Genomic DNA, 204,099 nt, shown 5'->3' on the forward strand with positions numbered 1-204,099 from the left:
CAAACAGTATCATACAACCAAATGTTCTGCTACTCTACATTATCATGCTGCCCAGTATCTGCCTGACTGTGTATGGGGTTGTGTACAGTACGCTGGGACTATTTGATGTGATGATCCTGGCTTCACTACTCTTTACAAACACAATTGCAGTCTGCTTAATAACAGCCACGGGCGCTATCATCAATTCAAAAGTATGGTGCACACTATTACCATATATTTGTATTTGGTTAGCTGAGATGTCTCTTCAATATGAAATTTTGTTTGCTCTTAGACATTATTTTGTTTGTATGCGTGTTTTAAACAATGGAAATAGCTAGGCTGTCATTCTAATGTTTTATTCATTCTCACAGTAGTTAGGAACGATTACAATTTGAAACTCTACGAAATAAACATAAGCGATACCATAAGTGATATCATACAAGCAAATATCTTCGAGTATTTTTCTTTCTTAACTTTTTAATATCGTTTTCAAAGCAAAAGTTTCTTCTTTCAAATAAGGGCTAACTGTAATCCTTAAAGTCACAATAAAAAATACCTATATTGACTACGAATCTAGATCTATGCAACTCTTATCAGATCCACAAACTCTCTCTCTCTCTCTCTCTCTCTCTCTCTCTCTCTCTCTCTCGTTTAATTTATACTTACTGTTTTAAACCTCAATGTTTTAATTTCTAACACTTGTATTTTGTTTTCTCAGGCGCTCTAATATCAAACTTATATCAACTTACAAAACATGTCAAGCGTTGTTATTCTGGATCGATATGATATTTATGATATTTCATTTCTTTTGTATTGCATTGTTTTAGTAAATATATAGTAAAAGTTTAAAATCAAAGATTTCTAAACTGAACAAGTTGTCATAATTAAGTTTAGAAACCTTTAATTTTAAATTTTTAATGTAACATATAACGTTCTATCATTTCTCATCTTTTATAAATAAACTTGTTTTTATATCATTTTTGTTCATCCACATGGATCTGAATAACCATCTGTTTTGTATGGATTTGATTCTGTTTTCGTCTTCTTTTATCTCTTTTCTTTCTCCAGTGCTTTGTAAGATTAGATTCAAAATTTTCTAAGGTATATTTGCATTTTATTTTAAAAAATATTTATTCTAAATTTCCCCGTGTATCTGATAAATTATGAGTATAAATTATGAATATAAATTGTGATATCATAAGTGCAAATAGAATAACAGAATTCAAATATATAGTTTTTGATTTCGAATTTTGAAAGGAAAATCTAGTATGCAAATAAAAAAAATAAAACACAGAAAGAAAAGCTCTATAATCCTTATAAAAACTTTCAGCGGCATTTTTACAACAACCCGTTCTGAATTGTTTACAAACAACGTTCTATGATCTTTTATGATACAGTATATGTGATCTAGTCTTTTAGATCCGACCTCAAAAACCAGAAAATAAATGGACAGGTTGACACGATAAATTACAGTCAGTGCTTAGAACTTTACAACATTGTATATCAAACTTGAATTAAGGACACAAGTAGAAAATAAAACTACTAGTATCTCTAATTAAAAGCCCATTTTTCAATTAATCAATATTTCTATAAGGATAATCCATCAAATAATTACACGATATTGAGATTTCATTGAACCTTTCAGGCTCACAGTGTTCTGCAAAGTTTGCTAGAGTTGAGCGTAAAATCACTGTCAACTGATGCCAAGTATCAGGTATTTTTTTTTTTACAACTTATTTGGTTTGTGTAATCATTTTATATTTTTCGTAAAACCTCGATAAAATTGCATTTATCATATCATTTTTTGTCATTTATAAAACTCATAATCAATCTAATAATCAGCATGCTCCGCCCGGTCATTAATTTCTTTTAAAATGTCATAGCTAAAATAAAGTTTTAAATAACTATTTATTCTCATTTTTTGTTTTGCAGACGTAAAATTGAATTCATTGGAAATATTTTTTTGAACCCCAAAGCATGAGAACAATTTGCATCAGTTTTACTTTTACAAATGTATTTTTGGTTTCTACAGCTGAAAGGAAGACAGTTTTAAAGACATATAGCTTAAGAACACTTGTTGGAAAGTGTTTTTGTTTTCAACTATATAGACTTCGGCATATATAATTATACGTATTTGTATAAATGCTTTATTTTTAATTTCATCTGTTAAATTATAACTGATTATTGTACAATAGTTACAGATGTTCATAACCCAGGTGACAAGCCAGACAATAGGAATAAACATATACGGCATGTTTATAATGGATGGTTCAACATTTCTTATGGTAAAGTATATTGATTAAACACTTTTTACTAATATTAATTTAGATCTACAGAACGCTAAACTATAAAATTCATCTTTCACGTAATGTTTCAGCAATGTGTTAAAACGTAAGCAGAAACCACACACTATGCACACTTGAATATCATCATCATCATCGCCATCATCATCATCATCATCATCATCATCTTGAGCATTGAATGCTTATTTTTGGATGTCGTCGGTCCTGTAACACGCCAAGCGGTGCAGTTAGTGCAGTATGATAATTTGTCTGCACCGCATGGTGTGTTACAGAACCGACGACATCCAAAATTAAGCATACAAAGCTTATATTTATATTCATAATGCTGTTTATCTTTATGATATATAATGTGTATTGTCACTGTAAAGACATCAGCTACGCTCTTAGTCATGGATATGAAACATACACGGAACAGCCATTTTAACATGCTATTTAGTTCTCTTCCGCGACTAAAAATATAGTGCCAGAAACTTTGTAGAAAAAATCCTTTTTAGCTCACCTGAACCGAAGGTTCAAGTGAGCTTTTCTGATCACCCGTTGTCCGTCGTCCGTCCGTCCGTCCGTCCGTCCGTCCGTCCGTCTGTCTGTCTGTCTGTCTGTCTGTCTGTCCGTCCGTCCGTCTGTAAACTTTTCACATTTTCAACTTCTTCTCAAAAACCACTGGGCCAAATTTAACCAAATTTGGTACAAAGCATCCTTATGGAAAGGGGGTTATAAATTGTAAAAAAAAGGGCACAGCCCTTTTCAAAAGGGAGATAATTGCGAAACAGTAAGTATAGGGTGCATGTCTTTAAAAATCTTCTTCTCAAGAACCACTGCACCAGAAATGCCAATATTTACACAAAAGCTTGTATATATAGTGAAAATTCTAAATTGTAAAAATCGTGACCCTCGAACCAAAACTGGGGCCCCAGGCGGGGTTCAAAGTTTAACATAGAAATACATAGGAAAATGTTTTAAAAATCTTCTTCTCAAGAACCACTGCACCAGAAATGCCAATATTTACACAAAAACTTGTATATATAGTGAAGATTCTAAATTGTAAAAATCGTGACCCTCGGACCAAAACTGGGGCCCCAGGCGGGGTTCAAATTTAACATAGATATACCTTAGGAAAATGTTTAAAAGATCTTCTTCTCAAGAACCACTGCACTAGAAATGCCAATATTTACACAAAAGCTTGTATATATAGTGAAGATTCTAAATTGTAAAAATCGTGACCCTCGGACGAAAACTGGGGCCCCAGGCGGGGTTCAAAGTTTAACATAGATATACCTTAGGAAAATGTTTAAAAAATCTTCTTCTCAAGAACCACTGCACCAGAAATGCCAATATTTACACAAAAGCTTGTATGTATAATGAAGATTCTATATTGTAGAAATCGTGACCCTCAAATCAAAACTGGGGCCCCAGGCGGGGTTCAAAGTTTAACATAGAACTACATATGAAAAATGTTTAAAAATTTTCTTCTCAAAAACCACTTCACCAAAAATGCCAATACATACAGAAACGGTTGTATATATAGTGAAGATTGTAAAAATCGTGACCCCTGAACAAAAAGTGGGGCCCCAGTAGGGGTTTAGATTTTAACATATATAGGATATGTTTTAAAATCTTCTTCTCAAGAACTATAGTGCAACTGTTTGGGATATGACTATGCATACATGTACATCCTTAAATAATGTAGATTCAAAAAATTGTAACTCCTGGACAATTGATGGGCACCAAGAGGGGTTCAAAATTTAAACATTTTAAAAAACATAAAGGAAAAGTTTAAAAATTTTCTTCTCAAGAACTACAAATTTTTAGTTTGTGGAATTTCTATGCCTTCGCTCATGTAGATTCCTAATTGGTAAAATCGTGACCCCCGGACCAATACTGGGGCCCCAAGATGGGGTCAAAGTTTATTATAGAAATATAAAGGTAACGTTAAAATATCTTCTTCTCGAGAACTACAATGCCTCAATTTGTGAGATTACTATCATGCATACAACCTTGGATAATGAAGGTTGGACAGTTTTAAAATAGTGACCCCTGGACTAATACTAGGGACCCAAGATGGGTTTAAAGTTAAATGTAGAAGTACTGGTATATATGGAAAATGTTTAAAAATCTTCTTTTCGAGAACTACAATGCATCAATTTGTCAGATAACTACGTAAGCACCCTCAAATAGTGTAGATTCGAAATTATAAAAGCTGTGACCTCAATCTAATACTGGGGCCCCAAGAGGTGTTCAAAGTTTAGCATAGAAATATAGAGGGAAAATGTTGAAAAATCTTTTCCTAGGGAACTATAATGCTTCAGCTTGTGAGATAACTATGCAAGCATCCTTAAATAATGTAGATTCCAAATAATTAAAACTTTAGCCCTGGACTAATACTGTGGCCCCAAGAGGGGTTCAAAGTTTAACATAGAAAGATATATTGAAAATGTTTTTAAAAAGTTTTTCTCGAGAACTATAATGCTACAGTTTGTGAGATTATTATGCAAGGATCCTCAAATTGTGTAAACTCTAATGTAGTGAAACCAAGAGTTATCTTTCTTGATGTTCTGTACAGTCTGAGAGTTATTTCTCTTGAAGTGGAACTCTGCTACGTTCAGTTTTTCAGGTTGTGTACGTGCGGTCTTACCGCAGTGCTACACATTTTCATTCCTATGTTACTGTTTATGTTGTTCAAGCCAACCATAAACCTCGGACCATAACTGGGTCCCAAGAAAGGGGTTCAATGTTTAAAATAGAAAAAGCATATGCTACGAAATGTAATGTTACAAGGAACTGCTGTTCAGGTGAGCGATGTGGCCCATGGGCCTCTTGTCATTAAGGAGTAGATATAACGGAATGATTAATTTTCATATTTACATATTAAATTCGTTATGTAAGATTGAACTTTTCATTCAATCATGAAAAAATAAATATACTGGGGTTTAATTAATATTCAAGGGGATCAATTTTTCGTGTATAAAGTGAAAATCAGTTTTAAGGATATGTAAATTCGTGACAAATGACCCCATCAATACAAAATGTTAATGCATTTTAATGAACATTTAATTTCGTGGATCAACTTAAATACGAAATCCACGAAAATTGGTATTCAACGAATATTGACGAAACCACAGTACTCAAAACACGTGGTGACGTTTACTTTTGTGCTCATGGCACATGAATTAGTAAAGTGTATTTATAGGAAATTAAACGTCGCAGATTTCCAATGAAAACATAAGGGGATATATACATTGAATGTAAATATATCATCAACTTTTCTTCACAGATAGCCGGAACGCTGATCACTTACATTGTGGTGGTCCTACAGATACAGGCCGGCAGTTGTGACGTCACAAACGTTCGAAACTGTAACTGCACAACGTGAAGCTTTTGTAGAAAGCATTTATGTTAAAATCCAGTAAACTCATTTGCCTTACCTAGTCGAAATAATCTGAATCCTTTTATACAACGTTAAAGTTATGGAAGGAATGCATTGCTATCTTAGCACTTGCTAGATGTCGAAAGATTATTGCAAAATCCATCTAAAAAAGCAAAATCATGCTAATATATACTATAACATTTGAGTTTAGTGAAGCAATTAAAAGTTGTACTTTATTACGACGTATAGAATTAAAATCGTATTGTAACCAATAGCGATTCATCTACGGTCTGCATTCATAAACTTTGCTAAAGGAACAGCTAGTGTTAAAAGTAAAATTCAAATCAAAACTGAGCTCGTAAAGGTAAATTGGCCCTGAATTTTTATCTTCTGGATGTGAGTTTTAAAAAATCTAGTACTAGTATGATGGACTATTTAAAATCTTTGGACAAAAAGAAAAGATAGCATCACCTTGATTTTAGCGAAGGATTGAAATGTAGACAAAGATATTATATTACTTCTGTTTCAATGTTCTTTGTATTACATTTTTAGAGTGAAAAAACAATTGGCTCTTGTAAGGTGTACCGCTTTTTTCTGCTTTACAGAAAAATGAAAACTAATTCAACATGTAGTCCCTTGCACATTTGCTGGAATTTTGCTGTTGTTGTTAATATTTTTAAGAGAAATACTTTGTTTATTCATAAGCTTTATTTTCATGTTTGTAAGTTTATTATTTGCCTTTTGGAGATTAATTATCGATTAAACGTTTTAAAATACACTATTACTTTTCATAACAATATGAATCTATAAGTTAATCAAAAAGTCGACAAATTGTTCTGAATGCATTGTCAAATATTGGTATTATTAAATTTGAATTATAATAATGTTCTAATTTTGTTGTTTTTCCATTGTCTCCGTTTCATTGGAACTTTTGTTTTTGAAAATAACACAAATATCTGTGACGCTTTTTGATCATTACTTTGACGCTTAACCGTTTGGTTACTCCAATTCTTTGTAACTTGATAATAAATGTTATGAATCAAATGAATGTTCGAATTTAAATATTAACAAGATTTCAATTTTTTTTTAATATAAAAAGGTGCTTTTTAACAAATATTCGATGAAAAGTCACTATTAAAAGAATATTTTATTAAAGTAAACTACAATCAATTTCCTAATCTCACAGTTGTTTGTATTGAATAGATCTTGTTTCAAAAACAAAGACTAAATAAACAAAAAAAATTATGTTTGAATCTTTTCTAAATCTTTTAAACCGTTTTCACCATTTCATCATAAAATGAACATGTTAAGTACAAATATCTTAAGGAATTATAGATACACATAAACTTCCGTCTGTGCCCTTGTCTGATGTTCTTGAATAACTTAATTCTAAATATAATAAATATTATAAAATGAAATACAGAAAGCAAAAGATATCGTTGCTTATAGCATGTAAACATTCCACACATACATATTAGATTCCTTCATGTAAGATAATAATTTTTTTTCCCTTTGTCAATAAACTACTTTAACGCTATTAAGGTCATTAGACGCCCGAACGCGATGATATCGCACAGCTGCATCCGGTGTCAATTTGAATCCAGGTCCAGTCGTAGTTTAACTCTTGAGCTTGTCGAGCGTACGCCATGATGTAAGATTTCTTCGGAACACAGCTAGAGACATATCTAGAAAATAAAACCCATACAGTTAAACTGTTTAAAATGTAAAGCTATGCAACTTCAATTTTAAGCTTAATAAAGCCCCAAATATTGTTAAATGCATAATGGTAAGTTACCGTTCTAATACATGTACGTCTTTGATGGCGAATTGTTTAGACAAGCTTGACTAGATCTCGTTGCCTTTTAGATTTAATAGTTAAAATGACATGTAAACCACGACCTAAGCCTTATAAGCACAATACACGATAATGTGACTTAGATCTGAATTGACATGGTCTTATTTCGTAAAGACATCAACGCCAGACACAAAATCCCAATAGAGGTTACTTACATGATGAACAAAGCGGAAAAATTACCTCTGTCTAATGCTAGTGTCTAATGCCTTACAACAGGACGGCTAATTAAGTGAACTGTCAGTGATCAATTACCATAAATTTCCATTAACCTTCAACATGAGGGACACACCGAGAAACTAACCTATTGATGTGTATTTTTCCTATAATTGGAGGAACAATCCGGATAACTTACCTAGCGGTGTTTTTTATTACCGTAAATAAGGGGAATAATCCAGGAAACTTACCGAGTGGTGTCTATTCCTCTACAGCACGAGGGACATTCTGGGTCGGCTAGGAAGGACGCCGTTCTATCACAAGTAGCGGTGTAAAACCACTGGAAGCCATCGGTTTCAATTTCTGGCTGAAACACTATCACCTCCGAATCGTTGATGTTCTTAGCACGATGTATAAGACGCCATTCAGTTTTATAGGGGCACACTGGCTGCGCACGCAGCAGGTCAACCGAGTTTCGTTTCTAATAATGAAGAATTTACACTTGTCAAGTTTCTTGAAATAAAGTCTTGAAATTTTATTTTTCGAAAGATGTGTATAGATCATAGCTAGATAACAAATACGAAATGAAAAAAAAATCAATTCTACCTTTAGTAATATAGCAAAAAATTAAACCTTAAGCTCAGACGAGACCTTTCTCTCAATATTTTCTAATTTTTCCTATTTCCGCAATGTGATGATTTCCACAATGTATTTCCTTAATTTTGGTTCATGTTATATGATATTTTTTTTTCTATATATGGTTTCGATGAAAAATATATGTACTAAGACTTTATTTATATTTATTCAATTGCATTTTGCATGCTATTCTAAGGAACATTCAAAAATATTTTAACCAAAAAATTAGCCTGGAAATGTACATTGAACGTTTGGCATTTACAGTTTTCAATGCAAATAAATAAGGATTAATCTTTCATGGAAAATTATCTGAAATTGAGAAACGTCTCGTGTGTTCTAAGTGAAAATAGTAGCTGTTTGTTTTTTGTAAATGTATTTTTTTCTAAATACAAGTAAATTTTAATAACTCGAATCTTAGGAGACTATGATTAAACGTCGAGAGATCAAGAGTTCAAGAGATCAAAAGTTTTTAAAAATCCGGAAATTTTATATGTATATAATTATTAGATTGTTGGAATAAATGTGCTGCTCTAAACTTTTCATTCATTTGATCTGTCTATGTTTATGATTGCAAGACCAATTAAACTTACATTCCGTCAATGAATAAAAAACAATCATATTCATTTCAGTAGTGAGAATAATTTTGCAAATTACGAAGAATATTCCTGACAATAGATTTTTACCAACATTAAATAGGATATTGCTACTAAGAATAACTATTGCTAGACGTTATGATGTTGTTTATAATTGATCAATTGATTTGGAGATTAAATGTTACCCTGAGAATGAATAATAAAAAAAAAATATAACAACACACCTAAATAATACTCTAACACCCATTTTTCAAGAAAACTTAAAATGCAATAAGTTTACTTTAGTTTGCATACCTGAAAACTATAGGTATCAACAGGTACTGGGGGAGGCTTGGATCCCACCTGAAATCTTCGGTTCATTAGTTCTGGTAGGTTATTGAGTTTGCTATATAAACCCCTCAGGTGCTCTTTATCCAGCTCTCGGGCGTGTGAGACTGATATACTCTTTATGTAATTTTGACTATTGCTCCGATGAGGCTCGTAAAATTCTTTACCTAAAATTATTGAGAAATGAGAATTATAGATTATTTGAGATGTAATGAACAGCTTGGAGTATAGTTTTCTAAATACAAAGGAAACAACTTTGCCGACATATCACTTAACTGATATGTGTGACCATATCAAGCAGGTTGAAGGTATGGGTTACTCTTAGTCACAAGTAAGGAGACACCCAAATGATACAATAATGTCCCTAATGTATTGGTAGATTGAGGGATTATCTGTGCTGATTTTGCCATTAACAGAATTAAAATCACTAGTGAAATGTTAATAGACACATTTGTAGTTTCGGCTATTGAAAAGATCATCTTTGATCTTTTGAATTGATGAAATGTCACCCACAGTTGTTGCAACCTTGTTTATACCGTCTTGCACTCTTTTGAATTTGAGGATAAATAATACTATAATGATTGATCATCTGTCATCTTTTTATGGTCCGAAAATGTGCTAGAATCTGCCCACAGCCTAAAAAGTTATCAACTGTGACATTTGGAAACTAACCGCTATTGTCTCTCATTGTGTATTTTAATTAGGTTACTTTTTTGTCAAGAAGTAGGGTGAATGAAGGCAGAAGTCGAACTTGTATCTAAAGGGATTAATCCGGAATATATCAAATAAAGGCAAGTAACCAATTACAGTCACTCATTTCTTTCTGTGAAATTGGTGAATTTTAAGTCATCAGGAAAATTAAATCTTCATCTATTCAAAATTCTCTTGTTTCATTACTTTAATTCGTGTGTAGGGGTTCATGTCACCCCGGGATAGCGGTGGAGTGCCCGCCATCAGCTCCAAGCACCTGATCATGAATCGATGTCCATTTACATTATTGCTTTTATAGGTTTAAGGTTTGTCTAACAAATAGGATGCGTCTGAGTTTAGGAATGTACCGGAAATTTAACAGCTATGTATTGGATCTTATAGATATCAAATACACTTACAAAAAAGGCTAAAAACTATCTTAGAACAGGAAAGTAAAGGCATGAATAAACTCAGACAAGTTTATTGCATATTCATCTGGCGAACATATCTAGGTTATAACATTCTTTTTGATATCAATGATATCATAAATCATGTAACAATCTATGTAATCGATAAACTGCTCTGTGTTCTGAACTTAAATTAATTATTTATATCTAAACTCACGAATTAATAATTTACAACATTGATCACACATTGATCAAATCTTTCTTATATGCCAGTGGCATAAATCGTTGACTGTTTGCTATAGTCAAGGGACAATTTTCATTAACTTCCAGATATAAGAGGGTTAAAATGTTTGTATTGTTTTAAATTTTAAGAAAACCTTTCAGTCAAGTAGTAAAAATAGTCCACGTTGTGTTAATAGGAATTCAATTTAATTCATTGCCTCTGCAAAAGAGTGCGGAGATGTGCGCCAAAAGACACCCGACTGCAGTACATAGAAATTAGTCTGATTATTTGAAATCAGGGCAATTACCCTACAGAGACAAGCATTGCTTCCTTCCGAGCACTTGAGCTCTTCATTGACTGAAAATAGTATTAATACTCGCTGTTCATTGATTCTGGTAAATATAGACCACAAAATCTACCCATCTCTTTCCTTAGGCAATTATCGCATAGTAAAACATGGCACGAGATGGTAAAACGAATATTAAATTTGCTATCTGCTAGAGTAAAGCGCTCAAATTTACTGCTGCACATGTCGAATATAGCGGACATATAAAATTTACTTATGTTTAGTAAATTCTAACGAACTTCTTGACACTTTCCCTTCGTAGCAAATATATAAAACTTACTCCTTTTAATGAACTTTTGATATTAGAGGTGCAAGAATTGCCTATTTCATACTTTCAACATTTTAGTATAGATGAATAATTACTATTGAATAACGACTCCTGGGGCATAATGAAACGTCCAATTCGGTCAAAATCATTTTAAGCCACCGATAGATACAAAACACAACTTTTACTTCAATTCTTTAAATAAAGAGAATCAGAATGTAAATTTTAAATTCAATATTTTATGTCTTTCTTAATTTATTGAAAAGACTAAAAAGACTGACGCTAAAGAATTCGAGTTAAGAGAGCTGGATGGCCACGGCCATTTTTAGGCTATATTTACCTTCTGTAAACGAAGAGCTCAATACATGAATTTTAAAGCTAAAATATTGAATTTTTGTCTGAATAACAGTTTATGGTTTAAAATAAGTTTGTGTTTTACAGTTTAAAATATCGTATTTAAAAGTTTACAGCAGACCTGATGGTTAAATTTTTGATCATCAAATCTCCTTAAAAAACTAAACTGTATAAGAGTTTTTATCCGGAATATAACCTTTTTGTATTAATCAAATATTTTATCTATGTATGCCTGACACTGCTGTATCAAAAATCTAGAAAAAAAAGAGAAATAATGATGCTTTAAATATCAGTTCAAATATCATCTGCCTTATCAAAGGGCGTTCCTTTTAGCAAGGAACGAGTTATACGAAGGACGGTACTTTTCGCAATAATCTTCTGCCATTTCACATCAGCGTCTGGTAAACTTTAGAAGATAAACATCTCGTTCATTTGTTAAAAAAAAATATATGATGCTTTGTTTAAAGCTTTATGTTTAGAAATATTTTACATTTAAAAAAGCGGTTTGACCTTTACTTGTGTTTATCCGGAAACCAAATGAAAAATGTCAAAATAGGGGGAAAATCGGAAATATTTTCCACTGATTTAAAATTGTACGGACGCAACTGACAAGTGTTAAAGATTATAAAATTGTTATCTGATTCATGGGCAACATTGCTAATTCGTTTTTCTTCTGAATTTACAGGATTATAAAATCATATATCATGTGTTAAGTATTAAAGTATCAAATATTGTAATATTTATGATTCAAATGCAATATTAAAAATTCAAATCTATTTGCAAAGTTTTCAACAGTGATGAACACAATTTTGTATCATGTGTTACTCTTAAAAAATACCATAAAAAAGTTCGTTATTTTATAAGAGAAAAAGCAAAATGACAAGCTTTGAAAACATAAAAACCACATTTTACTTACTCATTGATTTTTAGATATTTTAAAAAACAATTTTTAAGTAAACATAATTTTAAAAATTGATGTATATCATAATTTTGATATATTCCCTTTTGTAGTAAATGTTTGTAAAGCATATCAATAAATCACCAAAGAACGAGAAATTTTTAAATAAAAATACATTTAATAACACATAAATGTATGACATTTATTGTGTTAGAACAATAAAAGAACTAAGGAATAGTGATTATAAAGACATTTTTTCTTACCTAAATCTGCATAATATGAAGTATCGGTATGTCCATGCACGAAAACAGAACATAAAGAAGTCCACATAACTCTTATCACAAAAGAATAAAAATCAACTGTCACCTTCATGATTGTAATAATGTTAACGTTTACGGTTATATCTATAACAAAATAGTATGAAAAATCACACATTTTATACAAACATTAGCACCATTTTCCCCGTCTTTATAATTCTCTCCGCCGTCTGCAGTTTTATAACGAACAGACATCCTCTGGATCACACGTCACACAAATAATCTGTCTATAATCTCAATTATGGACATAATGTATTCACGCGGGATCTCTTTTTTATTTCCATTCTACAACTTTTACGGGAAAATATTATTCGTCCCTGGGAACCAGAGTGTTATTTCTAGCACAGAGGTTTTACAATGATATTGTTGTTAATGAATTAATTGGGATTAAGAAATATGAAACAGATCGCCCAACTTTTATCAATACTAGGATTAAGGTAGCAATGGAACATGTGTTAGACAGAATTGTACTACGTAATTTGGGCTTAGAACCTATCCCATTAATTGTGTATAATTTTTCATGTAAAACAACGATAAATCAGGAAACTAGTAGTGCAGTAATCAAACACCCATTCACAAATGTGTAAAATAAGTACTCTTACTCTCTACACTATATTAAGCGGAGGAGGTTTTGGAATAACCATTCAATTTATAAGAGAAAATATTCATATTACTAATTTCAAATAAATGAATTTCATTTTAACGAGGACTTTCTAAAATTATATTCAATACAAATGAAACATGACAGTCTCAACCAAATAATGGCTTTAAGCTATGCATCTGTAACACTATGATCTTACAATCAGAGAACCGTTTATTGGTTTTATGGTTAGGTATGATCAACTTACTTTATATTTTAATTGAATAAGTATCTTGTTTCTATGTCGATGTGTTAATAATGTAATGAAAAAGACAATGCAACAAATTATATATAGATTGTGACATGGATTTGAATATTGCATTTAGAGTTAATAAAGATTGTACTCTAAGTCATTGAAAAGAAATGGTAAGAAATGGCAATAAAATGAGTATCTTTTGATGATGAAAAATGAAAAAACGAAGTGTAATTTTTGGCCAGCAGCTCAACAAACAGTTCATTAATTACCAAGCTTGATCAATAATTGGATGTAGAATTTATTTTCTTTTAAAATAGCAAAACCTATTTGAAATCATATGTTTTTATAACATATTTCATATCATAATTTTTGCTCTTGGTTGGGTATGTCTGTGAACCAAAAGTTCTATTTTAACAAGACGCAATTGCTTTAAAAAAAGTTTTATTTCATGAATGGAAAAACTACTTATCATGTGAAACGTATTTTTTTTTTTACTATACAAACGACAATTTTTATTTTTTGATGAATCTGTATCACGAAACAAAGTAGAATTATACGCTCTATAAATCAAACGTGATTTCCGTGAAATAAAAATCAAAAACGAATTAGCAATCAATTACCCAACTTCTACTGATGGATATAATTATTAGGAAAGTGCATAACCACAGTCATAAAAATCTTTTTATCTACTGGGATTGTAAAGATTTCTAAAAGTGAAGGTGAAAAGGATTGTAGCAGAGTCACTGATCCACTTAATTGTTATTGATGTCCAAAACTCACTGTGTTTCACAATTTTGTGAGCCAAAATGACCTTGGCATTATTTTGCGTGTGTGGAAGTTTTATTTAATAGCCAAGGAAATTTTTAAAATTTGAACATACTCATTGTAAATTCTAGATGAAGGGAAGCAAATTAGCTAATGATAGGTTTGATTAGGTTTCAGCACAACGAAATGTATGACTAGTAGTGTAAGTTAAATTTCTTGAGGACTCATTGCTGAATTTAATTTAATAGATTATAGTATTTCTTAATATTGAAATTAATTATGAAAAGCCAATTTCAAGCAGGCGGGTATTGTCGGATATAAAACATAGCTAACAAATCGAGTGACCTTTACGGATTTTAAACAAAGAAAAAACCCATACACAATGTGATAGGGTGTTTCGAAAATGATTGTACCAAAAACAAACTTGACCAAGATTTTACAATTATAACAAACCTGTATGATAAATTTCATTTCAATATGTGCAACCCCTGCGATGAAAATGAACGGAGACTGTTGGTGGGCCGACTGACATACAGACAGAGAAACAGAGGATAGCAACAAAGCAATATGCCCTCCCCTCTTCGACGAGGGGCATAATAATAAGTTATATCGAACTTTGTCCTATACATGATAAAAGTTCACAGTTAAGAAGTCTTTATATTCAATGTTTCATCATCACACTTTGATTATTCGATGAATGGTTAAACTATATACTGTGGTTTCATCAATATTAGTTTAATACAAATTTTCGTTGATTTCGTTGTTAAGTTTATCCTTGAAATTTAATATTTATTGAACTGAAATTTCTACTAATATTTTGTATTGATAGGGTCATTCGCCACGAATTTACGTATCCTTGAAACTGTGATTTTCACTTTATCCACGAAAATTGATACCCTTGAATATCAATGAAACCACAGTACAAGTCTAACCCTTAGATTTTGTATTGGACTCTATTTTGCATAAAATAAAATATAAATAATTTATGACAAAAATTTGCGGATATTGCGAAATATATTTGGTATGATATGACAACTAGAAGATTGCTAAATTTGAATACATTCCACAACGCCTTGAAAGGAAATTTATATTTTATTGATTGAGTTACAGAATATCAGACAAAGACTTAAGCGAAAACCAAGATTTTACGGAAGCCTATTCGAACCTACATTTGTTTCGTTTTAACTTATCAGCTGTCCTTCTTTTTGTTGTAAAGTCAACATAGGACGTATTGTGACCTCTTATATGCAAATATATTCAATTGTATCTTGTGATATATGTATAATTTAAATCACCTTATTGAAATTTACCAGTTTTATTGCTATCTGCTTTATCGGCTTAACAGAATCTATATTGATTTTAGAATGAGAAATAATTATTTTGAGATAGAAATTTAGAAAAAGAACAATAGAAATGAATGCTTCAAAGACATTTTGATATCAGCATGCTTTCATTTTTTTAACATACTGCGAAAAAAATGTTTTCCTGATATGTAACCGCACTCTAAATTTAGCTCTAGATGACACTTGACATTGAGAGATTAAAATAAACCAAAAAAAAAAAAAAAAAAACGAAATCAGCGAAAGAAAAACATTTTCTCATTATTTATTGCAATACATATTAAATAAGAAATAATGAATCGTTTTTTGATTATTATGTTGTGATAATTGAGGTCGGGGCGGTATCAAATCCAGGAAAGCCCGAAGGGCTTTAAAATAGATCGATTACACCCCAACTGAAATTATCACCTCCTTATCTTCAAAGAATGATTGCTTGTTTTTAATATTTATATAATTTTAGCAAATGAACAATTAAATATTTTAATGTAAATAAGCAAAGCCGCTTGCGCCCAAATTATACGCCATTTGAATTTATTGAACTAAATAATACAAAAGCGATATGTAGAGTAATCATTGGCAAAAATACTGAAAAATGTAAATATTATTTGATACCCTAGTTTGAGGGCTGCTGCATGATCTATATTTCAGACAAGTGGACTTTAAACGCTGACTAGTGGTGGAACAAATATGAAACCAAATGTTAACCATCTAAAAACAGTTTCCTATTTATGATTATTATTTTCTGACAAGTCAATATAAAAATCTGACAAGTTTTAACATTTTTCTGACAAGCTCAAATCTTGAAATTCACATAACCATCTGATTAGTGGTGCATGTCAGTAGTATGCCACCATACACAATAGTTTGTCGACATGGCAACAAAACGATGACAGACTGTGATGGTCAACGTAATTTTTACAAGTGTACATGTCATGAATATCAGAACATTGTTTTTATTTGTTAGAGAGATAAATATATTATCATACTTTCATATAAAACACTGAAATTTGATTAGTTTAGATGCTGTTTATAATCCATTCTATTACCCTCAACGTTAACAACACACTTGGCAGCGGGCAACACTACGAATTTTTACATGCGCGTAAATAATGCGCGTACGGTTCGCCATAGAACTCACGTCATTTCTAAGGAAGTCGGTTCTGTGTTTGAAAAAATGCTTATAAATAATAAAAATAAATGCGGTTAACTTTTCATTAAGATTAAGACATTTAGTATAATAAAAATAAATAGTGCTTGTTCAGGAGGGTAACAGTCTTGAATGACAGATAAATCTTAACATGGAAATCACCTTTAAGGATGACATTTACTCAGAATGAAAAAAAAATCCACTGATGATAATAAAAAACACCTTTTGTTTGGTATAGACCTTTGATTATAGTGTTATTTTTCACTTTAAATAATGTAGGTCAATAACCTACTTTTGAGTTAATGGCCGTTGAATATTTTTTGAACATTAAGAACAAGCCCTCAAAAATTAACACTGTGATTGAATTTTTTCCTTAATTTTGAAAATGTTCCAAATAAGTCAACTCTTCAAATAATAAAAAAAATATATGAATGCAGTGTAGCTAAATATTATAAAAAATTAGCTGGCAGGCATTATAAGACGTTTCGTGCGAATCGGATTATGTGACTTTTCTCTTAAACTAATATTGATATTTTCGATTACAGCTGTTTAAAAAAATAAGAATTTTCGGGCATGTTATTGAATATACATGTAATGCAAAGTATTGAATCACCTATACAAATTCAGTGCGATGTCCATTGTAGCTGTGAATGTAATCATTTTATTTTTGATACCGTTTCTTTAAAACAAAGAAAATAGCTAGTACAGTAAACAAGAACTTATTTCATAGGTTTAACAACAAGGTTTAAAAGGAAATGAAGGCAGCTTTTTCCATTACCTGATACTCTGTGGCATACTGCTTGCATTAAGTATCCACTCTGTGCAAGGATAAAAACAGATCCAACGTATCGACTAAATTGTTTCATTCTCTCTATATAAGTACATCCATGAAATCTAAAAACTTTTGAATTTATACAACATCAATGAAAATCCCATGCGAAGCAGCATGTACGTAGAAGAAAAAAGTTGAAAAGTAAGAATCTAATAATGTTTATGTGAAAAGCACCTTTTGTATGAAACCTGGACACCTCGGTTACCTTCTATCTTGAACGTAATTGAGTCCTCCTCTCTTTTCTGTGTAAGAATATACACCTTGTCTCGTCTTGTTCTACATATCCGATGTTGTCAATCACGTTACAAAATAAACCATATTGAGAGGTATAATACATGCAATAAGAAAAAATATATATTAAGATCTCAATAACATCTGATAAACAGAAGTCACGAAATATGATTTAAATAACTGTTCTTAAGTACGTCTGGGGCGTATGTGATTGTCACCAATTCAAAACATAATTTGTTTTAAAATCATAATAATTTGTTTTACGAAAGCGTTAAACTTACTAATCGTCAATCTTTTATTTCTTTGTTGATTTCTAAAATAGTGCGAAATTCAATTTATGCAAAAAATTTGTATTTTATATTGTTAGTTTGGTTACTTTAAATCATTCTATTGGTTTTGCTTTGAGTAATATATATATATATATATATATATATATATATATATATATATATATATATATATATATATATATATATATATCACAAAAATGATGATTTATAAAAGTCTGTTTCAAAATAAGTTTAGAAATAGAAATTAAGATGAAGAATAATTAATTGGTGTGTATTATATTAATAATGATATCAATTGTATTTTGATACCGGTATTTCAATATATTAATTACTGAATATTTCTTTACAGGAATTGCCAATTTTAGTTGCGAAAATGGTCTTCAACATTTAATGGTTTTTAAGAGTAGTAAGTGACTAACAAGTGACAAAAATATCAATGACCCGCAAATTAATCAAAAAACCCACAGCTACAATATGATCACTTCATCTGACGTTTCAAACAAACCAATCTGCTCTGGCAACCATTGTACTTAGGTTAATACTAGATAGTTGACATAATGTATTCATATAATAGATGATATTAGTGCAGGCAAGTTATTTGGGAGGGCTTGAAGATTGGAGTTTGATTTCCTCGCCACTAAAACTAGGCCCATGTTTGAACTGCTACAATGTAATAACGGATTAACCCTCCTCCCACAAAGGCGCATTTGGTAGATTACTGAGAAAAGGAAATTTCTGTTGATACCACTATCCATCGATTTTACACAGATATTAAAATGTACAAACATAAGTTACACTTGGTTTGGGGTAGGATTTATGATCAAATTGCCTCTGAAAAGTACAAGTTTCTATAGTTTGAGAAAACAGTATTCATTGATAAACAACTCGTATATTTATTATCTACCTAATATGCTAATTGACCTTTTATGTTATTTCAAAATATTTTTATTTTCCAGTGTCTTTGCCTGTGATAACACTACGTATCGATTTTGTACTATAATACCAATAACTTCAAATGACGTATAATTGGGGCGCCAACGGGGTTTGCTTATTTATATTTAAACATTTTATCGTACAATGGCTTAAAATTATATAAATATAAGTGATAAAGAATCATTCTTTGAATATAATACGGTGATAATTTCGGTCGGGGCGTGATAAAATCTATCATAAGGCCCTTCGGATCGGATCTGATCACGCCCCGACCAAAATGATCACCTCATACTACTCAAAGAAAGATTCCTTATTCCTTAAAAAACATTTACTATGTTAGACCACGCTTAACGTTGTTTTTTTTTAATCAAAATACAATATACTTTCTAATAATGTTAATGATAATTTTAAAATGAAAAGTCCTACCAAAAAAAATTGCAAGTTACAGCTGTACCAATTTGAAATCGAGAGAAATAATCACGACATAGTACAAACTGTATTGCCAAGCGACTACATCCAACAGTGATATTTGAATGTTTAAGCTCAAGATTGTGGCCGTAACCCCGTAGAATCACTTGAATTTGTTGGACCAAATTTTTGTGGATTGTGAGTTTTTTGGCTGATTTTTGCCAGTGTTCGGATACAGTAAGAAACCTTTTTATTTTCAAAATTATCATCTTCGAGGATGTAAATTTCAAAGTTGTTATCTTCGAAAATGTAAATATTTTAAAGGAGCTACCCGCGAATACCACAAAAATTATAAAGCCACCTCGAATACTAACGATTTTACGGCATTTCATAGCTTGGTGATTTGTGTGTTGTGATACATGAATTAGATCGAAAAAATAAAGATGATCTTCGAAAAGGATAGCTTTTTTCGGATGTAAGTACTGTACTTGACATAAAATAAATTATCAACCAATAATATATGAATAATTTAAACATTGTAGCATGATAACACAAACAAATGAAGAAATGGTCAAGGTGGCTCACAATCTGCAGATTCCGTAGGATTTGAACATATTTTATTGTATACATATATATATTAGATACATATACAAATTGTTAGGACACAAGTTCTGACAACTTACTAGGTCTTTACCATTAAATAGAAAAATTATACAAAACTTACAACTGTTATTGCATGATATAGACTTATTATTACGATAAATGAAAATAAGTGATATATACGAAAATAAGAAACGTGCACATAAACTATATTAAACAAATCTACCAGTTTCGTTGATGTACAATTGAACTAATGAGCATAACTGCTTGTTAATATCAATGGATAACGACTCATCGCCCCATAATAAAAGATGAGTATTAATTATATGAAAATGATCTAGTTGTAGCAGATTAAGTAAAAAATCATTTCTAGCGGTTGTATAATTTTTGCATTTGAAGAAAAAATGGTAAGCATCTTCGGGTGATCCACAACGACAATTACCGCTTTCTGAAATATTTATTTTGTGTAAATCATAATTGAGTATGCAATTGTGTCTTAGCTTGGTATGTATTATGTTTAGCTTAAGCTTACCATGTGTAAAAAAAGAGGGAGCTTTAGCTATGTTTTTAGAAATATATAATGAATTCTTAAATCTTTGTATGGAAGTTTCATTTCTTACTCCTATACTTAATGTATTCCACAATTGAATAGTGTCGGTTACAAATGATATCTTGAATAATTCTGTTCTACACCTAGGTAAAATATAATTTTCAATGTCCCTAGTTCTATATGCAGAGTCGTTACTCCTGGTATTAGGGATGATCTGAGACAGATATTCAGGGACACACTTGTTGTGGATCTTGTACATAGTGGTAAGTTTAGACGTCATTCTTCTAGCAAAAAGAGTTTCCCAGCCCGTTTCAAAATATAAGGATGTTTTTGATGCAATAATTGGTAACCCTGTAACAATGCGGGCAGCATATAATTGAACTTTTTCTAACTTGTCAATGTCATATTGACTACAGCCATCCCAAACAACTGAGGCATATTCGAGAATTGGCCTTACAAAGGTAATATACATTTTGGAAATGCTGCTTTTTCCAAGACTAAATTTAAGTTTTTTCAAGAGACCTAATTTTTTTAGTGCTTTGTTTACTATAATATTAATGTGCTCCGACCATTTAAGATCGCTTTTTAGAAGTAAACCTAAGTGTGTGTGTGTTGTGATATATTCTAACTTACACTGCTGAAAAAATATGTCGGGTAGTTCATAGCTAGATTTTGTAATAATTTAATTCTGGTTGTAACGCACTTTCTGATTGGCTAAAAAATTATTTTATATCGTATAAAGAATGTTGCCTACGTCATAGTAAGACTAACGTCAAAAAACGTATCAATACGCCTGACGTTACGTTTGAATTTTGTACAAATGTACGTCATTTTAAAGGTCAAATGACCGTTTTTATCTACAATGAAGAGTAAAAAATTTAAATTATAAGGAATGAATTCAATATTTATTAGTTTTATACGATATAAAATGGTTTGAAACAGTTTACGCTTTTTTATAAACCGCTTCGCGGTTTATAAAGCGTAAACTGCCCCAAACCATTTTATATCGTATAAAACAAATAAATATTGAATTCATTCCTTAAGTGAAAAAGACAGTCTTAGTTTTGTTTGGATTGAATTTAAGTAACCATCGACTAGACCACTGTTCCAAAATGTATAAATCATGATTGATATTGTGTTCAATGCTAGATAAATCATGCGATGCATATTGGATACAATTGTCATCTGCGAAAAGTCGACAAAATGATAACATATTTTGTGAGACATCATTAACATATATCAAAAAAGCAAGGGTCCTAACACTGATCCTTGCGGTTCACCCGATTTTATACAAGTATTAGATGATAAAACATCTTTGTACATTATTTTTTGACTTCTATTACATAAATAACTTGTAAACCATTGTAAAACGTTGCCGGGTATTCCGTAGGTTTCTAATTTAAAAAGTAGACCTTTGTGCCATACTCTATCAAACGCTTTTGATAAGTCACAAAAAACAATACAACATGATTTCCCGTCATCAATACTTTTTACAATATTGTGATATGTTTCAATTAACTGGTACACAGTTGAGTGGCCGGACAGAAAACCAGCTTGATATTTATAAAACAAGTTGTTGCAATGAAAAAAATTATTAATTTACTAACACAGCTCAATAATGACACAGGTCTGTAATTAGAGGCTACAGAAGGATTATTCTTCTTAAACAAAGGGATAACATGAGCAAGTTTCCAATTCTTTGGAAACTTATTTTCAGACAATGACCTATTAAATAAAAGACACAAGGGCTTGGAAATAGTAAATTTTGTGCAGATTCCGTAATACCTTTTACCCGCGATATAGACTAATAATATTAAAAATTTGGTATGTGCATTTTATGTACAAGTATGCACTAAACAAACTAAGTTCTAAAGAGTCATCTGATAGCCAAGAACAAAACTATCACAGACAAAAGAATGACGTACGTGATTGAGAGGGAGGAACTGAGGGTGATGTTTTAATAAATTTATTAATATGATAGTTCCACACTTAGATGTATGGACAAGGTGCTGAAAATATTACAGTCGAATCACGAAGTTACAGGACAAAGGCCAATTACTTTGTAATTATTTTAGTACAATGTAGTTGCCATAATAGTAAGGATACTGACGTAACTGTGATGTAGTATAAGCAATATTGGTGCTTAAGAAATAAAATAAAAGGTAGCACAAACACCAGTGAGCTATGTTTTAACGCGCGTCTCCTAGAGAATATCACGAAAAGGGAATAATACATGTTTGTGAGATACTGATATTAATTGATTTTTCGAATGAATTGATACTGCAAAATGTGCATTTATCCCTTTCCGAACAGAAATTATAGATATATCTAATATTTAAAATGATGCTGAATGTATTTTGTCAATTTACAAGCACTTTAATCGTCTTTTATTGATAAAGTGCGACTATCGACTCTGTACATGTAACAGTAGACCCAATGTATTTGAACATATTTAAAAGAACCTTTATGTTTTCACATGACAAAGATCAAAGTCATATCTTAAAATAAAAGAGCATGACGTCATCTACTGACTTTCTATCTATTCTTATATTCAAAATATCAAAAAGCACGTAGGCTACAGTGCTTCCCTCAATTTGACATATATTAGTCTTTGTTTGGTTATAATGATTCTGTTGTATTTTTCTGAATTTATTTTCAACTAATAATTTATTTTACGATAAAATAACCTTTGAGGAAATCATATTCACTTCTTTAAAGTGTGTAATTTTATACAATTCATTGTATAATCATAGTGAAATCAGACATTCAGCAGATTGTTCATACTTTTTTCTTCTTGATCAAGCAAAGCCTAAGTAAAAAGTAGAATTTACTTGATCAGGAAGAAAAAAGTATGAACAATCTGCTGAATGTCTGATTTCACTTAAATAGGGTCCCATGCAGTTAAAACTGTGTTGATGAGTTTATTCCCTGGTACAATATATTCTAGGTTTAAAAAAAAAAACTAACTTGCAGAACATTTTTATTCCTGATGCTATTTACTACCTTAATTCCGAACAAACGTAATCTTGATAAATGTTGAATAGGGGAGCCAAAACAAGATTGTAGTACATGAATAATCCTAAAGTTCTTATAAATGTGTTTTAGTAAAGCTGTGAGCAGGTTAGCAGGATATGTGTGTGTGTCTGTGTGTGTGTGTGTGTGTGTGTGAGAGAGAGAGAGAGAGAGAGAGAGAGAGAGAGAGATGTATACTACGTAGCAAGAAATGCTCAAAGGTTGATGTTATCTTTAATTCACACTGCTCGATACAATCCTTATTTTCTATCTGAATTTCAAATGACGGTTGTTGCAATGCATGTACAGCCTGTATTAACCGTTGATAATGAAGATCTGGATTTAAGTTGAGGAAAGGAGGTCTTAAACAATTTGTTGGTAAACATGCTGTTAGTATTTTACAAATCAAATAAGTATAAAAAAAAACCCAAATTGTCTATAATCTTAATTAAATATACATGGATTTCTGTTTTATAGTTTTAGGTTCTTAAAATACGTCAATCTTTGTGTATTGTTTCTGACATCATTAGGAACAACCAATTCCCAAGGTAGGTACTAGTTATAGTTCTTTGAATCAAATTTAGAGCATTATTTTAGAAATCAGCGTAAATAAAAGGAAACTGTCTTTTGTGAATTGTGTAAAAAAAGATTATATGATCATAAATTTTAATTGTTCATTTTAAATAATGAATATATACAGTTTAAATATGTACACAAAAAATACATATCTTAAAAAATAGGAATAATTAAATAAAAAAAAAATCTTGTTTAGACATGATGCAAGTTTTTTTTTTATACTAGTAACATATTTCAGAAGTGGCATTTTTAATATCATTCATTCGTTTCATTAATTTTAACATATCCTTGTCTTGTGAAAGACACTGGTGAAAGATATATTATCTAATGATAAACATGCTGCTTTACAAATATGTATCATTTAATATACAGAAAAAAGGATTAGATGGAAGAATTATTTTTGAATTACTAGTATATACATGTTTTGCGAATCTTAGATTTAGCAATATGTTTGTAAAGACATTGATCACAAAAAAAAACCGAAAAACACAAATTTCCATATAAAAAATCAAATTGGAAATGTAATTGACTGGATGGGCGTGACCATCTATTCAATGTCTGTAAGCGGAGAGTTCTGTATAAATATAATACTTATAGGAAAATATTTGAATTTAAAATCTAAAAATTTTCCCGTTTGTTTCCTTATTTAATGAATAGTATATGGCCAAAGTAATAATAATTAAAATTTCAAGCGTATATGATAGTTATTTTGACCATTCAGCCTGCTTTTGTAATACGTTGGACATTTATAAAAAAACAATCGAGCTAAAAGAAAAGACCATGAACTTTTTTTTAACATTAAATAACACTCCTTAATTGAGGTTAATTGGGAATAGAGAACAGTCTCCGTACAATAGACATGTGGTGATTTAATAGTTTCCGAAAGCATTTACTCTAAATCCTCGTCACAGAAAATCAAAGTTGTCATAAAATACAGATTATCTCTTCAACTGATTACCATAAAACAAAATGGTGGACTTCCGGCACGCACACTAGACATAGAAGTCAATGGCTGTTTATCATTGATACCAAAAAATATATATTAAATACTCCCAGGGCATTGTTCTCCGTTCCACGTTTTATGATTGAATCAGATCGTTTGATTGGTTAATTTACTGCTGGATTACTGAAGCTGGTCGTAAAATTATAAGAATCAAATACGGATTAGTACTTTTAAGTTGCGTTCTGCGATAACGGATAAAGTTTTATCTGTTTACCGCTAAAGAAAAAGTCATGACATGATTTTACTGTGACATTTTTATTTTTTATTTTTTGATGATTTTATATCTTATCACTTGTTTGTATGACTTCATTCATTGCAGGGATATTTTATTGAATCGATAAATCAAAAATAGGTTTCATTATATTCCCGTTTATAAACGAGTAGTTATTTGACTTTTTCGTTCAATAATTTTTTTTTCAAAGTTGAAATTGTGTAAGAAGAAATGAAGACTACAAAAATAAATATCATAAGAAACTTAGAAGGCATACAGTACTCGCTGAATAAAAAGAGGCCCATAGACCACATCGCTCACCTGAAAAACCATCTTAATACATAGTGAATTATCATCATACGATGTATTAAACAGAAATTCACTTCTTGATATGGTTTATTGGACTTTTGTTGCAACAGGGATTGTATTTTGGGATGTGAGAAGATTGGGAAATTTCGTAACATAAATTTTGGCATTAATGGTGCAATGGTTCTTGAAATGAATTTTTTTAAAGACACAAACCCTGTACTCACTGTTTCGTAATTTTTTCCTTATAAAAGGGGTTAGCCCTTTATTCTGGCGATTTAAAATCCCATTTCCATAAGGATGCTTTGTACCAAGTTTGGTTAAATTTGGCCTACTGGTTTTAGCGAAGAAGTAAAAAATTGAAAAGTTTACATATGGACAGACGGACGGACGGACGACGAACAACGGGTGATAAAAAAAGCTCACTTGAACTTCCGGTTCAGGTTAGCTAAAAAGAGAAAAAGCAATCTATTTGTTTTATAATGTATGCTTAGTGATATCTTTTCTTTTGCAATTTAATATACTTTGGAATTACTTTATGTTTCCATTGATTCTTCGTGTAAAAAATATTTTCTAGATTGAAAAGAAATTAATCTTCAAAAACTTTTTCGAAATGTCATTACAAGGGTTTAAATATTAAACGAATTTTCATCCAGATTTTGACATTGATATGTACAAGACGTTCTCAGAGACATAGAATTCTGCTTTCATTTTTTAAAATGTACAAAACCACTTTCTCTTATTTCTTAATTGTTTAAAAACAGTACTCCTCAATAAAACTGAATAACAATAATCATCTATTTGCGTTTTCAACTATACATAACATGCATGTAGACTGTTTGCGTATAAAATGCAAATTAATTACTGCAGGGGTGGCATTGCATGCATGATGATTTGTCGAATAACAACCTGTTTTACATCACTCAGATTTCCAGACAGTAGGACCACTCTTTCTCTTATTTCTTCATTGTTTAAAAACAGTACTCTTCAATAGAACTGAATAACAAAAATCATTTATTTGCGTTTTCAACTTATACAAAACATGCATATAGACCGCTTGCGTATAAAATGCAAATTAATTACTGCAGGGGGTGGCATTGTATGCATGATGATCTGTCGAATAACAACCTGTTTTACATCACTCAGATTTCCAGACAGTAGGACCACTCTGTTTGTACACCTGTACAGGTAATCATTGTCCTCACGGATACTTACCTGTAGGATGCCCAAGGTGTCAGTGTGCTCCCGATCCTTGCGTGGTAATCACTCTTTTATACTTTTATTATTTCTGTAAAAGTAAATCTTTGCTGAGTTTGTTTAAAATTATAATGCAATTGGGTAGAAAAACTGCTTTAATACAGATAAATTAACTGTAATTTAAAATTCAATTTTCATTAACTTAAGTATTTACGTATACAATTAATGCGTACATGTATATTGAAAACAAAAATCTCTTTTACTCTTAACGAAGCAGAAAAACCATTAGCTATAGATCAATGGAGAGAACACGCACGGTGCTTCAACCACCGTTTACACAAAACTGCTGCATTTCTATCGGAGATATTTCTTTAGAAGGCCTTAAAAGAGAAATCAATTGATATGATATTTGAGGCAACTTGCCTAATTTTGAAAACAATTGCATCTTTAATAGACTTGTTATACCTTCATACATGTAGATTTACGAAACGAAAAACAATAAAAACATAGTACCCGATGTTTGATTTTTGACATTCACCCGAGTACCCCCCGCATGTACCTACATAGGAAAAACTCGTAATAAAATGGTGTGTGGTATTTCAATCACCGCGTGTATAATTTAAAAAAAAGCAAGTCTTTGTAAATTTTGAACATGTACTATTTCTGTATATACCATTTTACTATACAATTTTTATTTTTAAAAGAATGAAACAAAATTGAGATCGATCTATTATGCGATCCCATTTTACAACCGATCAATGGCCACTGGGTCGCATGCATACCACAAAACGGACATTGAACACAAAACCATTCTTCTGTTAAACTTGATTTTATAATGATTTGTAAATAATTAATCATGATAGTTCTGTGTTTGCATCATTTTATCTCTCTTTTTGTAGTTAACACAATGTCCGACTGGATTCAGTTGTTCCTCCATTCCAACCGACTGTGGCTACCCAAGATGTCCCCACAAAGCGATTTGCCGACAGAATGTAACCTTAGGAGGTATACAGAAACTGTATACAAAGTTATCTTAGCCCTCTGTTATTTTCGCCCGTATACATTTGCAAACGGTTTTGTCCCATTCTAAATTAACCCAGACTGAGTTGTATTTATTTAAAGAGGTTCGCTCCTCAGGTTTTGGGTAGCCATTTTGGGTCACCTCTAATCTAATAATTCTGCATCACACATTAATTCTAGTAGTATGTTTATACTTAACAATGCCAAAAAAAACTTTACTGAAAAAAATTTATTTTAAAATAATCACATTTTTACAGGTTTAGTAAGGGATTTTGTGGCGGAAGGTTTTCAAGAAGGAAATGAACAATTTTCATAACTCACGAGTTTTAGAGTATTGCTACTTAAAAGCTTCCTAATTTTCAGCGCAGCCCGAACTTCTAGATAGTTTGTGTATTACGATATATTCATGGTGTTCTAAAAAACATATTCAAACAATATTTGAGATTTCTATCGATATATTTTGGCATATTTAGCTTATATTTCTTAGAAGTTAAGAAAATATTAACTTCAATTTTGGCCTAAAATTAGCTTATTTCATGCTATACTAGTATCTCAGTTTTTTGATATGTGACCCCTACTTGTTTTACCATTAAATGAGGCATGAAATGTATGTCTATTTGTATGCAAAGTTTTGGAAAGATGACATTACTATAATTTATTTATTTGCGTTTAAATTTGACAACTCCAAAATTTAGTAACATCTGTTGTTGTGTTCATTATGTTCTGGCCTTTGAAGCCACCAGTAAAGCATGAATTTTTAAACTTTGACTTAGATTTAAAATTTTATAGTCACTACAGGTGTTCAGATTCATAATGTATTAAAATCGTAACTTAATAATAGTTCAAACTATAAATATTTGTTTGATTTCTTCAAATTATCAATTTTTATGTCAAATTTTAGCAAAAATTTCAGGAAAATTATCATTTCTGTTTGGGGCCCTATATTTTCAAAAAATGGCATGTGACAAGAGTCACAAATAAAATAAATGAACATTTTAGGCCCCATCTTTATATCCAAGAGGTGTTCAAATGATTGACATTATTTCAGGTGTCAACAGCCTTAAAAGAGAGAAAATTTAGGACATTGGGAACTCGCCCAGTCTTTAATTCGCCCGATGAAAACATTTTCTAAAGGGGCGAAAATAAAACACATAATTAGTCTCCTTTAAAACACAGCATCTAAACATGTGATGCCGATGATTTGTGGCCATATAAGGGTACATTACGTAATCTGTGATGCGTATCCGCTGATCAGCGATTCACTAATATATTCATATTGTTCAATTTGATATATCGATTTTGGATGATTGATCATCTTCAAAAACAATTTAATCTTTACATTTCCTTTAAAGTTTCATTTAAATTCTTAAACAAGCACATTTTAAACAGAAAAAAATCATTTTCTCTTTGGACCGAACAAAAATGATATTAAATTCACGTTCCTCTCTGCTTGAATTGTATCTGAACTTTGCATATAAATACTTTTAAAAAAGAAATATCCTCAGAGCCAAGTGACATGCGGTGCCAAAAGGTGTCCTTGCATTAGTGACGGATTCTCAACTAAAAAAAATCTAAATAGCAAATATTGATGTTTAGTCATAGAATACATAATTTTTCTTTTCTAGAGCAACCTTGTGGATGTCGATCGGATTTTTCGCCGGTGTGTGGCGCTGATGGAAAAACCTACCCCAATGATTGTGTGAGATATTGTCTGTAAGTAGTTTCAGCTGTATAATACTTTTAACAGGTACATGTGTACGTGCTTGCAATTCGTGATAAAGTTCGTAGAGGTTTGTAATCCTTATAAAGGGTACGCGCTTGCAATTCATGATCAAATAGGTTTAGTTTTGTAATTCTTATTAAAGGTGTGCGATTGCAAATGATGATCAAGTCGACTTGGTTTTGTAATTCTTCAAAATTATTCTAAAAATAAAATTACGTCATCGGTGAAAGCTATAGTGAAAATGATTGCTTGGTCTGTACACAAACCTTATCTCAGCGAGATTCGTCGAGACTGAAAAATTTTGACCGACGAGACTGAAAAATTTTGACGTCGGTCAAAATTTTTCAGTCTCTAAGAATTTCGCTGAGATGATACACATACGCCGTTTCTCTAATTTATTGTGTCAACTGTTTTCTTATGTAACAAATAAAACTTAAACTACTTTAAAGATTGTGTAGTTGTATTGTATAACTTACAACTGTTAACCAATTACCATTTATCTCTGCTATGTTTAGTCGTGTAATGAAGGCCTATGACGGATCGTGCCACTGCAAATGTTTCCGCCATTATGACCCAGTTTGTGGAGCAGACGGACAAACCTACACAAGCAAGTGCACTCTGCAGTGTAGGTAGGAAGGAGATATGTCTTAAGAATAGAACCATTTTAACAAGGCCTTGGACTTTCAGTAGGACGTGACAATCTATTTCTTGCGTCAAAACAAGATAAAAATGACGCTGGTTTCAAGCGAAATATACACCGATTGCATAGCTTAAATATAGCTCAAAAGCCAGACAAATCTTGTTGATTTCAAAGAGCAATAGCTAACTGGCTAGCAATGAAATTGACATACCTACGTCACATTGCTGTTTGACACAACTACCCAAAGTCCAAGCTCTTGTTAAAATATGAATGCTAATTTCAAACAGATAAAGCCATTTAAACAAGACGTTGGACTATCTGTGCGGTATAACCGTCTACTTCTTTTCTTTCATTAAAACGCAGTGAAAATTCCGCTTTTGCCAACCAATATTATATGCACGGATTACGTAGGAACAGCGCAATAATTATTAAGCCATGACTGATTACACCACATGAAATTGTCTACGTCATAATTATTGGCGTTCGACACACAGGGGCCAAGCCCGTTTTAACATTAATTTCAATGTAACAATAAATGGTTACATTGAAATTAATGCTAAAACGGGCTTGGCCCATGTGGTTCGACACAACTACCAACCCAAGGTCCAATGTCATGTGAAAATAGCTATCATTGTTATCATTGACAAAATTTATAAGAGCAAAATAGTCGACGTTTCGTTTTATGAAGTTCAAAAGGCATTGGTAACGAAATAGTCCTGAATATAATGATATTTCAGGGATAAGGTGATGAAGACCGATCACGCGTGTCCCTGCAGGTGCCCGCTAACCAAGGACACGGTATGCGGTGTGGACGGACAGACTTACATCAACCCGTGTGTCCTGAATTGCGCGTAAGTCAAAACACGAACAATCTTATAGAAAACATTTCCATCATCAAAAACACTTAGTTTTCTCAGTATACAACGAAATAAAAGGAATTCAAAATTTGCTGCATTATTTTTTTGTCAGTGTTTTCCCATGGATTTTAAGAATATAGAGGATCTTCCATAAGGTTAATTTACATGGCATGTATATACTGTGGTCATTAAATTACATTTGGCTCAGTACTGTGTTTTAGCTTCTGGTTAATCAAGTATATCTCTAATTACCATGTACATTATTAATAAGCATCGTCTCATAAATAAAGTATATCGCTAAATGCCCTGCAAAAAATTAAATGAATAGATTCGTACTGATGTTCGCTATTTAAATCAAAACTAAGCAAAGAATTTTCGCTAAAAATATAGCACATTTGAAATCCAGTCAATATACAGCAGTGTTGATTCAGTGCATCATATATATCTAGACTGAAATATAAACAGTATCATTTATGTAGATAGAAAAAACTAATTATTCGTGAAAATCAACTACACATATGTCATCTCTCTCTAAGTGTCTTGCAAACACCAGATGCATACTAATAAAATCACAGAATGTACCAGCAGAGCGGCTGTATAGGGCCACGTATTTAATTGTTTTATGTCTTTGTAATGAAATGTGAGCTCAACTGTCACATTTCGTTGCGATGAAAAAAAAAATCTTTGACAAATTCTCATGCGAATAGATTATTTATTTATGAAAGTACGTCACAACATGGCGATTTTCACGCATTGTGAAACAGTTTATATCGAACGGCATAATATGGTGTCTATCTCTGTGGTGCAGTGGGTTTAGCTTGGGTCTACCAGCCCGCAGTTCCAGTGTTCGAATACAGCATGGACTTTCATTTTCATGAAGAGCGGTAAAAATTTAAAAAGTTGTTTTTCCCCTCAAAAATTATTTGTTGCTAAAAATCTATATCTTTAGGTAATTTTAATTAGAAGAATGGGCGTTAATGCAGAACTTTTCCCATGTGTGCGGAGGACCCTTAAAAAGACCAAATTAAAAAACATGGATGGAAATAAAAATAAAATAATTGTTTTTTTTATAATTGTGTTTACTTCTCAGTGGGGTCACGATGAGGCAGAGGGGGTCATGCGAGTGTTTGATGATGTGTAACAGCGTCCCCCGGCCGGTGTGTGGGAGTGACTCGGTTACCTACAGAAACGATTGCTACAGACATTGCGCGTATGTATAACGGCTCATGTATTACACAGTAATTCTAAAAGATCAGTAAGCAAAGAACGATAACTCTGGTGTATCACATTGATTTTTTTCTTTGCAAGTTTTTTTGTCCTTTTTATTTTGGAGGGGTGGGTATTTTTCAAAACTGATTATTTTAAAATATTTTTACTTTTTATTTTTTAAATAAAAACCCACAGTTCGATGAAAAAAATATCTTTAAATCCATCTTTAGGACAATTATTTTTCAGGGGAGTAACGATTGCTTTTCGAGGTTCCTGTACTCAACTGAAAAGAGCGCAAAAAGGAGGAACACAGCCTAGATTGAACCGTCAGCGATAAACAAACGTATTGAAGGACAACATAATGATTTACAACCTTATTAATATAATTAGATTTTTATGCTTCGTCATATTATACCTACATGTATGTGCCTGCATGACAAATAACAATGATTGTGATTTTGTTTCTTCTTCAGTATATATTATTTTACAAAATAAAGGAAATTGGAGATTAAAAGTGATAGAGAGAAAGGAAAAGAAAGTCTCGTTGGTATCAATCTGAGATTTATAAAAGTACATGAAGATCAATTGCGTTTACTATAGTTCATATGTAAAAGAATCCCAATGTAAAATACATGCCACGGTTTACATTTGTCACGCAGTCCCCGTGTTCTATAAAGGGGATGAGGTAGCATAGGATAGTGTATGTTCATACTATACCATCCCTACCATGCATGCGGTTAGTTTATATACGGGATGCGCAGTTTCATTAGAAAATTATTTAATATTCTACTAGTTTTTGCCGAGATCTCTGCCGAGATCAAAGAGATGTCGCGGACATTATCAGATCTCTGCCGGGATCAAAGAGATGTCGCGGACATTATCAGTCTTCAATATATCACGAACGTCATCAATAAATTATCAGATCTTAAACCAAACACGAGTCGATCATGTGTTTATAACTAAAAAACTTGCTCTTTTTAAAAAAAAAAACAAACCTTGATAAAAAGGTTAAGTGTCCTTTAGAGCAATGTTTATTCCGTTAAATGTTTATTTGAAAGAGCTAATCGTGGCTGTTCCAAGACCCTCCCCCAACACATTGTCACTGCCTGTTCCTTCAAATAAAAAAAAATATTACGTTAATTATCGAATTCATTAATCTAAATTAATAAAAAAAATCATAAATAATTCAAGTGTGTATTTTATTCATCGAAAAATATATCGTCTGCATTCGATTCCGATCGATGTACTTGTAAACGAACATGCCGATGTTATTACTTACAAAACCTTTGGGGTTACGCGGAACAGCTGTCTCAACCAATCAGATTCATCTCGCATGAAGATAAACAGATCAGCTGATAGTCGGAGCTGTTAGGCCTAGTAGAATAGAAATAAAGTTCTTGTTATCGTGAATGTTGCAGAAAAACCTCTGAGGTCGAGAAACGTTGTTTAGAAATGCAACATTCACGAAAATTCGTACTTTATTTCTTAAGCAATACACGATATGTTACAAACCTCGTTGAATTTCTACGGCTAAGGGTACGAAGCTAAACGCAGAACTAATTTAAACAATAAAAATGCTTTCTTTGGCGATTCATGCGGGATATGAAAGGGGCAACATTGCAGAAAAATTACATAACCCATGATTTCGTGCAGTCCGTGATTTTCCTAAGGTCGCTGTAGGTTTCGACCAATCGATAAACTGGACGTGTAGATTTCTATAGAGCTATGTACTTAGTATAAGTTTCCGTATTAAAGAAATAGAGGGAAAATGTAAATATAATGCAATGGTATATTTAGATCGACTAAGTATGACTCCCTGTACTTCTTACGGGGTTTTAATTGTAATTCACAGCTGTGTAGACGCTGACAGATCGGGCTGAAATCTACACCATTCTAGGAGATCGTTCGAAACCTAAAGCAACCTCAGAAAAACAAAGGACTACACAAAATATTCATAATGATGTCACTCAAATTACAATTGTACCTTCATATTCCGCATGAATCACCTAGGAAGCATTTCATTGTTTAAATAATGTTAAAGTTTTATTATTTATAAACAATGTTTAAATAACGTATAACCATAAATCCCTATAAAACCCACAAACTCAAACAATTTTTCATTACTACATTGTATAACATAGAATTTATTTAATTCAACACAACAGAGTTACACAACATCCGAGTTAAATTTTTTGACTGTAACTCTTAAGAGAGTCCCACTGTAGTACTGTGGTACACGAGGGTAGTCCCCAGAATCTCTTCATTCGCTCCCCTCGGCTGGCTCAGCAGGCTCAAACGTGTAGTGTATATTTCGCTTGATGTTTGATTTATGCCAATAGGTACCATGGCCTTCGTAGGTGAATGGAAACTGTTTAGGTAGCTACAAAGGTAAGGTAATAGCCGTGTGAGAGGCTTTGTTACTGTAAACCAACTTTTATTCGCGTCAATTTTATTTCGCGATTTACTTCCAATAAACTGGTTTGCGACCAAGCCTAATCCAGACCTGTGTTGTTGTAACAACCATTCGCGGCAAGAAATATTCGCGACGAAGAGTCCCTCACGAACCTCGCGAAAATTTCTCACACGCGGATAAAAATTGGTTTACAGTATCTCTTGCTCCGGCAGGGATACTGTGAACAGAACTTTTATTTGAAACGAATCTTCCAGACTAGAGTGATAATACTTGCGGTGACATTCTTAAACCAACAGCCGAAGTAGATAATGTTGAGCAAATTAAGGGGATTGGAGAAAAATATATCAAATAAAACATATTTATTCGAAGATTACAGAGCTCACCAAGACAAGGCACCACCTAATAGAGACTACAATTATAATATAAAAATCATAGCTTATGATTAAAAAAAGGATTTGATGCAATAAAAATATAATGTCAGGTCTTTTTTACACAATACGATATACTTATCATGATTATTTTCTTTTAATAATGTAACTTAATAAAATAATATTATTAAAATTTATTTCGTATAATATTTTGATTTAAAAAGGATCATATGACACGATAATACGAAATGATACAGTATCATAACACTTCATATTATTATACTGTTGATTCCTAATCTTACGCGAGTACTTAATTCCGCGATCCCGTAGTTTTGTATCAAATCGGGAGAATATGAAATCGCCAACGCGGTATTTTTATCCTTATCTCATATAGTTCGTAACTCTCATAAAGTAAAAACGAGATTTTAAAATCCGTGAGGGGTGCTTCTCGCGATTTTAAGCGGATATTAATTCCTTGCTTTTAATAAGGAATCTACAGTGACAGACTTTGATGCAATACCATGAGAATCCTGGCCCCGGGGCCATAAAACCTAGACGTGCGTACTTAATACCTAAGTCTCTCTTTTACAAAAGGAAAATATAGTGCAAAAGTGAGACTGAGATCAAAAGTGAGCTCGTCTTACTTTTATGGCCTCGGGGCCTGATATATCTTTGAGTAACAATAACAAGCTTGAGTTAGGTTGGACTAAAAAAATCATTTTTTATCTTAGCATTCTGGACAACTGAGATCAGGCTCTGTATCTGAAGCTGGCCTTATGCTTATTATCCATAGTTAGATAAACCATGAAAGTCACAGTTGGTTAGGACAAGCATTTTCTTCCCATATTCAAAACATGCTTTGAACTTCTCAAAAAACTTTCACCTATTCTTGCACTTGGATTATCAAGATCAAGGTTTGTATCTGAAGCTACCTCTATATTACACAATTAACCATGCATGTCTAAATTAGTATGAATTATATATTGACCTCAATAGGTAACCAGCTCAAAAACTAACACAATTTAAGACGTTCTTAAATCCTAAACTGTCGAAGCAGCTGGATAATCAAGATTTCACTCTCTATCTGAAGCTACCTATTGAATTCATATACATGTATAATCATCCACGCAAGTTTGAATTATAGTTTATACCTAGATACGTGACTTTCTCCAAAAAATTAACGTTTAACCTCTTTCAGAAGCTAAGATTTAGCATCCAGGCCTGTTGTGTGCATAAGTATCTCAAAATATACCATCCATCCAAGTTTGGTATAGACAGCACCAATGATAACTTACATGTAGAATTGGCCATCAAAGAGCATCAGTGCTCTAAAAAACTTTAATCTGCTCAAAAACCTAATTAACTTCAGCTTCGATATGTATATCTCTATAGTGGTTGTCTTATCTTGGGTAATAAAGGTATTTTATGAGCCTCAGGATACAAACATCAAAGATTAAGTACACTCAGGTGCCAAAAGCATGTCAATTTTTTTCCCTGTAAATTTCATTGTAAATCAACATTTTTCAAAGAATCATAAATAAGTAACCCCTTGACCGGAAAAAACTGGATTTGTGAATTCAAAATTTCTCTGACATTTTTGGCACCATATTTAAATATTTTTCCAACATTCAGTTTCTGAGGTTTTATATTAACAGCCAAAAGTAAGATTTTTGCTCACATTTTGCAAAAGATTTTAAAATACATGCAGTAGAATTCTTGCAAAAAATTTTCGTGTTGTGTTTGAAAGATGAAATTTTACAAATGAGTTGACAAAAAACTATTTTAATGTATGTCAAAAGGTGCAAATTTAATCTTCTTTAATCAATGTTTCTTCAAAATCTGACTATGAAATATAAAGGCCTGGGAAAAAAGAAAAAAATTGACATACTTTCGGCACGTGAGTGTACATGTTAAATTCAACAGAAATTCTAAAACTCATTTTGGCCAATTTATAGGAAGCTGTTTTTGAGTGATACATCATCCTTTAAGGTGGTATGGGACACCTCCATGTTGGGACATATTGCTTATGAAAATAAACAATAAAATGAAGTGTAATTATATAATAAAGTAGTTTCTTTCCCAATAATGTTACCTACATGTAACAGTGTAGCGCAATGGGTAAGAGGGTTTACTACGAATCTGCAAGTCATGAGTTCGAATCCGGCTGGGATGTTTACTTATTTTACATCTCCAAATATTTTCAAAAGCTATTTTTTGGTTAAATATTGTAAAATTTTTAAATTCTAAACTGGTAATGGTATTCTAATTTTGATGTACTTTAATCCACATCAATATTGACAGATATCCAATGCCACCTTAAGGCCCGTATTCAACATCCAAATCTGCTAAGTCCTTAAGTATGCCCAGATGCACTAGACGAGCAGGTTTGGTGAAGTTAGGACCAGTAATAGATTTTGATATGAGACCTGCTCCCAAAACTTTGACCGGACAACAACTACACCCCTGATGCCAAAAAGTATAGCATAACCCCCACACCACCCCCCCCCCCCCCAATTTTTTCTCGGTGAGCTAAAAATTACATTGTTGGGACTGGGAAACAGAACATATATATATGTAGCCCAAAAACAGACTTACCGCTTCATCATGTCGCGCAAAAAAATTGTTGCAAAAGTAGTGAAGCAAAACAAAGGTTCCAATCATTCCAAAGAAAACAACCCGCATTTCCTTGCTACACAAAATAAATAAAAGTAAAAATTAAGTTAATCATCTTTTCAAATTGTCTTTTCACAACCACACACACACACACACCTATATACAGCAATAAAAATTGAAACAATAGTTTTATCCATTGAGTATACTGAGACTTCTTAGAATCTTTTCAAGTGACTTACATTTTGATGTATGAAATAAGAAATAAATAACAAAACAATTTATTATATAAAAACAAGAGGCACAAGAGCCACATTGCTCACCTGAGCATCAATAGCCATAAATCTGATCAAATCAGCTTTGTGGTACTAAATACAAAATATCAACTAAGGTATCTTACTTTTCAAGTGTTTGAGTATGATTTAATTTAAATTATATCCAAGCTCCAGGTGCCAAAAGTTGTAAATGTTTGGTAAAAAGAGACCTTCAAGCCTTTTATTGTTGATCATTTAAAATATTCAAATTTATTTATATGAAAACAACATGCATACAGCTTATTTCTAAAAGCATACAATGCACAGGAAATTAAAGGGACTTGGACACAATTTTAGAACAAAATTTCAATTTTTGTTTTTTATATGTAAAATGGTTAACTTGCACATTTTGAATGATTGACCAAAATTTGAATGTTAAAATTCAAGTTATAAGGGAGTTACAGAGGTAAGAACTCATTGTTATGTAAACAAAGCTCGATTCTTACATTTGTTTACAGATCATGTAAAGTATGAAATTACCATTTCTTTGACATAATTACTCGTGGGAAACAAGGCAAACCTATTCAATGTGTTTATCAAATATATTATCAATAGAAGAAGCAACATTTGATTGAAACTTATACCAATAAAACACATTTAAAAAATAAGAAGGCTCAAGCTTTGTTTACAAAACAAAGAATTCCAAACTCTGTATCTTGCTTATAACTCAATATCTGACTTTCAAATTTTGACAAAGCATTAAAAATACTCATATTATCCATTCTAAACATTTAAAATGGAAATATAAAATTTAAAATTTTGAGGCTTATATCGTGTCCAACTCCCTTTAAAGTAGATTTCCTAACATACGGCCGTAATAGATTGAGAGTATCATACTACAAGTGGAAAAAATTTGATACATTTTCACTACATGGCCATATTGTCCAACCATTATAACCAAACATTTAGTTTTCCTCAGAAATATACGTGGGTAGAGTCAAGAAGAATTTCTAAGGATGGATACATTTTCACTATATGTTCATAATGTTCCTGTCCTAGGGCCATAACTTCTAACCCAGGGGATATGAATTTCTTAATTATTTTATAGTAGTAGAGGGATTCATGGACATTGTAATCATGCATTTAGTTTTTCTCAAACATGATTTTAGAATAAAAATGAAGATTTTTGAAAACTGGTCTATTTTTGCATATCTGGCCCTGTCCATGAGGTCACGTGGTTACAGTATGGTTATATATAGAATATCACACTCTTGTTTTGATCTCGGCCCTGGTATCAGCCCGAGCTGTTGGTATCAGCCCAAGCCTGAAGGGCGCGGGCCGATACCATCCGAGGGCTGATACCAGGGACGAGATCAAAACAAAAGTGTGATGTTGTTTATATCATATATCTAAAATCAAAGACTTTAATTCAAATTTAAATTCCAAATTAGGAATATGATTTATCATGAAGAAGCTATAGATTTTTTTTCGGATTTACAAAACTTGTTCGTTTTATTTCTTTTTATATGTGTTAAAACTTTAAGAGTTGTCGGACTTTGTTGACAAACCATCGTCATTTGAAATACAGTAGAAGAGAGTCTGTTGTCAGAAATGAAGCACTATCTTCTAGAATTCAAAATTATCGAGAGAGAAACTTCCCTCCTACGCAGTTATGAGTCAAATTCTGACTGTGTGATATTCTTATATATATCGTTATGAGTCAAATTCTTTCACTGGGATTTCGTAAGTTTCCCGTCAGATTCCATTCATAATGTTCATAAGCGCGTCCATTACTTTAACACCTTAATTTTTACAGTCTAATCTCTGGTTTTCTAAGATTAAGTCTCGTTCCATCCTTCTCTATATCCTCCATAATTTAAACGTTGATTGATATTAAATAAAGCGTGCTATTGTTCTAAATTCACAAGCGTTGTGTAGGTTACCTCCTCTTACTTGGATACACATCACTCTTTGGCGCTATTTTTGAATTATTATTTTTCAATTTTCGGTAATAAATAAAAATATTCAGATGTGTAAGGTGATAATTTGTATTATATATTCGTAATTCTATCGTTATTTCACAAACTAGTTTTAATTTAAAGCGGAGATATATGGAAATTATCGATTTCAAATTTGAGGGCAATACACCCCCTTGACGACGGGCTGAGATAGAGAAATATCAGCCCCGAGGGCGATACAGCCCTAGCTTCCGGTTGCTGTCTCACCTAGTCCAAAACATGTGTATCAGGGCTGATACACTACTAGGTATATGATATAAATTTGTCCTATAGATGCTTCCAACTCAAAATAGTAATAACTGGCCTTGTAGTTTTCAAGAAGTTAAAAATGTAAAATTGTACACACATGAGGCCATAATAAAATGAGTGTTTGTTTGGAATTGCCGCCCGCCTCATCTAAATACCCCCCGCTGGAAAAATTATATAGGCAAAATATGAGGAACTTTTTTTATATTGTTTTGTTTCGTTTCACCATGATTTCAGGTTAATAAATAGTTTGTTCGTCAAATGGTTTTTTTAAAATCGGGTTCGATCTTCTCTTAAAATTCACACACTGGATCAATAAAATGTTTTCTTTGAAGTATTTATAATATTGAGATTCGAAGGTTCTCAAAAAACGCGCCAAAATGTCAAACTAGAAGATGGAAAACGTGCGAATCCTGCAGAACCATCGATCATTCTTTTCTGCCTTTAAAATACGTAACATACAGCGATTACTGGTGCAGATGAATTGCGAGTATGTTAATAGAATGAATGATGATATTGAATCTTTGGTATTTGATATGATTTGGTCTGCAAGCATTTTCTCTTACTTGAACTCTTACTTTTTTTTAATTTAAAAATATCACATCTGATTTCAGGGAGTAAAAAACAGCTTTCTGATTGCCCAAAATATAAGGTCAACAGTTACCTGCTGTTTATGCGAAAAGATAAGATGTATCTATTCAAAGAAAATTCTGACACTTAGGGGCACTAGGAGCTCTTGTAATACCTGCAGGTAAAGCATTTATAGATAAATCAAGAATGCTAAAAATTGATATTTTTTATTGCAATTTTCAGGAAATTGATGCAGTAAAATTAATATTTGCTGCATGTGATTCATTGAAGTATTGTTTCTTTGTTCTAGGTGATGTTCTTCGTGGAAAAATGTTTGTTTGTTTTCATGATCAGTTAAACTGCACAATGCACACAGCCATTGAGTTTGCATACTATGCAGAGGCAGCCAAAGGCACAAGAAAAGATCTTTACTGCTATTGTGCTTCAGCTGATTTTCAAAAAGGACCAAAATCTTCTAAAGAAATTCCGCGTGGATCTTCCAGTTTGTGTGAATTGCCTAAAAAAGGGCTAGAAATTCCAAAAGAAACCCTATGAAATGGACTGTTAAAATCAAATCTTAAAGTTTGACTATCAGTTTTTGTTCACTGAATGTGTTATTTTTTTTAGCACCCTTTTGTATATGTTTATCTTGTTTGACATGAACAAAGAAAAGAAATAAACATTTTCACTGGGTTTTTTTTTGGAGATTTTATTCTTCATCAATTTTAAAAATAAATTTCTAATTTGAAAAAAAAATAATTTACCTCCCTCCCTCCTGGGTCTGAAAACCCCAAGGCGGCAATTCCAAACAAAGATTTTTTTATGGATGGCCTGATGAAGGACAAAGACCAATTGCAATAGGTCAAGTGAGTGACTCAAGTGGTAAACTACCTTATTTTCTCAATTAATTTATATTCATTAGGGCTTTTCGACTTTCGGTCGAAAAGACCTATTGTTTTTGTTCTGTTTTATTATTATTATTCTTCTCGACAAAGTTTCGTCAGCGATTTTTTGAAAACGGAACAGAAAAATAAAAATTTAATGTTAGATTCTTTTAGCAATTGTTAAGTTCTCCCGTATGTCTTTTTCTAGACTTCCGGTCTATATACTTCCGGTTTACACATGCAAAAAACGAAATATTAAAAGGACCTTTGTATCTATTTTATTTTTTTATTATAAAATATGAAATTTTGGATTAAGATACTTCATAGTTTGATATACAAAATTGTAAGCGACAACTTTTTTCTATCTCTTGCTGTTTTTGAGATATTAGACTTCAAACTATGAAAAAAGGGGGGATGAAAAAAGTAAAAATTGAAATAACCACCAAATTTGTTAAATGAGGAATGGGAAATGTTAAAACTGTAATAATTATCATATATTTAAAGATTCGTTTGAAACCATTGAGAACTTCCGGTTTTATAAGTTGATTAAAAATCGTCTATGGGTGTTTTAATGTTAAACTGAATTCACGCGTGCCGCGTTTTCTCAAACAGTTTTCAAGTAAATATTTTCATATTTAATTTTTATAATGAAGGACCAAATACGCAGACCGGAAAAGGTTTTAGGATTCAAATTTTGAAAAATAAGGGATCTAGAGGGGTCAAAGTTGAAAATGGCCCTTTAGCTGTATCTTTTTTATTTTTCATCCGATATTTAAAATCTATTCAGTTTATTGTTCAGAATAAAGAGTTCTATTTTAAAATTATGGTCCGAGGGGCCACTTTTAGACTCCTTATAGGGGTTTAGAAGGCTAAAAGATAATAACCTTTTTAAATTTCAAATATTTATTTAGTAAGAGTTACCTCGCTTTGCTCTAAGAATGTAGAGCATAAATACTATAGGCATACCAAGTTTTGTGTCTGAGAAATGAATACTTACTTTAAATTGATATTTTGAAAAAAATTCGTCTGGAAATTAGAAGTGTAGCATCTTGTAAAGTTCTGGAGTTATCTTTCTTTTCACATTGCACCACCCATTTATTCCTATCTAAGCATCTGGTTATACCAAGGCGTTCAGAAATTTTGGAAATAGATTTGAAATGATTTTTTGTAGACATTTTTAATAAAAAAGGGATAATGGGGCTGTCGAAAAGCCCTTACTTTTTGTTGCAGACAAAAAAAGTTCTAGTTCTTTTTGTCATTATATCTAAAAAAAAAAAAACCCCCAGAATTAAGGCCTTGTCAGCATGCTTTAAAAAGACCCTGAACTTTGATTGAAATCTCATTCATTCTCTTTGCTAAATATGTATTCATTTCTTTAATCAAAATTCAACAGCAGAACAGAAGAGTAAGTTTTTAAAATAAAATACTAACATATGTCGTACCGGTATTCTAAACTAAATATTAAAGTCAGAACTCCTACCTTGAGGGACATGAAATTTACAGTTTTGGTAGAATGCTTAATGGTCTTTAATATATGCAGTCAGATACTATTCAGTATCAGCAGAAGAAAAGGAAAACTTTTAAACATTTCATGCATTAACACTTTATGACTATTTTGGCCCCGCCCTAGGGTCAAAATTTCTATCCCTGGATATATAAAGTTTTCAAATGGTAGAGGGCTTCCTGGTCGACATAACAATGGATTCCGTTGTATGAAAGTAAAGAAGATTTTGGCTCTGCCCTCGGGCCCTGTGGGGCAAGAGTCATGAAATTTACATTTATATTCACCTTACCCCCAAGATGCATCAAACAAAATTTGAAAAGAATTTGCAAAGTTTTTAAAAAAAAAAGTTAATAAATGATCAATTGTTAACACAAGATCCTCAAAGCCGGACCGAAAACCAATTGCAATAGGACACCTGTCAGTGAGTGAATCAGGTGACCTAAAAATATGTAATACAGAATTTCAAATAAAAAAAAAAAGCAAAGACAATAAAAACAAGAGACCCATGGGCCACATTGCTCACCTAAGCAACAATAGACGTTATAAAATCAGCTTTACGGAGTAATATACCAAAAAATATGGACAACGTAGTCTAACAGATCCTGTATTTAAAAAAAAACATTTATCCCCTGGATATTCTGTTTATCATTGATCCCTTTTTGTCACAGTATAGTCATTTCACACATTTAGCATAACAGTTCTCAAGAAAAACTAAATATCTAAATTAAAGGGGCATGGTCACTATTTTGGTCATAAATTATTTTTTCGATTTTTAATATCTATAATGCTTCAGTAAGGCATTTTTAATAGGCAACCAAACTTTGCGTGTCATTTGTTGAGTTAAAAGCGAGTTACAGAGCTTACAGTTCCTCACTATGTAAACAAAGCTTTTGTTTACATTTTGAACGTTGAAGTGAAAATTCCAGTTTTAGACCTAAAATGAATGTGTTAATTGTTAGGAACTGTTTATTTATGCTTAAAATGAATATTAAGATTACAGACAAATCATCTTGAAAAAGATTTTTACTGGCATATTGAACCTATGTAAACAAGAGGCCCAGGGGCCACATCGCTCACCTGAGCAACAATTCCCTTAATTCTGATCAAATTAGCATTATAGTATCAAAATATCTGGACAACTAAGTACAGTAGATCTTGCTAAAATTTTTTTGAAAATCTGCCAATTTTTATCCACCTCTTTTTTGGGGGGTAAATACCAAGCCCCTTTTGTTGTTGTACCTGAAAGAAGATTTTTCTTTATTCCTATATACCCCCCCCCCCCCCCCCCCCCAATTTTCGTTAGGGAATCATGGTTTCATCAAACTTAAATCTGCATAACCTGTGCTTCAGACTAAGTACTGAGTTTTGGACCGAAAACTTTCCCAGAATATTTTTAAAGATTTTTTCTCTATATAATCCAATGTAAAAATTCAAACCGCCATCACGACCCCGCCCTACCACTAGGGACTGTGATTTTTCAAACTTGAATTTACACTACTCAAGGATGCCTCTACACAAGTTTAAGCTTTTCTGGCCAAATAGTCTTTTATAAGAAGATTTTCTCTATATATTCCTATGTAAAAATTCATCCCCCATTGTGGCCTCACCCTACCCCTGGACTATTATTTAAACAAACTTGAATCTATACGATCTGGGGATGCTTCCAATCAAATTTGGGCTTTCCTGGCCTAATAGTTTTGAGAAGAAAATTTTTAAAGATTTTCTATAAAATATAAAAATTTATCCCCCATTGTGGCCCCGTCCTACCCCCAGGGACCATGATTTGAACAAACTTGAATCTACATTATCTGAGGATAGTTACATGCCAATTTGAGCTTTCTAGGCCAAATAGTTTTTTAAAGAAGTTTTTTAAAAGATTTTCTCTATATATTCCTGTATAAAAATTTATCCCCCAATTGTGGCCCCACTCTATCCCCAGGAACCATGATTTGAACAAACCTGAATCGACACTACCTGAGGATGCTTCCATTCAAATTTGAGCTTTCCTGGCCTAATAGTTTTTGAGTAGAAGATTTTTAAAGATTTTCTCTATATATTCCTATGTAAAACTTGATCCCCCCCATTGTGGCCCCACCCTAACCCAGGGACTATGATTTGAACAAACTTGAATCTACACTACCTGAGGATGCTTCCATTTTAATTTCAGCTTTTTTGGCCTAATGGTTTTTGAGAAGAAGAGTTTCACAGATTTTCTCTATATATTCCTATGTAAAACTTGATCCCCCTATTGTAGCTCCACCCTACCCACAGGGACCATGATTAGAACAAACTTGAATATACACTACCTGAGGATGCTTCCATTTTAAGGTGTAATATCCCTCTGCTATTAATTTTGCTACACATTTTTTTTTAAAAATTTCATATTGATTTTCATCAAAGTCAATATTAATCGATTCAGGCGAACGTTTTTTTATTAGTTGGATTACGGATCCGCCGACCGAATTTTTTTGACTTTTAGAAAAAAAATAAAATGCACTTTTCTAAATTTTTTTTTACTGACCGACATAAATTTAAAGAAATACAAAAAATAAAATAAAATGGCTGGTGAAAAATATCAATAAAAACCACATAAATTGGTTTCATTCACGAAAAAATTACCTTAACTTTTACACTTTCAGTTTTAAAATTTATCGAGTTTGGAATACGGACTTCTCTATCACACATGTGCCATGTTGTCTAACGGTGGTTTGTGTTTTATCATTTAAATGGCATACTTTCACATATCTGTCATTTGCAAAAATGACATTAAACTGTCGTTTAAGACCTTGAAACAGTGTTGTCACATACTGGGGGCAAGCGGTGTCAGAAGTTCTTGAAAGTGTAAGAACCCACGTACATATTATGTTTCAAAGTTTTGGAAATAAACATGATAAAGTCGTCAGACAGAAGTACGATATATGATGGAGACATTTTGCATCAGTTAAAGCAACAATATTTCATTGTAAGACCAATTTCAGGCCTCTCGATTCTCTTTAATTGGGGGCGATATTCGGCCCTATTCCCAACGTGAAAAGGCATATTTTCCCCCAAAATTGAGTGTTTTCCCCAATTTGAGATCGCCTAAAATTAATAAAGTAACTTAAAAGAAAACTACACTTATTCTAAATATATATTGTATATTCAGCAGTCATAAAGGCACTGTGAATATGTGCAACACTATCGCGTTGTAAACTGTTTCTTGTGATCGGTAACTTAGCCAGAATTTCCTCAGACAGAGATGGTGTAATTTTAAAAACGATGTTTATTAATTTACTTTTATTTCTGATATTACGGTTAGTTGATAAGCTGTTAGTAGTTTATAATTCTGCAGTAAATGTTAAAATAATTATAAAATTTTTGGTCTAAATAGATCTGGGTTACTGTCGTATCGCCCCAAAGCCAAAGCGCCCCATGCACGAGCGCCCCAAATTTTTTTTGGAGCGCCCCAATTACGTTTCACGAGCGCCCCAAAATGTATTCACGAGCGCCCCAAAGTAAAATTATCGTTATACCTTACGTCTTGGAAAATTTGCACGAGCGCCCCAAATTGGATTTTCCAATATTGTACTAAAATCGGGATCGTTTTCACGACCGCCCCAAGAGGATATTCCTTATTATGTCTTTCTGCATAGAATCTTGTTGTATCATTACACCTTACGTCTTGAATAATTTGCCCGAGCCCCCCAAAATTGGATTTTCCAATATTGTACTAAAATCGGGATCGTTTTCACGAGCGCCCCAAAATAATTATCCTGATTATGTCTTTCTGCATAGAATCTTGTTGGATTATTTTTTTACGAACGTGCCCTGAAGTTGCCTACGATTTGTAAGAAAACTATCTTATGATTAGGAAATCATTTCCACGAGCGCCCCAAAACTGATAACTTTTAACTTTGCTCTCAAATCAGCATTCTATGTTGCTATAAAGTTAATATTTGACTACATGTGTAATAAATATTTGAAACCTGATTTTGCTTTAAAATGTATGTTTGAGAATCTCACTTTTACGTTAAATAAGCATCATTTACACGAACGCCCCCCAAATGAGATTATTCTATTTTGAAATAAAATCAACGTTGGTGTGTGAGTCCCCAAGTTTGGATTAATTTCACGAGCGCCCCAAAATGGTTTTGTTTATTAGTCCTTATTAATCTTCGATGGAATCTCATTAAACTTACACATTATTATTCCGAGCGCCCCAAAATACATACCTCATTTTTTTTAAATTTCGATCGCACCAATTCTGTTGAATTGTACAAAGTATTCTTATTTTTGAAGGAAATTTTTAATAATGTCAGATATAATCCAACACAAATTGTTCTTCTACTCTCAAATTTTCCGCGCAAACCTCTAAATATGTTTTTTAAGCTTACATTTACAGTCAATCATTATTTATAAGAAAAAAACCAATGCCTAATATGTGTATTATAAATGTTATAATTGTATTTGCAGTGATATATAGAGCCAATGGGACGGGTGTGTCATTATTTATTTTGTATTACATATACCGTATGTGTTAAAACATTAGCTTCCGAAGACAACTGACGATGATGTAATAGAAGGGGATATTCGGAAACATTAAAAGGTGTCAAGGGAGGGGGTATCCTGTCACGGTATCAGGAGAAAACATACCCAGACACGCGGGAGACGTTGGCTTCGTCGCGTACCCCTTTGATTAGATGTGTGTACACCATGTACTATAATCACTGTGTGTATTGTATGTATACATTGATTGTGTTCGGTATTTTATAGAAATTATCAATAATGAACAAAAACACACCAAAAGGAAACGTGATATTTATAAAGGGAGCAATAAACAGACCTGTTTACAAATATTGGCATAATTATTATATTCTCCATCGTTCGAATGTCAACGAAGGAATAACACCCAACACCCTGGATGGACGATATGTGACGTAACGGGGGGGGGGGGGGGGGGCGTTGGAAGGTAATTAGGAGACAGTCAATTAGGTAGATAATTGCCATATTGTTTGATTGATATTGATTGATGAATATCAATTTCGGGGCTCATGCTTTGATCTTTGTATAAAAAACAGTTTACGGAAATATTTGTCATCGCTTTACATCAGCATTTTTTATTTTTGTATAGCAAACCTTATTTTAGAGCGCTCCAAAAAAAGAAAGAAAAAAAATAACAATAGCTTATGACTCGAAAACTACATCGAAACTTACCCCCCCCCCCCCCCTTCCAAAAAAAAGAGCAAGAATAGCAATTTGTGTAGCACTTGAAAACAAGTCATTTTAGATTTGATTCATAATATTTTATAACGAAACTTATTTTGGGGCGCTCGTAAAAAACAATAACATTATTTACCATTCGGAGCATTGGGAAATTTTGCTCATAACATTCCAATTATTACTTTGGGGTGCTCGTACGTGAAAAAAATTTAATAATGAAAAAAAAAACCATTTGGGGCGCTCATGACGTACACGTGAACAAAATTGATCATATAAAAAAAACCATTTGGGGGCGCTCGTGACATACACGTGAAAAAAAATAATCATGAAATAAACAACATTTGGGGCGCTCGTGACTTACACTTGGGGCGCTCGTGAATTGTACTTGGAGCGTTCCAAAAAAATTTTGGGGCGCTCGTGCATGGGGCGCTTTGGCTTTGGGGCGAAGTGACTAGCACCCATAGATCTAGATCCTCTACAAAACGGTAGTAAGTGGGTCAATGGGTTGGACTAATACCCCAAATACACAGAAGTACAGAGACTGATTTAATAAATATTATCAATAGGCTAACACAATCAGGAAACATTTATCTGTAAAAGGTATAAATACAAATATAGATTAAATTTTACATTAATAAAAATAAGATAACCTTTTTTTTAAATTCTAAAAAAAAAACTTTTATTATTTTCTATGCCATTTGACATATAGCAGGCTACTAAACACAAAAAACCTTTTGGGAAATTTTACATCTTCAGTCAGTAACAAACTTGTATCACACACTGTAAATACACTTTTTTCCTTCTCCTTATTATACACACATGTTCCCAGTTTTAAAAATAATTTTAAAAAAAAAATAACTTTTAAAAAATCCTATCAATATACCCTGGTTTTTGTTCATAGGACTGTACATTAAGCAAGGAAAAAAATTCCCAATTTCTATCAAAACGTTGCATTTTTCCCAATCCATTGGCCCCGGCCCCAGTACCAAAAATAGGTGTGAGAGGCCTGAATTTGTAAATCGTGTGTCAGTAGAGGTGTGAGACCTGCGGTTCGGAATGCCCTAAAAGTGGCCCAAAGACACACTTAAGCATGTGTACATGGAATAGTAAATAAAAAATCAAACAAAACATAAGACTTATTTTGTTTCTTTGAAGTTTGCCAGGTTTTTTTTTCTTTTTTTTTTTCGACCTACCGACCCAATTTTTAAAATAAAAAATCCGTAATCCAATTAAAAAAAAAATGTTCGCCTCATATGAAACAAATTTTAAGTGATGAAGCGCTGCTAGATTTTTCAAAAATTGATAAAATGTCTAATCATAATATGAAGAAAACTAGACATAGTGATTAGAAAAAACAAAATTTTACCATCGCAGCATAAAATTAAAAATCCAAAATGTATATGAAAATAATATATAGCTATATATATACATTTTCAATTCATATTACAAAACATATTGAAGCGCTGCATTTCAGTTCAGAATAGCACTTTGTTGTATAGGTTTGCAGCAAAATTTGCTTCAATCAGCAAGAGTCATCTTTCTTTATCATAGACTATTGAAGGTTTTACATACATGTTATACATACAGTGCAAGAAAAATTGCCACAGTTTCTTAAATTTCAGAAAAGGTTTTCTTTTTTAAATTTGGATATGATAATAGTAAATGGATATATATATATTTAAGAAATCCTAAAAATGTAAACCAGAGCATTTTGTTACGTAACACGAAAAGGGGATCAAGTGAATAATCTTCCAGTAATTGGTATGATATCAATACAGGGATATACTGTCTTGAATCAAATGAGCTGAGATATTAGTTTTTTTTTCAATTTGTTTTCCCATATCTGCTCCCTCAGAATAGAAAAGCTTTATTCAATTTTAAACATTTGAAATGTTATAAATTTTAATTAAACGATTTCAACTAAGTCTAGAATTTGTAATTGTCTTGGTCACATTTTTCCCAATTATAATTCATTCAGCTCTGTGAACGAGCTATAGATAGAGAAATAAAAATATTCAATCCAAATACTCTCTGGCCTAAAACATCAAACATGTACCGTACATGTACTGAACAAGTACATAAAATTTAGTTATATATAAAAAAAGAATAAATCCATCGGGAGGGGGGAGGGGAGAGGGGGAGGAATAGTCATGTAGATATTGCCTCATAAATACTTTATCATTATGACACATTTCTTGTAATATTTTGTAAAAGTTTTCTTTACTTTTTTGCCCCCCTGCTTCAAAAGAGCCATGGGGTTCAGTTCTAATTTTCTTTTTCTATCTTCAAATTCAAATAAGTGTATCGCCTTCCAGCATAAATTGGGACCATGCACCACCTCCCTTGTTGTTACATGCATTAATAATTGTGAATTAACAGAAACAAAGTGATGTTATTTTCTACAGAAGTTATCTCTCTTATCAGAGGGACATTCCACCTTAATTGCAGTTTCCTGGCCTAATAGTTTTTGAGAAGAAGATTTTTAAAGATTTTCTCTATATATTCCTATGTAAAACTTGATCCCCCTTTTGTGGCCCCTCCCTACTCCCGGGGACCATGAATTGAAAAAACTTGAATCTACACTACCTGAGGGTGCCTCCATACAAATTTAAGCTTTTCAGGCCGAATAGTTTTTTAGAAGAAGATTTTTGAAAAATAACAAATTTTCAATAATTCTCAAATATCTCCCCTTTAAAGAGGGCATGGCCCTTCATTTGAACGTGAAATGCTTCCATTTTAATTTGATCTTTTCTGGCCTAACTGTTTTTGAGAAGAAGATTTTTATAGATTTTCTCTATATATTCCAATGTAAATGGATATAAGATCCAAACTTATATCTGCATAACCTGTGCTTTCACACTAAGTACTGAGTTTTGGACCGAAAAACTTTCCCAGAATATTTTTAAAGATTTTCTCTATATATGTAAAAATTCAAACTGCCATCACGGCCCCGCCCTACCACTAGGGACTCTGATTTTGAATTTACAATGTAAATCTTGATCCCCCCATTTTGCCCCACCCTACCCCCGGGCACCATGATTTGAATGAGCTTGAATCTACACTACCTGAAGATGATTCCATTATAATTTGAGCTTTTCTGGCCTAATGGTTTTTGAGAAGAAGATTTTTAAAGATTTTCTCTATATATTGCTATGTAAAAATTCATCCCCCTATTGTGGCCCCACCCTACCTCCCGGGGGCCATGATTTGAATAAACTTGAATCTACACTATCTGAGGATGCTTCCACTCAAATTTGAGCTTTCCTGGCCTAATAGTTGTGAGAAGAAGATTTTTAAAGATTTCTTTATATATTCCTATGTAAAACTTAATCCCCCAATTGTGGCCCCACCCTACCCCCGGGGACCATGATTTGAACAAATTTGAATCTACACTATCTGTGGATGCTCCCATTTTAATTTGAGCTTTTCTGGCCTAATAGTTTTTGAGAAGAAGATTTTTAAAGATTTTCTCTATATATTCCTATGTAAAAATTCATCCCCCCACTGTGGCCTCACCCTACCACCGGGGACCATGATTTGAACAATTTTGAATCTACACTTCCTGAGGATGCTTCCATTTAAATTTGAGCTTTTCTGGCCTAATAGTTTTTGAGAAGAAGATTTTTAAAGATTTTCTCTATATATTCCTATGTAAAACTTGATCCCCTTCTTGTGGCCCCTCCCTACCCCCGGGGACCATAATTTGAACAAACTTGAATCTACACTACCTGAGGATGCCTCCACACAAGTTTTAGCTTTTCAGGCCAAATAGTTTTTGAGAAGAAGATTTTTGAAAAATACCAACAAATTTTCAATAATTCTCAATTATCTCCCCTTTAAAGAGGGCGTGACCCTTCATTTGAACAAACATGAATCCCCTTCACCTAGTGGTGCTTTGTGCCAAATTTAGTTGAAATCTGCCCTGTGGTTCTTGAGAAGAAGATGAAAATGTGAAAAGTTAACGACAACGACTACGACAACGACTACGACAACGACAACGACAGACAACGGACAAATTGTGATCAGAAAAGCTCACTTGAGCCTTTGGCTCAGGTGAGCTAACAAGGTGGCTAGTAGACATATTTTATTAAAAGAACCTTCTATTCCCCATCCCAAGCGGCAGACAGAAACTCTCCCAGTGGGCATTTAAACAAACAAGTTTGGTTGAAATTGGCCCAGTAGTTCTTGTCACAATGAGAAGATGTTGAAAATGTAAACAGTTTACGGACAGACGGACGACAGACAAAATGTGATCAGAATAGCTCACTTGAGCTTTCAGCTCAGGTGAGCTAAAAACACAAAAGAGAAAAAAATATTAAATTAACAATCAAAGTATCACTACATATCAGTTCCAACTTCTGAATTTTCATATTAACTATAAACTTGCACCATCTCGTATTTATACCAATATCATTTTACATGCACTATTTATTTATAAACTCGCACCATCTCGTATTTATACCAATATCATTTTACATGCACTGTTTATCAGTGATTTTGGTTGGCCAATTAATATTTTACTATTAATGAGTCTATTTATTTATATAAAGACTTCAAAAACTGTTTTTGTTTCAATAAATAAAAATATTTGCATAGTTTTTTAATCATACAACTTCTTAATTACATTTAATGATTAATAACTCCATTATGAAGTAGCAAGGGAAGATAAACTTTATTATGACGAAGCAATGGAAGATAACTCAATTAACTTTCACAATATCTTAACTTTAATACACAGCTTCATTCTTCAGGGGGCCATGAATTTTACAATTTTGGTAGAGGGCTTCATGGATATCATAAACATGCATTCAGATTTTTCCTCACATGTGTGGGAGTAGAGAAGAAGATTTTTGAAAATTTGGCTGTTTTTGCATATTTGGCCCTGCCCGTGGTGCCCTGGGGGTGTTAGAGCCATGAATTTCACAATTTAGATTTTCCTTACCATAGAGATGCTTCACACCAAAAATGGTAACAATTGACCTTGTAGTTTTTCAGAAGAAGTTAAAAATGTAGTATTGTTAACGCACGATGCATGACGAACGATGCACAACGACAGACAAAGACCAATTGCATTAGGTCACCTCAGTAACTTGGGTGACCTAAAAACTACTGAAAAAAGTAGCATCAATTACAGTCCCAGAAACATTCTACTTTCTTAATTGAATGGTGAGCAGTAATGAATGGTGAGCGAACACAGAGCATAAACGGAGCAAAACACAGGCGCAAAGTGAACGATATGTGAATGCTATGTGAATTCAAGATAAACAATTTATTCAGAGTGCCTCGGGAGGTATCCTTAAATCGTGTTTTGTTGGTAATCTGGAAAAAATAACTAAATAAACTACATATAGTATGTACTGTTTTCACCCTTAATATAATATTATCTGACTGAACGATAAGTGAATGCTGAATGAATGATGAATGCAAGCTAGATGAACGCTCTGTGAAGGCACCATAAGGGCAAACAGAGCAGAGCGCAAGTGAATGCAAGGTAAATGCATTGTGAGCTAATGGTGAGTGCACCATGAGCATATGAAAAAATGGGAAAGTAGAACGTTTCAGGGACTATGGCACATCACTGTACCTGCCAAGTGAACCTTGTTCTTTCTTTTGACTTACTCTGAGGAGGGGTAGAGATCCTGACCATAGTCAAAACGATCAGTATAGTGATACTCTCTCATTGGCAGCTACAAAATAATGAGAAAAGTGTTAGAAGTAAAGTAAGAAAAGTTTGTTTTACAAAACCAATCTACTGTTATGAAACATCATTAAAAGAATTTGTATTTCAAAATTTCTTGAATCTGTAGGCTTCTTTCATTTACTACTTTTTAATGAAACTGAAAACCGACACATCCACGAATTAACATTCCTATGAATAGACAAAAAACCCACAACCCACGAAAATTGGCCCCCACAAATTTAAATGATTCCACAGTACACAGGCTGTTTAAATTGACATTGTGAGACAGCTAGGATTTTGAAAATAGAGAATAATACATGAAAAAATCTGTATTACATCCCATTTCACCCCAAGACTCCAAATCAGCAAGTGGGCCAAAGGCCTGGCTCTCAGGAATCATTAAACTGACTTGAATCTAAGTCAGACTTAAGTCAATAAATTTGCACAGAAATATTGTCTTGAATTTTAAGACTGCTATAAGGCAGACTTAGGCATAAAGATTGTTACTAAGTTAGTTAAAAATGACAGCACTAGTGGATTTTTAACAAGGAATGACTAGCAAAGAAGGTGGCTCCCTTGTCCTTGGGTTTTTGAGACCGTCATTGGAGATGCAGACAGACAACAAACTCTTTATCTACTCCTCTTTCTCTCTCTCTTTTTTAAATACTTTTTCTCTTTCTCTTTAATTTTCTCTCTCTATTACCTGCAGGTCTGTAGCTCCCGGTCTGAAAAAAAATTTGGATGGACGACCTGGGAGCTATGAGGGTCAATCAAAAAATTTTTTGTCATAACTATGTTACTTAACGTTATATCATTACTAAATTTGGTAGGCCTTAATTTAGCAATGGTTTCAAACAAATGCAAAAAAAAAGTCAATATCTTTCTTTATTTCTAAAAATTATAATATATAGAATCTAATCCTGTAAAAATGAGGTCACGGCGCATGATGTGAAATGTTGTTTAGTTGAACTGAAATACATTTTGTTATTGCGCTGTAAATGTAGTGCGCCGTAAATTGCAGTTTTTTACTATAGGAGGCACTGTAGCTCCCAGGGAGGTTGTCTATCCAAATTTTTTCAGACCGGAAGCTACAGACCTGCAGCTAACATTCTATCCATCTACTCCTATCTTTCTCTCTCTACCCTTTTTTTCTCCAAGAACCCCTCTTTCTCCATTTTTCTTTCTCTATATTTCTCCTCTCTCTCCAACTCTCTTACACTTCTTATGAGCATTACATTTTTCTGTTTTTTTAAAATCACTAAACAATAAGACAGCAAACAAATTTTGACTTACTGTAAGTCGTTTTAAATCCACGAATTTAAAATTTCACAATTTCTATTAAAGTACCAATCGCAATGGTTTTAATTTCACGCTGCTTAAAAATCAATTGACCAGAATATAAGCATTGAAACGTTGATGAAAACTAATACGTAATAGTATTCATGAGGGGTTCAAACATAGTGAAATTAAAACCATTGTGATTATTTGCCAATCTACAGTAAGCCAATCTACAGTAAGTCCAAGACTGCTTCGAGATCCCAGGGCCAGAGGGCTCATATCCGTCAAGAGTACAGTATATGCGGTGTGATACAGATTTTGACACATATTTTTGTTTCAATAAATATTTGAATAAAAATGATAAATTACTCTATATTTTTTAAAAATTTCATGTGAAAAACCTTTTCCAAGCTTCATCATAGATTTCCAATCTCAAAACTGTCATCATTTTGGTGCTCAAAAGTATTGTGACGTCATCTATGATAAAACTTTCATATTACTGTAGTTTCCTAATTAAACAGAATTAATATCCGAATATCCGCGTAAAATCGCAAGAAGCAACCCTCGTGGATTTTAAAATCTCGCTTTTATTTTCAAGACAGTTTTGAACTATAGGAAATCATTTCAAAAAGTTGGTGCTCGCGATTTTATATTATCGCAATTTGATACAAAACAGCAGAATCGTGGAATTAAGTACTCGCGTAAAATAAGGAATTTACGGTATGACTTCACAGATCAACCTACAAATTAGCACCGAATAAGAGAAAAAGACCCAAGGTACTCTGTATCAAAGGTGCAAAGGTGTTTTAGAGGTGTAATAAAGGATGTGACAAAAGGGTCAAAATAAAGGGTGATAATACAAGGGATTTGATGAAGATACATGCCTTAAGGTTCACATCATGGGTGCAAAATCCATGTATTTTATACATGTACCAAGTATATAATAAAGTTTCTAATGGTACACATCAGACAAATATTGTACAAATATTGTACTGAGTTTCATGAAATACTATTTCAAAGTGGGATTTGAGGAGAGGAGATCTGTGTATCATTACCAAGGTCATTCAACTTTCAATAAAAAGAAGATTTCATAAAAAGTGAGTAATATAAATATGATAGCTTAAAGCTTACTGGTTCATTAAAATTTGTTTTAGTTGATTTGTCGTCCCAAACTTCATATTCTGATTTCAGATCCTCTCCAATTGGCTGAATTTCTGGGTAATCCCCCGAGCCCCACTTATCATGGTTTTCCCACGGCTTATAATCTTCGGGCTGCATTCCATATTTCTTGGCTGCTTTTAGCCTCTCTTCTTCTGTTTTCGGGTAGGGCCCTGGGAAGAAGTCCTTTTCAAAATAAACTGAAATGAAAAGTTGCATATTAAATATTTATCAGATTCTGGGAAAAATTTCACTCTGTATTTCATTTTCCTCAAAACATCATTTGCAAATACTGTACATGGAGCACCCTTTCTACAAGTCTTTTAAAGCTGGATGGTCCTAATTTTTTGCAATTACAGCATCAAATAATTTTCCATACAAACCAAATATCTTAGAAAGTTAAAGACATTCGCCTATATATGAAGAACATAACAAACCAAACTGCATCATGGGAATGTTTAGAAAAGGGAACTGTTTGGTTTCCTCCAAGGAATGATTAGGTTTATGATTAGGTCCTGCATGTTATGCATCACTTGTAAACAGAGCAAACTTCAGAAATATTAGTGAACAAAATGTACACTTGCAGGTTTATTTTTGATTTGCTAGAACATTATGACCTTTATCTATGGCGATCTTAAAGGGGCATGGTCACGATTTTGGTCAAATTCTATCTTGCTATTTATATTATTTACAATGCTTTAGGAATGCATTTGTAATTATCGAATGAAATTTTAGAGTCAGTAGTATAGTTAAAAGCAAGATACAGGGCTCACAATTCTTTGTCATGTAAACAAAGCTCGTGTCCTGTTTTTGTTTACATAGGTTCAATATACCAGTAAAAATTCTTTTTCAAGCTGATTTGTCTATATTTTTATTCTTTTTAAGGATGACGTTTACTCAGAATGAAAAAAAAATCCACTGATGATAATGAAAAACCATCTATTGTGTGTTATAGACCTTTGCTTGTATTGTTATTTTTCACTTTCAGAAAAGTAGGTCAATGACCTACTTTTTGAGTTAATGGCCATTGAATATTTATTGAAAATTCAAGAAAAATCCCATAAATTTTACACTACAATTGAGATTTTCTTAATTATAAAAATATTACAAATAATTAAACACTTTAAAAAATAAGATACAGTTTACGAATGGTAGTTGCACTAAATAAGTACACAACATTAAGATTTCAGCATCAATTTTTAAAAATAATTCAGTCCGAATTTCCTCTATCAGTTTTCAAATCCCTACCCATTTTTGATTCAATTTTACAAAAAATTGAATGATGATAATACAAAAACATTTATGATAATGAACTACTTATATTGACCTTATTCTGTTGGCATAAAATTTATATGAGGTCAATGATCAAAATTTTGAGATATGATGTCTTTTATCGTTTTTAAGCATTTTTCAATATTATTATTATTCGTGCCATAAGATTACTTTAATGAATAAGTGATGTAAAACCAACAGAAAATATGCAAAATTACGGAGACTTAAATATCAAATCCTAACTTTTAATATCAGACTACTGCCAAAAAACTTTTAGCAGTAAACAAAATCTGCAAAATTTAGTCCGAATTTCCTCTGTTTGGCTAAAAGTCAATTTTTGTTTGAGCATAATTCTATAATAAAGTAAAACTGTTGAATGTTTTGTCAATAATAATTCATTTCATAAATACTTTTTGTGTTTAGAACAAATTTTACTCATTACATTGAACTTTTTAACAATCAGAATTTGAGAACTCAAACCCTGAGTAAATAACACCCTTAAGCACAAAGAAACAGTTTCTAATGTTTAACACATTCATTTAAGGTCTTAAGCTGTAATTTTCACTTCAACAGTCAAAATTAAATGTAAACAATAGCAATGTTTACATAGCAAAGAATTGTAAGCTCTGTAACTCGCTTATAACTCAAAGAATAACACTAAAATTTTGGTTGCCTATTAAAAATGCCTTACTAAAGCATTGTAAACATTAAAATCGGAAAAATAATTTTTGACCAAAATCGTGACCATGTCCCTTTAAAGAAGATCTAGTACAATCATGGCCGCCTCGACATCAGGGGCAATTTTATTATGAGGTGAAATAATGCGGTGTCCTTTTGTGTCATTTGGTTTTTAAACAAATTTTGTTCATCATTTATTCATTGAAATAATTAATATATTGCTTACTTGACTAGGAAAACTACTGCAGTGACTTTTATTATACACATCCTTAGCATAACCTTTGCTTAAAAGTGGTCACAAAATCTGATATAAAATCTGACCAAGCAGCTTTATAATAAAACCAAAACTATCCTTTACACGTTGCCAATAGACTTCAAGGTGTAATTAGTTGGACCATAATCAAAATTTTGAAAATTCCTTTGGTGGAGTATTTTTATTTGATAACACCTTCAAAATGATATCATGATTAAGAATATCGGACCATTCGTTTATTAGGAACAAAATGTGGTCGTTATACACCAAATACCTTAAATCAGCAGTAATATAAATACTATTAGCATAAAATATAAAACAATTACAGTCTATAGATTTTTTCTGGGTCTTACGTTAAATACATCTGGTCAGTAGGAAGATAGAAAAGGACAAAGGAAAGATAATTAAGGAATTAAAAAAAACCAACGAAAATTATGAGTCAAAAATTATATTGGATCTTTATAAGTAGTTATTAAGGTATTGTAAAAAGTAACTTAAAATTCCTAAAACTCTCTTGGTTAATACATGCATAAACTTTCTCTCGATTAAAATATAAAATAAAATGAATCAGATATTTTGACGAAATTAAAATGTTCTTTCTTTCATCAAGGGGAGATAATTCATTAAAAAATGTTAAGGTGCAAATTGACTGGCTTCTTATATGTTGTCAGTCATGTGAATTTGGTTCATTTTTTCTTTTTCATTGTTATCTAGCAATACATATTCAACTAGTTTAAAATGATTCAAAATTGTTCAATATCCCTTCATTATACATTAAATACCTTAAGTACGGTAAATCATAATACATTTGTAGTGAAATGTAAATCTGTTTAAATGTAAATTATCCGGAGTAAAAACTTATTTTTCGAGCAATACTCAATACAGTTATTTTACCAGCTTTACGCAATATCACCTAAAAGTACCAGTACTAGGTTTAAGCGTATTGTTGCATGTATATATTAGATTAAAAAACCATGATGAATTGAATATATTGATCACGCAGATGCACATTAAAGCTTTTTTTCATACAAAGGTTTGCATATATATATATATATATATATATATATATTTATATTTATATATATATATATATATATAAATGTATATTTAGCAACAGATTTGATACTTATTGCCTAAATCAAGTTTAATATGTTTTATTAAAAACATTGATAGCTATCTAATTAACTAATTTAGAATTACAATGATAACTATTATACCTGTTTTTGTCTTCAACAAAAAGGAAGGGCTTTTTGACAGCCCTTTAAACCACTTATTTTTTCTCAAAAACTGAACATGATAAAATGAAAACAAATGTCATAAACATATTACCCACACATTAAATTATAAGAAATTAAATGCCCAAAGAAAGACAACTCAAGAATTTTATATCCAAATATATCCTTTATTTCTTGAAAAAAAGTTCTTAAAATTCATATGTAAGAAAGAACTCGTTTATGATTCAAGACTTTTGGTATGCCAAATAGCTCTTATGCTAATCAATCATTGAGCAAAGCAAGATAACTCTTGAAAATTATTTTTTTGGAATTGTGATAAAGTTATCATTTTCATGCCTTTATAACTTCTATAAGGAGTCAAAAAGTGGCCCCTCAGACCATAATTTTTAAATTGTACTTTTTATTCTTAACTATTATCTGAAAAGATTTTTGGAAATCGGATGAACAACAAGAGGCCCATGGGGCAACATCGCTCACCTGAGCAACAATGGCTTTATATGGGTGTCCAAAGGATATTGTGCCATATGGCCTATCGGTAGAAAAACAAAAAAAAAGAATACCATAAAGTATCCAAATTTTACACTTATTTCCTACACTTAATCTTTGACATTGTACCTTTATGAAATACCATTTTTTTCAAAAACAAGATCCTATACAAGATATAATACTAAATTTTTGGTAGGGGTACACTGTTAACTTCCAATTCTCTTTATTTTAGTTCTGCCCCCTAACTTTATAAAGTGATCAAATTATATATGAGAGCATACATTTACTATCACTGACTGGTACATTTTCGTCATCAACTACTAGCTAGTTATTGTATTTTATTTAAAAAATTCCAATATGTGAAAAAAGAAAATTGTACCTCAATGCGCTCAAATCAAAAACATTAAAAAATTTAATTGGTCTTCCACATTATAAACCATTATTGTTTACCAGGCGTGAACTCGTGTGACGTTTTATAATCTTACTTACTTTATCGATTTATCGATGAATACACTCGAATGAAAAATGTTGTCATGTTATATGTTAAAGAGCTATTATAATCAATGCATAGGCGTCGGAACCGGAGGGGCCATCCTTTCCTTTTTTTTTTTTGCTTGGCAAGATTTCTGATAAGACCTAACCCCCCCCCCCCCTGGCTACAAATTAAGATGATTTTCCGCTGTAATATTTTCTTAAGAATAGTTAGTCGTTTTTATTTAATTTATTTAATTGTGTCTGAAAAAACCATCAAAGTTGGTGTAGATTTCCTGCATATAATTCATCGTTTAAAGAGGGGGCCCCAGAAAGTTAAGTTACAGCATATCATCCGCTTAATATTTCTGTACAGGTATGTAATATTTAGCGAGACATTTCTAGTGATCAATCAAAATTTCAGTGTCAAACGTAGAATTACATAAAGCAAGATACAGAGCTCACAATTCTGCTAGGTTTGATTCAGTTTTTTTTTTCACAAGAGTTTATAACATTCAACTTAAGATTTTTTAACTTGGTGATTCCTATTCGGCATTTAAAATGTAAATGAACAAAAGCATGGCCTCAGTTCTGTGAGCAAAGCTCTGCAATCTGATTAAAATAAGATCTTTGATCCGCTCTGACAAATTCGATGTCGCCACACAAAGCGACATCGAATTTGTCAGAGCGGATCAAAGATCTTATTTTAATCAGATTGAAAGCTCTGTATCTTGCTTATAATTCGAAACTTGACACTCAAATATGGTTAGTAAAGAGAAAATTGTAAACAAATAAAACAGAAGAAACATGCACTAAAGCAAAGAAAGAGCCCAATTTATTTTTCATAATATATATACCTATATTTTCTAGCAGCGAAACAATCTCCAATTTAGACTGAAAATGCCGAGCATCTTAACAAAACACGTTGTATTCATCAACCATTATGTAGAGATCGTACTGAATTACCAATAGAATGTACAGTATTTATAATATAATATTATTTATGATATAATATGTTGTCAGTACATCAGATTATGCTTATTTTGCGCACAATCAGCTGTCTTATTTACCGAAGTCTATGTTTGATTTGATACGTAAAAATCCAAAATACAGGCGATAGTTCTCCTCAAGTTACAAAGCATGATTAACGAAAATGAAACGAAAATCAAAACAATCTAAAACCACTGTCACGAGTGAAAATGTCAACGCATTGAAAGATTTAACCTCAATTTACTTCACGAAATCGGCACAAACATATTTTGCATGTTTCAAGTATCCCTTTGCACGTAAACTGTTGCACAACAAGCAAATTCATCTTTGTCAGTTCGACCCGTTTGTCATGCGTCAACATTCAAACATGGCTGCTTCAAACAAAGAACTTTCGTTTTCGATATGGAATACCGAACCCGAAGTTATATACTGATTGACAGCGATTATCTCTTAATTTTTATTTTCATTAATTACTCAAATTTGAAACAGAATTAGCCCATAATTTTTGCAATTTATATTTTCCTTTCAATAAGGATTATTTAAGCTTAATTACGTTGAATTTGACTCAATAGTTCTTGAGAAGAAGATTTTTTAAAATCCACCCCCCTTTTTCTACAGTTTCATGGTTTTCTCCATTTCAAATACAGATTGGTCTTTCATTTCTGCAATTTATAATCTCCTTTCCATAAGGATGCTTTGTGCCAAATTTGGTTGAAATTGGCCAAGTGGTTTTAGAGAAGAAGTTTAAATGTGAAAAGTTTACAGACAGACAGACGGACAAACTGTGATCAGAAAAGCTCACTTGAGCTTTCAGCTCAGGTTAGCTATTAAAAAAGTTACAGCCAAAGGGCTGTTTTTGAAAATGACCCCTCCAGATCCCTTATTTTCTGGATTTTTTTTTTCCAGAACCTTTTCCGGTTTGCGCATTACATGCCCAATTGTAAATATAAAATATAAAAAATATTTGCTTGAAAACTCTTTGAGAAAACATTACACACATGAATCCAATTAGCATTGAAACTCCCATAGACAATTTTCATTGGCTCATAAAACCGAAAGTACCCAAAACTTTTCAAAGAAACTTAGAATATATGTTAATTACTACTATCTAAACAATGACTCTAAGTCCTATAAAATTCCTAAGGTTTTAAATTTTTTTCATCCCCCCTTTTCTCAAGTTTTGGGCCTTATATGTCAAAAACGGTAAGAGATAGAAAAATGCCTACACTTACCTGGTACATTTTTGAACATCTTGACAAGATACATCTTATTCAAAAATTTGAATGTTCTAACTCGAAAAATAAGCAGCATATTGCGTTTCATTTAATTCTTAGTATTTTTCTTGTCCAAACCGGAAGAACCGGAACCGGATGTTCAAAACCTTACTTACGCGTGTCATTAACCATTGCTATAAGCCTATGCATTCACAATTTAAATACATTTAACAATATTCAAAAAATCCTTGATGAAACTTTGTCGAGAATAATAATAATAAAAAAGACAAAAACAATAAGTCTTTTTGACCGAAAGTTGAAAAGCCCTAAATATTATTGAATTCTTTAGATTTCAGTTAGCACTGCAATAAGGGGAATAACTTTTGATTGTCGACAACTTGGCAAAGTCATGAAATGGATATTGATGAAACTTTGTCGAGAATAATAATAATAAAAAAGACAAAAACAATAAGTCTTTTTGACCGAAAGTTGAAAAGCCCTAAATATTATTGAATTCTTTATTTTCAGTTAGCACTGCAATAAGGGGAATAACTTTTGATTGTCGACAACTTGGCAAAGTCATGAAATGGATATTTTGAATGTCAACAATGCAATGGTATATTATGTGTGATCTATTTTATTGTGATATATATTTACTAAATTATAATTTACATTTGCAATTTATATATTTCCTTATCTGAACCTATAGAAAAGCAAAAATTCTGTATTCATGAACTTTTTCATGACGTCACAATGATCATAGCATGCGATTATCTTTTGTCGCTTGTATTAATTATTGTAAACATAAAATTTCTGTAATTTTGATTAACAGTTCTGAATGATTTGTCTTTATTAAATATAAAAAAAGTAATTAACAGCAATGTTAAAAGTTCACAGGGATATGAAGTTGGTTGCTACATAATCAAATCTACTGAGAAGCCCTTTGGGCTTTACAGGATTTGATCAACCAACTTCATATCCCGATGAACTTTTTAACTTGCTGTTTATTTTTTAAGTATTGTTAAATATTTCAGAGTTCATCAAGTAATATATATATATTATCGGGAACCCTACGTTGGAGTTGCTGTCATTTATACCAACAAAAACACCACCATTGCAAGGAGAATACCAAATTCTACAGCAGTATACCAAATGGAAATAATATAATAAATAAACAACAAGAGGCCCATGGGCTACATCACTCATCTGAGTGACAATAGGTATGATAAAATCAGGTTAACAGAGTCATAATTCAAATTATCTTGGCAATGTAGTATAATACATGTAAATCCTGTATCAAGTAATAGTCCATTTTTTTTTAACCTGGATATTCTTATGTTTATAATCAAGTCCCTTTTCTAAAAGGATTATTTTATAGTCATATCACCAGCATTGCAGTTCTCAAAAAGATCCTATGTCTAAACAATTGTTTATATAAAGGATATAAACCTACATCAAACTCTGAAACCCTTGTAAGGCCTAAGAATTGTCCAGGGACAAAAGTCTAAACAATTTGAAAGAATCAGCGATATGTTAAAATGCTTGCATATATCAAGTAAAACCATATATCATAACATTTCATTTTTTGTGAATAATTAAAATATGTGGCCTCACCCTACTCCTCAAGATTTTGATTTAAAAGAGTTTAAATATACATTATCTAAGATTGCTTTCAGTAAATTTACAGCTTTTCTGAGCAAATGGTTGAATTTAGAAAAAGATATTTTAATTTTTGTCATTTTATATTCCTATGTAAATTTTTGCGACTCCCCCCCCCCCCCCCCCCCCCCCTAACTTAACGATTTTAAAAGATTTACACAATATTCCTATGTTAAAGTTTGACCCCCTCATTGTGGCTCCACCCTCCCCCAAAGTCATGATTTTCATAAATTTGTATCTACACTACATAAGGATGCTTCCACCCAAGTTTCAGCTTTCCTGGCTGATTAGTTTCTAAGAAAAAGATTTTGAAAGATTTACTCTATATATTCCATTGTAAAACTTTGACCCCCAATGTGGCCCCACCTTATTCCCGGGGACAATGAATTGTACAAATTTAAATCTACACCCTCTGAGAATGCTTCCACACAAGTTTCAGCTTTCCTGGCCAAATGGATTTACAGAAAAATTTTTTAAAAGATTTACAATATATATTTCTATGTAAAAGTACGACCCCCTAATTGTGGCCCCACCCTACCCCTGGGGGGTCATGATTTTCACAACTTTAAATCTACATTACATGAGGAAGCTTCCACACAAGTTTCAGCTTTCCTTGCTAATTGGTTTCTGAGAAGAAGATTTTTAAAGATTTACTTAATATATTCTTTGTTTAACTTTGACCCCCCATTGTGGCCCCATCTTACCCCCGGGGACCATGATTTGAACAAATTTGAATCTAAACTATCTGAGGATGGTTCCACACAAGTTTCAGCTTTTCTACCTAAATGGTTTTTGAGAAGAAAATTTTTGAAAAATATCAGCAAATTTTCAATAAATCCTCACTTACATGTATCTCCCCTTGAAAGAGAGTGTGGCCTTTTATTTTCACCAATTCGAATCCCCTTTACTCAATGATGCTTTGTGCCAAGTTTAATTGAAATTGGCCAAGTGGTTCAATCTTAAGAAGAAGACGAAAATGCAAAAATTTTACAGACAGACAGAAGGACTGACGGACAGATAGACGGGCGCCTGCCAAAAAGTGATCAGAAAAGCTCACTTGAGCTTTCAGCTCAGGTGAGCTAAAAAGTAAATACATGGCATAAAGCGTTACCTTGGCTTTGTCAAGGAATACAGGGTACAAATAACACAAATAAATAAAGCTTGATATCATAAAGAAAATTTAATTTAAATAAACATGGATAAGGACAAAATTAAGGCATAAATAAACTGAAACTGAAGGGTTACATGGTTGGATTAAGACTAAGTTACATTTTTAATCAGAAGATATGATTTTTTGTCACATGTGTCTTAAATTCATGATATTAATAAATGGAGGAAAAAATCTCATTTCTTCACTTCAGCTCAGATTTATAAAGACTTGCCATACATGTGATATGTACCAAGCAATTTGCAAAATGTATCATTTCTTCAACCCCATTCAAGGAATCACAGCGGGATACCAAAATTCATGGAAAATGAAAACTGTACAGTATTTTGAATTTTTCGCTAAATGCCACCATTTTCCTCTAATTCGCGTTCACAAGACAATGGAAAGTATTACCTGTGTTTGATGTGACATTTCGAAATGTGCAGAGCACACAAACCATATTGCTGCAATGCATGTGATGGTGTTAACTGTCATGTGTGATAATTATCTCGCTGTAAATTCATACAAAGATTTACCATTTGTTGGTTTAAAATAAATTACTTAAACATCTCCCTTCCTCAATAACATTCTATAACTCTAAATCATCATAAATTTTTTATCCGTACTATGAATCTGCCTTTTAAATAGAGAATTTTAATAAATCTCGAGGTGTTAATATTACACTATGCTATTTCAACGAACAGCTTGTCAATGACTTAAAGCTGAACACTGCTCGTAAATAGGCACTGTCTGTCATATTTCTCTCTCACCATCGGTATCCCTACAACCCCTATATAAGCTACAGACCTTTTAGCAGTTTATAGTATTTTGCTGTAGAGGTCTCACCTGTGTGGACGTACATCTTGCCTCGCCGTGTTATGCGGTTGCGATGAAATTATCAAATTTTACGCACTTTTTTCAAGCCAGGAGAATACTAACATCAAATAAACTGGTCAAAATATAATTTACAAACAGAATATGCACATAAAATAAGAATTAAATGCATAAATCCAAAGACCACGAAAGGAATACTACACATCGGCCACGAGTTTCAGGTGTGTAATCGGGTGTAACAAAATCGAAGGTTTATATACCAGGCATCGGTGTGATGGTGCCTTTTACAAGCGGTGTTCAGCTTTAAGGATGCAACGGAGACCTACTACTTAGAGGAAAAGGGGTTTGAGCCACAGCTGCACCGGTACATGTACAACCTTTTTTTTTTACTAATTTGATCTCAACTTGTTTAATTATTTATTCCAATATATTCTTCTTGGCTGAAATTGCATCCATTTTTTGTTCATGAATTTAAAGCGAGCGCAGCTCGCCGGCGCGCTGCGCCAGCGAGCGAAGCGAGCTCTAAGAACCAGTGTGCGCGGGAAAAAGAACGAGCTAAACCTACAGTTCATCAAACAAAATTTTTTGTCTACGTCCCATAATGCTCTCTAATTTTTTCACCCGTGGTGCTATGCCAAAAATGGCCGACTTTTAACTCGTAATTTACGGTGACTTTAAGTTTGAAGACACGTTTTAAGTACCGCATATGCTTTGGCGAGCTCAAAAGATTTGTTGCATGCTTCCATACCTTCGTATTGAGTCGAAAAACGTAAACAAAGACGAACAAAGTCATGGATGATGTCACAGTGCACTCGCGCTATATTTCCCGCGAAAAATTTAGAGGTGGATCAAACATCTGTAATGAGTGTACTGGCTATTTCAGTATAGACTGCGATACCTGCCTCATTGACATAATTTATGATCTGTTTTTAATCTTTTTTTGATATAGAGATTTTATATTATATATATATACTAGCAAGAGCCATACTTTACTGTCATATCGATCCATTTTAAGCTAATTGTGCATGCATGTACAGTAGGAGTAGGGAGGAAATAAACTATAGGACATTTTGAACTAAATGAAAAAGAATAAAATGAAAAAAAAAAACAGGTAAAAAATTATGTAGATATTGCATATAGTCAGACCATTGAATTTAAAAGTGGGAAATTACACACCTACAAACAGGTACCGGGCTCTCTCTCTCTCTCCTCCCCCTCTCTCTCTCTCTGGGTAGGGGGTTGCGCTGTATGTATCATAACCTTTAAAATTAGTACCTTTGGCATACTTATTGTAGAGCAAAAGTTCTTTGACGTTCGTTGATACCGAAATAAAACTATAAGTTGACAATGATGCAAGGTACATGTATGTGTAATTCTTGCTGCGCTCGCCAGAACGGTAGCACCATAAAACATATTACTTTGTAAATGGAAGATACGAAATATGAAAAGATTAATCAGCTAACAGGGCTCGTCACGAAGTTTTCATCTTTTTATAAGCTGAAAGCTCTGTGGACAAGCTTGTGTTAAAAAGCAAGCTTTGATTGATATAGATAATAAATTTTGTAGATTTAAAAAATATTACCCATTTCATTAGTAAATGATACGTATAGAATAAGATTGTTATTTATGTTATGTTATTTATATGTATTAGTATATACAATCCTAAATTCAATCTCAGTGGAGTTCGAATTTCCTCGATTTTTTTTTTTCGAACCTGGGAAATTAGGACAAAATGATAACAACTGTTAAAACATTTAAATTAACGTTTACCTCCTCCAAGACTTCTAGGTGATGTTGAAATGCTCCGTTTTACTACAGAAACAGGCTGTCGAACTAACAGAGGTAACACTCGACCGAGAGCGGCCATTGTGACCTCTTACAAACAAAAGAGTTCCAATACGGGGCATCATCGATTCGAAAATCTTGTTCAACCAGACGCTCGGCTGTTCGAGACTAGATTTGAGGCGGAAAAAAATGTTGAAAATGTATTATTTTTAAACAAAGAAAAACTTGATTATATATATATTATAGAGGAAATTGCACAAGTAAAAAAAGAAACTAAAATGAAACGTTTATAGTCATGGAGCATTCGGGAAGAGGGAGAGTACTGCACCCCCCCCCCCAAAAAAAAATATATATATCAGTTATTACTTTAGGGGTTCGTATGCCGGTTCCGTCCACAAGCACATGCAACATAAGTAAACCTATAAACCATGAAACGGCGTTTGTGTTTGTGTATATTTAACATGTTATAATATATCCCCGAGTACCCAAACTCCGTCACCATAAGCAGAAACATTCCGCGTTTCTCTGTAAAAAAATTTTGCGTTTGTATCATTTGCAATCACTAAATATAACCTGAAATGTTTTAATTTATAAAATTATTATAAAAAAAAAATGGGTCCTTGTAAAAACAATCACAACGACATTTTCAGAATGTATGGATGCCGTTTGTTTTTTGGCCTTACGTATTTCAAATATATCATTTCAATAATGAATATATTAATGATTATATTATCTATTTATTACATTTTTAATAAATGTAGCATATTCTAAGTACCGACATACCGCATATTTATATTATCTGTAACCCTGTAGAAGGCAAAAATTATACGGCATGAGCGATTTGACTTAACAAGTGCAGTGCATAAACGCACTGCGGACTGAAACAAGAGGCCAATTGGCCTTAACGGTCACCTGAGTAGCATATATCTCATACACAAACTTGTCATGGAGTCTCATATATGCATCTAATTAATTAGGTTTCATACTGGAGTAGAAAAATTACAAATTTGTAATGACGACCATATTTCAAAAAGAACTGTGAAACCTATAATTTTGGTGAAAAACTAAAAGATCTGGTCTACAAAATCATGAATTCAGTTTTCCTTTCAGCTGTGTGGGAGTAAAGATGATAATTTTTTAACGTTATATGCATTAACATCTATACATCCATTTTGGCCCTGCCCTAGAGTCAAAACCCATACCCCAGGGGACATGAAAATTAAAATTTCAGTAGAGGACTTCCTGGTAAACATAATTAATATGTGAACGGTGTGACCGTTGGACCGAGCGCAGATTTAACACAGTGCATACAGTTTGTTTTTTGTAGAACAAAATTTATTTGAAACGCACACAGTAGGATCCGCCTGGTTGCCTAGCCAAAGTTTAACAAAACGTCGCGTGCTCAGTCTACATTATGACGTCATATTTCAGACGTAAAACGTACAGGTTTTGTCTTCGGAAACAGCCGAAGAGAGTTACGTTATTCCGAACTTTTTTTTATTTCTTCTTTCATTGTTTATCAATTTAGTTCATATAAATGCCGCGGTAATAAATATGGATACTTTATTCAGTATCTAAAATTTCAGTTCCTTGATCTTAATATTTTTATTCTCCATCTGATAATTTGATAAGACATACATAGAACTAGTCGTGTTTCTTGATTAAAGAACCATTGTAACTTATCTGGTGTCCTCTTTTATTTCTTTTAATTCAAATCACCTTCTTTTGAAACACTGGAACATTTTAATCGAGTTAGTGGCAATAAGCATCGATAAGTACCAGTCAATCAATGATCGAACTAACTTTTTAAAAAACAAAATGGCTGCCAATATGGCGGCGCCCAGGGCTGGAAGAAATTTTTTTTGGCCTTAGTACCCCTGATTCAGCTTTCATTTTTCACTGATTTTCTTATATTTACGTGTTACCATTAATCCTCGCTTTGCGAGGCGGGCTTCGCCCGCCTCTCGCTGCGCTCGGTATTAGTCAGTTTTTTTATACAGATGTGTGAGAATAGAGAAGAAGATATTTAAACATTATACGGAGCGCAGCGAGAGGCGGGCGAAGCCCGCCTTGCGAAGCGAGGATTAATGGTAACACGTATATATAAGAAAATCAGTGAAAAATGAAAGTTGAATCAGGGGTACTATGGCCCAAAAAATTTTCTTCCAGCCATGGGCGCCGCCATATTGACCGCCATTTTGTTTTTAAAAAGTTAGTTCGATCATTGATTGACTGGTAGTTATCGATGTTTATTGCCCCTAAACTTTAACGATTTAATAAGTTCCAATGTTTCAATAGAAGGTAATTTGAATTAAAAGAAATTAAAAAAGAAAACAAATAAGTTTTAATAGTGCTTCAATCAAGAAACACGACTTGTTCTATGTATGTCTTATCAAATTATCAGATGGAAAATGAAAACATTAACGCCAAGGAACTGATCTTTAAGATTCTGAATAAAGTATTCAATTTTATTACATTGGCATTCATATGAATTAAATTGATGAACAATGAAAGAAGAATTTAAAAAAATTCCGAATCACGTAAGTCTCTTCGGCTATTTCCGAAGACGTTTTACGTCTGAAATATGACGTCATAATGTAGACTGAGCACGCGACATTTAGTTTAACTCTGACGAATGATTTGAGAAGGCAATCATGCTGGCGGATCATACTGTGTGCGTTTTAAATAGATTTTATTATACAAAAATCAAACTGCACTGTGTTAAATCTGCGCTCGGTCCAACGGTCACACCGTTTACATATTACCGAGCGCAGCGAGAGGCGGGCGAAGCCCGCCTCGCGAAGCGAGGATTAATGGTAACACGTATATATAAGAAAATCAGTGAAAAACGAAAGTTGAATCAGGGGTACTAAGGCTAAAAAAAATTTCTTCCAGCCCTGGGCGCCGCCATATTGGCAGCCATTTTGTTTTTAAAAAGTTAGTTCGATCATTGATTGACTGGTACTTTTCGATGTTTATTGTCCCTAAACTCGATTAAAATTTTCCAGTGTTTCAATAAAAGGTAATTTGAATTAAAAGAAATAAAAGAGGACACCAGATAAGTTTCAATAGTGCTTCAATCAGGAAACAAGACTAGTTCCATGTATGTCTTATCAAATTATCAGATGGAAAATAAAAACATTAACATCAAGGAACTGATCTTTTAGATACTGAATAAAGTATTCAGTTTTATTACCGCGGCATTTATATGAATTAAATTGATAAACAATGAAAGAAGAAATAAAAAAAAGTTCGGAATAACGTCTCTCTTTGGCTATTTCCGAAGACAAAACGTGTACGTTTTACGTCAGAAATATGACGTCATAATGTAGACTGAGCACGCGACATTTAGTTAAACTTTGGCTAATGATTTGAGTAGGCAACAAGGCAGATCCTACTGTTTCAAATAAATTTTGCTCTACAAAAATCAAATCTGCGCTCGGTCCAACGGTCACACCGTTTACATATTATGCATTAACACTATATTGCCACATTGCCCCCCCCCCCCCCCCTTTTAATTTCATGTCCTGAACCCCTGACCCAGGGGCTATGAATTTCACAATTTAGGTAAAGGAGATTGTGGATATCATAACCATGTATTTAGTTTTTTGCCCACATGTGTGGGAGTAGAGAAGAAGATTTTTTAAGATTTAAACATTTTTACTATATGGCCATATTGGCCCCACCCTAAAACCTGAACACCTAACCAAGGGGTCATGAATTTCACAATTTAGGTTGAGGGCTTCATGGACATCATAACCATGCATTTAGTTTTTAACAAATATATATGGGAGTAGAGAAGATTTTCTAAGATTTAATACATTTTTGCTATATGGCCATATTGGCCCCACCCTAGAGCCTGAACCCCTGACCTAGGGAGCATAAATTTCACAATTTTGGTAGAGGGCCTCATGGACATCATAACCATGCAAACAGTTTTTTCCTCACATGCGTGGGAGTAGAGAAGAAGATTTTTAAAAATTTGGCTTTTTTTTGCATATTTGGCCCCGCCCGTGGCACCCCAGGGGTGGTAGAGCCATAAATTTCACAATTTAGATTCTTCTTACCATAGAAATGCTTCACACCAAAAATGGTAACGATTGGCTTGGTAGTTTTCAAGAAGAAGTAAAAAATATAAAATTGTTAACGCACGACGCACGGCGCACGACGCACGACGACGGACGAAGACCAATTGCAATAGGTCACCTGAGTGACTCAGGTGACCTAAAAAAATGTAATAATAACCTTAATAAAAAATAAATTGCATGTGAAATGTTTCATCTTGACCTCTCTTAAAATGACTGGCCACCGTAAATCATCGAATGGGTCCGCATGTCAGAATTATCGTTATTTTAGTGCACCCGTGAAAAAGCATTAGCTGATTTCACGCAATTATTGTTGCATAAAATAAACAAGGTGTAATTTTGTTATGTTTCGACACAGTTGTAAATTGTTGACATTTGATTGAAGATATTAGACATGCAAAAAATGACGTCATAATTGCACTTGATTTGAAACGGCGAGGAGTTTCCCGAAAGTGACGGAGTTGGGGGTAGTGACGAAGTTAGGGGACTATATGCGATATTATACATTATTCCGCTATTTTTATTAAAATGCAAACCATCACAAAATGATAAAAAATAATGAAATGCCCAAATATTTAAAGAACCTCTTAAATTCATTTCAATTAAAATGCGCAGTGACAAAGGGCGAAAAGGTAAAAAAAAATTGTCAAATTGTTAATTATGAATATATACTGGGTGTATTTAGAGACCAAAGTACAATATAACATCTTATAAATTTTGTTACACCAATCAAGTATATTCAAAATTGTCATTAAGAAAAAAGTAATGAGTTAACACACGCTAGACTAAGTAATGTGCGTACCTCTTGATGACATAAAATGATATATTTATAATTCAATGGAAAGCACATTACTTCAACCCAGATAATGCCGAGTAAAGACCCAAAATTGAAAAAAGAAAAATATTACTTTACCATGCTGCATATATTAGCAATGCAAGCATAAATATGCGCAATTCAGCTAAAAAAAAATAAGTAAAAATTAAACATGCATTATATGGATAATGCATAGAGGATGCATAGAGGATTTACATGTGTGTTTAACATTGTAAATAAAACCCCTTGCATTGACATTCTAGAGAGTCATATACCCCCCCCCCCTCCCTTTATTGAATTTGTTCGGGGGTTTTTTATTTTGTGTAAGTTAATTCTAATATTATGTGTTTTCTGTTCGGACGCTAATTTTAAAAGGGGGGGGGGGGCAGGCTCATCCAAAAAATCTTATTATTACAAATGCAAGATTCTCGAATATTGATCTACGTTTTCATATGCTACATACACCTATATATACGAGTATAACTGCGTAATATGAACAATTTTGTGCATGTACGCTTAACGTTTTCAAGGACTTATGTCATAGCTATAGATAGCCTAAAGTTTACGCCTGTAGTTACTGGAAAATATGCCTGCGACTGAGTTTCTTGTAAGTCTTTGGACTAGACTAGAGTTATAGGCCCAAAACTACGCCTCTTAATGAATAGAGCCCAGGGACGTACATGTATATACTAGTAGATACGTCCCTGATGGTCACAGCTTATGGGGGTTGAAACTGATCAAAAATAAATGAGAGAAATCTGACTTTTAAGATAAAAGTTAAAAAAATACTTAAAAATTTTAAAAATTTAAAATTTAAGATATGCCCTGTTTAGCTTAACTACATGTATTATACAGTTGAGGAAATATCCATATGTTTTACGTTTTTAAATATTTAACTCTTCTTTTAAAGGAGATTAATAAAGTATAAAAAAGGCCATGACAATTGAGCCCTCTTAAAAATCTACAACAGTACTTGTACACCGGCAATGCCGTTGAAGTTTACTGAAAGAAACGGTATATATGCATGGTGCAAGATTAATTGAAGATGTTCATACTGCAATCGATTGAAAATATCGGAGAATAACTTTTCTTCTCTGTTCATGACATGCCACAGAAGGAACGCAGTGCCTATATATGCTCATAATAAAACAAATATTTTAATTTACATAAGAAATGCCTACCGATTAAAGATTATTGATATTTTCAAACTAAGGTCCTTAAATAATTCTGTTGCGCTGCGTAAGATCGTGCATCTTTTTGATTTGATCAATATAAGCAATAAACTTGTTTCGAAATAAATGGAAATAACAATGTACAACATACATCTTTTCTTTTTTTTTTTGCATGAAGGGTGTTACATGCATAATTATATAAAATTTTACAGTTTGACCCGTGTGAAAAATAGATATATCGATTTTTACATTATCAAACTATACATAAAAATATTGCTAATACGTATGGAATAAACGGTTATTTAAAACGAAAACAAAAACCATATTATTAATATCTAGCTGTCAGCAAAAGGTTAAATGACCATTCTGCTGTCTGCGCTGCTTGTTTGTTCCCTGTCGGGACAGGAAAAAGGAAAACTTTAAAATGTTCCTGCTTGATATCATTTTGACAAAATCAGCCCAGTTTTATGTAACTTAATATTTAGAACCTTTTTAACGAGAGCTTGGACTTTGGGTAGTTGTGTCAAACAGCAATGTGACGGAGGACTGTCTATTTCATTGTAGGCCACTCTGTTATGGCTCTTTGAAATCAACAAGATTTGTCTGGCTTTTGAGCAAAGAGTACACAATCGGTGTATATTCTTGAAACCAGCGTCATTTTTAACTTGTTTTGACGCAACAAATAAATAGCTACTTCCTACTGAAAGTCCAAGGCCTTGTTAAAATGGTTCTAAGACATACGCGTAGGTATTGTTAGATTGAACCTTATTTACATGTACAAGAGTAGGAAACCCTACAAAAGTAAGTTAAATAAGACGAAAATAACCGTTTACTAGTCATCATCAATTTTGTAGCGTTTAAGCGTAAAGTTAAAAAAAAATGTAATAAAATCGTAGTTTAAATTCCATGAACATTAATGCAACGAAGTCCTGACTCTATGCAGCGTTTTCAAGTTAGCTATTTGTGTTGGATTTTGTATAAATAAAAAAAATCCAACATTACAGCAATCGAATAGGACATTGTTTGCTGATTAATAGTACAGCCATATGCGGCTTTTTTTTCGCGACTGGCCAAAACAAATATTTATATTGCTTAGTTTTCGGGTAGACCGAGACTTATCTACAAGACGTGGAAACTATAATACAAAACGACTTTTGAAATCTAAGAAGTGTAAATGCATTGAGGAATTTGCATTTTTACAAATGCTATGGTTATCTCCATTTTCTCTACATTACCTTGTACTAAGATACCGCAAACAAATTTTGACTAAAGTCTAGGACAGCTTCTTAAATTGATCCTGAGGCCAGTAAACTTGCATACGCTTGAGAAGTACTTTCCCGACTGTGCCCCGAACGCACACGCATGCACTTTCAAAGACGATTTTATTTTAATTTATACTTGATTCAATATGAAATTTGCTACGATTCAATTTCCAAAATTACAATATTGCCAAAATACAAAATGTACAATAATCTTTTTCATTTCCACTCAAACATTTATGTAGCTTCAAAGTCTTCAATTTGAAAAAAATACTTTGGAAATATTATTCGTGTAATTACTTCCTCATACCGAAATCTTTATATGACATCATGTGACTTTTATTAAAAAAATCCAAACCAATAAATTAAAACATCTTTATCAACTTATTATATATATGCAGCCCGGTGTGAACGAATTTTTTTTCAGGTAAAAGCTAAAGAGATGTTATCACAGTATGATAGTGTTCTGTTGTCAAATGGATAAATTATCGTCAATTTTCCGTTTCATTGTAGCATATCTTTTGCTTTAGTGAATTTTAAAAAAAACCTTTCATTCGTCACATACATGTAGGATTGTGCTTTCTCGTGTTTACATATACACTATACAAAGAAGATTATATACATATTGCAAAACATCTCTGTCCAGCATCCAGAACTCTAAAAGAAAAAAAAAGTCTGAATGATAAAACACAAAAAAGTATATTTGGACAATGAATGTCAATAGGAAACCACAGGTGCGTGAGGACAGGATCGACCCCCCCCCCCTTTCCACCCCCCCCCGCCCCAATATATAGACCCCCGGGACTTTATTTTTCTTTTTTGTTAAATTATCCTTTTATGACATATTTCTAATCTAATTTATTCATCCATTGCCCAAAATTACATAAAACAAACATTTTTGGAAAAAAAAATCAGACCCTCTGTACATATGTAGAGGGTCTGATTTAAAAAAAAAAATTAGATTAGAAATATATCATAAAAAGATAATTTAATAAAATAAAAATAAAAACAAAGTCCCGGGGGTCTATAATCGGGGGGGGGGGGGGGGGGGGGTCGATCCTGTCCTCAAGCACCTGTGTAGGAAACAACAGATCTGTTCATCTGTTTAAAGGTAATGTCAGTCAGAATTCGAATACAGACCTGCGTAACATTCATTCTTTTAAAAAAAAAATGTTTAGACAGATTTTTGAGGTTTCTTTTGGACATTTAAAAATGTCCGACTATTTAAAAAACCCCATCCACCTTGCTACCCGGTGCATTTAAAATAGACGTCGTAACGTACCCGGTGTAAATGTGCACTATATTTGTCATATGTTATTACATCCTAAAAAGATTGTATTTCAATCAAGAATTGCAGTTATCAGAGCAGACACTTTAAACGAGTGAGACCCGGAGAAACACATATTCAGGTGTATAAAATCACTATTGATTAGGTACTCTTCAGTACCGAATGAATGTGGGGCATACTTGTGAATAAATGTCCTGTTTTTTCCTGGAACAGCATGTCTATTTTATTTCATTTTGGATATATTTACTGTCTTTTGCAAGGTAAGGGTTATTATTGTGTCTCTTTGTACAGGGTTTTAATTCTCAGAATCCAAGACGTGAATAACTAACTACGTATTCATACATACATATATAACTAGAAAATAATACTTGGTCATGATTGGTGTGTTAAAAAGCAAGGGGAAATATGAAAGTAGTATTTTTCATGCCGCCGTTTAAAAAAAAAAATAATATCAATAGCCAATGCACCCATTTTGCATGTGCAATGTATACACAGAAAATTCTTTTTAAATTCGATCAAAGTTCAATTTGAACGGACAACAGCAATCCTTTTGAACTGCCATTGAGGTTACATGAAATATTACCTCCCCTTTCTTTCTCCTGTCATTTAAGTATCTATACCCCCACCTCCACCACCTTTGCACCCCCTTGAAGTAAAACCACATTCCAGGAAACCCCTGATCTCAAACAATATCGCAATGAGTAAATATACCCACAGATGACCCCTTATTCTCGCAAAGAAAACCATGGACAAAAGCGCGACTAGCTCACTGTTTCACTTTATTATCGCAGGTTGACCACGGAAGCAATCTATTTGAATAAGACTTTAACAAAATAATAAAAAAGCAGTCTACAAATCTGAGCTACATTGATGTAGTTATAAAACTTTTTGTTGTTGATACAATGATAGCAAACTTATCAACATATTATCAGACGTACACAAATTATTAAAGTTTAATAATAAGTTAATGTATTATATCATACATATGTACACTTAAAGGTACATATTACGAAACCATTCGTTATATAAAAGGCATATGCATCAAAATAAATGATAACTACATTATGTATATATTTGTTTAAAACTTTGCAAGATTAAGGTGTGTAGTCCTGTATTTCGGGAGATGATATGCGAAGGGGACCATCCTTTATTTAAACGACCGAATAAGAATTGTTTAAATCTCCCAGATATTGAGGTAACAAGATATCAAAACCAATGCAAGTCACGACATCAGCATGGTTTGATTGATATACGTGGGTTTATTCTTACTGTTGACACGGGGACATCGTATCCGTGTTTCATGCGGATATGACCAACATATAAATAATATATACATGTCATAGAAAGTGGACTGGATACGATGTTCCTGTGCTGTAGATTTTAAATGCTATATCCTTAAAAATGACACTATGTTGCAATAAATTCATTATCATAAAAGTCACAACCTTAAAATGTGTGATACTATTACATGTATTTTAGTGCAGTTTAGTCCAGTTGCATTAAGGAATAATATTCAACATTTAAACAATGAAACGCTTTCTTTGGTGATTCATGCTGGCTATGGAGGTAAATGTCATTGCAGAAAAAATACATATAACTCGCATGAATCATCAAAGAATACATTTTATCATTTATATTTACATCTTTTTTTTTAGTAAATTAATAAATTGATTGTAAAAGTAAATGCAATTAACTTAATTATTGTTAATGTAAACCAGTACGCTAGATAAAAGAAACAGCGAAGTCGTATTATTAAGTTTAACTTTAGTTTTCATTGCGCATGTTGCTTATTCTATAGTAAAATACAGTGTAGTTATACCTAGTGAAATTTTTCCAATACCATTTATTTAATTGAACACAATAAATTAACAGATAAAAATGAATAGATTTTATTTTTTAACACGTTTTTCCGTTGTTTGGTAGGTGAGCGTTGCCATAGTGCTTTTATGACGTTATAATAAAAGTAGGCTTTGTAGGAACTTACGTTATAAATGATAATATATAAGAGATCGAAGTAAAAGGTGAATCACTTTGAAATAGCAAAACTTTTTTTCTTAATTTTTTAATGAAACCATCGTACCAATCTTCATTTGTGATACTCCAAAATATAACAAAATTTGTTCCATTTTGATATTGACCCCACTAAACACAGTGAAGTCGCCAATTCCGGGTCGTCTCCAATTCCTGGTCACTCCTATAATTTTTATGTTATATTGTTTAAAATGTAGCAGAAAAAACTTTATAAATAGACTGATCACGAATTATGGCCTTTCTGTATTTGATCAGTAAAAATATTTGAAAGAAAACATTTACAGACCATCCGAGAAACGAAATTAGAAATCAAGCGCTTTCGAGATCGAGATTTTCACTCATCTTTGATATGGTATATGATTCGTTATTTACGCTGCAGCGTGGTTGATGTGCACATGCATTCAGTTATCCGTCAGATATTGTTCGATATAATAAGTGCTCAATTAGATTTAAAATTTATTGATAAATCAAACCGAAGGAGTTTACCCAAATGCGGGTCAGTTTACCTGAAACAAATGTTTTCAGGGTTTTACAATAACCTGTAAGAGGGAGAGAAAGAAATTCAATTAAATAAAATGGTCCATGCCGCTCAGTTGTCATTACATTTATGTTGTTCGTTATTTCTCTTTGCTTTTGTCATATTTAGTGTCTCATAGTGATTATTTCATTCAGAATCACTGCCCTCATTTACATTTAGAAATGGGTCCCTGTTACTTGTGTATCAGTGGTTTTAAATATTTTTCTTGAGCGGTAATATTTTTTCAATGCTGCAAATTCATAAAAATCGATCTCCAAAACGATTCCCCGATATTACAGATACCATAAAGTCACATGACCCGGAAATGGAGAAAATGATTCGAAAGTGGAGAAGCCAGGCCTTGTTGAAATACCTCCGTAAATATAGTTCCCGGGAATTTAAAAAAAAACAGAAAAAAAGAAATGGCTGTAAAATAGCTCACAAACTTTACTTATTTCAATATGTATAAAGTATGAACACCTTTGCCAAATATTAACGAAACAGTGTGACGTGACCCGGAATTGGAGACTTCACTGATACGGTAGAATTTAGTATATTTTGTATATATAGGGTAGAAAAATGATATTATTAATCACATATTACAATTTGAGGAAAATCGCTATTGTATTAAGATTTATTAAAATATTTTGTAAATGGAAGTTGTAAACACTTTACCCATTTCAAACTTGTATAAAATGTTGTTAACTATCTAATCATGACGATTGCTTTTATCAAAGTGTGACTAAAATTATTTTTAATTTTCCGTGGAAGAAAAAGCAAGAATTAATTGAAACAGTCTCATTGTTGAGAGTGAAACAGTGGATATTGGGATTATTGACGTAGGAGCTTGAAGACCATGATACTTCAAACTTTTTATATAATGACAAAACATCCACCGTTGAAGCTCAAAAATTATCAATCAGGCCTAGAGATTCTGAAGCATTTTTAGACTTCAGTCGAAAATTCTTTCAATTGTGAAATTGTAATTTGTCATAAATCCACGCTTAAAATGTGTAATAATGAACATTATATAGTGCCACATTTAAAATGAATTTAATTTTTTTCGATGTATTTAATCAAAAGACAATATGACAATGTACAAATTTTGACCTAAGTCTAAGATTCTTTTCTGATCCTGGGGCATGGTCTCTCCAAATCTTAAATATGATTTTTAGCCATTTACCTCCTTATGTATTTACTAGTAAGTAATTATCGAATTATTTGGAATTTAAAATTGAATATTTCTTAAATAAATTCATGCAATGCCTTACTAGTATGTCTCATGCAAAATTAAATTCTCTAAAAATCGCCTTTTAACTGTTTAATGTTTTTGCAGGAATTTCAGTTCAGGCTTCAACCACTACAACTTCTACTGACGAATTAACACAGCTTTATGAAACGATAGCAATAAACACTACACAGAGTTCTTTACAAACAACCACCCAGTCAGAAACCTCATTGAGTTCAGAACATGGCAATACCACCGGGTCAGCAACCACAACGACGAGTGGTGGAAATACCTCTGAAATACCAACGATACCGATGGAAAACGCAACAATCGCAACAACAATAGCAACAACAATAACTACTTCTGGGTGGAATTCGACGAACACAGAACCGACAACAAATGCAACAACATTAACTACTACTTCATTAATGAATTCCACGAATACGGAGCTAATAACACTCACGACGGAAATTACAACCACTGAACCAACAACTATTACGACAGAAAGTACAACCATTGCACCACCAACAACAACAGAAAGTACTACCACCGAATCAACAACTATTACTACAGAAAGTACAACCACTGAACCACCACCAACAACAGAAAGTACTACCACCGAATCAACAACTATTACTACAGAAAGTACAACCACTGAACCACCACCAACAACAGAAAGTACAACCACTGAACCACCATCACCAACAACAACCGAAAGTACAACCACTGAAACATCAACAACAACAACAGAAAGTACAACCACTGAACCACCATCACCAACAACAACAGAAAGTACAACCACTGAACCACCATCACCAACAACAGAAAGTACAACCACTGAACCATCAACAACAACAACAACAGAAAGTACAACCACTGAACCACCATCACCAACAATAGAAAGTACAACCACTGAACCAATAATAATATCAACATTAACAGATAGTACAACCACTACACCAACAACTACATCAACAGAAATTTTAACCACTGAACTAATAACTATTTCAACAGAAAGTGCAACCACTGAATCAGAAACTACTGAATCAGAAACTACTGAATCAGAAACTACAACGACAGAGAGTAGATCCACTCAAAATACAACAACGTATATTACAACAACTGAGCCACTATCTACTACTGGTAATATTATTTTTGATGAGTTATTTAAAAGGTCTTCCATTTTAAACGAAAGACCTTGTAGTTTTTTGCACTGTTTTACTTCTGTTTTCCTCATTTTTTCTGCAAATACTGTCCGGGTGATATAGTAAAGACCATTGGACCTATTTCCAGCACCATAGATGGTTGCCTAATGTCATGATTATAGGTAGTTTTTAAAATATTTGATGCAGACACCCCCGGTTCCGATTTTTGTCGATTTTCTATATTAATTTTGTTCGACCCTTTTTGTACAAAGACGTTCTCAGAAACTATTCACAGTTTACTATTCACGATACCAATGTATTTGTGATGTTGACTTGTTACGTAAAGTGGGATTTTTAGGGGGCCAGAAATTTGATATCCTAATGCTACAATACTTTTAAAGACAATAGTTTGATAATTTGTCAATCATTATAAAGTAAATATGGTTCAGAATTATTCTAAACAACATGTTATTTTCAGAATTATGATAGCGACTCTTATTATGAAGTTACATTACTGACCCCTAAAATTTTCGCAAAATTAAGAAGCATTTTGTCATGTTTAGTAAAACAAATAATGTTGCAATTACCAATACCTTTTCAATGATACATGTATAATTATTTGGGAGTCGGCTTCTTTAATTAAGGAACCTTAGGAAGCTTAAGGAAACTTAGGGTTATAAGTCTTTTCTTGATATTCCAAAAAAGATTGAAATTTTGTTAAGCATTAATGAAGCAAAAATGTTCACTGATGTATTACTACAGTTTGACCCCTTTTAATGTTGATATGCTTGTTACAAAGTAATCTTTAAGGTTTAAAATCCCAAAACTTTCATATTTCGTAAATGTGAATCAAAACAACAAATATTTTTCGAATCATTAAAGAATAAAATTTGTGCGGAATTCCCAGTAAGGAGTTACGTGACTGGCCCCTAAAATTGGTTATCCCACTTATTTCAAGACTAAGGACCATTTTGTAATGACTTGTAGAACCAAAATACAGCAAATACCAAGCATTTGAATGACCTCAATATTGTGAGGCCAGTTCCTTAAATTGAGATCTATAGCGACAAAAAGTCGTTTTTATAGATCTGAGGTTTCGTTTTGATGACACGAAACAGATCTTCACAAATATTTACAACTGTTTGGCACTTGTTAACCTCGATATATATTACGTAATAAGGGATCTTATGGCGCCATATTTTAAACAGTTGAGAAGTTATATAATATAATAAAAAAAAATATAAAAATATTATGAAGGTCACTGTTGAGTAGTTGTTCAAAATTTAGTTTAAAATAACATGCCATCTTTAAGCCTGTCATAGCTACTCCCAATAGGTAGTAACTGATCCCTAAAATAAAATAGTCCTATCAAGACGAAGGAACAATTTATAATGACTTGTAGAATAAAATTTCAAAAAAATCGAAATCTTTTAAAAAATAAAATGATTTAGTGGCCAGATCATTATGTTAGGAACCTATAAGGGACAAATGTTTAAAGCAAAATCGACTGGATGTTTTGAAAGTGTTGGCGCTTTAAAATAAAAAAAAAATATACTTGTTTTCTGGAAATTTTAAATTTTAAATGAATCTTTAAAGATTTTCTAGATATTAGAAATTCTTAAACAAGAGCGGCCTCGCACTTGGTGGTGTTACCCGGCGAGACAGCCCCGATACGCGTGTTTTGGACTAGGTGAGACAGCAGCCGTAAGCTTGGACTGTATCACCCTCGGGGCATATATTTCTCTGTATCAGCCTATAGTCAAAGGGGTGCATTGCCCTCTAATTGAAAATCGATAATTCCACAATACATCTGCTTTTATTTAAATTTGTTTACGAAATATCGATAAAATAACAATAAAGGGATATAAAGCTTTACCTTATTAGTTTGAATATTTTTTATAATGGCTAAAAATTGAAAACTGAAAATTCAAAAATAGCGCCAAACAGTGATATGTATCTAAGTAAGGGTAGACAACCTATGCAACGGTTGTGTACTTAGAACAATAGCACGCTTTATTTGATATCAATTAGTATTTATATTATGGAGGATTTAAAGAAGGATGGACCACTAGACTACATCTTAGAAAACCAAATTAAAAATTGTTAAAAAAAGGTAAATGTTTGAATTTTTTTATGAGTGGAATCTGACAGGAAACATACGAAATCCAAGTGAAAGAATTTGACCCGTTACGAAGTTGCATATGATGGAAGTTTTTTTCTTGATAATTTTGAATTTTCATTTGTGTGAGATCTGTTTGTCAAGTGTGAGACAGCGCCTGTGTGAGATTTTTCTGTCCTACAAATGTACGTACTAAAGTTGTCTGTTGTTTGGAAATGCATATTGATAAATTGAAATTTTCCATGAAAAAAATTGATTTGAATAATTGATTACAATTTGTCATATTTTTATATGAATATTATTTAATTGTCGTATGCTCTCATTTTGACTTTTGATCTAATAAAAGTACGCGGGTCGATAAACTGATAAAAGTCTTTTTAACATCGTAACAGAAAATAATCACACATCATTTTTTAATGTAAAAAAAAAAACCCCGAGAGAAATGTTCATTTATAGTATACTCGTGTGGGATAGTGAAATTCTACCTCGGGGCCAAGATTCACTGTCTAGGACTTGGCAAAGCCTCGTCGTAGACCGTGAATCGTGATCCCTCGGTGGAATTTCACCATCCTACACTCATAAATGATTATATTTATCTCAGACGACACACTCCCTTTTACTGAATATCAAACCACGATGTTTGGTCAACAAAATTTGACTACTCTTACAGTTCTTTACACATATAAAAAGCAAAAGAAACGAACAAGTTTTGTAATTCCGAAAAAAAACCCACTTCTTCATGATCAAATTTATTCCTTATTTTGAATTTGAATTTGAATAAAAATCTTTAATTTTAAATATAAGGTGTAAACAACAAGACACTATTGTTTTGATCTCGGATATCAATAAATAAGTCTGATTTTCTATATGTACGGTTTTTGCCAAAACAAAACATTTTTTCTTATCTTTTTGCTACGTGTTGGTGTTGGTGTCAACGTGGTTGATTTTTTTCTTTCTCACATATAGGTATCTAGGTTTGAAAAAATGTAGCTTGAAATAGAGATTGAATGTTTTTGCCCGTTCCCTATTACGTTTCGATTTGAATGTGCCTTTGGTTGTGTGTTAATTCCGAACGAGGTATTGAAAATATGACATTTGTATTGTGATGTTTAAGTGGGTAGATACGTTTATCCTATAACATATTAACGAGTGTAAGACACTTGTCAAAGCCTTGTCAAAGCATAAAAACTTGTATAGATCTAATAAATTTTTACTCGTATCAGTATAATTCCATAGACGAATTGTTGGATCAAAGTGCACAAACGGTCAAGAATGATCAAACGCTTTTGAAGTTGTAGGTCTATTGATATGAACATGCTATTAATTTTATTCTTTGATCAAGCAGCGTCCTCTATCTGAAATACATTAATTTTTGAGTTTGATTTCAAACTCTTAATTGTTATCAAGGGAGACAGATTTGTGGTTTCGATAAGCATTTTTTGATGGTTCTAAACGGATGTAATAGCATATGAAAACGAAAGTGGAGCAAAGTATTTCATTTATTTATTATTAATGACTTTGTTTTTTGAAATCTCGAAACTGCAGATATTGATTACTGCTTCCTTGATCCCTGTCAAAACAACGGAACCTGTACAGACCTGGTCAACGACTACCGCTGCGATTGTGTTCCTGGATATAACGGAACAAACTGTGAAAACGGTAAGTACTAATGCAGTATTTGTTTCAGACCCAAATATAAAATTCAAGAATGGGATTAAATATTTAGTATCATATGTTTCATTTTAATCCAAAGTATTATGGTTTGTGAGTTGATAATCTTTTCCGTTTTACTTATGTTCACATGTACTACATTGATAGTGTACGATCTGTATTTATGCATGCATGCAAAGATTAATTGGATACATGTAGGCAGTCATTTTCATTTGTATGTTTTGAAGATGCATTTTTGTTTTTGGTTTAGATATTAATGATTGTCAAACACAACCTTGTCAAAACAATGGAACTTGTACAGACCTGGTGAACGACTACCAATGTAATTGTGTTGCAGGATTTAATGGAACAAATTGTGAAAACAGTAAGCACATTATTCCTGTCTGTAAAAATGGAGAAACATATATTGATGTTTCATCCGCTGTTTGATTAATATTTTATGATATTGACGATCGTTGAGGTACATGTAGCAAATGTCACATTGAACATCTGAGGACAAAATTTGATAGATCCCTATTTCCTTTTTGATAATAAATATCTTTCTGTAATAAATTGATTGTTGAATTTTCATTTCAAACTTATTGATGCTATCCAAGGAGATGATTTTGAGCTTAGAGTAACATGGTTTTTGAAGGATAAAAACGAAATCAGTGGCAAATGGTAACAGTGGCGACCTTTATATTTACTTCTGATCAATGATTTTGCAGGCACGTAGCATCGGGGGAAGGGGGTGCTTGCCCCTGCCCCAACTTTTTCTAGCAGCAACTGATTATCTTAAATTTTCATTAAAAACAAATTGAATTATAATGGAGTTGGTTCACCACTTTTTGAGAGATTGTAAAGAAATTGAACGAAAATAAGGAAATGAAGAGTGAAATTGAAGTTATAGATATGCTACCCCCTTCCCCCTTGAATTAGGATTTTGAAGATTTTGCAAATTTCTTTATTGCTTGTAAAGATTTTGGATGATTATGCCCCACCAACCTACAAGAACGATGCTATGTGCATGTTTTGTTTTTGAAATGTTGAAATAGCAGATAGTAATGAGTACTACCCCTTCCAACTTGTTGATGTTATCCGAGGAGATGATTTTGTAGTTTAGAGAAGCATTGTTTCTAAAGGATGAAAACGAATATAGTGACAAAAGCCAACAGTGGCAACCATCATATTTCATATATTTCTGAGTAATGAATCTGTTTTTGAAATATTGAAATTGCAGATATTAATGAGTGCTTCCCCTTTCTCTGTGAAAACAACGGAACCTGTAGAGACCTAGTCAACGCGTACCAATGCGATTGTGTTCCTGGATTTAATGGAACACACTGTGAAAACAGTAAGTACTTCTAATGCAGTATATGTTTCAGATGCAATGGTACAACAAGCAAGGATGGGATTGAAATATTCACTTTTAGTTTTAATTTATTTGTTAGATGTTTAAGGTCTGTGAAATGGTGCACACTATTCCTCTCTATGGATAGTCAGAAACAAATATTGATGTTTAATTAATATACATGTCTCATGGTATTGATGGTCATTGAGGTTGCAAAAGTAACATGAAACGTGTGAGGACCAAACGATATTTTTCCCATGGAATAACAAATATGTTTATGAAATTGCAGATATTGACGACTGCTCGCCAGGTCCCTGTCAAAACAATGGATCTTGTATAGACCTGGTGAATGCGTACAATTGCAGCTGTGTTCCTGGATTCAACGGAACAAATTGTGAAAACAGTACGTACTGCATATGATTAATTTGTTTCTAACGAATTACTATCAATTCTAATGTGTTCCAGTTCTTAACTGCTCGTTAAAATTTTCTGAGTCAATCAAATAAAATATCGGTGTAAGCGTCGGAGTGAATGATGTTTTTATCTTGCCGAAACTTGAGGTATCAAGGATGGAGCAAATGAAGTGTGAAATATGGGACTTTGTTGTAAAGAGTATTTATTGAAGTCTTACTCAGGATTGCAGCAATCAATGAGTGCCTTTGAGTTATTTGTATAAAAATCGGGACTTGTAAAGTAGAAGTGCTATTGTGAAAATAGTTCGTACTGCGTATCATATATACGGTATTTGTTAGGAACAAAGGGGTACTAAAAATTGATTAATTGTTTTTATTACATACTTAGTAATAAATACAGGTTTTTTGCACATGCGATACAGATGGCATTACAAAATCCGTATCGGCCTCCGGGGCTGATACAGGTTATCAGCCCTCTAGGGCTGATACGGATCCGTATCACACCCCTTGCGGAACTCCTCTGCCTTTTTTCGCTTCGGCATTTTTGCATGTTTACAGACAAAAAATAAAACGTTTGACAGTTACAGTCGACATTTTTAAGTGCAGTTGAAAACTTCAAATGCTAGCAAATGTTTTAAAGCAGTCAACTTTTAATACCTGATGAAATTCCGTTCTGTAGCTTCATGTTTGTTAAAACAAGAACTCATATTTTTATTAAATACATGTACATGTCTAAACTATTTTCAAATAATATGAATAATCAATTTGTTCAAGTTGATGGGTTTTTAAAAAATTTATTACTAAGTATGTAATAAATATAATAATAGATACCTTTTTCCATATCACAGCTTGTATCCGCCCCGACCAATATCATCCCTCGGGCCTTCGGCCCTCGGGCTGATATTGGAGTCTCGGGCTGATACAAGCTGTGATATGGAAAAGGGTATGTATTATTCTCTATGTATTTGTTAATTTTCTGGTTTGTTTGGAGTGTTGACTTTGGTTTGTGAGTCGAATTCAAAAGAAGGTATTGTAAATGTGACATTTGTGGTGTGAAGTGAAGCAGGTAGATTCCTTCTACGTTCATTCTATTGCATATTGAAGACTATGAGACGTAGGGCTGTCAAAACTGAACTTGTAAAGGTCCTATTTATATTTTCACGTAACAGCGTAATTGCATAGCCGGGTTTGTGTGATCAAACGACACAAATAGTGAAGAACGATGTCAAAAGTTCTTGAAATATGAGTCTATTCGTCCAGATTAGTTTTGTGTTCTTTCTTTGGTTAGGCAGCGTTTTCCACCTGCAATGAATTGATAGTTAAGTTTTTATTTCCAACTTGTTGATGTTTTTTGAAGAGATGATTTTGTAGCTTAAGGTAGCATTGTTTCTAAAGGATGAAAACAAATATAGTGACACAAACCAGCAGTGGTAACCATTATATTTCATACATTTCTGATCAATGATTTTGTTTTTGAAACGTTGAAATTGCAGATATTAATGAGTGCTACTCCTTTCTCTGTGAGAACAACGGAACCTGTAGAGACCTAGTCAACGCGTACCAATGCGATTGTGTTCCTGGATTTAATGGAACACACTGTGAAAACAGTAAGTACTGCTAATGCAGTATTTGTTTCAGATGCAATGGTACAACAAGCAAGAATGGGAATAAAATATTCAGTTTTAGTTTATTCAATTTATCTGTGAGATGTTTAAGGTTTGTAAGCTTATGCACATCATTCCTGTCAGTGGATGGTCAGAAACAAATATTGATGTTTCCTCAAGTGTTGGCTTAATATATCCTGGAATTGACGATTATTGAGGTTGCAAATGTTACATAAAACGTGAGAGGACAAAACTTTAAAGATATCTTTTTCCCATGGAATAACATACATGTTTATGAAATTGCAGATATTGACGACTGCTCGCCAAGTCCCTGTCAAAACAATGGATCTTGTAAAGACCTGGTGAATGCCTTCAATTGCAGCTGTGTTCATGGATTCAACGGAACAAATTGTGAAAACAGTACGTACCGCATATGCCTAATTTGTTTTGAATGAAACACTATAAATACTAATGTGTTCCCTTTCTTAGCTGCTTGTTCATATAGATCTTTTTGAGTCAATCAAATGAAAAATTGATTGGTGTTAGCGTCGGAGTGGATGACGTTTTTACTCACCTAGACATGAGGTAGTTTGGATGGAGCAAAGGTAGCTTGAGTGAAATCAGAGATTTTGGGATTTTCATATCAAGAGTAATCAGTGATGTCTTGCGTAGGACTGCAGCGATGAATGAGTGCCTGCAATGAAGTGATAATTGAGTTTTCATTTCCAACTTGTTGATGTTATCTTAGGAGAATATTAAGTAGCTTAAAGTAGCATTGTTTCAAAGAAATGAAGACGGTTATAGTGACAAAAACCAACAGAGGCAACCATCATATTTCATTTATTTCTGATCAATGATTTTATTATTGAGATCTTGAAATTGCAGATATTGATGAGTGCTACCATATTCTCTGTCAAAACAACGGGACCTGTAGAGACCTAGTCAACGCATACCAATGCGATTGTGTTCCTGGATTTAACGGAACACACTGTGAAAACAGTAAGTACTGCTAATGCGGTATTTGTTTCAGATCTGGTACAACATGCACTAATTGGATTGAAATATCCAGTTTCAGTTTATTCATTTTATTTGTTAGATGTTTAAGGTCTGTAAGCTTATGCACATCATTCCTGTCAGTGGATGGTCAGAAACAAAAATTGATGTTTCCTCAAGTGTTGGCTTAATATATCCTGGAATTGACGATTATTGCGGTTGCAAATGTTACATAAAATGTGAGAGGACAAAACTTTAAAGATATCTTTTTCCCATGGAATAACAAACATGTTCATGAAATTGCAGATATTGACGACTGCTCGCCAAGTCCCTGTCAAAACAATGGATCTTGTATAGACCTGGTCAATGCATACAATTGCAGCTGTGTTCCTGGATTCAACGGAACAAATTGTGAAAACAGTACGTACCGCATATGCCTAATTTGTTTCGAATGAAACACTATAAATACTAATGTGTTCCCTTTCTAAGCTGCTTGTTCATATAGATCTTTTTGAGTCAATCAAATGAAAAATTGGTGTTAGCGTCGGAGTGGATGACGTTTTTACTCACCTAGACATGAGGTAGTTTGGATGGAGCAAAGGTAGATTGAGTGAAATCAGAGATTTTGGGATTTTCATATCAAGAGTAATCAGTGAAGTCTTGCGTAAGACTGCAGCGATGAATGAGTGCCTGCAATGAAGTGATAAATGAGTTTTCATTTCCAACTTGTTGATGTTATCTTAGGAGAATATTAAGTAGCTTAAAGTAGCATTGTTTCGAAGAAATGAAGACGGTTATAGTAACAAAAACCAACAGAGGCAACCATCATATTTCATTTACTTCTGATCAATGATTTTATTATTGAGATCTTGAAATTGCAGATATTGATGAGTGCTACCATATTCTCTGTCAAAACAACGGAACCTGTAGAGACCTAGTCAACGCGTACCAATGCGATTGTGTTCCTGGATTTAACGGAACACACTGTGAAAACAGTAAGTACTGCTAATGCGGTATTTGTTTCAGATCTGGTACAACATGCACCAATTGGATTGAAATATCCAGTTTCAGTTTATTCATTTTATTTGTTAGATGTTTAAGGTCTGTGAGTTGATGCACACCATTCCTGTCAGTGGATAGTCAGAAACAAGTATTGATGTTTCCTGAAGTGTTGCCTCAATCTGTCATGGTATTGACGATCATTGCGGTTGCAAAAGTTATATGAAACGCGAGAGGACCAAACCTTAAAGATATCTTTTTCCCACGGAATAATAAATATGTTTATGAAATTGCAGATATTAACGAGTGCTCCTCAGGTCCCTGTCAAAACTATGGAACTTTTTGATTAATATATCATGGTAGTGACAATCAATGAGGTTGCAAATGTCACATGACACATATGAGGACGAGACTTTAAAGATTTGTGTTTCTCTGGGAATAACAAAAATGTTTATGAAATTGCAGATATTGACGAGTGTTTACCAGGTCCCTGTCAGAACAATGGAACTTGTACAGACCTGCTCAATGACTACAATTGCAGTTGTGTTCCTGGATTCAACGGAACAAATTGTGAAAACAGTACGTACTGCATATACGTTATTTGTTTTGAATGAATTACTAGAAATTGTAATGTCTTCGAGTTGTTAGTTGCTTGCAAATATCATTTGAGTCAATTAGTAAAATATTGGTGTTAGCGGCGGAGTCGATTGTGTTTTTCATGTCGATGCATGAGGTATCTAAGATGGAGCGAATGTAGCTTGAGATATGAGAGTTTGGGACCTTGTTATCAATAGTAATCAGTAAAGTCTTATTCAGTATTGCAGTGAACAATGAGTCCTTCTCGCGTATTTGTCTCAAAATCAGGACTTGTACAGGAAAAAAGTGCTATTGTGAAATAAGTGCCTACTGCGTATCTTATACAGGGTATTTGTTTAAAATGCAATGTCACCAATGATAGAACATATGGTTTGTAGTTGTTCCTTTATATGGTTCGTTTGGAATGTTGCCTTTGGTTTGTGAGTTGATTTCAAAAGGAGATATGGGAAATGTGACATTTGTGTTGTGTAGCGTAAGAGGATAGATGCCTTTTACGATCATACTATTACATTTTGAAGACTACGAGACGCAGCATTGCAGAAGTCTAATTTATTTTCAAATATAACGGAGTAATTTCATGGACGTATTAATTGTATCAAACCGCACAAATGGTAAAGAATGTTATGTCAAACGTTCCTAAAATTTGACTTTATTTATCCGGATTTATTTTTGTGTTCTTTCTTTGGTTAAACAGCGTTCGCTATTTGTGATTGATTGACTGTTGTGTTTTCATTTCAAACTCTCAGATGCTATTAGAGGAGACGATTTTGTAACTAAGAATATGTTTTGGTTTTGAAGGATGAAAACGAATGTAGTAGCGAATGCAAACAGTGGTGACCAACATATTTCATTTATATCACGATCAATGATTTTGTTTTTTAACTGTTGAAATTGCAGATATTGATGAGTGTTTCCCTGATCCCTGTCAAAACAACGCAACCTGTACAGACCTTATCAACGAGTACCACTGCAATTGTGTTCCTGGATATAATGGAACAAACTGCGAAAACGGTAAGTACTGCTAATGCGGTATTTGTTTCCGATCCAATGGTACACCATGCAAGGATTGCATTTTATTTGTAATATGTTCAAGGTCTGTGTGTTGATGCACACCATTCTAGCTGTGGAGAGTGAGAAACAAATATTGATGTCCCCTCAAGTGTTTGATTAATATATCATGGTAGTGACGATCGATGAGGTTGCAAATGTCACATGACACATATGAGGACGAGACTTTAAAGATTTGTGTTTCTCTGGGAATAACAAAAATGTTTATGAAATTGCAGATATTGACGAGTGTTTACCAGGTCCCTGTCAGAACAATGGAACTTGTACAGACCTGCTCAATGACTACAATTGCAGTTGTGTTCCTGGATTCAACGGAACAAATTGTGAAAACAGTAAGTACTGCGTATGCCTAATTTGTTTTGAATGAATTTCTATAAATTATAATGTGTTCGAGTTGTTAGTTGCTTGTAAATATCTTTTGAGTCAATCAAATGAAATATTGGTGTTAGCGGCGGAGTCGTTGGTGTTTTTCTTGTCGACACATGAGGTATCTGTGATGGAGCGAATGTAGCTTGAGATATAAGAGTTTGCAAACTTGTTATCAATAGTAATCAGTAAAGTCTTATTCAGTATTGCAGTGAACAATGAGAGCCTCTCGCGTATTTGTCTAAAAATCAGGACTTGTACAGGAAAAAAGTGCTATTGTGAAAATAGTGCCTACTGCGTATCATATACAGGGTATTTGTTTAAACTGTAATGTCACCAATGATAGAATATATGGTTTGTAGTTGTTCCTTTTTATGGTTCGTTCGGAATGTTGCCTTTGGTTTGTAAGTTGATTTCAAAACGAGATATTGGAAATGTGACATTTGTGTTGTGTAGCGTGAGAATAGATGCCTTTTACGATCATACTATTACATTTTGAAGACTACGAGACGCAGCATTGCAGAAGTCTAATTTATTTTCAAATATAACGGAGTAATTTCAATGACGTATTAATTGTATCAAACCGCACAGATGGTAAAGAATGTTATGTCAAACGTTCGTGAAATTTGAGTTTATTTATCCGGATTTATTTTTGTGTTCTTTCTTTGGTTAAACAGCGTTCGCTATCTGTGATGGATTGACTGTTGTGTTTTCATTTCAAACTCTCAGATGCTATTAGAGGAGACGATTTTGTAACTAAGAGTAGCGTTTGGTTTTGAAGGATGAACACGAATGTAGTAGCAAACGGTGGTGACCAACATATTTCATTTATATCACGATCAATGATTTTGTTTTTTAACTGTTGAAATTGCAGATATTGATGAGTGTTTCCCTGATCCCTGTCAAAACAACGCAACCTGTACAGACCTTATCAACGAGTACCACTGCAATTGTGTTCCTGGATATAATGGAACAAACTGCGAAAACGGTAAGTACTGCTAATGCGGTATTTGTTTCCGATCCAATGGTACACCATGCAAGGATTGCATTTTATTTGTAATATGTTCAAGGTCTGTGTGTTGATGCACACCATTCTAGCTGTGGAGAGTGAGAAACAAATATTGATGTCTCCTCAGTGTTTGATTAATATATCATGGTAGTGACGATGGATGAGGGTGGAAATGTCACATGACACATATGAGGACGAGACTTTAAAGATTTGTGTTTCTCTGGGAATAACAAATATGTTTATGAAATTGCAGATATTGACGAGTGTTTACCAGGTCCCTGTCAGAACAATGGAACTTGTACAGACCTGCTCAATGACTACAATTGCAGTTGTGTTCCTGGATTCAACGGAACAAATTGTGAAAACAGTACGTACTGCGTATGCCTAATTTGTTTTGAATGAATTACTATAAATTGTAATGTGTTCGAGTTGTTAGTTGCTTGTAAATATCTTTTGAGTCAATCAAATGAAATATTGGTGTTAGCGGCGGAGTCGATGGTGTTTTTCTTGTCGACACATGAGGTATCTAAGATGGAGCGAATGTAGCTTGAGATATGAGAGTTTGGGACCTTGTTAACAATAGTAATCAGTTAAGTCTTATTCAGAATTGCAGTGAACAATGAGTCCCTCTCGCATATTTGTCAAAAAATCAGGACTTGTACAGGAAAAAAGTGCTATTGTGAAAATAGTGCTTACTGCGTATCATATACAGGGTATTTGTTTAAATTGTAATGTCACCAATGATAGAATATATGATTTGAAGTTGTTCCTTTTTATGGTTCGTTCGGAATGTTGCATTTGTTTGTGAGTTGATTTCAAAAGGAGATATTGGAAATGTGACATTTGTGTTGTGTAGTGTAAGAGAAAAGATGCCTTTTACGATCATACTATTACATTTTGAAGACTACGAGACGCAGCATTGCAGAAGTCTAATTGATATTCAAATATAACGGAGTAATTTCATGGACGTATTAATTGTATCAAACCGCACAGATGGTAAAGAATGTAATGTCAAACGTTCCTAAAATTTGAGTTTATTTATCCGGATTTATTTTTGTGTTCTTTCTTTGGTTAAACAGCGTTCGCTATTTGTGATGGATTGACTGTTGTGTTTTCATTTCAAACTCTCAGATGCTAATAGAGGAGACGATTTTGTAACTAAGAGTAGCGTTTGGTTTTGAAGGATGAACGCGAATGTAGTAGCAAACGGTGGTGACCAACATATTTCATTTATATCACGATCAATGATTTTGTTTTTTAACTGTTGAAATTGCAGATATTGATGAGTGTTTCCCTGATCCCTGTCAAAACAACGCAACCTGTACAGACCTTATCAACGAGTACCACTGCAATTGTGTTCCTGGATATAATGGAACAAACTGCGAAAACGGTAAGTACTGCTAATGCGGTATTTGTTTCCGATCCAATGGTACACCATGCAAGGATTGCATTTTATTTGTAATATGTTCAAGGTCTGTGTGTTGATGCACACCATTCTAGCTGTGGAGAGTGAGAAACAAATATTGATGTCCCCTCAAGTGTTTGATTAATATATCATGGTAGTGACGATCGATGAGGTTGCAAATGTCACATGACACATATGAGGACGAGACTTTAAAGATTTGTGTTTCTCTGGGAATAACAAAAATGTTTATGAAATTGCAGATATTGACGAGTGTTTACCAGGTCCCTGTCAGAACAATGGAACTTGTACAGACCTGCTCAATGACTACAATTGCAGTTGTGTTCCTGGATTCAACGGAACAAATTGTGAAAACAGTAAGTACTGCGTATGCCTAATTTGTTTTGAATGAATTTCTATAAATTATAATGTGTTCGAGTTGTTAGTTGCTTGTAAATATCTTTTGAGTCAATCAAATGAAATATTGGTGTTAGCGGCGGAGTCGTTGGTGTTTTTCTTGTCGACACATGAGGTATCTGTGATGGAGCGAATGTAGCTTGAGATATAAGAGTTTGCAAACTTGTTATCAATAGTAATCAGTAAAGTCTTATTCAGTATTGCAGTGAACAATGAGAGCCTCTCGCGTATTTGTCTAAAAATCAGGACTTGTACAGGAAAAAAGTGCTATTGTGAAAATAGTGCCTACTGCGTATCATATACAGGGTATTTGTTTAAACTGTAATGTCACCAATGATAGAATATATGGTTTGTAGTTGTTCCTTTTTATGGTTCGTTCGGAATGTTGCCTTTGGTTTGTAAGTTGATTTCAAAACGAGATATTGGAAATGTGACATTTGTGTTGTGTAGCGTGAGAATAGATGCCTTTTACGATCATACTATTACATTTTGAAGACTACGAGACGCAGCATTGCAGAAGTCTAATTTATTTTCAAATATAACGGAGTAATTTCAATGACGTATTAATTGTATCAAACCGCACAGATGGTAAAGAATGTTATGTCAAACGTTCGTGAAATTTGAGTTTATTTATCCGGATTTATTTTTGTGTTCTTTCTTTGGTTAAACAGCGTTCGCTATCTGTGATGGATTGACTGTTGTGTTTTCATTTCAAACTCTCAGATGCTATTAGAGGAGACGATTTTGTAACTAAGAGTAGCGTTTGGTTTTGAAGGATGAACACGAATGTAGTAGCAAACGGTGGTGACCAACATATTTCATTTATATCACGATCAATGATTTTGTTTTTTAACTGTTGAAATTGCAGATATTGATGAGTGTTTCCCTGATCCCTGTCAAAACAACGCAACCTGTACAGACCTTATCAACGAGTACCACTGCAATTGTGTTCCTGGATATAATGGAACAAACTGCGAAAACGGTAAGTACTGCTAATGCGGTATTTGTTTCCGATCCAATGGTACACCATGCAAGGATTGCATTTTATTTGTAATATGTTCAAGGTCTGTGTGTTGATGCACACCATTCTAGCTGTGGAGAGTGAGAAACAAATATTGATGTCTCCTCAGTGTTTGATTAATATATCATGGTAGTGACGATGGATGAGGGTGGAAATGTCACATGACACATATGAGGACGAGACTTTAAAGATTTGTGTTTCTCTGGGAATAACAAATATGTTTATGAAATTGCAGATATTGACGAGTGTTTACCAGGTCCCTGTCAGAACAATGGAACTTGTACAGACCTGCTCAATGACTACAATTGCAGTTGTGTTCCTGGATTCAACGGAACAAATTGTGAAAACAGTACGTACTGCGTATGCCTAATTTGTTTTGAATGAATTACTATAAATTGTAATGTGTTCGAGTTGTTAGTTGCTTGTAAATATCTTTTGAGTCAATCAAATGAAATATTGGTGTTAGCGGCGGAGTCGATGGTGTTTTTCTTGTCGACACATGAGGTATCTAAGATGGAGCGAATGTAGCTTGAGATATGAGAGTTTGGGACCTTGTTAACAATAGTAATCAGTTAAGTCTTATTCAGAATTGCAGTGAACAATGAGTCCCTCTCGCATATTTGTCAAAAAATCAGGACTTGTACAGGAAAAAAGTGCTATTGTGAAAATAGTGCTTACTGCGTATCATATACAGGGTATTTGTTTAAATTGTAATGTCACCAATGATAGAATATATGATTTGAAGTTGTTCCTTTTTATGGTTCGTTCGGAATGTTGCATTTGTTTGTGAGTTGATTTCAAAAGGAGATATTGGAAATGTGACATTTGTGTTGTGTAGTGTAAGAGAAAAGATGCCTTTTACGATCATACTATTACATTTTGAAGACTACGAGACGCAGCATTGCAGAAGTCTAATTGATATTCAAATATAACGGAGTAATTTCATGGACGTATTAATTGTATCAAACCGCACAGATGGTAAAGAATGTAATGTCAAACGTTCCTAAAATTTGAGTTTATTTATCCGGATTTATTTTTGTGTTCTTTCTTTGGTTAAACAGCGTTCGCTATTTGTGATGGATTGACTGTTGTGTTTTCATTTCAAACTCTCAGATGCTAATAGAGGAGACGATTTTGTAACTAAGAGTAGCGTTTGGTTTTGAAGGATGAACGCGAATGTAGTAGCAAACGGTGGTGACCAACATATTTCATTTATATCACGATCAATGATTTTGTTTTTTAACTGTTGAAATTGCAGATATTGATGAGTGTTTCCCTGATCCCTGTCAAAACAACGCAACCTGTACAGACCTTATCAACGAGTACCACTGCAATTGTGTTCCTGGATATAATGGAACAAACTGCGAAAACGGTAAGTACTGCTAATGCGGTATTTGTTTCCGATCCAATGGTACACCATGCAAGGATTGCATTTTATTTGTAATATGTTCAAGGTCTGTGTGTTGATGCACACCATTCTAGCTGTGGAGAGTGAGAAACAAATATTGATGTCTCCTCAGTGTTTGATTAATATATCATGGTAGTGACGATGGATGAGGGTGGAAATGTCACATGACACATATGAGGACGAGACTTTAAAGATTTGTGTTTCTCTGGGAATAACAAATATGTTTATGAAATTGCAGATATTGACGAGTGTTTACCAGGTCCCTGTCAGAACAATGGAACTTGTACAGACCTGCTCAATGACTACAATTGCAGTTGTGTTCCTGGATTCAACGGAACAAATTGTGAAAACAGTACGTACTGCGTTATGCGTAATTTGTTTTGAATGAATTACTATAAATTATAATGTGTTCGAGTTGTTAGTTGCTTGTAAATATCTTTTGCGTCTATCAAATGAAATATTGGTGTTAGCGGCGGAGTCGATGGTGTTTTTCTTGTCGACACATGAGGTATCTAAGATGGAGCGAATGTAGCTTGAGATATGAGAGTTTGGGACCTTGTTATCAATAGTAATCAGTTAAGTCTTATTCAGAATTGCAGTGAACAATGAGTCCCTCTCGCATATTTGTCAAAGAATTTGACTAAGAATATGTTTTGGTTTTGAAGGATGAACACGAATGTAGTAGCGAATGCAAACAGTGGTGACCAACATATTTCATTTATACGCAGCATTGCAGAAGTCTAATTGATATTCAAATATAACGGAGTTATGTCAAACGTTCCTAAAATTTGAGTTTATTTATCCGGATTTATTTTTGTGTTCCATCTTTGGTTAAACAGAGTTCGCTATTTGTGATTGATTGACTGTTGTGTTTTCATTTCAAACTCTCAGATGCTCTTAGAGGAGACGATTTTGTAACTAAGAATATGTTTTGGTTTTGAAGGATGAACACGAATGTAGTAGCGAATGCAAACAGTGGTGACCAACATATTTCATTTATATCACGATCAATGATTTTGTTTTTAAACTGTTGAAATTGCAGATATTGATGAGTGTTTCCCTGATCCCTGTCAAAACAACGCAACCTGTACAGACCTTATTAACGAGTACCACTGCAATTGTGTTCCTGGATATAATGGAACAAACTGCGAAAACGGTAAGTACTGCTAATGCGGTATTTGTTTCCGATCCAATGGTACACCATGCAAGGATTGCATTTTATTTGTAATATGTTCAAGGTCTGTGTGTTGATGCACACCATTCTAGCTGTGGAGAGTGAGAAACAAATATTGATGTCTCCTCAGTGTTTGATTAATATATCATGGTAGTGACGATGGATGAGAGTGGAAATGTCACATGACACATATGAGGACGAGACTTTAAAGATTTGTGTTTCTCTGGGAATAACAAATATGTTTATGAAATTGCAGATATTGACGAGTGTTTACCAGGTCCCTGTCAGAACAATGGAACTTGTACAGACCTGCTCAATGACTACAATTGCAGTTGTGTTCCTGGATTCAACGGAACAAATTGTGAAAACAGTACGTACTGCGTATGCCTAATTTGTTTTGAATGAATTACTATAAATTGTAATGTGTTCGAGTTGTTAGTTGCTTGTAAATATCTTTTGAGTCAATCAAATGAAATATTGGTGTTAGCGGCGGAGTCGATGGTGTTTTTCTTGTCGACACATGAGGTATCTAAGATGGAGCGAATGTAGCTTGAGATATGAGAGTTTGGGACCTTGTTAACAATAGTAATCAGTTAAGTCTTATTCAGAATTGCAGTGAACAATGAGTCCCTCTCGCATATTTGTCAAAAAATCAGGACTTGTACAGGAAAAAAGTGCTATTGTGAAAATAGTGCTTACTGCGTATCATATACAGGGTATTTGTTTAAATTGTAATGTCACCAATGATAGAATATATGATTTGAAGTTGTTCCTTTTTATCGTTCGTTCGGAATGTTGCATTTGGTTTGTGAGTTGATTTCAAAAGGAGATATTGGAAATGTGACATTTGTGTTGTGTAGCGTAAGAGAATAGATGCCTTTTACGATCATGCTATTACATTTTGAAGACTACGAGACGCAGCATTGCAGAAGTCTAATTGATATTCAAATATAACGGAGTAATTTCATGGACGTATTAATTGTATCAAACCGCACAAATGGTAAAGAATGTAATGTCAAACGTTCCTAAAATTTGAGTTTATTTATCCGGATTTATATTGTTTTCTTTCTTTGGTTAAACAGCGTTCGCTATTTGTGATGGATTGACTGTTGTGTTTTCATTTCAAACTCTCAGATGCTATTAGAGGAGACGATTTTGTAACTAAGAGTAGCGTTTGGTTTTGAAGGATGAACACGAATGTAGTAGCAAACGGTGGTGACCAACATATTTCATTTATATCACGATCAATGATTTTGTTTTTTAACTGTTGAAATTGCAGATATTGATGAGTGTTTCCCTGATCCCTGTCAAAACAACGCAACCTGTACAGACCTTATTAACGAGTACCACTGCAATTGTGTTCCTGGATATAATGGAACAAACTGCGAAAACGGTAAGTACTGCTAATGCGGTATTTGTTTCCGATCCAATGGTACACCATGCAAGGATTGCATTTTATTTGTAATATGTTCAAGGTCTGTGTGTTGATGCACACCATTCTAGCTGTGGAGAGTGAGAAACAAATATTGATGTCTCCTCAGTGTTTGATTAATATATCATGGTAGCGACGATTGATGAGGTTGCAAATGTCACATGACACATATGAGGACGAGACTTAAAAAATTTGTGTTTCTCTGGGAATAACAAAAATGTTTATAAAATTGCAGATATTGACGAGTGTTTACCAGGTCCCTGTCAGAACAATGGAACTTGTACAGACCTGCTCAATGACTACAATTGCAGTTGTGTTCCTGGATTCAACGGAACAAATTGTGAAAACAGTACGTACTGCGTTATGCGTAATTTGTTTTGAATGAATTACTATAAATTATAATGTGTTCGAGTTGTTAGTTGCTTGTAAATATCTTTTGCGTCTATCAAATGAAATATTGGTGTTAGCGGCGGAGTCGTTGGTGTTTTTTTTTGTCGACACATGAGGTATCTAAGATGGAGCGAATGTAGCTTGTGATATGAGAGTTTGGGACCTTGTTATCAATAGTAATCAGTAAAGTCTTATTCAGTATTGCAGTGAACAATGAGAGCCTCTCGCGTATTTGTCTAAAAATCAGGACTTGTACAGGAAAAAAGTGCTATTGTGAAAATAGTGCCTACTGCGTATCTTATACAGGGTATTTGTTTAAAATGTAATGTCACCAATGATAGAACATATGGTTTGTAGTTGTTCCTTTTTAACGTTCGTTCGGAATGTTGCATTTGGTTTGTGAGTTGATTTCAAAAGGAGAAATTGGAAATGTGACATTTGTGTTGTGTAGCGTAAGAGAATAGATGCCTTTTACGATCATACTATTACATTTTGAAGACTACGAGACGCAGCATTGCAGAAGTCTAATTGATATTCAAATATAACGGAGTAATTTCATGGACGTATTAATTGTATCAAACCGCACAAATGGTAAAGAATGTTATGTCAAACGTTCCTAAAATTTGAGTTTATTTATCCGGATTTATTTTTGTGTTCCATCTTTGGTTAAATAGAGTTCGCTATTTGTGATTGATTGACTGTTGTGTTTTCATTTCAAACTCTCAGATGCTCTTAGAGGAGACGATTTTGTAACTAAGAATATGTTTTGGTTTTGAAGGATGAACACGAATGTAGTAGCGAATGCAAACAGTGGTGACCAACATATTTCATTTATATCACGATCAATGATTTTGTTTTTTAACTGTTGAAATTGCAGATATTGATGAGTGTTTCCCTGATCCCTGTCAAAACAACGCAACCTGTACAGACCTTATCAACGAGTACCACTGCAATTGTGTTCCTGGATATAATGGAACAAACTGCGAAAACGGTAAGTACTGCTAATGCGGTATTTGTTTCCGATCCAATGGTACACCATGCAAGGATTGCATTTTATTTGTAATATGTTCAAGGTCTGTGTGTTGATGCACACCATTCTAGCTGTGGAGAGTGAGAAACAAATATTGATGTCTCCTCAGTGTTTGATTAATATATCATGGTAGCGACGATTGATGAGGTTGCAAATGTCACATGACACATATGAGGACGAGACTTAAAAAATTTGTGTTTCTCTGGGAATAACAAAAATGTTTATAAAATTGCAGATATTGACGAGTGTTTACCAGGTCCCTGTCAGAACAATGGAACTTGTACAGACCTGCTCAATGACTACAATTGCAGTTGTGTTCCTGGATTCAACGGAACAAATTGTGAAAACAGTACGTACTGCGTTATGCGTAATTTGTTTTGAATGAATTACTATAAATTATAATGTGTTCGAGTTGTTAGTTGCTTGTAAATATCTTTTGCGTCTATCAAATGAAATATTGGTGTTAGCGGCGGAGTCGTTGGTGTTTTTTTTTGTCGACACATGAGGTATCTAAGATGGAGCGAATGTAGCTTGTGATATGAGAGTTTGGGAGCTTGTTATCAATAGTAATCAGTAAAGTCTTATTCAGTATTGCAGTGAACAATGAGAGCCTCTCGCGTATTTGTCAACAAATCAGGACTTGTACAGGAAAAAAGTGCTATTGTGAAAATAGTGCCTACTGCGTATCTTATACAGGGTATTTGTTTAAAATGCAATGTCACCAATGATAGAACATATGGTTTGTAGTTGTTCCTTTTTAACGTTCGTTCGGAATGTTGCATTTGGTTTGTGAGTTGATTTCAAAAGGAGAAATTGGAAATGTGACATTTGTGTTGTGTAGCGTAAGAGAATAGATGCCTTTTACGATCATACTATTACATTTTGAAGACTACGAGACGCAGCATTGCAGAAGTCTAATTGATATTCAAATATAACGGAGTAATTTCATGGACGTATTAATTGTATCAAACCGCACAAATGGTAAAGAATGTTATGTCAAACGTTCCTAAAATTTGAGTTTATTTATCCGGATTTATTTTTGTTTTCCATCTTTGGTTAAATAGAGTTCGCTATTTGTGATTGATTGACTGTTGTGTTTTCATTTCAAACTCTCAGATGCTCTTAGAGGAGACGATTTTGTAACTAAGAATATGTTTTGGTTTTGAAGGATGAACACGAATGTAGTAGCGAATGCAAACAGTGGTGACCAACATATTTCATTTATATCACGATCAATGATTTTGTTTTTTAACTGTTGAAATTGCAGATATTGATGAGTGTTTCCCTGATCCCTGTCAAAACAACGCAACCTGTACAGACCTTATCAACGAGTACCACTGCAATTGTGTTCCTGGATATAATGGAACAAACTGCGAAAACGGTAAGTACTGCTAATGCGGTATTTGTTTCCGATCCAATGGTACACCATGCAAGGATTGCATTTTATTTGTAATATGTTCAAGGTCTGTGTGTTGATGCACACCATTCTAGCTGTGGAGAGTGAGAAACAAATATTGATGTCTCCTCAGTGTTTGATTAATATATCATGGTAGTGACGATGGATGAGGGTGGAAATGTCACATGACACATATGAGGACGAGACTTTAAAGATTTGTGTTTCTCTGGGAATAACAAATATGTTTATGAAATTGCAGATATTGACGAGTGTTTACCAGGTCCCTGTCAGAACAATGGAACTTGTACAGACCTGCTCAATGACTACAATTGCAGTTGTGTTCCTGGATTCAACGGAACAAATTGTGAAAACAGTACGTACTGCGTATGCCTAATTTGTTTTGAATGAATTACTATAAATTGTAATGTGTTCGAGTTGTTAGTTGCTTGTAAATATCTTTTGAGTCAATCAAATGAAATATTGGTGTTAGCGGCGGAGTCGATGGTGTTTTTCTTGTCGACACATGAGGTATCTAAGATGGAGCGAATGTAGCTTGAGATATGAGAGTTTGGGACCTTGTTATCAATAGTAATCAGTAAAGTCTTATTCAGAATTGCAGTGAACAATGAGTCCCTCTCGCATATTTGTCAAAAAATCAGGACTTGTACAGGAGAAAAGTGCTATTGTGAAAATAGTGCCTACTGCGTATCATAAATAGGGTATTTGTTTAAAATGTAATGTCACCAATGATAGAATATATGATTTGAAGTTGTTCCTTTTTATGGTTCGTTCGGAATGTTGCATTTGTTTGTGAGTTGATTTCAAAAGGAGATATTGGAAATGTGACATTTGTGTTGTGTAGTGTAAGAGAAAAGATGCCTTTTACGATCATACTATTACATTTTGAAGACTACGAGACGCAGCATTGCAGAAGTCTAATTGATATTCAAATATAACGGAGTAATTTCATGGACGTATTAATTGTATCAAACCGCACAGATGGTAAAGAATGTTATGTCAAACGTTCGTGAAATTTGAGTCTATTTATCCGGATTTATTTTTGTGTTCTTTCTTTGGTTAAACAGCGTTCGCTATTTGTGATGGATTGACTGTTGTGTTTTCATTTCAAACTCTCAGATGCTATTAGAGGAGACGATTTTGTAACTAAAAGTAACTTTTGGTTTTGAAGGATGAACACGAATGTAGTAGCAAACGGTGATGACCAACATATTTCATTTATATCACGATCAATGATTTTGTTTTTTAACTGTTGAAATTGCAGATATTGATGAGTGTTTCCCTGATCCCTGTCAAAACAACGCAACCTGTACAGACCTTATCAACGAGTACCACTGCAATTGTGTTCCTGGATTTAATGGAACAAACTGCGAAAACGGTAAGTACTGCTAATGCGGTATTTGTTTCCGATCCAATGGTACACCATGCAAGGATTGCATTTTATTTGTAATATGTTCAAGGTCTGTGTGTTGATGCACACCATTCTAGCTGTGGAGAGTGAGAAACAAATATTGATGTCTCCTCAGTGTTTGATTAATATATCATGGTAGTGACGATGGATGAGGGTGGAAATGTCACATGACACATATGAGGACGAGACTTTAAAGATTTGTGTTTCTCTGGGAATAACAAATATGTTTATGAAATTGCAGATATTGACGAGTGTTTACCAGGTCCCTGTCAGAACAATGGAACTTGTACAGACCTGCTCAATGACTACAATTGCAGTTGTGTTCCTGGATTCAACGGAACAAATTGTGAAAACAGTACGTACTGCGTATGCCTAATTTGTTTTGAATGAATTACTTTAAATTATAATGTGTTCGAGTTGTTAGTTGCTTGTAAATATCTTTTGCGTCTATCAAATGAAATATTGGTGTTAGCGGCGGAGTCGTTGGTGTTTATTTTGTCGACACATGAGGTATCTAAGATGGAGCGAATGTAGCTTGAGATATGAGAGTTTGGGACCTTGTTATCAATAGTAATCAGTAAAGTCTTATTCAGAATTGCAGTGAACAATGAGTCCCTCTCGCATATTTGTCAAAAAATCAGGACTTGTACAGAAAAAAAGTGCTATTGTGAAAATAGTGCCTACTGCGTATCATAAATAGGGTATTTGTTTAAAATGTAATGTCACCAATGTTAGAATATATGGTTTGTAGTTGTTCCTTTTTAACGTTCGTTCGGAATGTTGCATTTGGTTTGTGAGTTGATTTCAAAAGGAGATATTGGAAATGTGACATTTGTGTTGTGTAGCGTAAGAGAATAGATGCCTTTTACGATCATACTATTATATTTTGAAGACTACGAGACGCAGCATTGCAGAAGTCTAATTGATATTCAAATATAACGGAGTAATTTCATGGACGTATTAATTGTATCAAACCGCACAGATGGTAAAGAATGTTATGTCAAACGTTCGTGAAATTTGAGTTTATTTATCCGGATTTATTTTTGTGTTCTTTCTTTGGTTAAACAGCGTTCGCTATTTGTGATGGATTGACTGTTGTGTTTTCATTTCAAACTCTCAGATGCTATTAGAGGAGACGATTTTGTAACTAAAAGTAGCTTTTGGTTTTGAAGGATGAACACGAATGTAGTAGCAAACGGTGGTGACCAACATATTTCATTTATATCACGATCAATGATTTTGTTTTTTAACTGTTGAAATTGCAGATATTGATGAATGCTTCCCTGATCCCTGTCAAAACAACGCAACCTGTACAGACCTTATCAACGAGTACCACTGCAATTGTGTTCCTGGATATAATGGAACAAACTGCGAAAACGGTAAGTACTGCTAATGCGGTATTTGTTTCCGATCCAATGGTACACCATGCAAGGATTGCATTTTATTTGTAATATGTTCAAGGTCTGTGTGTTGATGCACACCATTCTAGCTGTGGAGAGTGAGAAACAAATATTGATGTCTCCTCAGTGTTTGATTAATATATCATGGTAGTGACGATGGATGAGGGTGGAAATGTCACATGACACATATGAGGACGAGACTTTAAAGATTTGTGTTTCTCTGGGAATAACAAATATGTTTATGAAATTGCAGATATTGACGAGTGTTTACCAGGTCCCTGTCAGAACAATGGAACTTGTACAGACCTGCTCAATGACTACAATTGCAGTTGTGTTCCTGGATTCAACGGAACAAATTGTGAAAACAGTACGTACTGCGTATGCCTAATTTGTTTTGAATGAATTACTATAAATTGTAATGTGTTCGAGTTGTTAGTTGCTTGTAAATATCTTCTGAGTCAATCAAATGAAATATTGGTGTTAGCGGCGGAGTCGATGGTGTTTTTCTTGTCGACACATGAGGTATCTAAGATGGAGCGAATGTAGCTTGAGATATGAGAGTTTGGGACCTTGTTATCAATAGTAATCAGTAAAGCCTTATTCAGAATTGCAGTGAACAATGAGTCCCTCTCGCATATTTGTCAAAAAATCAGGACTTGTACAGGAGAAAAGTGCTATTGTGAAAATAGTGCTTACTGCGTATCATATACAGGGTATTTGTTTAAATTGTAATGTCACCAATGATAGAATATATGATTTGAAGTTGTTCCTTTTTATGGTTCGTTCGGAATGTTGCATTTGTTTGTGAGTTGATTTCAAAAGGAGAAATTGGAAATGTGACATTTGTGTTGTGTAGCGTAAGAGAATAGATGCCTTTTACGATCATACTATTACATTTTGAAGACTACGAGACGCAGCATTGCAGAAGTCTAATTGATATTCAAATATAACGGAGTAATTTCATGGACGTATTAATTGTATCAAACCGCACAAATGGTAAAGAATGTTATGTCAAACGTTCCTAAAATTTGAATTTATTTATCCGGATTTATTTTTGTGTTCCATCTTTGGTTAAACAGAGTTCGCTATTTGTGATTGATTGACTGTTGTGTTTTCATTTCAAACTCTCAGATGCTCTTAGAGGAGACGATTTTGTAACTAAGAATATGTTTTGGTTTTGAAGGATGAAAACGAATGTAGTAGCGAATGCAAACAGTGGTGACCAACATATTTCATTTATATCACGATCAATGATTTTGTTTTTTAACTGTTGAAATTGCAGATATTGATGAGTGTTTCCCTGATCCCTGTCAAAACAACGCAACCTGTACAGACCTTATCAACGAGTACCACTGCAATTGTGTTCCTGGATATAATGGAACAAACTGCGAAAACGGTAAGTACTGCTAATGCGGTATTTGTTTCCGATCCAATGGTACACCATGCAAGGATTGCATTTTATTTGTAATATGTTCAAGGTCTGTGTGTTGATGCACACCATTCTAGCTGTGGAGAGTGAGAAACAAATATTGATGTCTCCTCAGTGTTTGATTAATATATCATGGTAGTGACGATGGATGAGGGTGGAAATGTCACATGACACATATGAGGACGATACTTTAAAGATTTGTGTTTCTCTGGGAATAACAAATATGTTTATGAAATTGCAGATATTGACGAGTGTTTACCAGGTCCCTGTCAGAACAATGGAACTTGTACAGACCTGCTCAATGACTACAATTGCAGTTGTGTTCCTGGATTCAACGGAACAAATTGTGAAAACAGTACGTACTGCGTATGCCTAATTTGTTTTGAATGAATTACTTTAAATTATAATGTGTTCGAGTTGTTAGTTGCTTGTAAATATCTTTTGCGTCTATCAAATGAAATATTGGTGTTAGCGGCGGAGTCGTTGGTGTTTTTTTTGTCGACACATGAGGTATCTAAGATGGAGCGAATGTAGCTTGAGATATGAGAGTTTGGGACCTTGTTATCAATAGTAATCAGTAAAGTCTTATTCAGAATTGCAGTGAACAATGAGTCCCTCTCGCATATTTGTCAACAAATCAGGACTTGTACAGAAAAAAAGTGCTATTGTGAAAATAGTGCCTACTGCGTATCATAAATAGGGTATTTGTTTAAATTGTAATGTCACCAATGATAGAATATATGGTTTGTAGTTGTTCCTTTTTAACGTTCGTTCGGAATGTTGCATTTGGTTTGTGAGTTGATTTCAAAAGGAGATATTGGAAATGTGACATTTGTGTTGTGTAGCGTAAGAGAATAGATGCCTTTTACGATCATACTATTATATTTTGAAGACTACGAGACGCAGCATTGCAGAAGTCTAATTGATATTCAAATATAACGGAGTAATTTCATGGACGTATTAATTGTATCAAACCGCACAGATGGTAAAGAATGTTATGTCAAACGTTCGTGAAATTTGAGTTTATTTATCCGGATTTATTTTTGTGTTCTTTCTTTGGTTAAACAGCGTTCGCTATTTGTGATGGATTGACTGTTGTGTTTTCATTTCAAACTCTCAGATGCTATTAGAGGAGACGATTTTGTAACAAAAAGTAGCTTTTGGTTTTGAAGGATGAACACGAATGTAGTAGCAAACGGTGGTGACCAACATATTTCATTTATATCACGATCAATGATTTTGTTTTTTAACTGTTGAAATTGCAGATATTGATGAGTGTTTCCCTGATCCCTGTCAAAACAACGCAACCTGTACAGACCTTATCAACGAGTACCACTGCAATTGTGTTCCTGGATATAATGGAACAAACTGCGAAAACGGTAAGTACTGCAAATGCGGTATTTGTTTCCGATCCAATGGTACACCATGCAAGGATTGCATTTTATTTGTAATATGTTCAAGGTCTGTGTGTATATACACACCATTCTAGCTGTGGAGAGTGAGAAACAAATATTGATGTCTCCTCAGTGTTTGATTAATATATCATGGTAGTGACGATGTATGAGGGTGGAAATGTCACATGACACATATGAGGACGAGACTTTAAAGATTTGTGTTTCTCTGGGAATAACAAATATGTTTATGAAATTGCAGATATTGACGAATGTTTACCAGGTCCCTGTCAGAACAATGGAACTTGTACAGACCTGCTCAATGACTACAATTGCAGTTGTGTTCCTGGATTCAACGGAACAAATTGTGAAAACAGTACGTACTGCATATGCCTTATTTGTTTTGAATGAATTACTATAAATTGTAATGTGTTCGGGTTGTTAGTTGCTTGTAAATATCTTTTGAGTCAATCAAATGAAATATTGGTGTTAGCGGCGGAGTCGATGGTGTTTTTCTTGTCGACACATGAGGTATCTAAGATGGAGCGAATGTAGCTTGAGATATGAGAGTTTGGGACCTTGTTATCAATAGTAATCAGTAAAGTCTTATTCAGAATTGCAGTGAACAATGAGTCCCTCTCGCATATTTGTCAACAAATCAGGACTTGTACAGGAGAAAAGTGCTATTGTGAAAATTGTGCTTACTGCGTATCATATACAGGGTATTTGTTTAAATTGTAATGTCACCAATGATAGAATATATGATTTGAAGTTGTTCCTTTTTATGGTTCGTTCGGAATGTTGCATTTGGTTTGTGAGTTGATTTCAAAAGGAGATATTGGAAATGTGACATTTGTGTTGTGTAGCGTAAGAGAAAAGATGCCTTTTAAGATCATACTATTACATTTTGAAGACTACGAGACGCAGCATTGCAGAAGTCTAATTGATATTCAAATATAATGGAGTAATTTCATGGACGTATTAATTGTATCAAACCGCACAAATGGTAAAGAATGTAATGTCAAACGTTCCTAAAATTTGAGTTTATTTATCCGGATTTATATTGTGTTCTTTCTTTGGTTAAACAGCGTTCGCTATTTGTGATTGATTGACTGTTGTGTTTTCATTTCAAACTATCAGATGCTCTTAGAGGAGACGATTTTGTAACTAAGAATATGTTTTGGTTTTGAAGGATGAAAACGAATGTAGTAGCGAATGCAAACAGTGGTGACCAACATATTTCATTTATATCACGATCAATGATTTTGTTTTTTAACTGTTGAAATTGCAGATATTGATGAGTGTTTCCCTGATCCCTGTCAAAACAACGCAACCTGTACAGACCTTATCAACGAGTACCACTGCAATTGTGTTCCTGGATATAATGGAACAAACTGCGAAAACGGTAAGTACTGCTAATGCGGTATTTGTTTCCGATCCAATGGTACACCATGCAAGGATTGCATTTTATTTGTAATATGTTCAAGGTCTGTGTGTTGATGCACACCATTCTAGCTGTGGAGAGTGAGAAACAAATATTGACGTCTCCTCAAGTGTTTGATTAATATATCATGGTAGTGACGATCGATGAGGTTGCAAATGTCACATGACACATATGAGGACGAGACTTTAAAGATTTCTGTTTCCCTGGGAATAACAAATATGTTTATGATATTGCAGATATTGACGAGTGTTTACCAGGTCCCTGTCAGAACAATGGAACTTGTACAGACCTGCTCAATGACTACAATTGCAGTTGTGTTCCTGGATTCAACGGCACAAATTGTGAAAACAGTACGTACTGCATATGCCTTATTTGTTTTGAATGAATTACTATAAATTGTAATGTGTTCGGGTTGTTAGTTGCTTGTAAATATCTTCTGAGTCAATCAAATGAAATATTGGTGTTAGCGGCGGAGTCGATGGTGTTTTTCTTGTCGACACATGAGGTATCTAAGATGGAGCGAATGTAGCTTGAGATATGAGAGTTTGGGACCTTGTTATCAATAGTAATCAGTAAAGTCTTATTCAGAATTGCAGTGAACAATGAGTCCCTCTCGCATATTTGTCAAAAAATCAGGACTTGTACAGGAGAAAAGTGCTATTGTGAAAATAGTGCTTACTGCGTATCATATACAAGGTATTTGTTTAAATTGTAATGTCACCAATAATAGAATATATGATTTGAAGTTGTTCCTTTTTATGGTTCGTTCGGAATGTTACATTTGGTTTGTGAGTTGATTTAAAAAGGAGATATTAGAAATGTGACATTTGTGTTGTGTAGCGTAAGAGAAATGATGCCTTTTACGATCATACTATTACATTTTGAAGACTACGAGACGCAGCATTGCAGAAGTCTAATTGATATTCAAATATAACGGAGTAATTTCATGGACGTATTAATTGTATCAAACCGCACAAATGGTAAAGAATGTAATGTCAAACGTTCCTAAAATTTGAGTTTATTTATCCGGATTTATATTGTGTTCTTTCTTTGGTTAAACAGCGTTCGTTATTTGTGATTGATTGACTGTTGTGTTTTCATTTTAAACTCTCAGATGCTCTTAGAGGAGACGATTTTGTAACTAAGAATATGTTTTGGTTTTGAAGGATGAAAACGAATGTAGTAGCGAATGCAAACAGTGGTGACCAACATATTTCATTTATATCACGATCAATGATTTTGATTTTTAACTGTTGAAATTGCAGATATTGATGAGTGTTTCCCTGATCCCTGTCAAAACAACGCAACCTGTACAGACCTTATCAACGAGTACCACTGCAATTGTGTTCCTGGATATAATGGAACAAACTGCGAAAACGGTAAGTACTGCTAATGCGGTATTTGTTTCCGATCCAATGGTACACCATGCAAGGATTGCATTTTATTTGTAAGATGTTCAAGGTCTGTGAGTTGATGCACACCATTCTATCTGTGGAGAGTGAGAAACAAATATTGATGTCTCCTCAAGTGTTTGATTAACATATGTTAGTGACGATCGATGAGGTTGCAAATGTCAAATGACACATATGAGGACGAGACTTTAAAGATTTCTGTTTCCCTGGGAATAACAAATATGTTTATGAAATTTCAGATATTGACGAGTGTTTACCAGGTCCCTGTCAGAACAATGGAACTTGTACAGACCTGCTCAATGACTACAATTGCAGTTGTGTTCCTGGATTCAACGGCACAAATTGTGAAAACAGTACGTACTGCGTATGCCTAATTTGTTTTGAATGAATTACTATAAATTGTAATGTGTTCGAGTTGTTCGTTGCTTGTAAATATCTTCTGAGTCAATCAAATGAAATATTGGTGTTAGGGGCGGAGTCGATAGTGTTTTTCTTGTCGACACATGAAGTATGTAAGATGGAGCGAATGTAGCTTGAGATATGAGAGTTTGGGACCTTGTTATCAATAGTAATCAGTAAGGTCTTATTCAGTATTGCAGTGAACAATTAGTCCTTCTCATTATTTTGTCTAAAAATCAGACCTTGTACAGGAAAAAAGTACTATTGTGAAATAAGTGCCTACTGCGTATCATATACAAGGTATTTGTTTAAAATGCAATGTCACCAAAGATAGAATATATGGTTTGTAGTTGTTCCTTTTTATGGTTCGTTCGGACTGTTGCCTTTGGTTTGTGAGTTGATTGTAAAAGGAGATATTGGAAATGTGACATTTGTGTTGTGTAGCGTAAGAGGATAGATGCCTTTTACGATCATACTTTTACATTTTGAAGACTACGAGACGCAGCATTGCAGAAGTCTAATTTATATTCAAATATAACGGAGTAATTTCATGGACGTATTAGTTGTATCAAATCGCACAAATGGTAAAGAATGTTATGTCAAACGTTGCTAAAATTTGAGTTTATTTATCTGGATTTATTTTTGTGTTCTTTGTTTGGTTAAGCAGCGTTCGCTATCTGTGATGGATTGACTGTTGTGTTTTCATTTCAAACTCTCAGATGCTATTACAGGCAGGAGATGATTTTGTAACTAAGAATAGGTTTTGATTTTGAAGGATGAAAACGAATGTAGTAGCGAATGCAAACAGTGGTGACCAACATATTTCATTTATATCACGATCAATGATTTTGTTTTTTAACTGTTGAAATTGCAGATATTGATGAGTGTTTCCCTGATCCCTGTCAAAACAACGCAACCTGTACAGACCTTATCAACGAGTACCACTGCAATTGTGTTCCTGGATATAATGGAACAAACTGCGAAAACGGTAAGTACTGCTAATGCGGTATTTGTTTCCGATCCAATGGTACACCATGCAAGGATTGCATTTTATTTGTAAGATGTTCAAGGTCTGTGAGTTGATGCACATCATTCTAGCTGTGGAGAGTGAGAAACAAATATTGATGTCTCCTCAAGTGTTTGATTAACATATGTTAGTGACGATCGATGAGGTTGCAAATGTCAAATGACACATATGAGGACGAGACTTTAAAGATTTCTGTTTCCCTGGGAATAACAAATATGTTTATGAAATTTCAGATATTGACGAGTGTTTACCAGGTCCCTGTCAGAACAATGGAACTTGTACAGACCTGCTCAATGACTACAATTGCAGTTGTGTTCCTGGATTCAACGGCACAAATTGTGAAAACAGTACGTACTGCGTATGCGTAATTGGTTTTGAATGAATTACTATAAATTGTAATGTGTTCGAGTTGTTCGTTGCTTGTAAATATCTTCTGAGTCAATCAAATGAAATATTGGTGTTAGGGGCGGAGTCGATAGTGTTTTTCTTGTCGACACATGAGGTATGTAAGATGGAGCGAATGTAGCTTGAGATATGAGAGTTTGGGACCTTGTTATCAATAGTAATCTGTAAAGTCTTATTCACTATTGCAGTGAACAATGAGTCCTTCTCGCGTATTTGTCTAAAAATCAGGACTTGTACAGGAGAAAAGTACTATTGTGAAATAAGTGCCTACTGCGTATCATATACAGGGTATTTGTTTAAAATGCAATGTAACCAAAGATAGAATATATGGTTTGTAGTTGTTCCTTTTTATGGTTCGTTCGGACTGTTGCCTTTGGTTTGTGAGTTGATTGTAAAAGGAGATATTGGAAATGTGACATTTGTGTTGTGTAGCGTAAGAGGATAGATGCCTTTTACGATCATACTATTACATTTTGAAGACTACGAGACGCGGCATTGCAGAAGTCTAATTTATATTCAAATATAACGGAGTAATTTCATGGACGTATTAGTTGTATCAAATCGCACAAATGGTAAAGAATGTTATGTCAAGCGTTGCTAAAATTTGAATTTATTTATCTGGATTTATTTTTGTGTTCTTTCTTTGGTTAAGCAGCGTTCGCTACCTGTGATGGATTGACTGTTATGTTTTCATTTCAAAGTCTCAGATGCTATTACAGGCAGGAGATGATTTTGTAACTAAGAATAGGTTTTGATTTTGAAGGATGAAAACGAATGTAGTAGCGAATGCAAACAGTGGTGACCAACATATTTCATTTATATCACGATCAATGATTTTGTTTTGTAACTCTTGAAATTGCAGATATTGATGAGTGTTTCCCTGATCCCTGTCAAAACAACGCAACCTGTACAGACCTTATCAACGAGTACCACTGCAATTGTGTTCCTGGATATAATGGAACAAACTGCGAAAACGGTAAGTACTGCTAATGCGGTATTTGTTTCAGATCCAATGGTACACCATGCAAGGATTGCATTTTATTTGTCAGATGTTCAAGGTCTGTGAGTTGATGCACACCATTCTAGCTGTGGAGAGTGAGAAACAAATATTGATGTCTCCTCAAGTGTTTGATTAATATATCATGGTAGTGACGATCGATGAGGTTGCAAATGTCACATGACACATATGAGGACGAAACTTTAAAGATTTCTGTTTCCCTGGGAATAACAAATATGTTTATGAAATTGCAGATATTGACGAGTGTTTACCAGGTCCCTGTCAGAACAATGGAACTTGTACAGACCTGCTCAATGACTACAATTGCAGTTGTGTTCCTGGATTCAACGGCACAAATTGTGAAAACAGTACGTACGGCGTATGTGTAGTTTTTTTTTGAATGAATTGCTATAAATTGTAATGTGTTCGAGTTGTTAGTGCTTGTAAATATCTTCTGAGTCAATCAAATGAAATACTGGTTTAAGCGGCGGGGTCGATGGTTTTTTTCTTGTCGATGCATGAGGTATCTAAGATGGAGCAAATGTAGCTTGAGATATGAGAGTTTGGGACCTTGTTATCAATAGTAATCAGTAAGGTCTTATTCAGTATTGCAGTGAACAATTAGTCCTTCTCATTATTTTGTCTAAAAATCAGGACTTGTACAGGAAAAAAATACTATTGTGAAATAAGTACCTACTGCGTATCATATACAAGGTATTTGTTTAAAATGCAATGTCACCAAAGATAGAATATATGGTTTGTAGTTGTTCCTTTTTATGGTTCGTTCGGACTGTTGCCTTTGGTTTGTGAGTTGATTTTAAAAGGAGATATTGGAAATCTGACATTCGTGTTGTGTAGCGTAAGAAGATAGATGCCTTTTACGATCATACTATTACATTTTGAAGACTACGAGACGCAGCATTGCAGAAGTCTAATTTATATTCAAATATAAGGGAGTAATTTCATGGACGTATTAGTTGTATCAAACCGCACAAATGGCAAAGAATGTTATGTTAAACGTTGCTGAAATTTGAATTTATTTATCTGGATTTGTTTTTGTGTTCTTTGTTTGGTTAAGCAGCGTTCGCTATCTGTGATGGATTGACTGTTGTGTTTTCATTTCAAACTCTCAGATGCTATTACAGAAGATGATTTTGTAACTAAGAATAGGTTTTGGTTTTGAAGGATGAACACGAATGTAGTAGCGAAAGCAAACAGTGGTGACCAACATATTTCATTTATATCACGATCAATGATTTCGTTCTTTAACTCTTGAAATTGCAGATATTGATGAGTGTTTCCCTGATCCCTGTCAAAACAACGCAACCTGTACAGACCTTATCAACGAGTACCACTGCAATTGTGTTCCTGGATATAATGGAACAAACTGCGAAAACGGTAAGTACTGCTAATGCGGTATTTGTTTCTGATCCAATGGTACACCATGCAAGGATTGCATTTTATTTGTAAGATGTTCAAGGTCTGTGAGTTGATGCACACCATTCTATCTGTGGAGAGTGAGAAACAAATATTGATGTCTCCTCAAGTGTTTGATTAATATATCATGGTAGTGACGATCGATGAGGTTGCAAATGTCACATGACACATATGAGGACGAGACTTTAAAGATTTGTGTTTCCCTGGGAATAACAAATATGTTTATAAAATTGCAGATATTGACGAGTGTTTACCAGGCCCCTGTCAGAACAATGGAACTTGTACAGACCTGCTCAATGACTACAATTGCAGTTGTGTTCCTGGATTCAACGGAACAAATTGTGAAAACAGTACGTACTGCGTATGCCTAATTTGTTTTGAATGAATTACTATAAATTGTAATGTGTTCGGGTTGTTAGTTGCTTGTAAATATCTTCTGAGTCAATCAAATGAAATATTGGTGTTAGCGGCGGAGTCGATGGTGTTTTTCTTGTCGACACATGAGGTATCTAAGATGGAGCGAATGTAGCTTGAGATATGAGAGTTTGGGACCTTGTTATCAATAGTAATCAGTAAAGTCTTATTCAGTATTGCAGTGAACAATGAGTCCCTCTCGCGTATTTGTCTAAAATCAGGACTTGTACAGGAAAAAAGTGCTATTGTGAAATAAGTGCCTACTGCGTATCATATACAGGGTATTTGTTTAACATGTAATGTCACAAATGATAGAATATATGGTTTGTAGTTATTCCTTTTTATGGTTCGTACGGAATGTTGCAATTGGTTTGTGAGTTGATTTCAAAAGGAGATATTGGGAATGTGACATTTGTGTTGTGTAGCGTAAGAGGATAGATGCCGTTTACGATCATACAATTACATTTTGAAGACTACGAGACGCAGCATTGCAGAAGTCTAATTTATATTCAAATATAACGGAGTAATTTTATGGACGTATTAGTTGTATCAAACCGCACAAATGGCAAAGAATGTTATGTCAAACGTTGCTAAAATTTGAGTTTATTTATCCGGATTTATTTTTGTGTTCTTTCTTTGGTTAAGCAGCGTTCGCTAACTGTGATGGATTGACTGTTGTGTTGTTTTCATTTCAAACTCTCAGATGCTATTACAGGCGACAATTTTGTATCTAAGAATATGTTTTGGTTTTGAAGGATGAAAACGAATGTAGTAGCGAATGCAAACAGTGGTGACCAACATATTTCATTTATATCACGATCAATGATTTCGTTCTTTAACTCTTGAAATTGCAGATATTGATGAGTGTTTCCCTGATCCATGTCAAAACAACGCAACCTGTACAGACCTTATCAACGAGTACCACTGCAATTGTGTTCCTGGATATAATGGAACAAACTGCGAAAACGGTAAGTACTGCTAATGCGGTATTTGTTTCAGATCCAATGGTACACCATGCAAGGATTGCATTTCATTTGTAAGATGTTCAAGGTCTGTGAGTTGATGCACACCATTCTAGCTGTGGAGAGTGAGAGACAAATATTGATGTCCCCTAAAGTGTTTGATTAATATATCATAGTAGTGACGATCAATGAGGTTGCAAATGTCACATGACACTTGTGAGGACGAGACGTTAAAGATTTGTGTTTCTCTGGGAATAACAAATATGTTTATAAAATTGCAGATATTGACGAGTGTTTACCAGGTCCCTGTCAGAACAATGGAACTTGTACAGACCTGCTCAATGACTACAATTGCAGTTGTGTTCCTGGATTCAACGGAACAAATTGTGAAAACAGTATGTACTGCGTATGCCTAATTTGTTTTGAATGAATTACTATAAATTGTAATGTGTTCGGGTTGTTAGTTGCTTGTAAATATCTTCTGAGTCAATCAAATGAAATATTGGTGTTAGCGGCGGAATCGATGGTGTTTTTCTTGTCGACACATGAGGTATCTAAGATGGAGCGAATGTAGCTTGAGATATGAGAGTTTTGGACCTTGTTATCAATAGTAATCAGTAAAGTATTATTCAGTATTGCAGTGAACAATGAGTCCTTCTCGCGTATTTATCTAATAATCAGGACTTGTACAGGAAAAAAGTGCTATTGTGAAATAAGTGCCTACTGCGTATCATATACAGGGTATTTGTTTAAAATGTAATGTCACCAATGATAGAATATATGGTTTGTAGTTGTTCCTTTATATGGTTCATTCGGATTGTTGCAATTGGTTTGTGAGTTGATTGTAAAAGGAGATATTGGAAATGTGACATTTGTGTTGTGTAGCGTAAGAAGATAGATGTCTTTTACGATCATACTATTACATTTTGAAGACTACGAGACGCAGCATTGCAGAAGTCTAATTTATATTCAAATATAACGGAGTAATTTCATGGACGTATTAGTTGTATCAAACCGCACAAATGGCAAAGAATGTTATGTCAAACGTTGCTAAAATTTGAGTTTATTTATCCGGATTTATTTTTGTGTTCTTTCTTTGGTTAAGCAGCGTTCGCTAACTGTGATGGATTGACTGTTGTGTTTCCATTTCAAACTCTCAGATGCTATTACAGGAGAAAATTTTGTAACTAAGAATATGTTTTGGTTTTGAAGGATGAAAACGAATGTAGTAGCGAATGCAAACAGTGGTGACCAACATATTTCATTTATATCACGATCAATGATTTTGTTTTGTAACTCTTGAAATTGCAGATATTGATGAGTGTTTCCCTGATCCCTGTCAAAACAACGCAACCTGTATAGACCTTATCAACGAGTACCACTGCAATTGTGTTCCTGGATATAATGGAACAAACTGCGAAAACGGTAAGTACTGCTAATGCGGTATTTGTTTCAGATCCAATGGTACACCATGCAAGGATTGCATTTTATTTGTAAGATGTTCAAGGTCTGTGGGTTGATGCACACCATTCTAGCTGTGGAGGGTGAGAAACAAATATTGATGTCTCCTCAAGTGTTTGATTAATATATCATGGTAGTGACGATCGATGAGGTTGCAAATGTCACATGACACATATGAGGACGAGACTTTGAAGATTTCTGTTTCTCTGGGAATAACAAATATGTTTATGAAATTGCAGATATTGACGAGTGTTTACCAGGTCCCTGTCAGAACAATGGAACTTGTACAGACCTGCTCAATGACTACAATTGCAGTTGTGTTCCTGGATTCAACGGAACAAATTGTGAAAACAGTACGTACTGCATATACGTAATTTGTTTTGAATGAATTACTATATCTTGTAAAGTGTTCGGGTTGTAAGTTGCTTGTAAATATCTTCTGAGTCAGTCAAATGAAATATTGGTGTTAGCGGCGGAATCGATGGTGTTTTTCTTGTCGACACATGAGGTATCTAAGATGGAGCGAATGTAGCTTGAGATATGAGAGTTTGGGACCTTGTTATCAATAGTAATCAGTAAAGTATTATTCAGTATTGCAGTGAACAATGAGTCCTTCTCGCGTATTTGTCTAAAAATCAGGACTTGTACAGGAAGAAAGTGCTATTGTGAAATAAGTGCCTACTGCGTATCATATACAGGGTATTTGTTTAACATGTAATGTCACAAATGATAGAATATATGGTTTGTAGTTGTTCCTTTTGATGGTTCGTTCGGAATGTTGCCATTGGTTTGTGAGTTGATTTCAAAAGGAGATATTGGAAATGTGACATTTGTGTTGTGTAGTGTAAGAGGATAGATGCCGTTTACGATCATACTATTACATTTTGAAGACTACGAGACGCAGCATTGCAGAAGTCTAATTTATATTCAAATATAACGGAGTAATTTCATGGACGTATTAGTTGTATCAAACCGCACATATGGTAAAGAATGTTATGTCAAACGTTGCTGAAATTTGAGTTGATTTATCCGGATTTATTTTTGTGTTCTTTCTTTGGTTAAGCAGCGTTCGCTATCTGTGATGGATTGAATGTTGTGTTTTCATTTCAAACTCTCAGATGCTATTAGAGGAGACGATTTTGTAACTAAGAATAGGTTTTGGTTTTGAAGGATGAGAACGAATGTAATAGCGAATGGAAACAGTGGTGACCAACATATTTCATTTATATTACGATCAATGATTTTGTTTTTTAACTCTTGAAATTGCAGATATTGATGAGTGTTTCCCTGATCCCTGTCAAAACAACGCAACCTGTACAGACCTTATCAACGAGTACCACTGCAATTGTGTTCCTGGATATAATGGAACAAACTGCGAAAACGGTAAGTACTGCTAATGCACACCATTCTAGCTGTGGAGAGGGAGAAACAAATATTGATGTCTCCTCCAGTGTTTGATTAATATATCATGGTAGTGACGATCGATGAGGTTGCAAATGTCACATGACACATATGAGGACGAGACTTTAAAGATTTCTGTTTCCCTGGGAATAACAAATATGTTTATGATATTGCAGATATTGACGAGTGTTTACCAGGTCCCTGTCAGAACAATGGAACTTGTACAGACCTGCTCAATGACTACAATTGCAGTTGTGTTCCTGGATTCAACGGAACAAATTGTGAAAACAGTACGTACTGCATATGCCTTATTTGTTTTGAATGAATTACTATAAATTGTAATGTGTTCGGGTTGTTAGTTGCTTGTAAATATCTTCTGAGTCAATCAAATGAAATATTGGTGTCAGCGGCGGAGTCGATGGTCTTTTTCTTGTCGACACATGAGGTATCTAAGATGGAGCGAATGTAGCTTGAGATATGAGAGTTTGGGACCTTGTTATCAATAGTAATCAGTAAAGTCTTATTCAGTATTGCAGTGAACAATGAGTCCCTCTCGCGTATTTGTCTAAAATCAGGACTTGTACAGGAAAAAAGTGCTATTGTGAAATAATTGCCTACTGCGTATCATATACAGGGTATTTGTTTAACATGTAATGTCACAAATGATAGAATATATGGTTTGTAGTTATTCCTTTTTATGGTTCGTACGGAATGTTGCAATTGGTTTGTGAGTTGATTTCAAAAGGAGATATTGGGAATGTGACATTTGTGTTGTGTAGCGTAAGAGGATAGATGCCGTTTACGATCATACTATTACATTTTGAAGACTACGAGACGCAGCATTGCAGAAGTCTAATTTATATTCAAATATAACGGAGTAATTTCATGGACGTATTAGTTGTATCAAACCGCACAAATGGCAAAGAATGTTATGTCAAACGTTGCTAAAATTTGAGTTTATTTATCTGGATTTATTTTTGTGTTCTTTCTTTGGTTAAGCAGCGTTCGCTAACTGTGATGGATTGACTGTTGTGTTTCCATTTCAAACTCTCAGATGCTATTACAGGAGAAAATTTTGTAACTAAGAATATGTTTTGGTTTTGAAGGATGAAAACGAATGTAGTAGCGAATGCAAACAGTGGTGACCAACATATTTCATTTATATCACGATCAATGATTTCGTTCTTTAACTCTTGAAATTGCAGATATTGATGAGTGTTTCCCTGATCCCTGTCAAAACAACGCAACCTGTACAGACCTTATCAACGAGTACCACTGCAATTGTGTTCCTGGATATAATGGAACAAACTGCGAAAACGGTAAGTACTGCTAATGCGGTATTTGTTTCAGATCCAATGGTACACCATGCAAGGATTGCATTTTATTTGTAAGATGTTCAAGGTCTGTGTGTTCATGCACACCATTCTAGCTGTGGAGAGTGAGAGACAAATATTGATGTCCCCTAAAGTGTTTGATTAATATATCATAGTAGTGACGATCAATGAGGTTGCAAATGTCACATGACACTTGTGAGGACGAGACTTTAAAGATTTGTGTTTCTCTGGGAATAACAAATATGTTTATGAAATTGCAGATATTGACGAGTGTTTACCAGGTCCCTGTCAGAACAATGGAACTTGTACAGACCTGCTCAATGACTACACTTGCAGTTGTGTTCCTGGATTCAACGGAACAAATTGTGAAAACAGTACGTACTGCGTATGCGTAATTTGTTTTGAATGAATTACTATATCTTGTAAAGTGTTCGAGTGGTTAGTTGCTTGTAAATATCTTCTGAGTCAATCAAATGAAATATTGGTGTTAGCGGAGGAATCGATGGTGTTTTTTTTGTCGACACATGAGGTATCTAAGATGGAGCGAATGTAGCTTGAGATATGAGAGTTTTGGACCTTGTTATCAATAGTAATCAGTAAAGTATTATTCAGTATTGCAGTGAACAATGAGTCCTTCTCGCGTATTTATCTAAAAATCAGGACTTGTACAGGAAAAAAGTGCTATTGTGAAATAAGTGCCTACTGCGTATCATATACAGGGTATTTGTTTAAAATGTAATGTCACCAATGATAGAATATATGGTTTGTAGTTGTTCCTTTATATGGTTCATTCGGATTGTTGCAATTGGTTTGTGAGTTGATTTCAAAAGGAGATATTGGAAATGTGACATTTGTGTTGTGTAGCGTAAGAAGATAGATGTCTTTTACGATCATACTATTACATTTTGAAGACTACGAGACGCAGCATTGCAGAAGTCTAATTTATATTCAAATATAAGGGAGTAATTTCATGGACGTATTAGTTGTATCAAACCGCACAAATGGCAAAGAATGTTATGTCAAACGTTGCTAAAATTTGAGTTTATTTATCCGGATTTATTTTTGTGTTCTTTCTTTGGTTAAGCAGCGTTCGCTATCTGTGATGGATTGACTGTTGTGTTTTCATTTCAAACTCTCAGATGCTATTACAGGAGATGATTTTGTAACTAAGAATATGTTTTGGTTTTGAAGGATGAAAACGAATGTAGTAGCGAATGCAAACAGTGGTGACCAACATATTTCATTTATATCACGATCAATGATTTTGTTTTGTAACTCTTGAAATTGCAGATATTGATGAGTGTTTCCCTGATCCCTGTCAAAACAACGCAACCTGTACAGACCTTATCAACGAGTACCACTGCAATTGTGTTCCTGGATATAATGGAACAAACTGCGGAAACGGTATGTACAGCTAATGCAGTATTTGTTTCAGATCCAATGGTACACCATGGAAGGATTTCATTTTATTTGTAAGATGTTCAAGGTCTGTGAGTTGATGCACACTATTCTTGCTGTGGAAAGTGAGAAACAAATATTGATGTCTCCTCAAGAGTTTGATTAGTATACATGTATCATGGTAGTGACAATCGATGAGGTTGCAAATGTCATATGACACATATGAGGACAAAACTGTAAAGATTTCTGTTTGCCTTAGAATAACAAATATGTTTATGAAATTGCAGAGATTGACGAGTGCTTCCCAGGTCCCTGTCAAAACAATGGAACTTGTACAGACCTGCTCAATGACTACAATTGCAGTTGTGTTCCTGGATTCAACGGAACAAATTGTGAAAACAGTACGTTCTGCGTATGCATATTTGCTTTGAATGAAATGCTATAAATACTTATGTGTTCAAGTTGTTAGCTGCTTGTATATATTTTCTTAATGAATCAAATGAAATATTGGTGTTTGCACCGGAGTCGAATATTTTGTGCCGACACACGAGGTATATAGAATGCAGCAAATTCAGCTTGAAATATAAGATTTTGGGACCTTGTTATCAATAGTAATCAGTAGAGTCTTATTTAGTATTGTAGTGAACAATGAGTCCCTCTCGGGTGTTTTTCTAAAAATCGGGAATTGTAACGAAAAAGTGTCATTGTTAAAACGTTCTATTGGTATCTTATACACGGTATATGATTACAGTGAAAGGGCACCAACGATTTAATATATGTTTGTAGTTGTTCATTTGTATGGTGAGTTCGGAATGTTGCCTTTTGTCAATTTCAAAAGGAGTTATAGGAAATGTGACATTTTTGTTGTGTAGCGTAAGAGGATATATACCTTTTATGTTCATCCGGTCACATATTTAAGACTATACGCTTTGAAACTTAGATTATTCTGGCAATGTAACTTGTGGAGGTCTAATTGGTATATTTATGTAACGGTTAAATTTCATAGACGTGTTTGTTGGATCAAAATGCACAAATGGTAAAGCTGTTTTGTCAGACGTACCTGAAATTTGAGTCTATCTATTTAATTTTTAATTGTTTTTGAAGACTGAAAGCAACTATATAAGTAAATGCAAACAGTGGTGACCAACATATTTCATTTATTTCTGATAAACATTATTTTTTAAATCATGAAATTGCAGATATTGATGAGTGTTTCCCTGATCCCTGTCAAAACAACGGAACCTGTACAGACCTGGTGAACGAGTACCACTGCAATTGTGTTCCTGGAATTAATGGAACGAACTGTGAAAATGGTAAGAACTTCTAAAGAAGTATTTGTTTTAGATCAAACTGTACAAAATGGAAAGATGATATTAATATTTTTAATATTATTTTATTCAATCTATTTGAAAGACATTAAGTTGTTTTTAGTTGATTACCTTTTGCTTTAAAACTGAAAATATTTGTGTGCAATATGTTCATCAAAAATTGCAGTCATTCTTTTTTACTTGTTTTGATAAATATGCACTTGATGCAGTGATTCTTTTTTACTTGTTTTTTAATAAAAATGCACTTGAAAATGATTTTAGATATCAATGACTGCCGAGCAGACGTTTGTCAAAACAATGGAACTTGTATAGACCTTGTCAACGTTTACCAATGTGTTTGTGTCGCAGGGTTCAATGGAACAAATTGTGAATACAGTAAGCAGTATGATTGCGCATACATTCCCCGTGATTGGATAATAAAAAACCCAAATTTAATTGTTATTCTTTCATGTTAAATACTGAAATCTGATTGGTTAAGACGCAGTTCATAATCCTTTCTATTACCCTCAGCGTTAGCAACACACTTAGCAACGGGTAACATAACAAAATGTTACATGCGCGAAAATTATGCGCGTACGGATCGCTGTAGAATTCACGTTATTCCTATATAAAAGAAGTGAAATTTTCCTAAAAATTAAGACATTCAGTATAACAAAATAAATAGTGCCTGTTTGGGAGGATAACAGTTGAAATTGACACCCCTCATAAACCATTGTCAACCTCCGCTTCGCGTCGGTTGACAATGGTTTTTTAGGGGTGTCAATTTCAACTGTTACCCTCCCAAACAGGCACTATTTATATAATATTTCCTCAAGTGTTTGATTATTGACGATTACTTGGGATTCAAATATCCTTTGGAGCATATGATGACCAAACTTTCTATTAAAGATTTCTGTTTCTCTTGGATTAACAAATATCTTTATGACATTGCAGATATTGACGAGTGCTCCCCAGGTCCCTGTCAAAACAATGGAACCTGTACAGACCTGGTCAGTGACTACTCTTGCAGTTGTGTTCCTGGATTCAACGGAAAGAATTGTGAAATCAGTACGTATTGCATATGTTTAGTGTGTTATGACTGCAATTTTATGATTCTTAAGGTACATGTACGAGGTTGCTTTCAATTATCTTCTCTGTTTCCCAAATCAAAGGTAAAATTTTGACGTTTTTATCATTTTATGCTGGTTGGTTTGTTGAAGAATTTTCTCCTAATCGATTTTGGATGTTGATATAGTAAACAGAAGTCATTACAGTAATGAAGAAATAATGCTCAGAACTGTCTTATACGCTCTTAAACATAGTACAATTCCTTCGTTACACGGCCGCTCAAAAGTGTTAAAGATTCGGCTATAAAAACGATTTATACAATGATCTCGAAAACGATACTGAATTTCTAAACAGTTGTTAAAAAAAATATATAAAACACGACAAGAGCATTCCGTTGTCATCAAGGGACTGGTTCTTCTCAATAGGGACGGAGAGTAACTTTTATTCCCAAATTTTTTATAATACTATATAGCAGAAATTATGTTCGTGATAACGTTTTTTACCTCTGGAATATCACTCCTTACTCTTTGTTTTGTAATCTAGGATTTTAAATAGCAAAAAGTTTAATATTTTGATCTTTTAATATCGCAAAGTAAAGAATGAAAAATGACAATAACAAACTGTCAAACATCTCAAAAATCCATAAAACGAAATCCAAATTCAAAGCAGAGCAACACACACCTCTAAAAAGATAGAGGTAGGATCAGGTGGCTAGGATGAGTGAGCATCCTCTGCTGACCGGTCACATCCCCCATGTGCTCTTTGTCGTAATTAGGAAAAAACCCGGAAAAGTCCGTAGACAATTAGGTGATTAATTATGGTCTAACAATTAGTATGAAAAAAGTCTCGTTTCAAATTCTAACAATTTGGAAAGCAAAAATCGAAGAAAAGATGTTCAAAATAAAGCGATTAACAATATGGAATCATTTGTAACATGGTCCCTCAAATGAGTTAAAGATTTGCCCCTTAAACATTTTTTTAAATCTCGAAAAAGGTAAATGAATTCTGATCACTGTCATCTGACATCATATCAATAGGACTGGCCCCTAAATGTCTAATGTTTGTCATCTTTAGATTTTACACTTGATACAAAGTAAACTAACCCTTTTATTGAACACTGCGTTTTTTGATTATACGATAATAGGTATAGTACATAAAAAGAATTTGCTTTTTCAGATAGTGTGTTAGCAGTAGCAGTAGATTCATCGCCTTTTGTGGAGGAAGAAACTGGGTTGATAGTCTGCAGCTATATTTCACACCGCAATGCATCTATCAACAATCTTCATTTTAACTGGACAAAGAATGGACTTGTGATATCTAATTCAAATTCTCACGTGATTCATTCAACGTGCCATATGAATTTATCCTGCGTGTCCACTCTTACCATAACAGAGGTTGACATTTTGACAGAAGGTAGGTTTTAAATTTCATTTCATTTAGCATGATTACGCACAGAGAGAGAGAGAGAGAGAGAGAGAGAGAGAGAGAGAGAGAGAGAGAGAGAGAGAGAGAGGGAGAGGGAGAGAGAGAGAGAGAGAGAGAGAGAGAGAATCTCTGATATACCCATTAATTTACTGAAACCAATTTAACATGGGGAGAGGTCATCATAGAATTCAATCTTACGAATATTTCTTATAATAAAATTCACTCGAGCAATTGCTCTCATTGAATTCCCAACCCTCGGAACCTGCGAGTATTGTTTTTGTGTATCTTGCCGTAATAATTTTTAGGAAGTAGATCTGTGTTTTCCCGAGTAGGCTGGGTCGTGTTGATTTTATATTTTCGGGGCAGGTGGTCCGAAGCGGAGTGTTTGTGGTCTGGAGCTTGCTAAGAGGATAACCGTGGGTCAGAGATACTTATAAATCAACGATGTTTCAGACCTAAACAAAACTTTTTCATTACCTCAACATTTCTGTTCCGTTAACATAGTAATACATTTGCAATTATCATTAAGAAACATTATGAACAATTGATATTGTTACCGTGTTTTGAGTAAAAAAAAAACCCAGATTATTTGCCTAAGGTATATATATTTTTTTATATATTATCATTCTCAACCTTCAAAAAAGCCATTTTTAAATTGTTTTTTAATATATCACTATGGAAGTGAATGTAACTCACTATTTTTAAATTCGTGGATTGAATATGGAACATTTTATTTTATTCTGTTGCCTAAAACAGCATAGCACAATACTAAATTATTTCCATTGACCATATTGCTAAGTCACTTCACGAAGACAATTATTTTGTGTCAATAGGAGCACTGCCTTGGCAGTGTTTTCGAATTAATAACTAATGCAGATTCCTGATTAAACGTAAGGAATAAATATCCGCAAAAAAACTGTGAAAAGCACATCTCGCATATTTTTAAAAATAAATCTTAAAAAAAAAATAATAATACAAAGTATAGCCCCCTCCCCCAAAAATATCACTCACCCGGTATATATATTCTGTTGTATCACATGGCACACGCTGATAGCGATGTATTTTAATCATTTCTACTATCGTTTTAGGGCAGTATACATGCAACGTAAAAGAAGAAATTCAGGGAATAATATTTAGAGGGCAAATGACAACGCATATTAATATAAAGCAAAAACCCATTATCGTGATTAAACCTATTCGTTCATCTGTGGAGGAAGGAAGTCCTTTCCATGTTAATTGTTACGTCACAAACAAGGAAGATGCATATATAAAGAATGGCACGGATATCAAAATGTGTGTGAACAAGACAGAACAAAATTGTCACTACAATTCTAATCATAACTTTACCTGTAATTTTACTGCGATGTCTAATGTTACCGTTGAATGCAAACTGGGAAGTAATTGCTCCAGTAGTTCCTTAGAATTATTCTCTGCAATCACTGTCTTGAAAAAAGGTAGAGTATCTCTCTCTCTCTCTCTCTCTCTCTCTCTCTCTCTCTCTCTCTCTCTTTTATGAAACATGGAAAACTACAGTTGCACATTTCTTTATGCAAAACTTATCCTCTGTGTTTAGGTGAAAAACTCTGTCAAAAGGAAAGTGACTGGCCTACAACGCAAGCAGGACAGGAAGCAATAATCCCATGTCCAGACGGGTATTCGGGTAATAAATTAGTCTTTAATTTTTATTTAAGAATTTTTTAATTTAATATTTAAGGAAATATATTTTTGCAATTAAAATGTTGCATTATCAAAATGAGATTCTGATTCCTTTTTACAACATTACAGCAGAAAAATCTTAACTATCAAATTGTTTTTTATTATTATAGGTGAAAAAACTAGAAAATGCTTAATACTTGGATCATGGGCTACCGTAATAAATTCAGATGGCTGTAAAAAAGAAGAGCTTGAAAAGATCGAAAACGTAATAATTTAATAAGGTTTCCGCACCTTTGAGAATGTTTCGCATATAATCTCAAACGGCGATATTTCTTTGAGATTTGTAATTTTAGCATGCGTTCAACGTTAAGATAATCACAGAGAACAAGATTTTTATCGAAATTTTTTTTCTTCAATTTTTATAACTGTTCATAAAAAGAACCTTTATTGATGTTAAATTATGTTTTTAAAGCCAATTCGTCAGTGGCTATTATAATTATAATTCGCAGAAATTATCAGAATTAATTTTAATATAAATCAATTCAGTAATTCTAAAGATATAACTCATTACATTGTGCTTCCAGCTCCTCAATGATACAACAGAGTTAACCGAGAATGCATTAGACTCATCTTTATCGTCCATCTCATCAATCGTCAACAGCTCCATCACATCTTCCAATGATAATGACGTTGCTCATAATGACATCATACAAAGTGTGGACCTGATATCTACCATATCTGATAAAACAGTCAATTTTACAAACCAAGCTTCAGCCAACAAAACAACACAGGTAATGCTTATTTCTCTGAACATACTGTCGACAAAAAATTGGACGTTACATAAGAAGTGTAAGAAGTCCTGTGAAATTATAAAAAAAAAATCGTTAGATTTTTTTGTTTAACATACAACCGTAAATAAAAGAGAAAACAGACAGACAGATTCTGTAATGAAAGTTAACTTGGTTGAATAAATTGCCATTAGTTGTTTGGTAAATAACTTAAGCTGTACACATGTAAGAGTTAAAATATATTAAATTATTGTTAAAAAACCAAATCATGCAGATTTGTAAAATGAAAACAACCTTATTTCAGTGTATAATGCATCAATGTTTCATAATTTTATTCTTATAAATCATTCACATGAAAGTCTGATTTGATATAACATTTTTTTACACAGGTATTTATGGGAGTCGTTAGCGATATACTTGACAATGGAAAAAATCAAGTGAAAGCTAAAAATAAAACCAAGGAAAAAGAGGTAGTTATTTTAATATAGTAATTTAAATCAATGCAAATGAAAATCAAAGTGATTTTAAACTAATATTTGTATAAAGCAGATACTTACTGCTACAGATATAGATAGAGGAAATAAATGTTTTTATCCCTATTGAATACAATTCTGTCTTTGTTACGATAATAAGACAAAAGTTTTAAAATCTAATTGGTCTAAATAAATGTATTACAAAACATATATAATGATCTTCAAGTTGGTTAAATTTTTTTCCAAAAAATATCTATAGTAATACATATGATAAAATGTAATACTTTTGATTCGATACAGTTTTCAGCTTACATTTGAAATTTTTACCACTCGCTTCTAACGTCCTGATTTTCAATTATTTGACAGACTCAGATATAATCTTTAAAATGCTGGCAATACTTTTTTCTTATTAAATACGTCGATTTGTTATGTTTTTTTTAGATAAAAGATTTTATTTACCCATTAAATGATATTTGATATTCTTTAAGCATGTGTCAAAAACTCATAACAATATAAATTGTTTGCAGGTTACGAGCAAAATATTATCATCGGTGAACAAGTTTGCGAAATCAGTGACCAAGGCCTTACAAGTTAATCAATCAGTAACTGTCAACAAGACTAACATGCGTAAGAAAGATTTATTTTATTAATTTTAAGATATACAACCCTATAAAACATTCATTACTCTGTTGCTTGGGATCTTAACTTTCAAAGTTCAAGCCTCTTATCTAACTAAATATACTCTTTAGACGAGATCTAGATCGAATCATCAACTGTGAATACCACAGAGTCATAAATATGCATATATCATTAACTGGATTGCTTTGACTTTGCATATGTTTTATTGTTGAAAAAGTTGACATATTTTCTCTCTGGAAATTGAAACTAGTGTAAAGAGTAATACCCGAGGAATACGTTAAAATCAGTAAATTTCAGGTATTGTCAGGCTCACTCGGATGCGATTTCGTAAATTGCTTCTGTGTGTAACGAATGATGAGTTCGATTCTTAATTTGTTTGGAATGTTTTTTCATGTGACAGGTTAACTCCACTAAATCTACAAATATGAAGCATAATAAAAAAAATTGAACCCACAGTAGCACAAAAAATTCTCAGAGAAGAAACGTTGAATTTATTTCAATATGAAAACTCAACTAACAGATTTGATCAGATATATTCTGGTGTTTAATACCTATCATGTTTTATTTATATCGCACAGTTTTAAGCATAGAAAAAATTGCAAAAACTACTGATATCAAGTTTCCAAAGAAAACAGAAGGCAACAGTCAACAGCTAACAACCCATTTCACATTGCCAAGTGAAGCTTTAGGAGATATTAAAGGTAATTATTGGAGTTTAATAGATCTTGATGTAATTTTATTCTTACAAAAGGCTTAAGCCTAACATCAAAATAAGAAGCTTAATATAAAATAAATTTTTGATGATAAGTTAACTGTATATACTGGATTGTGTCATAAATATGACCGAGCTTGCATTACAATCAATCACTTCATCAATCGATCTTTTTAGGAGACGGTGTTGCGTTCACGGCTGTTAAGTATGATAACATTGGCTCCGAGTTCCTCTCTGGAAATGAAACGTACGTTTCATAATTTCAATAAACATTTATCAACCCTCAACAAAAAAAGATCTAATTCTGATCAAATATTTCAACCCCATGTATTGTTGGCATATCCATCAGTCTGTTTGTAACTAAAATATTAATGACTTGAACAGAACTGTGCTTACTATTTACATTTACTCTTTTAATACAGGAGTATTGGTTCAAGCGTGTTATCTCTTACCGTTGACGGATTGATTTCAACGAATCTTAAAGAAAACATCATACTTTCATTCCAAAGGAGAAATGTACGACCGTATTCATTATCTGTTTTGCAGAACTAGTAATTCTTGAAATCTTGTTTAAAAAACTGAAAAGAGAACTACATGTATTTTGTTAAACGTGTATATTTAAGTGCATATGTTGTTTTTCAAAAGGTTTCTAACATTACTAGTACTCCAAATTGTGTCTTCCTATCAGAAGACCGGAATAATTTAGTCAGGTTAGATTTTAAGACATAATTGCTCACAGAAATTCAAAAAATTTCGGCGGCGTTTTCATAAAAAAAACTGTGATCTTTTTACAATGGTATTTTTTCTCTTTTTTCTTCTTCTGTTTTTTTTTAACATAAACATTTATTTTTTAGTGTATGGAACACGTCCGGATGCTCCTTAAAAGACTTTACCGACACTCAGGTTACATGCACGTGCAACCATCTAACCAACTTTGCCATTCTGATGAGTCTGACCAAGACTCCCAGTGTAAATAATTTGACTAATATTATTCAATACAATATAATTGTGGTTTTTTATTTTATAGTTTTGCGTTCATTATGTTTAGTATTTTTTAGTTGGCGTGTTATGTATGTTTTCATTAAAAAAAATCAATTACATTAATTTCTAGAGCCATTCGCAAGCATTGACATTAATTACCTACATTGGATGCAGTTTTTCAGTCCTAGGAGCTTTGGCCACTATAGTCATTTATCTTTACTTTTGGAGGTATTTTTATTTTTTTCAAAATCATTTAAAACATAATGTGTTTTATATACAACTTAACGTGATAAAAAAGACCTCTAAAGTTAACTTACATTTGACAAGACTGGAGCTCAATAACCACATGAAAAATACATGTAAGTTTTTGAGCTTTTAATTATCGTTTAATTCAAATGTTAAGCCTTAGAATGCAGTATAATTTTCAATATTATTCCAATTTTTTATATGAATATTTTTATCCATTTTGGTTGAAATAGCCTAAAATGTTTCTAAATATTAAATTATTTAGTGTTGATTTGTTTTTAGGTACTTGAAGAATCGTCGGTCTGTACTTATTATCAATCTCTGTCTAGCGCTTTCCATTGCATATCTGTTGTTCCTAACAGTTTTGGATCAAACGAATGATACAGTAAATATTTTTTTAAAATGTTTGAGAAACAAATATTGTGTAAGAAAAAGCTTTGTAGTCTTTGTAAAATAACATATAATCGATTGTTATCCGACAATGATATGTTTCATTTAGATGAGAAAAATCAAGTCCTTGTTCACTTATCTAGGAATTTAAGGCTGCAAACACACACGTTTTCTGTTCGTATGTTTACTAAGTTTTATTCGTGACAACATTAGTAACTGAATGGTTAAAACTAAGTAAGTAAGTGAATAGACACTGTTCCTCATTTACACAAATGATAAAATATTAATGTTACAGGGTAATGTATAAATATGAGCCTAATATATACTGTATATTCATTATATTACGCGAGTACTTAATTCCGCGATCCCGCTGGTTTGTACCAAATCGCGAGAATATAAAATCGCGAACGTTGAACTTTTCTCCTTATTTCTTATAGTTTTCAACTCTCAGAAAAAAATGGCGAGATTTTAAAATCCGCTAAGGATGCTTCTCGCGATTTTACGCGGATATTAATTCCTCGCGTTTAATTAGGAATTTACAGTACATGTTATCAGTATGCTTCATCAGTGAATAGTCCTTGCAGTTTATAATTGGTGATACGTAGACTTGCCATTTCTAGGTGGGGTGCAGTGTTATTGCAGCTCTGCTGCAGTACTTTTTCCTCGCCATGTTTTGCATCATGTTAGCGCTTGGAATCGACCTGGCTATCGCTGTATTGGATGTTTTCAGTTCAAGATCTAGTTCCGGCCTCTTGCTACTTTTAGGCTGGGGTATCTTTCTTTTACATTGTTATTATAAATTTGACAAAGTATGCAATAAGCTTGACAATCTAAAGTTTGGATTGTGTATTATTTGAGATATGTTTTGGAAAATATATATTGTATAATATTTTCACAAATAGGCTTGCCTGCTGCGATTGTTGGAATAACCCTGCTGTCAACAAACGTAGGTGGTTATGGAGATGAAACATTGTGAGTAATTATATTATGTTCTGACATTTTCACTAAATTGTTAAAGCATAATGTATTAAAGAACACATCAACGAAATATTACGTTCTGACATTTTCACTAAATTCTTTAAGCATAATGTATTAAAGTACACATCAACGAATAATCTATCGTACTTTTTTTTCTGATTTGCAGTTGTTGGTTGAGAAATGATACACTTTTTGGATTTATTGGTCCAGCCTTGGCAATAATCTTGGTAAAATTATATTTGACACAATAAGGGATTTCATATTTTTTTTATATTATGCCATTACGCAATTTATAAAAAATGAAACAACATCAGTCAAACCAAAAAGAACAAAAAGAAAACACTACTTTCAAGCTGCTTTGTTTATTTACCAAATTGAAATTAGGTTTCCTGTGCAATCTATTGTATTTTAAAAAATTTAAAAAAACTTAATAGGATGCATTATTTAATATTAGTGACCTTTTTCGACCAAATCAACTGATTGTATTTTGTTGTCACTTTCAAATTCTATATTTTTTCTTCGCCAAAAATATTGAAAATTGAATTTTTTTTCCCAAAACTTAAAAAAGTTTTGGTCCCAATAAAATTTGACAAAAATATAAAATTCTATATACACAAAGCTAGGCAAATATTTGTGTAACTTCTGTTCAATACAGAATCAAAAAGTAAGAATCCGATATTAAATTCGCCTGAAAGAACACCGAGTTGCAAAATTACTGTATATAAAAGCAAGCTATTGATCAACAGTTTTGATGTCAGATAAACGTTCAAATTGAAAGGCTAGTAGTAAGTTATAAGAGTATACAAAACCGTGCTAATGTGAGAAGGTGTTTCTCATATATATATATATATATATATATATATATATATATATATATATATATATATATATATATATATATGGTGTTGTTTTTTTTGCTTTTATCCAAACCTGACACTGAGATTGGGTTGGTAGAGAATGGCTATCACCACAATTTATTTAGTTCCAGCGGGTTGTGGGCGGTTTAATATTATATAGAATTTATTTGAAAATGGGGGGTGGGGGGTGGGGCTTGGGTTTGGACTGTATGCAAATGAATTATACCTTAACACATGAACTTTTTTTTTTTACAGCTAGAAACAAATTCATAGACTAACTAGAGAAATCGGAGATTTTTCATGCATGTACTATGAGACCTTAGTATCTGAAAGTGTCTAGAGATAATATTGAGACATAACTGTTTTTGTGATAAGAATATTAAGTAGTGAAGGGGACATCTTTGAAGACGAAAAAAAATCAACGAAAGATAATCTCAATTTTCAGAAGCAATTAAAAAGTATCTTACTTGTCTCCTTGGTTTTCTTTGTAGTAGTAAAGCTATCTTGCAATATTTTTGTTTGGAAATTGTTGCATAGGTTAGAAATTTGGCCCATCATTCTTTTGTTAATAAAGAGCAATGTGCTCTTTTATTTTACATATGATATTTAAATACATATGTTAACTTTACATTTCAGGTTAATTTTATAATTCTTATCATCGTTATGAAAACGATGTTTTCTTCGTCGTTTATGCTGAAGAAAACTGTAAAAGAGAAAACGATGTGAGTATTCAAAAATTACCGTGTTTGTGAAAGTCGATATGTTTGATCTACAAAACAGATTTTTTATTATTTATAAATTAATTACATGTATACTAACCAAACAATCAAAGTTTAAGTTAAATAGTTGCAATCTATTTTAATGTGTCTTCCTCTGTTACACTACGAATCAATTTTATTACGAATCATCAATGACTATTTTCATATTTAATCGTACAACTACTGAACATATAAGTAACAATGGAATCATTATTAAAATATTATGTGATGGTCAGACGCGGTTGGAATGATCAAATCTATCATTAAGCCCTTTGGGACTTCTTGGATTTGACCCCCTCCCCCGACGTATTTAATCACCTCATAATATAAAAGAATTCGAGTTTAACTGAAATATGCATATGTTCAGCTCATATTGCGGTGTAGATAATATTTGTAAATGTAATGATTTTTTTGTTATTGAACTTTGATGATGTCACAAGTTTTTTTCTTTTCTTATTTCTTTTTTGAAATACCTTTGGAAGTTTTGCAATGAAAAATCTCATAAACATGATTTAAACACAGGATAACTACTGGCTAATGGTTTGTGATGGTATATGATTTATACTCAGCTCGTTGAATGATTTCCTTCACCACCATTGGTATAGAAAACACACAACTCGTTAGATAAAATTCATGTTCGATATTAAACATCTATAATATTTAACCTCAAGAGATATATTGGTTAATTTCAATTTCTATAGAAATGTGTCAACTTAAACAGTAATTTGTATTAATTAGGCTATTACCTGTATGTACGTTTATGTGTGAATGTGTTATATTGTGAAATGAAAAAAGTTAATTTAAAAAACCATATATCATCACAAACCATGAGAGATCCAATATTAATCTTAAGATCGTTAATTGTAAAACAATAATAACTTCATACACGTTATTTGTTTCGTTGCATTGTAATATGTGATGTTTATTTTCATTGTACAATGCACTATTTTTTTCTACATCACAGAAGCGGCTTACGAGGGATGTGTGCGTTACTACCCACGCTTGGATTAACGTGGGTTTTTGGAGTTTTGTCTCTTGGAGGAGCCGCCGTTGTATTTCAGTATTTATTTTCTATATTTAATTCTCTTCAGGTAAGTGAAAAAGGGATTTTTTTTATGTGAATGATATCTTAACTTTTGTAATACACACATAAATAAAAAATGTATAGTATAATATAATTTATTATTTGGAAAATTTACCGTAATTAAAAACTGTTCTTCAGACATAGGTTTTCAATTAAAATCCGAAACGCACCAGTTTCTATTTTCTCAGAATACCGAATACTTTTATTTGTCTAATTTAAAAAGTTGTTACAATATTTTAATGGTTAAGAGGCTCGGAGATTGTGGCCATTTTCCCACTCTTAATCTCCCTTAAAATAGGAGAGCTATATATGAGTATATAGCTGAATTATTAATTTTCAGAAGTATGTTAATTGTCTGTTTTCTTTATGAAATGAGAGTGTTTAAGGTAAAGACATCATATCTAAAAAATAAGAAAGATATGATGGTTAGAATACTGTGGATTCGTTAAAATTCGTGGGGGCCAATTTTGGTGGATGCTTAAATTTTACAGGTTTGTGTGGACGTAATTTCGTGTACTTTCGTATACATACATGAGAAATATGACTTTATAGCCCTAATTTATTAATTCATGGTTGATGTTAATTTGTGGATGAGAGGTACCCACGAATTCCACGAAAATTGAGCCACCACGAAATCTAATGATTCCACAGTATTGGCCACTACTCCTCATTAAGTGAAATAAACAAAATGGTGGTCAAAATTGTGATTTTCATAAACTAGATGTATAATATTTTAATAAATAATGTTTCACAGAAAATGATGAGTAAATAGTTCTTATTTCTTTATTAATGTCCTACATGTGCATGTAATATGTGAAAATCATTTTTGGCGAAATATATTCACTAGCTACCTTGCAACTTTATTGAAGATCATTTTGTTGAATCATAATTATGGATAAAAAAGTTGAACTTAAATATTTATTTCTTCAAAAGTTTAAGGACATTGGTTCTTCACACTTTCACTTTATTTTTTATGAAAGGTAAAAGTTAACTATGCTTTCAGCTATGTTCTTTTTTTACAGGGCCTATTTATATTTATTTTCCATGTCCTACTAAATACCCAGGTACATGTTTATTTACATTGTATTTGATTCATATGATGAAACTAAAAAAAGTGTTTTTATTATTAAAGATTGAAACATATCTTACATGTAAATATAGTAAAAGCTATCAGAAAATAATGATAGTATGAATCATAAGAGGTTTTGGTGGTTATGATATTGATAACTCACGCTCCGATAATAAAACAGTTGTCATTAAACCAAATAGTGGTGCAACGTTATTAAATATTTGTACTTCATTAGACTTAATTTTTGTGCAGTCAATGGGTTCCAATTACCAAGAAAAACTATTATCCAACAAATTACAAAACGCATTCTTTTGTAATTGTGCATAGTTTAATTCACGAAAGCCCCCCCCCCCCCCCCCCTTTTTTGAAGTAATTCATTTCACAAACATTGTGCAATCATCAATTAATTTGGTTCCAAGGTGTAATCCTATTCTTAAATGACCTTATTTCTCTATTTAAAACCTATCAATGACAAGTATTTTTAACCATCGACATCTTTACGAGACGTAGTATTTATTACAAAGACTTTGTCAGCAAAAATGTTTTAGGTGTTCCTTGCATTACTTTAGACCGATTAACAATGGCATGATTGGATATTGTAATTAAACAAACATGATTCAAAATCTCAAATTACAAGTTCTTTTATGAATTTACAGTAATTAATGAATATTGTCATATGTTATCATATTGCATATTACAATTAAAATAAAATATGCAAGTGTCGACATGTTCTAAACATACATTTATTAATAGGTTCGACAAGCAGTATCAAGGAAAGTGAAGAAATATGAATCAAGGACTTTATCAACAAAAACATCAAAAAGCAAATTTGTAAGTTTACATTTTTTTATACATTTAAAAAGTTACGTAAGGTATTTTATTCAGTTGCGAATCTATTCGTGAAATACGATTTGCGCTGGTTTCATTTTACACCCCCTAGTCAAAAGACAAAATAAAAAATGGCATCACTTTGCATCACACGTCGACATTTTTGTCTATTTTTGTAAATTTCTGTAGCTGAGCTTATTAAGATGTTGTACGTTGTTACTTTCTGATTAGCTTTAATATCATGAATTACATCAGTCATCTGTCAATATTTTTCAAAGAAAATACCCCCCTCCCCTTACCGAAACTTTGTAAATGTAATATTTACATAAATGTATGAATTATTTATAAATGATTAACTCATGATTATTTTCTTTTATTTTTTATCTATGAATGTTTAGGTATCAAAATCAAGTTCAAAGGAAATGCAAAGTTTTGAGGAATCAAACGGTAAAGTATTTTCCCCATTTTTCAGCAGATCTCCATCGCTTTATTGTTTAATTTACATTATAATATTTTGTACACTAACAATAACTTATCTTCTTTTAAAAACAGAGGGTTTTAGAAATGAATCAACAGGATTTGCGATACCAAGAATAGATTCATCGGTATGTTGCAAACTGTTACAGTCAAAGTTGTTTTTGTGATAGTTTTAACAGCTGTGTGTGTATTTTACAAAATCATTTATTTTTCACAGGATGTTGGACAACATGGACCTTTCAAGTCAAGTTGATGAAGTCTTGCGTGAAACGTGAACTCTTAAATATTTTTACGGAGCCAACCAATCATATTACTTAATTATGTTTATCGAATAATTCGAGTAAAACAATGGACTTGATAAAGAATTCTATAAAACAGAATTTAAAAAAAAACCCGGTAAAAAACAAGTTTTTTTAATGATTGTTTTAAAATGAATACCAGAAAAAAAAGAGATTTAATAATGATTGTGTGTGTTGTGTTGATTTCAATATTATGATACTGTATAACTGTTATTTACAATTGTTATTTATCAGAATAAAAGAAAAAAATGTATATCTTCTTCCAAATGATCAATGCTAGAATCTTGAGGTGTTTAATCAGGTAAAATATATCTGTAAACATTGCATAATATTTTTATCACAGGTCTTGTGAATCAATTTGATAAATCACTGATACCGTTTTATTTACTGAGAGGGTCTGGTCCTGTGTTATCTTACCGGGTCATGATACCATGTTTTGGCATATATAGGAATATGTCACATTTAGCAACAAATTTATGAGGTGTGCAATAGAGTTTTCATTTATTCAAATATATACAAAATGGGTGTAATGAAAATGTCAATATATGAGTTTATACGTTAAAGTATATTACATGATACATGTTTTTGCAATTTGATACAACGCCATTTTAAGATGTAACATACATTAAAATATCTCTGCATTTTCCCATGAAGTAGGATGTTTTTTTATTTTAAACATTTTGGCAATTACATATAAATGCTCAAGCAAGGAATTGCATTCTCAAATGCAAAGTTCTCAACCTATTTAAAAAAAATGCATTTCTTTAAATAAAACATTTATAACTGTAAATACACCTATTTGAAATAAAACTAAAATAAAAATCCAAAAGCATACAAAACAAATATTGACAGAGCGACTCTGATGCATTTTGTAAAACTAATTAAGATACTTAAACAAATTGCAGGAGGTACGGTTAAATAGATAAGAATGATAACAGCGTTTACTTTGATAATTCAAGTTTGCTGACATAGATAACAAGATAACGGATTTTTTAAATTTCTTCGTAAGGCTTTGTTAAAAGAGAACAGTTCTCTGCAATTTGCTTAATATTAATATATTGCTATTAGGTTATGAGATAAGAGAAAAAGAAACCCCCAAAAAGCAACAAAACAATGTCTCGCTCCATAGTTTGGATATTGGGGATAATCGTAATAACAGGTAAGAAAAGCAAACACTACACATTACACGGTGCAACTTTGTGGTGTGTAAAAAAAAGTTAGAGGATCACAACTAAAAGAATACCTACCTGAATCCAAAAAAAAAAATGTTTGTTGGATTTTTAAAAAGTACACATTGCTTCTTGTACATTTACGTTTGCTACTTTTTTTCAGGACCTTTTTTTTAGTATCAAGTTTAGTAGGTTGGGTTGTTTCCCCTCTACTTTACATTAAAATCGTTTTTGAAAAAAAAAAATTATTGGTGTTGTGCATTGTGTAAAGTATGTTCTGAAATACAATCCCGGTAATTGATAAAAAAAAGTCAGAATTTCTGATACATTAAATTTTGCATTACATAATATTTAATAAATATTACCTCAGAGAATTACAGCATAGATGAAAAGATCAAATAGAATACATACTTCTTTATTCACGGTAGGGGTAAACTGTTTACATACACTCCTTTTATACATAAACCTTCACCCGACATTTGAAAGTCATTAAACAATTCGGACACAAAGTGTGTAATAATTTAAAGGATAAACATGTCGGTTTACCCTTTTTATTCTAAACTTATGATATGTTTCTAGTCTGAATCCTCTTTACCTTTCATAATATTGCATGGACCTCAAAGTCCACGCAGCAAATATAAAAGCGATGTAAAACCGGATGTAATGGAGAAAATTGCACAGGATTATGGGTAGATCAGAGAATCAAGCTAGCACACGACAAGTTTATATTTATTTGAATGGGGACCGGGACTCCATGTCATGCGCACATGTTAAAGTTTTAAAGCGCTGAGATTATAAAAATATCAGTTAACAATATAGAAACAAATGGTCATGAATACCTTTAACTATATTTGTTATCTTTACTAATATATCATGTTAGGAGTAAGATCCATTAGATTCTAAGGGAGAACAGTAATACCTTGAAAACGGAATAAAAAGAATACATTTAGAAGTAAAAGGATGTTCACGACTTAATTGCTTTTACATGTTATCATGACACTTTTGCATTGGACTTCTTGAGAAGAATGTCCACTAATCGGTCTGATTATCAAACAGTTGCTATCGCACAGATAACTGTTCATCATAATTTATAAACTAAATGAAACGAATTTTTTTTTCATGGCATTCAGACACTAATTCAGGTATTATTAATTGTCCTGTGACGTGAATTTAGTTAAATGTGTTCAGCCTGACTTGATTACAAGTAATCTTAATTTGTGTAACATGTATTTATTATTTTCTAATTGTTTTAATCATTAATTTTTCCCGTCCCCTCCTCTCGAAAGGTCTTGGCGATCCACTAAGCCACTTGATATTTTAACGGGTTTTATAGGATCAACATGATTATTTCATACGCATATGGTCTAATGTTCATTGCTTATACTCGGTCATTAATCAGATAAATCTTCGCTGCAATTGGGTCTTAAAATATATTAAGTTAACGAAACAAATAAGATGTGTCAATTATATTCAAATTTATTCAAAGAGTTTTCAAAATCATGGTAGAATTTTAATAGTTTAACGTTTTTTTCGTGATTATCTTTACATCGCAAATATACAATACGCAGAAATTGTATCTGGTATTGTTTGCTGTAACACATTTTTAATCGCAAAAATGACTAACGCAAATAGATAATATAAATGGTTTTTCATATTTTCGCTTATAACAAGCGAAATTATCCGGATACACAGTACATTACGTGATCTCATCCCTTTGTATTACTGATTATTCAAACTATTCCCAAGTCTTAGCCATATTCATTTTTAATATCTATTTGCTTAATATGCACTGTCCTTTTATTCTATCCAAAAAATTTTTTTTGGGAACTTTGAAACGCACTGAATATCGGCATGGTGTTGATTTATACTAAAATTAATTCCTTAAACATGTGAAACTGTTTGAAATATAAATAGGAGTACGATGGCTAAGTTTGTCTATTGAATACAGTATAAAAAAATGCAATTGTATCGGTATAGGTACACACACTTTTGTTTTTTAAATTAATTAGCGAATCCAAGCAAAGCAACAAGTACGACAACAAAAAACATGACGTATGCGACGTCCATTATAGCGTCTGGTCCCTCTTCGACATCATTAACATCAAAAATAACCTCCAGTGACCAACCCGATAAATCAACAAGCGGAGAAGCTACCAGTAGTACAAGTGAATCATCAACAACAGTGTCACCAGCTAATGTAACCAGTGTAATACCATTTACAGGGACACAGACAACTGTATTTACTGGGTCAACATCAACAGTATCAATCGATGTTACAACAAGTGAACAAATATCATCAACAGAGACGAACACAAATCAGATCGTTGAATCATCATCAACAGCAGAAACTAGTGATATACCAGGTGAACAACTATCATCAACTGATACAAAAGAAAACCAAAGCTCTGAGCCATCATCAATAGTAGCAACAGGTATTACAACAAGTGCGCAACTATCATCAACAGAGACGAGCGAAAATCAAACCTCTGAATCCTCATCAAAAGTAGCATCCAACGTTACAACAAGTGAACAACTATCATCAACAGAGACGAGCGAAAATCAAACCTCTGAATCCTCATCAACAGTAGCATCCAACGTTACAACAAGTGAACAACTATCATCAACAGAGACGAGCGAAAATCAAACCTCTGAATCCTTGTCAACAGTAGCATCCAACGTTACAACAAGTGAACAACTATCATCAACAGAGACGAGCGAAAATCAAACCTCTGAATTCTCACCAACAGTAGCATCCAACGTTACAACAAGTGAACAACTATCATCAACAGAGACGAACCAAACTCATACCTCTGAATTCTCATCAACAGTAGCATCCAACGTTACAACAAGTGAACAACTATCATCAACAGAGACGAACCAAACTCAAACCAGTGAAATATCGCCAACGGTAGCAAACGGTTTTCAAACTGGTCCATCTGCATCTTTAGGAATGTACAATGCAACAATTTCATCAGTGACACCAAATAATACAGGTGGTGTACTGAAACCAACAACAAACAATAGTTATTTAACAAAATCGCCAAATTTATCAATGACAACAGATAATACAATATTGGCATCATCACCAACAACAGACATCAATTATTCAACAAAAACACAAGTTTTATCTGTATCGCAAAGCATTGCATCCACTGTACCATTTCAAACATCTACGATAGCATTGCCAATAAAAGGTTTGTGGTTTATTGGCAACTCATAAGATTTTGAAAATTTAAACACTATTTATAACAGTAAATACATACACAATTATGGCAATTTTATTTACCAATCTAGATATAAATATTTCCGTTTCAATACAATCCTCGCCATTCATTGTGGGCCAGAATAGTGGAGTTATGTCATGCAGTTTTCAGGGAAATTCAACGAGCAACAACCAAACCATTACATGGAGTAAAAATGGTGTGACATTATATGATTCAGCGGTTGTCACAATAAATACTTCATGCAACCGCGAATTACATTGCGAATCTAATCTGACTCTTCATGAAGTTAACTTTCTATCAAAGGGTAAGTTTTTTTTATCTAAACGATGCTTAATGTTTGCCCGTTATGAATATTAGTTGAAAAACATTTTTCTAGATTTTCATGATTGATTCAATCCATAAATTAAATAATTATCTATATATGTGAGCATTGATTATATCGAGAAAATAGTAATTGAGGAACTAACATATAGGTAAAGAGATTTTTTTTTTACAATAAAGCTAAACAAGTCATACCTTTAATCTTTTATTAGATCTTGTTAATATATTGACCATTTATGCTCCGTATAATTGATAAAACGAAAGAATATCGTCTGTAATTATAGCAACCTTGCAGTATTTTAACTATAATCTCTATTATATTTCACAACAATATTTACGTATGATTAATACTGTCAGGTGAATTTATTACACTATTATTTCTCTCAGATGTAGCCATTATGTATTATGCATTTGCATTATTTACCTTTACGAACATTATTTGTGCTTTTAAACATGATCATCTTGTTCACACAAATTGAAATCTTACCTATTATACACTACAATATGATAAAGCGATGCAAATAAAAACAAATTGAACTTTCTAGGAGAATATAAATGTGATGTACAGATAACGGCCCCAGGAGTAAATTACCATGTACACGCAGCGACTAATGTTACTGTTAAACAAAAACCTGTTCTTGTGATCGAACCCATTTGTTCTTCTGTGAAGGAAGGGTCAAATGTCAGTTTTCATTGTAAAGTAGCAAATATAAAAGATGCATATCTTAAAAACGACACAGTTATTAAAATGTGTTTTGGAAACAAGACGCTACGAGGCTGCCATTTGAACTCTACATATGATTCAACTTGCAACCTTGTCGTTAAGTCAAACATGACAATAAAATGCGGATTAAGCAACTGCTCAAATAATTCCATCACGTCTACCATAACCGCAGTGAGCAAAGGTTAGTCCTATCTATCTATCTATCTATCTATCTATCTATCTATCTATCTATCTATCTGTCTGTCTGTCTGTCTGTCTGTCTGTCTGTCTGTCTGTCTGTCTATCTATCTATCTATCTATCTATCTATCTATCTATCTATCTATCTATCTATCTATCTATCTATCTGAGTGTCTGTCTGTCGATTTAATTAATCTTTTATCAATCTAATTAATTTTCATTTCTTCCTTTTTATGCAATTAATCTTTAAATACAGGTGACAAACTTTGTGAACCTGACAATCAATGGCCTTCAACACAACAAGGACAAGAAGCTAGAATCCCCTGTCCGGAGGGATACTCAGGTAGTGAAGATATTTCATTTTTAAATTTAAAAAAAAATGAAATGAATTAAAAAATACATTTGGATTGTAAATTTAAATTTTGTGAAAAACAATATATAGATGTGTTGAGTTGTTTCTTTTAATTGCTTAAAATAAAGAGATTTTCAAAAATAACATTACATCATCATCATCATCATCATCATCAATTCATTAGTAATAATATTTTTCTAAAATAATATTGGTTCTTTATTTATTTGTAATAAAATGTATACTTAGTCAAAATTGGATCGATCAGCACTTTTACATGTCGGATTTTCTGTAATTTAAGGTGAAGTTACTAGAAAGTGTCTATCAAATGGAAAATGGGATACAACAGACACTTCGGAAAGCTGTACACAAAATAAATTAAAGGAGATTGAAAACGTAAGATGTTGATTACATTCTAATTGACACGTTTAACTCATTCTGTATTCCATTTGCGAATTATATATAGTATGTTAGCTGAAAAAATGCATACTTTTAAATGGTGGCATATTACTTATCCCTATTTTCAAGGCTTATTGTGCCAATAAAATGATTCCAATGGTTTATGGTGTTCCGATGTGGCCACTTCGAACTTCGCACTTTCGCCTTTATGGCAAAGATGCGAGAGTGCGAAGTTGAGAAGGCGAAAGAATGAAAGTGCGAGGATGCGACGGTGAAGCGCGAAGGTGAATGTGCGAAGGTATGAAAACGGAAGATCGATACCTGTGCATGGTGTTTCGCCTTCGCAACTTTGCACCTTCGCACTTTTGTCTTCGCCTTTTTTATTGCCTTCAGCAAGTTTCGGTTGATTACATAAAATTAGATGCAGGCACCGTACACGCTTAAGGTTTGCCGATTTATCTTAGATATCATTGCTACGATTGCGCTAGTCTATCGCGCTTACTATCAATGTTGAACAATACTTAACCGTGTAATGTGACATACATATTTTATCATTAAATATACTCCACCTAAAATATAATGTCCGCCATAATGTGTACAAGTGCACTTCTAGACTCCCGTCACTTACCCTCTGTCTGTGATGCTAATTTATTGCGACATTCCTTGCTCATGCATGGATCTAGAGGGGAAAGGAGGACCCCCCCCCCTCGGAAAATTCTTTAGTTTACAACGATAAAATGGGGAAATGCAGTCCAGACTCTATCCCCACTGGAAAATGTAGCATCAATTATTTCATATTGTAAAATAACCAAAAAATATGCTTCGCCCCCAACCCCCAAATACAATTATCCCTTAGACCCCCCCACCCCCCACCCCCCCCCCAAACCACCCATGAAAAAATTATTGGTCTGCGCAGGCTGTTGAAAATGAATTCTCGAAAGTTAGTCCTCTGTCTCAGATGTCATTTTATGCAACTAAACCTATCCTCAAACGATAGAGGGCTCCACAAACATAAATTGGCAAACGCGAAAGCGCGAAAGTGCGAAGGCGAAGAAGCGATAGTAGTATCGATCCTTCGCCTTCGCAACTAGCATTTTCACCGTCGCATCTTCGCGCTTTTGCGTCTTTGCACTTTCGCCGTTGAAATTAATGATGTTGCCTCTTGCTTGTATAATCTCAGACATTGCAAGTAAATTTACAAAAATGACAACTAGCTTCTCTGAAGAATTTGGTTGTTAAATAATATGATGCATCTGAATTTTATCATCTTGCATGTCGACATCACTTTCTTGATGTTGACACAATGTGAGGGCAGAATTCATCATACTGTGGTTTAACGGCAAATACATGAGAGAGAGAGAGAGAGAGAGAGAGAGAGAGAGAGAGAGAGAGAGAGAGAGAGAGAGAGAGAGAGAGGGAGTCGAATTTGAGGGGTTCTTGAAAATAATTGCATATCTGCATTATACCTCAATTACATTTATGTGTTAATCACTCTAGATGTGCCAGTGAACTAGGGGGCGGATGTATGTTCATTCTAATTAAGAGCCGTAAAATCAAAGGTCATGAGATTGGGCCAGGGGATGATGAGCGGGGTGTCTGACCGCCTTCTTAAATATGCCTCTTCTTCTTTATAAATTAAAAAAAAAAACTTAAAAATTTGTTTACATGTTTCTGTTCTTAACGATTTACCGAAAGGTATACTTTCTTTAGATTTAAAGTTACCGATTCATTTGAGCTCCAAAATGTTTCAATTTTTGGACGAAAAGCTTAATGCTCTCCCACTTAACATTTACTTGTTTTAAAAGATGGTTGGAAAAACATGCTTATGTCTCTTTATTTTGTTTGAATTGTTAAAAAAAAAAATATGTGTACCTGCTAACAGTTTTTAAAACAAATATTAAAAAATTAAAAAAAGTATTTAAGGGAGCACTAACAAAACAAAAAACTTTAAGGGTCTTCCGCACACCTGGGAAAAGTTCTGCCTACAAGCCAATTCTAAATAACTAGCATGTATTCGACTTGAAAATGACAAAAAAAAAATAACTTTTGGGGAATATATCAACTTTTCAAATTTTACCGCTGTTCATGAAAATATGAATTAATGCAGTATTTGAACTTAGGAGCTGCGGGTTGGTAAACCGAATCAACACCCACTGCGCCACAGAGATAGACACCAATTTTTTGCTGTATTAACTGTTTCACAATGCGCTAAAATCGACATGTTGTGGCGTATTGTCATAAAAAGTAAAAGTAATGGGGTGTCGAGGATCCTTTACAAGTCTAGCCTCTTTTCCGAGAGTTTATATTTGAAATGGTTACTATCATAAGTTTTAAAAAGCCAATTTGATATAGTAACATGTACTTCTCGCACCATATCGAAACCTTTGCCATACTAAGCAGATAATTTGTACAAGTTAATTTTCAGTTTTGAAACTTAACATATTATCTCCTGAGGAGATGTCAACCATCATAATAAACTGTATTTGGAAATAAACAATCCATGATGCCTTTTAAACGCCAGGTTCTTCAAAATGCAGAAATATTAACAGCAGATAACGTGGAGTCATCCTTATCCACTATATCAAGCATACTAGTAGTTAACAACTCTACCTCTTCTTCAAATGAGAAGAAACTTGCAGACAATGACATAAAACAAAGTGTAGACCTTATATCTACCATATCTAAGAAAAACGTCATGATTTGCGATGGTATATGAATTTTATCCAATTTTTTAAAAAACCACACAACTCTTTGGATAAAAATCATATACCATCACAAATCATGAGATATCCATTATATATACCAGGTTCTCAGCAAACCTGGAAAATTAACAGCAGATATCGTGGAGTCATCCTTATCCACTATATCAAGCATACTAGTAGTGAACGACTCTACCTCTTCTTCAAATGAGAACAAACTTGCAGACAATGACATAAAACAAAGTGTAGACCTTATATCTACCATATCTACAAAAGTCAGCTTCACAGATCAGGAGGCTGCCAACAAGACAACACAGGTGTGATTTTAATTATTAATTTTTTAATAAATAAGTGATTTATATAATTGGCAAACATATGCTCTTAAATTATTGTTTTTAAATTAATATATTTTTTCTTTCTGATACAAAATAAGATTTTCATGGGAATTGTGAGTGACATACTGGGCCCAGGAAAAAATAATGTGGCATCGAGAGATACTAATGCAGATAAGAAAGAGAAAGAGAAAGAGGTATATATCTTCGAACTTTACGCGTAATAATATGAGAGAAACACTATAGTTTATAACACCTCTTGCGTAAAGCTTAATTTGGATCAATTCAACTGTTCTTTAATTTAACCTTTGATATCATGGCTTATTGTTTACAGGTAACAAGCAAAATCTTAGCATCTGTGAATAGTTTTGCGAAATCTGTGACGAGTGCTTTGAAAGTCAACCAAAAAGTCACGGTGAAAAAGACGAACATGTGTAAGTTGATTTAATTTTATACACGTTAAAACTTTTATCTCATTTAGAGCTTAGTTTGAATATTTGATAAAACTGTGTACAGCACAGGAGCGTGGGATTAGAACCCCATCCACAATAAACCCCCAGCGTAGTTTGGACTCGTAGGGGGATGGGGGGGGGGTGGTAGTATCTTAAAACATTCTAAATAGAAATTTCTTTAAAGTAACATGCAAGAACATAATAAACCCTCTTCGAAAATGAAACGAAAATGATTTTTGTTATAGTTAAAAGTCCATATTTTTCATTCATGTTTTAATCATGCTTAAATCATATGTGTTTTCTGTTTCAACCCTTTTCTACAATGGCTATTTTCATTTCAAAAGAATACCCTTTGGTAATGTTCAAACTCAGCGAGTTGAATATAGATTTTGAATTCAAGCAACTAAGAAAATTTTCTTTAGCATAAACGTTTTAATATTTTTGAACATCATTTTTAACTTTTACTGGTTGTTCTTGTGTGATTTGTCAGCGAGTTTGTTGCTTGTAAAAAAAGTTAATTACGTTAATTAGAGTTATTGGACTTTGAATTTAACGTAGCAACTGTAATAGTTCAAGAGGAGTTCCGAAATAAAATGCACGGACAATCGAAGCTTTGTTGACTATTTACCATGCGCAAATATAATTAAGCTTCACGTCAGTTTGTCACTTTACATGTATATTCAATGTTCATCGATTTTTGATTATAACAATCTATTCCGCGAGGCAATATCATGTTTTCTATCTGTTTAACTTTCTATTTGTATTTTTCTAATAAAATGTAATTTGCTGTATATAATTCGTTTTTTTCTTTACTGCGTCCTTACATTTGTATAGTGCTGAGTATAGAGAAGATTGACAAATATACTGATATTAAGTTTCCCAAGGAAACAGAAGATAGCAGTGAACAGACGACCCACTTCGTGCTACCACAAGCAGCTTTTAAACATATGACAGGTATTCCTCACATTAAAACATATACATGTGTATTCCATTAATTGAAAAAGAAAATTATTTTTTACATATCAAAACATTATAATTTTGTCACAGGTTGTTGCCATGGAGAGTTTATTTGATAGATTAAATGGTGTAAAAATCAATTTTAAATAAGGTCAATCAACAAATCAATAAATCAATACTTTCCAGGGACTGAAGTTGCTTTCACAGCTGTTAAATATAAAGATATTGGCTCCGAATTCATCTCTAAAAATAACACGTAAGTTTATAAGTACACCATTCATGTAGCATAAGTATGCTTTAAGGTCATATTTAGATTAAAACCTTTCGGAATGTCAACTACTAGTGTTTCTAATATGATCTTCTTTTCATTAATGTTTCATCACATGTATATTTATGTCTGCTTATCTTTCCAAGTACAACGAAAAAAAGAACAGAATTTCTCTAAAAAGGAAAAAAAATTCTATACGTCATTTCTGGTTTTTTTTTTTTTTTTTTTTTTTTTTTTGTTTCTTCATATGTTAATAAGAAAACAAATGTTGACTGTGTTTGTGGGTAAAACATGAACTATATCAGCCCCCTTCGAATCAAGATATTAAATATTTCGTCCCTTGGCGCTAAAACGATCAAAGTTGCCACCAACCCGGGTCAATATTTGTATAATATGATATTGGTGTTATACAGGGAGGTCGGATCCAGTGTTTTGTCCCTTACTGTCAATGGGCTGGACTCACAGTGTCTACATGGAAATATCACACTTTCGTTTCAAAGGAAAAATGTAATTTAACTATTTTATTACCCTTTTTCAACAAATCTAGTAGTCCATATTGAATTGTCTGGTAATCCTACTGTATACATATAACACATTACTGGTTTTTTCAAGGTTACCGGAAATTCGACAGAGTGTGTATTTTTGTGGGAAAATAATAGTGATACACACAGGTAACGGTTTTCGATATACATTTTATAAATTAAAATATAAATGTACAAAAACAATGTTCATGCACATTTGTGATATAAAATTAACTTATAGTTATGTGTATAGAATAGATAACCCAGCAATTGAAATCCTATGAAAAATACTCTAACAAAAAGGGAATAAAAATATTATATTTGATAATGTCTAAGGAGATACTGCTAATATGTCCTTTTTAAATTATTCAATAGCGTTTGGAATACGTCAGGATGTTCTTTAGAGAACTCTACAGATTCCCAGGTTAAGTGTTCATGCAACCATCTAACCAACTTCGCCATTTTGATGAGTTATACTGAAGAGGTACATACAATTTTGAAAATTCTCCAGGACATTTGAGTTGATTTGAATAACTATGTTAGAGATGTGTACATGCGAGCCATTTTATAAAAAGAACAAGGTTTATGAATTCCATTCTTAAAAAACGGGGGGGGGGGGAGGAGGTTATTATCTGTTCGCAGTTTGTCTCTTTTTTGACGAGAAACTGTCGACAAATGGAACAACTAATTGCAGCAGAATGAAAGATTTGTTATTTACTTAAACTAACAACATACATATTTATATTGCAGGTATCAAAGGAAGACATCAAACGACTAAAAATAATATCTGTCTTCGGATGCAGCCTCTCTATAATTGGGGCTTTTGTAACAATCGTCTTGTACATTTACTTTTGGAGGTAATGCAGGTTGTTTAATAGTTTTAATATGCAACTACAGTTGTATAGTTTGTATCCCTTTCGTATGTGTCTGGATTATTATATATAATGGGTTAGATATTTAAAAAAGTGGGAAGAGACTAGTGGCATTACATGTATATTCTGATTGATCAATTAATATAAGTTCTGTTTTAAATTGTTCAAAATATTTCATGTGAGGACAAAACTAACTTTTTTTTCAGATACATAAAATCTCGTCGTTCTACGTTGGTCATTAATCTATGTTCTGCTCTGTGTATTGCATATCTTTTGTTCCTAACTGCTGTAGAACATTCGGAAAACAAGGTACTTATTTACTCCACTCTATCTTGAAATCTCTATACATTGAATGTTTAACTTGTCTCTTTTTGTGATCTCTTTATTTAGAAGAGGAAACATCATTAGTTTGAGGTGTTTCTCTTTTTGGAGAATCACATTATTTTTGTTTCTATTTTTAGACAGGTTGTATAATAATTGCTGCTCTTTTGCACTACTTCTTCCTGGCTATGTTCACTACAATGCTCTGCCTAGGCATCGATCTTGCAATTGCAGTTTTTGATGTTTTCAGCTCAAGGTCAAGGTCTGCTATTTTCCTTCTGGTTAGTTGGGGTAAGTAGTGGTTCAGAATTTTAAACAAAACTGGCTAATTTTGTTACAAGACAGTCAAATATTAGTTCAAAGATTAAAAAAAAAATCTTATCAAAACTGCAATAATACATTTTGTAAGCAAAATGAATTGTTAATTAAAACAAAACACCCTTAAATTTTCCTTATTAACGTTTAATTTTTTTTTTTAAATTATAGGTTTACCGGCAGTCATTGTTGCTATTACTTTGGGAGGATCTCAGTTGGAGGGATATGGTGATGAAACATAGTAAGCCATATCGAAATTCAATATAAGGTCAAGCTCTACATATATAATCCCATATGCCGGTATTAAAATGGGGAGAAGTTTAACATTTATATTTATGAGTATATATTGTATTAAAAGCAATTTGTTGCATGTTCCTTGCATATTCTTGTATACATATAAAAAAATTAACTTTTTGTTTTCTACTGTTAAATTCTTAACCGAAATATAATATTTGGCATTTGTTTATTTTCTAAAGCTGTTGGCTACGACACACCACTTTGTTTGGGTTCATCGTCCCGGTTCTTTGTATAGTTTTGGTAAGTTTTTGGTAAGCTTTTTAAAAACTTTTGACAAGAAGTCATCGTCGCTTCTTATATGGATTGAAAAACGTTTGGTAATATATTACACTTTTAAATATTATTGGATAAGAAGGAAATATTTTTAGCAATGCCCTTCTTATCTCCACTTTCAAAATAAAGTTCACCATCCTCGTTCACAAAATATCCCTTTCACAAAATATGATTACTATACTTTGATTTTTACTACATGTACTACAGGATAATTAATTTTTTTTTCAAAAATGTACATCCCATGAATTATCGTGATCTTTGATATTCTTTCTAGGTGAATTTAATTATTGTCATCTTCGTCATGCGCAGAATATATACGTCTTCTTTTATGATGAAAAAATCTCTGAAAGAAAAAACATTGTGAGTATAAATATATATATATATATATATATATATATATATATATATATATATATATATATATATATATATATATATACATATACATATATATATATATATATATATATATATATATATAATTTCCAGATTTTGGAATTACATATATTCTATATCCATTTTTCTTAGAAAAATGTCATGAACATTACTATTAGATATGGAGGAAAATTTGGTTTATATGTTTCATGTTTATATTTTACTTAACAGGAGTGGACTGAAGGGAGTATGTGGGCTGCTGCCAATATTAGGCCTTACCTGGGTTTTTGGAATATTTTCCGTGAATCAGGATCTAATAATTTTCCAGTATTTGTTTGCAGTTTTCAATTCCCTTCAGGTAAATTATTAGGCAGATAATATATTATTTTGTCAATTAAGTACCACATGATTGTAATAACTATGCATTAGTTTTCAATATATAATGATAATTGTAACTTGTTTTTGTTATTTGCATATTGATATCAGAATTATGATAAACATACAAAACAGTGTGTCTAAAATAAAAGCCCCCCTCCTCCCCCCCCCCAAAAAAAAAAACAAGTGACCATAATGCCAAAGGTAAACGGAAGTGTTTAGTGTCCCGTATTTTTTCGTCATGTTAAAAAAGACAAATCCATGTATGGTTATTTTTCTATCTACAGGGTCTCTTCATCTTTCTGTTTTACGTTGCCTTGAATCCACAGGTAAAATCATTTCTATCTATTTCTAGAAAAACCATAAAAATAGAAATTAAGTGCTTCTGACAAATTAAGATTAAAATACATTGTACAAATTGTTTACAAAAAAAAACACCATAATGCAGTGAAACTCGTGTCGAGCAGAATCTCATATAAAGGGAAATTTTGTGAAGTGTCTAGTCTTGGTTATTCGGTTATAAGGAATATACGGATTTTGAGAACTGATTTTTAGCCCCGGAAAGGTGACAAATAACAAAATTGACTTCTTTTACGGTGCATTCTTTTATAGTTTTAAAACATAGCAATGACAATTGACAAAATCTGTTGAATGATTCCCCCTTATAATCCCTATATTCACCATTCTATCATATATCTTTTAGAGGAAGTATTTAAATTTATGCCTCAATAAGCAAACAATGATGGTACTATTGAAGGAAACATGTATATATAAAGAATTCGTTGTGCTTATCATTACGAGTTCATTAAACGGATATATTCCGAATTTGGGATATAGCAAGCAATTCAACTGGTCATGGTCCCTAGGACATCGCTCGAACCGAGTGTATTAATTAATGTGATATTCCTCTAGATAACTTGATTTATAATTATTTATATATCATTTTATATATCATTTTTTTTGTGACAGATCACTGCATATTTATATTCAAGACAGGAACTTTGTATCTTGTCATTTATATATTGGAGTATGCATTTAAAAACTCTATGCACTGTAAACTATTTTATACATTTTATGGAAATGAAACATGAAATTCTAAACATTGCTACTTTGAATTACTGAATTACAAAGATAAATTCAGAATTTTCTGATAATTGTTAAGTACATGGCATTACTTGTTTGTAGATGCGAGAAGCAGTTGCGAGAAAGATTAAAATATACGATTCAAAATCATCAATTTCAAAGACCTCAAAGACAACAAAATTTGTAAGAAAAGACATTTAGTTGAAATCTAAAATGAAATAAGTATTTTTGAAATACATGTTATTTTTTCAATATTACTTAATTGTGAATTGAAAAAAATCATAAATGAAAAAATAATAAAGCTCCACTTCATTGCAATTTCTAAAGGTATCGACTTCTTATTCAGAAGAGGAACAAAACTTTGAAGAGCGTGAAGGTACAGTTAATGGAACAAGACAATTACAATTGTACTTAAGAAACTACTTATAATTGTCTGCTCTGTTCAAAGTGTCAATTTCAAACTAAAGAACAATCTGACTTATTTGTACAAGGTAAAATGATTTAAACATTTATTGTTATGGCGGTATTCAAACCAATGTTTATTGAATCAATCCATCCACTGACCTGATTAACAACTCTTCGCAGACAGCTTAGTTTCGCTCTACTATAACTGACAAATTTTCGGGTAACAAAATATGAAAAATATAAATTATATGCAACAAGTTTTCATTAGAATATTTTGATGTCTGAACTGATACAATTCATGGCCATTTACGTCAGGTTGATAACATTAATACATGTATGTTGAAACAGCACAATACTCATTTACTTCTGTATAGATGGCACAGCGGCATCAAATATGTTCATCATTCCGCGCTGTAGTGTACAAGTGAGTATAAATGATTAGTGATATATTTCATTAATTTTTATCAATAATACATATAAGAGTATTCGGTATTAAATTTCATATGCAATGTAGAAGTTGAATACACACTTTTATAAAAGACAATATTATTTTAATGTTCAGTATATTAAGTATTTGCTTGAACACGCAATGACAATATACGTCCTATTCTATTTATATCATTGTAGAACAAACTGTTCAATAAGAGACAGTAAACATCTAGATTGCCGTACTCCGTTATGCTACAGCACAGCTGTTCAATAAAGGATCCATGAGGAAAGGATTTGTGATATGATTAACTAGCATAATACTAATCCTGTCAGATGTAATAAGATAATCATTTCGGGTTTTTTTTTTACTTATTTCGTACTGTATTTGTAGCATTGATAAGAAACGCAAGGGAGTAAATAAATTTCTCTCATTTGTTTGCAATGTTTATTCCAATTGAAAACTCAATTTTAAAAAAAAAATGTTTTAATTATGCGTATTTTGTGTATCACTTTTTTTATTACTGTATATTTAAATCTTGTAATTATAATCTTTGACCCAAATGCATAATAATTTTATCTGATGTCAATTTAGATATTTTATAACAAATCAATATGTAATAAGTAATTTATTACAAGACAAAATTAAGACCTAATGATTGTCCTATTCGCTGTTTGGAATCTTAAGTGTTTTAATTTTTTGTGTCTCTATATTTCGGTAATTAAATTGAAAAGCTGATCGTTTATATTATTCATATTCAGTTTCGTATGATTGAAATACGATTTCTTTACTGTTGTATATTTGTAAATATTTTTATTGTAAAGTTATGTATTAATATATTTGGCCGTTTCTTCTCTTCAAAATTTTTTGTTACAAAAATTAAACTACTGGTGTGATAAGCAGTTTTATATTTTTGCAGTTTTCGTAATTGAACCTCATATCTAATATGATTTGTTATAAATTATTGTGGTTTATAAAACAATTTTCAAAATATACAAGTTTTTTCTGATATTTTTCCACCATTTTTTAAAAAGGACAGTTTTCTTGTACTTGGGTGTGCGTCTTAAGCTACACAAATGAGTAAGTATGTATAAAGTTATTAAAAATTAGTAAATATTTTCGCCAATTTCTGACTGCTAAGTAAAAAATATTTGCACGTAATGAGAAAATGTAAATTTAAAGGTTAAAAAAGCAAATATTGTATTTCTGCTAGTTAAACGTAACGAAGTTCCTAAGCATTGTAACCTCCTGAGAGCCAAGTCAAATACAACGATTAGCAACCTGTAATGTTAACATGTATTCTATTTTATTAGACTTTTTAAACAAGCGGTCAGGGGCCATATCGCTCATCTGAGCAACAATCGCTATAACTCTGATCAAATCGGTTATGGTATCAAAATCAAAATTTCTTAAAAATGAAGCACAGCAGACCTTGTTGATCCTGTGCAAAAGTTGAAAAAATCTGCCGTTTTAATTACCATTCCCTTTGTGGTCACACTCTTCTCCAGGGATTCATGCATATGGTTTGATCAAACTTTCATCGCTACAGCCGGTGTTTTCACACAAGTTTCAGCTTTTTTGGCTGAACGCTTTTTCCAGAAGATTTTCTCTATATCGTCTTATGTAAAAATTTGACCCCCCCCCCCCCTTCCCATTGTGGCCCAACCATTCCTCATGAATCATAATTTGAACAAACTTGAATCTACTCGACCGGATGATGCTTCAACACAGACTTAAGTTTTTGTGAAGTAGATTTGTCAAGATTTTCTTGACATATTCTTATGTAAAACAGACTTTACCCCCCCCCCCACCCCGTTGTGGCCCCACCCTACCCTTGGGGATAATGAATTGAACAAACGTTTATCTACATTTACCCGAGGTTGCTTCTACCCAAGCTTTTCTGGCAAAATGGTTTTTGAGAAAAAGATTTTTTAACATTTTCTCAAAACTTTCTTATGATCCCCCCATTGTGGCCCAACCATTTGAGCAAATTGAATCTACATTACCTAAAAATGCATCCTAGGAACGAATTCGAATTTTAATGATAATCTTTATTTACTCCTCTGTAAATCTTGACCCCACCCCATTTTGCCCCCCCCCCGGGGGGTCGTGACATGAACAAATTTGAATCTACATTACCTAAAGGATGCCACCATACAAGTTCAAGCTTTTCTTGCCAAATGGTTTGTGGGATGAAGATTTTTGAAAAATATTTTCAATAATTTTAAATTATCTGCCCTTTGTAATTCATTTTACCAAACTTGAATCTTTTTCACCCAATAATGCTTTGTGCCAAGTTAAAATTGGCCCAGTGGTTCTGGAGAAGAAGTTGAAATTGTGAAACGTTTACACACGAACAGACAAACAGACAGACTCACTTGAGCTTCCAGTATTGCTTTTCGTATCATTGATTTAGAAAACAAATTTGATCATTTAAATAATAAAACAATAATATGCTTTCTTTGGCGATTAATGCGGGATATGAAGGTGGCGACCCTGCAAAAAAAAAAAAAAAAATACATAACCCGCAGGCTATGTTAGTATTTTGCAATTATCATAGCGTTTATTACCCGCTCAAATCGTCAAAGTAAGCAGTGTATTGTTTATATTTACATCTTTATTAAACAAATTCTTAATTTGATTGTAAAAGTAAAGTAAGTGAAATTAACTAAATACTATTAATGTACATCAGTTAGTTAGCTAAAAGAAACAACAAAATCGATTCCTATGACAATTTGAGTCTGGTGTCATCATTATTATTTCACGCAGTACGCAATCGTTCCTGAGTTGCTGAAGATTTTGACCAATGGATAAACGTAACGTAAATCTTTTAGTCATCTAAGTTTCTACAGAGTTATGTTTTACAATTTTTTTCCGTGCGAAATATATGGATTCATACTCCATATATGGAAATACAGCATAATAACGTTGCGCAGAAGAACAATGTTATCAGTAAACCATTTGTTGTAAAAACTAAATTCTACATGAATTTTACCAAATACGCCATCTTTTTGCTAATATAAGATGTATCTTAAAACTAAAACCCTTATCCTGAGCCACTAAAACAATTCAAATGGAATACGTCGGTATACATTATATAAACACAATATGTTTTGTATGTAAATTGAGAAGTAAAACGAAAGTTCTCTTTTTTTCTCTGCTGGCCACGTCGCTGTAAAACAAACACTAAGTGTTTTAAATTTTACAATAAGTAGATTGTATCTTTCGGTTATTTATCCTGATGGAGGATATAAATCAAGCCAGATTTACTATGTGATGTGTTTCATGGATAACTGATAAGGACGGCCGTAAGGTGAATATGATTTTTTCTTATTTCAAGTGTCTTCAGTAAATAATGTAAATATACTCGTTATCTTTAATTCAACAAGAAACAAAATATCCTTTTATTTCAGGATGAATGTGCTTGATAACCTCATCTATCTCGTTGTGACATTAATTGTGGTACAGCGAAATAACGTATATTCATTTACAAGTATGCCAAATTCTTTTCCTCTTGTCGTTTAATAAATTATGATTAGAACAAAGCTGTGTTAATTAATTCTATTTACTTATTTGTCAGATAACGTATTATCATTGATCTGATTTTTTTAACACCATATGTTTTAGTTTTTGTTTATATGTTTCGCTCTGTAGATTTTACTGTGGTGATTCTCAATACCACCAACATTACAACACACCAAGGAAACACGATAGACCTTAAAGCACAGGTCACCAACGGAGGGCGCAATAAAATCATCGAAGTCCAGTGGCTCCGAAATGAAATGAAGATAGCCAATACTTCGAGACTGACTGAACAAATACAGAGATTTTATCCATCGAATGTGTCATATGTGATTAGCACATTAAGAATAAGAAATGTAAACCTCTTTGATACAGGTAAGAATGTTTTCATATCAACAATATGACATTTAGTAAGCCTGTAACTCAGGACGGGCATTAACATTGGACAGCGTCTAACACTTCCGTTATTTACTGTTTAGGATTTCCGGTTTTGTTCTTATCGGAACACGACGAGCTGTTCAAAGTTTATACATGTATGATCATGAGTCACTTCCATCTGAATAATGTCTAAGCTTTTCTTAAACAAAAAACCACTTATCTTAGGGCGTTGAATGACCGCACCAGTATATCTTTTTTTTTGTTATAAGAAATTATTAGCTGTTTGCTCAACAAATAACTAATTGTTATAATTAATTATCAACTCGATACGTTACTTTTTTATAATTTTAGTAGCTTGTAACAGCATTATTCAAATTTCAATTTGAAAAAAAATGCACACTCAATTAATTTAAAATATATTGTTATTCAAAAGCACAGTACTTACCAAGTTGGCTATTCAATGAAAAACACGCCTAAAAGCTTTCCCTATCCCTAAGACCGATATAAACATGTAAGTCCGTGCTCTTTCACCCTTCAAACAGTTTTGCTGTACAGATTTTACCTATTTAGATGAACATTTTACTTCGCCGTGTCTGTTGCGATGTTATCATTTGAGTTTTGTGCAGAATCTTAAACAACGAATTTGTGTTTACTACATGTTGGTCATGACTTTCAGGTCTCACACTGATGCAGCTGAACGGAATGATTTATATACTAATACCCGTGTACTTGTGCCAACAATTGAATCGTATTCAGCTTAAAATCAAACCGTTAATAAAACTATAAGCAATCTATGATTAAAAGACGAAATAAACTCATTTTCTAAACCGTATAGTTGCAATTACTAAATAATCCTCAATTGTTCGGATCTAATACATGATTGTCTTTTACTAATTAACAATTATTAATTGTCAATGAAAATAGTCTTGGACTCATTGACAACTAAAACTTGTTAATTAGTAAATGACATTATGGAGCATCTCTAGATACATGTAATTTCCGTGTCTGTCATTGATTAACTTGCAGGGAATTGGACATTTAGGGTAAAAGCAGACAACGTTTCTATAACAAGGACAGCAACAGTTACAGGTAAAATAATTCAAGTTTAACTGAAAAACAATAATTCCAACAGAACTTGCTATTAGATTAAAAAGATATCTTTGATTGTTTATCAACAAGCTTTTATCAATATATTTATATCCTTTTTATGACAATATACAGAAAATTCAAAATAGATTTGGTTTTTTTAAAAGTCTTTGCAAAACCCATTCTCAAAGTGCAAAGGGATGCGCTGCTGATAAAGGAAGGAGATGCAATATTTATTGTGTGCTACTGGACACAAAACGGACACGAGACATCATTTCCTCTGATTCGCCTGGCGCCTTATACTGTTAATGGTGAGAAAGCTGAAATTACCTTGCCAAACTTAAAACACATTTATTATAATTCATTGTTGAAACCTTATATTTCCTATTGGTTTTGTTCAGTATTTTGCTAAAAATTTTCTTTGCTTTTATTTCTTATTACTTGTCTACACTAATGATACAAATAATAATAATTATGACTTTAATAAGGCATTTCCTCGGCTCAAGGTCAAATCTTGAATGATTTACCTTTGTTATAGGAAAAATTCTTAGCACGTCAAAATAAAAATTGATATAACATAGAAAACTATTTTTCTTACCTAAAAAGGATTGGATATAAGAAAATAATCTGCTTTATACTTGGTTGGCCAGGGTGAAATAATTTGATATCTTTAAGAATAAAAAATGAAAACTACTAACAATTTACATTGAGCACACACTGTAAACTTGTAATTTACTTTAATTATGCATGCATTATAGGCAAATTTTTTCTTCATAATATTCATTTTAACATTGTAATTTGCCACTGAACCTACCAATTTAAATTATCAGAACGCAAAACTTGGATAAGTACCTCTTCAAGTGATAATTCGTATGCTGTGTTTATGAAGAAAAATGCATATGCCTCGGACGCGGGTCAATACAGGTGTATCAATAACCAAACCTCTGATGTGTATTCTATTCAGTCAAAACTTGTAGATGTCGACATCTATACAGCAGGTATCAGTTTGAATATTTTTTCTCGTATTCTCCCTTCTTTTAAATTAGTAATACAAATGGAAAATTAGTATAAATTTTCGGGTAAACATATAGTATTTGCGATTTCTTCTCACTCTTTTTGTATAAAAAAAATCTGACCTAATGTTCTTAGATTCACTTTTCTGTAAACGTAAACTTGCTCTAAACCTGAGTTTTTTCTTACAAGATGACACGATATGTGCGTCAAGTCTTGATGAATACGGACTAAGCTGGTCAAACACTTACGGTGGAGAAATTAAATATGGATCGTGCCCCACTGACAAAACAGGTGATTTTATTATTTTTTTTGGGGGGGGGGGGATGACATTCGCAAAACTTTAAAAAGCGTTTATGATTATCAGAGATGTTAGATGGGTTTTAAGTAAGTTTTATTTCTTTCTTTTTTCTTAAAAATATTGCATCTAACCTTTTCTATATAATTATTTTGAACACAACTCTTAGGTACTATACATGAATTGACTCTATACAGAGAAAACTATTGCCTTAAAAAACCTAACAGATTTTTTTTGGGTAAATATACCTCTAAATCAGAAAAGGTATTTGCAATCGTTAAATTAATAAAAAAAAGTTTTACCCCTATAGCCATACAATCTAACGTAAACATTGGCAAGTACCCAATTTCTTAGATTTGAAATTCACAAGTTAAATATATTCTAAAAGATACGTGTAATATTTTGGAAAATTCTTCTTTTTTTCATGTAATCAGGTTATTCATCTCGTTACTGTGATATGTATGGTATATGGGATTTTACGGACTTGTCCTACTGTGCAGAAAACGACTTTGATTCACTGGATCAGGAGGTTAGGAATAATGAGAGAGAGAGAAAGAGAGAGAGTTACTTCTTGAATGATCAATCTTATCTTAGAAAAATATATGCAAGTTATTAATTTTGTACCTATTAATTTGTCGTTCGTAGTTGGATGCGATCTACACAGAGAGGGAAGACGGATTGACAAACCCAACAACAATTAGCAATGCAATAAATTCTACCTTAAGTGGGATTAACAAAATTTCTCGGAACGGTAGTTCATCCGGAGGTTTGAACAGAACACTCCAAATTCTGAGTAGAATCGTAACATTAGCCAACGAGTCCGATTCCATTAACGAAGAGGTTGTTCAACCTATTATCAAGATGATTCTTTTATCATTTGTGAATTTAATATCATTCTGTTATATAGTAATTTCATTTCAGTTATTCTTTTTTTTTTATTCGGTATGGTCTTTGCACCTCTTTATTGAGATTGTTTCATTAACGATCTAAGTGTGATGTTTATTGTAAACAGCATTGCTTAAATTCCAGGTAATATTTTGTATACATGTATGAGTTTCAAAAAAAAGATTCCAATGTCAAGGAAATGACGATGCCAGGATTTTAATCATCAGTACTTTACATGTAATAGGCTTCTATAGACTTAATTTTGTTGGAGTTACCTTTCGTCGAAGTAGTATTTTTTTTTATAAATAATGCACATTCGATGTATCAACTACACTTAAGTATGTATAATTTTTTTTTATTTTTAAGTCGTTTTTTGGATCAGTTGACAACATTTTATCAACAAGAAACAATGATGCATGGATAACATTATCAACGGTAAGTAATTAATACTGTGTCAGATAATTATGCCAGTGCCGAGGTGACATTTTTGCACCCGCTTAAAATGCAGCGTCCTAAAAATCCATATACAATGTATATCAAATGATACACCATTGTATACAGAGTATAAAACCGCTTTTGTTGGTTTTTTTGTGGCTCACCTGACAGGTGAGATAATTACTTAAAAAAAATATCCTATAGGAAACAATAATACCCATAGGAGAAATAACTTTTCTACATGAAAGATTGAAAATTCTTTAAGATTTTCAAAAACATCCGATTGGAATTAAATTCTCCATGGAAGAAAAAAATTCTTAAAGGAATTTGGATCAGGCAACTAGTTTTCCAGCAGGAAATTCAGATTTCCTATCGGATGTTAAATCCTATCGGAGTTTTGTTCAAATCCTATCGGAAGTTCCTATGTTAATTTCTTTTATTCCGGTAGGATATTCCAAATATCCTATAAGAAATTTGTTTTTCCTACGGGAAAAATCATTTTCCTGTAGAGAAATTTATTATTTAAAGGTAAATATCTCACCTGGCAGGAGAGATACGAGAATAACAAAGGTGATGAAAAACTCCCCACGCATTGGTTTATCATATGGCATATTTTGAATTTTTCGACACATGCAGCTTAGACAGGTGCAAAAATTTCACCTTGGCACTGACATAATCATCCAGCACAGTACTAGTTGTATCAACGAACGAACCATACATACATACATACAATGCATACATACAAACATACATACATACATACATACATACATACATACATACATACATACATACGTACATACATACGTACATACATACATACATACATACATACATACATACATACATACATAGACATACATACATACATACATACATACATACATACATACATACATACATACATACAATTTTTCATTTAAAAAAATCGAAAGAAAAATAAAAAAATTTATACTTTGCAGAAACCAAATGTGTCAGATGCAGGGACAGTTATGGAGTTAGTGGAGAGATTCAGTGTCTATGCAAAACAAAAGGCAAAACAATCAACAAGACAGGGGAATACATTTATTGGAGAAAACTTCTGTGGGTGTTTGTTGTTTAAAGTGTCTTTATTAAAATGATAAATATTTTCCTATCTAAATAATAATATCGATAATTTATTTAAAGCGGTTAAAAACAAACTTCAACCTCAAAACAAACAAAAAAGCAATATAAAATATGAATTTTTTATAAAAATGTTATAAAAAGAGTTGTTTTCCCTCCATAGATTTGGACTATGCTGTTTTGAATTCAACCAATAGCATTACGTTTCCAGTTATCAAGTCTGGCACATCTTACCTTTCTTTACCGGGTCAAAGATTAAATGTGTCAGGTATGCTATGTTGCAGGAGCTTATATGTGTCAGATATATTATGTTTTGAGAAATTAAATGTGTCAGTTATGTAATGTTACAGAAGTTTAAATGTGTCAGGTATGTTATGTTGTAGGAGATTGAATGAGTCAGGTATACATGTACTATGTTGCAAGAGATTAAATGTGTCAGTTACTATTATGTTATGTTGTATGAGTATAAATGTGTCAGGTATGTTATGTTGTGGGGGTTTGAATATGTCAGGTATGTTATGTTGTTAGAGAATAAATGTGTCAGGTATGTTATGTTGTTAGAGAATAAATGTGTCAGGTATGTTATGTTGTGAGAGATTAAAAATGTCAGTTTTGTATGTTGTTGGAGATTAAATAAGTCAGGTATATTATGTTGTAGGAGATTAATTGTGTCAGGTATGTTATGTTAATAGAGTTTAAATGTGTCAGTTATGTTATGTTGTATGAGTTTAAATGTGTCAGGTATGTTATGTTATAGGAGTTAAAATATGTCAAGTAAGGTATGTTGTGGCTGACATGATTTAGAGCATGTTTTCGTGTTCTTAGTACACTAAAATTTGAGTTTTATTGTAAACATCTAGTTTCCTTCTATCTGCCAATTCAAACCCCCAAGTTACGTCGGTCATTTGATAATCACACTTGAGTTTTAGAACATCCGTACGTCTTAGTTTTTTTGTTCCTTGAAAAGATGCATAAAAATGAGCAATTCTATATACGATATGAATAAAATATCTTTTTTTTAAATGATTTTACAAATTTTATACAAATATTCGCAGCACTGATACATCTTTGAGATTTACATTTTCATTTCAGAAAATTTTTACACTGCAGTGATTTATAAAACAATTGGAGACATTCTTTCTACAAATATCAATAACTCATCTACGTAAGTTATTCGTACTAATTATATGATTATATAAATAACGATTTTCCATGTTTCTTGAGTTAATATTTCATATTGTACACAACAAAGATTTCTTGAAAAATAGTCAATTTTTATGAAACGTAATAACAGTTAAAAGCTTAAGAAAATAAATATCCTTATGAAAAATATTATATGTTACAAACTTGTGTTCAAATCAAGGTTGTTTTATAGAAATCTGGGGAACAAAAAAATGTCGGTAGGCACACCAGTTCTTTCCTTAAAATTGGACACCGCTCCGGATACGCTGTCTCCACCACTTAACCTACACTTTACTACGATAAACAAGGTCAGTAATACTACAGGCTCTGAGAAGTATAGAAAGTTAACTGATAATTTCAAATATGTATTGACATTGTACTGTTTTTGCTGAGAATTGATGATATTTCGTTATAATTTTACTGTTGCTACTGATAATTGCTGTCGGTTCTGATATTTACTGATGTTTTTGCGGTGAATGTTGGTAATTATTGATTTACTGATGGTACTGAACATTTCTAATAATTACTGATAATATCATTTAAGCCCAAAGAATTGTCTTTTATTTAAAAGAAAACATATTATTCAGAAATATTGCAATTTATATTCAATTGTTTATTCGATAAATGCAGACTCCACCAGAATATTTAAATTCTAAATGCATCAGAAATTATCAGTAAAAATGACACTTTCTGTACTTTTTAGAACCAGTAGTGTAGGGAACATGGACATATAATTATGCTTTCAAACTTTATTTTTCGTCAGAGATATTCAAGATACTAGAACCCATGATAACAAGATGGTTGCTGTTTTGTTACATTTTAAAATCAAAGAAAACAGCTTTACGTTAATTGACTTCATAAGTCAATCACGTGACCAATTGCAATTGGTATTCTTCAATCGTCGTGCATCGTGCGTTAATAATATTACATTTCTAACTTTTTGAAAACAACAAGGCCAACAGTTATCATGCTTTCTTTTATGTGTCTCTATAAAAAAGGAATCAAATATAATAGAATTTATTTCCTTACCTCTTCCGGGGCCTCTTGTGCGGCTCAAGTACGCAAAAAATGTCAAATGTTCAAAAGTATCTTTGAACTCTACCTCTACACATAAGAAAAAGCGTTGTTATAATGTCCATTAACCTCTTAAATTGAATTTTAATATTCCCTGCCTCTGGTTCAGGGGATAAAGCCCTAGGGCGAGGCAAAAATGACTATATAGTGCAAAAAGTTAAACCTTGAAAATATTCTCATTAACTTCAGGCTCCGTCGTCACCAATTTTCCTCAAGTCAATACTCAGCCTCAAATCTGAGATTTGACCTCAAGTTTATGCATTTTCCTTTACAGAATTTGAGTTGAGAAATGAGTTGAGGGATTTGAAAACTTTGGTTACGGTGGAGCCAGTCTATATTTCATGAAGACTAAATGCATAATCAAAATGTCCATTAAGATTTCTAATTAAATTGCAAAAAACATAACTTTTATGTCAGGGGGTTTAGGCCTAAAGGTATGGCCAGCATAATCGTATAATAAATATGTATGAAATCTTAGGAAAAATCATCATATCTTTCGCATGTACTTTTGGAGATCGCTAAATGCATGAATTTGAAGTCACTTAAGCCCTCTACTTAAAATATATTATTAGTAACCTTTGGGTTAGGGGTTCAGACCCCTTGGTAAGGTCAATATGGCCATGTAATGAAAAGTAGGAAATTTTAAAAAAAAAACTTCATCTCTTCTTCCATATATATTTAAAGAAAGCTAAATACACTTGTACATGATTACATAATGTCCATGAAGCTCTCTACTAAAATTTAAGAATATTCAGGCGATATAATATGGCGAATAAGACCCTATGGTTAATAATTCATTAAATCTTCAAAAAATATTTTCCTATTTCAAGAAAACTTAATGCATGGGTTATGGTGTCAATGAATCCGTTTAATATTAAAATTGTAAAATCACTCATTGCTCAGGGGTTCAGGCCCTGAGATTGATGAAATATTTATAAATTGTCTCCTTTGGTCCCATGTATTTGTTTGAGAAAAAGTAAATGCATGATTATCACAATTTTTACAACATTATTTAGTACACATGTACGATTTATTGATCATTTGCATTAAAGTCTATCTGAAAATAAAAATGTTATCACATAGTTTTTTTTAAGTTACACATGTATATCTTATTTAAAGATTAAATAATTATCTAAAAATCATTTGATTTTATATTTTTTTATACAGACTGGTGACTTATCTTCCGCAATTTGTGTCTACTGGGATTTTGCAGCTAGGTAAAATTAGAAAACTCATTTGTTGCCGAAAGTTTAAACCAGTTTAAAGTATCTCTCATAATTTGGCATAGTGTATAAATTCATTAATAAATGCTGGGAGATTTTTTACCCCCGAGCGTCTGCGATACACGATCACAAATTCGACCATGAGATATTTTTCATGACATATTTTACCCTTTTTTATGTGTTAATCCATATTTAATATGCATTTTTATGCAAGATATTTATTTTAAATAGTGCATTAGTACTTGTACGTAAAAATCAAATATAACATCATCACAGCCAGTTTTATATAAAAAAAATTGTTGCCTTTGCGAATATTGAGCATAATGACATGATTCATTTGGTATCACATTATCTCAAAGTCTAAAATACTAAGTAACTAAGTTAATGAAACTTATTTTGTCAGTACTCCTGTTTTTGAGATCTAACTATAGTTTTGATTGAAATTATTACTTCTCGCACCATTTGATCACAAAATCAAGTCGTTGCTGTATAAGTTGGTTTTTAGATTTTGCTCTTGGTTTAAAAAAAAAAGTGCCTCATAGTTGTAATGCTTTTATAAAGTCATGTTTTAATGTCTGATTTTGTGCTTATGTAGAAGCGGTCGGGGTGCTTGGAAGACAGACGGATGTACACGTGTATCATTGTCAACCAATGAAATTGTTTGCCAGTGCAATCATCTGACCAATTTTGCAGTATTAATGAGTTTAGACTCGACGGTAAATTGTTTATAAACAAGCATTCTGAGAATATTGCACAAACAATACACATCCCCTACCGGTTTGTATTATTCTATGAAAGCCTTGAAGCATACATCTATTTCAAAACTATTATAAACGAGATGTAATGCTTTAATCAGAGATTAAAAGAACAGAGGAAATTCAAACTACATAGTTGATATAGAAATTAAATAAAACAGGGGTAAAATGATACTTTTTAATTTTATCTCCTGTAATTTCGCCAAGTCCATTAAGTATTTGCTAGTAGAAATTTGTGAAAAATGCACTGTTATGCAGAATTCAGAATATCATTTCTTACCGTCTACTGTTCCCCGAATCAACAGACCAACCGATAACGAACCCGATTGTAATAATACAAAAACCCTGTCGATTAAATTTACAACACCCTGCTTGGAACTATTTTACAGACCTTATTTCTTTGTAAGAATCAAGAAAAGGAATGCTACAAGTAATGCACAATATTATTATTACTGAATACATACTTTCCTCGTTTCTTCAATACACACCGAACCCGATAACGAACTCAAACATTATAAAATTGGAATATAAAGAATTAATTTTCTCGCAAATTTGTCAACCAGACGCTACAAAAGTGTAAACTTGATTTGTAGTTTGACATTTTGAAGCTGTTCAGCAAATTTCATATTATTCCTCTTACGCATAAGGAATAAAAGTGTGGAAAACTGAAGTGGTACGGACTGACGGACAGACATACGGACGGACGGACAGACGGACGCAGAGGAAAGCTATAGTACCCTCCTGCAAAACCAGTAGGGGACTCATAAATTAGCTTAAACCCTTCACAAAAATAAGTACTTACCTCTCTGTTGTACGAATGCAGCATGAATATGAGAATTTATCTGTACTACATAACAATAATTGTCAACAAATTTACCATTCTAGGTACTGCTGCACTATACATGTAGATATGTAGTTGCCACATAATTTTTTCTTTACAGATAACAAACGCGTACGTTATTTCTACAATATCTACGATTGGAAGTGCGATTTCAATTTTCTTTGCCATTTTGACGATTGTGATGCATATTATCCTTTGGAGGTAAATTCACTTACGATGTGTCAAATAATGGTGCTTTAAAGTTTATTTTTTGTTTTGGTTATATGATATACACAAACAAACAATCATTAAAACATAATCATCATCTGAACTTTCTTTTCTATCATACTACGATTATTTTTAAAATTCGTTTTAATACTATTGTATGGGCATGTTAGCCTTTTCATAAGACTTAGTGCTTAATATTGATAAAAAATAAAAGTGACCAGATGTTCCACCAAAAAGAGATGGTAAAAAAGTTTGAATGTATGAACCTTAAGAATATGTTTCTGATTAAAATAATAACTATATTTAATACAAGACATATTAAATAAAGCATGTTAACATATAATTCATTTGATGTTTCCTAGTTCCCTAAATATATATTTTATCATGGGTTTATATTATACCCTAAACTAACGTCGTTAATTGAACACGAATTAGCAAACACGGTTATAATAGTTTATCATATTGCATATTTTCAGTTACGTCAAGAGTGACGTCACAGTCCTGCTGATGAATCTCTGTGCTGCTTTGGCAATTTCCTACACTGTTTTTGTGACAGGAACGGATTCGACAGACAATGAGGTTTGTCTTCAAAGAAGTAAACACACTACAATTCGACTTTCTTAAAATGAATATTATTTTTCAAAAGGGAATTAAAATGCGCAAAATATAAGTACCGTATACTAGTAACATTTATCTTTATAGAATAGGCAGGGATATGACTTATCATATCAATGTTTTGAAAGGAATAATTATCCTTTACATGTTATCCTGAGCAAATAGTACATTTTTTAATCAAAAGAAACCAAGTTCAACGCAGAGGTTTGGCACAGCGCAGATAATCTAATGATTATTCATGCCGTGTTTACTACGTTGCTAATTATTCTGTATAACCCCAGATCTTGTGTACAGCCGTTACCTTCCTGCTACATTTTATGCTGCTGGTCATGTTCTCTATGATGCAATGTATTGGTATACATTACTTGCGAAACATTGTACTGGCTTCCATCTGGATAAAAATGGCCGACCAATTTTCCCGTAGATCATCGTTGCCTTGGTATCTTCTTTTTGGATGGGGTAAGGATTTATAATATGTGGATTATGTGTTAAGGACGTTGTTTACTCAGGGTTTGAGTTATCAAATTCGGATTGTTATAAAGTTCAATGTCATGAGTAAAATTTGTTCTAAACACTAAAAACATTTATGAAATGAATTATTATTGACAAACCATTCGATATGTTTTACTATGTTATGGAATTAGGCTCAAACAAAGTTGGACTTTAAGCAAAACAGAGGAAATTCGGACTAAATTTTTCAGATTCTGTTCTTCGCTGAAATATTTTTGGTAGTACTGTAATATTCAAAGTTGAGATTTTAATTGTTAGTTAACATAATTTTGCATATTTTCTGATGGTATTATCTCACTTTTTCGTTTAGATATCCGAATGGCACTCAAAAATATTGAAAAATGCTTAAAAACGATAAAAGACACCATATCTCAAAATTTTGATCATTGCCCTCATATAACGTTTATGCCTGCAGGGTAAGGTCAATATCCCTAGTTTAATGCTATAAATTTTTTTTCAGTATTATCATCATTCAGTTTTTTGTACAATTGAATCAAAAAGGGTAGGAATTTAAAGACTGTTAGAGGAAATTCGGACTGGAATATTTATAAAAATTGTGAATAAAAACTTAATGTTTTGTGTCTGTTTAGTGTCGCTGCTATTCATAAACTGTATTTAATTTTTAAAAGAGTTAAGCAATTATTATTATTTACACAATTAAGAAAATATCAACCACGGTGTAAACATTTTAGGGACTTTTCTTAAATTTTCAATATATATTCAATGGCCATTATCTCAAAATGTAGGTCATTGACCTACTTTTTTGAAAGTGAAAAATAGTACTACCATGATAAGTCTTTTACACACAATAGATTGTTTTTCATCATCATCAGTGGAATTTTTTTTCATAGTATACGTATACCTTTATGACTTGACGATGTTACACAAGCTTAGAAGTATCTTGTATGTAAACAGTTAACGAAAGATGTTTTTTAATCATTTTTTCTTACCAATGTTATATGATATTACTTAACTTGGGAGCAATTTACGCTTTATAAATCGGGAAGCGGTATGAAGAAAAGTGTAAATATTCCAAGTTATGTAATACTCGTATAACATACGCAGACATTAGAATAGTCCTTTAATTTGGTAGTAAAGAAATGAAATAAGAAAATATGGCCCATTATTTTATAAAAAACAATTTAAACGTAACGTCAAGAGAATGAATACGTTTTTAACGCGCGTCGCATTGTGAGGTAGGCAATTTATGTCATACGACACATATGGATTGGTTTAGCCAGTCAAATGAGGCCTAATAACTGGAATGTATGTATTATATATGATTGTACTTATGGATATAACATGGAAAATTAATCTTTTTCAAAGTCTTGGCATTGATTTATTTTCTTATTACGTATAGGAATACCATTGGCCATATCTTTGTCAACTGTAGGACTTTTCTATAGTCAAGGAACTTACGTTTTACCAAACATGTAAGGATATGAACCTCATTTATATAATAAGAACATTAATTCCAAACGTTTTCAATAAGATTGATTTAACTCTGAAATAGATAATGTATTTCATCACGTTTTAAATTCTTGGTATCATGTGTTTAATTCCTGTTTACACAACAAAAGACAAAATCCTGTTTATATTGCTTATTATTCAACAGAATATATTCAAAATAGGTTTTTGAGCACAAGAAATTTAAAGATAGTGCCTTTAAATATTAGAAATTGGGCGATATTATTAACGATTTCATGCCTTATCTCGACAACACTCTTTCAACCATATAATTGAGGAGCAGTATTAATATATCGTTTTGCCTTTTAATGATGTGTACTTTGTTAAATTGTTGTGAAACAGAATCTATTGTGTGATTCAAAATTTTTATTTTGATATGCAGATGCTGGTTATCAACCGAGAGTGGCTCTTTGTACCTTTTCATTGTTCCTGCGTACCTTATTGTACTCGTAAGACCTTGCATAAAAATACGTTGAATTTCACTTCATAGAATACCCTGCCTAGAGGGGAAAAAAAACGATTTAACTTCATGACTTTTCAGATTAACATCATCATTCTGATAGCACTGATTAAAGTATCTGTCGCTCGTTTAAAACCCTTTCAAAGTCTGCGCAAACAAACTGAGGGCAACGGTGATTCTGATAATGCTGCCAAAGCAAGGTAAGTTAAATCCTTCTGTATCAATAGAAATGGGACATTCTTGTTAATGTTTTAAGTCTAAACAAAACATTACTTTCGAAATAAAATTGCCAAAATATGTATTTGTCTCTCATTTTTTTCCAGACAAGCATTAAAGAATTTTGGGGTCCTTGTTCCAGTTCTCGGATTTACGTGGCTATTTGGTATACTTTCTATAAACAAGGATACAGAAGTTTTCCAGTACCTTTTCACCATTAGTAGCTCCCTCCAGGTAAATGTTGGTAAACTTTACAATTTGTATAAGTATTCTTCGAATTTAATATAATTCTACAGACAAGTAGGCACGTCCACTCTCTCGGTCCCCGAATCAACACGAAGCCAAATTGAATATTTTCCACAGATGACTCGACACGCTTTTCTTATTAATCGATTTTCTTATTATACATACACATGTACTTCACACATTTATATATTAATTTTAGAATTAGATGGAAACACATTTCCAACTTATCAAAAATACCACTACTCAAGTGAATAGATTATCAAAAAATCATTAAAATGGCAATGTCTTAAAGTTATATATCTTAAACGACTTTGTATAGTCTCATTACGGACAATAGCACACATTTTGAATTTTAATTTTGGTCTTAAAAAGGCTAGGTAACATTTTGTAACATAAAATCGTGATTTTTGAAAAAAAGGTTTCATTGGTCTAGCACTTTTATTTTTTCTTGCTTATAATATTGTAACTTGCTTCTGTCACTTTGATAATTTTATATAAGATTAATGGTTTCATTCCTAATACGGAAAGAATATGTAAAAGAATGGATTTTTGTTATGTAACTATTATGTATAAAAGTGTAAATGAGCAATTTTAATTTTTCGTTAAATAAGCAACGTTATATGCATATGACAATGCTACTTTAATGTAACGTTTTCTTCAGTGTCAAAGAATTTCAGAAAAATGGAACTAAATTTTTACATCTATGAACCAAGCAATGAATTCTTTTTTGTTACTCTAAATTGCACCCACTCCTTGCATGGAAATAAATGTCTATTAAGGAATAAACTAATTAATTATGTATATGACATTTTTTCTAGAATTTTGAACTTTCTCATGTTGATTCTATACTGTTTAAATTTTTAGGGACTTTTTATTTTTCTTGTCCATGTACCACTGAACAAGAAAGTAAGTGACACCGTATTTGCTGTACCTTATCAATTACATGTAGTACTTGAATTTCTTTGATGCAAATGCTTTTTATTTCTGTTTTCTGCATAACTCATTGCAGCCATCTTTCTGTTTGGATGACTCAAATTTAACCTTTCTTTCAGTGGAAAGACGCTTTTGCAAAGAAATACAGGAAAGTTGATAAGAGTAAAAACACCCGCCAAACAGGATCTGAATCAGCAGCATCGTCACACCCAGTTACAAGTAACAATACAGCTAAATCAAGCCTTGGGTCAAACCATGAACTCACAGAGGTAATTATAAGAATGCACAGAGTTGTCTTTTTTCCCAAAAAATACATTAATGGTTTACTAAAATATAACATTTGAGTGTTATTGAACATTAACTCATATTATGAATGTATCAATTCAGAATTAGACTTACATAAGGTCAATTCTTATTTTTCCGAAAAAGAATATTATAGGGTTTTTATCACTTAGCAATAGAATAAAATAGACAATCATGATACTTTTTAGCATATTCAAGTATAATTAAAGTTTTAAAATTCTTTTCTGTTCGTCATAGGTTGCCAAAACTACGAAAGAGAATTGAAGATGGATAATTGTTTTAAAAGAATTACATGTAGATAAAACAATAAATGTATCAAGTACATTGCAAGGACTTGCTGCTTCTTTCAGTATGTGTGATGTATCATAATTCTCTCTTGTATGTATGAAAGGTCAAAAGATACTATGCTAAATGAATATGCGTCTTGAATGTACGTAAAAAAGGTTTCTTGATGTTTCTCAAATGCTGGAAAAAAAACCCCAAAGATAATGGATTTTTCAGTATATTTGCATACAGAACAAGTGTAATAGGAATTATGTGAGAATGTACATGTAGCTGATTTATATAATCAATCTGATGAGTGAAGAAATGTAGGTTCATATACATGATGTTTTTGTTTTAAATTCTTTCTCTCCTCATATTTTCTTTAGATGCATAATCTATTTTGGAATTGAACAAGCAATAAAATAAACTGTTGTTGCAAATTAAAATAAAAATAAAGTTAGGAAATACAATGATGAGAAAAAGAACACATATTATAGTGACATACATATTATTAAAAGCAATAATATATACCATTTTCTTCCATGATCTGTTTTCTGGACGAAGTTTAATTGTTAAATCATTTAAAGTATGTCTTGTTGTTTTCTATTCACATTTTAGCAACTTTACGTTTTAAAAACATTTAGCCAATGAATACCCGGTATCTCTTAAACACGATAACCTTTCATCTGTTAAAATCGCATAGTGGCCAACTCAGTCTTTAAATATATTAAGCAAGGTAGTGTGAGTTTATATACTAGTATTTATACAGTGTATAAATTATGTTTACTTTTGGATAGGTATTTGTAAATGTATTTATTGGTAAACGTGATAACATTATGCCAAGATCGATTCTAAAAGTCATACTTCTTTATACATTGTTTTATGATATTATTTACCTTTGTCTCTCTTCTGATTGTTGTTTTTATGCTTAGTTTCATTGTTTAAACTCATTGCGTTTTCGAATATGTATGTTAATGATTTGATTTAATTATGTCTGTGCCATGTTAAGTTGAACGCAATGGACTTAATTTACAAATATTTTCTTATTACATATAAATATTTTACTTAATGGAATTTTTAATCAAAATGCAGAGTATATTGTAATTTGTGTAATGATGTTGTTGCCTGTTTTGTACAATGATGCTTTGAATAAAGTACTGTGGTTTCATCAATATTCGTTGAATGCCAATTTTCGTGGATTTCGTTGTTAAGTTGATCAACGAAATTAAATGTTCATTGAAATTCAATTTTCAACAAACATTTTGTATTGATAGGATCATTGGCCACGAAATTACGTATCCTTGAAACTATGGTTGTCAGAAAATCCACGAAAATTGATACCCACGAAAATTAATGAAACCACAGTATACGTATTGGAACATATTTTCTTTAATTTTTAGCTCACCTGAGCTTAAAGTTCAAGTTAGCTATTCTGACCACATTTTGTCTGTCGTCCGTCTGTCTGTCCGTCCGTCTGTAAACTTTTCACATTTTCACTATCTTCTCACAAACACTGAGCGATTTCAACCAAATTTGGCACAAAGCATCCATAGGCAAAGGGAATTCAATGTTGTGAAAATTAAGAACCCTTTTACAAGGAAAGATAATTCAAAATTATTGAAATTTTTTGAGAAATATTCAAAAATTATTTTTTTTAAGAACCAGTATCTGGTTCTTTTATTCTCATTTGAAAATGAAAATATGTCTTTTCTTCTTGTCATTTTTGTCGGGATCTTTGAGAAAATACAATGTATTTGTTTAACCTTGACATATAAATATGATATACGCTTTAAAATCCTCTTTTAGAGGTATAAAAGGATATTTAGGTTATGACCATATAGAAATTCAATGCTCCCAACCCTTCGTAAATAGAAATTGGCCAAATGTCTTGAAAACCGCCGAGATCCCCATCCGTAAACTAAAGATACACACTCACTTATGGCACCGGTGACCAATAAACGAAAACTAGGAAATGAACAGTGGGGAACGATAGCGATTTAAATGTAGGTTTCTATAAGCTGTGTATTATACAATCCCGTCGACAAATGCTCATGTATTTTAGGTCACGTGGAAAACTTAGGTGACTTAATGCAATTGGTATTCGTCCGTTTTTGTGCGTCATGCATTAACAATTGAACACGCCAACTTGTAAACTACTACGCCAATTCTTTTAAATGTGGTATGAATCATCTTTAAGGCAAGAGGACAAACTATGTTTTTAATGACCCGTTCCTATACAGAGGTCCCAAAACAGAAAAAAGAAAGCTGAAAATTGAGAATTTTAGAAAAAATGCTGCACATCTGAAAAAAAAATCTATACCAAAGTTGTTCATGTCCCTCGAGGTTCTACTTACAGGGTAGAGCAAAAGTAGTTAAACATAGCGTTTGAAAATATTTACTTTTGCTCAAACTGAGGAAAAACAGATTGCATATTTAGAAAAACCATAAAATCCTCTTCAAAAATTGTAAATTGTATCACACCCGAGGTAGGGGATCTGATTCTAGAGCGGGGCCAACATCGCTATTAGTGTTTCTTTTTTCCATACATTGCGTAAAATTTTACTGAAACGGAATAAAAAACAAAATTTGAGAGGCATTAAAACATTTTTCCATTTTTTCTTCATTCTATACCCTGAGATGGATTTCTGTCTGGTCCAGGGGAGAGAGGGGGGTACATTGAAAGACATGTACGTTCTACTACTGTCAGACAATGGTCACCATTTAAACAACGGCCCTTCTTGCAACAATTGTTTAAACAAAATATTCATAACAACTAAACCTGATATATCTGTTTTATAAATATTTTATTAATTATGTTTGACTTAATTAGTTTCTCACAAATAATAACAACATCACGATTGATAAGATACATATTAAACTTTTAAACCTTCTTAGATACTCAAACTCGTCTTTACTTACAGTAAGTAGGTTTTAGTAATGTCTGAATTTGAAGCATGTAGTCGGGTTAATTTTGCCATTCTTTTTTAGCTTCTTGTAAAACATCAAGCGTGAAAAGAACACATTTCACTGGAATGTTACAAGCAGTACATCATATGGTTTTTAAAAAACATTACAATTTGTAGAGTTTTCCTCGTCTCGTTTAACAGAAATCACAATATACAAGTCAACAATTAACAATGAAAAAATACATAGAAAACCAAGTAACCATTCAAAAGTAATTTTTTCTCTGCTAATTCCTCTCTCTCTCTCTCTCTCTCTCTCTCTCTCTCTCTCTCTCTCTCTCTTTTCTCGTTTTTGCTCTCTTGCTCTCGTTGATTTTTTTTCATTAACATAATGATTTGATGAAAAATATCCATAACTCAATACAACTAGTCAAATATACAAGCTGCCTGTGGAATATGCCAAACGAAATGCATCAAACAGCCGAATGATATTTTCTTTCAAACGTAATGAAAGCCAGCATTTTATTTAATCACCATCAGCATCAGACATCAACTTCAAACTGCTACTACTTTCTTTAATATCCGTTGCATACGTCACACTACCGGATGTCAAGTGATCTTTATCACAAGTGTTTGATGGGATACCCATGATATCTTCATATGTTATCAGGGATGATAATTCTTCTTCCTATACGAATTAATATCGTAAAATAAATACATGAACATAGATCACATAAGAAATATAATGTTTTGTAATATTTAAAAATTGCACGTGATAAAAATTTGAAAAAGGCTGATTTGAACAGATCTTACATTGTAAATTCTCTCTAGTTCATCCACAACTGATGCAAAATTTGGGCGAAAATCTGGATTCACATGCCAACATTGCATCATTAAATCATATCTGTAAAGACACAAGTGCACATTTGATGTAAATTGCCACTCGCTAGAAAATATGTGTGATACATGTCCTAAAATGCCATGTGATTTTCCACTTACACTGGATGCGGACTCAGTGGAGTTTTTTCAAGTCTTCCTCCACCTTTGACATACTTCATTACGTTATCGTTAGATTTGCCGGGATATGGCACGTGACCCATTGTAAATAATTCCCACAATACAACTCCAAAAGCCCTGTAAATAGAATCCATTCTATTTATTTCGTGAAAGGTGCTTTGGAAAATTCAAACACAAATAGCAATTCAATATTTTCATAAAAACTGATGGGTTAATATTTACATTTTCAACTGTCTTTGTCAGTGATAACATTATGAATTAATGTTGAACCCTAAAACCTAATAACTTCGTGAAATATGAGTGACACAAAATGGGTGTGTCTTATAGCATAACCGAAAAACGGTATTGGCTGCGCCATGTAGTAATACATAGCATGTGCTACATAAAAAAATAGTGGTTTTAAAATGATGTTATGTTGTTTCAAAGTGTAAAAATTAAAAATAATATAAGTAATAAGGAGCGTGGTCAAAACTATCATAAAGCCCTTCGGCCTTTTTTGGATTTAACCACGCCCGACCGAAATTATCACCTCATAATACTCAAAAACTGATTTTTTATTCCTTAAATATTACACGTACCAAATGTCTGTCTTGGAAGTAAATATTCCATCAAGAAAACTCTCCGGGGGCATCCATTTCACGGGGACCATCGCCCTGCCATTCTTTCTATAGTAGTTTGTCCTTGAGGATAAAAATGTTTTTATTAAGCAAGCAAATAGGCTATATCAAAAGGGATCAAAAATTTATACGAACCTTGGAAATAAATAATAGCTTGTTGAAAATGCGTTGATATTTTCTTATATTTCATTTATTTACCTCAAAACGTCTCTAGCCATTCCAAAGTCCCCTATTTTTGCTACACGATTGGGTCCTTTCTCTGTTAGTAAACAATTTCTTGCAGCAATATCTCTACATAAAAGTAACAAATATTAGTTGAATTTAAGCCGTTAAGTTGATTTCCACATCTAAACAAACATAAACTAAACATACTACTAGGATATTACATGTACAATGTAGTTGATATCAACGTCAGATAATATCATGTATGATGTTTTACCTATGAATAAATTTGTTCTGCTCTAAGTATTGACATCCGCGAGCTACATCCATTCCTAACTTCAGGAGGTCATGGAGTGTAAGGTAGGAGGGTTCATTTGGCTGTAAAAATTAGCAGGTGAATACCAATTACATTTTCTGTAAACTTCCGAAATGAAATCCGTAATTTAAACACACTGATTATGTTTATAGTTAATCAACTTATAACACCAAAATAAAAAATCCGTAACTTCATGTCAAAGGTTAGCATGTAAAAGGGATAATATAAATTTCTGTCTATATATTGTATCTCAACAGTTTATTTTAAAAAGCGAAACATCTAGCATACATGTACGTTATATAATAAAAATATATCTTTTTGCTACGACTGCATCTAGATGAGTAAATATGATATAAAATTGTTTTAAGAAGGATTAAAATTTGAACGAATCGATCAACGATCAAACAGTTTTGAAACCATCTTTTTTGATGGATTTTGTTTTACCAAAAAAGATGAAGTCTTTTCATATGCTTTCAACATTCGGATACCAACACACCCCTTTTGGGTTTTTTTTTATTAAAAGAGACATACCTGCTTCGGACGAGACTCTCGGATGAATGTCCTCAAGTCGCCACCTTCCATCAACTCAAGCAAAAGATACATGGACTGGTCCATCTCGTCTGTCGATATCCCGAGAAATCGAACAATGTTTGGATGGCTAAACTTGCTAAAAATAGACAATTGCAAAATGGCGAGGATGTCATATAAAACATAGAAACAGTGTTCATTGAAGTATATTTACATTATCCAGTGTCTTTGCCTGTGATAACACTACGTATCGATGTTGGTCTATATAACTCATAATACAAATGACGCCAAATTGAGGCGCCAGCGGGGTTTGTTTATTTATATTTAAATATTTAATCGTACGATGGCCTAAAATTATATAAATATAAGTAATAAGGAATCATTCTTTGAATATTATGAGGTGATAGTTTCGGTCAGGGCGTGATCAAATCTATCATAAAGCCCTTCGGGCTTTATTGGATTTGATCACGCCCCGACCAAAATTATAACCTCATAATACTCAAAGAATTTGATTCCTTATTCCTTATTTATAAAAAACCATATGCGTGCAGTGTTTTATAACTGTAAATTTCATTACATGTAAATAGAAAACATGTGCATAAAATTTACACTGCCAGTTTCAAAACAGATGTTTGGATCATATATACCACTCAAGAGGTATGAATGGCAATCCCTATGTAGTGTGTAGTTTTAATCAGAAACTACACGAATTACTCACCTCAAGGTAATTGCTTCAAAGAAGAGCTCTGCTTTTGTTTGCTCCGGACATAAAGTAATTAGTTTCTATGAAACAAAAATATATTCAATCCGATTGTTTTATTGAACTGAATTACATGTTAATATCAAAATAACAATGGACGTGCAATAATTATTGTTGTTTGCATTGTCTTATCATATTTAAAATTATTTTGAATGTTTCATGCAAAGTTCAATTACCTTTACTGCTATAGGAAGATTTTTTCGACGAGAAACGTCCGCCAGCATCCCATAGTACACCTCACCAAATGCGCCTGTACCAAGTAACCTATGATAGATATTTTAAGCTTTTACGTTAAGCAGTTTTTTAGGGTGTCCCATATATAATCATGAACCCATTTTCTCTTTGAATAACTTTTGATCAATTTTATTTCAGAAAAAAAACAATGCATTTTCAGAAATATATGTTATGTGAAAGATTACTTGACAAATTTCACAAACATTGATAAGTTTATGAAAAACTGAGCGACTTTTCTTACATTAACAGTGCACATGTCACGTTATTTCAAATATTAGCACAATTGAAAGAATCTGTTGTTCGTTGTTTTCCCAAGCTTGGGTATTTCTGGCAGAATTTGTACAATTATAACTAAAGCCTGTGATTGATAATACAGATTTAAAACTCAAGGTCGATATCTCTGTTCTCTTGTCCGATTTATCTTAAACAAGTGACGTTATTTCTGTATCTTAATCAAAATCAGTCAAAAATCAACATTTTCTTATCTTTTTTAAATAGGAAATAAAGAGAGACGACTTGAGCAAAAACAAACCTTTTGTCAGTGATAAGTCTTGGATATGTAAAATTAGTCGTTATATTATAGTAAGTTATATAATGCAAATCTTATATTTAAATCCATCAAGTAAATAAAAAAAAAATCACAATGTGAAAACATTCTTGTCATGGTGAAAAATACCGCAGTAAATAGTGTGAAAGTGATTCACCCTTGAACTTTGACTTACTTTACAAGTGTGATCTTCTTTCTCGGAATATCTCTGATTTTATCCTCTGTCCACTCGTAATACGGGGAGATGCTAGAGACCGCTAGGTTACTGGGAACCAAGGACTGGCGCTCACAGTCCGCTGACGAGGAATCGGAAATATCCACCGGAAAAGAACATTTTCCATCAAGACCGGAAGATGCAGTGGATGACGGGAGTATATTTTGGCAGCTTTCGTTAGATTTGATGTCTCGTCTCTTTTTGAAAACTAAAAATTTGTAGATAAAAATTCATTAACATCAAGCAAAGCTGAATTTCGTTGCAATCAATCTAATACTTATTCGTCGTCTCTTCTGGACAATAAGTTAAATCCATCAATGTTTAGATAAAATAATTTCACTATCTATACATTTTAATTTTGACTATTTATATGAGATTCACGACGTATATGGCATTTTGAAAAAAAATTTAAAGTGCTTGACTTGGTCCCAAAATTAATGCACTTTGAATTTTTTTTTCAAAGTCCGTAATTTTTCAAAGTGCATTGTAACAGACGTATCCTTCTTATGTTTAATATATGTATCTATCATATGTATAACATTTAAATGAATGTATAATTGTGAAACATACCTGAAAAAATGACTACGGCCGTTATCAATGCCAGAACAACTCCAGCTCCCACCCCGATCACTGTCAGAATGTAGTCCGAACTGTCTTCAGTGTTGTTGATCATTGACACTAAAAGAGTACGAAAATATAAAACTGTTGTGTTTCTTTTTTCTTCATAAAAGATAGACTTAGGGAATGTTATGAATTTCGACTCTACAAAAATCCAAAATCAGGATTTTTAATGATAGGATTGACGTAACGGTTGATTAAACCACCTCATGTTTAAAATGTTTAGCAGTTTTTCTTACACCGTTAACCTTCCTTCAATTCGTTGATAAGTATATATTATGGTGTTCCGATGGGGCCACTTCGACCTTCGCACTTTCGCCTTTAGGTCGAGGTGCGAGAGTGCGAAGTTGCGACGGCGAAAGTGCGAAGGTGCGACGGCGAAGGAGCGAAAGTGCGAAGATGCGACGGCGAAAGTGCGAAGTTGCGAAGGCGAAGAAGCGATACTACTATCGTACTTTCGCCATCGCAACTTCGCACTCTCGCCTTCGCATCTTCGCACTTTCGCCTTCGCCTTTTTATAATTGTGGAGCTCTCTTTCGTTTAAAGACAATTTTAGCTGTATAAAAGGACATCTGAGGCAGACGATGAACTTTTTAGAATTTATTTTCAACAGCCTGCGCAGATCCATAACTTTTTCTAGGGGGGGGGGGGGTGGATAATTATGTTCCGAGTCATATTTTGGAGATTTTATTATATATAATTAATAAAATTAAATATTCCGGGGGAATGAGATCCGGACCCTCTACCCCCTTTACTGCATGTGTGAAGTTATTTATATTGAATTCTCCGGGGGGGGGGGGGCGGACCCCCTCTCCCCCTTTAGATCCATACATCAGCAAGCAGTGTCGCATAATGAAATTAGAATGTTACTGTGTTTGATCCACGGTAAACAGACAGCTGGTAAGTGACAGGGGCTGGAAGTGCATATGTATGCATTATGACGGACATTACATTTTATATTGAGTATATAATGATTAGGCATAGCCAGCACTGGTAAACATATATAATTAAATATGTCACATATACACATTAAAATATTTATAAACATTCATAGTAAGCACAATGGCCTAGCGCATGCGTACCAATGATATCATGGATTAATCGGAAAACCTTGGCGAGTACGGTGCCTGCATCAAATTCTATGTAATCGACCGAGACTTTCTGAATGCTATCAAAAAGGCGAAGGCGAAAGTGCGAAGGTGCGAAGGCGAGAGTGCGAAGTTGCGACGGCGAAGGAGCGATAGTAGTATCGCTCCTTCGCCGTCGCACCTTCGCACTTTCGCCGTCGCACCTTCGCGCTTCGCCGTCGCATCTTCGCACTTTCGCTCCTTCGCCGTCGCACTCTCGCACTTTCGCCTTCGCAACTTCGCACTCTTGCATCTTCAACCTAAAGGCGAAAGTGCGAAGGTCGAAGTGGCCCCATCGGAACACCATAATATATTCATATTATCAAATATTGATTTAATTGATGATACATCTGCTTCCATTACCTTCTTCCAAACGTGGCTCTTGCCATGTGTCTGACTTTGTGAAGCAGTCAGCCGTAAAACTAATCTGATCCAGTAGCACCTTGCCGTATGCCTGGTTCCCTTGCAATACGACATAATACCTTTTAAAGACACAAACGACATGTCAACTTGCTAAGACTTTTGACAAAGTTACGATATGCAGTCAGTTGAACTAGCTTGTTAACAAATAAACATCAATGTATTTTAATACATGTATATTCTTTTAACATATAATAGAGATTGAAGTTAGTTTTTACATTTTAAACATTCTTTTTTAAGTTAACTTAAAAGGAAGAAGTCCTGATTTAGACATGGACTAGATTATATGTACATATTGTAATTTAGACATGCACTAGATTCATGTACATACTGTTATTAGAACCATTTTAACAAGACCTTGGACTTTCAGTAGGGCGTAGCTATCTATTCCTTGCTTTAAAACAAATTAACAATGACGCGGTTTATATCGAAATAAGCATCGATTGCGTAGTCTTAGCTCAAAAGCCAGACATATCTTGTTGATTTCAGAGAGCCATGGCTGAGTGGCTAGCAATAAAATAGACAGGCCTACGTCACGTTGCTGTTTGACACAACTAACCCAAGTCCAAGCTCCTGTTAAAATGGTTCTAATTGCCAATGTTTTCCAAACGTTTTCTGATCCCTTCTTTGACCATGCATCACTCATAGCATTGCATCCTACTTACGACTGATAATGATGTGGTAGAGGTATAGACACCCTGTTCCATTCCGGCTGGCTTTCCCAACTGGTCAGGCTTTTGATGATGATACAACTGGACTCGTTAGAACATACCTTGACTTTGATAACATCAAACATATCGGCAACATACCAAAGACGTAACTAAAAAAAAAAGTAAAACCGTTTTGTTAAACCACAGGAAGAACAAAAAAGTGTCTTCATCATTTTTTATTGCTAAGAAATTAAATTTCTACGATAGACCTGATAATCCATTTCTCATTACACTGTATTGCACAACTTTAATGGATCTTTGTAAAATTATTCCATTTAATGTCTCTACCCTGCAATCCTTTGAAGAATTAAAAGGAGGCATCAATGGACTCTTCAAAGACGAAAGGACACCATTTTTGCAATTTTGGGCAACGAAGACAAAATCTAAAAAAAATAATAACCGATATAAAATAGAAGTTAATGTATCCAATAATTAGTATTTCTTTCTCTTTGAAACATAATCAGAAATTACAAATTCATCTTCTTACTGAATACTGAACATATGATACCTTGTTCATCATAATTGCAATATTCCTTATGTTTCATTAGAACTGGATCATAAATAAAGAGGTCCTGCTTCACGAACGAGCACTCTGGAGTTGGAGTCCAATTACAGGTATCTCTTTCTAGATCACAAAATTCCTCATACATCTGACTTTCTGTAACAAAAAGTATAAAAATGGTACATGTAGCAACTCGTTTTGAAATGCTTTAATTCAAAGCTGGTCAGCATTATATTTATGTAATTTATAATCAATTATTTTATATTGATGCTCTATGGTTAGAGGGTACTTGATATTGGGTAATTTACCAATAGACTTTCATAAATGTTATGCAGTTATCATTGATTTACAATGCTTATTTATGATAAAGAAGTAAAAATAATTGATGAATACTTTTCAAAAATATAACTTCAACTCAAAAGAAAAAAAAATGCATTTCAAAAATAGAAAACACCCCCCTTCCCACTCTGAGGTGTTAAAATCAAGGACTTTTTGTTTATTCAAGGACGAAACGCTGCTGATACTTTAAACAAACCAATAATGACGCATACTACAAAACTCTTTGTCTTCATCATCCAGAAGTGGACAATCAGGATTCAGGTCACACACTCGGTCACGTGGTATGCATTTCCCAGTGGAACACCGAAAGTCATCGCCCGCACAGCTGGTGTCCGCTAAAAAGACAAACAGATCATTTAGACTGTCTTCAAACGTGTTTGTTGGACAATATGGTCTTGAGGCGTTATGTAGATGTTGTTTTGAAAAGAGGCACATATGCGTCACTACTTGTGACAAGGAAGACGTGAAATGACTAGTTTAAATGAATTCACAACACGCTTTAGCATCATTATTTTGTAGGAAACCAACTGGAATGATTCAAAGTTTAAACATGTTACTTTAATATGATAACTTTTATTACATTATTGTTTAAAACCATAGTAGATAAAAAAGATATTTATTTAGTAATTGAAACAAAATTATTGAAAAAACCCCCCAAAATTACAATGGTCTATCAATGGGAAAATTAAGAATATGTTGATAAATTTAAAGAAAGGGCATGGATCATAGAGAGAAGGGAATGTACGTATATATATAGTATACTGTATGAGATTTAGGAAACAATCAATGGCACCCGCTTTGCGTTTTAATTTTTACTTTGGCAGAGGCTTTCGAAGCTTTCGAAATATTTCTTATAACAAGGAAGTAAAGGCATCTGTTGAATATCTTATCATTTGGATAAACAAAAGCTTCTATCAAAGTGTTGAATAAAAAACGGGCAACAAAAATTGTTTTAAGATGCTCTTTCTGCTCTTTTTACCTTCCATGGCGGTGCAATTCTCCAACCAAATCCTCTCGATAGCTGCTATGTAAAGCGAGTAAATGCACACGTTCAGTCTAAAGACTTCGTCTACTTTGCCGATAGGAATTTTGACCACTGTCCAGTCCCTAAAATGGCAAATAAAATCAATTCAATTTCAACAAAACTAAAGATTTCTTCCGCTATCCGATTAATACAGAACTGTCTTGCATATCTGTTTATCGTGACAATTCCGCATTTTTTTTTTACATTTATTCATATTTGTGACCAAAATGAGAAAATTTATTTACATGAATGAAGGATTTCAAAATGTTCAGGGGAGCATAGTTCGATTGATTTTCCATTCATTGTGTTTTAACCCTTCGGTGATAATTTGTATAATTGAATTGCGGTACTCGTGTCAAGAACAGCTTTAAGGTATGAACGCTCCATTTCATATTTACGGACAATCCATCTGTATGCACTAAATAATCCCACACAAAGTGTTGTACGTGGAGATGAAACATATTATCTTCTTTTTTTTAGTCCCCGGGAGACTGTTTTCCATTATGTGTCCTGCGAATTTCAAAATGTTCTTACTCCTATCAAGGCGGCTTACGTCAGAGAATCATTGACTAATGTCCACGAGATTGCATTACAGGTGAATGAATCCCGTGTTGTGGAACTTCTAATTCATTACCCTGACAAGAAATACTGCCAGTAAAATTAACCATTTTCTCGTTAATTGGCGATGACGTTCGTTAGCGCAGGTTAATGCATGTCGATCAATAATAGCGCAAAGAAATTAAGTAACCTAAGACTTGAACTATCTTCTTTCAATTCACTGAATTATATACACATAAACATTGGAAAGATGTAGTGATAAATTACGAATATGTTGGTATCGTGATATGTACAAAAGTAATACCTAAAGATATTGTGCATAATGTAGGATTTTGTATTAAATGAATGAGCCGGGTTTCGATTGCCTGTTTGACAATTGGTGATGCAATATGTTGATGGCTTACATGTTTTCCTCGTTAAACTTCTCCCGCAACAAGGAGGTTGTTCCTTTAGATGAATTGATTGACACTCTAAGATACGTCGCCAAATGGGCGGTCATGTAAAGGTTTAAGGAGCAGCTACTTCCGCTTCCGTATATATCACGTGACGACCAATACGTTCTGATGGACTCTGCAAAATCCAAAAAGTAATATTGTAGATATTCCTATGAGAGAGAGAGAGAGAGAGAGAGAGAGAGAGAGAGAGAGAGAGAGAGAGAGAGAGAGAGAGAGAGAGAATGTGCAAGCCATAGTGATGGTATTTATAAAACGTCTTCTCTGCTTCTCTGCATTCTATAGTTTATCTTTCCGTTGATTTGCGTTAATTCATAGTTCAAATCAATGCTAATTTTCCTCGGCGGCTAGGATAAAATCGAAGTTTATTGCACATTAACTGAACAGCTAACGTCTCAAACATAGGGGTAGGCCCGTCCTTGAAGAGAACATCGAGTGTCTAAGTTACTAGGGGCAAATGAGTCTAAACGATTCTAAAGTATAATCTGCAATAACTCGAATAATAAGACAATCGATTTTAGATTGATTGCCAAGTTTGATCGATATTAATATACCTGTTGGGTTTCATTTCTATTCTGGTCATTTTTTTGTCATCATGCTTTACATGTAATATCTACTATTGTTTGCTTTATTCATCACACCCCTGTAGAACCAGGCAGACAGTGTTACATCTGACATCATCAAGTACAAGGTACATGTACTTGTATAGTAAACAACTTCGATTCCTGTTCACTTATATATCCGAAGTGGTAACGCCAAACAGTAGCACTTCGCCCTCTCACAACACTTGAAATAACGAGATATTCTTGATCTTCTCATAACCAAATATGAAAATACAAATCTTAATGGTGAATGGGAAACTATCAAGAGGCCCTGTACTCATGTATGGCGATTTGTAGATAATGAATTGAATTGGACATACTTTTAATATGCACATATTAAAAGCTGAACTATGACATGAATGAATATCCAGATTGTGTCTTGTTTTGATTAATTTTATGTACTCATATCATTAACTGAGAACTATTAAGGAGGAGCGATGCAGTAAAAAAAAGTCCCATCTTTTCGATTAAACATCCAACAAAACATTGAACGTTCAACCTCATTTAATGGCAGGCACGTAGCATCGGGGGGGGGGGGGGGGGGGGGGGGGGGGGGGCAGTTGGGGCCTGCTCCCCCCCCCCCCCCCCCACTTTTTTGGGCAGCAAAGATTTTTCTTAAATTTACATACAAAAAATTGAATTAAGATGGAGTTGCCCCCCCCCCCACTTTTATGGGACCATGTTAAAATTTGAATTGAAAATCTCCCCCCCCCCCCCCCCCCCGTTTAGGATTTTCAGGATTTTTCAACATTCAGGAAAGTAACCTTTTCCCTTTTTTTTTTAATTTGTCAACAAGATTTTTTGGATGAGTGTGCCCCCCCCCCCCCCACTTTCGAAAACGATGCTACGTGCCTGAATGGTATTCTATGTACAAAAGGATAAAGGAATACAGGGACATTTTCTTATAAATACGGGTATGTCATAACGTGACTAACCCGAAAATCCAAAAATGAAACCTAATTTCTTAAATGATTACTGTTTACCTGGGGCCGCCATGTACGTAAGCCTGTTCTCTAGTTTAGGGATGTTTTCGCAATAACTAGAGGTACAAGAGTTAAAGCTTTCAGTTTTCCCATCCGTCTTCCAGGGAAAGCACGAGCTTGTGTTATAGTCACAGTCGGCCTCTGAAATATATTGAAAATATACATGTTTTGTAACTATCAATGTTTAGCATTACACATGTAGCTATTAAAAATGTAGCTATCAACGTTTATCAATAGACATGTTGCTATCAATGTTTAGCAATAAAGATGTAGCTATCAACGTTTTAAATAGACATGTAGCTTTCAATGTGTAGCATTAGACATGTATCTATCAATGTTTAGCATTAGACATGCAGCTATCAATGTTTAGCATTAGACATGTAGCTATCAATGTTTAGCATTAGACATGTAACTATCAATGTTTAGCTTTAGACATGTAGCTATCAATGTTTAGCTTTAGACATGTAGCTATCAATGTTAATTTGTATTAGACAAGTAACTATCAATGTTTAGTATTAGATATGTGGCTATCAATATTTAACATTAGACAAAGAAGTATCAAACCTGATAAAATAAAATTTATTTTAATAAAAAAGTATTTAGCATTTTTATATTTTGAAAGTGTTTAACCAAGTGTCGGCAATTAATGATATTTTTTACTAGATAGTTACATCATCATGTAAATTAGTGAACCATATGCAATCGTACATGTAATAGCTACTTAATTCACCTACGACATGGTCTGTTCAAATCAAAATGATCAATAGTTTTCATGAAACGGTCAAATTCTATTTAAGTTTTGAAGATACGTGTATAGAAAACTTAAAATACAAGATCACAAGAGCTTGCTGGAGACAACAGCACTTTCTTTCCTAACGATAAAAATGGCCTCATAAAAACTTTTCTCTATAACTTAGCCCAATTCATTGATCTCAAGCGGCCAAAAGGCTAGATACTTATACATGTAATGTTCTTAGACTAGCGTATTTCCTTTCTCTGTCTTGGCGCCTCACATGACCTAAAAGTGCAACATACGCAAATATACCGTCATAGTGACACAAATAAAGATATCACCACTGTAAGTTATTGATTTAACGAGGCTAAGACAATGAACTGTACGATTTTTGATTCCATAAGGAATCGAAGAATGATCCCGTTTTCCGTTTTATTAAGTTGGAAACATAATGACATTATCAATAATGTATGATAAAAAATGTCACTACATTGTAATATCCGTAGCTGGAATTTTAATATCTCCCATAGGAGAATTTCGTATCCACCAATACACATCCAGCTTCAATGATTATGCATATATGCCGTTCCGTTCTCTATTCAGATGTGTCTTTAAAATATGATATAGTTATGTTTGATTTATCTGAGGGTAACGATGAACACTTGCGGTAACTTTGCTCAATCTTTGCACTTCTTATAATGAGGTTGTACTTTCAAGGGCATTTTTCTTGACCTTGAAATATATGTCGTAGTAATTGGCGTCATTCGTTGTAAAGGAGCTGGGATTACTGCTGATAAACCGAAGTTCAAGGTTATATCAGTAGTGGGAAACTCATGTTTCTCCATTCACAAATAACAAACATGCATGCATTTAATTTATATTCCACCTTGTGACGTGCGGGCGTCTAGTGAAACTTTGTACAACATGTTTTGTTTTTTGGTGGAGTGAAAAACTTTTTTACTTTTATATTACTAAGGAGCAGATGGCAACTTGAACTTTGTTTTGTTTAATTTTGTTTGTTTCTGTTTACCTCATTTATTAGTTTAGTCAAATTAAAAGCGCTGATGGTGGGGGTCATTTTCAAACATTTCGGAAAATGTTCAAATTTTATTGCAAAAATTTTCTTTTTACTAATTGTTATTTTATATGGCCAAACACATTTTATATTACGTCAGCGTTTAAGGCAGATCTACGTGTTAATTTGTTGACCACACCTAGCCTCCTTAACGCAGAATATATGTTTACATTAAAAATCGACCTTCGAAACAGTCGCATTTCTTGGTCCTATCTGAGTATCTTTAGCTAGGTCTAAAAAGACGAATACACATGTTCATATTTGACAGTGAGAACCTTTCAGCAGATTCAGCAAATAAAGAGGGTCGTCTAGTCTTGGACAGTATTAGAACGTATTATATGTCATGTTGTAAATTTTGAATTTACTGGGTGGGTGTAAATACAAAATTACGTCATGTTGTAAATTTTTTGCACTTACATCCACCCAGTAAATTAAAAATTTTCAACATGACATCTCCTTAGAAGACCTTTGTGTAAAGATATGAGAAAATGCTCAAATTTAAAAGCTAAAACTTACGAAAATTTTCTTCACTAAATAGTAGTTTAAAGCTGAAAAAAATATATATACATAAAATAAAATATGATCTGATGGGAACATGTACTTCGCTGACCCCCCCCCCCCCCCCCCGCCTCCTTTACAAAAGCATTCAAATCTAGCTATCATATTCCCTTATATCTAATATATCGGATTGATTTCCAGGTGTATGTGACGAAAACATCCGCTCTCTGGGTGGTTCATAATGTTAAGTGATAATGCGGCGCTAATTTGTGATTGAATACTCTTAAGGAAACCGACTGTGTCCATGTCTGCGTTACTAACTTAGGTTGCTCCCAAGTTCGCCGAACTTGGATGCATACAGCAAGCCCATCCTCTGCTGTCGATCGCTTTAATTCCACTTTTCTTTGATTATTTCATCTCTCTCCTTTAATTAACCTTGTTATCGTAAAGTTATTGACTTTCCTCATAGTCCTTTTTGTTATTGTAGTCGAACAAACTTAGAGCGACATCGGTGTATCTTTAATCGTCTTAATTAAGATCTAAATTATCGATTTCGTCACAATTTTTTTTAGTCATAATGGATGTGTCAATTTTGTTTACCACCGTTTGTCTAGTCTCTGCATCCTTTCAGTCGATGTGTATAATGGACAGATAATGTCCATGATCATTATTCAAATCGCTTCCTTTAATGTCATGTTGTAATTGTTGTTTATCTTACCCTACAGACACCACAGGTTGGTGACTAATATTGCTCTCATAAAACGGTACAGGGATTTGGAGACTAATCTGGTTTCGCTTTAACGCTGTCAAAGAGAGGATACCATTTACGCGATCGCCCAAATCTTCAGATTATGTCGCTAATGCTCTTGTTTACAATCCGTAGTAGTTTTTTGTGCATTAAGAGATTTGTGCTACTTTTAACTTTCTTACGAGGGCTTGTAAACGGAAAACACATCAACTGTTGTTGTTTTTTCACACATACAATTTTTAAATACAGTGAATACGTAAAAACAGATCACATGTTGCATACATAATAATATGTAGTTTTGCGATATATTACTTGTCACTGTCACTGCAAAAATTACAACATGACAACTACGCAAGAAACAACCGATACGTTTGATAAAGTATTGTTTTCTCTGGATTTAAAAAACCCCTCTTTATTGTAAGGTACTTTGCTTTCTGCTATTTTGTGGAAATGACATGATGTTTGAAATGCTACCTCATGAATGTTTGTAACTTTAATACAAGTCAGCCTTCTACCAGATGCTTCAGCAAATATCACCGAAATGACCAATTTATTATTATCAACGGTCACTTCGTGTGCAACATCTTTTAAATTTTAACTATGAATTGCCATTGATTCTGAATTTGAACCCGCGTCAGAAGACAAAAGGGACAGGGACAAATAGCTTTGATCTGTAATTCTCGTTTAATGGTTTGCTCTCGTACACGCTCAGTTCTCTCTAATTGAAAAGAATTGGAAGAAATGCCGTCCGCCAGAGAGAACCCATTGACGCACGTCTTCTCTGTAATCCATTCAAGGACGATTTTCCCTGAATTATAGTTAAAAACAAACGTTGAATGTAGAGCTCAATCTCTAGGAAATCAGGCAAAATCATCAGACTTGACAAACCCCCAAAAGATATACGTCTGGTAGAAAGCCAAGGAATGCATACACAACACATTGGTTTTCTGAGTCCTAGGAGGAAACTATTTTCTCCCGAGGAAATGAAAGATATTTTAAATTACTTTTTGTTACTTTCATTTTAAGGTGCAATGTAGGTTACGAAAGTTTCTGGATTTTTTCGCAACGCGTGATTTATGGAATTATTTCTGAGAGGCAGCTTGCGTTATATCTTTTTTAATATTAATAACGAAGTGTGAAAGTAATATACAGCAGGAAATAAAAGCATTGTCGTGAAATCTGGTGTTTAAAATAAATGACGCATTCAGATACGTGCCTTTTTGAAGCTGAAAAAATCAATACAAGTGATTCTTATGGGAATATGTTAACCTTTCGTATCTGAATGATTTATTGAAAAATGGGTGGATGTCGAGCATATCTTTACTAAGCGCATCTTGTCATATCACTCTGAAAATCGATGCATAACTCTTAGTAATTTGTCGAAATATTTGTAAAAAAATCTTTTTTTTTTAAATTTTACAACACCCACATGTACACCAAATTACAATGTCTTTATTCAATTAGCTTCACATAAAATAAGTAACATCCAAGCGAAAAATGTTCCCCGCTTTCAACCCCATGTGCACCAAATCTTAGCCCTGTGTGCCAGTTGCTTAATGTGTTTTGTAGTGTTTATTGGTAGTAATTTTATTGGTAACGCACGCGAATTCTAGGTATTTCAATCTGGAAATCTCGAGGGATTGGAAATTCTGTTCATTCATAATGTTTACTGCTGTTAAGTTTAAACGTGACAATAATACCCATGAATACATTTCGACGATTTAGAGAAAAACGTCAGTGATTGAATCTTTTAATTTTTTATTAAGTGAATTTTGGTTAAGGTCATGGAGAATATGACATAAGTTAGATAGAACGCCTGTCACAGTATGAATTGGACATTTTAATTGAACTTACATTACAAATAAAAGTACCACACTACATGTAACTATCTATTTTTTGATAAGCACATATCATATGAAACTGGCATGGTTCTGAAAATTTTACCCGATTTTTCATCTATTAAACATGTTAAATCCAAGATACAAGTTTATCGGGATTAAAAAAATAAAAAGTGAAAAGAACAGTGTAAAAAAAACAGAAATTCAATATTATAAATTTCGGATTGCAGTCGAGATGAATAGAGGGGTTGTATAAAAAGTAATCCTTTATACTAGCATTTTTTTTCGCATTAAGCCCACCTACCACACAATGTGTCTCTTTTCACTATCAGAGCCTAGTATACTATTGTTTATGAAACTGTTTAACCAAACGTTATAAAGAAAAACATATTCTGCTAGGAAAAGGCAAAATGTGCATTATATTTTCTTACCTTGATAATATGCTTCCAACTTGTCAAATCTTAAAGACTGTTTATATCGTTGAGTATTCAGTTTCCTGTCTCCATTTAAAAACGACACTGTCAAGTTCCAAAAATCGCTGTTGATGCACTCAAAGCTGTATTCTTCAGGCAGAGCAAATTCAAGATATAATTTCGTTGCATTGTCCAACTGTTTCACTAGAATCTGTGGCGAGACCCAAAAGACCCGAGAGCCAGATATTGGACACCATATCTTGATTGTAGCAGAAAGATTTGAATTGGTCAAGAAATCTGGTGACACCTCTAAACCTGCTCTGAGTTTTTTAAGTACGTGGCCTCTAAGTTTGTCTAGATTACTGGACAGGATCGAGCCAGTCACATGTACGACATTTTCCGTAACAGCCACTTGTAGATTATCTGGTTCTGTGTTAATGATTAGCCCGTACATCACATTGAACGACAGAAGGAGAACGAATACGACTCCATTTCTTGCCATCTTGCACCACCCTGAGTTATTTTATAGGTCCATGGATCGCGATATCTCACATACAAATAATTAATACAAGTGATTTAAAAAGTTGCAATCGCAGATTAACCTCTGGAATTAGCTGAAGAGGATTAGCGCATTAAACCTGTACATTTGTTTTCTTTCACACTTTCTAGTCTTCCTCACCGGTCGTCAATAAAAATACAGAAATCGAAAGCAGTGATTCAGTGAAAGCAGAGACGTCTACATGCATATGCGGACAAATGAAAGAGCGTTCGATAGAATTTCATTGATAGAAGGATTGCTTCTGAGACGAGTGGTTATATATGCAAAGCTTCAGTCTCCGCCTCGTGTCAAAACGTTCGAGGTCAATTATCTAGACGCGATCACTTCTACGAATGTATTTTTAGAGAGGAGGGGGGAGGCATGCAACACTGACTGCACGGTGCACGTAATATTGATCGCTTTCTTAATTTAACGACCGAGCGAGAACAGAGGTGGGAGTTTGGATGATTATACTATTATATATTTATATACATACCTACAAACATCCAATTTTCCCACCGATATTAAAGATACGGTAGTAGGCGCATCCTCCTCATTAGAGAGAGAGCAATGATAAATCAATTGATTTGGGGGGTTCTTTTATTTTCTTTTTTTTTTTTGTTAAGGGCATATACATGTAACTTAATATCTACATTGTAACGACAGGGATTGTAGAATTTTGGAAAATACATTACCTTAAATTAAATTCAGTTTAAAAAGCAACAACAACTTCGGCCTTTCCGGCAGAGCTTGGACAAACATCTTGAATGTACAATGTATCAATACGTTTAGGCATCGACGACAACCCCCCCTCCCTTTTTATAACCCCCCTCCCCCCCCCCCCCCCCCCACATTTCGATCTGTTAAGTCGTGAGCTAGAAAATCATTAAATTCAATGATATACTCTAAAATATAACATAGAAGAGACATACTAGGCTGTATGTCTAACTAATACCTAAATTGATGGGAAGCAATACTATTTTGTACATGTATAAAATTCTAATATACGGGTATGTTAACAAATTCTAAGTGTTTTGCAAGCTCCTCAGGAAAGTCCCGATAAGCTGCAATCGCCCATTAATGTGTTAACTCCGGATATTCAAGCAGGGAGCTCGAATCCGACCACAATTACTTAAAACAATAAATGCGAGCGTTCCCATCTCGAATCAAAAACATATCTTATATTATCTGGCTATATAGTACATTACGTCATAACAATGTAAACACAAACACAGTAATGGATGGCTGTCTGTGCCAAGAATTTAACTATTTATTACGAATTTCTAGTGACGGATGCAGTTCTACAAAAATCTTTTGATGAAAACATTGAGGCAAAACTGATTTTGTGAATATCTTATATGACATGCATTTATTCATAGTTTTACTGATCAAGTTTGCCGCACAGAAAGTTTATCAGATTTAATTTTTCCTTGCGTACGTTCCAAGTTAAACTCGTTAACTTTGTGCTTAGCTGTGATGCATATTTCTTTTATCCGTATGATAAATGTGTCTGCATCGAGAAGTATTTGTCGAACCTTTCTTCCTATTTGTGAAATTCACGTCCGTTAACAAGATATCTGTTTTGTTCGATAACGGGTATTGTAGGGAAATAATCGGGAACAACAGACGTGAATGTACATTTTAAAGGTTATACAAAAGTACTGTAGAATACTGCATTTGTAAACAAAAATATTGCTCAACATTCTAAAGAAATACCGATCGCATTTTGTTTATTTTTAGCTCACCTGAGTCAAATTTAAGTCTCTTGCATGTATGAATGGTCTGACATAAGTGAATGAAGATTTAAATAAATACTGGAAAAGTATCTTCATAAACCAAAAAAGTATCAAAATACTATTTTTAAATATTTTATTAAAATAATAAATGTACTTCTAAAAAGTTACATAGCTGCTTTGATAGTTTTATAACTATGTATAGCCTAAAGCAAATAAACTTCGTTGAAAAAAAATATTGGTACAAGTTTATGTTTCTTGTTTACACCAACCTAATTGATAAGAATATTCCCATCTTTGTTAATGGTCATTTTACATTCTTTATTTCTTTGCAAGTGCCTCGAACAAATGCATACATGTACATGTAAGTCCTAAAATTGATTTTTTTAATAATTTATGATTCAAAATTTTTTTTTAAATTAACAGTTATGATGAAAATTTATTCTAGACCTCAAAATATAATTAATGTGAGAAAGACATACCATTTTGCTTAATATAAAAGTAAAACTATTTTTTAAAGTTTAAATTGTATTTTTCTCCGTCAACTCATTATCTCTTCTAGTTATTTATATTTAGCTGTATTTTTTTCTTTAAATACAAACGTAGCGTATGTTCACTCGTCCATACAAGCTCAGGCGAGCAGTTTTGCCAACAGGCCCTTGTTTGTTTTTGTAAACACAGTCACGCGCTTAGAAAACCCCCTGTACACAGCAATCTTGTTTTTAATCTTGCTTGATAATTGTTTTATAGCCTTCTAACATGGAAAATGTAGCGTTGAGCAGATGTTTAATGTAATTTATTCGACAGGAAAACTATAATTATCTTTGAAAATGATTAACGTATATTTCCGCTGATCTTTGAATTGCTGCAATCTTAAATGTGTCTGTTTTCTTTCATTTTCCTTTTTGTCATTAGATATGATAATCACTACATTACATTAATTTTATAAATCATGCATTTTCCTCAAAAACTGTAAACAGATTTGGTTTGAATATACATCAAAAGACATGAACAAATGTAATAATCGCCGCCATTTAAAAATGAGACTTTGAATTTTCACTCAAAAGATGTTAAACTTGTCTTAAAATGCACCCTGAACTAGGTTTTCATCTGAAATCTGGCAAATTTTATCCACCTCTTTTTTTTTTGTAAATACCAAGCCCCTTTTGTTGTTGTACCTGTTAGAAGATTTTTCTCTATTCCTATATACCCCCCCCCCCCCCCATTTAATGGCCCCACTTTTCTCTAGGGAATCATGGTTTCATCAAACTTAAATCTGCATAACCTGTGCTTTCACACTAAGCACTGAGCTTTGGACCGAAAACTTTCCCAGAATATTTTTAAAAATATTTTCTCTATATATTCGATCCTATGTAAAAAATTCAAACCGCCATCACGGACCCGCCCAACCAATAGGGACTGTGATTTTGCAAACTTGAATTTACACTACTCGAGGATGCCTCTACACAAGTTTAAGCTTTTCTGGCCAAATAGTCTTTTAAAAGAAGATTTTTAAGAATTTTTATATATATTTCTATGTAAAAATTCATCCCCCATTGTGGCCTCACCCTACCCTTGGACTATTATTTGAACAAACTTGAATCTATACGATCGGCGGATGCTTCCACTCAAATTTGGGCATACCCTGGCCTAATAGTTTTGAGAAGAAGATTTTTAAAGATTTTCTCTATATATAAAAATTTATCCCCAATTGTGGCCCCGCCCTACACCCAGGGACCATGATTTGAACAAACTTGAATCTACATTATCTGAGGATAGTTACACACCAATTTGAGCTTTCTTGGCCAAATAGTTTTTAAAAGAATTTTTTTTATAGATTTTCTCTATATATTCCTGTATAAAAATTTAACCCCCAATTGTGGCCCCATCCTATCCCCGGGGACCATGGTTTGAACAAACTTGAATCTACACTATCTGAGAATGCTTCCACTTTAATTTGAGCTTTCCTGGTCTAACAGCTTTTGAGAAGAAGATTTTAAAAGATTTTCTCTATATATACCTATGTAAAACTTGATCCCCCCATTGTGGCCCCACCCTACCACTGGGGACCATGATTTAAACAAACTTAAATCTACACTATCTGAGGATGCTTCCACACAAATTAGAGCTTTCCTGGCCTAATAGTTTTTTGCTTTCCTGGCCTAATAGTTTTTTGAGAAGAAGATTTTTAAAGATTTTCTCTATATATTCCTATGTAAAACTTGATCCCACTATTGTGGCCCCATCCTATCCCCGGGGACCATGATTTGAACAAACTTGAATCTACACTACCCGAGGATGCTTCCATTTGAATTTGAGCTTTTCTGGCCTAATAGTATTTGAGATGAAAATTTTTAAAGATTTTCTCTATATATTCCTGTGTAAAATTTGATCCCCCTCTTGTGGCCCCACGCTACCCACAGGGACCATGATTTGAACAAACTTGAATCTACACTACCTGAGGATGCCTCCACACAAGTTTAAGCTTTTCGGGCCGAATAGTTTTTGAGAAGAAGATTTCTGAAAAATACCAACAAATTTTCAATAATTCTCAATTATCTCCCCTTTAAAGAGGGCGTGGCCCATCATTTGAACAGACTTGAATCCCCGTCACCTATGAGTGCATTGTGCCAAATTTGGTTGAAATCTGCCCAGTGGTTCTTGAGAAGAAGATAAAAATGTGAAAAGTTTACAACGACGACGACGACAACGACAGACAACGGCCGACAAATTGTGATCAGAAAAGCTCACTTGAGCCTTTAGCTTAGGTGAGCTAAACACGGATATTTCAAGGGCAACATGGAGAAATAAGCATTAATTTCATTTGACATGCCAAGAAAATCCAAACGATCTTATTTTTTTAAAAAATACTTAGTTTCTAATATAAGCCACATAGAATATTACTATTTTGGGGCAATTTTGAGGTACTATGTTTTTTTTACAAATGAAGCTACATGTATATACATGTATAAAAATATCGCACAGCTCGATCATGCTTGCAACGACATTGTTGATATATCTCTTAAAAACGTCTTAAAGCTATTAATTCATGATAATTGTATTTAAACCTGCTAATCATAATTATATTGTGTTGATGAAATTAATGTGCCTGTTGTTTTGTGAATAACTGTGGACCTAAGTGAATTGTATATGACTTGGTTGTTTATTAATCATATAAAAGGAAAATTAGCCTTTTATTATTAATTGCTCATCTCAAACTATACTTTCCTTTTATTTTAGAAGAGCATTTCTCGATTCTTTTATGTTTAGAAAATTGATGCCATTTGAATTGATACCTGCTCATTTGAATAATTGACATGGTTTCTCAAAGTCAGTTGTTTTCTTTATCCCTCATGAAGTAATTAGGGGTTTCCCCCTAATTTCTATACTTCATTGATTCAGAGTAAGATGAAGTCAGCGCAAAATGTTCATATCCTCTATGATAATTCTAATGTTTTTACAAATCGAACCGTTGAGTGGTAAATTTGGCAGCATATTTATAAAACTTCCTATCGAGTCAAATTCCAAGAATGCTCGATTCAAGAAGTTTTCACACAAATAATATACATGTATCTTTTGCATAGCAGTACATCGCATTCATTCTAAAATAATAATATATATTTATATATTATATATTTATATAGGAGCAAGACTGTTTCTTTTTAAAAACATATTCGTATAAAAGGGTATTATATTGGAATAGTTCTCGCGGCCTTGTAATATATCGAACTTTTTGCGTGGATATGTCTGCAAATGTCATGTGCAATTTTGAAACAAAACGCTTTTTAATTATTAACGTACAAGCTCTGATACACATAAAATAAAACTGACACATTAATGAATTATAACGCTGGAACAAGTACCTCTTGGTATCACTAGATCACCGGGGCTTAAATATCATGACTTAATATAATTGATCTTCTTTCCTTTGCAAAAATAGACTCGATGTTTGCCCCCGGGACCGTGTTACAGGGGTTTTTTTAACGCCGAAATCCCCGCGTGCTCATATTAATCGCTTGCTCGTTCACCCACTCAATAATTCGTAAGCGCTGATGATAAAAAAGAAGGCATTTTAGGATCAGATAAATGCTTCTCTGATGCAGGTTTATGATCTGATGCAAATTAAATTCGTATAGACAACATTTCGTTCTCATAAATATCAGTCAAACGGGAATATTCCATGTCACACTTTATCTGTCTTCTACATAAAATTATGCATGCGAATGAGATGGATCCGGATAACTCTATTGTTTCACTGCAATTAATTGATGCACCATATGTAGGAAGTCAATGCAAAGGCGGTGAGAGGCATAAGACATATAATGGATTTTTCCTGCTGTCTTATCTGATATCTATCAGTATCATTTCTTAAAGAACCAAAAGTCTGTTAATTCAACAGGTATATATTTGTTATCAAATATGAATACTTGTCGCTTCAAGTCCTGGATGGTAATCAGGATTATGACAGTTTCCTTTCGTTGTATAAAGTAAAGTTGAACAATTAATAATTTTAAACACTTGTGTACCCGGACGAGACCTAGAGCTGAGTATGTGCAAGTACCAGGTAAAGGCGGTAAACATTATAATACGTGCCCATTTCTTCGGTAAACAATCAAGATTATGACAGTTTCCTTTCGTTGTATAAAGTAAAGTTGAACAATTAATAATTTTAAACACTTGTGTACCCGGACGAGACCTAGAGCTGAGTATGTGCAAGTACCAGGTAAAGGCGGTAAACATTATAATACGTGCCCATTTCTTCGCCGCCCCATCAGCCCCCCCCCCCCGCAGCCCCCCCCCCCTTCCCTAGGTTTTGTTTAAAACAGTCAATTGGAAGTAGTCCCGTGTTTACGGAAACTCATTGTTAATTCGTAACTCTATAGAACAGCTGTAGAAACTGACAGGACTGAAATATACACGCTTCGTTTATCGATTTGTCGAAACCTACAGCGGACACGGACTGCACGAAATAATCATGATGATGTCAGACTCAAATTCCAAAAGGAGACGATTTGGCTGTTTCTTTTAGCTAACGTAAGTAGTTGATGTACGTTAACAGCAAGTTAGTGAATTTTACTTACTTTTTACAATCAGCTATTTATTTGTTAGTTGAAAAATGTAAATATAAACAATGAAATGCTTTCTTTGATGATTCATGCGGGTTATAAACGTAGCGATCATTGCAGGAAAAAATTTACATAACCCCCTAACGCGGGGGGGGGGGTTATTTTATTTTTTCGGGGGAAGGGTCCGAAGCCTCCTTTATTCGAAAATTTGCTATGGGAATAGAATGAATTTGAATTTTCAAGGCTGAGTCTTCTAAATCCGCGCATGATATATCCGACATAATGGTCAGTTTTTAACAAATCGGCATAGTAAAGAAACATGACTGTTGACTAATTGCCTACTGGCCAGTGTTCATTATTGGATGTTCTGTTCATTCTCTTCCTAGTAATTGGATTACAAAGTTCAAGTTCATATATTTTTCCCTCATAACATATACTTACATGAGGTGCAAAAGAATTATTATAATATACAAAAGTATAAGAAAAGCAAGTTTTATAAAAAGAAAGCAATAAAAAGAAACAATCAATTTTATGTACATGTAGTTATTACGTAGGATGACTGACCAAATTAAATATTTAAATAATAATTAAAGTACACATTTTCATAAGAATTACATGTTCTAAATCTTAACGTGTTTGGATTTTCATTTAATAATCACTAAACATTTTTTTACATGACTGTATGTGTGACAATGCATGAGTATGAGTATTGTTCCGCCTACCAATTTCTATAGGGAGGCGGAAAACGTCTCAAAATGATACGCAGTTATGAAAAAAATCAACATTAATTTCATAATAGAAGCTATAAAATTTAAGGCCTACGTAATTGCTTAGAAACGGCTGCAAAGGTTGTATTTCTCAGTTCTGAGAAAATTCGATACATGTGGGGAAAGAGGCGTAGGCAAGTTTTTGTTGATCCTCAGATGAAATATTTCTAGTGGAAAAGATTTTCTTTCGAAAAAAAAGTGTAAATTCTGGGCTAAAAATAAACGATTTCTTCCCATTCAAAGTCGCAGAGTGTACATAACTCTTGACTGTCAGGCAGTGGAAATACAATATTGCATGCAAAATTCGCATTCTCCTCCAGAAGCAGGCATGAATGTAAGGGTGTACGTCAGTGCTAGAGAAGATTAAAGTAACAACTTAAGCACTGACACGCACATTGGCGAACAGTGCCAATATAAGATGGATTAAAAGTATGATAAATCGACTCGCGCGATCATCCTGTTCCTAGCATAGAGATTATACAAGGATAAATAGGACAGTAAAATCTAATAATATACAGAATATGAGATTATTTATAAATATACTTTAAATTAATGAACAGACAGCAAAAACTTCAGTGCACTGGAAATAAAAGAATAAAAATAAAGAAGAAAATGATAAAAATTCAAAAAGGAAAAATTTACAAGATCATTTCGGTAAAATTGTTTCAAGGCAATCCAAGTGATTCCCTGCCTGGCTAATTCCATTTGTGCTCTTCGTTCATCGTAAGCAAAATTATTGTTAATGTTACCATCTTACCACCTTTTCTGAGCACAATATACATGTAGCTACTATCAACTAAAACAGGTATTGTAAAGACAAGTTGTGAATCATTAAAAATACATCATACTGAAAATAATAATGAACAAATTATAATTAAAGATAAATTTGCTCAATATTATTTAAGTATGCTGCATTTTAATATTTCCTTTGGGTATTCTGTCTTTACTATA

The 204,099-nt window shown here is 33.1% G+C and overlaps 9 protein-coding genes and 1 long non-coding RNA gene across 11 annotated transcripts in view; 7 read left to right on the forward strand and 3 right to left on the reverse strand.

Moving 5' to 3' along the window:
- The window catches only part of LOC128184780 (uncharacterized), a 7,397-nt gene extending 909 nt beyond the window's left edge, over positions 1–6,488 (forward strand). The window contains exons 1-4 of the mRNA XM_052854366.1: positions 1–191; positions 1,625–1,693; positions 2,175–2,264; positions 5,554–6,488. The exon at positions 1–191 is cut by the window's left edge and continues 909 nt beyond it. Coding sequence (XP_052710326.1) covers positions 1–191; positions 1,625–1,693; positions 2,175–2,264; positions 5,554–5,652 — 449 coding nt within the window. The 3' untranslated portion in view covers positions 5,653–6,488. The remainder of the gene's footprint in view (positions 192–1,624; positions 1,694–2,174; positions 2,265–5,553) is intronic.
- Positions 6,489–6,772: 284 nt separating this feature from the next.
- LOC128185832 (neurotrophin-4-like) lies at positions 6,773–12,889 on the reverse strand. Its single transcript, XM_052855503.1, has 4 exons — positions 12,657–12,889; positions 9,178–9,377; positions 7,906–8,135; positions 6,773–7,331 (listed from the first exon to the last, which is right to left on the reverse strand). The coding sequence occupies exons 1-4, from the start codon at positions 12,826–12,828 to the stop codon at positions 7,193–7,195; spliced, it is 741 nt and encodes a 246-aa protein (XP_052711463.1). The 5' UTR covers positions 12,829–12,889; the 3' UTR covers positions 6,773–7,192.
- Positions 12,890–23,949: 11,060 nt separating this feature from the next.
- Positions 23,950–33,070, forward strand: LOC128185777 (agrin-like). Of its 2 annotated transcripts, none has more exons than XM_052855439.1 (9): positions 23,950–24,043; positions 24,132–24,202; positions 26,897–27,009; positions 27,847–27,952; positions 29,593–29,680; positions 30,206–30,319; positions 31,068–31,181; positions 32,278–32,397; positions 32,643–33,070. In XM_052855439.1, exons 1-9 carry the CDS (start codon positions 24,039–24,041, stop codon positions 32,731–32,733), a joined length of 822 nt encoding a protein of 273 aa, XP_052711399.1. In that variant the 5' UTR covers positions 23,950–24,038; the 3' UTR covers positions 32,734–33,070. The 2 variants fall into 2 exon arrangements, with proteins under 2 accessions (XP_052711399.1, XP_052711400.1); XM_052855440.1 differs by having other exon boundaries at positions 24,010–24,043; positions 24,138–24,202.
- A 1,450-nt stretch (positions 33,071–34,520) lies between these two features.
- On the reverse strand, positions 34,521–68,721 carry LOC128184496 (NADH dehydrogenase [ubiquinone] 1 beta subcomplex subunit 8, mitochondrial-like). Its single transcript, XM_052854010.1, has 5 exons — positions 68,588–68,721; positions 56,552–56,778; positions 54,082–54,149; positions 37,773–37,866; positions 34,521–34,776 (listed from the first exon to the last, which is right to left on the reverse strand). The coding sequence occupies exons 1-5, from the start codon at positions 68,682–68,684 to the stop codon at positions 34,657–34,659; spliced, it is 606 nt and encodes a 201-aa protein (XP_052709970.1). The 5' UTR covers positions 68,685–68,721; the 3' UTR covers positions 34,521–34,656.
- LOC128184497 (uncharacterized) lies at positions 40,735–41,568 on the forward strand. The gene is made up of 2 exons (XR_008243738.1): positions 40,735–41,056; positions 41,186–41,568. It is a non-coding gene; the product is annotated as an uncharacterized LOC128184497 (long non-coding RNA).
- Positions 68,722–77,210: 8,489 nt separating the features above from the next.
- LOC128185451 (fibrillin-2-like) lies at positions 77,211–140,002 on the forward strand. Its single transcript, XM_052855044.1, is given in 86 exon segments — positions 77,211–77,480; positions 81,105–82,139; positions 85,806–85,919; positions 86,182–86,295; positions 87,151–87,264; positions 87,551–87,664; positions 89,168–89,281; positions 89,585–89,698; positions 90,164–90,277; positions 90,578–90,691; positions 91,153–91,266; positions 91,567–91,629; positions 91,682–91,849; positions 92,765–92,878; positions 93,154–93,267; positions 94,176–94,289; positions 94,564–94,677; positions 95,587–95,700; positions 95,976–96,089; positions 96,998–97,111; positions 97,386–97,499; positions 98,409–98,522; positions 98,797–98,910; positions 99,601–99,714; positions 99,989–100,102; positions 101,012–101,125; positions 101,400–101,513; positions 102,432–102,545; positions 102,820–102,933; positions 103,852–103,965; positions 104,240–104,353; positions 105,263–105,376; positions 105,651–105,764; positions 106,675–106,788; positions 107,063–107,176; positions 108,092–108,205; positions 108,480–108,593; positions 109,504–109,617; positions 109,892–110,005; positions 110,921–111,034; positions 111,310–111,423; positions 112,339–112,452; positions 112,725–112,838; positions 113,759–113,872; positions 114,145–114,258; positions 115,179–115,292; positions 115,568–115,681; positions 116,598–116,711; positions 116,987–117,100; positions 118,019–118,132; positions 118,408–118,521; positions 119,438–119,551; positions 119,827–119,940; positions 120,857–120,970; positions 121,063–121,278; positions 122,194–122,397; positions 122,538–122,696; positions 123,613–123,726; positions 124,008–124,121; positions 124,920–125,033; positions 125,310–125,423; positions 125,982–126,095; positions 127,272–127,508; positions 128,609–128,974; positions 129,094–129,180; positions 129,347–129,441; positions 129,761–129,967; positions 130,354–130,434; positions 130,965–131,064; positions 131,655–131,777; positions 131,966–132,035; positions 132,211–132,304; positions 132,434–132,498; positions 132,643–132,757; positions 132,900–132,997; positions 133,298–133,400; positions 134,026–134,176; positions 134,308–134,377; positions 134,550–134,610; positions 135,877–135,962; positions 136,963–137,089; positions 138,105–138,146; positions 138,905–138,982; positions 139,378–139,426; positions 139,532–139,584; positions 139,674–140,002. Coding segments are annotated over 86 exon segments (10,803 nt in total). The 5' UTR covers positions 77,211–77,386; the 3' UTR covers positions 139,710–140,002.
- Positions 140,003–140,775: 773 nt separating this feature from the next.
- LOC128183587 (uncharacterized) lies at positions 140,776–144,513 on the forward strand. The gene is made up of 3 exons (XM_052852669.1): positions 140,776–140,914; positions 142,934–144,118; positions 144,219–144,513. Exons 1-3 carry the CDS (start codon positions 140,869–140,871, stop codon positions 144,503–144,505), a joined length of 1,518 nt encoding a protein of 505 aa, XP_052708629.1. The 5' UTR covers positions 140,776–140,868; the 3' UTR covers positions 144,506–144,513.
- Positions 144,514–145,083: 570 nt separating this feature from the next.
- LOC128183586 (adhesion G protein-coupled receptor L3-like) lies at positions 145,084–157,716 on the forward strand. Its single transcript, XM_052852668.1, has 23 exons — positions 145,084–145,374; positions 145,628–145,714; positions 146,022–146,116; positions 148,926–149,135; positions 149,252–149,347; positions 149,485–149,584; positions 150,437–150,556; positions 150,746–150,815; positions 151,241–151,334; positions 151,440–151,498; positions 151,724–151,832; positions 152,099–152,205; positions 152,427–152,529; positions 152,682–152,832; positions 153,028–153,097; positions 153,333–153,393; positions 153,701–153,786; positions 154,033–154,159; positions 154,464–154,505; positions 155,362–155,442; positions 155,587–155,635; positions 156,039–156,088; positions 156,292–157,716. The coding sequence occupies exons 1-23, from the start codon at positions 145,218–145,220 to the stop codon at positions 156,316–156,318; spliced, it is 2,151 nt and encodes a 716-aa protein (XP_052708628.1). The 5' UTR covers positions 145,084–145,217; the 3' UTR covers positions 156,319–157,716.
- A 1,266-nt stretch (positions 157,717–158,982) lies between these two features.
- On the forward strand, positions 158,983–175,166 carry LOC128183585 (adhesion G protein-coupled receptor L4-like). The gene is made up of 26 exons (XM_052852666.1): positions 158,983–159,404; positions 159,505–159,584; positions 159,746–159,988; positions 161,018–161,080; positions 161,245–161,388; positions 161,908–162,075; positions 162,281–162,382; positions 162,821–162,915; positions 163,032–163,226; positions 163,638–163,706; positions 164,669–164,789; positions 164,974–165,078; positions 165,903–165,975; positions 166,186–166,300; positions 168,234–168,283; positions 168,885–169,005; positions 169,986–170,086; positions 170,569–170,671; positions 170,989–171,166; positions 172,578–172,650; positions 173,067–173,133; positions 173,226–173,344; positions 173,468–173,594; positions 174,471–174,512; positions 174,659–174,808; positions 175,080–175,166. Exons 2-26 carry the CDS (start codon positions 159,506–159,508, stop codon positions 175,104–175,106), a joined length of 2,730 nt encoding a protein of 909 aa, XP_052708626.1. The 5' UTR covers positions 158,983–159,404; position 159,505; the 3' UTR covers positions 175,107–175,166.
- A 2,727-nt stretch (positions 175,167–177,893) lies between these two features.
- On the reverse strand, positions 177,894–195,836 carry LOC128185871 (uncharacterized). Its single transcript, XM_052855545.1, has 20 exons — positions 195,063–195,836; positions 189,740–189,880; positions 188,107–188,272; positions 187,100–187,227; positions 186,333–186,455; positions 185,788–185,937; positions 185,568–185,662; positions 185,235–185,389; positions 184,513–184,631; positions 182,975–183,082; positions 182,366–182,612; positions 181,586–181,673; positions 181,368–181,432; positions 180,653–180,788; positions 180,083–180,183; positions 179,842–179,934; positions 179,605–179,706; positions 179,009–179,143; positions 178,823–178,913; positions 177,894–178,697 (listed from the first exon to the last, which is right to left on the reverse strand). The coding sequence occupies exons 1-20, from the start codon at positions 195,544–195,546 to the stop codon at positions 178,536–178,538; spliced, it is 2,889 nt and encodes a 962-aa protein (XP_052711505.1). The 5' UTR covers positions 195,547–195,836; the 3' UTR covers positions 177,894–178,535.
- Between the last annotated feature and the right edge of the window lie 8,263 nt (positions 195,837–204,099).

The sequence above is a fragment of the Crassostrea angulata genome, chromosome 5 (genome assembly GCF_025612915.1).
Source record: "Crassostrea angulata isolate pt1a10 chromosome 5, ASM2561291v2, whole genome shotgun sequence".
Lineage (NCBI taxonomy): Eukaryota > Metazoa > Mollusca > Bivalvia > Ostreida > Ostreidae > Magallana > Magallana angulata.

What these genes read in the sequence shown, in the direction of transcription:
- LOC128185832 (XM_052855503.1), bottom strand. Translation starts at nt 12,828, where the DNA reads ATGTGTGATTTTTCATACTATTTTGTTATAGATATAACCGTAAACGTT. An exon ending in TTCATATTATGCAGATTTAG is followed by an intron (nt 9,378 to 12,656) that starts GTAAGAAAAAAT and finishes CAATAATTTTAG; the next exon opens with GTAAAGAATTTTACGAGCCT. An exon ending in AGAGGAATAGACACCACTCG is followed by an intron (nt 7,332 to 7,905) that starts GTAAGTTTCCTG and finishes TTTATTTTCTAG; the next exon opens with ATATGTCTCTAGCTGTGTTC.
- LOC128185871 (XM_052855545.1), bottom strand. Translation starts at nt 195,546, where the DNA reads ATGGCAAGAAATGGAGTCGTATTCGTTCTCCTTCTGTCGTTCAATGTG. An exon ending in AAGTTTAACGAGGAAAACAT is followed by an intron (nt 187,228 to 188,106) that starts GTAAGCCATCAA and finishes TTGCCATTTTAG; the next exon opens with GGACTGGACAGTGGTCAAAA. An exon ending in CAGAACAAATTTATTCATAG is followed by an intron (nt 179,935 to 180,082) that starts GTAAAACATCAT and finishes ACTTTTATGTAG; the next exon opens with AGATATTGCTGCAAGAAATT.
- LOC128183585 (XM_052852666.1), top strand. Translation starts at nt 159,506, where the DNA reads ATGAATGTGCTTGATAACCTCATCTATCTCGTTGTGACATTAATTGTG. An exon ending in CGGATTCGACAGACAATGAG is followed by an intron (nt 170,672 to 170,988) that starts GTTTGTCTTCAA and finishes GTATAACCCCAG; the next exon opens with ATCTTGTGTACAGCCGTTAC. An exon ending in CTGCGTACCTTATTGTACTC is followed by an intron (nt 173,134 to 173,225) that starts GTAAGACCTTGC and finishes ATGACTTTTCAG; the next exon opens with ATTAACATCATCATTCTGAT.
- LOC128185777 (XM_052855439.1), top strand. An exon ending in AGGAACAACCAATTCCCAAG is followed by an intron (nt 24,203 to 26,896) that starts GTAGGTACTAGT and finishes TACATCACTCAG; the next exon opens with ATTTCCAGACAGTAGGACCA. An exon ending in GATTGTGTGAGATATTGTCT is followed by an intron (nt 29,681 to 30,205) that starts GTAAGTAGTTTC and finishes TGCTATGTTTAG; the next exon opens with TCGTGTAATGAAGGCCTATG.
- LOC128184496 (XM_052854010.1), bottom strand. Translation starts at nt 68,684, where the DNA reads ATGGCCGCTCTCGGTCGAGTGTTACCTCTGTTAGTTCGACAGCCTGTT. An exon ending in ACCTAGAAGTCTTGGAGGAG is followed by an intron (nt 56,779 to 68,587) that starts GTAAACGTTAAT and finishes TTTTCATTTCAG; the next exon opens with TTTATTTTGAAAAGGACTTC. An exon ending in TTGCGCGACATGATGAAGCG is followed by an intron (nt 34,777 to 37,772) that starts GTAAGTCTGTTT and finishes TTACCTTTGTAG; the next exon opens with CTACCTAAACAGTTTCCATT.
- LOC128183586 (XM_052852668.1), top strand. Translation starts at nt 145,218, where the DNA reads ATGTGTTTTGGAAACAAGACGCTACGAGGCTGCCATTTGAACTCTACA. An exon ending in AATTAAAGGAGATTGAAAAC is followed by an intron (nt 146,117 to 148,925) that starts GTAAGATGTTGA and finishes TATATATACCAG; the next exon opens with GTTCTCAGCAAACCTGGAAA. An exon ending in AGAAAGAGAAAGAGAAAGAG is followed by an intron (nt 149,348 to 149,484) that starts GTATATATCTTC and finishes TATTGTTTACAG; the next exon opens with GTAACAAGCAAAATCTTAGC.
- LOC128183587 (XM_052852669.1), top strand. Translation starts at nt 140,869, where the DNA reads ATGTCTCGCTCCATAGTTTGGATATTGGGGATAATCGTAATAACAG. An exon ending in GGGGATAATCGTAATAACAG is followed by an intron (nt 140,915 to 142,933) that starts GTAAGAAAAGCA and finishes TAAATTAATTAG; the next exon opens with CGAATCCAAGCAAAGCAACA. An exon ending in GATAGCATTGCCAATAAAAG is followed by an intron (nt 144,119 to 144,218) that starts GTTTGTGGTTTA and finishes TTACCAATCTAG; the next exon opens with ATATAAATATTTCCGTTTCA.